The 288,358-nt window shown below is 37.2% G+C and overlaps 13 protein-coding genes and 2 long non-coding RNA genes across 21 annotated transcripts; 7 read left to right on the plus strand and 8 right to left on the minus strand.

Moving 5' to 3' along the window:
- The first annotated feature begins 20,032 nt into the window (after positions 1-20,032).
- Positions 20,033-36,493, plus strand: Rh5 (Rhodopsin 5). Its single transcript, XM_034975530.2, has 8 exons — positions 20,033-20,267; positions 21,874-22,065; positions 24,791-25,006; positions 25,364-25,494; positions 26,643-26,782; positions 32,798-32,991; positions 34,187-34,288; positions 35,390-36,493. The coding sequence occupies exons 1-8, from the start codon at positions 20,215-20,217 to the stop codon at positions 35,502-35,504; spliced, it is 1,143 nt and encodes a 380-aa protein (XP_034831421.1). The 5' UTR covers positions 20,033-20,214; the 3' UTR covers positions 35,505-36,493.
- Positions 36,494-39,961: 3,468 nt separating this feature from the next.
- LOC117988403 (ubiquitin carboxyl-terminal hydrolase UCH54) lies at positions 39,962-44,580 on the minus strand. Of its 3 annotated transcripts, none has more exons than XM_034975536.2 (3): positions 44,366-44,580; positions 43,448-43,655; positions 39,962-42,635 (listed from the first exon to the last, which is right to left on the minus strand). In XM_034975536.2, exons 1-3 carry the CDS (start codon positions 44,383-44,385, stop codon positions 42,483-42,485), a joined length of 381 nt encoding a protein of 126 aa, XP_034831427.1. In that variant the 5' UTR covers positions 44,386-44,580; the 3' UTR covers positions 39,962-42,482. The 3 variants fall into 3 exon arrangements, with proteins under 3 accessions (XP_034831427.1, XP_034831426.1, XP_069359132.1); XM_034975535.2 differs by having other exon boundaries at positions 43,448-43,661; XM_069503031.1 differs by lacking the exon at positions 44,366-44,580 and adding an exon at positions 43,726-43,878 and having other exon boundaries at positions 43,448-43,661.
- A 908-nt stretch (positions 44,581-45,488) lies between these two features.
- On the plus strand, positions 45,489-53,243 carry Hpr1 (THO complex 1-like protein Hpr1). Its single transcript, XM_034975528.2, has 10 exons — positions 45,489-45,681; positions 45,752-46,429; positions 46,927-47,186; positions 47,848-48,020; positions 48,793-48,922; positions 49,377-49,462; positions 50,116-50,270; positions 50,566-50,646; positions 51,910-51,990; positions 52,785-53,243. The coding sequence occupies exons 1-10, from the start codon at positions 45,637-45,639 to the stop codon at positions 53,097-53,099; spliced, it is 2,004 nt and encodes a 667-aa protein (XP_034831419.1). The 5' UTR covers positions 45,489-45,636; the 3' UTR covers positions 53,100-53,243.
- Positions 53,244-70,888: 17,645 nt separating this feature from the next.
- Positions 70,889-72,896, minus strand: stops (SOCS domain-containing protein stops). The gene has a single exon (XM_034975531.2). It carries the CDS (start codon positions 72,688-72,690, stop codon positions 71,665-71,667), a length of 1,026 nt encoding a protein of 341 aa, XP_034831422.1. The 5' UTR covers positions 72,691-72,896; the 3' UTR covers positions 70,889-71,664.
- Positions 72,897-77,308: 4,412 nt separating this feature from the next.
- Ns3 (nucleostemin 3) lies at positions 77,309-88,409 on the minus strand. The gene is made up of 10 exons (XM_069502829.1): positions 88,202-88,409; positions 87,363-87,586; positions 86,307-86,528; positions 85,862-85,982; positions 85,133-85,762; positions 84,461-84,613; positions 83,854-83,992; positions 83,164-83,363; positions 81,740-81,828; positions 77,309-79,365 (listed from the first exon to the last, which is right to left on the minus strand). The coding sequence occupies exons 1-10, from the start codon at positions 88,295-88,297 to the stop codon at positions 79,236-79,238; spliced, it is 2,004 nt and encodes a 667-aa protein (XP_069358930.1). The 5' UTR covers positions 88,298-88,409; the 3' UTR covers positions 77,309-79,235.
- Positions 88,410-89,008: 599 nt separating this feature from the next.
- LOC117988402 (putative nuclease HARBI1) lies at positions 89,009-95,356 on the plus strand. Of its 5 annotated transcripts, XM_069503119.1 has the most exons (8): positions 89,009-89,302; positions 89,401-89,465; positions 89,563-89,809; positions 90,078-90,274; positions 90,433-90,565; positions 91,086-91,221; positions 91,326-91,715; positions 92,054-95,356. In XM_069503119.1, exons 3-7 carry the CDS (start codon positions 89,582-89,584, stop codon positions 91,709-91,711), a joined length of 1,080 nt encoding a protein of 359 aa, XP_069359220.1. In that variant the 5' UTR covers positions 89,009-89,302; positions 89,401-89,465; positions 89,563-89,581; the 3' UTR covers positions 91,712-91,715; positions 92,054-95,356. The 5 variants fall into 5 exon arrangements, with proteins under 5 accessions (XP_069359220.1, XP_069359218.1, XP_069359219.1 ...); XM_069503117.1 differs by having other exon boundaries at positions 89,009-89,465; XM_069503118.1 differs by having other exon boundaries at positions 89,401-89,809.
- LOC117988549 (nuclear apoptosis-inducing factor 1-like) lies at positions 92,528-95,576 on the minus strand. Its single transcript, XM_034975703.2, has 6 exons — positions 95,535-95,576; positions 95,202-95,402; positions 94,764-94,943; positions 94,170-94,266; positions 93,692-93,724; positions 92,528-93,102 (listed from the first exon to the last, which is right to left on the minus strand). Exons 2-4 carry the CDS (start codon positions 95,400-95,402, stop codon positions 94,192-94,194), a joined length of 456 nt encoding a protein of 151 aa, XP_034831594.1. The 5' UTR covers positions 95,535-95,576; the 3' UTR covers positions 92,528-93,102; positions 93,692-93,724; positions 94,170-94,191.
- A 5,698-nt stretch (positions 95,577-101,274) lies between these two features.
- Tgs1 (Trimethylguanosine synthase 1) lies at positions 101,275-112,430 on the plus strand. The gene is made up of 11 exons (XM_034975527.2): positions 101,275-101,792; positions 101,865-101,997; positions 102,594-102,732; positions 103,801-105,233; positions 105,805-106,012; positions 106,958-107,216; positions 107,452-107,590; positions 108,211-108,371; positions 108,815-108,990; positions 109,646-109,768; positions 110,275-112,430. The coding sequence occupies exons 2-11, from the start codon at positions 101,867-101,869 to the stop codon at positions 110,368-110,370; spliced, it is 2,865 nt and encodes a 954-aa protein (XP_034831418.1). The 5' UTR covers positions 101,275-101,792; positions 101,865-101,866; the 3' UTR covers positions 110,371-112,430.
- Positions 112,431-113,390: 960 nt separating this feature from the next.
- On the minus strand, positions 113,391-115,370 carry SmF (small ribonucleoprotein particle protein SmF). Its single transcript, XM_034975200.2, has 3 exons — positions 115,232-115,370; positions 114,959-115,146; positions 113,391-114,442 (listed from the first exon to the last, which is right to left on the minus strand). Exons 2-3 carry the CDS (start codon positions 115,131-115,133, stop codon positions 114,351-114,353), a joined length of 267 nt encoding a protein of 88 aa, XP_034831091.1. The 5' UTR covers positions 115,134-115,146; positions 115,232-115,370; the 3' UTR covers positions 113,391-114,350.
- Positions 115,371-116,216: 846 nt separating this feature from the next.
- On the plus strand, positions 116,217-119,441 carry LOC138403265 (uncharacterized). Its single transcript, XR_011237569.1, has 2 exons — positions 116,217-116,649; positions 118,643-119,441. It is a non-coding gene; the product is annotated as an uncharacterized lncRNA (long non-coding RNA).
- Positions 119,442-121,521: 2,080 nt separating this feature from the next.
- LOC117988100 (phosducin-like protein) lies at positions 121,522-124,986 on the plus strand. The gene has a single exon (XM_069503125.1). It carries the CDS (start codon positions 121,717-121,719, stop codon positions 122,521-122,523), a length of 807 nt encoding a protein of 268 aa, XP_069359226.1. The 5' UTR covers positions 121,522-121,716; the 3' UTR covers positions 122,524-124,986.
- A 57-nt stretch (positions 124,987-125,043) lies between these two features.
- Uba2 (Ubiquitin-like activating enzyme 2) lies at positions 125,044-135,133 on the minus strand. Its single transcript, XM_034975197.2, has 8 exons — positions 134,878-135,133; positions 134,636-134,790; positions 133,352-133,499; positions 132,575-132,815; positions 131,342-131,595; positions 129,533-129,704; positions 128,696-128,863; positions 125,044-128,325 (listed from the first exon to the last, which is right to left on the minus strand). Exons 1-8 carry the CDS (start codon positions 135,019-135,021, stop codon positions 127,778-127,780), a joined length of 1,830 nt encoding a protein of 609 aa, XP_034831088.1. The 5' UTR covers positions 135,022-135,133; the 3' UTR covers positions 125,044-127,777.
- Positions 135,134-138,654: 3,521 nt separating this feature from the next.
- Positions 138,655-139,573, plus strand: LOC117988101 (uncharacterized). The gene is made up of 2 exons (XM_034975199.2): positions 138,655-138,915; positions 138,995-139,573. The coding sequence occupies exons 1-2, from the start codon at positions 138,721-138,723 to the stop codon at positions 139,571-139,573; spliced, it is 774 nt and encodes a 257-aa protein (XP_034831090.1). The 5' UTR covers positions 138,655-138,720.
- Positions 139,574-169,608: 30,035 nt separating this feature from the next.
- LOC138403225 (uncharacterized) lies at positions 169,609-172,776 on the minus strand. Its single transcript, XR_011237512.1, has 3 exons — positions 172,521-172,776; positions 171,761-171,818; positions 169,609-171,304 (listed from the first exon to the last, which is right to left on the minus strand). It is a non-coding gene; the product is annotated as an uncharacterized lncRNA (long non-coding RNA).
- A 37,851-nt stretch (positions 172,777-210,627) lies between these two features.
- LOC117988343 (neuropeptide Y receptor type 2-like) lies at positions 210,628-262,163 on the minus strand. Its single transcript, XM_034975471.2, has 3 exons — positions 261,933-262,163; positions 216,989-218,524; positions 210,628-211,121 (listed from the first exon to the last, which is right to left on the minus strand). Exon 2 carries the CDS (start codon positions 218,289-218,291, stop codon positions 216,996-216,998), a length of 1,296 nt encoding a protein of 431 aa, XP_034831362.1. The 5' UTR covers positions 218,292-218,524; positions 261,933-262,163; the 3' UTR covers positions 210,628-211,121; positions 216,989-216,995.
- Positions 262,164-288,358: the final 26,195 nt, after the last annotated feature.

The following is a 288,358-nucleotide window of genomic DNA, read 5'->3' on the forward strand; positions in this document are numbered from 1 at the left end:
TTTCAATTAAACTTTTACAAGAACTTTTAAATCGTCAAATGCCTCTGGTAAATGTCGTCACTGGTTCGGAATGCCTTTCCTACCGAGAAGAACCAGCAAGAAACAAAGATTTGATATAGGTAGGTATGTAATTGTACAATATTATGCCATAAAAATCTGAAAAAAATATTCTGGGTTCCGTGCCTTAAGGCGAGACTGAGTGAGTAGCTAAGTGAGGCCTTTTGCAGAGGGAAAATTTCAGATCTCATGAGAAACCAGAAATATTACGCGGACGAAGTCGCGGGCAACTACTAGTAATATTATATGAATCACTTTACCTAAAGTTTATAAACACAACTTTGTACCAAACTCAGGTCAGGTCGTGCATGGAGTACTGCAGTCACCTCTTCGATGGCTCCGCTAAGTACCAACTAGCGGCTCTGGATGCTGTTGATCGTCGAGCTAGGAGACTCATAGGCGAAGACTCCCCTTTACTGGCGAAACTACAAAGTCTCGATCATCGCCGCAAGGTCGCCGGCTTATCGGTGTTTTATAGGATATATTTCGGAGAGTGTGCTCAGGAACTTTTCGATCTTGTCCCCCCTTCACCATTTTACCACTGAACCGCAAGACGTCGGGCGAGTTTCCATCCTTATGTCGTCGAGATTCCTTCTACACGCACGAAACGTTTTGCGTCATCATTCCTCATATGTATGGCTAAGGTTTGGAATACTCTTCCGCGATATGTGTTTCCTACCAATTACAACCCGGGTTTCTTTAAAACAAGAGTGAATAGGCATCTTCTAGGTAAATGCGTCCCATCTTAGGCCACATCATCACTTCCCATCAGGTGTGATTGTGGTCAAGCGTATACCTATAATGAATAAAAAAAAAAAACAATCGCGTTCACACCGCACCTAAACAAAATATTGGTTCAAGTATCAAGACCACGAAGTTTATAATCATATTCACGGATAAGTGTCACTCTATCTCTAGTATAAGTATCACGTTAACCGTATTTGATACTTGAACTCCATCAGTGTGGAAACCACAACGTTCTAACATTGTATAACATGTGGTAATTCGAATAAGTTATCAAACTGTAATAAGAGATTAGATACAACACGATGAGAACCCAAGCGAGACGGGGAAACTAGGTTCTGTAATGTGGATATAGGTAATCTAGGTACCGAAACCCTGACCGTATTTAGTCTAAGGTGTTCAGTTTGAGAACTCTAACAGCAGGATATTCTTAAATGACGATGATGATGACGAGAATGATGAGTGCTACTATATAATGACTTTCCGAAAGACATATTTCAGGAAAAATCTTTTCCTTAATTTAAAGAAAAATTAAAAAAATACTGTCAAACACTATAGTTTGAAAACTTAAAGTATGATATGTTTTTAATTAGTATTTACTATTGCATAAATTTACCGTACCTTAAATGATGTTTTCTTGTATATTTATATATTTTAAATTGTTCTTTCTCAAAAAAGAACAAAGTTCACTTACTAACTTCACTTCACTTAGTAAGTGAACTTTTGTTCTTTTTTGAGAAAATAAAGTCTTTAAACCTAAATGCCTAAATGATAGAAGGAATAACTTTAAAATAAAGTTGGGATCAATTTCTCGTAAGTAGGATTAATTGAACTTATTTTCTGAAATAAATCCAAGTTATAACCCACAATCAATTCAAAATAATTAACAAATTAATTATGTAAAAACTGGTTTCAGCTGTCATTATGGTGAAATTACAATAACATGTCGCATCGCATAAATAAATATCCTACCTGTAGTAATAAAATGACGTAGTTTATAGGGCTAGAATTCATTATTAAAGAAAATAATTAAAAAATCATGATTTTTATTCAGTACCCTCATTATAAATGTGATAGTGTGTTTGTGTGTTGGTTTATTGGTTTTTTGGTTTGTCCTTCAATCACGTCGCAACGGTGCAACGGATTGACGTGATTTTTTGCATGGGTATAGATAAAGACCTGGAGAGTGACATAGGCTACTTTTTATCCCGGAAAATCAAAGAGTTCCCACGGGATTTTCAAAAACCTAATTCTACTTAAATATATTAAAGGAAAGGGTGACTAACTGACCGACTGACATAGTGGTCTATCAATGCACAGCTCAAACTACTGGACGGATCAGGCTGAAATTTGGCATGCGGATAGCCATTATGATGTAGACATCCACTAAGAAGCGATTTTTGAAAATACAACCCCTAAGAGGGTAAAATAGGGGTTCGAAATCGTGGACGAAGTTCCGGGAATAAGCTAGTACATAATTCAAGACGATTACTTACTCCACTTGAGATTTAAAATATTCGGGCTTAGGTTACTAAGGATTGTCGAAAAAAAAGGTTACCCACTATACTGTCAGACTTCTGCACCATAAACGCGGTACTTTGCTTTCATGAGAGGTTAATTTGTTTGTACAGGTCTTGTTTTAATTAGATTAGCATTTAATTAGAACAAAACCTGTACAAGCAATTTAAATAATATTTAGTATACGCACGTCCATACAGCCTTCGCAACATTGTCGTCAGTTTCGCAACTCGTCCGATGCCTAAAGTCTAAACCCAATACACTGATCGGCTTTACCATATTTGGCGGTGTTATATGGATAACCAGTCAATTGTTATTAATCCCTAACCCTGTGGTAAACCACGACAGTAAGGAAACTTATAACAAAACAACTTCACACACACTGGCAGACTTCCACCTAAATTTGACGCTGGGCTATGAAATGACTAGGTCTCTTTGATTTCACGTCACCAATATTATAACCTAACTAGCTTATGCTCGCGACTTCGTCCGCGTGGACTGCACAAATTTCAAATCCCACTTTCACCCCCTTAGGGGTCGAATTTTCAAAAATCCTTTCTTAGCGGATGCCTACGTCATAATAGCTATCTGCATGCCAAATTTCAGCCCGATCCTTCCAGTAGTTTGAGCTGTGCGTTGATAGATCAGTCAGTCAGTCAGTCACCTTTTCGTTTTATATATTTAAGATTTTGGCTGTAAAATTTAGGAGAAACAATAAATGATTATTAAATAAAAATGATTAATACTAACACTCGCCGTAATAAATCCCCCTCCCCGCAATCGCAATCGGTGACTGTAGCAACCAGTGAAGCATACTCAATCAGAATCTTCAAAAAAGGTAGCTTACGTCTCTGCGGTGCTCCAGATTTACCAACGAGCTGGTTAGTTCAGGATTGTCCACAAGTCGTACAGCTTCGATCAAATGAAAGCAGTATTCGTAGGTAATCGTAGCATTGCCTAATATCGGCAGGTTTTATCCAATGCTGAACGCAGATCTTATGTGGATACAGCTGACAAGGCCACAGATTACAGGATATCCTGCGAATTTCTGTAGGTAATCACCGGCGTTGCACAACGCACATAAGAAAATTATTATATACCTGCTTACATTTATTTTGAGTGTTTTACATTTATTATCATAAGCATGTCTTACATCATGATGCATAATGCATGCCCCTGGCACAGTATAGCAACATTTTTATGGCTTTTAAATAAATCTGTGACACTTTTTCATACAAGATAAACTATAAAATTATAATCTTTAGGCATTACTTTTTACTTTCGCATTTAGACGAATACTAGCTTATACTCGCGACTTCGTTCGCGTGGACTACACAAATTTCAAACCCCTATTTCACCCCCTTAGGTTAGTTGAATTTTCAATAACCCTTTCTTAGCGGATGCCTACGTCATAAAGCTACATATCTGCATGCCTTTCAGTCCGATCCGTCCAGTAGTTTGAGCTGTGTGTTGATAGATCAGTCAGTCAGTCAACTTTTCCTTTTATATATTTAAGATTATAAATGCGAAAGTGTGTCTGTCTTTCTGTCTATCTGTCTGTGTGTCTGCTAGATTTTCACGGCCCAACAGTTTAACCGATTTTGATTAAATATGGTACAGAGTTCCCTATACACATCCCGGGGAAGGACAGACGGGGTTTTTGGAAAAACTAAATTCACGCAGAGGAAGTCGCGGGCAACATTTAGCATGTTATATGACGTCTGACAAGCGGTAATAACCTACTCGTTAAGACGTCAGTCTCCTATTTGGGAGGTCGTGAGTTCGATCCCGGGTACGCACCTCTAACTTTTCGGAGCTATACGAGTACCTATGTGTGTTTTAAGCAATAAATTATCACTTGGTTTTTAACGTGAGGACGCCTGCAGGTCTATCGCTTGAGAGTTCTCTATAAGTAATGTTCTGAAAGGTGTGTGAACTCTACCAATCCCAACTAGAGTCGCTTCGCGCGCGTTGAACTTTTTTTACTAGTACTAAGACGTACCTACGTGTATTTTTCTACATTAAATTTTCTAATTTCCGACGTTGCTTGGTGAGATTACAATCTCATTGTAAGCACACTCTTGATGAAGTTTTAATGGAGTCGTGTTATTTAATGACTCCATCAAAACTATTAAAATAAAACAGCCAAAGAAGAGAAGAAAGAAAACAGTCCGCGTCGTCGCGTCGTATCTGATGATAACATTTTTGTCATTAAAAAATGAGGATTTATGATTCTATTATCATAATATTATGCACATTTTCCGTGCGAAATCGGTATTATGTTATGTTGTAACATCGATTATGATACCAAAATTAAATAACACTCAGTAATATCGATTCACGGTGCATGCATAAACTGTTACGTTGATTCGTGTAATCAAATCGATTCTTTTACTGAATTCCGATATATCGCAGTTTCAAGTGTTCAGTGCAAAATCTAGAATAAACTAGCAATAATGTTCCCATGTTCAGAATGATGTGCGTTTTAAGTAAGTAAGTCACTCGGCGGGCGATGGAGAGAGCTATGCTTGGAGTTTCTCTACGTGATCAAATCAGAAATGAGGAGATCCGTTGGAAAACTAGAGTAACCACAACGGGCTGCGAAGCTGACGTGGCAATGGGCAGGGCGCATAGTTCGTAAAACCGATAGACGTTGGGGTCCCAAGGTGCTGGAATGGCGACCTCGCACCGGAAAACGCAGGAAGACCCCCCTCCACTAGACATCAGACGAGTAGCAGGGAGCCGCTGGATTCAGGCGGCGCAAGATCGTGGCGTGTGGAAGTCCCTACAAAAGACCTATTGTTAGCAGTGGACGTCTATCGGTTGATGATGATGATGATAAGTAATCAATACTTTTTTCAGATTTTTCGCTATGATTTCGTGTTTTATTTCAGATTTTTTTACACAATAGGGGGCGTCGTCTTGCAAGGCTAAGGTTTTATACTATTTGAGTAGGCAAGTACTTAGATAGGCATTTTTTTTGGGAAATCAATCTTTTCTAAGGTCAATAGCTGCAATCGTTTTCGTTGGTAAATTAAAATAACAAATATTTTGGTAGAGATAATGTATTATTATATAAGTAAAAAATATACCTACCTACTACTAATGAGGTGAATCAAGAAACATAATATTATCTCCATAAATAATTTATGCTTAATATGCTTAACTCTATGATTTAAATTAAGCTTAAATCATGCTTAAATCCGATATTTCACGCTTAGCACCGATAATGTAGCGATTAAGCCCGCATTCGCGGTTATTTAAGTGTGTAATCTGTCACGTTTCGACGGTGAAGTAAAACACCATAAGGGCCAGCACCAACAGGCAGAGTTTAGTTGAGTCTAACATTTTTTTAAAGAATATTACCGCGACTTCGTCTGCGTGGATCATCATAATATTATCATAATCAACCCATCGCCGGCTCACTACAGAGCACGGGTCTCCTCTCAGAGTGAGAAGGGTTTTGGCCATAGTCTACCACGCTGGCCATGTGCGTATTGGTAGACTTCACACACCTTTGAGAACACTATGGTGAACTCTTAGGCATGCAGGCTTCCTCACGATGTTTTCCTTCACCGTTAAAGCAAGTGATATTTAAGTATATATGCGTGGATATGGGTTCTTAATCCCGTTGGAACTCTTTGGTTTTCCGGGATAAAAAGTAGCCTATGTGTTACGTCAGGGTAAGCTATCTCCATTCCAAATTTCAGCTAAATCCGACCAGAAGTTTTTGCGTGAAAGAGTAACAAACACACACACACACACACAAACACACACACACACACACACACACACACACACACGCGTGTATACAAACTTTCGTCTTTATAATACTACTAGCCGATGCCCGCGACTTCGTTTGCGTGGATTTATGTTTTTCAAAATCCCGCGGGAACTGTCTGATTTTCCGGGATAAAAAAGTAGCCTATGTCACTCTCCAGGGTATAATCTATCTCCATTCCAAATTTCAGCCAAATCCGTTCAGCCGTTTTTCGTGATTGAGTAACAAACATCCAAACATCCACACTTTCACATTTATTATATTAGTAGGATTAGTAGGATGTAAGTATGAAGTGTAGATGTCAATCATGACTAATTTTCCCCTTTCCCACTAGGTAAATAAGCGTATAGCTTGTGTTTTGTTGGTGCGACATAACCACCGTGATATCCGTGGCCGGTGGTATCCACGATGGATTTTCCTCACGAAAAAGTAGTGGGTACGACAATAGTGAAACGAGCGGGGCTTGAACCGCCGACCTTTTGGATTTCAGCCCTCTCCTTAACCGTTGAGCTATTGAGGCTATTAAACAAAATTGATAGGTATCTATCTAAACTTAGCTTTATGTACTTTGACATACCGTTTAAATTGTCATTTGTAAATCATCATCATCATCGGCAACCGATAGACATCCACTGCTGGACATGAGTCTCTTGTAGAGTTGTAGGGATTTCCGCCCACCACGTTCTTGCACCGCCTGAATCCACCGCGCAGCGTTTGGACGTGCTTTGGATTGCTGCGAGTCCAGGAGTTCGATCCCGGGCACGCAACTCTAACTTTTCGGAATTACCTGCTTTAACGGTGACGGAAAACATCGTGAGGAAACTTGTATGCCTGAGATTACTCCATCATGTTTTCATAGGTGTGTGGTGGACTACGGCCTAACCCCATTCATTCTAAGAGGAGACCCGTGGGGTGATTACGTATCTCGCGACAGGCTTGCGACAGGTGTAAATCTCGCGATCATTGCTGTCAAACGTCCGGCTAGAGAGAGACAGCAATAGCCACAAAGGAAAATAAGAAGAAGAAGAGAAACAACAAATGAACTATCAGATTGCTACTGCTGTCGCGTTGCTGTCGCTACTGCAACGTTTTATGTAATCACCCCACAGTACTCAGCGAGAGGCTGAGATGATGATTAATAATTCTCTATTTCTATGCACAGAAACTTCGATGAACAAAATTAGTAGGAACCTACCTAACTGTACCTTACCGCCCGCCTTACGACGTTCCGCCCTCGAAATAGGGTGCAACTACCATATCAATACCTGTCATATCAAGGATTCGACATTACGAAACTTCTGGCCATTAACTGAGGTCGGAGCTTTCAACTCAGCTTCCAAGTTCCAATGCTTAGGTACTTTATTTAAGAAATTTGCCTTCCTCCCTGGCGCAGTGTGCTCTTATTGGCGGGAGGTTCCGGGTTCGATTCCAAACAGGGGAAGTTTGGAATTTTATAAATTTTCACTGGTCTGGTCTGGTGGGAGGCTTCGGCCGTGGCTTGTTACCGCGTGGCTAGTTGGCAAAGACCGCCAAGCGATTTAGCGTTCCGGATCGATGCTGTGTAGAAATCAAAAGGGTATAATAAAAACTGCCATGCCCCTTCCAGGTTAGCCCGCTTCAATCTGCATCTAGACTGCATCATCACTTACCACCAGGCGATATTGTAGTCAAGGACTACTGTAACGTGTATCTGAATAAAAAAAACTTACTTTTCGACAGATGGTGGCTCAGTATCAGTGCCCACAAAAACCACACATTGCACTTGCACACAACAAAACACACTTCAACGTTTGTTCATTTTGTTAATTGCACAAAACAAAAAAATCCGTATTAAATTAGGTAAAACTTTTTAAGCGCAACCTTTGCCTTTCAATTTAAAAAAAACAAGTTTTAAAGGCGGGAATGCTGAAATTTAAAGACGTTCAAACTTTTTTTATCATAAGCGAAATACGGATTCCACGATTTTAAAATTACAAAACAAATGCGCTGGGAATGTTTTTATCAATTTTATCTGTTATTCGTTTAAAAAAATAGTTAAGATAAGCCGAGGTAAATAAAAAAAGTGTGTCATTCGGATACGGGCGACCGCGACCGGACTGTGGGGTTGCGCAACGCGTGTATTCGAGGCAGGTTTGCTGCAGAAACTGAAAGTGGTACCGCCACCCCACCCGATGGCATCGCTTAGGTAATGGTGATTACCATTAATCCCATTTTCATAATACATCCGCGGTTATTCTATGATGAGTAAGTACGCTTTGTTGACATGGTGGCGTTACTTTGTACCGCGGGAAGTTCGGAACTAATTGTATTGTTAAGTGATGTAACATTCTCTTATCAGATAGGTAAGCTGAAGCTGTGACACCCTAGTGGTTAGGATGTCCGTCTCCTAATCGGTGGTGGGCTCGATCCCGGGCACGCACCTCTAAGTTTTCGGAGTCATGTACGATTTAAGTAGGTACCTAATTAAATATCACTTGCTTTAACGGTGAAGGAAAACACCGGGAGGAAATCTGCATGCCTGAGTGCTGTTCTTTATAATGTTCTCAAAGGGAGTGTGTTGTAGGCACCTTCACGGCATCACCAAAATAGAAACATTATTTTATTATTTTACTGAGTTCCTAGAAAGGCATTCGTATAATGCTGTCGGCAATAACTTATCTTTTTTTTTTTTCGCTGCCTTCTAGAAATTCTAATGAACAAAAAACATTTTAGTACTCTATACGCAGACAAACAAAAAATAAGAAACGGCCAAAGTGATTCGTTCCCATAGCAATAAATAACGGGCAAGGCGCCATAAAGCGATAGTTCTGAATACAGTTTTTACGCTCGAGGGTACGAAAATGCGAAACAGATGCTGGTCCAGATTTTACCATTGCAACTAGAGAATTTTTCTGCCGAGTGACTTTTGTTGACAGAGAAGGCGATAGTTTGGAGGAAGCGAGAGGGGACAAACTCGGAAGCGGGGGAGACGACAGGCAAGGGGGAGCGCAGGAGTCGCACAGGACAGTTCGAATCAACCTCGCAAAGGGGACAGAAGTGTGACGTGTGACGCGGGAGTGCCACGACGAAGCTCTACGTTTCCGAGCGGCCTTCCTTCCTTAAAATCTCTTTGTTTAACGAGTTTGTCCGGGTACCTTTTATCCTTAATATCTGTATAAAGTCGATAAGTGGAAATTAATTAAAGCCAGTGTTAAGCAAGACGGTCTACACTTTCCAGTCTATGGGTAATGTACAACTTAAACTGTCTTATTATGTAATATCCGAGGATCTCTTAAAATTACAACATATAATTGCTTGCCGGAATTAAATATAGAACGTGATTTTCAAAGTAATAGAAGCGAGTATACTATCGACATGGATAATAAATTACCTCTACAAGTCTGGAATGGCTTAGATCAAATTTGTCTGAGCTTATTTCTAATCTTCTTAATACTGCTGGCTTGTATAATGTTCAAGGAAGCATGGGTCAAGTGCACCCAATGGGTTAGTGGTTACAGACCTAGCCGCGATCCGGAAATACCTAACATAGAAATGTTAAATTTGTGAAAGCCAAGATAGGTTGCTTTTACGATGTCCTCGGATATGATTATTATGTTCGCTGTAATAAAACATGTCTGTATTTCGTGTCTCCATGAGTTGTAAAAAAGGTTCCGTAAGACTGTAGCTTATAGACTGTACTTCTAAGATTATTGTACATAATTGTAATTTAGTTATACAATGTGTATATAACATCAGCCCAAGGGTTTTTTGTTGGCACTCTATTTTCCCTTGAAAATGTAGCATGGCTTTTGAATAGAGTGCCTGACCATTAGAGGAATAACATAAAAGGCTTTTCTTCTAATGGTCAGAGTAGAGTTTTGCTCCATCAGAGATTTGACTAATACATTTAACAAAGTAAAGTACAATAAATAGATTTTGAATTAACCAACCTCTTTCATTTATTATAATATTAGTCTGGTTTTTCAAAAGAGGTCAAGAGATAAGGGGCTACATCGATCTATGGTCTGAGTCAAACAAGAGATTAAATTATAGCTCAATGTAATAATATTATTACTACCTATCTATGTGATATGAGCCCTTACCGCTTGACGCTTTCGTGAAATGAGTTACCCTACCTAGCATTATAGAGACAATAGACAGTGTGAAACAATAGACGAGAGGAACTAACTACCTCTTTGCCACACAAAGTTCATTTCTTTCTTAGAATTATTGATGAACTTAACCTCATACTAACTCGAGGACAAAGAGCTATTTCCAATACCTTCCATAGCTAGTTAATACAGGAATAGGTCTCTGTAGATATCTTAATCTATACAAGATAGAATGCTATCACCTTAGTAAGCTACCGTTTGCAAATACTGTACTAGCACATAATTTAAATTGCTAGCTTTAGTACCTAATAACGAGAGGAGGGTCTAGCTGCTGTTGGAGACTTCAATGAGTTGAAAGTGCTAAGTAAACATACTTTTTATCTGAGTCTAAGTACATAACGGGGCGAATGGCATTTGGTATAGTGACAACATATATATATACATATCGTCTTACCTTTGGGTTCGACTATCATAGCTTGGCTGTTCCTGATGGGCAACCGCTAGCGGCATCGTCTGGGCATACCAAACACGCCCTCCCCAGCACGAATGAGTTGGTTCGACCTGACTTGGCCAAGTCAAAAACCATACCATAACAATTTATATATATATCAAAATCCATGGTACATGGGGCGGGCTCTAAGCCCACATAGTTAGCTCCTGGCACTAGTTGTCAGTCGAGGATATAACCGCTTCTCAGCGTGATAAAAGGACCAACTCTGTGCAGCCCCCATAACTTGATATCAAGGCTGTTTTAACAGCGTAGGGATAATCTCAATGCTACGGGACGATGGTTAGAATGGGCTAGAGACTAGAATTTCTAGTCTAGCACTTGGGCGGCATAATTATCTCCCTCATCCCGTTTCGGAAAACCCTAATTTCATACTTGTTCGATCAGCCTTAGTCTTACGCTTGCGCGAGATCTAATTGGCAAAATTCATTAAATAACATCGCGAGTACCTATAATGGGACGGGACGAAAAAAGCCAACCACTGTTTACCCCAGGAACCCAGCTATTTTGAAAAGGAATTCTAACGAATTCACAAAGGAAAGTACCGCCAAGGTACCTGAATGCATTCGCTCACTGTTATTGTACTGTGACATGACCGGTACACTACCGAGCACCGACCTATTATTTTACGAAAGAGGGGATTTAGTTACTATCTATCATACTGACTAGATTGATTAGCCACTTGATTAACTTTGAACGAAGTACATGTCCTTCCATTTTATTGTTTGAAAAGAAAATTTGACGATCACGCATCCGGGCCACCACACCCTCCAATAAGCGTAAAGCTTGTGCTAGGAGTAGGTACGACAATAGTGCAACGGGTCGGATTTGAACCACCGACCTTTAAGAATTCAGTCAGCTCCTTAACCGTTGAGCTATTGAGGCTATACCAGCTACGATGTTCTAAGCTGATTCCCTTATTTTTTTGACATCGGCTTCTCTAGAATTTCTTTCATTTACTTGCACCCTATTATATTAATTCTTTTTTATGTTCCGTACCTCTAAAGAAAAAAGGAACCTTATAGGATCACTTCGTTGTCTGTCTGTCGAGTCTGTCAAGAAACCTATAGGTAGTTAGATCTTACTCACTTACGTCACTTAAGGAGAAAAATCTGAAAACCGTGAATTTGTGGTTACATCACAAGAAAAAAATGGGTTCATGAACAAATAATTTAGTATTTTCAACTTTCAAAGTAAGATTAATATACCAAGTGGGGTATCATACGAAACCGTTTACATTCCAAGACAGATCTTTATTTATTTTTGTTAGTACTTAATAGTTTTTCATTAATCGTGTAAAATGTCGAAAAAAAAATACGACTTTAGTAGGGAACATTTGGTGCGCGAGTCTGACTCACACTTGGCCGGTTTTTTCTAGTCTGGTCTGCAAATAAATGCTTCGAGGGTGTTATTGTCTGGCAAGTAACGATATTACCCATTTTATATCTCCGATTGAGCGGGCGTCATTAGAGTGGATATTTAATTTGAATGTTTTACCGATAACAGCCCAGGAGCTTCCCGGGAGATGCCGACTTTTTCATTAAGCAAATTGTGCGCGTAAATCTTGACAAACGCGGTCGGTAATGAGCGTTAAGGGCCGCGCTCTGAATCCTGAATTATGTGCCTCGGAGTACACACAGTGGGATTTCTGTTGCGGTCAGTGACACGAATCGAAACTATTATGGCTTTTGCCGATTTCCTCATGTTCGTAGGTTTGTTACATATTTCCTGTATTAGTAGCCGACTGCGCTACCCAAAGGAGTGGTTATATGTTCATCTTCTATATATCTATATATATAAAAGGAAAAGCTGACTGACTAATCTATTAACGCACAGCGCAAACTACTGGACAGATCGGGCTGAAATTTCACATGCAGATAGCTATTATGTTGTTGACATCAGCTGAGAAAGGATTTTTGAAAATTCAACCCCTAAGGGGGTAAAACAGGGATTTGAAATTTGTGTAGTCCACGCGGACGAAGTCGCGGGAATAAGCTATTATATATAAAAAAGAAAAGCTGACTGACTGACTAACTGATCTATTAACGCATAGCTCAAACGGGTATTAGGTATGACGTAGACGTCCGCTAAGAACGGACTTTTGTACCGCTTGGTTTGTGTAGTCCACGCGCATGATATCGCGGGTATAAGCTTGTCATTCTATTAAAATAAGTATTTTTGTTTGTTCGTTTGTGGCGCTCTAGATACTAGAAACCCTCAGACCGGTTTTAATGATTCTTGCACCAATATTAAGAAGAAATTCCGACGGACTTTTAAAAACTTAAATAGTAAGTAGGTACTACAGTGTAAAAACTAGAGTTTACGCTAAGAGAACAAGTTATAAATAGACGCGATTATAATATTCCTGAACCGCTCATTCAAATTTATACAACCGCATGAATTCTAGTGAACTTCCATTTAAGCGTCTGAGCAATTTGTAAATGGATCGTGGTTTCATGGCTCACCACCCCCTTGCATTGTGTTTGTGGAATAGTTATGAATTCTTTCGCTCCCTTCCTTTGTGTGCCGGGTAATGAACACTGAACAGGTCGTTTGGAAAGGAAAGGGTGATCGCAATGAAATGCATATCAATTGCATTCCTTTATAAACCTCTCAAGTGCATGTCAGGCAGTGAAAGGTTCCGTAGTTTCCCGTTTCGTTATGCAGATTGAGAATAGCTGTTTTACACAACTTAGTAGGTACATACCTAATCTAAGTAATTTTTAAAAGACCTATCACCTATCTAACGGTACCCTATGAGATAGGCGAGAAAACAAATTCATCCCCATTTTACGCGTAGGGGCGGTACCCTAAAAATAAAATACCAAGATTGTATTTTACTTCCGACGTGATTAATATACCTTGTAAGGTGGTACGGAACCCTTCGTGTGCAAGTACTACTAAGTAATATTATAAATGCGAAAGTGTGTCTGTCTGACTATCTGCTTTCACGGCCCATTTTCAACCGATTTTGACGAAATTTGGTGCAGAGATAGCTCGCATCCCGGGCAAGGACATAGGCTACTTTTTATCTCGAAAATCCCGATTTTTAAAAACCTATATCCATGAGAACGAAGTCGCGGGCATCATCTAGTAGGAAATGTGTGACCCTATTATAAAATACGCGCAAAAAGGTCAAGATCAAAGGGGGCTAAAAACTTAAACCTCTTAATAAAAAGTCGAAATGAGAGCATGACAAGTTCGCTACGCGCCGCCTACCAGCACCGGCTGTGCAGGGCGTAAGGAATTACAGTTTCATAAGCGCCATTGTAGTTCGTACATTCATTTTAATGAATGGGATATCTTTTTCAAAGGCGCTATTATTTTACGACTTACAGTTCCCAGGGATTTTAAAGGTTCCGTAAAGGATAAAAGGAACCCTTATAGGATCACTTTGTTGTTTATCTGTCTGTCGTGTTTGTCAAGAAAACCTATAGGGTATATCCCGTCACGAAAGGTAACACAAGTAAAGGAAAACAACTGAAAACCGTGAATTTGTGGTTACCACAGAACATCAATGGTGGTTACATCACAAAAAAAATCAAATGTGTTCAGGAAAAAATTATTTAATAAATCCATACTAATATTATAAATGCGAAAGTGTGTCTGTCTGTCTGTCTGCTAGCTTTTCACGGCTCAACCGTTCAACGGATTTTGACGAAATTTGGTACAGATATAGCTTGCATCCCGGGGAAGGACATAGGCTACTTTTTATCCCGGAAAATCAAAGAGTTCCCACGGGATTTTTAAAAACCTAATTCCACGCGGACGAAGTCGCGGGCTAGTCACATATAAATGACGATATCTTTTACGATGGTACAGAACCCTTAGTGAGCGAGTCCGACTCGCACTTGACCGGTTTTTTTCATTAGCTCTCTTTTGCTTTGTTCCGAAAATATTATGACCTATTTATTTTCTTTTGAGTTATTGAAGAAAATGTTTTGCGGGACGCTTTCCAACGGCGATGTCATAGAGTGAGCGACTCAAACATTTTGCTCTTCATTCTTTAGAAATGTAAAACATTGTCTGCTTCCCACGGTGCGTGATATCTCGCACGGCCGACGACACGACGATCATGGACAGCCACGCATGACGCACCGCGCATAGTGCTCGGACGACGACGATGACTTCTCTGCGTTATCATGGACGATACTCTTCCCATGGTGCGTCGTTGGTGCGGGCTGGTCCGCGTCCATTCATACAACACTCCCTGTGTCGGGTACAATACGCAGAGAAACTTTCAGCTTTTATAAAATAACGAGGGTCTGGCACGCGGTGGCTCTCTATCTATTATTTATTAATACTATGCAATGCCTCTAAACTAAGTAGGTAGGCATGTAATATTAGATCACATAATATTATGATAGATTCATAAATTGTCATAGCTCGTATATCGTGTGCCAAGTGGTGAAGATAATTGCTTTTGGACACAACACGCCAATATTGAGTACAACACATGCTACATTGGTTTTATGGGTCATGAAAACCAACGACCCGAAATATAATCAAACTACACAATATTAGAAGTACTTACTAACTGTCCTATATAGGTAGGTACCTACATATCTAATAACTTATAGCCAAACTAATAGTTAGTAATTAGACAGAAAAATAGAAAACTAAGAACTTTACCAACCTTTGAATGTTTTTCACAAATCTTTAATTTAATTTAAAACAACTTTATTGTTACTTGAATTACAGAGAGTAAGAATACAGGATACACTTAAAAAGCAAAGGGTGACCTTATCACTAAAGTGATCTCTCCCACGCAAATCTTTTGAGTACATTATGGAGAACTCTCAGAGCATACAGGTTTTCTCACGATGATTTTCCTTCACCGTTAAAGCAAGTGATACTTAATTGCTTAAAACGCACATAACACCGAAAAGTTAGAGTTACGTGCCCGGGATTCGACCTCCTACTATGAGGCCGAGTTATCACCGCTGACTGACATTTCAACCTATATACGCAATAGGTTTTTTCTAGAACCTAGGACTCTCACTAACAAATTTCAGAAATTCAAACCGAACGAAGCCGGGGTGGGTCAAGTAGTCGATATAAGTATATTAAGGAATAGCTGACTGACTGACTGACTGAACTATCAACGCACAGCTCAAACTACTGGACGGAACGGGCTGAAATTTGCATGCAGATAGCTATTATGACTTAGACTTCCGCTAAGAAAGGGTTTTTGAAAATGCAACCCCTGAAGGGGTAAAATAGGGGTTTGAAATTTGTGTAGTCCACGCGGATGAAGTCGCGGGAATAAGCTAGTTCGAAATAAAGTTATAGGTACTGGAGCTGTCCCTGATTAGTTATTGGGAATATTACTGGAAGGAAAACATAGATATCCAATCATGAAGTCAAATATACAAATAATTAAGATTGTTGTAGGTTCTACCTTATTAATGTTTTTGGTTTAATTCAGCGCGCTATGAGTAAACATAAGTTTGCAAGTAATTTAGAGTTTGTCATGTGTACATAGCGGAGCGCTATGTACCTTTGTATACTGAGGGAGTTTGAGGTTATGGCCCGGTTTTGTACTTGACTAAATTGTAAAAGTTACCCTAAGTTTGCTAGATTTTGTACCTATTGAAATACTTATAGCCAGTCTAATGTACTATACATGTCATGCCCACGTGGAATGGTGCTAAGAATACTAACGCGCTAAATAGCTTGGCTGACTCTTTATGAAAAAAATTAGCCAGTTTTTCTTGTTATTTTAATTTTACCAAATTAAATATCACTAAATTATTGTATATATTATTATATACTAGCTGATTATTGTATATTATTATATACTAGCTGATGCCCACGACTTCGTCCGCGTGGAATTAGGTTTTTAATAATCCCATGGGAACTCTTTGATTTTCCGGGATAAAAAGTAGCCTATGTCACTTTCCACTATACCCATACAAAAAATCTCGTCAATCCGTTGCACCGTTGCGACGTGATTAAAGGACAAACCAACAAACAAACACACTTTCGCATTTATAATAAGGGTACTGATTTAAGGGTGAAATAAAACATGAATGCCTGAAAATTATCTTTAATGTTTTCTTAGATTACAAAGTCTTCCAATCCGCACTTGGCCAGCAGGATGGACTGTGGTTTGTGGGCACAGAATAATATAATAGTACTAACTGTGGGCTTTCTCATTCTGAGAGGAGACCCGTGCTCAGTAAACGAAAAATCAGAGGTTTAAACAGGATTCAACTTTGTATTTTCAGTTTATATACGGAACCACGTGTAACTATGAGGGTTTTATGATTCGGTACATAGTAAGAGAAGGCAGGAATGTGATATTACATAATGAACCACATAAATTCTCTAGAGACTTAGGGATATAAGGCGCCAGTGCGTCGCTCGATGACGGACAAAGTAGATGTTTGCTGTATCTTTTAATTAAATCTTGCCTTTTATTAATTAAAGAAATGTTGAGCCAAGGACTAAAATAATATAAACCTATTTTCTATTTGAAAATGATTTGAAAGCTCTAATTTCAAAAATAGTGAACCAGACCTTCATCCATACTAATATTATAAATGCGAAAGTGTGTCTATCTGTCTGTCTGTCTGCTAGCTTTTCACGGCTCAACGGCTCAATCGATTTTGACGAAATTTGGTACAGAGATAGCTTGCATCCCAGGAAAGGACATAGGTTACTTTTTATCCCGAAAAATTGAAGATTTTTAAAACCTAAATCCACGCGGACGAAGTCGCGGGCATCAACAAGACCCCCCGTCTTCCAACCGCTGCGTTTTTCGGTGCGAGGTCGCCATTCCAGCACCTTGGGATCCCAACGTCTATCAGTTTTACGAACTACGTGCCCTGTGCCCATTGCCACTTCAACTCCACACATAGCTCTCTCTTTCGCCCACTGAGTGACTCCGAGCTTTCTTATGAGGCCCATAGTTAAGCGACGTTTGGAAGTCCCTACAAGAGAGCTATGTCCAGCAGTGGACGTCTATCAGTTGATGATGAAATTAAGTTTACACAATACACAATCGATTATTACTACCTAAGTAATAACCTATTTATTTCTGCTATATACCTACCTGTGGCCTATATATACCTACCTGAACTCCGTATTATTTTTAGTTAAACCGTTCAGGATTATACGATTCGCTTAAGTGGCTTTCCGATGAAGTGAAAGAATTTATTATAATTGAAATCCTATACGCTGTCAGAAAATAAGCATTATGAGTATTATGACACTCGTGGTCGCCTTAACAGGATTATATAAATGAATAATATTATAATTGCCTATAGAAGCTTAGCGCCAACTTTACACTAATCGGATAACTTTGACAATAATATGCCTATCAATATAATCAGATGTTTTTTTTATTTACTAGATGATGACACGCAATTTAGTCTGTGTGGGTTTACGTTTTAATAATCCCGTGGGAATTCTTAATTTATTTTAATTTCTTAACTTAATTTATGTACTTCATAACGCAAGCTATGAGTACCTACTTATATAAAATTTCGTCAAAATCGGATCGGCCGTGAAATAGTAACAGACAGACAGACAAATACATTTTCGCATTTATAATATTAAGTAAGTAGTATGGATTCATAATGGAATAGGAAATAAGATTAATACTTATACTTAAATCATCACTCGTAGAGCCTCGTAGTTTCGTAGAGGCCTACGATTTGATTTTTCAATGGTCTAAGTTTTGTCACAGTTTAAAATTTATATCAACGCAGCAATGACTCTAATCCCTTGGTCAATAAATACTAAGTTAGTATCAATTAAGTAGTTATAGTCAAATCAATCAATCTAGAATAGCGTTAACAAAAAGACACCAGCAAAGTTCAACATAAACTAAGTAGTTGAAAAGTTTATAGACTTATTTTAATTTTAACAAATTAAAATGTTTCAACCAATAAAAACTAGGTTTTACTTTTAACGACAACAACTTAGCTCAACATTTACTTAATGCAGCGAAAATTTAGTATTTTGTAAGCAAATACAAACTACTCAGAATGAGGGCCATATTCTTAGCACGTCTCGGGGCTCGCCGCGCGGATTGCTGTCGTGTCCCAAACTGGGTCCCGGCCGCAATCTCGTCTCGCGTAATGCTCTTGTTGACTATTCGGCTTAGTTTAGAAATATGGTTATAGGGACTGTACATACAGTACCAGATTTGAATTGGAGCGCGAAATCCTATAAAATATCATGTTTTGTCTTACTCTGGCTCATATCTAGCTAAACTTTTATGTAATTTGCCACCTATTTATTTAAGTAAGTTGACATTTGTAACTGCGAAAATTTAGTAATCTTGAAGCAAATATTTAAAAATTGGAGCCATATTCTCTACTAAGAGAGATACTCATGACTCGACGCAAATCATCCTCTGCCGTGGCGCCCTAAATGGAACTACTTACTTAGGTAGGTGCCTCTTTCAGTATAACAACTTCCGAGCTTAATTTTATGAATTCATATTGCAATCGTGAGAAAACCGGCATTACTGCGAAACCTGCACCATATTCTCAAAGGTGTGTAAAGATGTCTGCCAACCCGCATTTGGCCAACCAGTGGTAAACTAGGCCTAAACCATTCTGATCTAGAGAGCAGACTTGAGCCAGTGATGGGTTGAGATGATGATGATAATATTGCAAAAATACGAAATACTAACAACAGTGATTAATGAAAAATGAAAATAAATAGGCACTACGAAACAGACTAAAAATCATTGATAGGAAACTATTATTATGGAAATCGTTAAAACACAAAAAAACTCATTTCTTATTTTGTATTTCTGTATTTCTCGTTGCTGGAGTCGTAACTCCTTTTCATTAATTAATTAATCTTTATTTATAAAATTCAAAAACCTGACTGACTGACTGACTGACTTATATATCAATACACAGCCTAAGCCGCTGGTCCTAGAGATATGAAATTTGGAGGGTGTATTCTTTGAAAAGAGTAGACATCCACTAAGAAAATATTTTTCGAAATTCCACCAGGTTAAATGGGGGCTTGAAATTTATGTAGTCCACGCGGACGAAGTCGTGAGCATAAGCTAGTCATAATATAATGATGGGTGTTTTATTGGGACAATAATGCTAATAATAACTTTGTAATTATTTATGTAAATCCAATTAATAAAATAATTAAATACGCATACAGGTGAACACGTTTAAACATACCTTGTTACATCGCAGCGTGGATCCTATTGAAAGAAACAATCAAATTAAAAGGAATTACTCTCCACTAAGAATACTCAACATGTAATACATTTGACCAAATAAACTAGAAGCTTTACTATTTTATTAAATTAAGGAATTAACCGTCACGCACTTCGGGACGATATAAAACGAGTACGTCGCGGTGTGACAGACACAAGTGAGAAGCGACTGACTCCGTCGGACTACTCACTTCGTCATCACAACTACTCATCATTACTTACCTATTGAATTTCTTTTATATATTCAAATGCAAAAATAGTCTATTTTCCAAAAGTCCGGCTTCCTCCGACCATTTTGTTGTGAAACGTGCACAAAATGGCGAGCAATTACACAGATGACATCGGCCCAGTGGCCTGGCCGTTAAAAATGTAAGTATTTTTTTGGTATTTTTTTATACAATAATTATGCTCTAATGCTCATTTTATTTCAACAGCTTTTAACAATTTTTTCCCCCTTTTACTTAAATTATTACTTTTTCAAGTTTTAAATAAGTAGGGTACATTAGTTTTGAAACGAATATTTTTTTTTAATTTTCTCATGATTTTTTAACAATTTTTTTTTTGTATATTTTGGCGTTTTTTTACATATTTCAAAAGTTTTACCTATACAATGAGATTAGGGAATCAAAGTTGTATGGCCTTATATTCAAAAATATTTAAAAATTGATAGATGAAATAGGCTGTTTACGTTGCAGTGTGATTGAAGGACAAACCAAACAAACATAATCTAATCTAGTAATAAGTTCTAGAAATACTTAGTTAATAATTTATTTAATATTTCAAACCTGAAAGCTTTCATTCATTAAACATTTCTGCTATAACTTATTTTAAAAGCAATTTAGAGTACGGATCTTATTTGACAAATCCACAAAACAAAATAAGAAAAAACGGCCAAGGGCGAGTTGGGGCTCGCTCTTTTAGGGTTCTGTACATAATTATGTTTTGGTCACAGCTTACCAACTACTTTACGAATAGTTGTTTTCAATATATTTTGTTGTTTTAAATACAGTATATGGTATATAAAACACCGAAATTTCATATTCCTAGCTAGTTTAGTTTTGAGATAGACCTTTCATTTCATTATTTTTAAGATAAAAAAATAAAAAAAATATTCGTACTCTACTCAATGAGCAATGACAAATTAGGTATATCCCACATGTTAGAGTAAAAAAAATTTTTTTCGGCTCCTTTTTCATCTATGGGAGGCCCCCCCTGAAAAATAATTTATTTGAATTTCTAACTATTCTATATTCAGTTTTGAGTCACCAAATACGAAACTTTCAGTTTTGTAACTCATTTCGTCTACGAGCTAGAGATCTGTGACACGTGGACAGACAGACAGATAGCAGAGTGACATTAATAGGGCTCCGTTTTATCATTTGGCTGCGGATCCCTAAAAACCTCCGACTGAAGCCCCCGAGCCCCCGCTGAGAGTGCCATCAGCGAAACGAATGTAAATTGGTTAATTTAAACGACTTGGTTGTTAAGTCCCTTTCTATCTGAAAATACGCATTCAAGTTATCTTGGAACTTAATGTTCTTTATTATTTAAAGTAATATAGCAGTAACAATTATTGTATTCAAAGCAACATTGTATAAAATCGGAATGCAGCCAGTATTCTTGGCACCATTCCACGCGGGCATGATTTGATAGTAATTAGATAAGGCTAGCTTTAAGTTTTATTGTAATATTTTCATTTTAAAAAATTCGGACTAATAGTTAAACTATTCATAAAAGTTTAAGTTTCAATATTATGAAAATCGAAACTCTATAATTCTTTTTAGGGTTCCGTATCTCAAAAAGAAAGATTTATCGTGCAAAATGCCGAAAAAATACGACTGTAATACGGAACCCTCGATTCGCGAGTCTGACTCGCACTTCGCTGGTTATTACAATATTTTTGATCGACAGTGCACCTAAACCATAGACTATTGAACCAGTTTAAAAATGTTTTCATTTTATTTTGTTTTCCAAGGGTCTCACAAGAAGTGGTAGAGCACATGCTAGGCTGGAACATCCCACAGGAGCACCAGGGCATGGTCCACGACCATTGGCGAGAGTTCCCAGCAGTTAGCAAGTACTGGCACTTCGGCTTGGCAGTCATTTACTCCTGCCTGTTCCTCGCTTCAATATCAGGGAATGGAATCGTCATATGGATATTTAGCACGTGAGTTTTCTATATACATACTAGCTGATGCCCGCGACTTCTTTCGCGTGGATATAGGTTTGCAGCCAATTGCTAGTCTATAAATTAAAAAAAAAACTGTTGCGTAGTTTAATTTCAAGAATACAAGCTACTTGTGTACCTACTAAATATTAAAATAAGTTCGTAAAAAGGTAACAAGCAAATTGACAAACAAGAAAATTTTCAGATTAGAGGTAATTTATGTAGCTCTGATGATGATAAGGAAGGGAATTTACAAAGGTATTCAAAAAATAAACCCCTAATCCCACTTCTGATTCCGACTTGGCAGCAAAGATGGATACTGGAAGAACCTTCTACTAGATCTTAGTGATACAAATTAGTTAAAAACTAAAAGTTACAGCGTTTGTAAAACAAGATTTCCAGGAGTTTCGAAGTTTTAAAACTTTATAGAGAAGGTTTTCATACAACTCGCCTAAAAGGAGACTTTCTTTCACAATATTTTCCAAACTTGACCGTTTTCGTAAAACAAGTTAAAATAGTACTTACTTAATTTATTCAAAATAAATCAGTAACTGAAACTGGCTCAAGTTTGGCTTGAGTTGGGCTCGAGTTAATAAGGCAGAACAATTCGGCGATCGGGTGGCGCTGACTGCCATCACTTGGCAGTGATTTAATTAAGTTTGTAAACGCACTCAGCAGTCGCCGGGGCTAAGAGTGTTATCATGAAGCTACTATAGTGACTGTCAATAATCATGGACACTCCATTACATCTGTTCTTATACCATCTTCGTCAACCGAGTTGGTCAGCTCCTCAATAACGGTAAAATGACAGCAACAGTGTGACGATTACAATCATATTTGATTGGCCGACACTCTCGTGCTTTAAAATGCATTGTGGCAGCAAAAATTCGATAAATTCAGCCAAATTGAGATTGTAGCGATTATTGATTCAACCCCCAAAAGATGATGGATCCGTGTTCGCCGCTGTTCATGTGAAATACGCCCCAAAGTGTTCGGCGAAGTGAATTGTGCATTTGCGAGGAAACCTAAGCGCTTATGCCCGCCTGTTCCTGCCTGCAGACGGATCGAGGTTACACGAGGGCTCTTATCGTGTGCAAGGGTACTCACTAGCCGTGTAGCATGTAACGTATCTGATACAGTATCAACCTGCAAGTGGGTACGGCTCGTGGGTCACCGCGTATCCAGCTACGTGTCGCCGTCCACGCGTACACTGCGAGCTGCCTGCCTTTGTGTTCGCAGTGATACCGCCATTCGGGGGGTCACTGCGAACTTACTGCGCTCCACGCGCGGGCGGCTCGCAACGGGCTCGTGCCTACGTATTTTTTGATACAGTATCAGATACGTTACATGTTACACGGCTAGGTGAGTACTCTGCTTGAATTCACGCCAACATTGGAATGGATTCAAATGATATGTCATTTGACACTGAAACGTTCAACATATCCCGCGATTATGTTTCTTTTTCTCCTACAAACAGCTCATATTTTTGTGATAAGAATAAGGAGTAAGTACTGATGGAGTTTCGTACATCGATGTAATCCAAGCGAGTGTTACAGGAAAAGTTGTGAGCCGCCGCGCCGCCTGAACTTTGGAAAACGATTCTGATGTTCAGAGTTCTTCGTCGGCACATTTTTACTCCCATTCTATTTATCTGTTACTGTATTGTATAATCTGTGCCATTTTAAGGGTGCGTACTAGAGAAAAGTATGTTTTTTTAATATTCCACGAATCACAGAATCCACGAATTACAAAAATTGTTCTTATTAGGTGCAGATTTTTTAAACTTTGGTAAAGATCATCTATAATCTTGATTTTATCTGTTACAAAAAATAGGTAGGTATTGCTCCATTTTATACAGTGCCACCAACTTATATTTCAGGTGAGCAAAATTGGAATTAGACCCACGTCAGCCACAATTTCAAAATCCACGCCGTAATATTGTTCATCTATAGAATCTAGATTGAAAACAACTCAATTTGCTCTATTCATTTTTACATTATTGAATATTACTTTGCAGCTTACTAAGAACTTCGTTAGAAGTTTATCCAGGAAATAATTTAACTTTTTACGGTATACGTACTACTTACTTACCTACTTATAAAATTTGAAACTCTCCGTAAAGTTATTTCATTAGAAGTTTTTACGGAAATGCCTGTACGTTACGTTGATGTTTTATGTAAGATTTAGAATTTTCCTAATAAACCTATATGTGGACAAAGTGTTCTCATTTTTTTTTAAATAGAGATAGCGAGCAAACGTGCAGGCGGGTCACCTGATGTTAAGTGACTACCGTCGCCTATGAACATTTGCAGCACCAGAGCAACCGCCGGCCGATGCGTTGCCGGCCTTTTGTGAGGAGACCTGTTCCCTGTAGTGAGCGGCGATGGGTTGATGATAGTAAAATAAAGCTATTTCAAATAACTTAGGTTACTCTAGTTCTCCTACGGATCTCCTCATTTCTGATTTGATCACGTAGAGAAACTCCGAGCATAGCTCTCTCCATCGCCCGCTGAGTGACTCTGAGCTTTCTAATGAAGCCAATTACCAACATTTCAGGTTTGTAACTCATTTCGTTCACTAAAGAACCGTGACACGCGGACATAAAGTCAGACAGTAGAGTGACATTAATCGGGTTTCGTTTTACCTTTTGGGTACGGAACCTCAAACACTCAGTCAATTGACCGAGGGTTTAATAAATCCGTTAAAAACTCATTCTCTTTTTCAGATCAAAATCACTACGCAGTGCAAGCAATATGTTCGTGATCAATTTAGCAATGTTCGACCTCACGATGATGATTGAAATGCCGTTTCTAGTGATGAACTCCTTCCATCAAAGGATGATGGGCTACCAGCTGGGGTGCGATATATACGGTGTGCTGGGCTCACTGTCCGGCATTGGAGGCGCTATCTCAAACGTCGTCATTGCCTATGATAGATATAAGTAAGTTTTCTTTTAGAGTTTTTCGGTTACGCACTCATCCGATCGTCCGTGAAAATACGGATATAAAAAACTCGGACCGAACTTCGAACCTGTTGGCAAGTGATGATGCAGCCTAAGATGGAGCGCGGTTGCCTAAAAAATGACCATTGCCTATTTACTCTTGACTTGATTGATCTGCCATATACGAGTACTGTGCAGACGATTCGCTATAAAATTGCTTCGACGCGTCGTTAAATTTATCTCCACCAACTATGAGCCAGTATACAACACCTGTTTACACCCACACAAAATGTTAGTACTAGTTGAGGCTACAGCTATTCAGGTTTAAACTACAGTTGCTTTAACTTTTGACTCCAGGACAATATCAAGCCCACTAGACGGAAGACTGTCGCGAGTGCAGGCATTGCTGCTCATCCTGTTCACTTGGGTGTGGGCTCTGCCGTTCACCTTCCTACCTGCATTCAGGGTCTGGGGCAAATTCGTGCCAGGTAACAGCTCATATTGCTTTTAGAACTTCATACATGGATCGCGCAATACTTAATTCTTTATTTGAAAGTTCAAAATTGTTATTATTATAACGCGTAAAACTTAACTCCTCACGCGCCATTTTAACTTTTTGTGTCAAATGTCAAAAATACGATTTTAGTCCTTATTTTAACCGTGAACCGTACTTTTGACCCATATAGTTACAATGGCACGTAAAGAGTCATTTTTTACGGACTATACGTGAAATGCCATTGAAAAGACAAAGAGTATTAAAGAATTACGTGGCCGAGCGTATGTACTTAAACCAAGATTAACGGCTTATTAGGAACGCCAATTGTGCAAGAAATTATGCTCATCCGTTGGAAGAAGTAAGAACATTATGGCGGCCATCTTAAAAAGAAATGCTCATTTCATGCGCAATTGAATACGTTCAAATTACAAGTTTTTTAAATAGAGATAAGTAGTTTGGTAAAGAAATTATTTTAGTCCATTTAAGTAACTCCTTAGAACTTTAGAATCTAAATTCTAAACTGTCAGTATTCAGAGGTCGGGGTTCGATCCCGGGCAGGCATCTATAACTTTTCAGAGTTTTGAGCTATTCAAAATCAGTTGCTTTAACGGTGAAAGAAAACACTGCATCGTGAGGAAACCTGCATACCTGAGATTTCTCCATAATGTTCTCAAACATGTGTGTAGTCTGTCAATCTGCACTGGGCCAGCGTGGCAGACTCTGGCCTAACCCCTTCTCATTATGAGAGGAGAGGACATACAGTACCTACTAATATATGTTCCTGAAAAAAAGCATAACTTAGTACACAATGGAAGATTATGTAAATGATAAGAGAACGTAGACCTGCACCTCGCTCCAGCAATGCGCGGGACTTCAATTGACCCATGCCATAATATTGCGTGTATGAAATTTTTGAAAGGAGCAACCGCTGAGTTTTTTGCTGGGTCTACTCTGAAGGAAAGGCATTCCGAACCAGTGGTAGATGCATTTGACGATTGTTGTAAATGTTTAATTGAGTAAAAAATATTTTTATTTTATTCATTTATTTTATTTACTAATAGCCTATGTACATATAAAACTCATGAAAATTGTTCTACTCCCCGCTGAACCATGAGATAGTAAATCTAGTCTTCTTTACAGAGGGCTTCCTAACGACATGTTCCTTCGACTTCTTGACGGACGACACTGACACCAAGCTATTCGTCATGTGCATATTCATCTGGAGTTACGTCATCCCGATGGTTTTAATAAGCTTCTTCTACTCTAAACTCTTCAGTGCTGTAAGTATTGCCAATTTCACTTATTTTGTAAAGAACAGTTGCAAACAACGATAGTAAATGTTCAACTAAATGGTTCGCTTCATCTAAATCTATATATATATAAAAGCAAAAGGTGACTGACTGACTGACTGACTGAATGACTGACTGAGTGACTGACTGATCTATCAACGCACAGCTCAAACTACTGGACGGATCGGGCTGAAATTTGGCATGCATAGGCATCCGCTAAGAAAGGATTTTTGAAAATTCAACTCCTAAGGGGGTGAAATAGGGTTTTGAAATTTTGTAGTCCACGCGGACGAAGTCGCGAGCATAAGCTAGTATATTATAAAAGGAAAAGGTGACTGACTGAATGATCTATCAACACACAGCTCAAACTACTAGAGTCTAGACGCATCGGGCTGAAAAATGGCATACAGATAGCTATTATGACGTAGACATCCGCTAAGATAGGATTTTTGAAAATACAACCCTAGGGGATAAAATAGGGATTTGAAGTTTGTGTAGTCCATGCGGACAAAGTCGTGGGCATAAGCTAGTAGTAACTATAATGTTCCAACGAAGACGAACATAGATAAGATAGAATAAACTATAGGTAGGTACCTACTAATGAAAAAAACTAATAACCTATGTATAATTTAGAGTTATAGCGCAAGTTTAATTCGCATTTAGTATGTAAGTATTTAATAAATATATAACTTAATATGGATTTACTAGGAAGATTTTTAAGAATTTCAACACGTCACTTATTTTTACATGGTGATTATTTAATATGAATAACTCGACAATCCCATAAAAGGCACTCATATTCAGATCGGTGTTTTGGTAGAGCACTTTTGCCGAATCAATATTTTTTCTAATCCTGGCGCTCAAGAAGGCACGTTATTCAAATGCGAAATGTTTGTGTAAGTGTATAAATATTCTGATTGATATTCCGGGCTTAAAAGATTTCGCTGTTGAACCCTTAGATCTTTTTTCATCAACTGAATAGAAAAAATATCGTTCTTAGCGAAAAATGCCTCAGTCCTTTCAACAAAGTAAAAAGTTATTTTACTTAAATCTATAAAAAGTGGTCATTTGCAATCGATTACATTATTATTTTATTAGCATTTAAAGTGCTAGTGGTACTAGATAGGATACCAACCCTGGGTATTTGTACGTACAAAGATCGTTTAAATGTCTCAAACATACAATTTTTAAGTAATGTTACAAAGCACATACTCCTGCCTATAATCATTACAATATTGAGACATAAGTAAAGCCCTAATTAAAATATAAAATATCAAATTGATTTATATCATCCCTGTATATAATTTTTAGCAACGGTTTTATTTCACGCAGCCTCCCTAGTGCCTAATAAATTAGGATCCCAGAGAAATGGGACTCCGTTATTTAATATTTTTTCTCACAGTGAATTTCATATTGGCTAAATTTAATCAGACTAATTTCAAAAGTTGTATCTTTTATCCTATATTTTTAGTTATTTACGGGAAGTCATTGAAAGCATGTGAAACGAGAAAAAATAAATTTTCATATATTTATTTTACTTAGCGGTGATAGCCTAGTGGTATGACGTCAGCCTCAGTCATTCGGGACGTCAGTCATTCGGGAGGTCGGGGGTTCGATCCAGGGAACGCGTCGCGAACATTTCGGAGTTAGCACACGGTTTTAGGCAATTATATATCACTTGATTTAACAGTAATGGAAAATATTAGCTTAGCAAGAACATAAAGGATAAATAACCATCATGATAAATCAATTGCCGGCTCACTACTGAGCATGGGTGCCCTCTCAGAATAAGAAGGATTCGCCCATATAGTCCACCGTGCTGGCATCATCTAGTTAAAAATAAATCAATTTTGTTTTATCAGTAAATCTATTTTCGTGATAATCTTACGTACTTAAGTAATTAATACTTAATCTTTATGAAACAAGTCACTCAATCAAAGTTAAACCAAGCTTTAAGGCTTTACAGGCGTAAACGATAACGATCTGTCGACTCAAGACTTGTATATTTCAGTCCCCGTTTTACGGAATTTTCATAATGCGATAATTCTAAGAGCGGTTACGCGTTCATCCGATCCGAATCCATGAAAATACGGATATTAAAAACTCGGACCGAATTCGGATATCGCTTATGTACGCACTCTGAATGTGAGGTAATGCGTAAGCATTCATACAAACAGCGCGACGGCTACTTAGGTCCGAATATTTGTTCCCAATTGGAGAATCACGGATGACGGCAAGAAATCGGATGACAGAAGTCGGTTTAGTGCGTAAACTACCATACAAATACTTCTATGACTACTTTGGAACGTATTTTCACGGATTCGGATCGGATGCGGTGAGTCCTACGAACTGTAATACTTACATGGAGTTCGTATTCTACCTAGAAGAGATATGGGTGTTTCTTCGACTAGGTATCACCCACTCGAAGAACTCCAACCTGATAAACGATTTAACGAGTTGCTTAACTCCTCTTTCACCTCTTTGTAGTTAGTAACAAAATCGAGAGCTGAGCTAATTAAATAAGTATGTATACTATAGATAGCAGTAAGTAGGTAAAAGCAGTTAACGATCTTGGTAAAGTTTATTTTATCCCAACTACAACTTTTTTTTTTTTTTTTTATACACAGGAAATGCCTGACGCATACTCCTCCGTCAGGGGAAACAAAGGGGTTATGTGGGGCTACTGGGTTTTAGCATTATATTTGTTTTTTTGGGTTCCGGTCTGTCTCTCTATCAGCGGGCTGTATCTCGGGAACCATAATAATTAGAAACCTGAAATTTTCACCGAATGTGTATTTCTATTGCCGATATAACAACAAATAATTTAAAAAAGAGTGAGTGAGAGTTCTCCATAATGTTCTCAAAGGTGTGTGAAGTCTGCCAATCCGCACTTGGCCAGCGTGGTAGACTATGGCCAAAACCCTGCTCACTCTGAGAGGAGACCTGTGCTCTGTAGTGAGCCGGTGATGGGTTGATCATGTTGATGATGAATTTAAAAAAGAAAATTTGAAAAAGTTAAAAAGTGTTATTTCACGTACGATGGTACGGAACCCTTCTGTGCGGTACTTAACGTTTACCGTTTCAATAGGACAAACTTTGCTCGAATTTACCAAAGCGAACTACGTGTCCGAAGCGATTAAAAAACTGTACAGAAACAGACTGGACGGATAAAGAATGTTAAAAACCGGTCAAGTGCGAGTCGGACTCACACACGAAGCACCGTAGTTCCGCACCATACGGTTTTTAGTATTTAAAATTTAATAGACATATTAAGTTGATTTGTATACGGGGGCGACATTATCGCAATGCGATAAAGCCCCGTCAAAAATAAAGATTCAAAAAAAATATCTCAAACCAGTAGGTATGATACAATTTTGCAAGTTAATGACGGACAGCGCCATCTTGGATTTTGTAGACTAATTATTTTGGGAACAATAATCTTTAATTTTTTTGTGATGGAACCACAAATTCACGGTTTTCCTCTTGTGCTAACCATTGCTACCTGCCAAATTTCATGATTATAGGTCAACGGGAAGTAGGCACCCTATAGATTTCTTGACAGACAGACAGACAGATACATATAGTAGGGGACACGTTGAAAAAGCAATCGGGGAGGGAACGCCCAGCATACCCGCATAGCCCCTGCGGTAACCAGGTGCGGGCGAGCGCGGGTGACGTGCGGGTGTGCGCGCGTCCCCCGCCTCATACACCGATTGCCATCTCAACCTATCACGGGCTATAGACAATACAGTAATCCAATAAGGGTTCCTTTTTCCTTTTGAGGCACGGAACCCTAAAAAAGAGCAAAACGCGCTGCCTCCCAGCTCGCGGGGGGTTTATCCGTGCTTATTTGTTTGCGTTCTATTCTATTCAAGAGCTTGAATCCTGAAATGGATACAGAATTCAGTGAAAAACTCCAAATCCCGGAGTGCCCGTCGATTTGTTACCGTGTTTAAAAATATTTTACACCTACTCTTGCTAGTTCTAAATGGCACTGTGAGAATTAAAACAATAACATGTACCTATGTATATTGGAGTTTGTTATAGGCTTCTTCTCAAAATCAGGGCGCATTGAATACCCTCAATAAATTATTTTAAGTTGAGAAAATACTAAGTACCTCACTACATTCAAAAGAACAATATTTTTGGTACACTGGTAACTTCGCTTAACGAAAATATAAATCCTCTTTATTCCATATCCCGTGAGAATTTCGAAAAATTCGACCTTATTATAAGGGTTTGAGCTGAGGGTAGATACTCGAAAGTCATTCAGTGAGTTAGGCCTTTTATTTTCACTAGCTTTGTCCCACGACTTCGTCCGCATGATATAATTTATAGCCCCAGGGATATATATAGCTATAGGTATTAGGTATATCAGTGAAAGAATTTCCAAAATCATTTCATTGGTTCCGGAGATTACCCTATTCCGGAGTAGGCACATCAAACTTTAACATTTTATAATAATCAGGGTAGAGTTCGATTTAGAAGTCCGAACATGACATGCTACATTGTACCTACATACAAAGAGTTAACAAAAATTTTAAGCCCTTGTTTTATTTAGTGGTAAAGAGACGTGCAAAAATACGAGAATGTACTTGCCTAAGTATCTAAAGTATATAAAGAATCGTGGGCACTAGGTCAGCTAAGTCAGTCCAATATTGCTTGCGTCGATCGACCGATGCTGGTTTCCGTTCAAATATTTCCCAGGCTGATATGCTTAGAGATGTATTTCATTCCTAGGAAAATAGGAAAATGTTAAGTATGTTTTGAAAATATGCTATTCTTAGGGGATGCGACGGATTTCGATAGCCTACGAGTTGTCGTAGGTATTTGAAATAGTTTGAGTTTTTATTCTAAAATGTTTTTAAGTTTATGTCTTGTTTTATATTTTTTGGAATTTGTATTTTTAATCACTTTTTACTTTTTCTATCCCAGAAAATCAAAAAGTTCCCATGGGATTTTTAAAAACCGAATGCGGACTAAGTCACGGGCATCATTAGAAAATATTTTTTTAAATTAATTATGGTGTCATAGCTAGAATAACACAAAGGCGAAAGAAATTAGACTGCCATAAAAATGATTTCCATCCTTGACAATCGGATTCGGGAAGGCTTCGCATAGAAATTAATTTATTTCCGACATCAAAAGGGATCGGGCCGCGGTTATGACGGAAGCGATTCTAATCGTTTTAAAGACGACTTACGAGTTACAACAACTGGGCATTTAAATATTTCATAAACACATAAATGAAAATCTTCTCTATAATATAAAAATGAATCACTAAATGTGTTGCTCATCGCAAATCTCGAGAACCGCTGAACCGATTTCGCTAATTCTTTTTTTATAATATTCCTTGAAGTACGAGGATGGTTCTTACGGAGAGCAAAATTTAATTCAACCTCCCCTCAATTTTCTAAACTCCACCCGAGCGAAGCCGGGGCGTGTCAGCTAGTTATGATATATTTTCGATACGCTGGATGCGGTCGAATCTTGTTCGTGACGTCACACGCATTTTCAGTGATTTATTAATGTGTCACATGCTCCTTCTGTGGGTTTTACGGTGTCTTTGTTTTGTCGTACAGGGATCACTTAAGATGCAAAGATTTATCAAGACAAGTTAAAGGCTTCCCACAGTGCGTGATATTGCGGACGCGGACGGACGCGGATCAGCCCGCACCGACGCGGACGCACCATGCGAAGGGTATCGTCCGTGGTAGAGCAGACACTTCGTCCGCGTCGTTGTTCGTTCGAGGTAGAACAGACACGTCGTAAACGTCGTCCGAGCCTTGTGCGCGGTGCCTCGCTGTTCGTGGTCGTCGGCCGTGCGTGATAATCCGCAGAATGACGCACAGTGGGAAGTAAAAATGACGTGTCGCAGGAAACCCGACAGAAGCGAAACTGTACTCTACCTTGCTCACTCATATGGATAATAACTGCGTTTCCGCATTTAGGTGCTAATTCCAAAGCCAGTTAAGAAGCTTCGCTTCATAATGTCTTTGTTTGCAGGTCCGTCTCCACGAGAAAATGCTAAAGGAGCAAGCTAAGAAGATGAACGTCAAATCCCTCGCCGCGGGCAAGGAAGACGCTGGCAAAAGCGTGGAGATCAGGATCGCCAAAGTGGCCTTTACCATCTTCTTCCTGTTCGTCTGCTCGTGGACGCCGTACGCCTTCGTCGCCATGATTGGGGCTTTTGGAGACAGGTAAAATTACCATATGTTATACAAATAAGTACCGAAGAACCGATAGACTTTGGAGTGCTAAGGTGTTGAAATGACGACCTCCTCAAATTGGCAGAATAAGACGTAATTAAAGAGTTCATTGAGAAAGTCGATGCCTTAGTTTCTTCATCCTTGTTTTTGTTTTATTGTTGTTTGTCTGCTCGTAAAGATAGAGGATTTTCCGTAACTTTTTTCTGGGTTCTTCTTTCTTGAGTTTCTGGTTGGTAGAGCTCCCTACCGCATTGGATCACTACAGCCAGCCAAGCTCAGTCCGCAATCCAAGCAGACTACCCAGGTCGACGAGGATTTCAGGGAATGTCGCTGGGCATAATAATGTTTATCAACTTGTTTGGATGTACTTCCTGAGAGTTTAAGTACCACACCACACACGCTTGTCCTGCCTCTTCACAAGTTTTTCCGATAATTGTTATAAGTGATAAGTATGTTAATCCTTTCTTTAAAGAAACTAGGTGCCAAGGTTTTAATGAGAAAAAAATGCAAATCGGACCGGCTCACGTGAGTTCCGAAAAAATTCTTGAAAAGAATATGGAAATAAAGGAAGCCGGTATTTCCGTTCATGTTATCAATACGCCTTACCTTAATGTTATTTAGAAATGCACTTATTCGTTTTAAGCAAACCCAGATATTTAAAAATTAATTGTAAAAAAAAATAAGTAAGTATTCTTGTGCGAAATTTTGAAAAAATCATGTTCTGATTTTCACAATAACTTGAATACATATAGTAGAGCAAATTAAAATGTGTACTGTGTAGGTACCTTATTTGTTTTTTTAGCCCAGTGCCCAAGGGTTAAGACCCTTTTAAAGTTTTTTACCCTAATTGAGAGGTCGAGAGTTCGATCCCAGGCACCCACTTCTAACTTTTCGGAACTTAATGTGTGTTTTAAGCAATTACTTACTTAAATATTATTATATATAGAGGGTAGAGAAGGAGAAGTATTACGGTGAAGAAAAACATCGTGAGGAAACCTGCCTGAGAGTTCTCCATAATGTTCTCAAATATGTGTGAAATCTGCCAATCCGTATTGGGCCAGCAGCGTGGCATACAATGGCCTAAACGCTTCTTATTCTGAGAGGAGACCTGTGATCAATAGTGGCACGTTGTGGGCTGGCAATGGGTTGATTATGATGATGATGAATTTGTTTTGTTTTATTTTAGGAGTCTACTAACACCGGTTGCGACGATGATACCAGCGGTGTGCGCGAAAATTGTATCCTGCATAGACCCATGGGTGTACGCCATCAACCACCCTAGATACCGGTAAGTACCACATCACATTGAGAAGGTTCCTTAATGTATACAAATAACAGAACTGACTGACATAACATGGGTACAACATAAGCTGCTAGTTCAGTAACTTGAGGTTTTGAATGGTGCAAATTATAGAAAATGCAAAGGTGTGTTTGTTTGTCCTTCAATCAAGCTACAACGGAGTAACAGATCGACGTGATATTTTGCAGACCTTGAGAGTAATAATAGGCTACTTTTTATTCCGGAAAACCATGGGATTTTTAAAACCTAAATCCACGCGGACAAAGACGCAGGACTCGGCTATTAAACCATAATAATTATTATATTCTTGCTAAAAGCTTGTGACATACCTATAGTCCGCGACAGGTTGAGATGGCAATCGGGGTATGAGGCGGGGGACACCCCGCACGTTACCCGCACTCGCCCCCACCGCCGGCTTAGCACGGGGGCTGTGCGGGTCTGCGGGCTTTTTCTCCTCGATTGCCATCTCGACCTGTCGCATGCTATATTTACCTGGCTCGAGGCCGTCGTCTGTTAGTTTGTTTACATTTAATCTCCCCAAGATTGGCAATTTGGCAACCCTTTACCAGTTTCAGCTAAATTACTTCAGTCTTATCTCTAAACCCGTAAACCCTTTAGACGTAATGCCTAAATTCTTAGTTGTTTCTGAAGGTACTTACTAAGTACTTAAATAACCTAAATTCCCGAGAGCCAAAAAGCTCTTCTCATTTCAAGTATTTATTTTTTGGGTTCCGAATCTCAAAAGGAAAAAAGGAACCCTAAAAGGATCACTTTGTTGTCTGTCTGTCTCTCCGTTGTGTCTGTCAAGAAAACCTATAGGGTACTTCCCGTTGACCTAGAATCATGAAATTTGGTAGGTAGGTAGGTTTTATAGCACAAGTAAATGACCAAAACCCTTCTCACTCTGAGAGGAGACCTGTGTTCTATAGTGAGTTGGCGATGGGTTGCTCATGATGATGATGATGATGACTGAACGTGCAACACAATTATAGAAGCTTCACTTCAAAAAATAGGTTGCCACTGTCATAAATAATAATATATAGGACCTAAATCATCAGGTTATAAGATTCATGTAAATCTTTGTCCTAGGGCGGAACTGCAGAAGCGGTTACCCTGGATGGGCGTCCGGGAGGCAGACCCTGACAGTGTATCCACCACCAGCGGCGCCACCGCACAGACGCAGAACCCGGGAGCCGAGGCGTGAAGCGACCATACAGAGAACTGACTAAAGCGATCACATAGATTAAAGACTCTACCATACCTCTGCACGATTCCTGGATGCCTGGTACTTCTTCTACCTCTCGCTATGAAATGAAATGAAAATTATTTCTTAATTTGTGATTTGTATTAATTAACATTTTGTTTCTGAGGCCTATTCTGTTAAGTACGGAAATATACCTGTGTTAAAAGGCCTAGCTCTCGCAAGTAAACTAATCAACTCAATTAGTTAATATCATTTTTTCATATAAACATGCTAGGCTATGACAGGTGTTTTCTGCAAAATACCTATGGAACTATGGAACCAGCTTCCTCATGCAACGCAATTCAATGGTGCGCTGTTCATGGGCGGCGGTAATCATTTACCATGAAGTGACCCGATTGCCCATTTGCTTGTAATTCATAAGAACAATAATAATTAAGCATCGCAGCTACCTAATCATAGTAACTAAAATTTCAAACATTGAAATCGAAACGTAAATACGGTTTGACTGTAATGTTAACTTAGAAGAAAGTTTTCTCGGAATCATAGATCTGTGTGGTAAAGCCTTAAATCGCTTACGGACCAATGAGTTAATGTTAACAAGAGTAACTATTTATTGTACAATATTCAAACAAAGATTATTATTATTGATTGTTTCTTTGTAAACTTCAAGTAATATAACGAAATATGCATGCAATTGGACTCTGATATATTTTTATACTTAGACTATTGTATACAAAATGTAATTATTTTAGACTAGAACGTTTTTACATTACCTATATTAATCGACAGTCGTGTAAATTTTTTATTCTTTTAAACTTAGTAGTATAAGTTTGATTGATCAATATATCTTGTGGAAAAGCGTTCTATTATGCAATAATTTTTTTGTGACGAAAAAAGAGAATTAAAAAAATGCTTTAAAAAAATTGAACTGATAACGACGACTCTGGCGAAAATGACTTACGTGAAACAAATAAAGAAGTTTTGCAGTACTTTTTCCTTTTATTTCTTACCACTAATACCTACCTAATTATCCTGCCTACTTGCTACGAACCGTGGGGTAGGTAGGTATATTATACTACGAGGTGACGAAGTCTACGATCGTAGATACCTACACTATAGGTATCTACGTACGTAGACTACGTGCTAGTTAGTTATACTAATATTATAAAGAAGTAAAGTTTATAAGTTTGTTTGTAGGAAGTAATCTCTGGAACTACTGAACCGATTTCGAAAATGCCGAAAATTCTTTCACCAGTACAAAGCTACGTTTTTCCTGAGTAAAACGTACATAGGCATAACATATTTTATATTCATAAAATTACAGATCCCAATGAAAATAAGCTACCCGTGCGAAGCCGGGGCGGGTCGCTAGTTCTTAATAAGTTTGTCTTAAATTAGTATGATAATAGAGATAAATACATAAATCCTTACAAAATATTATTTCAAAGCAATATTATTTTCGATCATTTTCTCATTGTGCAAAGAGCATTGACTTGCAAATAGCTGGAAACGTAGCAAAGCGGCTTACGACGAGGCCCCTTTATCGGGAAATCATTGGCCACTCTAATGAACTTTAAGACCTCGATAGACGTTTTTACGATAGCATTCACTTAGAGTGACCCTTGTTTTGAAACTGTAATGGACCCAAAGAAACTGGCTTCTTAATGAGCTTTTTCTGTTTCTCGATTTATGAATTATTTTCATTGACACTTGCAGTTTTGCAATATCTTAAAAACATTGCAATCTAGCTAGGTATACTGTGGTTAATACGTCGCGTCGGCCTCCTATTCGAGGAGTCCGGTGTTCAATCCCAGGCAGGCTTTAACTTTTAACGTTTCGAAGTTATGTATCACTTGCTTTAAAGGTTTGTAAAGGAAAACATCGTGAGGAAGCCTGCATGCCTGATAGTTCTCCATAATGTTCAACGGGTTGCGAAGCTGAAGTGGCAATGGGCAGGGCATGTGGTTCGGAAAACCGATAGACGCTGGGGTCCCAAGGTGCTGGAATGGCAACCTCGCACCGGAAGGCGCAGCGTTCCACTATGTGGACGGAGGACATCAAACGAGTCGCAGGGAGCCGCTGGAGCAGGCGGCGCAAGACCGTGGCGTGTGGAAGTCCCTACAAGAGACCTATGTCCAGCAGTGGACGTCTATCGGTTGATGATGATGACGAAGTTGAGAAATGAGAAGTTCACCCTACTATCTACGGCTAGTTGCCGTAAGCCTCGACATTAAACACAAATACGCCGCTTGAACCGCGAGCTTTGTTTGACATACGACCAGCCGGCACCCGCTTATGAATTCCTTGAATAAGTAAGAATCTACAGATATACCAACTTTAACTCCAACAACCAACTTCTCGTCCAACATAGGTCAGAGCTGGGAAGCAAAGGTTTCGTACTTTTTTAGCATTTAAGATCGTAGATTGAGGCCTTCCGAGAAATACGTACAATGCTACCGAATTAAAATATTTATTTAAATAATTTTATTTTTTATGTGGCGGGCCAGGACGCCCTGCACACCCACACGTCACCCGCGTTATCCCGCAGTTAGTGAGGGTGCCGTACGGGGTGCCTCCATCATTACCATCTCGACCTGTCGCGTTTTAGAGGTAGTCAGGTTAGATTCACACCGTATTTTAATTGCCATGTTGGGATGAATATGTCAGCGGTCGATTTGTCGGCACATCTGAACTACTGAAGATGCTATCTACTACGAATTCCCGGAATAGGCATCTAATGAACTGAAATAAAAATAAACCGTCCATCAGTCTACCCAGTAGCGACTGGATAAAGCTCGAATCGGTTTAAAAGCTTTGACTTTAATCGCTGAATGAACGAATCGCCTTTATTAGTAAAACACCTCCAATAGACTTTTACAAGTTCTTTTGGTAGTTAGAATTTCCAGTAGTAGGTACCTACTTACTAGTAGTTTGAGAACACATTTTACTTCAAGGTTTCTTCGTTATTAAGGTCCGGGTGTTAGTATGACAGGTGTGTGTACATTCAAAAAAGTGGTGCTCTGATTTTTTTTTGCTTTTTAGGGTTCCGTACCTCAAAAGGAAAAAAGAACCCTTATAGGATCACTTTGTTGTTTGTCTGTCTAGAAACCTACAGGGTACTTCCCGTTGACCTAGAATCATGAAATTTGGCAGGTAGGTAGGTCTTCTAGCAGACATTAGGGGAACACACACACAAAACAAATGGTGTTCATGAACATTTATTGCTATTTTCAACTTTCAAAGATTAATATACCAAGCGGGGTATCATATTGAAGGGCTTTACTTGTACATTCTTAAAAAGATTTTTATTTATTTTAAGGCATAATAATTTTTGATTTATCGTGCAAAATGTCGATAAAATACGATTGTAATACGGAACCCTCAGTGCACAAGTCGCACTTAGCCGATTTTTTTTTTCATTTTTCATATCAAATGAAAGAGGAAAAATTCATAAATATAAAATATAGTAGTTAGGTACAATGTTAAAATACATCGAGCAACAGAAAACCAATTTGAAACGCTATATAAAACTAGCGCTATCTATCGGTAGTAGTCGGGTTTTCGTGCTGTTTAACTATAATCTTGTTTAGTTTATTGTTCGATATACATAGCGACAGTCGAACTCCATAACCGCTGTCGAGATTTGTAAAAAAAACTGGCCAAGTGCGAGTCAGACTCGCGCACCGAGGGTTCCGTACTCTGGTATTTTTTTCGACATTTTGCAGGATAAATCAAAAACTATTACGCGTAAAAATTAATAAAAATCTGTTTTAGAATTTACAGGTAAAACCCTTTCATTTATGATACCCCACTTGGTACAGTTATATTACTTTGAAAGTTGAAAATACTATTTGGTCAAGAACACATTCTAATTTTTTTTGTGATGTAACCACACGGTTTTTGGATTTTTTCTTTACTTGTGCTATAAGACCTACCTACCTGCCAAATTTCATGATTCTAGGTCAAAGGGTCAACTCTATAGCTTTTCTTGACGGACACGACAGACGCTGTCCGTCAAGACAAGACAAACAGACAGATAACAAAGTGACCCTATAAGGGTTCCTTTTTTCCTTTGGAGGTACAGAACCCTTATAGGCCTGTATTATGTATAGTATAAGAACACAAAAGAAAATACATATATTTATATTAAAAATGTTTTATTAAAGTCCGTGATCTGTAGTTTTGTAGTTTTTTTTTCAAAATATTTACAATAAGTAATTATTATTATTTGAAATTACTAAGTACAAGACAAAATGAATGGAATGTTAATTGAATCTTATTTTGTAATATAATAAATACAATAACAATAGGTATTACATAGTATGCCGGTAATTATTTATCAAAGTTGGTTAACCATAAACTTATAGAATAACGTCCTTTAATAAAATAAATATATATATTAAAATAGATATATTATATTATGGTAAAGCTTAACCAAAAAAATGAAATACCTCGCCTAAATAAAAAAGATTTATTATTATTATATTGCGGAAAATCTGTGGAACTAATTATATAAGACAGAGCAAGTTTTTTATATTTCTGGGCAGGCTTTATAATATACAATACATAAAATATAATATGTATAATAGTCTCAAAAGGTATAATTTTACACAATTCATTAAAACATAAGACAAAAGAAAAATGAAATTTTACACAATCTGTAAAAAGCAAAGACAAAATGCCATTGTAAAAAACACAAAAAAGCGTCATTTTTATTATACACACGCCAACAGAATTAGTGAAACAAAAAATTTTTTCGTAACACTGGCCGGTTACATAACTTTTTTTGAATTTTAGGTCTAATTTGAAAACGGAACATTAGTCGACAGTCATTTTTTTCATTCGTTTGTTTTAATTATTCATTCATTTCATACATCTCTATGGACTGCTTCGAAGTTGATTTTCTGTTTTCTTAGTTTTTTTTTTCATTAAACTTTAAGTATGGTGTTGCAAATTAATGTCAAAACATGCTAATTTTATTGTTGTTTCATGTTTAATAATTATTTGTTTAAAAATAAAATTAACTGTTTTATATTCTCCCTTTTTTGTGTTCCGCTAATTCTGCAGGTGAGTGTAAACTACTACGGACGTCATTCCACTCATTTGTGATGAAACCTTAAACACTATCTATGTGATGATTTTTAAATTGCAAAGATTTTCATTTAATAAATATAATTAATACGAAAAAAACATTTGAAATAATTTGTTTACAACTCGAGCGTACTAAAACTAAACTAAAGTTGTGTGTATCTTTTTCTTTCTATTGTAATAAAACAATGACAGATTTTTTTTGTTATATTCATACATAAAAACAAATGAAACCAAATACATGTTGACTGACATCGACTAATGTAAACCTAAAAAAAAATCTTGTTATTTCCTTACTATGTATATAAAAAGACCTTTAGAAAGAGAAAGCGGTTTCGTAGAGCGTTGTCCTCTCTGCCGTTGAGACCGACAAAACGTCCCATAGGTATGAGTGACAGAGACAACGCTCTACGAAGCCGAAACCTCTTTCTAATAGTCTATGTACAATATTTCCTGCCGGCTACTGTAAACGAGCTTCACTCACGCCTTGTCTAGTGTTGGTACGTTCGAATCAACCGTACCTAAATTTTACAAAAAAGTTACGTGTCGAAACACTAAAAACAAGTCGTGAATAAAAACAAAAAAAAGTATCTAGCTCATTCTAGTCGGCAATAGCACGCTTTCTTACAAAACACAAGTAAAAATAGGAATTAACTAACTTATTACTTTAACTTACATAGTAATCTCCTACTATTTGAAAATTTATAATCTATTTTATTTTATGGTGTTACCCAAATTTTACACCTCATTCTATTTTATATTTCTTTCTAAGGCTGGCCTTCACATTTGCTACTATCGCCTGATTATTTTCTCGACCTATATTTTACAATGGAGAGATTTTGCGAAATGCGATAGAGTCATGCGATGCGATAGTGGCAAATATGCGGTCAGCCTAACAGCAAAAATTTAATATTTTTTTATTTTTAAATATCTTTTTTTATTTCAGATAGCTAGTGAAAAAATCATACATATTCGGAATAAATTGTGTATAAGTTAAAAATATCTCATTGTAACATTCTACTCTATATCTAATTAATCTAGTTAATATTATTGCCATTACGAATTTATTGCATTACACATTATTAAAAATTGTATGTATTGAAAAAAATATTATTAATTAATAATTATTATCAAGATTTTACTCTCTTTTTTCATTTAAAAATTGCAATTTGCTATTTAGCAATCTAAAATCTATACTAATATTATAAAGAGGTAAAGTTTGTAAGTTTGTTTGTAGGAAGTAATCTCTAGAACTACTGAACCGATTTTGAAAATTCTTTCACCAGTGGAAAGCTACATTATACCTGAGTGGGATAGGCTATATTATATTTAAAAAAAAAATAGAGATCCCTACGAAATTGTAATAAGCTACCCGTGCGATACTGGGTGGCTAGTCAGTAATAAAATACAGGCTGAGTTGAGAACCTCCTTCTTGGGAGTCAGTTAAAAATTAAAATTAAAATCAGAAAGTAATCTCATAGTCAATAACAGAGTGAACTAGAGTGAGGGAACTTTTTTTTTTTAATCTTTATTTTGGACGGAGCTTTATCGCATTGCGATTATGTCGCCCCCGTATACAGATCAACTTATGTCTATTAAAATTTACATAGTCATAACCGAAAATAGTAGTGCGCAGAGTATCCTCGCCTCGCCTCGCCAGAGCATAAGGGGCAAGCTAAGATGCTGTTTCGGTTTGATTCTTAAACGACGATATGTCAAATATTAGGCTATAGTGACGTAAAATCAAAGTAAAATAGGGCTACTTTAGGGCTACCTGCTACTGACGTCGAAGCCTCGACGTTTTGGTAGAAGTTCCCTAACTGTCGTGAACTGTGTAGTGAAACAAGTAGCGTACCAATGAGATATTAGTAACAAGTGTGGGCGCTAGAACTAGGACCGGTGCTTGCGGTTGATGGTCTGCATCATGCGGCAGCCCCACCAGTCCTCGAGGTTGAACGGCCTGAAGTTGGCGAGCTGACGCGGCGCCAGCACTTCCTGATAATATCTGGCGTCTTCGCTGCCTCTTTCTAATTCACGGGTCACCTGGAAATGGAATTAATCGTTTATCAAGAAGTATCATATATTGTAATATGAAATGTCAGCTATACCTACCTTACTTCCATGGAAAGAAGTTAGTATAGCGCTCTCAGTGATAGGTTGGTGACTTAAAATGGTTAGCACCCAGTGAGATTTTTGGCTCGCGACTTCGTCTACTACTACACAAACGTCGTGACTACACAAATTTACACAATACACAAACCCCTATTTCGCCTCCTTAGGAGTTGAATTTTCAAAAATCCATCCAGTAGTTTGAGTTGTGCGTCGATAGATCAGTCAGTCAGTCAGTCAGTCAGTCACCTTTCCTTTTATATATTTAGATTACGTAACAGAGAGAGCGCTATACTAACGCTAAATCGCTTGGCAGCACGGCGTTGACGGTAGGGCGGTAACTAGCCATGGCCAAAGCCTCCCAGAACAATTAAGAAAATTAAATTCCCAAATTGCCCCTGCTGGGAATCGAACCAGTCGAATCGAAAAGCGATCACCACTGCGCCAGGAAGCTTGTCGGGTCACTGCGGCGTGAAAGAGTAACAAACGAGAGGTAACTTATACCCTGAATTAACACATAACATTTTATCCTGGAAAATCAAGCGCCAAGCGCTTACGAGCACGAAGAAACCAATATTGTGTTTTTTGTTTGTGTGGAAAAAAAAAATCAAAGAGTTCCTGCAGGATTTTTAAGAAACCTACATCCAAGCGGACAGTTATGGGCATCATTTAGTTTCACCTATATAATCAAGTAAATTTTTTAAGTTGAGCAATCTAGTGCAAAAAAAATTACAACTTTTTCTTACCTTATTCCAAGAATCAAATATATAATTGACAATATCATCATGCTGATTGTTGTTGTTATTGTTGATATTGTTATGATTGTTGTGATTGTTGCTATTTGTCGTCTGTGCCGGCGGACTGAGCCGCGCCCCATTGTGACCGTTGCCGGCGTGGCGTTTGTTTCCCCCCATGTGTGGGAGGGACCTCGGTCCACTGTTTACGTAGTTTGATCTATAACTTACAAAGTGCATTGACTTAATATCACATTCGGATACAAGACAGATAATAATCCCAAACTTACTTTGTAATAATTTTACTTTAACTTTATAACTTGATTTAGTATGTGACAGTATATTTGTTACACTTTTAAAGTAAAATTATACGCAATATATATATTATTATCACTAGTAATTGAGGTTATCAAGTTATTACAAAGAGTCATGACTTATACTTATAAGTACCCATGTGAGATTATACAGGTAAATAGGTAATAGGAATATTCTTATTGACAGACTGTATCATTACTCCTTGTTTTGTTTTTGTTGTTTTGTTAATCCTTATCACTGATTCACGCATTGTTGATGTTTTCAATACTGAGATAAGGTCGCCTGATGATAAAAATGAAAATAAAACAAATCGTTTTTCGATTATAACCAAACTTATTTTATAAACAGTAATCAGCTGCTTAACTTTAACAAGAACTAAGAGACTAAACCTTTAAAAAGAATGCTTCCAAAGAATGAATCAGGAGTATTAATTTTTATTCATAAATTCCAATAGCAAATAGACTTAGAAAGGAGAAATCTGGGTCATCATTATAAAAAAGCCTTTCTTCAACAATCTTAGATTGCTGGACAATTCACAAATCCGATTGCTAAACAAACACGTAACAAATCTCGTGAAAGTGCTTAGAACTTAGCGACAAGACAAAGAACCCTTACCTCATATTATTTCTATCCATTTTATAATTAGATAATTTACGACACTTGTTACTTTTACTACTTCTTAATATGACGAACACGTACGCCTAACCATTTAAAGTATAGTTTGTGTTATATATAAAATGAGCTAAATAAATGCAATATTGCAGTTATAATATTATTAAAAAGAAATATAATACACACGACGCCACATTTATGGAAAAACATTAAAGCTGTCAGCTGTCAGAGTACTGTCAGAGCTGTTAGTGTCGTATGGCTTCTTTTAAGTGGTTTTACGGCTCTGGGCTTTAGCCCTTTTAAAGTGTCGTATGGTCACTGGCGCTACCACAGCGTAGGTACATTACATATACGGGCGCTACTTTCAAACTTCCCTTTAAAAGGGAAGTTTGAAAGTAGCGTAGTAGTACTTCGTCCGCGTGGATTTAAGTTTTTAAAATCCCGTGGGAACTTTTTGAATTTCCGGAATAAATAATATCCTTCCCTGGGATGCAAGCTACTTCTTTACCAAATTTCGTCCAAATCGGTTGAACAGATAGGCCATGAAAGGCTAGCAGACAGACAGACAAACTTTCGCATTTATAATATTAGTATGGATAGAGGTAGGTATTCATTACTTTATCTTATCAATTCTTGTCGATTCTTGTTACACCAGTCACCACACATGCATTTCAACATTTGCATTTCGGTCGCATGTAACCCATGTAACTCGTTTTTCATCCGGCTCGTATATTCTGAGGCCCCTATAACCACCCAACATTCGGAATGTTCAGAATGAGCCATAATCACGACATACTACCACTAGTACTATTATATATTCTGTGCTACCACTGCCCTTTTTTAGATTTGCGTTTGTGCACTCATCCGTGATTTTACGAATCCGTAAAAAAAATACGAATTGAGCACGTTGTCAAGGTGAGATCTGTCACTTGCACAGAGTACTTTATGGCCCTACCGCGGTTGTTTGACAGCTACAATGTCACGATAGCAATCATGTCTGATTGGTTAATGCTCGCTCACTATTGGCCACAATGCATTGTTGCAACAAGAATCGCACAAATTCAGCCAATCAGAACAATTGAGATTGTAATAATGATTGATGCAGGTTTTAGACAGGTCACTTGTCAGCTGTCAGTCAAGTTTTATTTATGCTTATGGCTTATGGTTTTTAGTTTTTACTATAATAATAATTTTCAGATTTCTAGTGTTGTGTGTGTATCGGATATAAATAACAAAATTCCACCGAATGAACTTAAAGATACAAACCTTCCACTATGTCTGAGAAAATATGTTTCGACGAACTTCGGATCAAATACAAGGTAGTATTTAACCTATTTTTCTCTCCGGCTTGCTTGTATCCTTTCCTGATTTTATTCCAATTTATTACAGGATGTCCTCTCCAAAGCTTTCGCAAACAGCAACATGGATTTACTGGACTCATTTTCGAAGAACGTTAACGAAACGGACAGAAAAGCAGCGATGGACCAAGCGTTCCGTGACAAACTTCTCGAATTACTTGTAGAAGACCCTGAGACTTTGGAAAATTACGTCTGTTTCTGCATAGAGTCGTGTAGACGACAGATGGTAACACCTACCATGCCTGTAGTTCTTCTTGGCGATATTTTTGACGCGCTCACCCTAAATAAATGTGAAAAAATGTTCACTTACGTCGAAAATGGTGTAAATATCTGGCGGGAAGAGCTATTCTTTGTCGCTTGTAAGAACAACCTGCTTAGAATGTGCAATGATTTGCTGAGACGGTTGTCTAGATCACAAAACACTGTATTTTGTGGACGGATATTGTTATTCCTTGCAAAATTCTTTCCTTTTTCGGAACGTTCGGGACTTAATATTGTTTCTGAGTTTAATCTTGAAAATGTGACTGAGTTTGGAGGTGACAATTCGAGTACGTTAAAAGACGCCTTGGATGAGGAGATGGTTATAGATGAGGAGAAAAATAAACACACAATAGATTACAACTTGTACTGCAGGTTTTGGAGCTTGCAAGACTTTTTCAGGAATCCAAATACATGCTACAATAAAATTCAGTGGAAAACATTTGTTGCAGTAAGTTTCAATGAATTCTCTTACCTTTTAGTGACTACAATTCTGTTATTGTAATTCAGTAAATTCTGTAAAAACACACAACAGACGGAAACGTTTAATTGCGGAAACTAGCCCTGAATGAAGAAGAACTGTAATTTTGCTGTACACAATCTCTAAACTAAATTGACACGTCTAAATCTAGTTAGTACTATGTGCTTGTGTTTTGACGACTTTCTGCATTTGATTGCTGTTTTTTAGGGTTCCGTACCTTAAAAGGAAAAAAAACCCTTATAGGATCTCTTCGTTGTCTGTCTGTAGTTTGTCTGTCTGTCTGTCTGTTGTTTCTGTCAAGAAACCTTTATGGTACTTCCCGTTGACCTAGAATGGCCTAAACAGCTATTCCTTTCTGCTAGGAATATTGTGAAAGAGATGTCACTATTTTTAGACCAATCAATTTAGTTTACAGCTTTTATACAACTAAGTACCATTAACAATCTATATTAATTGATATTTTCCAGCATTCTGGCAGTGTACTGTCAGCATTCTCATCTTACAAGCTCGAAGCTGTTGAACTACAGAAGTCTAAGCTGAACAGACTTAAGACGTACAACACTGATGTGGAAATGCAGGAAAGTAAAGAACAACACTACTTTGCCAAATTCCTGACCAATCAAAAGCTTCTGGAGTTGCAGTTGTCCGATTCTAACTTCAGAAGATGTGTCCTAATACAATTTTTGATATTATTTCAATATTTGACATCTACAGTTAAGTTCAAAATGTATGTGCATTTTTATATTTTTTGTTTAAAATAAATACCTTCACAATTTTTTTGTGATTGCGGTGATAGCCCAGTTGTTAAGACATCAGTCTCCAACTCCAAAACCCCAAATAGGGTTTTGGAGTTCAATTCAATTTTAGAAGTTATGCGCGTTTTAAGTAATTAAATATCACTTGCTTTAACAGTGAAGGAAAACATCGTGAGGAAACCTGCATGGCTGAGAGTTCTCAAAGTTTTCAAAGGTGTGTGAAGTCTACCAATCCGCACTTGGTCATGCGCATGATAGACTATGGCCAAAACCCTGAGAGGAGACCCGTGCTCTGTAGTGAACCGGCGATGGGTTGATCATGATGATGATGATCTCTAACTTTTGGGAGCTATGTGCTTTTGGGATGCGGAATATTCGCATTACTTCTGACATTCGCATCTGTGGATATCAATAAATTAGCATCCGCAACAACCCTTGTTGTAAGCAATTAAATATTTAGCACTTTAATGCTGAAGAAAAACATCATCATCCTGAGGAAACCTACATGCTTTAGAGTTCTCTATAATGTTCTCAAAGGTCTGTGAAGTCAGCTAACCTGAATTTGTCGATGAACATTGTCCCTTCTAAACTCTAAAGGCTTCACTAATTATTTGTATAATTCTTGTATTTCAGGGAATCTCAAGAACTAAAATCTGACCAGCAAGAGTGGGTGAAGGAAACCACATCATTGATATACAGACTACTGGGTGAGACTCCACCGGACGGGAAGCAGTTTGCAGAGTGTGTTAAAAGCATACTCAAGAGAGAGGAACATTGGAACAGCTGGAAAAACGATGGGTGCCCAGGTGTGACTTTTAAACCAACTTTTAAATATGGAGGTTCCCTGATCCAATATTTGTACAAACCTGAAGCTGTATAATGGTTTATGAAGTACTAGCTGATGCCTGCGACTTTTTAAATTCATAAATTCAAGCGAACAGCTTGAATTTATGAATTTAAAAATCCTGTGGAAACTATGATTTTCTGGAATAAGTAGCCTATGTCACCCTCCAGGTCTTTAACTGTACCTATGCAAAAACTCACGTTGATCCGTTGCGTGGGATAGGGACGCCCTGCACATCCGCACAGCCCCCGCGCTAACCCGGTGCGGGATAGCGCGGGTTACGTGCGGTACCGGGGGTAACCCTGATACCCCGATTGGAATTTCCACAAACCATTTCATATGCAGTAGATATATTGTCATTGTGTCAGACATATTTTGTCCCTCATTTGTCAATCTTAATATATAAAAGGAAAAGGTAATTGACTGACTGACTGACTGATCTATCAACGTGCAGCTCAAACTACTGGACAGATCAGGCTGAAATTTGGCATGCAGATAGCTATTATGACGAAGGCATCCGCTAAGAAAGGATTACTAAAAATTCAACCTCTAAAGGGGTGAAATAGGGGTTTTAAATTTTTGTAGTCCACGCGGACAAAGTCGCGAGCATAAGCTAGTTTACTAACAAAAGAGGGACAAAATATGTCTGAAACTAAATATGCAAAGAAAAAGTTTTCAATTAAAAACAGACTTGTAACAAAAATTGCTTTTGCATTAAATTTTCTTTGTGACAGAATTTCAAAAACCCAAGCCGCCGGTTCAATCTGAGAGCACTGAAGAAGTGAGAAAAACCAAGAAACGACGGCGGCCAGTCGGTGACATAATCAAAGAATATGAAACGCAAGATAAATTCTTTATGGGGAAGTAAGAATCTTAAAACTATGTACCTACTAGCAATAAAACTGGAAGAACTCAGCTCTCAATAAATAAGCTTGTCAATAAAATTATCCAGCAAACAAAAAAAATATTATTGATGAACTCCAGTTTATAATCCTATGTTTTCTGCATAGCAGAAAAACGAGATTCATACATAAAGTTTTTTTTCTTTTTTAATTACCAACATAAAGAATGTTTAACAAATCCAATTTAGACACAGCAAAAAACCACGAAGGTTTAAAAAGTGTGTCATTCCGTCTACTTCTTAATACATAATAATAGTAGTGTTAGTGTAGTTATGTTAAGCAGTCAGCATAGGTAATCTAAAAATACACATGATACACGACCCAATTTTTTTCCCGCTCTTTCCCAGTATCAGCTTTGACTAAACAACTCTTTAACTAAAACTAAAGACTAAAGATTCTATTTTATTATTTTGCAGCAATGAGCTCACAAAGTTGTGGAACCTGGCTCCAGACAACCTTGCCGCTTGCCGGACAAAGGAAAGGGATTTTATGCCTTCATTAGGTGAGTGATTACTGATTACTCATTTATTTTTCGTAATATTTTTTTGCAGGTACCCATGAAAAAAATTACATGATATTCATGATGAATTCGACAAGAAGTCTTAAATATAAATATTTTGCAATTGTTATTAAACTTTATGTTCAAGTGTTATGGTTTATAATAAACTGAAGTTGTTGATATTATAAAACTTTTTTCTATATTTCGTAATAAGAAACAGATGTGTATGTATATGTGTGCAAACCCACTTGAGCCACATTTTGTTCGTGACCTGTCATTTTTATTACTTTTTTATAAACTAGGATAAAAATAATGACCTAAACTAAAAAAACTAATTAAATCGATCAAATAATAAAAAAGTTATAAGCATTTAAATATTTCTGATTAGACAGAGATAGCAATATAGAATTATGACGTCATTTTGACAAATGCCATAGTAGCTTCGTGCGGTTTCATACAAATTTTCGTTTTGCAAGAAAGGGATAGAAGACCCTCCCAATCCAAAATGAAAATGCCTGTAACTTTGTAAATCTTTGTTGGATTTTAATATTTTTTTCAGCGTACGTCATTATTTTCATCCTATAGTTAATAATAAATTAATAATATTTATCAAATTCAAAAGTAGTAAAATACCCAATTCTATATGAATGGTTCAGAGTCGTACATGCTGAGCGGTGCGGGCGCGCCCGCGACGGACGGCGCGGGCGGCTGGGCGTGGCGCGCGCTGCGCCTGCTGGCGCGGCGCTCGCCACACTTCTTCGTGCACACCAACAACCCCATCGGACGACTGCCTGACTATCTCGAGGACATGGTAACGACTGTCCAAGTGAACAGTGTTAAGAGTTACAGTGCGACAAGGCAATCTTGGCGCGCGAAGAAAATCGGCACTGACGTTGCCGTCAAGTGTCCCCTTTGTTCTTGTTTGAATATTCTAAGCCTTTGTTCTTCAACAGCGCCCCCTGTCAATGTCATTCAAGTGTTAAGAGAGCCTTGTCGCACTGTACACTTTTAGACCTTTTCCTTAGAGAACATTATAACAAGAAAAGCAATACATTTAGTCCTGTCATTTTAGTTTAGAGATTATTGTAGTATGATTTGTATATCAGGTGAAGCGAATATCCCGCGAAGCAGCCGCCAATGCCGCGTCCAATAACTCTAACGGCGACAGCGACAAGGCTATTAAACAGGTAACATTTATTTTATACCTTTTTTTATCTTTTATTAACAGGCTATTTTTTAAAAATCTTTTAATAACATTTATGTTTTTTTTTAATTTTTTTTTATACCTTGAACTAGCTTATTCCTGCGACTTCGTCCGCGTACACAAATTTCAAACCCCTATTTCACCCCCTTAAGGGTTGAATTATCAAAAATCCTTTCTTAGCGGATGTCTACGTCATGATAGCTATCTGCACACTAAACTTCAGCCCGATCCGTCCAGTAGTTTGAGCTGTGCGTTGATAGATCAGTCAGTCAGCTTTTCCTTTTATACATACAGATTTACATTTTTATATACAGATAGCTGATTTCCGCAATAGAGATGATGACTATTAGTCAAATCAGCTATCACTTTTTATTAAACGTCAAAACGCTTAGTATGGGAGCTTGTATGAAATAATTATATGAAAGAAAGATACGACGTCATAAAAATTTAGTCAAATTTTTATGACGTCATATCTGTGTATTTCATACAAGCTCTCATACTAAGCGAGCGTTTTGGCGTTTGATAAAAAGATGCTGATTGCACTAGTTATAGTACGCGACAGGTGGAAATGGCAATCGGGGAAGGAACGCACGCACACCCGCAGCGTCTCCGCGTTAACCCGGTGCGGGCGAGCGAGGGTGATGGGTGGGTGTGCGGGGCGTCCCCCCACCTCATACCCCGATTGCTATCTCAACCTGTCGCGGTCTAGGTCCGTATCGATTTAGGCGTTTGAACTGAAAACTCCTTTAGGCGACTTGGGCGATTTTGGGATGGGTAAAAACTCAGATTAAGGATCAAGGTAGATTTGGCATTAAAATAATAATACCTTGTTAGAGCAAGCTAGGTGTATAGAAAAGCCCTGAAGAGTGATAGAGACATAAACACAGTCTTTTGTTTTTGGCATAGTTTAGCTTTTTTTGGGCACAAACTACAACGTGCCCAACAAACCTCTGTGATAGTAATTTATTGCGAATATTACGAGTTTTTATTTAGTTTTCTGTTTTAAATTTAGTATTGAAGGTGTGTAGAAGCCATTTATGGTGCATTGCTGTGTAAAAGTTGTAGCGAACGCAAATTATGAAACATAACCTTTCATACGTGAGTATTATTTCTTTTGTTGTTTTGTCCCTTTCGGGTATACGCGTCTGTCAAGTCTCTTGATACTTAGTCTGAGGGTAAAAAACTTCAAGGTCGCGTCTTCAAATTATGCGTCCTGACATGCCTTGACCAGTTACTTACTTATTAGGAGCCTACCGATGAAGAAATGTGCGAAGAGCAAATAGAAACGGACATCATCAAAGAAGAAGATGCGACCGATATGGATGCTGTAAGTTAATTTGGATACATTTGTTTTTAGTTTTAGAGTTCCGTACCTCATAACTGAAAAATTAAACCCTCATAGGATCACTTTATTGTCTGTCTGTCCATTCGTTCGTTTGTCAAGGCCATTTTCCTCAGAAAGGACTTGACGCTCGTACTGAACCAATGGTCTTTTATTGCTGCAAATATTTCAAGGGGCACTAAAATACAGTCTTTCAAAACGTATTTTCATATACTAAACGTCACACACACACATGCATACCCTCATGAATGCGCGCGCACACACACACACACATAGCCTAGCTAGTTTATTTTTATAGGTACCTACTCTAAAGTTAGAATTAATTAACTGCTTTTATCTTTTACTAGCTGATGCCCGCGACTTCGTCTGCGTGGAATAAGGTTTTTTAAAATCCCGTGGGAACTATGATTTTCCGGGATAAAAAGTAGCCCATGTCCTTCCCCGGGATGCAAGCTATCGCTGTACCAAGTTTCGTCAAAATCGGTTGAACAGATGGGCTGTGAAAGGCTAGCAGACAGACAGACAGACAGACACACTTTCGCATTTATAATATTAGTATGGATAAGGGTACTGATTTAAACGCTAAAATTCTTTTATCTCTTTTTATAATTTAAGACTGAGATCTAGGTATAGAGCGTACCTTGACTTCGCTCCGACTAGCCAGATTTATGTCAAAGCCAATAATCTGTAAAATCAAAGTCAAAGTATGTTCTATAAATCTCGGCCTAAGTTCATCCCACTAAACTACTCAAAATGTTACTACATGTTATACATTACAGGTGACAGATCCAACACACACAGGCGAAGACGACGAAAAAACAACTTGCTCCAGAGTGACCATGATAACCCCATCACAGCTCGACGTGTTAGCCGCCAAGCTGACCGAATGGAAAAAGCTAGCCGCTAAGCTAGGCTACAGACCCGATGAAATACAATTCTTCGAGACAGAAAACGCCACAGATGCTAGCAGGGCAAAGAACATGCTCACACTATGGTTCGACGACGACGAAGACGCCTCTGTGGAGAACCTACTCTATATCATGGAAGGATTAAAGATGGCCGACGCTTGTGAGGCATTGAGAAGCGTTATGTGACGATCGGTCAAAAAGCATTGTAAATTGAGAAAGCATTTACATTCTCTAAAGAAATTATTTTAAGGGTTTATTTTTGTGAACGAGTGTAATGAATTGTATGAAGTATTGATTAAATAATAAAGGTCATATGAAGTATGAATTTTATTTCTTTGTTTTATTTGTGCGCAAGCTAACTTGCTACGATAATATTCTAAGCTAGCCGCTAAGCTAGGCTACGGAGTACGGACCCGATGAAATACAATTCTTCGAGAGAGAAAACGCCACAGATGCTAGCAGGGCAAAGAACATGCTCACACTTTGGTTTGACGACGACGGAGCCTCTGTGGAAAACCTACTCTATATCATGGAAGTATTAAAGATGGCCGACGCTTGTGAGGCATTGAGAAGCGTTATGTGACGATCGATCAAAAAGCATTGTAAATTGAGAAAGCATTTACATTCTATAAAGAAATTATTTTAAGGGTTTATTTTTGAGAACGAGTGTAATGAATTGTATGAAGTATTGATTAAATAATAAAGGTCACATGAAGTATGAACTCATTTCTTTGTTTCATTTGTGACACAAGCTACCTTACTACGATAGTTGATAATATTCTAAGCTAGCCGTTAAGCTAGGTTTAGGGTGGTTAAGCACTCGTCCGATCCGAGTCCGTGAAAATACGTACCGTGAAGCACTGACTTTGATACTAAATTTTACCAATTTCATTGCGTTGTTGAAGCGTGTGGGGTTCCGTGGTGAAATGAGTATTCTTGTCATTGCTTAACCAAGATGGCTGCTATAAAAGCTGTCAAACGTTCGAGCGTCCCTATTGAAAAACCCTTTATGTCAAAGATGTCTACTAAATAGCTTGGATTTGGATACTTACGTGCGTACTTAAGCAATATCCGAATTCGGTCCGAGTTTTTCATATCCGTATTTTCACGCATTCGGATCGGATGAGTGTGTGATCGCTCTAATTCTTTAGACGGAAAATGCCACAGATGCACTAACATCACCCTTTCGACGATAATAGTGACGCGTATGTTGAAAATCTACTTACCTACGTATACCAGCAAAGAATAAAGGTTATAGCTCATTAGAGCCACCCGGCACCTTACCAGCACCGCCTGGCCTCGTGCGGTTAGTATTCTTTATATGGTCATACGCTCACTATATTAACGCCGTAATGTCACTTGATCGCCTCGCTCTCTGACGCTACAGACTTGATGTAGTATATTTTAATGTATAAAATGGGTACATACCACGATTAATTTTTGTTTTTATTTGTCGATATATCAAACCAATTGCACACGTCGTGACCACGACCCGTGCAATTGAGTAAATAAAATATGGCGTTAAACCACGAAATAAGCTTAAAATCATTGATGTAGTATGTTCATATAAGCCGCGCGTGGCAAGACAGTGCTGGTCGGATGCTGGTTGACTCTAATGAGCTGTTATCTTAGAGATATCCCAAAAGCATTAAGGGGTATAGCAAACGACCGATTAAGTCGACTTCCGACTTTACAGCACTCAACACACACGTCCTGCACCTGCTGAGTGCTGACCCGACATTACAGAGGTATGCGCCGCCGACTACTGCCTGTCGTCTGTGCTAACGCGTCGTCACTCGGTAGGTATGTTCTATCCTCTCCGACATACCGCTAATAAAAATCGGATCGGTCATACTTACTTGCTCTGATTTTGTATACTACATGTTACTTAGGTACATACTACTTAGGTATTTGCGCTATCCTTAAGGGCCTTTCTACATATATGCGGTGCGACGTCGCATAGCAAGAACGACGTCGCACTTCAGTATGATTCCCATGCATGCACACGATGCGTTGTGCGTTGTATATTTTACGATGCGACTTCGCACCGCCTGTATTGTGAAAAGGCCCTAAATCCTTAGTTTGAAAATTTGATTTTCTTACAATGCTATAGTAATCTTAGTTTAGTTTTGACTACCTTCCAGTTTGAGATACTTATTGCAGTAGTTACGATCAGCGTTTTTATCTATTTGTGCTAAATAGTGCAAGTGCCAATAAAACCAGCCACTCCTTCAAACATTGTAGGCAGTTGGCACGCCTACTAAGTAGGTACTAACTCGTAGAGCTTTGAAACTATTGGATCTTATTATGACATACAATCTGTAATTTGTAGCTCAGTGTTTCTGGTTATCCTGCCAAGTGAAACACAACAGATGCGTCTATTAAACGAGCCAAACGGAGGCAAGTCATCGCTAATATTCTCACACTGATTTCCTAAGGAAACGCGTACGGTTTAGATTTATAAAACCATTAAACAATGTCGGCCGTTCCGAAATTATAACTTGCACGCATTTCCTCATCGCGGCTGACTCACGGTGTGCCTAAAACAGAGCTTATTGCGTACAAACTTTACATCCCTAAAGCGTTTTATACAAAAATAATCTTAAACACTCAGTGTTAAAGTTCTCTCCAACTGTATTCTTAAAGTTGTAAGTCAGGAAAACAACCAATCTGAATTGGTCCGCCGAGTCTCTCCCGTTGACTAGGATTCTGGGTGGAAAGAAAATCCGATTGGCGGTTTGCAGATCATGTGAAACTGGTCGCATTTCACCGCTGTGCGATGTTTACAGAATCGCGGAATAGTCGCTGCACCGAAATTAGTTCGAAACGAATACGTCAATGGGTAGACGAAGCTTAGTGCTGCGCGCGGTCGATCCTAAAATATTTATATTTTTATGATTCGATACGGGACTAGATATTTTTATATTAAAAATATACGGCAACGGGCGTGACGTGCGTGCGCAGAAGCTTTGGTAGGAATTTGTGTAATGGACTTTTTATACTGTAAGTAGAAAAATCTGTGTTTTTGTGTGTTTTAGCATCCCCGCTTTTAATTGTACCCATAAAACGTCTTTCCGCGTATTTTACAAGACTAGTCAGATATAACATCTGCTGGTATTTTAATGGGCTCATGATGTGTCATCTTCATAGGTAGGTACCTAACTACAATGTATTTTGAATTTTCATAAATCTTGGAGTAACGGTCGATTCTATCAAATTTATTGCTTAAATTATGATCATGCGCATTTCTAGGTATTAGCTGTATAAGATATTGAGAACTACTTAGATATTGAGAAATATGTTCTATGTTCTCTTACTCGTATTTTATGAATTTGACTGTTACGAAGTAGGAGTATACCTAAATAGGTACCTAACTTACAAACATAATGTTCACTATAAAAGAACATGAAAATTGCCTTTTTTACTCAGTCAGGTACCTACCTACTAAACCAATTGAGTATGAGCTTTACACGAAATATTCTGTGTAAATAGGTATAATTTCTACGATATTTCTTATAATGTGCCTAACTAATTCAAAAAATCTGGTGGAAAATCAAACTTTGGCAGTTGGTCCTAGCATCATTCGCTCGGTCTCTGAATCCACTGCACTTGTCCGTCCATCCGTCCATAACTAACTTGAACATGAAAAGAAGAACTTTATATCTTAGTAAGTAGGTACCTACTTATCTATTTAATTTTTGAAATGTGTATAAAAAAAATAAAAACCAGTACAAATTCACTACCAAAGGACCGACCCTAGTCAACCAAAAAAGTTTGTTACTAGATTTTTAAAACTTCTATCTAACTTCGTTGAAGTCGTGCTCACTACAGATCACGGGTCTCCTCTCAGAGTGAGAAGAGTTTTGGCCTGCATACTCTACTACGCTGAAAATCATATAAAAATATAATATTTTCTTGTTTCTGGAACGCCTAATTTCGATGTATTCTTGCTTTATACAAAGACTAGTCATACGCATAAACTGAAAAAGTTTATGATAAAAATCTAGTCCAAACGATGTTTATCGTGGAAAATCTTAGCAGATTTTAGGCGTTTTATTCTGTTTTTTCATAGAATCCCGAGGTACGATCTTTGTAATATCTTCACGAACAAAGCTTCGTATACCTACTTATTTTAGTTTTCAGCACATTGGGTACGCCAAATCATAAACTTTTTACGACGATAATATGATCTCACTAAATCCTTGCGTTCGAAAATTTAGATTTATGTGAGTAGGCATCTGATACTAAGAAAAATGAAATTATTTAACTCATTTTTATGTGATGTATTTTCTTGTGATATTATGTGTTGCATGTACAAATGGGCGTGTTTACTTTAATTTATTTATTTAGTGTTTAGCTAGGTATTCGCCAAAGTCACTGGCCACTTAATATTTAGATCTGCGGTCCGCTCAGCACTTCACCTCGCATGCAACAAGTTCAATTTCGGGTTGTGCATATTTTACTAACGATTTATATAAATTAGCTAAAGATCATGTAAAAACCTATAGGTACCTACTTAAGATTTCTAAGTAGGTATAGCGAATCTCTTTAACTGTGGCTATGTAGGTAAGTACATAGAACCACCTTGAAGTCAAGCAAAAAATTAAGCTAGTGTAGGTAAATTACTTCTTTGCGTGCCTCTGCGACTAGTCGAGGTTGGCAGTCAACTTCGTGTATTCCACTCTGTTCTTCGTGAGGCGAAATAGTTTTGCAGCACTCGCGATTCCCGTCCACTCCCGGATATTGCGTAGCCAAGACTTTTCTGCGACCAACGCCTCTTCTTCCGGCAACTTTTCCCATCATGATGAGTTGTATGAGTTCATATCTCTCGTGCCTAACCACGTGCTCCAAATAAGCGACTTTCCTCATCGGTTTGCATAAGTTTGGTTATTGACGCGTCGCAGACCTTCCACATTCGTGACTTTGTGAGTCCAGCGTGAGGTCACTAGGCGTCTATGTGCCCACATTTCGAAAGCTTCTATACGTTTCCTGGGGTCTTCTTTAATGGGTAAATTACAATAAACAATTTTTTTTTACTACCTACACCATGCTGTGTGCCCAGCGTATACCTAGATGGACAGACAGCTCAGACACCCTGTCCGCCACAACAACGTAAAAGGAAAAGATGACTGACTGACTGATCTATCAACGCACAGCTCAAACTACTGGATGGATCAGGCTGAAATTCGGCATGCAGATAGCTATTATGATGTAGGCATCCGCTAAGAAAGGATTTTTGAAAATTCAACCCCTAAGTGGGTGAAACAGGGCTTTGAAATTTGTGTAATCCACGCGGAGGAACTCGCGAGCATAAGCTAGTAATATTATTAAGCAGGTAGGTACTTTTTATAAGAAAACTAGCTTATGCTCGCGACTTCGTCCGCGTGGACTACACAAATTTCAAACCACTATTTCACCCCCTTAGGGGTTGAATTTTCAAAAATCCTTTCTTAGCGGATGTCTACGTCATAATAACTATCGGCATGCCAAATTTCAGCCCGATCCGTCCAGTAGTTTGAGCTGTGCGTTGATAGATCAGTCAGTCAGTCACCTTTTCCTTTTATATATTTAGACAATAGAAATCTCTAGTTGAAACGCTTCGGAGGATCCTTGTCCAGAATATGAGAAAAATATATTAGACAACCTACTTAATTTCTACCAACATGTCGACACTATACATATGTTACGCTGCAAAGTAGGTTATAGGTGCAATCTAGGTACTTTTCGCATTTCACACATCATTATCAGTATATCTTTGAAGTCGTGAAACCGCCATAACATAACAAACTAACCATAAATATGTGCGTCTCTTACTCACTGGCTGTTTGACGACTCCACACTTAAATCGTGCAGTTTATATTTCAATTTTATGGTCTAACTCTAACGAACAAACGGTAAAAGGTTGTAAGATAATTGAACTGGAATCCTTCAGGCTACTCCACGACTTTTCGCGATATTTTAATATCCTTTGTTTCTGTCAAGAAAACCTATAGGGTACTTCCCGTTGACCTCGAATCATGAAATTTGGTAGGTAGATAGGTTTTATAGCACAAGTAAATAAATAAATCTAAAAATCAAAAATCGTGATTTTGTGGTTATCACAAAAAAAATTAAAATGTGTTCAATGTTCATGAACAAACAATAATTAGTAGGTATTTTCAATTTTCAAAGTAAGATAACTATACCAAGTGGGGTATCATATGAAAGGGCTTTACCTGTACATTCTAAAACATATTTTTATTTATTTTTATGCATAACAGTTTTTGAGTTATCGTGCAAAATGTTGAAAAAATACGACTGTATATAATTATAATAGTACGGAACCCTCGGTGCGCGTGTCTGACTCGCACTTGGCCGGTTTTTTATCTCGATAGTTTGTGCAACGTTGCTTGAGTACCAAACTGTGCCACACATCACATCTTATAACTAAGAGCTGGTTATTCTGGCGCTTCTTCCACCTGAGCGTAAGCCCAACGCACTTCAAGCAAAAGATGCACCGGAACAAGCTGTCATGTATGGCACAACCCGAAAAAGTGTCCCAGGTCAGCATTATGCTGTATGCCTTGATGCACAAGAAAAGAACATATCGCTCTGATTTTCAGCCAGTATCCTGAACGCCACGCCACGGAATCATAAACTATCAACTACTAACACTTGTAACTGCCTTCTGCAATACAGGGTTTTCCTAGTGCAGAGGGTAGGAAACTTGTTTCTTGTGCCTAAATTCTAAATTCAAAATAAATTATTCTTATTCTCTTAACAATAATACTACAATACTTACTAATTATACTAACAAAGTTAATTTAAAACTATCGTGTTTGATTTCGCCTACAACTTTGGTACAGACTACTTATAAGGTACCTACTTCATACCTTTCATACCTACTTTTCTTCTCCACAGATCTAAGAAAATGTGAAATTAGGTAGATACTTAGGTACCTATAGGTAGGTAGAAACTCGAAAATACATAAACACAACGGATTTTATTTAGATTTAGATTTTATTTTAAGAACTAGGCTGATTCGGTTTATGTTCTACAAAATCTACATTACGCTCCGTTTTCTTGTTTCTAACACAATATCTCGGTTATGGATTGTGAATTTATCGCGTCTGGTCTGCGTTGGCCGGTCATTTTGTATTTCATCGCTTTGTTTGAACCGATCTGACCCCCTTTTCACTTATAGTTTCAGCCACACCTGGGAAATTGAAAGATAAGTTTAGTGTACTTACTTATTACTTATAGACACAGACACCTTGGTTATTTTAAGTCTTCTAGCGGTAGGTTTAGTTGCCTACTTTTTAGACATTGCTTATAGTAAGAACTAGCTTATGCTCGCGACTGCGTCCGCGTGGACTACACAAATTTCAAACCCCAATGTCACCCCCTTAGGGGTTGAATTTTCAAAAATCCCTTCATAGCGGATGCCTACGTCATAATAGCTATCTGCGTTCAGCCCGATCCGTCCAGTAGTTTGAGCTGTGCGTTGATAGATCAGTTAGTCAGTCAGTCAGTCAGTCACCTTTTACTTTTATATATTTAGATAATACTTAATAGGTAGAGGGAAATCTGGGAGACTTGCCCAGGTAGGAGAGTTGAACCACCTTTAAAAACTCAACTTCATGCTAGTAGAAACGTCAAAACGGTCATTGGTAGGTGGTGTTGGTGGTAGGTAGGTAATATTTATGTTCCTCTATTCCTTTTCGCGATATAAATCACGTACTTGGTGGACACATTTAGCTGATTCAGTGTGCGTCTCTCACGCGAGACATAATGAAGTGATCTCTTAATTTATTTGAGTTTCAACATCTAGATGTTCAATAATTATCTCGCGAGAAGCGGTGCCGTGTCTTTTGACATCTGTATTTGGAAAAATATTATTGGATTTTTATAAGCCGTTATCGTTTTTTTAATTTTCACAATATTCACACTCTAATTTATGATAATTAAGTAACCCTTACCTATTAACTAGATAGATTCTAACTACCTACTAAGTAGGGGAATCCTTCCTAATTTCCTGCCACCTGTATAGTTTTAAATTTTTAACTTCCGTCCGGTGGCTGCATTCTGTGGTAAGTAATATTTATTTTCCTCTCGCGATATAAATCACGTACTTGGTGGACACATTTACACTGATTCAGTATGCGTCTCTCACACGAGACATAATGAAGTGATCTCTTAATTTATTTGAGTTTCGACAACTTGATGATGCATAATTATCTCGCGAGAAGCGGTGCTGTGTCTCTCGACAACGCGATTTGGGAGTATTATTGGATTTTTATAAGTCGTTATCGTTTTGAATTTGTCGTGTTTAAACTTTAACTAATAGGTATAATAGATGTGTTATTACTTTTATTATTATTTTATTATTAATAAACTTATAAAAATTACATATTATTCCTGAGCACTGTTTTACTGTTTTACTGAGCACTGTGTTAACTTAATATAGTAAGTATATTATAATGTAACTATAAAACGAATACATAATATAATCACAAATAGGTAGGTAATAGGCACAGTCAGCAACAAAGCCAGGCCCGTACCCGTCCATAGTCATACTGATGGCGGGTGCAAACTGCAAATCTAGCCCTGCCGCTGACTGTACATATTAAAGTTAAGCTAAGGTAGGTAAGGAATATTTTGCCGCTCAACGTAACGTACCATCGTAACATATTATTTAAGTTGCTTCAAAACATTCGGCAATAGCGAGTCCACTGCCCAGCGTTATCTTATTAGTAAAGGTCAGTGCTTCCGACTAACGGGGTTCGCCAAAGCCAATTTTAACTGTTTTTAGGGTTCCATAACTCAAAAGGAAAAAAGATATAAGACTCACATCGTTGTAAGTCTGTCTGTTTAAAACCTTTAGAGTAGGTACTTCCCGTTGACCTAGAATCATGTCTGGCAGGTAGGTCTTCTAGCACAAGTAAAGGAAAAAATCCGAAAAACCATGAATTAGCCTCAATAGCTCAACGGGTAAAGGAGGGGACTGAATACCGAATGGTCGACGGTTCAAACCCCTCCCGTTGCACTATTGTCGTACCTTTTCCTAGCACAAGCTTGACGCTTAGTTGGAGAGGAAAGGGGAATATTAGTCATTTAACATGGCTAATATTCTTAAAAAAAAAAAAAAAAATGTGGTTCCATCACAAAAAAAAATTGTTGTTGTGATGTCTTTTCGATAGGCTGAAGTCTGTCGGCGTACGGCCAGAGCCCCGAGGTCGAGCCTCCTTGCCAGGGCAAAAAAATTGTGTGGATATAGGTAATTAGTACTTACCTTCTTGAGGATTTAATCTGTCATCGTGACTTTTATTTCGTAAATTTGCCCACACACTAGACGATGCCCGCTACTTCGTCCGCGTGGATTTAGGTTTATAAAATCCCGTGGGAACTCTTTGAATTTCCGAGATCAAAAGTAGCCTATGTCGTTCCCTGGGATGCAAACTATCTCTGTACCAAATGTCATCAAAATCGGTTTTAAATGGATGAGCCGTGAAAAGTTAGCAGACAGACACAGTTTCGCATTAATAATATTACTAGATGATGTCCACGACTTCGTCCGCGTAGATTTAGGTTTTTAAAAACCCCGTGGGGATTCTTTAATTTTCCGGGATAAAAAGTAGCCTTCCACGGGATGCAAGCTATCTCTGGTCAAAATCGGTTGAACGGATGGGCGGTGAAAGGCTAGCAGATAGACAGGCAGACACACTTCCGCATTTATAATATTAGTATAGAAGTATTAATTTTTTTAATTAGGTATAAATACTTACTTACCTATCTACCTACCGATAACCTATTGATACCCGCATATAGAGCGTAGCACTGGCGTAGCGAAACCAATAATTATTAATATATGCCCTATACCTACAGTTTCAGTTAGAGAATTTGAAACAGCTGATCAAAGCAAAATTGTGATTGTGATTAGTCCAGCAAACATGGTTAATGTACCTATTCCATCTAATTCAGCGTACCTACTTTTCCAAACCACAAACATCCGCGAATGAAAGGCGGTTGCAGACCGAATTTCAACAGTCCATTTTTCAAACCATTTCCAACGTGTATTTTAGTAAAGTGGAGCGAGCTGTTGTAAACAGTTCTATAGCGATATAAACTTGTATATAAATCAGCAAACACTGAAATAGAGCCGATCTCAAACGAATTAAAGTTTCCATGTTGAAGAGGGCAACAGCGGGAGGCGGGGTGGGAGCGGGACGATGATACTAACCCACGCGGCAGAAAGAAATGTACCTACATCGACATTTAGAAGGAGATAGCAGATTTGCCGAGCGATGACATTAAGACCGACAAAACGTCATATTATAGGTATGAGTGACAGAGACATCGCTCGACAAAGCCGAAATGTCATTCTAAAGGCCGATGTACATTACTTTCTGCCGCGTACTATACCATAATATAATACTTAATAGTAACATGTACAAGGCTTACTCCGCTTAAGACGCAATAAAGTGCAATTCAGCTCGAACAGATTTGTGGTCTAAAGTTTAAGCGATGAAAAAGTCTCTTTCTATATCCGCCACTTATGAGATCGAAGGTGAACGGATGTTTTACCCGTAGTCCGGTTCAGTTGTCCGGTCAACCGGACTATGGATAAAAGAAATTATCCATGGTACAGTTAACCGGACTATGGAACATTTTTTTTTATCCATGGTACAGTTGACCGGACCACGGAAGATCTAGTGCTTAAGCTAGATAGTTTTTTTTAATTTTTTTTTTCGAATTTATGTAGGTATTATGGTTAGAGACGTAAATTAAAACTACCTGACTATTCATAAGCACTTGTAAAAAGTTTACATGAATAAAAAAACATTCTATTCTATTCTATTCTATAGACGATGACTGCTAAGCCAGATGTCACACCTACTGGTTCGAATCCCGCGGGGGGCATTAATGTTTGTGTGAACATTTGTATTTTGTATTCGAGTCATGAATTTTTAGTACCTTATTACTGGTCACGTGATAGGTACAACACGCATTTATTTATATCGTGACGTCCTGGATGACAGTAGGGCGGGTGGTAGGGCGGCACGGATACCTAAATACCGCTCCTGCCCCGCTCGCCGCTTAAATTGTTATCAAAAAGACTCCACTGACCACTCCGTCTGTATGCGTCGGCCCTTACACAGAACAAAACATCAGTGTGCCTCTACGCATTATACAGGATGTAACCAGAACGCTAGCAAAACATAGCGTTTTTGTTATACCATTTACCTCGTCTTGTATGTACTTTTAGTGATTTTAATTTTTTTAAACCCGCAATGTATAGCGTGCAAAACTCAGGTCTATGCCCCGCCTACGACGCGGCATTGACTCCGAGCAGCCTACTTACGAAACGTTCGTTGACCTCTAGCGTCAGTCAGATGTTTTGTTTGCAATATATCGTTATCTTTTACAAAATTATATGATTTTTTAACATTTTTTTTTTCGCGTTTTGTTTGTAGTATCATATCAGTAATCATCAGTACTATCACTCTGTCTTCGTTTTTGCCAGCGATATTAGTAGGTACCTACGTAACATAATATAAATCAGTACTTAAACTAAACACTGTAAAAGATTCCAAATGAATGAAAGTTTCTTCGTTGAAGGCGAGCTGAAATCTGTTACAGCCATTAGCCTCGTTTGACAGCCGCATTTATAACATCTAAATACGATCTTTCATGACGTGTCAAACGGAAATTATTAATTAGTAACGAAAATGAATTAGCTTTTCCCGAGATTTCGAGCACAGTGTCACACAGTTTGTCTGGTGGCAGACTTCGGCTGTGGCTAGTTACCACCCTACCGGCAAAAGACGTGCCGCCAAGCGATTAGCGTTCCGGGCTTCCGGTACGATGCCGCGTAGAAACCAAAGGGGTATGGATTTAATAAAAACTGCCGTACCCCTTCCTTCCAGGTTAGCCCGCTTCCATCTTAGACGGCATCATCACTTACCACCAGGTGAGATTGCAGACAAGGGCTAGCTTGTATCTAAATAAAAAATAGCTTTTATAAGTATGTTTGTTTTAGGACTTTTAGGTATAACATGTTATGTATTTAATAAAATTCTGGTAACGGGCCACCATTTTTTGAACCACGTTCGATGGTTTACTACTTATTTTAAATAAAAACAAAATATTCTAATCGGATAATATGAGATAGTTGGAGTTAACTAAAAAAAAAATACAAAATAGAATATTTATTTCGCTTAGATTTATTTATGTCATGTAGCAAAACCAATAATTTAATCTATGATGTCATGTTTGAATTTTTCAGATTTTAGTAGCCCTTTTGATTGACTGCAATTCAGTCATTTCATCACGCTGAAAGATTTCTTGGCACCATTTCAAAATATCTCGTTGATGAAAACTTACATTATAGAGAGAGATTTGGATTCAATAGTTTGTTAGTTTCTGATAATAGTGATAGATATTTAGCATATGCGACTTAATCCCAATAGACTCATCTAGCCTAAATAAACGAAGTAGATTATCTAATTTCCATACATAATCTAAGAACTTAAAGTATTATTAATCTAATTTTGTATCAATGCAAATCAGTGTTTCCGCTTACCATTTCGGTTTTATTTTACCCTGGTTTCTGTACTATGAATTCGCTCTAAACATAGAAATGACCCATTATGTCACCACTGTCATTTATACCTATGTGACGTTTTGTCGGTCTAAACGACAGAGACAACTTTCTACAAATCCGAAATGTCATTCTAAAGGCCGATCAAGGGTCGATGTATACAGTACGCACCGAAAATAATGTTTCAGCGGAAAAAGTCGATGTAATACATTACTTTTTGCCGCGTACTGTACTGTTTCTGTTTTCCGTAGTTTTGACTTTTAAACAATATCACAGTACTTAATATTAACATATTCTGTATGTCAATGGCCGGCAGGGAAATAAGGAAATCGGTTGGCTATGTTGTGAACCCATAAACCGACGGATGAGGATGCGAGACGTGCTATTCCCGGTAGAGCGGTCCCTACTCCCACAACATAGTTTCAGTTTTATTAGAAAACTAATAAAGGACGACAACCATCGCCTATCGTCGTCTATCGTTTAGAACAAAATCGGTCAAGTCGGACTCGTGCACGAATGCTTAATTTGTAAGCATATTTTAAAAAATAAAATACTTTAATTTTTAAACACTTTTTATTTATTTATTTATTAATTAGGATTCCGTACCTCAAAAGGAAAAACGGAACTCTTATAGGATCACTTTGTTGCCTGTCCCTTTGACTGCCTGTCTGTCGGTCTGTCAAGAAACCTACAGGGTACTTCCCGCTGTCTTAGAATCATAAAATTTGGCAGATAGGTCTTATAGTAGAGATATAAGGGGAAAAATCTGAAACCGTGAATTTAGGGTTACATCACAAAAAAAAAATTGTGGTCATGACCACAATTTTTTATTTTTGTGATGTACTGTAACTAATATTTAAGTAGAACTTATTTTCAATGTTCGAAGTAAGATAACTATATCAAGGTATCATAATATGAAAGGGCTTTACCTGTGCATTCTAAAACTGATTTTTATTTAATTTTATGCATCATAGTTTTTGAATTATCGTGCATAATGTCGAAAAAATACGACTGTAGTACGGAACCCTCTGTGCACGAGCCTAACTCGCACTTGGCCGGTATTTTTAACACTTATTTATTTATATTTTCATGCCGGTTTTTTCTAAATTTTTAGGGTTCTGTGCCTCAAAAGGAAAAAAGGAACCCTCATAGGATCACTTCGTTGTCTGTCTGTACGTCTATCGTATCTGTCAAGAAAACCTATAGGGTACTTTAGGTTGACCTAGAATCATGAAATTTGGCAGGTAGGTAGGTCTTATGGCATTAGTAAAGTAAAACATCCAAAAACTGTGAATTTGTGTTTACATCACAAACAAAAAAAATGCGTTCATGAACAAATAATTAATATTTTTAATTTTCAAAGTAAGATAACTGTACCAAGTCGGGTATCATATGAAAGAGCTTTACCTGCACATTGTAAAACAGATTTTAATTTATTAACCGACTTTAAAAAAAGGAGGAGGTTCTCAATTCACTGTATGTTTTTTTTTAATTTATTTATCGTGCAATGAGTGACTCTGAGCTAATGAGGCCCATGACAGGTAGCTACTATGTTTCAGATATCCATATGTATTGTCATCAGTGGCAATACGCTCTGTGCAAATGCGCACGATGCAGTGAGATACCCCTAATAATAATAGGCTACTTGACTCATATCTAATGTCGTCCAATAAATGATTATTTATTATAGTATTTTGCTTAAGACAACGAAATATATCAATAACAATTATTAAAAACGCAGGATGGATATATAAATCCAATTTAAAAAAATACAATTTTTATTTTTATTTGAAACGCAGAAAACGCTGTCAGCCATGATGTGACGTCATTAAAATATGTAAACAAAGAAATGTCATTCCTATGTCACGCGGGGACTAACGTAGTATCCATATATATAAAATTTAGAGTCCTGACTAACTTATATATCAACGCACAGCCTAAACATCTAAACAGCTGGTCCTAGATACATGAAATTTGGTGAGTGTGTTCTTTGTAGGTAAAGAGAAGGTGTCCACTAGGAAAGGATTTTTTGAAATTCCACCCCTGAGTGGGTTAAATGGAGGTTTGAAATTTATGAAGTCCACGCGGGCGAAGTCACGAGCATAAGCTAGTTTTTATATATTTCTTAAAACTCATAGTAATCGTAAAAAAATATCGTTTTCTCTTTATAAATTGAATAAGTTATTAAGTAAGACTTACAACAAAGTGATCTTTGCAAAAATAAATTTGGGTTGAAGTCGTTAGTCATATAGGATCCCTTTAAGCAAGTCTTTGCGTGTTACGTATATTTATTTCACTGGGCACTCTAATCCACAACTTTCCTGTGGTCTTTATCGATGCGGTTTTTACATTCTCGGATGATACAATAACGATCATTGGTATATTTTTCATGTAAACTAGTATAGAAGTCATGTTTATTAAACTTTGGGAGGTCATGCTGTTGTTTACAAATGCATGACGTCAGAGCACAGATAATCCATCGGCCAAACATGGCCGACAGTGTTTTCACCTGTCTAAGAAAAATATTTTTTTAAATTAAAGTTTTACGGTTTTTAGGGCGCAAAAAAATATAGTGTTAATTTTTTTGATATAATAGGACAAATATTAACCATTTAAGACCAACTTAAAAAAAGTGTCAAGTAGCCTATTGCCGTAGTAAAAACGTAGCAAAGGAAAGCTACGATTGCGTAGACCCTCTACGGTCAGTATAGCCTCTACGACGAGTAGACCCTCTACGCTTCCTCTACGCCGTATTCTCTATATATTTTGTTGTTTTAATAAGTAGTAGCTAATAAGTAATGCCCGCTCGCGCGCCACCTGTTGTACTTTGATGATTCCAATAAGTCTGAAACCTTGAACATAGTTTGTTATACAAAAAATCCTAAGCACATAAGCGCCGATTTTTAATCGCGAAATAATGATTGACTGAGGATTTTACCTGGATAGGTAATTCGAAGTTTCGATAGAAATCTATAAACGCGTCACTAACAAGTTAAAGATTATTAGACGATTGTAAAATCAGCTCTAAAATATTATGTCCATGCCTACGGAACAGTAGAATAATAAGCTGTTCTGAAAAGTCTGTAACCGACAAAGAAGAAGGAAGTTATTAATTAAGTCCTTATTTTTTACAGTCTACGGTACCTACATGGTAAAATTCGTCAAAACTCTTGCTTAGATACTGCTTGATAACCACCGCGTTAGAAAGGGCCTAATTAATTAAAATGAATAAAAATGTTAATTATTAATTATTAATTAACAAACAAATCAACTAATTGCCCTAACTTCCGCCTCTTGGCTATATTTTGGCAGTGTTGCAGCGGAAATGACGCACGTTTCGGTTCGAAAACCCTATAAATAGTTTATTTACAATATTCCATATTTTAGTACTGTTCATGTTTTGTTAATTACTTTGTGCCTTGAATTTCCGTTTATATGTTTTTAGTAATTATATTTTGATGTTATTTTGTATATAATATACTTATTTTTTGGATTTTGTATCCTTTTGTATCCTTCTGAGTTGTGACAAGTTTTTAGGGTTCCGTGTCCGAAGGGTGCCAGTGGGATCCTATTACTAAACCTCCGTCCCTCTGTCCGTCTATCTGTCAGCGGGCTGTACTTATCTTATGAACTTTAATAGGCAGATAGTTGGAATTTTCACAGAGTGTGTATATTTTATTGCCGCTATAACAACAAATAAAAAATAATGGTCACCATGAAAACCGGCCAACTGCAAGTCAGGCTCACGCGCCGAGGGTTCGGTACTACACTCGTATTTTTTCGGCATTTGGCACGATAATTCAAACACTATGATGCATAAAAATAAATAAAAATCTGTTTTAGAATGCACAGGTGAAGACCTTTCATATGATACCCCATGATATAGTTATCTTACTTCGAAAATTGAAAATACAAATTATTCGTTCAATGACCATAATGTGTTTGTGTGGTGTTGGGTGTAACCACAAATATACACGGTTTTCAGATTTTTCCTCTTATGTCTGCTATAAGACCTACCTATCTGCCAAATTTCATAATTCTAGGTCAACGGGAAGTACGCTGTAGGTTTCTTGACAGACAGACAGACAGACAGACAGACAGAAAGTGGTCCCATAAGGGTTCCGTTTTTTAATTTTGAGGTACGGAACCCTAAAAATTAAAAAAGTAAGTGCATAATGTTAAGTAGGTACTTATATCTTGTACGATGGAATGAATCCTTGAATGAATTGAATTGAATGGATGGAATCCTTCATGTACGAGTCCGGACCTGCAGTTCCCCGGTTTCATTTGAAACAGGGAACAAATTTAAAATACTTATAAGAAAACTGTAACTAAGTATCTGAAATAAAAAGAATCTGCTTTCCGGACTGGGTGGTAGAAGAGTAAGTACATGAAATATTTACATTTCATTCCATTACTTAGTAGGTATAAGGTAATCTAGGAATAAGTAGTTTTATTTCGCGATTAAAATTCACATTACACAAAATACGTACGCTTTTCGCGTAGGTAAATAGTTATTTGAAGATCGACCTTGTATTATTTCTACCCCGATTAGTGATTACAGACGCGAACTAAAATATTATTCGGATAAAAAACTGAACATAATAAAAATTGTGTTATAGTCAAAAGCTGAAACTACAGGCATTTCTAAGTGTGCCTAGGAAATCCTCAAAGTCTGGGAAGAGGTAGGCAGCACCCAATGATGATAAATTTTTACTTTTTAATAATTCTTAAGAGTGCCTTGTTAGGAGGAGTTTAGTCGTAGTGCACTCCATACAAACCTAGTTTGGCTCTTAATGGATTTTTTTACTCAGGTACCTACACGTTAGCCCTTGACTACAATCTCACCTGGTGGTGTGATGATGCACTCTAAGATGGAAGCGGGCTAACCTGGAAGAGGTGTAGCAGTTTTTATTTTTAACCCATGTCCGCTTCTTTGGTTTCTACACGGCATCGTTCCAGAACGCTACATCACTTGGCAGCACGGCCGAAGCCTCCCAAACCAATCAAACTCAATGTTTGTAGATACGTTTTAGAAACTAATACTGTGTCTGTGGTTTACTGGATTACCGATCCGCTCCGAGATCCAAGTCTATACGCACGGAATTGCGGCGACTCCGTGCGTATAGACTCGACAACTTCCGTACGAATCACAGATTGTTGAGTTGCCCGTCGACTGAGTTGCCGGGCATCTATCGACCGTGCGTATCATGATCATCATCATCAACCGATAGACGTAGGTCTGGACATAGCTCTCTTGCACGGACTTCCACACGTCATGGTATTTCGCCACCTGAATCCAGCGGCTGCTTGCGACGATTTATAATATTACTTAGCTTGGCTATGGATTGGAAGTATTGACAATAAGGATATGTTCACTAAAAAGATAAACAAAACAGATTGTAACTATGTATATTAATTAAGAAATGAGTGTTCACGTTACAAGCACCCAACGCCCGCGCTTTCGACGTGTGCACGCACGTGAAACAGCGTTGAAATATACCAGTGTACTTTAAACGTAATGTGAAGGGAAAAATAGTCTTGTATCACAGTAACACGGGGGCGTTGACATCACGGTTTCATCTTCGGACGTCATGTTTCTCAAATCCGTCATTATATTTTTAGCATGCAGTTTATTTTTTAACTCCACATATTTTCGGGCGAGGATTTATTAGTCTACTGGCGCTTGCACGCGCCACTGCAGTCATAATAGTGTCTAATATTGATAGGTGACTCAATTTCTCAAATTCTTTGTTCAGACCACCACGACGGTTCAGCGAACTAACTCTAGGGTTCGTGCTCTTTTCGCTCTAGTTGTATGCTTTGTCATCGCCCCAACAAATAGACGTCTGCTACTAAATACAGGTATCTTGAAGGGAAATACACGCTCCAGTTTTTGTGACGCTCGTGTTTGGTGACTCCCTGCGATTCGTTTGATGTCATCTGTCCACTTACTAGGGGGTCTACCACTTAGATTTTAGATACGAGGTCACCATTTCAGTATCATGTGACCCCAACGTCCATCGTAAATACGAGCTTTATGGCCCCCGACTTCATACGGAAATCCGTAACAAATTTAATGTTAAGATATGTATATTTGTCTCTCTCTCACACACACACACTCATTTCAAACATGACTTTAATGTTCTTAGTAGTTTTGAAATATTTAAACTAATCATCACACAAATCCAAATACTTTTTCAAAGCTGCCGGTACAGGCAACTTCTGTATCCCAAAAGGGAGTTCAAAGTTTTCCCACAACATATGTCGTATCGAGCATCTGCAAAGGTGTTTCAGTTCTACAGGTTGTAAACCACACCTTGAAGCAGGGACCAAATGGTCTTGCAGTATATCACCATATTTCTCTAAAGCCAATTTTCTTTGGTAATTATAGTCATCCGGCAATTCCAAATGCTTTAATGCCGCTTTATCTACAGTCAAATCTAATCTCGGCACGGCTCTTAAGGTTAGTTTTAGACACGTGACCAATTCGTAAGGATACTTTCGGTTATATTCATTCAGTCTATCAAGAATAGATTCGATTGGATTTGAGGAAACGTGATCAGCTGTGATTCTAGCTCCAAATCTAAGGAGTATCATTAATATTTCGGACGCTCCCATTTGTATAACGACTCTAACCGGTGATGCTTTTCCACAGCTTTCTAAAGGGACATCTATGAATCGATAGGTTTTAGGTCCGTCCGTATATTCTAAACTAGCATTAGTAGCGTGGTCTAGGAAAAACACCAGTGCGTGAATATTTTCTTCTTTATCCATAAAGTCAGATTTCCAGCCAGCTAAAAAGTATGGTGCTGAAGTACCGAAGATGGCACCAAGAAAAATCCTTTCGAATGTTCCTTCACAAGCGTATAGTTCATCCAATAATGCGGCAACAGTGCCATTGTCTTGAAGACTCCAATCAAACGCTAGTTTCATAGCGACATAGAGCAGATTATGGTACTTTCCCATGAGACACACATCACCATTGTCTGACTTGCATCGATTGTGATATCTGAGAGCACAGGAAACAAATGATTTACATGTTGCGTTGTCTGATCTGTTTTGTCCTCTCGCACATCCAGCTATGGCTGCATTAAAATATTCCACGAGTTCCCTTCTTTTAAATCTCACGTTTAGACCATCCCTTTCCATACCACTGAAGACTTCCTCGAAATAAAATTCCATAAATGAATCCATGTTGTAAATAAACTCAAAATTTTCTTTTACGTTTTACAAAACACTATTTACTACTTTTACTAGGATGAAATCATATTGTCAAAAATATTAATATTCTATGTTTAGCTAATAGTTCCACCTCTTTCAGCAACAAAAATAAATATTTCTTTTTTCACCAGCTAGTGTTTTCCACGACCGTTGGTCTATGAATAGAAAATAAATCTGTAGATGGTATTTCCCTTTCGTCATTTCGGATAACTTAAAAGTGCAATAATCTCTTTAACTTTGGTTACATAGTTGGGAAGCCATAAAATGTGCGCTTACCGGCCAGATAGTAGGCGGAAGTAAGTAGGTAGGTAGGTACTAGCAATACAAAAAATAAAACCTATGCGCAGGTGTCCATGACTAGAATGGACAATGGTGACTCCCCGCGTCGGCGTCGCGCGGAAAAAACTTTTGAGACTTGAGTAGGTGGACAGATGATCTCAACTGAATCACTGGGAGCCGCTGGACATAAGGGGCACAAAGTGTGGTGTGTGGAAACCCTCACCACATCCATTGTCCGGTAATGGATGTCGATGTGGCCCGGTGCGTTTTGGCAGACTTTACACACTTTGAGAACATTATGGAGAACTCTCAGGCATGCAACATTTTCACGAAACTTTCCTAAAGCAAGTGATATTTAATGTATAACAAACCACATAACTCATAAAAGTTAGACTGCGTGCCCGGGCTAGTCTAGTGGTTAAAACGTCTACTATAGGAGTTCGTCCAAGACGGTAGACGTTTAATCACTAGACTAGCTATCACCGCACCTCGTAGGTACTTCGAGCCAAAAAATATGGCATACCAAAAATAAGTGAAGCCTGTAGAGTTAATTTATTTATAAGAAAGTTAACTTCGTTAAAATTATTATTAAATATCTTCCGGAACTATAATCACGTTTTTCATCACATAAAAATAATTTCCCTAAGGAGACAGAAGTAGGCCGTTCAAGATTCTCCCTCAGATGTCTGGAAGAGTTACGGTAAACATTAATTGAATTAAATTGGTCGTGAAAGTCGATGTTTGTCTTTGTAACTATGACAAAATTCCGGCAACATTTTTCAATATTATATTTTCGTCGCCTCGTTAAACTGTCCATTCCTTGGATGCAGGTGATAAAAGTTTTTTCTTTAGTTTAGATTAGATTAGACTCTTTATTTGCAGAAACATTTTTTACAATGACATGTTATTACCTACATATTGTCTAGTACAAATGTTTCCCCTTACATAATTAGGCATGCAAAATTAGTAGACCGTAGGTACCTACTGCAAAGTCTGTAAAGTTGTAATCAGAGGCTCTAGTGTAACTTTTCAAGTTTCAGAAGAGTTGCATCTGTCGTTGTATGTACCTACCTACCTACGGATGGAAATCTTAGTGGTAGTCCATAACTCCATAAATTTGCAGATTAGTAACGTGAATGGTGTCGCCTATAAGCTGATTCCCTATTCCGCGGGTGTGACGTTCTTTTACGTGAAAACTGAGGCTGAGATATAATAGAGTTTGCTGCCTTAGAGTTAAAACACAGTTCACGACAGTTAAGGGAACTTGTGACAAAACGTCGACGCTTCGACGTCACTGGCAGGCGTCAAATGTTAGTTTAGGTATTTTTAGTTTTTAGTTTAATATTCTTTATTGTACACCAAAAAGAAAAGACACAAAAAGAAACATGTAAAAGAAGAACATACAATTAGCGGCCTTATCGCTGTGAAGCGATCTCTACCAGGCAACTAGGTAGGTATTTGAAGCAGGTAGCTCTAGTTTTCTTTGATTTTACGTCACCATAGCCTTAATACTTGACATATCGTCGATTTAGCATCAAACCGAGAGATCCCTCACTCTAGTTCACTCCGGTTAAAACGAGACAGATTTGTCTCTATGTCAATAAATCTGTCTCGATTTAACTCTAAAGAAAGTCTAAGCAAAGTCAAAGTAAGCTCTGTAGATCTCAGCCTAAGACTCTCAGGACTATTTTAGGCCCTTGAATGTCACAACTCACACAACCAGTTGAAATGTTTAAGTTTAGAAGGAATACAAAGAACTCCGAAGTTGCTGACGAAGAAAGAAGAAAGAAGCTAAAGTTCTTCATAGATTTGTCTTTTTCCGCTTTGCTGCTGATTCTTGTGAAATGTCAACAGCAAAGCGAAAAGGTCTCCTTTATGAGAACATGCTCCGAGGCGTACCTACCTAAATAGGCAGCATTAACAAAGAGAGAAGATTTTAGATTTAAATAATTTAATTATACCTAAGGGTTTTTCCACTAAACAACATTGCTCGTTTCAGCGGCGGGCTAAACTGGCGTGGAAATGGAGTTTAAGCACAGAATATAATATAATAGTACTAATGTAGTTAAAGCGTTGGTGATTAGCTAACTTTCCTTCTCTTTCGCACAATCTAACATTTTCAATGATTGTAAAAACAAAATGTGGCGCAGCCAAGTACTAAACAATCGATTTACGTCCATTTTAGATAATATAGTTTTAGTATAATATAATATCAGTAGTATTCATAGAGAAAAATTGGGAAAACATTTAGTATTTTTCATCCCCATTTTTCTCTATCAAAACTAGGTAAGTATATTATTACGAATAAATATCTCTATAATGGACGTAATTTTATTGTATAGGACTTCGCCAACTTTTGTTAAAAGTGTTTACTGATTCTTTCACAGTGATTAAAATATGTGCGAGAGAGAAGGCAACTTAGCTAATCACAGCGTTTACGTCCAGAGCGTTAGATTCGCGTTGAGTGTTAACGGTTAACCCTGAGTCCGCCATTCACAATATAAACATTTCTCAGTGCGTAGTTGTAGAAATATTCGCGGAATCCTGTGGCGTAATGTTGGCCCGAATCTTCTGATTTACAGCGCGCCCGCTAATTTAAGACAAGTGCTCAGCTTTACGTTCTCAACTCGTATCGCGGTTGAGTCTACCGTGTTAATTTTTTCTTCTTTGACAGGTTTAAGTTTTACGACGACGTTATGGGTGATCAAAGTTAGGTATAATAAATTACTAGTGAACCATGTACGGGAACCATTCGCGGATTTGCCCTAAGGCCCAGTAGGCCCGGGCCTAGGGCGGCCAGATTTTAGGGGCGGCCAATCGTGTAAAAAATTCACTGATGTTATGATAAAAAAATTTGTGATAAAAGTTGGCAGTAGGTACATTCATTATGTAGTCTATTATAATATGATGGGTGCTGAGAAAGGGGCGGCTGTTACCTACATACTACATAGCCCCGGGCCTAGGGACGGCCATGCAAATCCGCCACTGATGGGAACCTACGAATAGTCATACGCACACAAAGATTCTGTAAGTAGTATACATAGAAGTCATTGAACGCACAGGGTTTTTTATGGATAGGCACTCGGCAGACTGGTTTTTTGTACTATGGAGTGCACACAACAAACAGGAAAATTGAAAAAGTGTCCACCGCTGAATCATCATCATCACGATCAACCCATTGAAATGAAAATGAAAATGAAAATCTTTTTTATTCGTATAAACTTTTACAAGTGCTTACGAATAGTCGGATGCATCTACCACCGGCCCACTACTGAGCACAGGTCTCCTCTGATGCAGCTTGACCGAGTAAAGTAATATAGGTACCTATAGTACGCGACAGGTTGAGATGGCAATTGGGGTATGAGGCGGGGGGACGCCCCGCACACCCACACTTCACCCGCATCGGGTTAGCGCGGAGTCCCAACCCCGATTGCTATCTCGACCTGTCGCGGTACCTACTTGACCCTCACTGAGCTAAGGAACAGTCTTCTCCGGCTAAACGCCGAGCTTGAGTTAGATGGCACCGCATAATGATGATGACTCTGGCTGGAACCGCTGGGATTTCTTCTTCTTCTTTGCGGCTATGCAGGTCACGCTTGGCCAAGTCATTGAGCGCCCGAGGCAAATTGGCTCAGTCGGTCTGGAACAGGCTATTTGGTTTGAGAAAGACGAGAATATTATTTTGTCTCACGAAGTCACAAACCTGAAGTTTCGAGCTGATGGTAGGTATATTTTTATTTCGGCTAACGTCGAAATGACGTCATTTCGATGTTAATGAGACATGGTTTCCCCGCAATAGCAATTTGCGGGACTTATAGTGAAGTTAATTTATTTCAGTCCAGCAATTTTTCTGTAGCTTAGTCATGGTCTAGTTTGTATGACGTAAGAGCGTTATTTATATTTGGACATAGATTTATAGCTTTTATATAAATTGTTTATTGTACTGCTTATAACCAATATCTACAACTATGTATTCTCTTCGACACGAGATGATTTTTAGGGTTCCGTACCTCAAAAGGAAAAACGGAACCCTTATAGCATCACTTTGTTGTCTGTTTACACTGAATGATAGCCATCGAGCTCATTTGACATTTCTTGGTTCTGCATTGCTGCTTCACTGAGGGATATTAATATAATTTTTCGTATAAAACCTTCAATAGATTTAAAAAAAATGTCAAATCAGCTCAGTGGCTATAATTTTTTGTTAGACACTGAGTTAGCGAATCAGTAGACTGGTCAAAAATTACTATTCGTAGTTTTCTTGAAATCAAAGTACCTACATGTACTACACAAAATAAAACACATAAAAAAATACATAGGTAGGTAGTTTATTACATTATTTTGGATCCCTTCACAGTCTCATAAATGATACAGAATGTGAATAAATAGTCAGCTAGTAAGTATATTTTGGCCGGTATTCAAAGACATTTCGAGTACTTCCATACATTAGTTTCATTAAATAAATCCACGCTCAAATTTGTTTTTCAAGAATAATAACCTCACAAATGTTTTTTAAGGTTATTATTCTTCAATAAATTAGTTAACAGTAAAATAGGTCAAAAACTGTAGACAAAATATTTTACATCGTTAGTCGTTACGCGCAAAATCTTAAGTCGCGTCCCACGACCTCTATGTAGTACTACGCACTAGACGAGTCATTCCGAACAAATATGTTTACAGTCTGCAACTATACCTTATCATCTGAATGAAGTTAATACAGTGTTCTCTCTACCTAATCCCATACAAAAAACAGAGAGAGCGCTATACTAACTTCATACCGCGGATAGTGTATAGTTTTGTAGTCGTACTACTTTGGAAAAACGCTTCCTAGAACAAGATTTTTGTTTGAAATATCCAGTCCAGGTTGTTCCAGGTCTGTCATACTAATTTCAGAGCTGCCATACTGATATTTTTTTAATTTGCCGCGCTTTTCCAGTCTCATCTTTCGTTAGCCAGACTCTTCACTCCCTAGCGCTTTCCATACAAACTTACTTTGGTTCTCATTTGAATATTAATCAATCAAACTCGATGAAACTTTGTAGACACATTCTAGAAACAAATATCTGTCTGTGGCTTTCCAGATTTTTGTAAAACTATAAACATGTGTAGTTTTAAAGTTACACCGGCTCAAATGTTTACATATAGTGTGACAAGGCTATCTTGGCGCGTGGCGAAAATCGTAACTAACGTTGCCGTCAAGTGTCCCCTTTGTTCTTGTTTGAATAAGATCCTAAGTATTTGTTCTCCTACAGCTCCCCCTGTCAATGTCATTCAAGTACCAAGAGAGCTTTGTCGCACTGTACAAATCTTTGGAGAACTACAGATTTTTAAAAAAATCTGACAAACCATAGACACAGATTTTTGTTTGCAGAATGTGTCCACATTTGTTTGATTGGTTAATATTCAAACGTAGATAGAATAATAGGTAGTTGTAAGTACTGTGTAACCGCGTATGAGATAGCGATAGCACGACGTAACAATGAATAACACGACAATTATTACCATTGTTTGGTAGTTAATATTTGTATTAACCGATCAACAATATTTGTATTAAACGTTTTTTATGTGAAAACAAGTAAATAACTCATAAGAAATACAATTACACCATGAATTCTCAAAGTTTGTTTTGCAACTTCTTGTATGTATTCTTGAAAAAAACCAGTTACATGATAAGGGACAAAAAATTGGTTAGCTGCGGCACTGTTTATCACATTAGTAACTTTATCTGTGCTCTTTTTTTAGTGCGAATGAGAAAGCAAACGTTCCTGCATATACCTTTATTACTCTATCTACGGTCTCTTTATACTGTGACTAAACTAAGTTAATAATAACTTCAACCCTAACGCGCTTCTCAGCGCTTTTCTTATAAAAGCGCGTTAGGGTGACCTTTCTTTAATTAGTTAGATATTAATTTAATTTAATGTTGCGTCCACATCAATGTGGTGTCTTGTACGTTGCATGCGTTTTTGCCGCAAATTGGCATCTCCTTCCACGTAAAAAACTCCACATTAATGAAAACGTGTGCTTCAACATAATATTCTCCGAACATGACGCACAACGTAAATTTTTATTGATGTAGACGCGGTTTTTCGCTGATATTTTTAGTTGTTTCACACGTACTTTTATTGCGAAACAGATGTTCTTTATTTTTTTTAACTGGTTTTACGGCTCTGGGTTCTTGCTCTTTAGAGCCTAATTTATCTTAAAAGTCCATATTTTATACAGATAAATACTTAATATTAGTGTTCATCTAAATGAGCGTATACTCTTCGGAGTTTTTCTCTTTTATTTTTGTTCGCGTGTTTCTTCTCTTGTTTCCAGGGTTTCCCGGGAATGCCCGGATTGCCTGCCGCTTGCGCACTTGATATCCTGGTAAAGAAATTGCACAATTTATATTTGATGGTGTTATGTCAGCACATGTCAGAAACCTTCACGGAAGTGTCAATAACAACTGTACAAATTTCTCAACTGTACAAAACTCAGTCGGACGAACGATGCGCGTAGGTACGCATGTGTAACGCAGTAAACAGACGCACATATGAAATGTAGTTAAACAGCCGTTGTGTCGAAAATGAGTTTTTGATGCTATCTAACTCAAGACTCATTTTCAACAAAATGGCTTTTAGGTACATTTCATACTGCAAGGGTTGATATATTAAAATTCATATTTAAGATTATTGCAAATTACCAAAAGAGCGTTGACAAGATCACTCAAAACATATTCCAAAGAATTCAAGATGAAAGAGCACCCGAATATTGTCAATTATATTAAAATGGAAACCCAAATAACCTCCTGTAGACGGAATGGGCAGGCTGGCCTGCAGCCAAGCGTTAATTCATAAAATTTAACTGCTCTGCGAGGAGGCGAGCGGTTAACGAGCGGGCAAATTGTGCTTAGAGTAAATATGGACGCCGTTATAAATGTGTACAGTACAACCATTCTTATGGTTCCGTACCTCAAAAGGGAAGAAGGAACTCTTATAGGATCACTTTGTTGTCTGTCTGTCTGTCCATCTGTCTCTGTAATTGCTTTTGAATCATCAAAACAATTTACCACTAGTTCGATTTGATTTTACGGGACATAAAGTAGACAGACCGTCTATGAGATGTAAGCTATACAAAATTTCATCAAAATCGGTTAATAAACGTGAGGCCGTAAAAAGGCAGCATACAGACAGAGTATTTATTTATTTATTTATGATATCAGTATAGACTAGCCTGTATAAAGTAGGATTAATGATTTTGGAACAACTACAAATATCCAATTTTGACTGGTTTACGAGGAGACGGCAGGGAAATTACTGTTCAAGTAAATACGGCCGCCGCGCCGAAATGTGTGTACCCGCCTAGTGCCGGAATGCGCAAATGCGAGAACATTTAGGTTATTGAGTGTAAATATGTTTTTATATGTTACCCTCGCTCGGGCCGCACCTTCGTCTATGCTTCGCATGGTTTGCGTGCTAAAAATTTATCACACTAAATGCTAATACGCTTTTCACATTAGCGATTTCGTACTAATATACGAATAAACGAATTATCGTGTAATAATCCAAGATGGCCGCTCGCATTATCAGGTTTTTTCTGGATTTATGGCTCTGGGTTCTAGCCTTTTTGAGCCTTGCCATTAACAGATGTGTTGTTTTGACAATGGACGATGATTGATGACACACAGTACTTCTACATGTCCATGTGTGTTGACAATTAATTCATGCACTTGAAAACTAAAAAAAACCAAAACAGAAAAGATGGTGGTTGAGAACAATATGCAGCCTGATTTTATACCTTTTTTTAAATTTATTGAGATGAATCCTATTATAGGCCATCAGAGAATCCCTTATCTTCTTTAATTACTACATTTGTTAAATTTCAAAATTTAAATTATTTTTTATTCGATGCCATGCATTTGCCACCAAATGCCACCAAATTTTTTTGTGATGGATATTTATAGGGTCCCATATAATAGGTACACCTTTAAAATTCTATAACCATTTCCTCGTTATTAAAAACGTCTGCAGTCTGCACAGTCCGGAAACAACAGTCGAAATGAACGCGTTACGTAGACGCAAGTGCGGCCCAAGGGTTAGGAAATAACACAATTTTCTTGCAAATGGATGAAACACAGCAACAGCATTACGTACTTATTGAACTTTTAGATTTTCTAATTAATCTAGTATGATTAATAAAGATAAAATAAAAGAAAACATATTTATATTTGTGTGCATCAAGTTGAGTTGAAATTTCGAAGTTGTTGTAGGCACTTGTTTGATAGTTCTGAAATAGTAGGTGGCGCGCGAGTCATTCAAATAATTTGCAAAAAATATCATCTAAAAAAACTAGAAACTTTTTCGGAAAGACATTAAAACACTTAACACTTTAAAAAATCTTAACCTTCAACTTGAAATCATAAAAAATATTAAAAAACCGATTTCCAAAACAAAGTAAAAAATATTTTTTGTTTCTACAGGTGTTTATGTATGTTGAAGTCTGTTTGAAAAAAACATAAAAATAAAACAAAAAAACAGGCCGAATTGAGAAAGGTGGTTCTCAGTTCGGCCCGGTTTTTTTTTTCTTTTAAAACAAAAAAGTCGGTTATAAATACCCAAAATCAGACCTTTCCAATTATGATTATTTTTCATAATATTATCTTTTTTTCTTTCCAGATCACCAACAAGCAACTAGATATTTTAAATAAAACAATGGACTTATTATACAATTATTGTATTTCATTTGGACCAAAACTTACCCTAAAATCGGTTTCCCTTTGACATGCGCAGTGCTTTTCTTCAATGCGAAAAACGTGTTGTCAATTTCTATAGACTTGTTCAGCCATCCCTAAAAAGATATTATGCATTAATTTGCTGTTTGGGTTGTTAGTTTTTTGGGTTCCGTATCTCCATAGAAAAAAAAACGGCCAAGTGCGAATCAGACTCGCGCACCGAGGCTTTTCACGATGTCATTTTGCACGATAAATCAAAACTATAATGCATAAAACTAAATAAAAACCTGTTTTAGAATGAACAGGTAAAGCCCTTTCATAATAATTATGATACCCCACTTGGTATAGTAATCTCACAATTATTTGTTGAACCATGAACACATTTCAAGGAAAAATCCGAATACCGTGAATTTGTGGTTACATCACAAAAAAGTGTCACTTCTTGTACGATAGTAAGGAACCCTTCGAATGCGAATCCGACTCTCACTTGACCGGTTTTTTATATAATAATATTTTTGAAGGGACGTGTGGCCTAGTTATGACAACACATATCAACCGATTGCGATTGTTACCATCTTTATATACAGTACGCGGCAGAAAAGAACGTACATCGACATTAGAAGCAGATAGCGTTGTCTCTGTCGTTGAGACCGACAAACGTCATATAGGTATGAGTGACAGAGACTGGCACCGATTCCGTTGTCTTTCTCTAAGCTAAATTTAGAGTATCTGTATCCTTTTCTTTTTACAATGCTAAAATGGGACAGAGCATGAAATTTACATTTAAAGACTCTAAATTTTAGTGCACGCTACAAATTTAAACAGTAGGCTCACGACTGTGCGCTAAAATCACAGGTTTTACCATCTAAAAATAAAATTTAAAACTGTCAAACTACGTCTGTCCTTTTCATATTACATTCGTAAGAAGAGGATGCGAATACTCTAAAATTAGGTTGTGCTCAGAATCAGTACCAATGCTTTACAAAGCCGAAATGTCATTCTAAAGGCCGATGTACATTATTTTCTGCCGCGTACTGTAGATATATCCAGCTCACCTCTACGGCTCTAGCTTCCCTGGGCGTGGGTTTCCGTGTGTCGTTCTTCTTCTCCTGTATGAGCTGGTCGATGGGCGCGGGTTCCACTCCTGGTGGAAGCTGCTCCCACTGCAAGCGGCCACTCACCGCGTCCTTTAGTAAGAGGCGAGCGGAGCGGGACTGGTCCGGGTATCACCTTCATATAGATATCAAACTCACCTCTACAGCTCTAGCTTCCCTGGGCGTGGGTTTCCGTGTGTCGTTCTTCTTCTCCTGTATGAGCTGGTCGATGGGCGCGGGTTCCACTCCCGGCGGAAGCTGCTCCCACTGCAAGCGGCCGCTCGCCGCGTCTTTTAGTAAGAGGCGAGCGGAGCGGGACTGGTCCGGGTATCACCTTCATATAGATATCAAACTCACCTCTACAGCTCTAGCTTCCCTGGGCGTGGGTTTCCGTGTGTCGTTCTTCTTCTCCTGTATGAGCTGGTCGATGGGCGCGGGTTCCACTCCCGGCGGAAGCTGCTCCCACTGCAAGCGGCCGCTCGCCGCGTCTTTTAGTAAGAGGCGAGCGGAGCGGGATTGGTCCGGTTGGCCGGCGGCCGTCATGAAACCTCTGTTAACTGGAATCAAAATAATTATATCATCATCAACCCAATAAGGTGCTGGAATGGCAACCTCGCACTTCATCCATCCATCGCTGGCCCACTATCGAGCACGGGTCTCCCAATCAGAACAAGAAGGGTCAAATGTGGATCGGCAAACTTCACAGACCATCAAGGCCAGACCGGCGCAACGCGTCGCTTCGCTTCAAATTATTCTCCAAATCAAATTATTTAAAGAATTCCCACGGGATTCTTTAATATCTTTTTTCTGTATTGCGTGTAAGTACTATCCTACACACCTAGTTTCTGCTTTCACCAAAGTTTGCCTGGTAGAGATTGCTGTGAGCAATAAGGCCGCCTTTGCATACAATTATTTTTTTAGTTTTAGTTTTTTGTAATAGTTATGTAATATTTTTTGTGTGCAATAAAGTATTTCTATCTATCTATCTATCTATCTTAATCCACGCGTTCGAAACCGCGGGCATATAAGTAAATATATATAGCTCACACGCATGCGCAGTAAGTATCTTCTTGTACTCGAGTTCGCTGCCCTCGTACTCAGGTAACAAGAGTCCGTATTTCTTCTCGAATGTATGTCGACCCACTAGCTCGCACAGTCGAGCCATGGCCGCCTCGTGAGCACGCATCTAGAAAGAACACTCTTTTGTCATCATCATCATGATCGCCGGCTCACTAAAGACCACGGGTCTCCTCTCAGAGTAAAAAGGGTTTTGGCCATAGTCTACCACACTGGCCATATGCGGATTGGTTGACTTCACACACCTTTGTATGTCTTCTCCATAATAAATGCTTGAGAAGGCATGCAGGTTTTCTCACGATGTTTTCCTTCACCGTTAAAGCAAGTTATACGCAAACTCCGAAAGTTAGAGGTGTGTGCCCGGGATCGGACCCCCGACCTCCGATTAGAAGCCGGACGTCCTAACCACTAGGCTATCACAGCTAGTAGAAGGCGGACTTTGCAAAATCCTTCCAAAATATATCAATCTTCTTATTCGTTGGGGCTATGCAGGTAAGAGCCGTGATAGCCTAGTGGCTACGGCGTTCGCCTCCTATTTGGGAGGTCGGGGGTTCGGGAGCAACGAGCTTACACTCACCTGGTCAATGGGTAGAACAGCAGTCAACAGTAGATCAGGGGCCACGGCATAGGCGGGTAACACTAAGCCGGGGCAGTCCAACAGTTCCACATCGTCATCCAATATCAGCGACTGGATGTGCCGCGTGTGACCCGGCATCGAGCTTACACTGACCTAAAAATAATTGCGATTTTGATTTTTATTACATTTTTCGAAAAATAATTTTGTACAATAACACACTCTGATTTTATATTCTCAGGGAGGATTTCAAATTAAAATTAACCTAACAATGGCCCCGATTCTCTAGTCTCCCTCTAAACTAAATTTAGAGTATCTGCATCCTTTTCTTTTTACTAATGCTAAAAAAGGAACGGAACATGACTTTCACATTTAAAGACTTTAAATTTTAGTGCACAATACAAATTTAAACAGTAGGTTCGCGAGTGCGTGCTAAAATCACGGTTTTTACCATCTAAAAATTAAATTTAAAACTGTCAAACTGTGTCTTTCCTTTTCATATTACATTAGTAAGAAGTGCATGAGAATACTCTAAAATTAGGTTGTGCTTAGGTTAGGTAAACTTTTTATAGGATTTCTTTTGAAATTGTTATTGTTAAAAAAATATTTGAATAATTTTATTGGCAAATTTAAATAGAATAGGTATTAGAAGACTTTCAAAAAAAACATTGCTACCTTTTTAGTCTGCATCAAAATATTGACAGAACTAGATTTTCCTACATTAGGATATCCAATCATTCCCACTGTTATTCTCGGAGGATTCTTCAATTTGACCACCTTTTGTTCTTTAAGTACTTGTAACAACTTGTCTCTGTCAAAAATCTCATGTGAATTTTGAACTGTTACTTTATTTTCTGCTGTAATACTAACAGATTCTTCAGTAACTACTTCTTCACCATCTGCAACTCGGTTTTCAAATGTGTTATTGTTTGTTACTACATTTTCTGCTTGTTGAGCATTTTCTGAAACTATGTTAGCATTGCTTTGGTATGGTTCTATTGGTTTACCTAACCGTAAACTTTCTAGAACCTTATCTAATGCCTGTTGTATAGCGTCTATTTTATTAGCAGTATTATTCACAGCATTATCCAGGTCTCCAAGTTGTCTTTTAAACAGTTCTATGTCATCTTGTGTGTCGTTTAGTGCGTTTGGATTTTCTACATCGCTTTCATCTTCAGAGTCGCCTAATTCTGCACCTGAGTCATCGTTATCATGTTCTTTTGATTGAATTGATTCTTCTTCAGAAATCTTCCTTTCTTTGCTAACTGTACTTTTTGCAGCTGAGAAGAAGATTATGGGAATGTTCTGAAAATACAAATCTTTAATGTTTAAATATTTAGTGAAATTAGCTGACGCCTTACTACATTATTAATATGTACACCTTTACTAATGTAGCTTACGTACCTCTTTATTGAAGTATTCAGCCCAACATTTGCGCACATACTCAGTAGTCAAATCAGCCTTGTTTAACAAGAGTATACATTTACAGTTTTGCTCAGCTGCATATTTTTCCAAGTCGCTACATCTGGATATAATAAAAGATAAACTATAAAAATTATACATTGATAGGAAATAAAAAAATAACATAGGAACCTAAGATCTTTTGTATCTTGTAAGATAGTAATAAAAACAAAATTTTTGCTGTGCAGACACGTTTAATTACAAAATTACGCGCTACTCTAAAATACTAAGGTAGTCTGAACTAGGCTTAAGTGTGGAAAAGAACATAGCATAGAAAACTAAAGTTTTAAGTAAAACTGACACACAAGCCACTTAACAACATGTACCTACTACATGTCATGTTAAATGCCATGTTTATGTTAAAACCCCTACAGGGATTGAGCAATACCTGAACAGTAGAGGATTCCTTGCATCCAACAATAGCAGCACCACATCGGATTTCTCCAAAGTCCGCCACAACTGTTTCCAAAGCTCCAGGTTCCTCTCATAAGGTGTAACGGCAGCCCCAAGCTTGGCTTGCAGTTCGTTCAAATGTCGCCTCCAGTCTAGGAAAGCATCTCTTTCTCTAGTCAATTGCTCTTCCGCTGTAATACCTGGTTTCCAGGCTGGTCTGAAAGTAGTGACTTAGATAATAACAGGAGTTAACAATCTAACACTATACCAGACAATCAATAAGAGTAATTTATTACCTATTTTGAATAAATCATTTGACTTGACTTGACAATATGATAACATGAGTTACTGATATGGTAAGTAATATGAGTACAGTACCAAAATAATAGTTTGTCAATATAAATTAAAATAAAGGTCCAGAAACTACCCTGGTGTACACCATGCATCATTACACCTTGGGTTTTACTCCAGTAGATAGCTTTTAAAGAACTTATAATGTTTAGTTGGATAAGCTCATTATAAAAAAAATTGAAACAGTGACAGTATCAAAAGTACCAAACATAATTAATTTCAGTGATTTTGGGCCTTTAGGCCCGCTCAAGTCTTTTCGCTTCTTTTCTGACTGTCTTTTGTGAAACTACAGTGACATGATATAAATGCGAAAGTCTGTCTGACTGTTTATCTATTACTTTTTTACAGTCTACCGACTTAACTGACTTTGATGAAATTTGTTATGGGAGAGAATTTTAACCCAGAATGTCAGAGTTCCCACAGGATTTATACCCAAAATTGATACAGACAAAGTCACAGGCATTGTCTAGTATATTATTATATTTTCTCTAACTTAATCGGCTCACTACTGAGTACAGGTATCTTCTCAGAATGAGAAGGGTTTGGCCTACTACTAGTAAAGCTCTGTAAAACTTATTCTGACTTTTTTCTCTCTCTTTATTTTTTTTGTAAAATCCCCCACACCCCCATAAGTTTTATTCTGACTTGAATATTGTTTCTTGCCAACACAACAAGTCAAAAAGAGATTCTTATCCCTTACCTTCTTGGAACAGTGAGAGGTTCATCAAAATCTGGCTGTGATGTGACAATATCAACTTCACATGGTGCAGACTTTACATATTTCACATTTAGTTTCTCTGCTATGAACTCTCTGTTGGCTAGCTCAGCCGTGGAGAGGAACTCTTGGAGAGAGGACTCCGCTGTCACAGATTGTAGGTTTAGACGGCCCCAGTCAAACCCATCATTGACTTCAGTTGTGTGAAGCTAAAATACATAATGATTAATGTATATTAAGAACTTTTTATAAAATGTTTAATATTATGGACTAAGAGCCAGCAGGTGACAGACCTTCGTTTTTTATAAAAGCTGAAAAGGAGGAGGAATTTTTATATGGATCATAGTGGCTTTGGGAGATAACAGGTAATAAAGGTGTAAAAATTCTGTGTCAAAGTATGTCTAATTTTTTTATATTTTCTTCAGAATAGTATTAGAAATGCACGTCATGCATTGCCAGGCAATTAAGTGTCGTGGCAACCCCCTGCCAGATACCGTTAAACATTAACCCTCTGACAAATAAATCTGGAATAGCGGTGGAATAGTTATACTCTGTTTTGTCTTTCTCTGTCATCAGTAATTTGACATTTGAAGGAAAAAGACAAAACAGAGAATAACTATTCCACCGCTATTCCAGGTTTATTTGTTAGAGGGTAAAACTTTATTATTGCTCTCTATATTAGGTAAGGTAAGACTGTACAATTGTACACAATGGGTTAGTTTGTTCAATAATCAAAAGAGTAGCGTATCAATGTATAACAATTGTGAAAATATTATTACTCAAGCATTAGAAGTTTAATTATGAAAGTTATTCAATTTGTTTACCAAGGTATTATCTTCTACATGTCTGCGATGACGATTTTTAGCGAATCTGTCTTTGATGAGCGCTCGACCAAGCGTGTCCTTATTCTTTTTTCCCATTGAGACTCGTACAATGTATTTTTACAAATATTTTACAGTGAACACTAGTAAGAATTAAACGTGGTTAACCGTGGAATAACCAAAATGAACCAAAACAACATGAACAACATTGAACATGTGACAAAAATGTCAAAATCAAATTTTAGACGTCAATCAAATTGACAGATATTCAAGGAAACAACATTCAGAAAATGAAAAAAAACCACAGATGTAATTCTCTATGAGAAATAAAAATCATGGCTGGGCGTAGATTGAGTAAAAAAGCTAGGTTAAAGTACTGTGTAACCGCGTATGAGATAGCGATAACACGACGTAATGATAAATAACAGGACAATAATTATTACCATTGTTTAGTAGTCAATATTTGTATTAACCGATCAACAATATTTGTATTAAACGTGTTTTTTGTGAAAACAACTAACTAAATAACTAATGAGAAATACAATGACACCACGAATTCTCAAAATTTGTTTTGAAATTCGGTAAATAAAAAAATCGGTTACACGATAAGGGACAAAAAGTGTGTGGGGCCTCTAAATAGTGTTCTGTGGATCTTTTTAAAGGACCTTAAAAGGCTGACATCCAGGGCCGTAAAATAATTTTTAAAAAAAAGCAACCGAGCTGAAATCCACAGACCAATAACATATAGGATACTGAAATCCATAGTACAGGGTTATGCTGTATCTCAGTGGCACACTAATTTCGTGAAAATTTCTAATAATTAGGTACATGTCAAACTCAAATTTTCTATTCGCTAACGTCAGTTTTTAACCAAGATGACGTCATAGACAATGACTTTTGATCATAGCCATTAATGGGATGGAATAGAAACCGGAAACAGCTTTTTCACGTATGTTTTCGTATCGATAGTTTTTAAAACTCTATTCACTAAGCAAAAATGACAGTTTGTAATTGGAAACTTTATTAGGTGGCAACGATCGTTTTAACAACTAGTCGGGACCAGTGTTTTGCGACTCGCCACTATAATGCGTCCGTTTTATAGAGGTAATAATTTTTTAGCATTCTCAACGAATGTAGAGATGTTTTAATTTCGAAGGATTTTTATTAATTACAAATTGGCTGAATTCCGCTCGTTTTTTCAGAAAAATATATTATAATAAAAAATTGATACCTAGTACCTAGGTACTTACCTATTAGTTGTTAAAAGGTAAGTAATATAAAGTAAGGTTGGTTCGTCGGAGTTAAATTAGTGTTATTTTGTAAGCAAGTAGGTACTATATTTTGTGGTTATGTTAATGTTGTAGATAATAATTTAAAAAAAATATGGCTCGTGCCGTATTGATGGGGCATGCTGAAGAGCAGCGCCAACAAAAGGCGCTACGGGTCCACAGGCGCAGGCTGCGCGATATGTATAACCCAATGGAGCTGCCAGAAACAGAGTTCATTGCGAACTTTCGTTTGAGCAAGGCTGGCTACCAGCAGGTGTTAGAGGAACTCGGGCCTCACCTCCAAGCCGCTCGACGAAGGACAGCTGTTCGCAAGGAACTAAAGGTAAGTCTCATGTAGGTACTAAAGTACCTATTTTCTATCTTTGTACCTATTCTACTCCCTTTACAACCTCTCGCACTGCCAAGGGTCACTGGTAGAGATCTCTTATAGAGTGCTTCCCTGTCCACTTTTACTTTCTTTGTCTCTTTATTGTTACAACTTTCTGGTACAAAATAAAATAACAAATAAAAATAAAATTCTGATATTTATATTGAGGAAGAAAATATTGAGATTAATTTAACCCTAAAATTGGATTTTATATTTATTGCAGATCCTAGCAGCTCTGCATTTTTATGCCACGGGTACATATCAGCGCCCAATGGGGACATCTATCTTCAATACGATGTCCCAATCATGTTTTAGCCGATGTCTACGTGAGGTAACTGATGCACTCAATGCTCGGGAAGTACTCACTAAGTACATAAAGTTTCCTGCATCCCAAAGGGAAAGGGAAATAATTATGCAAAAGTAAGTTAATAACATGAAACTAATTAGCAAATCTAGTTATTATAATTATTATTATACAAGTCTTTTTATATTTTTAATAATAATACCTTTATTTTCATGCCTTATGTTATTTTATTATACCTATACATAACATATTGTTACTTACTATATTTTTTCAGCTTTATGGAAAAGTTTGGGTTCCCGGGCATTATAGGTTGCATTGATGGAACTCACGTAGCCCTAGTACGGCCCATAGAACATGAGGAGTCATTCCTCAATAGGAAATTTTATCATTCCTTGAATGTAATGATAGTAAGTATCCTACTTGTCCTACTTGATATTATAAATGTGAAAGTGTGGATGTTTGGATTTGGATATTTAGATGTTTGTTACTCCATCACGCAAAAACGGCTGAACGGATTAGGATGAAATTTGGAATGGAGATAGATTATACCCTGGATTAACACATAAGCTACTTTTCATCCCGGAAAATCAAAGAATTCCCACGGGATTTTTAATTTATATTCTACGCGGACGAAGTCGCAGGCATCGGCTAGTAATAAATAAAAGCATAGTAGATAGAAGTGCTAATGTCACTTTATCAATAGTTTATGTATATCTATATCAATATAAAAGAGGGAAAAAAATTATTATAATAAACTCTGAAACTGCTGAACTGATTTTAATAACTCTTTCACCATTAAAAAGCTATTAATCTGCTTATACAGCGAAGCCAGGTGGATCTGCTAATAAGACGTTTTAAATTGGTAAATAATATATGTTGCACTACATACTTGTTATAATTAATAGTGATATATTATTTTTATTTCAGATTTGTGACGCCAATCTAAGCATTCTGCATGTAGATGCGTCATTTGGTGGCGCATCTCATGATTCCTTTGTATGGAATAACAGTATGGTCAAAACCATAATAGAAGGCTTGACGAATGAGCGGTGCTGGTTATTAGGCATGTATCTTATTACTGTTTTTGTGTTATATATCACTCTTTTTGTACTGAACGCTAAATTGTTGGCGTCGTATAACTAAAATATATAAATACATCCTTTCTAGGTGATTCTGGGTATGCACAGCGTCCATGGATGATGACACCCATCTTGGACGCTGCTGCTGGATCCCCAGAAGAACACTACACCAAACTTCATTGTCGAGTCAGAAACAGTGTGGAGCGCTGTATTGGTGTGTTGAAAGCACGTTGGCGGTATTTATTAAGCCACAGAGTGCTTCACTATGATCCAGTTGTTGCTGCGAAAGTAGTGAATGCCTGTGTGTGCTTGCACAACATTGCCAATGTGCGCAACGTGCCAATTCCTGAGGACGACAATGGAGAGGGTGGTGATAACCAGCAGCCCCAGCAAGCCCTTGAAACACCAGATACTGCGAATGCAGATTCTACGAGGGCAATGCTCGTTAGAAGATTATGGGATGCCAGGCCCTAGATAGGTGGGTATATAGAACTAATCCTATGTAATTTTCATGGGCATGAAGGAAGGAGGCAATTATTTTTATTGCCAAAAATATCATAGGTATATATCTCACAAGACCGCTTTACTCACGAGCTTTGTCGACGTCAGCCCGACTAGTTTCGAACCCATCCGGAATCCTTTTTCAAGGAGTCAGTTCGCGCACGCGTCGCGGTTGAGACTTGATATATTATATAATATGGAAATCATTCACGATAATTGAAACTGTCCTGTGCTGAAAATATCCATTATATTATGGCACACTATGTAATTATAAAGTTGTCATTATATATTAACATAGCTAGAAGCTTTTTTCAGGTATAGAGACGTCGATTATTTCAGGGATGAAGAGCAGAGTAACCAACAAAGTTCAACAAGTGGTGAAGCTGAAGTGGTAATGCTTTAATTCTCAGTGTCTCTACGTGATCAAATCAGAAACAAGGAGATCGTTTAGCTGAAGAAGCAGAGTAGACAAATGGAAGATGAAACAAATTCTGCCATAGAAGACAGTAGAAATTAATAATTCTTAACTGTAGATGATGTCTACTATTTAAATTCATTATATGGTACATAATATACCGAAAGGAGATTGGCTAAGTTGAAACCAGCTATTTTAAAAACCATACAGATTCACAAATCATTTAGTTTTTATAAATTTTTACAAAGTATTTTTCTGAGTAAACACCATATTTTTAGAAGTTGGAAATCTATAGAACAACATAAACAAACTTGATAAGATATGTAGGTAGGTACTTCTTTTACATTAAAATATTAATTAAGTAAACTCTAATATAGAAATATATAAACTTTGTTTTTATTATAAATATTTCCTGTAATAATCACAATCATTATAAGATAAGTAGGTACTTCTTTTACATTAAAATATTAATTAAATAAACTGTAACTTAACAATAAAAGGAACTTTGTTTTCATTTCAATTATTCCTGTAATAATATCTAGTAGTAATCACAATTATTATCATGAGATACGTATTTCTTTGACGTCCCGCTTTAGTTTCGCTTCAACTTGAGCGACTACTCGCGTCAATTTGAACACGTCCATACAAGTTAGCTGACACAATCGGCGCGAGCGACTTCCGTCCCGCGTCCCGCACGTTATTCGCCTCAGTTTGAACAGAGCTTCAGTCCCAGGTTCGATTCTCAGAGAAAGAAATGCTGATGGAGTTCCAAAATTAAAAGTCTATACGCATTAGATTTTTAATTTCTGCTACTCCATCAGCTATTTCTTGTACAGCTGCACTAGACAGTCAGCCATCCTGCTAAGCGTCTCCGTGTGCCGCTCCTCATTCTCTAGCCGCCTTGTCTCTAACTGGTATGCCCAGTTGGGGACATTCACATCCTGGCGAACTGAAATGAAAAAGGTGAACATTATATTACAAAAGTTAAAAAAAATGGACCAAGTAGCCTATATCCCTTCCCACAAACTACCTCTGTACAAAATTTAGTCAAAATCAGTTAAACAAGTGAGCTGTCAACAGCTAGCAGACAAACTGACAGACACTCTTTCATATTTATAATATTAGGGGTTTAATAAAATAAAAAATTGTCAATAATCTTAATAATAAAAGTAAAAGTTGTAGCGATTTTTTTTCACATAAATTAAATTATTAAAAAGCAGTGACTGCCTAATGGGTTTTTTCTTGCCTCCTATTGTGACAATCCCAGTGCGTTCGAATCCCAGACACGCACCACAAACTTTCCTGGGTTAGGTGCATTTTAAGTAACTAAATATAACTTGCCTTAAACCATTAAGGCAAAAGGGAAAAATCGTTAGGAAACCTTTATGCCATTTAAACCATATAAGCCTGTCTCCATAATGTTCTCCATGTTGTGTGAAGTCTATCAATCGGCATTTGTCCATGGCTATTTCACCCTGGGAATTGAAGGTGCTATCTATATGAAGTGATGTATGATTAGGTATAAATTAAATACTTACTTGGTCTTAAATTTCTGGCTGTTGTAGCTTGTCCTGAAAATATTGAATCTATTTAATTTTTGCTAGATAACTAGCTTATGCCTGCAACTTCATCCGCATGGACTACACAAATTTCAAACTCCTAATTTAACCCCATTGGGAGTTGAATTTTGTAAAATCACGACGTCTACATCATAATAGCCATCTGTATACGCCTAACAGCCCAATTCATACCGTAATTTGAGCTGTGAGTTGATAGATCAGTCAGTCAGTCAGCTTTTCTTTTTATATATTTAGAAGATTAATTAGATTATGCTCATCTGCATGTGTTGCTATCCAATTCACATTGAAATTGATGGTACTATGCTGGAAACCTTCATGCAAATGTCAAGAAAACAATGGTTTAACTCAATTAAATGAAACACTTATTTATACAAACGCCTCGGTAATTAAAAAATTGGCAGACTAACATTAATATTATTTAAATTTAAATCATTACATTTTTTTTACTTTTCTTGTATTCATGTTTTAAGTGTTATGTCAATAACACCTAATATTGATGGGCTGTCTTCTTCCTCCATGTTCGTTGTTGGAGCCTGCAAAATATTTATAGAAATAAACTAAGCCATTCATAAATTATAGAGATATGTAGAAAGGTATAATATACAATATGCAATAATGTTAATGCATGAAGTCACCTTCAAGTTAGCAAGCCCAAGTGCACCCCACACAAACCATTATGTTTAGTTTATGTTTGATTTTTATTTGGATCAAATTCAATGTTGTACATACTCTAGAAACTAGTATCTGTGTTGTGGTTTTACTGATTGCCATGTTTTTAATACTCTTCTTAGTATTCTTGCATGCCTACTCTATACATGCAAAATAACACTGTAAGTATATGCATGTGTACTTTTAGACAATAACAGCTTTTTAGTATATACCTATTACTATAAATATAAATGATAATATAGATTAATTAACCTTGATGAAAATAATGATGAATAAAAATTAATATCACAATATTTAAGACTGCATTACAATTAGGTACTATGGACAATATTTATCAATAAGTATTAAAAGAAAAACTAACATCCAGTGGAATTTGGACTCCCTTCAATCCTTCGACTGCTACCTTCCCTATAATGGAGAGGATCCTTTCTTCTATAGGTGTTAAAGGTAGCAGCCTATTGGGCCCTCCACCCGTTCCCCTAGCCATCCTCCTAGAGTCAGCCGCTTTATTTTTTATCTTCGCCTTTAGTTCAATCCAGTACTACAGAAGAGAGATATAAGTTTCTAATGTATTGTTCAAACTCTTCTATCAACATAATAATAGATACCTATAAGACTGAGTTTACTTGTGGTTAATTTTAGGGTCAAATGTTCTATGTAAGGTGACATAATATTATGATTAGTTTAATCTCCCATGCAGCATGCTGTGTACCTATGACAAGCAAGTTAATTATTTAATTATATTGTACCTATGAAATGACTAGATATATTTTTTGTATACTAATAGGTAATAACTTACTCTTCGCCATTGTTTGCTGCTTTTTGAAACCCCTTCCCCAACTGCATTTAGCTGGAGGGCAAGGGTTTGCCAGGCCTGTCGTGCAGCCTGGTTCCCTAGAGGCCCTCCAGCGTATCGACCCATCGCAATATAGCGATGGGTCTCTGCAAACTCAACCAAGAGTTCAAATTGGCGCACAGAGACTTTTCTTCTTGGAGGCATCTAAATAGACAAAATATGCTTCATGATTTAGTTCAAATTGTGTGCTGAAGGAATAATTAGGTAGGTACACAATAAAAGCACTCAAGAATACTGTAATTCTATAGTCATAGCGATTAATATGTTTTTACTTACTTTCGAATTCAAAGCATGGTATGCTATCTTAGAACTCTGCTGCTAAACTAGATTAATAGCGCCATCTAGGAGCTGGATTTAGAAATAATGTTCCAGTGTTAACATGTAAATTATTTTTAATGACAGTGTTAACATAATATAAAATACTCAAGTTCCAATATTGTGAAAAATTAAATTAAAAACATACTTTCTTTTTATTTGGAAAAAAGAAATATTCAATTATTATAAATTTTGCTAAAATTAAGCTTTATTTTTAAAATAATAGTTAAATGTTCTTCAAATTCTAGATTTTCATATCTATGGTCAAGAAAACTGGGTGACAAGTGTCAGAAAAGTTTGAAATTTGAATTCATTTCATAACGAAATTCTACAGTGGTTCTACAGTTTTGGGAGTAATTTTATTTGATATTAAAGATTTCACGACTTTTGCTTTGCTTTCGGACTCCGACGATCCCTACGTTTATTATTTTGGCTTGTTTTTTGGACTACTGTTTCTTGTGTAAACGATAACTTGGCATTCCCCCTGAACTCTGTTGCAATCTGATTTTGTTTAGTGGTTTAGAAGTTTAGATTTGTAAAATGTCTCAAAAAGTATGTTGTGTGCCTGGCTGTTCAACTGTTGCAGGCGATGGTAAGTAAATTCGTTCTGTTTTATATCAGAAAGTATTGCTTGCTGCCTCATATACTCAATTGATTCAATCGGAAGATTGCCCTTGAAAGTTATCATTTCAAGGATGCAGTGATGCAAGGATGCCTTTTTGACAAGATGCGTTAGCTCTAGCACCACAGTTTTGTTTAATTGCAAACGTGAGATGTAGGTACTAAACCCTAAAATGTTGATGTTTGAACAGTGACTTAATGTTTTTAGCACTTTTCTCAATAGAAATAAGCTATTAGTCGGATCACTATAATTAGATAAGCTTGATGTTTAATATCTTTACTTCATTATGTATTTCCAGGTATCTCACTGCACCGTTTCCCCAACCCAAATCAGCACATTGATTTGTTTCAAGTGTGGCTGAAGAAGATTGGGGGTCATGTAGCGGAATTAGATAAAGATTACATTTACAGCAACAGAAGGGTCTGTCGTAGACATTTTGAGGACATTTATTTGTACCCAACAAAGTTGTGTTCCCTAGCCATCCCATCACTCTGTTTAGCAGGTTGGTTAGACATTTTTAAAGTACCTTTGTAACTAGCAAATATTTTCACTTGCTAATTGGTATATTTTAGATATTATGTAACTTGTCACAGAATATCAGACAGCTATGGTTTCAAGTTAATTATTTACAAGAACTTTTTATGTAGAAACATGGACAAGTCTTACTCTCTAATGTGAATAATTCATATCTCAATGTATTTACTTTATTATGGTTTTGATATTGATATTTTTATTTTAGAGAATATGGCTGCTGCTGAAGCAATAATTGTTTCTGAACCGCATACTAGCTCCAGTTTCATATCAAATTCTAATGAAATGGAAATGGCACCAGGTAATTATAAATCTTAAATCTAAATATATAAAAGGAAAAGGTGACTGACTGACTGACTGACTGATCTATCAACGCACAGCTCCAACTACTGGACGGATCAGGCTGAAATTTGGCATGCAGATAGCTATTATGATGTAGGCATCCGCTAAGAAAAGATTTTTGAAAATTTAAATCCCTAAGGGGGTGAAATAGGGGTTTGAAATTTGTGTAGTCCATGCGGACGAAGTCGAAAGCATAAGCTAGTTAGTACCCTATAATTTTAAATCGCCTTTAAGTTTATTTTTTAACATGGCAGATATGTATATGCCATACAATAGGAAATGCAAAAAAATAGTGTTTTTGATTTACATGATCATATCATTTCAATTTAATTAGATACTAATAGAATAGTGTAGTATAACTTAAATGAACTACTGATGTGAAAGTTTGATACCTTTCAAATCAAACATCATTTTTTCATTTCCATTGTTGGTAGCTTTAGTATTAACTAGTGACCTTACCTTCGCATGGGTAGCTTATTACAGTTTTCATGTGGATCTCTAATTTTTTGAAAATAAAATATAGCTTATGTTACTCAGGAATAATGTAGATTTCTACTTGTAAAAGATTTTTTTAAAATTGGTTGGTATAGATTATCGTATTATTATCTCATGTGTTATTTTTGGTATTTTGCAGGACTTGTTGCAACATCAAGTAAAGCAGTACCTGCAGTTGCTATTAAGTTAAACTCAAAGGACAATTTAAAAGGTATATCAGAATCCTTCGTTTTAAACTAAAAAGTTTTTATAACTTACTTGGATTAGTTAAATATTATAACTGTGGTGATCATGCCATGCTTCATACTCTGTCTGTAGCAGACACTTTTAAAAACAAATTCATGTGGACAAAGTCTCAGGCATATCAAGTTGGGATCAATATTTTTTCTGCCCCAAAAATGCCAGGTTGTCTAAATAACTCTGTATAATATGACTTCAAGACAACAATATTATACACGGTCAGAAAGACTAGCAGCAGAATAACAGTAAAAAGGCTCTATTTTGATAACCCTAAGAATTTATTGCTCATTGATAATATCTTTAGTCATGATCAACTCATTGCCAGCTTATTACTGAGCATAGGTCTCCTCTAAGAGTGAGATGAGTTTAGGCCATCGTCTGCCATGCAGGTTTCCTTAAGATATTTTTTCGTTCACCATTAAAGCAAGTGATATTTAATTTCTTAAAATGCACATAACTCTGCAAAGTTAGAATTGATTGCACCCCCAACCTGTCGAAAAGTCATAGCTACTAGGCTGTTATACGATTGCACTGAATGACGAACCATGATTAATCATGATGGTACTTAATGAACAGCAATTTTTAATATTTGATGTCATTTTACTTTCAGCTAAGAAGTGGGTTCTCACCAAACAAGAGAAGGAACTCTGCAAAGAAATTTCAAATATGAGACATCAATTAAAAAAATGTCGAATACAGAAAGACTACTTTAAGAAGAAGGCTGCTATTAAACTTAAAAAGACCGAAGCATTTGAGCTTTTGATGAAAAATATGAGTGAAGAGACAAAAACTTTTTTTGCTATGCAAGTCACTCAATTTGGAAAGAAAGCAAAAGGAAGACGCTTCACAATTAAAGAAAAAATTCTTTCCCTTGCATTGTACAAGCGCAGTCCAAAGGCATATAGGTTTCTAAGTTCTTTTAGTGTTTTGCCTAAGAGAAAAACACTTTCTACTTTATTACAAAAAATAAACCTCAAGCCAGGTAAAACCGTGGAATTATTTGAAGAATTAAAGAAACCTGTAACAAAGTTAAATGACAACCATAAGTTTTGTACGATTATCTTTGATGAAATGGCAATTTCACCAAATTTAACCTACTGCAGAAAAAATGATGAAATTATTGGTATGGTGGATGACGGTGAGGAAAAAAAGAAGCAAATTTGTGACCATGTTTTGGTGTTTATGGTGAGAGGTATAAAAAAATTCAAACAACCAGTTTATTTCACATTTTGTAGAGGCTCTACTAAAGCAGACAGCTTAAAGGCACAAATAAAAACTGTCATAAAAGAAGTAGAAGCCACAGGTTTAAAAGTTGTGGCCACTGTTTGTGACCAGGGGGCATCAAACCGAGCTGCTATAAACAGTTTACTAAATGAGACTAGAATAGAATATTTAAGAGACAACAAAGAATGGACTGGTGGGTTTTTTGAATTAAATAAAAAAAAGATTTTTCCTTTATTTGATGCACCCCATCTGATGAAGGGTATAAGAAATAATTTGTTGAACAAAAATTTAATGTTTACCCAAGATGGGAAGCAAAAAGTTGCAAAATGGCAGCATTTAGAAGAAATGTACCACAGGCAGCCAGGCTATAAAGGTGTCCGCTTGGTGCCTAAATTAACGGCGCAACATGTTGTGCCCAAACTAATACCTAAAATGAAAGTGAAACACTGCACTCAGGTATTCAGTCGGACAGTCGGCGTTGCTCTTGGATATATGGCAGGTACCTACTTGATTAGTATACTGATGTACATTGCTCTCTTTACCATTGTCAAAGTTGGTGGATTTTACTCTTTATGCAAGGTTTTCTACTTCATCATGATCATCATGATCACTCCACCGCCGGGTCACTACAGAGTAGGAGACGACGTCATAACCACTAGGCTATCCAGCTTATTTGTGTATTGTGTTCCATTCTTATTAATTAGTAGAATAGAATATTTTAATTTTTACTTATTATAATTTATTTTATGAGTATTTAACATGTCCTTTTTTTCTTTTTAGATTGTGGGCAACTTCCAGCTGAAAATAAAGACACGGCCGATTTGTTAATATTGATGGACGAATTATTTGATTCTGTGAATGGGAGTTACAGCAAAATAAGGAATGGTAAAATTTATAGAACTGCTGTAACTCCCAAATCTCCTCATCACCAGTTATGGAGAAAAAGTTTGCCAGTATTGAAGTCCATGGTCTTTGTTACAAAGGATGGGAGAAAAGCCTCTGTTCCATCAATTTCGAGCTGGATAAAAACAATTGAAGGGTTCCAGTTATTAATCAATCATTTAAAGTCCCTCAATGTAACTTCACTTTTGTTACGACATTTCAATCAGGACCCCTTGGAAAACTTTTTTGGTGCAATAAGAGCACAGGGCCATTCAAACAATATGCCAAATGCATATGGGTTTCAAGCAGCATATAAGACGTTAATGGTAAATAATTTAACATCTCCTCATTCTGTCGGGGCAAATTGTGAAAAAGATGGGGACTTTTGCCTAAACAATTTAAAAAATCTTATAAAAAGTAGCGAAAAGAGTAACGAAGAAAACATAGAAAATATAGAAATAGATTTTAATGATTTGAACATTGAAAATATAAATACAAATAAACTAATTGAAGGCAAATCTCCGACAGATGTAGAGAGGTGTGCGGCAGTAGCATATTGCAGTGGATGGCTTGTGACAAAAGTGCAAAAAAAAGTTTTCAAAAGTTGTCCTGAATGCATTGAAGTGTTTAAAAGTAAGGAACTGGAGGCTTTTCATAAACATATTAAAATTAGCGAATACAATGACAAAGGATGGCTATGTTATCCGACGAGAAACATTTTTGATTGCTTCGCTGAGATCGAAAATCACGTAATTGAAATTTTGAAAAACAGAAGTAATAAAAATAAAATACAAGAGTACGTAAAATTAATACTATTATCAAATATAAATTTTAACTTTATATCATGTAGCTCACATAGAGACAAAATTATTAATTTTTTGACCAAGGAAACTGTCATTTTTTTTATAAATAACTGGTGCAAAGATATTAATTTTATTTTAAATGGAAAAATTCACTTTTTTGATTCAAGAGATCCACTTAAATGTGATGCTGATATTTATTATAAAAAAAATAAATTGAAAAAGTTTAAATAACTTATAATAAGTTGTGTTTAATTTTTGAATTAAATTTGATTGGCGGGAGTTAAATGCCATTGTGATATTGGTAATTATCAGTATTGCCAAGATAAGTACCATTATCCATTCAAAACTCCCGCAAATCAAACACCACATTCCTACCTAATTTAAAAAACTATAAAGTATGTATATAGGTAGGTATATATACTGGGTATTGGCTGTATTTAGTACCAAACCCGTCTCCTAGATGGCGCTTTTCAAGTGGGCGCCTTGACGGCCCGACTTACCAGTCTAGTGATTCAAAGTTAGGTACTACAAAATTAATCAAAACAAACATTAGGTCGTAACTCGTAATGTCAATGTCAAATGTCCATAGATAATAATTAAAAACTAGTGTAAGTCGTACAAATTAAAAAGTCTTACATTTCTACTACGCTACCTGTCAGGCAGAGATATTTAATTTAGCCATATAAAGTCGATAAAATACGCGAGTATGTTAATGTTGGCCAACTGCCAAGTGTTAGGTACTCGTAACTAGTTAGCCACGCATGCGATACGGAATACAAAATCACGTGACCTAAATTTCATGGATTTCCAACTGGACTCAATGTCTAACGAAAACTTTCAAAGATACAGCTGAGCGTCTGTGGTGATTATATACTCTTTGCATATTCAATGTACTCTGTGGCTGAACTGAAAACCTGGTCGGTGCTGAAAACACAGACCCATCCCAGACCTGTGTCCACCTGTGTCACAGCACAGTACGAATCAATGTATTCTGTGGTACGAATTCTGAAATCCATAACATAAAATAAACAAGTTACCTACTAATTTTCGGAGTAGTACCTACCTATCTACTTTGAAAAGGTTCGTATTTTACCAAATCAATAATGCTGACTTAATGCATTTATACTCAAACTAATTCATGAACCCTTTCAGTGATGATGTCCGAATATTACGACCATTACCATCGATGGGAGCCTTTGGCCGAATTTCATTTCTATATCGATGAAAACGAAGATCTTTATGATGAGAATTATTTCTATTGTTTATGCAGTCGAGCGTTCATAAGGTACGTTCTTATAATACGACATAAAACATTTTATAGGTTATAATCAATACTTTGCACAAAGTTGAAAAACAACGGTACGTCTTATGATTTCGATTCGTATAAGGTTCCATATATACAAAAATATTATTCCTTGGTATTAAGGATTTGCTGTTGGACAAATTTTGGACCTTCTGTATTAGAAATAATTCTCTTTACAGGCTGATAATTTGAAATAGGTCAATAGGAAAACTTCTAACCTTATTACTATTTACCAGGTTACATACATACATAAACATATTCATGGAATAATCCATGTGTGTCTGTCGGTCTGTCTGTCTGCTAGCTTTTCACTGCCCAACAGCTTCTCTTCTAAATCTTATTTTATTCTAAAAAATTGGTAACACCAGCACTAACTTATGGTATAGTACAGGTTGTCCTCTAGTGCTAATCTGCGCTATTCTTTTGGTAGGTCCTCTTCCCATCTCCTTTGTGACCGTCCTCTCGTTCTCTTCCCATCTCTGGGGTACCAGGATATGACCTCTTTGGTCCATTTTTCATGATATATAGTCCAGGGTTAACTCCTCATTTAAATTTAAAAAAAAACAATTTTGTTATAGAGATGCGGTAAAGACTTACTATGCAGAAGGGGAGTGTGGTAGTGAGAGTGATGGTGAAATAGTATCGCAATCACAAGAAGTTGATGACCACTCTCATGTTCACTTCTCTGTTAATACTTCCTACAAAGTCAAGTGTGAGGTAAGTTGCATGATCTATTTATTTAATGTGCTTAACTATTTTAAAGAAACTTAATATAAGTCCCGCAAATTGATAATGCGCGTGGCCGCCATTTTACGACGTCATTTTGATGTTAATGAGACATGCTTCCAGCGCAATACCAATTTGCGGGACTTATAACTAAGAATACCTACCTTATAATTACTTAAAAACATGTGATTACCAAACATAAACATTTGCCGTAACAAACATTTTTATGCCTATGGTTAAAGGTATTTATTTTTATTTTTTAATTCAGTTACAAGTTAGCACTCACCTCAATCTCACCTGGTGATCATGCAGTCTAAGATGGAAGGGGGCTTACCTGGAAGGGGTATGGCAGTTTTTATTAAACCCATGCCCCTTTGGTGTCTACACGGCATCATACCGGAACGCTAAATTGGTAACTAGCCACGGCCGAAGCCACCCACCAGACAAATAGGCAAAGCTAACAGGCAAAATTATGCAAATGTGCTGTAGTTGATGCATCAATGCTAGGTCTTGTATTGTTTAGTTTGATTTTCAACAATGACAAACAGAAATGTATTAGGCGTTAGGTCTAATTATATTGCATCTGTGTTCATATCGTATTGTATGATCATGAGAGTAGGCAAGTTTATATGCAGGTTTTCAAGAACATGTTCCTGTAAAATTGTCACAATTCGGTATTTGACTCCAATTTTTTTATTACTTTATTATAAACTAGGATAAAAATAATGACGTAAACTGAAAAAACTAATTAAATAGATCAAATAACAAAAAAGTTATAAGCATTTAAATATTTCTGATTAGACAGAGATAGCGAAATAGCATTTGACGTCACACCTTACTAATGCCATAGTAGCTTCGTGCGGTTTCATACAAATTTTCGTTTTGCGAGAAAGGGATAGAAGACCCTCCAACTCCAAAATTAAAATGCCTGTAACTTTGTAAGTCTTTGTTTGATTTTAATATATTTTTCAGTGTACGTCATTATATTTATCCTAGTTTATAATAAAGTAATAATATTTATAAAATTCAAAAGTAGGAAAATAGCCAATTAATTTACAGAAAGATGAAGGCACCAGCTGCTATTGCAGTGCATCTCACACTGACAACTATTGTTCAACCGATGAACTTGATCCCACACAAATGCACTGTTTCCCTTCCCACGCTCTACAACCTAGCGATAGTGGAGCCGACTTAACATATCAAGATTGTCATTCTGATTACACGACACATGACAAAATAGAGAAAATGGATCAGGATTTTACTGAAATCAATGAGAATTACCTATCTGAGGACTCGTGGGAGAAGTTTTGGGCTTTAAACGGTGAAAGAATAATTTGGGCATCATGGATAGATAAATACAGTGATTATATCAATCCAACGTATCTGGGAGACAATAACGAGCTAGCATTGGATGAATGTAGGATTCCTACTCAACATTCCACAGAACCTATTTGTAATAAGGATTCTAAACTAAAAAATGAAGAGGAAAGTGCAAGAGAAAGGAAATTCTCTTATGACTCCAAAGTCAATCCGTATAAGAAGAAACAGAAAGGACTTAATATAGACGAAAGTAAAAACGATAAAATATTAATTAACGTAGTCAATAAAGATGATCTTTGGGTTCCAGTTAACAGAAGAAGGTCTTGTTCTGAACACGAAAGGATCGTAAGTCCTAGAACGCTCGGTGGGACAGATTCAATGACTAATGTGACTAAGCTAACTTTATCAAGTTATAATGTCACGTCAAGTCATGTGACGTCAGTGTCAACACCTACCGATGATTATAGCGTATCGTCAAGATCATCTGACGATCAGTACAATGATCAGACTCGTATTATTAACATTGAATACAATGATCAGACACCATCAGTAGAAATGGATAGTGAAGAACACTGGCAATTTCTGTGGAAGAAACACTTTGGTGAACAATTCGCTTTACACTACGCAAATTACATTGAGTGTCATGAAGCTCACAACAAATTATTGCTATCGAACATACATGTCGAAAGTAAATTAGAAGAATTAAAAGTTTCGGAAGTCGATTGCGAGAACAGCGAAGGTAATTCTCAAGAATTGCCATCAGTAATTGAAGTTCAGACACAAATCGATCAAATTAAACTAGATGAGAAACCAGCTAAGCCTAAAAAGAGGGGTAAGAAATCGAATAATCGTATTATAAGTTCAGTGGGAATGCTGTTACAGAATTTGCTTAAAGAGCAAAAGGAAAAAGAAGTTGACACACCAGTCGATCAACCAGTTGAGCAACCAGTAGATCAGCCGATTGATCGACCAGTTGACCAGCCAGTTGATCAACCAGTAGAAGGGGAAGATGGGCAAAACTTTAAAGCTGAAGTGGTTACATTAGAAGTTGTTGATAGTAAAAAAGGAATCAATAATGTGCAGCAAAGTAGTAATAGTACTGTTTCAAACAATTACAATGATGACGACGATGATGAACCTCCAGAAGAAAAGCCAGTTTCATTGAAAAGAAGGTAAGACAGGTTAAAATTACACCTTGTCTTGGTTGTTTGTAATAAACCTTTCCTGTACTCGTCCTTAAAATTTTCTGAGTAATAAAAGTAATCATGCATAAAAAACCGGCCAAGTGCGAGTCAGGCTCGCACAACGAGGGTTCCGTACAAAAGTCCTATTTTTTCGACATTTTGCACGATAATTCAAAAACTATGATGCTTAAAAATAAATAAAAATCTGTTTTAGAATCCACAGATAAAGCCCTTTTATATGATACCCCACTTGATATAGTTATCTTACTTCAAATATTGAAAATACTAATTTTAGTTCATGACCACAACTTAATTTTTTTGTGTGATTTAACCACAAATTCACGGTTTTCAGATTTTTCCCTAATGTCTTCTATAAGACCTACCTACCTGCCAAATTTCACGATTCTAGGCCAACGGGAAGTACCCTGTAGGTTTCTTGACAGACAGACAGATAATAAAGTGATCCTATAAGGGTTCCGTTTTTTCTTTTGAGGAACTCTAAAAATAAAAATAATTTTTAAAACAAGTTTTAATTTCATTTTAGCAATTTTTCTTACAGCCACGAAATGGACGAGGAAGAAATAGCAACAGATAAAATAAAAACCACATTCCAAATAATGGGCTTTTCCTTTGACCCTACACAACTGCCTAAAGGTCAAGCTGTATATAGAAAACGTTTCATGAGACTGCGTCCGCCGAGGAATCGAAAACTTGGAGTGTCAAAGAAAACATACTTTGACGATGAAGGAAATGCATGTATAGATGAGGTAAGAAAGATTGATCTCTCCCTGCATCATTGCTTAGGTTCATGATACTTTCTATTAATGTATTGTAAAAGAGTCAGTCAGAAAAGCAGGCGAATTATTGGGTATTTTTGATAAGTTGTTTAAATTGTCCTCTCATATTAAACTTGCGCGCGGATATGGATTACAACGCGTAGAGGCTTATCGAGAGTTTTAGTCTTTAAACTAACCTAACTGAAATATTAACTTGATTGGGGAATAAATGCTATTGCAACCACTTGATTGAAATAACGACATAAACACAAAAAGTATTTAGTAGTCGTCAAGTCTCGAGTCCCCCTTCCCCTCCAATGAAGCGTAAAGCTTGTGCTAGGAGTAGGTACGACGGTAGGTAGGTGGGGTTTGAACCGGCGACCTTTCAGTCCGCTCCTTTAACGGTTGAGCCATCGAGGCTCTAAATATTGGAACAGTTACTTCAAGTCATCTTGGCGCGCGGCTCCGTGTGTGCGTGAAGCTCGTATAGATGCAGTGACTGCGTGTGCGTGACAAGGACGACATCTGCTGCGTCACTGTCGCACTAATCAAAGCTGCATATTTACATTTTATTTCGTGGCGCCACCCGAATCAGGGTTCATACTGAAAACCAGAGCTGTATGTTTTTGTACTTGTGCAAGACATATGGCATTTATGTTGAGTAGGGACCTTTTTTTTTCGGGTTGTGCCACACATGACATACTTTATTCCGGCGCTTCTTCTACTTGAGCTCTTTTGACTTTACTACCCAAGTATTAGAGGCGCCGGGATAACCTAACTGGTAATGTGTGGTACAGCTTCAAAAATAAACGTTTTTTCTTTCTTTCTTTCTTTCTTTCTTACAAAAACACGCACACATAGAGCCGCGCGTCAAGATGAGTTGATGTAACTGTACTGAAGATGAAAAAAAAAGGTCATTGTTACTTTGTTAAACAGAGTCAAGAATCACAAGATGATGGAGCGATGTTGACTGATGATGATGATGATGAAAATGCACAACAAATACTATCTGAGTCAGAGAAAAAAAATCTAGAAAATAGTAAAAATATTACGAATGATGAAGAAAAAGAGGCCAATGAATCGACAGATACAATAGATGAAAGTTTGGAACGTGTTGCAAATTCTGATGAACATGTTAGTGATCCTACGGACAGTAAAAATGAAGAAAATGCGGATGAAGTAACTGAAAATACAAGTAAGTATTAATTATTATGTACTTTTAGATGATGCTCGCGACTTTGTCAGCGTGGATTTAGGTTTTTAAAAATCCCGTGGGAACTCTGATTTTCCGGGATAAAAAGTAGCCGCATCCGCATCTGCGGATGTCGAAATATTGGCATCAAGCAACAACCGTGCTCTCCATTGCAACAAGGATCCTGGTTTACAAAATAGAACTTAATTAAATTTTTAATAAACTTTATTCTTTACAGGTCCAATAAAAAGAAGGCGCAGACAAAAAAGGTACACCAAAATAGAAGAGAACTACGATACATCGGACATGCCCTCTGAACTCGGGGATGATCCCAAAATGTATAAATATTGGAAAAAGAGACATTCCCTCTTCCACAGGTAAACACAAATTTCATTGAACAGTAGTATAGTATCATAGCGTAAATATAGTAGGTACGCGTCAGGTCGAGATGGCAATCGGGGAGGGAACGTCCCGCGCTAACCCGGTGCGGGTGAGTGCGGGTGTGATTACGTATTGCTACTGCTGTCGCGTTGCTGTCGCTACTGCAATGTTTTACGTAATCACCCCACGGGTCTCCTCTGAGAGTGAGAAGGGTTTGGCCATAGCTGGCCATGTGCGGATTGGTAGACTTCACACACCTTTGAGAACATTATGTAGAACTCTCAGGCATGCAGGTTTCCTCACGATGTTTTCCTTCACCGTTCAAGCAAGGGATATTTAATTACTTAAAACGCACATAACTCCGAAAAGTTAGAGGTGCGTGCCCGGGATCGAACCCCCGACCTCCGATTAGATGGCGGACGTCCTAACCACTAGGCTATCACAGCTTAATATTAATTAAGCTTAATTTAATTGCTCTGCAGTGAGCCGGCGATGGATTGATCATGATGAAACGATTAAAAAAAGAGGAGTTTTTCACAGTTTTTGTTTAAAGGGGGTTTATGTTGTAGTGTTCATTGTTCAAGGTTCGACGAAAATATAAACTTTGTTGTTTCAGATTCGACGAAGGAATAAAACTAGACCGGGAGAGTTGGTTCAGCGTGACGCCAGAAAACGTGGCGCGCCACATCGCCACCAAATACGTGTACGACGTAGTTATAGACGCGTTCTGCGGCGCCGGCGGCAACACCATACAGTTCGCACAGACTTCCAAGAAAGGTATAGCGCTGTCTCTGTTTGGCTCTATCATTTGTGTGGGTACATGACAGAGAGTGCTATACTAACTTTTCCCCGGAATGAAAGTATAGCGCTCGCTCTGTTTTTGTAAAGGATTAGGTAGAGAGAGTGTTATCTAAATATATAAAACACAAAAAATATTTCTATGTATGTCTGTTATAGACTTTGAAACCATCTAACCGATGCACCCCAAACTGGTTTCAGTAGAAAGGCAATAATGAGAAGATGGTTTTAGACCCAAAAAAACCAATGCATTAGGCACATTCTTAGTTTTTGAAAGAAAAAACTACTATTTATGAAATAATAACTTCAATTTTTTTTATAGGTTAGTAATAATGATGATGGTGACTACGGAACCCCACCGTGTGTGTTCTAATTCTGACACAGTTGTTCAGTTTTATTTACACACAATTTTTTGTTTCCAGTGATAGCCATAGACATAGACCCTGTTAAGATAGAGCTGGCGAAACACAATGCGGCAGTGTACGGTGTAACGGATAAGATACAGTTCATAGTGGGAGACTTCTTCGAGCTGGCGCCTATGTTGTCTGCTGATATGGTGTTCTTGAGTCCACCATGGGGAGGACCCAAGTATTCAGAGGTACAATTTTGTATTTCCATTGACAGCCATAGACATATACCCTGTTAAAATAGAGCTGGCGAAACCATGCGACAGTGTACGGTGTAGCGGATAAGATACAGTTCATAGTGGGAGACTTCTTCGAGCTGGCGCCTATGTTGTCTGCTGATATGGTGTTCTTGAGTCCACCATGGGGAGGACCCAAGTATTCAGAGGTACAATTTTGTATTTCAATTGACAGCCATAGACATATACCCTGTTAAAATAGAGCTGGCGAAACCATGCGACAGTGTACGGTGTAACGGATAAGATACAGTTCATAGTGGGAGACTTCTTCGAGCTGGCGCCTATGTTGTCTGCTGATATGGTGTTCTTGAGTCCACCATGGGGAGGACCCAAGTATTCAGAGGTACAATTTTGTATTTCCATTGACAGCCATAGACATATACCCTGTTAAAATAGAGCTGGCGAAACCATGCGACAGTGTACGGTGTAGCGGATAAGATACAGTTCATAGTGGGAGAATTCTTCGAGCTGGCGCCTGTGTTGTCTGCTGATATGGTGTTCTTGAGTGCACCCTGGGGAAGACTCAAGTATTCAAAGAAATTCAAAATTACTGTAAAAAATATATTATACACATAATATAAACTATAAAATTTATATTTCTTGTTCACAGTATTCCGAATATGACATAGAAACGATGTTAGAACCAAAACCAGCATCTGAGCTAATGAGGGTAGCTCGAGAAATCAACTCCAACGTCAGCCTGTATTTACCACGGAATACAAGGACAGATCAGGTACTTACCATTCTATTCTTCTATAATTAAGCTAGCGACCCGCCCCGGCTTCGCACGGTTAGCTTATTATAATTTTTGTAGGTTTCTCGATTTTTTTTTTGATTTCTCACTCTGAAGAGGAAACCCATGCTCTGTAGTGAGCCGGCGATAGGGGGATCATGATAATGATGATGTATGGTTGAGGCTGCTCAGTAATAAGTAATATTTAAGACTGTCAAGAAGAATCTCTATATATAAAAATGAATCGCCGAATGTGTTGCTGATCGCAAATCTCGAGAACAGCTGAACCGATTTCTCTAATTCTTTTTTCATAATATTCCTTGAAGTACGAGGATGGTTCTTATTACAGAGAGAAAAATTTTAAAAAAATCCTGAAAAAGAATCGACTGTTAGGCGGTACGAAGTTCGCCGGGGCAGCTAGTGTATAATTTATAATTATGTAACTTATTACTATGGTGCCATAAAAATCTGGTTTTAATAGTTTTAAAAAAATCCCCTTTTTGCAGGTACTATCATTAGCGAAAGAGGGGTGTAGTTCTGTAGAAATCGAGCAAAGCTATCTGGACAGAAGATTTGTAGCCATTACAGCATATTTTTACTGAAAACTATACAAAAAAAATAGTTTTTTTATTTAAATTTTAACCTAAGCTTTGTTTATGGACAAAAAAGTAGGTTATGTTTTTTTTGGGTAAAAATCACTCAAAATTTTTTTTTGTATGTATCATGGTTACAACATAGTTACATAATAATTTTTTATTTTTTATATTCACAAGCAATAATTATTTTGTAAGAATAACCGGTCCTTGAATGCCTTTTTTGTATAGCATGTTCAATAAAGGTACAGCTCCCAGCAGTAAAATAGTCGTGTCTGACCTACGATGCGAGTAGAAGCTCGCGCACGTATTGTTTTACGCGCTCGTGTACTGTGTACGGATGTAGCACTCACACTAATGCAGATGGCGATCGCGGGGTGTGGCGCGGTGCGCGGGCTCGTGTGCTCCGCTCGCGGGCGCCATTGTCGCCTTAAAAATGCTATTGCGACACACGTCTTGCGGTTCACTTCACAGACGACTATTTAACTAGCGCGGACTAAATACCTATATTTTATGAATTTACTAGTGTTTTACTAAATAGAGACAGATATTCACTGTGACTTTACTGCCTTACAAAAATACATTTTAAGCAAAATTGTTTATTATTAAAAGTTATTATACTAGTACATATCAGGATAGTCATGTGTTGTTTTGCGTATAAGAAAAAATCTGGTATAACGCATTTCATTATGTAGTCATTATACATATAACGTATTTTATGAAATTATATCTGTAGTCCGCGACAAGTCGAGATTGCAGTCGGGGTATGAGATCGTCTTCCGCGCTCGCCCGCACCGTGTTAGCGCGGGGGCTGTGCGGGTGTGCGGAGCATTCCCTCCCCGATTGTCATCCCAACCTATGGCGTACCATATTGTGGTGTCTAAAGGCAGGTTTAGAATAAGATAGTTACTGGCACGCCAGTGCTGGTAAGTAGGTAAACAAAGAGGCGCCAGTCACTAACGAAAAAATGTTTACGTGAAGCAAAAATTCCATTGCTGGCTTCAAGTCGCTATTCGCTGTCTCAATCGAAACACTCCTGTTCCATATTTTTGAAATTCTATCATATTATAAAGGCCGATTCACATTCTGCAAAGCAAATTATGTAGTTCTAATTCGATTATACACAATGGTACTGATTCTGAGCACACCTAAAATTTAGAGTATTTGCATACACTTCTTACTAATGTAATATGAAAAGGACAGACACAGTTTGACAGTTTTAAATTTAATTTAGAGCGGCCATGCTCGTGACTTTAGTTGCCAGTTGCGAGCCTATGGTTTAAATTCGTAGCGTGCACTAAAATTTAGAGTCTTTAAATGTAAAATTCATGTTCCGTTCTTTTTAGCAATATTAAAAAGAAAAAGATGCAGATACTCTAAATTTAGTTTAGAGAAAGACAAAAGAATCGGCACCAATATGGAACTAGGAACCAACGTAGCAAATTACTTAGTATTCATCTGTTCTGTGGTACATAATACGGTATTTGCCTATGTCAAAAATAAATTACTTATTTCTCAGTGATTATAAAATAGGGGGCCCTCCAAAATACGTAAAATCCACGTCCTTTGTTAGTTCTAAGTGTAATAATCGTTTTAAATTAATGGATTAAACTAAAAAAGCAGGTCAAATCATTGTGACGTTACATGCTATTATTTCATAGAAGCTCGCATACTAACTACCTTGAGACAGACTGTTAAAATAAATAAGCATCAATTTGCTACTAAACTTGCTAACACTTTAACACTTCGCAGAATGTGTATCAGCCTTAATGCGAAGTAGTTTTTCATGTGCGTTCAAACTTCAATGTGGAAATATATACATAAATAATTATGTACTTACAAGTTTAGAGCACAATAAGTATAATATTATTCAACTTTTCATAGAACATTTTTTTAAATTATATTCCTTATTTATATATTAAGTATATAATTTATTTTACTTAAATAGAAGTTGGTTTAATCTGTGGTTGAATGTGTTTTTTTTAATGAAATAGGCCTTGTGTGTGCTCATTTAATCGTTGTGATCTCTGTAAATACTTGTTGATGATAAATATACAAAACAAGTGTAATCTGTGTTTATATTCAACTTCCTGTTATGTACAAATGAGCGAAAGGTTGACTGATAAACCAATAGTGCGACATGACGGACACTCCCGTCCTCGTGCCCCTTCAGTGTATCACTTAAAGTAGTTCTCTCACTTACTGCGCAAGTTTAATGCCAGTTCCTTTAGGTTGACCCTTAATCTAAGGTCATTGTGTTTAACCATAAAACTGACGGCAAATCATATAACATCAGGCTTCATAATTAAAAAAGACAGGTTGCTTTTAGAGTCTAAGACTCATCAGTCAACACCACTTCTGCGAGACGAGACAGACTAGAGGTGAAACTCCAGCAGCAGGGAAACAAGACTTCCTGCACTGTACCTGGACAACAAAGTGCTCTGTACTGGACAAGGAGGCTACAGCCTATTTAACTATGTATTCAATATTATTGAATAAACATTTCTTGAATAACAATTAACATGACTAGTACAACTACACCAGTCAAGTTGAGCCCATTTTGTGGGTATATTTTGGGTGCTTGAATGACCACTTCAATGTTTAGATGTTGGCCATCAAGTTGAATGGCAGACAGCTCGCAACTGGCATTTCTGACGTGTAGTACCACGTGACGTGTTTCTGACGTAACCAATGGTGTGCAGCTCTAAGGCTGAGATCTATAGAGCGCACTCTGACTTTGTTTAGACTTATATATATATATATATATTATAAAAATGTCACGTTTTAACAGTCTTAAGTCTGAGCAAAGTCAAAGTGCGCTCTATAGATCTCAGCCATAAACGTGTTACCCAAGAAAGTTACTTACCCTAGTTGAAATAGCTCAATGCTCATACATTATCCTTTATAACTTGCCAGTAAGTAAGGACTCCCTAACTACTGCTTACTCTAGACCCTGTGCATGCCACTGGTCGTAACTGGTTATTCCCAGTAGAGGGAGTTTGAATTAGGACAAAGGATAAAATAATAAACCAAAGTTTTACCTTATATTACAGTGAAAGAATCACACACTGAACATAGTCTTAAGAAACTTATATGTTACCTTAAAGTACCTTATCTATTTTTTTAATTAATTTAATTATACAGTATGTCACTTTAAAATGTTGAGAGATTTTCTAAATAGAAATGGTACAATGGGGCTGATTCTCTTGTACACAATCTCTAAACTAAACAAAAATTTTCTTTTCAAAAGTACTGTTTACATATTACAATTAACAGGTCTAAATCTAGTTCTATCCTTTTCCGCAAAAAACATGACAGGGATAGCAATAGATTTAGACGTGTCATTTTAGTTAAGTTTAGAGATGTATATTCCTAATTTTTCCATTTTCTTATTTGTAAGGATCATTACCAGCCAAATGCTGAAACTTTTCTTAGGGTGAGATCTATAGAGCACACTCTGACTTTGCTTTGACTTAAGACAGAGTTAAAACGAGACAGATATGTATTTCTCACATAAATCTGTCTTGTTTTAACTCAATCTTAAGTCTGAGCAAAGTGTGCTCTATAGATCTCAGCCTCAGTGTCAACTCCCAAACGTTACGTGGCATTTGGAACTCTTATGTGACATTATTTTGTTGTGTAATCAAAATTAAGAAAATTAGCCACTTAACATTTAGGATGCTTACTAAGGCTGAAATTTATCGAGCATAGGTAATTTGACTTTGCTCAGACTTTCTGATGCTCTATAGATATCAGCATAAGAGATTACAGTATTTGGCAGTAAGGTTTTTCCTCAATTTGATTAGATTCAAACAAATTACAGCCGTACTCAGTCACTTAATCGTTACTGTTAAAACGAGACAGAGCTCTATCTCTCATGTAAATCGTCATGTCTCGTTTTAACTCAATCTTAAGTAACGATTAGTGACTCTGAGTACGGCTGTTAGTCATAGGGTTTTATTAGTGACATACAGATAGTGATATTAAATCTATTCTTTCATTTCCCCTTCTTCATCTTCTTCTTCAGCCCCTCTAACATAGAGAACATTGTTACATCTAATTAGAACTTCTCCAAGATTACCTAAAACAAGAATTAATAGAAAATCATTAAATTGTTAGGAAAAAACATACTCGAATATCTTCTTAAATCTTATTGACTTTAGAGTGTGTTGATAGATCAGTCATCTGATCTATTATATCATATCATGAGTGACTGATCTGTCATCGCACAGCTCAAACTACTGGATGGATCTAGCTAAAATTTGGCATGCAGATAGCTATTATGACATAGACATCCGCTAAGAGCAGATTTTTGAAAATTTAATCCCTAAAGGATTAAAACAGGGTTTGAAATTTGCGTAGTCCAGTTGGATAGTCGCTGGCATAACCTAATTAATAATAAATAAATGAAATATAAAAGTGTCTGTAACATTTTCACGGCTCAACCGATTTAGCACAGAGGCGCACACTGGAATACAAAGGATAAAAACCTAAATTTACGCGGGCGAAGTCAACTGGTAAGGGATTTCACAAAAGTTTCGAAACATCAAGTTTGCATCTTTAAAGGTTATTTTTTACAAACAAACATGAAACTAACCTGTACAAGATCCATCAACAATTTCTTCTGTATTAGCGAGCTGTAAGTTCATGTAACCGTCAGCAGAAACCAGTAGTCCTTTATATTCGTGCCCCCATTTTAGTTTGACTAAAACTGCCTTTCCTGTTAGGCTGTTCAGGAAGGGCTTGGGGTTGATAGGCATTGCCGCCGCCATCTTAGTAGTTTATCTGTAATTATAGGAATCACTTGAATAATTATGTGGCTTCATTAAATGGCATGACTAACTTAACTACATTATGAGATATTTATTACATAGATTTCCGATGATTTAATGAAAAAGAAAAGCCGCTAACCGCGTCCTTTTTTGACATAAAATGACGATTTCATAAAAATTTTGTCACACTACTTTAGTGACATTGACAGTTGACACTTGATTTGACAGCTGCCTTCGATAAACTAGAGTTCCAACTTCCAAGAGAGTTCGGTGTTGCCGTAGATAGAGTAATAAAGGTAGATATAGGAACGTTTGCTTTCACAGATAAAGTTACAAATGTGATAAACAAAGACGCAGCTAACCTATTTTTGTGCCTTATCGTGTAACCGATTTTTACAAGGAAGGAATGCAACTTTAGTTTCAAAACAAACTTTGAGAATTCGTGGCGTCATTGTATTTCTCATTAGTTATTTAGTTACTTGTTTTCACATAAAAAACGTTTAATACAAATAACTACTGTTGATCGGTTAATAGGTAATACAAATAATGAGGCCGATTCTCTTGTACACAATCTCTAAACTAAACTAAATTAACAGGTCTAAATCTAGTGCCATCCTTTTCCGCAAGTAACATTATGAAAGGGATAGCAATATATTTAGACGTGTCATTTTAGTTTAGTTAAGAGATTGTGTACAACGGAATCAGCCACATTGACTACTAAACAATGGTAAATTGTCGTGTTATTCATCGTTACGTCCGTCGTGCTATCGCTATCTCATACTCGGTTACACAGTACTGTTATCTAGCTTTTTTACTCAATCTACGGATTAAACAGTCTCAAAGAAGTTAGAACCCAGAGCTGCAAAACTAGTTTAAAAAAATGTTGTGTGGTGTGGTTCGGTGTGGTGGTGCGTGTGGTGCGCGTAGTGGCGTAGATAAAGATGTTATTGGTCTGTGGATAAAGTAATGTGATCTATGGTTAGGCCTTAAAGGACTGTTATCCAGGGCCGTAAAATAAATTTAAAAAAAAAGACCTATGGTTCTGAATCCTTTCTACGTTTCTTCGAACGTTTCGAATTCGAAACTAACTGAAACTTGTTCAAAAAATTGAAGTCATTCTCTAATTCTCTATCTACGAAACTGTGCTACGAAAATTGAAGAAGTGCATAGAGATAACGTGATCGGTGCGCTCTCTATAGAATTGGAAAAACGCGAAGAACTTGAGAATTCTGCTTGAGGCACTGAAAAAGAATCTGAAAGCCTTGCTAAGACAACCGATAATCGAAGCCAATAAATTATGAGTAACATTGTTGGTTATATTGATCTCACAAACTGTCCAGACGATGTAAGTGTAGCAGTTGTACCATCTGACGCAAGTGTATTGGAAATCGATGATGACTCGATGTTAGATGTATCAGCTGATCAGAGCATTATAGTAGTAAGATATGTTGCCGTAGACCGGGCTAGATCCGTCAAATGCAAATCTACGCAGACTTCTCCACAAGCTGCACAAAAGGTAAACATCCATACTTATATTACTTATTATAAATGCGAAAGTGTGTCTGTCTGCTAGCTTTTCACGGCTCAACCATTCGACCGATTTTGATGAAATTTAGTACAGAGGTAGCTTGCAACCCGGGGAAGGACATAGGCTACTTTTTATGCCGGAAAATTTAAGAGTTCCCACAGGATTTTTAAAAACCTAAATCCACGCGTACGAAGTCGCGGGCATCAGCTAGTTTTAAATAAGAAAACAGCTAAGACTCAGATTAATTATTCTATATACCTTTATTATATATATATAGAATTAATTAATCTGAGCAGCTAAGAAATTATTTTCATCATGTTTCTTAATTATTGGGCCAAGTTGCATTAAGAATGTTTACTAGACAACTTTGTTAGCAAACATTCTTTATCCAATTTGGCTCAACTACTTATGTATAGATATATACCTATATCATATATAGGTACATATATTTATATATATCATTACAATCATGGCTCACTACAGAGCACGGGTCTCCTCTCACAGTGAGAAGAGTTTTGGCTATTGTCTGCCACCCTGGCCAAGTGCGGATTGGCAGACTCCACACACCTCAAAGGTGGAGGCAAAGCATTATGGAGAACTCTCAGGCATGCAGGTTTCCTCACGATGTTTTCCTTCACCGTTAAAGCAAGTGATATTTTAATTACTTAAAGACTTACATAACACCGAAAAGTTAGAGGTGCATGCCCCAGCCTCCGATTGGAAGGAGGACATCCTGACATCCTAACAACTAGGCTACCACAGCTTTATACATATATACATATATATATATGTTTTGTTTTAGTATTTTAATAATATAGTTACTTATATTTATTTATCTTCAATGTATTTTGTAGTATTATGTGGAAAATAGAAATCAGAACTACATATTTAGTTATTTTACTTATAATCATTAAAATTAAATGCAAACTATTTTTCCTGCAAATAGTACTTAATCTTTAAGTGACAGATCGGGAGACCAGAACATAATATGTGCTCATATGTATTCTGGTGGAAGGCTTCGGCCGTGGCTAGTTACCACCCTACCGGCAAAGCCGTGCCCCCAAGCGATTTAGCGTTCCGGTACGATGTGTAGAAACCAAAGGGGTATGTGTTAAAAGAAAACTGACATATCTCTTCCAGGTTAGCCCGCTACCACCTTAGACTGCATCGTCACTTACCACCAGGTGAGATTGCAGTCAAGGGCTAACTTGTATCTGAATAAATAAATAAATATGTGATATGGCTTTCCTATTCTTAGTTCGGAACTATTTATTTATTTAATGCTAGATGGTCTTTAAACAATTTACCTAGCTTCCTGTATTAAGCACAGCCATTTTCCATAGGAAGGGAAATCTTCATTTTGTATCCCGAATAATGCCAAATTCCTGCCAGATAAAAGTCCTCTTTTCTCCAAACAATACGACACATCTTGTCTTTTCGGCCTACCATGTTAAATGTAGGTACTCAAAAATTTACACAGCGCGAGCGAAGCGAACGCGAAATTTTTTGCCCATGGGTTTTGGGAGGCCCATATTTGTCTCGTTTTCGGCACCAACGCCTCAACCCTGATGATGGGAAAGGTACAGCACTTTTAAACCATAGGGTTTCAGGAACTTTTGATGGCCAAATAATATTGTGATGCTGAGCATTAAGTTCAGCATGAGATGCTGCACATTACTGCACTAATCTATAGGAACTGAGAATATTATGCTGAATTTATTTATGTACTGTACTTACTTATTAGTCATAGCTTCTTCTGAGAACCTTATGTATATTGTACTTATACTAAATAATTTAAATTAAATTAGTAATTTAAATCATTGTTTAGTTGACTGACAATCTGAACTGGGCCAGCATGGCAGACAGGCATGACAGGCCTTAATCCTTATCACTGAGAGGAGACAGTAGTGGGCCAGCGATGAGATGATGATGATGAAAGAATTATTTACTCAAAAATAATAAATATTTATTTCTTTTTCAGCCAATAAGATATGTCTGCCCTGTTTGTTTGGAAGAAAATGGGATAAACCCTTTCGTTTCAACCAAGTGTGGGCACATATTTTGCTTGAAATGCCTTGAAAAGCATTTAAAATACACTAAAACATGTCCCATTTGCAGAGGTTCGGTTGGCCGGAATGGATATTTTCCAATCTATTTCAATGCACAAAATTAAGCTGTTGACTTTTATAGTTCTTGCAATTCACGAAGGCTATAGTCGACGCATTTTAAACTGAGTCGTCGCTCTGTGTGTTTCGCTCGCACTTACAGGTCGTAGGTAAGTGCGAGCAAAACAGACAGATAACTCAACGACTCAGTTTAAAATGTGTCGACTATACAATGTGACGCCTTCGTTTACATGGTCATTGCGTAAGTGGGCGTGCATGTCGGACCAATCAGTCGCGAGCAAGCGCTGTCAAACGCACACATTTAGTGTACTTTACTTATACCGATATGACTTATACACAAGCATGAGTCAGTGGTCTTCGTGAAATGCAAGAACTATAGGCATAAGTAATATAGTTTATTAATATGTAAGACTGATTTAAGATTTTTATTTTGATTGTGAAGATTTATTAGGTTTGAAGTATTCCCTTCAGGGACAGGGTACTGGCAAACTATGTTAATGAGTAACTTTTCAGGGCAAGTTTCTTAAAAGTCGCATAGATGCAGCTGTTCATGCTCTTCCAAGGAAATGTTGTTAACGTAATTCAATAGACTCTGGTAACATTAGTGTATTAGCAAGAAAAAAGAGGAAAGTCGTAGATTTTTCTTAAATCAGAGTTTTGTGCTAGAGAAATCTGAGTGATTAATTATTTAGAGTTTTTAAAAACCTAAAACTACAGAATCAGGAAGTACTTAGTACCTAAAGACAAGCCTAAAACACTAAGGAAAGTGACACCTGTTGTTTTTTATATTCTCATCTGGTTTTAATACTGGACTAATCCTTATTTCCTACTAGCTGACCCGGCGAACTTCGTACCGCCTAAAGACAAGCCTACAACACTAAGAAAAGTGACACCTGTTGTTTTTATATTCTCATCTGGTTTTAATACTGGACTAATCCTTATTTCCTACTAGCTGACCCGGCGAACTTCGTACCGCCTAACAGCCGATTTTTTTAATACTTACTTTTTTCTCTCTCCGTAACAACCATCCCCGTACTTCAAGGAATATTATGAAAAAAGAATTAGCGAAATCGGTTCAGCTGTTCTCGAGATTTGCGATCAGCAACACATTCAGTGATTCATTTTTATATATAGAGATTACCATAAAAGGGCATCTAGTATGAACAGCGCCATCTATGAGGTTTTTAAAGACATTCCTGACTGTTTTAGGTATTTTATAGAATGCCAAGGTATTCTGTACAATACTAGATAGACTATACAAATTGACAGTAACATATATATATTAAATTATTGATTTGTATGTTGTATTAATTTAATAATATAAGTAAGACTGACAATTTAAAATTGTATTGAAGAGATAGGATCTGCGCATATTGGAGGGTAGGACGGCAGAGGATTTTAAATGCTCGGTAGTCGGTGCTCTAGAGAAAACGGCGCTGCGGCGCTCCGAGGTCAATCACCGAGCATTGAAATATATTTCGATGGGATAAAACGTTAAATTCAATTGATAAATTTAAAATCCTCTTCCGTCCCGTCCTCCAATGTGCGCAGGCTCTTATTTGTGTAAGTCATGTGATTCAAGATTTTTTAAATTCAAATAAAGTTGTGATAAATGTGATAAATAAAATAATCTTTATTTAATTCATTCACAATGTTTTATTTTAAAAGTAAGTATCTAAGTATTACTCAATCAACTTTTTGCTCCACAAAGTGGCCGGCAACAAATGATGGCCAATCGCAAGCACCTCACAAGGCAATCGTAATCGTATAGTTCCGACATGTCACGTATCCTTTATTCTGTGGTTCCGTTGAATCTTTATAAATTAAAATTCTAATCGTTTGATTAAAATAATTAGGTACTCGAGATGGCAATCAGGGAGGGAACGCCCCGCTCACCCGCACAGCCCGCGTACTAACCCGGTGCGGGTGTGCGCGGAGCCCCCCCCGCCCCATACCCCAATTCTCATTTCAACCTGTCGCGTAATATCTCGTTAGTCTGAGCAACAGGTCTGAGCGTAATATACATGTCGGCCATTTTCTTTTTTTCAAAATAGCGGCGACGGCAGCTGGCATCTACCTATTAAACTGTCAAAGTTGTACTGATGGGCGGTGGCTAGACTGTTGTACTGATGACTCCACCAGTCTTCGATAGCTTATATCTAGCTTATAATTATCTCGGAAACGATATTTTGGAAGATTTTGTCTCAAACAATACTTGTGTGTATTGATATCAGCTATATTAATACAGGTTATATGCGTAGCCACTAGCCGCTATTTTGGAAAAAAGGAAAAATGGCGGACTACTAGGTAGGTAGGTACCTACACTGAAATGGTACTGAGGAAGTTTCCAAGCAGTGTTCGATTAAACTCATAGGTGGCTCTGAATACTACCACCACTAAAGACGAAAAATAATATCTATATTATTATGATCTATTTCTAGGTCCATCAATGGATCTATGCTTTAATGTTTAGATCCTGTCAATCAATGACATAGATGAAGAGTAAGACAAAATCTGTGAACTACAATAGAAGTAATAAATTAATTTAAATTTTAAGATTTTAAAGATCATAATATAGATATAGTTACTAGGTATTATTTTTCGTATTTAGTGGTGGTAGTATTCAGAGTCATCTATGAAAATTTTATCGAACGTTGCCTTGAAACTTCCTCCTTGGACCAGTGAGTAGGTACCTAGACTCTGACCTATATAGTGATCTGTGATACCACAGATTATATCACAGATTGGAGGTATATTTGTTCCAAGTTTTCCAAGACCTATCTCTTATAATAATAATCACCGACCAGAAATAAAAGATAATAATTTGTGTACAATTATTAAACAAAACATATTTTATTTAACGTATTAAACTGCTAAGCAAGTATCTTACGGGTTATCATTTTGTGCATATTATATACAAAAAACTGTTATGGCTACTTTAGAAGACAAAATCCTGGGAGAGAAGTTACAAAACTATTGTAGCAGCAGCGAAGATGAGGGATCCGCGGACGAAGATAGTCGAAGCGGAGGTGAAGAAGATAAGACTTCGAAACCATGTACAGCCAACGCCGAGCCCGCCCCAGTCAACAACTGGAACGGTACAGCGAGCAATACTGGCCCCAAAGGTGTATTGGAAGACTGGCGAAGGTTTAAAGAGCTGGAAGCCGCAAATCGCGAAGAACTAGCGAAAGAACGATTTGCTTTAGCTAAAAAGCTCACTATGACAGTAAAAACTGCGCGCGAAGAAGAAGAAGCAAAAGAGATCGACGAACTAGAAGAAGAGTTAAACGAACTGTTCGACGAAGGGTTTCTGATGAAATACCAACAACAAAGAATGCAGGAACTAATGACACAGCTTCAAAAGGCTCCTAATTTTGGTAAGGTTGTAACATTGAAAAACCAAGAAGAGTTATTGAACGCGATTGATAAAGAAGATTCAAAAGTCACAGTAATTATTCATATTTATAATAGTGGTGTGCAAGCATGTGAGAGTATGGATGGTTGTTTGAATATACTTTCAGCTGATTATCCAGGTATAAAGTTTTGTCGCATAGCGGCTAATATTGCTGGATTAAGTAGGCATTTTCGTATTGAGGGAGTACCAGCTTTGTTGGTCTATAAAGGAGGTCAAATGATTGGCAATTTTGTTCAGTTGATATCTGAGTTGGGCGACGATTTCTATGCTACAAATGTTGAAAAGTTTCTTATAGAATATGGTATGTTACCAGAGAATTGATACAGTCAAAACCGTTTACAACAATGTTTATGATGGTGTATCAGTTGCAATGTTGTGAATCCTTCCTGCTATTGTAGCACAAAGATATACACCAAGACATACAACAGGTTTACACCTATTTTAGCGTTTAAACTACCGTGAGTGATTTAGGTTTACACCTATTATTTCAAGTATCAATTGACCTATTAAATTATTGTGGTCTCTTTGATGTTAAGACAGATTTTTGCTAAGTATATTTATTTAAAATATAATATCAGATTCAATGTGTATTTATTGCACTATGTTTTACAATATAATTTATTAAAAACTAGTGCCTGCAACTTTGTCTGTGTGGATTTAGGTTTTTTAAAAATTATGTGGGAACTCTTTAATTTTCCGGGATAAAAAGTTGCCTATGTCCTTCCCCGGGATGTAAGCTATCTCTGTACCAAATTTAATCAAAATCGGTTTAACGGATGAGCCGTGAAAAGCTAGCAGACAGACAGACAGACACACTTTCGCATTTATAATATTAGTATGGATGTAATATCAGGTCCAATGTGTAAGTAGTTATTGCAGTATGTTTTGCAAAAGTAATAATATAATTTATTAAAAATTCTTCATTCAGTAGTACACAAACTGGGGAATGCTGGGTGATTTTAGTGATAACAAATTCCCAATTTTGACCCCACCTGGAATTGAGCCTAGTATTTCCCACTTATAAGATGTCCCTGGTACAGTGCTCACCAGTGCACCAGGAATGAGGTCAGATGTGGTTCCTTGTGGAGTTTCCATACTGCAATTTATTTTACTTTCTACATTATTTATGTAATAAGATTTACTCCTACATACTTGATTATATTAATTATGTGTTCTATGTATTCACAGTTAGCATGAATAGTTAGTGAAGTGCTTATGAATAGTTAACTTAATCTTAACTAAAGAATAGAAATCCATACTAATATTATAAATGCGAAAGTGTGTCTGTCTGCTAGCTTTGCACGGCTCAACCGTTCAACTGATTTTGACGAAATTTGGTACAGAGGTAGCTTGCAACCCGGAGAAGGACATAAGCTACTTTTTATCCCGGAAAGTTGAAGAGATCCCACGGGATTTCAAAAACTTAAATCCACGCGCACAAAGTCGCGGGCATCATCTAGTCTTCTATAAAAATGTAATAGAGAAAGAGCCAGCGTGTGCCAGACCTTCGTTATTTTATAAAAGCTGAAAGTGTCTCTGCATATTGTCCCAAACATGGAGAGGAACGTTTGTTTGGATCATCGTGGCTTTGGGAGATAACAGGTAATAAAGGTGTAAAAAATCTTACATCAAAATATAAAGTCAATTTTTTAAATATTTTCTTTGGAATAGTATTAGAAGTTACGTCATGCATTCAGTGGCGTGCACAGGGTTTGGTGCCAGGGTAGGCATTAGTTAGGTGAAAACCTGTTTTACTGGTTGGTCATAATGAAAAATATGCATTGAGCCATTACAACTGGGGTAAGCACTGCATTTATGCCTTTATGACCTGCACGCCACTGCATGCATTGCCAGACACTTGGTGTCGTGGCAACCCCCTGCCAGACACGCTTAAACTTTTAAACTTTAAGGGTGTCTGGCAGGAGGTTGCCTTGCCATGATCCAAACAAACGTTCCTCTCAGTGTTGGGGACAAAATGTATAGAAACTTTCAGTTTTTATAAAATAACGAAGGTCTAGCACACGCTGGCTCTTACTCCATAATGTTAGTTATAGCCCACCAATTAAAATATATTGTAATGCATATGATTTAATATAAAATGTGAGTGACTAGGATAAAAAGTACCTTAAATATTATCTCCAGAAAATGTACACATAGTTACAATTGAGAAAAGGATAATGATAATATGGAAGGGCATATTATTTAAAATGTGTTGTCAACTTGTACTTAAGCTTGTTTTTGACATAATTCATTTACATAGGTATGTCTATATTGATTCACTGTAATAGTTGAAACTATGATAAATTACTGTAACTTTCTCACTTAACTAGTCTGATTTATGGTCATTGATTGATATTTATTGCTATAAAAAATTTAACTGGTATTTTTAGTACCTATCTAAGCTATGCATGTTTAGAATTTAAAATGTTGTCTAGTAATAAATATTAAAACTGCCTTAAGAGATATTAATGGAGCATGAAAAATGTGTGCAGTGAACAATTACATATTTATATAACTTTTTGAGTGGCATGTCCAATGAAGCATTTAAAATAGCATTTTTGCTTTCAATGTGGTGTGAGATACTTAGATTTCTATATAGTTTGTAGTATTAAAAGTTTTTTTTTTTTTTTTTTTTATTCAGATACAAGTTAGCCCTTGACTGCAATCTCACCTGGTGGTAAGTGAAATAACTTAAGTAATTTACTAAGTAGACATGTGTTATTTAAGCAGGTATATTTTGCCCATTGACATATTTTGTGTTAATAAATTATATTTTAATTTAATTTTTATTGTTTTTATGACGTCCTTTTGAGCTAGGTCAAGATATAACAAAAAAAAAACTTGTAAAAATATTATAATCATTTATTATCAAGAAGTAAATATTTAGGAAATTAACTTATAACAAATTGTTTTCATTTTGTACTTAGTATACAAAATTTCTTTAATTAAAAATACATCACTTTTATCTACGATAATGAAAAATGAAAATAAATATTCAAAAAAATAAAATCGTGTTTAAGTCGTAGAGAAAAGAGGAAAACAGTGATTTCGCGAAATTCCTATGCATATCAGAAAATCCACATTTCAATAATGCCCGTGATACACATGCTAGTTAATGGCATGCTAGCTGCTGGCAAGCTGGCATGCCAGCTACTAGCAGAATGTCGGTGCGTGATACACATGCTTGTAACTGGTATGCCAGTTACTAGAAAGGCTGCGTACCGTGCCAGTGACGTGCGAGTTGAAGATCACAAAATTAATATTTATGAAGAAATAAATAGTGTTACAATACAACTCGCGATTATCTTAGTGAAGAAACTTTTGAAAGCAAGGAATAGACGCTAAAAAAGAAAACGATATTGCTGAGAAATTGGATTAGTAGTAGTACGATGTGCGAGTTACTAGCAAACACGTTACGACGTGTTTCGCGTGCTTGTAGCTGGCATGCGAGTCCCTCGTCCCACTTCCCCTATAGGGGAAAAAAACGCCTTGCGATCTACTGGCATATGTACTGGCAGAACCTCGATACACATGCTAGTAGCTCGTTCTTGCTAGTAACTGGCATGCTTTTGTACGAGTAACTAGCATGTGTATCACGCGCTTTAAGGCATCCAGTGAAATGGCAAGATATCCCTAGAAATTCATGAAATCACCTTTATCACCATTTTACCCTTTAGATGGTACCATATAGGTACCATAAATTAAAAACCGGCCAAGTGCGAGTCAGGCTCGCGCAATGAGGGTTCCGTACTACAGTCGTATTTTTTCGACATTTTGCACGATAATTAAAAAACTATGATGCATAAAAATAAATAAAAATCTGTTTTAGAATGTACAGGTGAAGACCTTTCATATGATACCCCACTTGATATAGTCACTCACTTCGAAAGTTGAAAATACTAATTATTAGTTCATGACCACAATTTAATTTTTTTTGTGTGATCTAACCCTAAATTCACGGTTTTCAGATTTTTCCTCAAATGTCAGCTGTAAGACCCACCTTCCTGCCAAATTTCATGATTCTAGGTCAACGGGAAGTACCCTGTAGGTTTCTTGACAGACAGACAGACAACAAAGTGATCCTATAAGGGTTCCGTTTTTCCTTTTGAGGTACGGAACCCTAAAAATGAATACAAATACAAAATGCTGCTACTTACAAGTTGTTAGGTAAAAAAGTCTTTCTTACTATTCCAAAGAATTATATATATAGTTTAAAGTGATCAAATAATAAAACAAAATTAAATTATTACTTTACACACTAAAAGGAGCCGATTCCCTTGTACACAATCTCTAAACTAAACTAAAATGACATGTCTAAATCTATTGCTATCCCTGTCATAATGTTACTTGGAAAAGGATAGCACTAGATTTAGACCTGTTGATTTAGTTTAGTTTAGAGATTGTGTACAAGAGAATCGGCCCCATTGTCTAATTCTAGTTTATCCAAATCAATTCAGATATTAATTCAAATTACATGAGATTTTGTATGTGTAGAATAGTGGGTAGTTAAAGTTAATCATACTATATTCTACTTAGGTAAAATAATAATATTCACTACAAATAGTTTACTGTATGTACTTAAAACCATTATTAGAGTTCACTATGGATATAACTTGCCATTGTTTGTGGCAATGAGAATTTGCAAACAATGCTCAATAAGATACTTCACAGTTCTGATGGCCTATGGTTGGCATACGTGTTTTAATCTGCGGGCGCCATTGACTTATATATTACTTCGTATGGACAGGGCTATTGAACAAACAAAATGGCACCGACTCAGTGGTGCTTTAGCACCAATGCAACCTCAGTGACGTCTGGATTTCAAACGGGTCGTTCATTAGTATCTAAGAGGTGGCGCTGATTTATTTGGTTCCAAAACCGTGAAAAATGCTTGACCGTATCTTGTCGTTTATATCAATGGCGGGCACGGAATCTGCGGCGGCCAGGCAATGGCTGTTGCGGGGCGGCCGGCGGCGCGTGACATTATGCGTACAAAATGACTTCTCACGCGCCATAACTTTGTGTCAATTGTCATGTCAAAAGTACGATTTTAGTCCTTATTTTAAAGGTGAACCATACTTTTGATATGACAGTTGACCCTTAGAGTTAAAAATAGCGCGTGAAAAGTCACTTTGTACGGACTATAACCCTAGGCTGTAGCAAGTAGTTGCACCTTAATTTCCCTCACTAATATTGTAGCCAATTCTATTTTGTACACAATCCATACTAATATTATAAATGCAAAAGTGTGTCTGTCTGTCTGCTAGCCTTTCACGGCCCATCCGTTCAACCGATTTTGACAAAATTTGGTACAGAGATAGCTTGCATTCCGGGGAAAGAAATAGTTCTTAGGGGATTTTTAAAAAGTCGCGGGCATCATCTAGTCTCAAATAAATTGTTATTCCTTTCATAATGCTCTCTGCAGGAAAGGATAGCACTAGAATTAAAGCAGTCAATTTAGTTGGACTGCAATTTTGGAGATAACTTGTGAGAAATTCCGTTTAACTAGGGGCTTTAGTACAAAAGAACTAGAAGGATACAAATGCATCCACACATGCAGGATGCATACAAAATACTAGCACAACTCTACCACTTCAGTACTCAAAACCTTCCTACGTTTAGGAGGCTTAGGCGCTGGCTCACCGTTGTCATCCTCCTCAACAATCTCCATATCACTGTCGCTATCATCCTTAGGACGTGACGGACCAGGTTTTGGCTCATCGTTCTCTTTGCCGTTAGAACCGTTGGCAGTTTTCTCTTCCTTCGGTCCGAGCATCGGTGAATCGTTGTCTGTGACCAAACGCCACGATTTCTCCTCGTCTTCCTGCTGTAATCTCACTCTGACTTCATAGTTCTGTAGGAAATCATCAACTATTAACGCGCAGCCGTCGTTCAAGCCGATTTCCTCTAAAGTTTTTCCGTTATTGTGATCTGTTTCACCGGGTTCTGAGGACAATACGAGCACGCCTTTGCCTTCTACAGTTGCGTCCGGTGCTTGCATGTTGAGGCCGTCTTTGAAGGCTGTGTTGAGATCTTTGAGGGTGAGTTGCTTGAGGTTACAAGCGAGGGCCACTTCTGGTTTTGGAGCGCATACGTAGCATTTGGGATTCGGTGCGGTCAAAGCTGGAAAGAACATGCGTCATATCTTTAGTAATGGTTTTTTAACGAAATATCAAAGTAATATTGGAAAAATTACCACCTGCCACCTGGAAAAATTACAGCTGTTTGTGAATCACACTAATATTAAAAAGGCGAAAGTTTGTATGTGTGTATGTATGTAACTATTTCGCGCAAAACTACTGAACGGATTTGACTGAGAATGGAGATAGATTATATCCTGGACTAGCACATAAAATGTAAGATGTAATAAAAAATTCAAAGTAAAAAGTAAAAAGAAAAGGATGCAGATACTCTAAATTTAGTTTTTAGAGAGTCTAGAGAATCGGGGCCATTAACGCTTAATTTTTGCTAGCGTTCTGGTTACTCTACTAACTTTTCTCAGGTACAAACAGCTGCCCGCGGTGGTTGACCTTGGGGCGCAGGTAGACGCTGGTGCAGTTCTCGATCTCTCCTTTGAGCAGGTTCTGTGCTCGCAACACTGCTAGCCCTGCCACTATCGCGTTGGCTGTGGCTATTGCTGGGATGATGTTGCCTGCCATTGCTGAGGAAAACAAAAAATTGTGTATAGCCTGACCAGAAAGATAAAGAACTTGCTATGGGGGCGCCACTATAGTCGACGCATTTTAAACTGAGTCGTCGAGTTATCTACTGTCTGTTTCGCTCGCACTTACAGGTTGTAGGTAAGTGCGAGCGAAACAGATAGATAACTCGACGACTCAGTTTAAAATGCGTCGACTGTAGTATATTATGATAATATGATCTATGGTCACTAAGTCCAGCTGCATCGGTGCGACATCAATACCTTTACTTTACTTAGATTAGTTTTTAAAATAATTGTTACTTCCATTTTTACATGTACCTACCTATTTTTATTTTCATTCAACTTGAACATTTTATTAGCTTTTAGTTTTGTTTTAAAAACTTAATTTATTGTAAGGTATCTGATTCATACTGTGATTTTTTTGTATCACAATATTATATTGTTACTAGCTGATGCCCGCGACTACGTCCGCGTGGAATTAGGATTTTAAAAATCCCGTGGGAACTCTTTGATTTTCCGGGATAAAAAGTAGCCTATGGCACTCTCCAGGTCTTTATCTATACCCACACAAAATATCACGTCAATCTGTTGCGCAGTTGCGATGTGATTGAAGGACAAACCAACAAACAAACACACTTTGGAATTTATAATAAGGGTACTGATACGTACATTTGATCTCGAAGCGCGAGTTGAGTGGAATGTTGAAGATGTGCGCGCGGATGTTCGCGCACGCGGTGACAAAGTCCATGGCGCTCTTCTCGTCCTTGTCCCACACCAGGTGGTCTCCGTCCGGGCGACTCTTCAGATCTGCCTGCAGGACCTTGCAGCTCTCTGCAAACACCTGCAAACGGATTTTCATCAAATATGCTATTTTCCCATTTATTTCCATAGGTCAATAATATATCATTAAATTTGTAGGTAGGTAGGACCTATAGCACAAGTAAAGGAATAATCCAAAAACCTTGAATTTGTGGTTTCATTACAAAAAAAGATTAAGATGTGTTCACAAAGACATAATTAGTTTGCTAAATCACATACAGATGGCGCAGTCCCATGCAGTGTTGCACATAAAAGTGTTATATAGTAGTCGGTCTGTTTGTCTGCTAGCTTTTCACCGTGCAACCGATTTTGACGAAATTTGGTAAAGAGGACATAGGCTACTTTTTATGCCGGAAAAACAAAGAGTTCCCACGGGATTTTTAAAAACTAAATCCACGCGGACGAAGCTGCGGCAATTCTAGTCTTGTATAATGATTTGGAACCCTTTGTGTGCGAATCTGACTCGCACTTGACCGTTTTTTTTCTGTCTAGATACACTGAACCCTACTTGTGCAATTCTCATATTCGGTTATCTTCTTTACATAGTATAAAATAAAGTCGCTTCCCGCTGCCTGTATATGTTGTTTTTTAAAATTTATTATCAACATACAAGAAAAATTACATAATAAATACCACGCATTGTAAAAAACCACAGCTGTTTGACCCTATATCATAAAAATTTATAAATAAATAATATTACTACATTATAATATACTAACTTAATGTTAAAAAACAAAGCACAGATAATACATATACATACAGTATACACATATAAGTATACATACATAAATGTATATACACACATATATGCATATACACACACATGCACATACACATATTTTTTATAGGTGACATTATTATTTATGTGTTAAACGTGCGACAATTATATCGTCACGACAGGAGCCAAGGAGATATCCCTGAGGCAACCCGGCATGATCATAGGTTGCCAAGGAAGTATCCCCTCAGCTTCTGTTTAATATTCGTTCGCGTTACCTTACCGGCCAGAGAATATGTATGTATGTATGAATGCGTAGATCTTTTAAACTACGCAACAAATTTTAATGCGGTTTTCACCAATAGATAGAGTGATTCAAGAGGAAGGTTTATAGGTATAGTTTAAGTCTCAAAAAATTAGAGATCCCTAGAAAAATTGAAATCTCACTGACACCACATTAGTATCTACACTGCACCCATGCGAAGCCGGGGCGGGTCGCTAGTTCTAAACTAAAACTATTTTTTCATATTTAGCCAAAAGTCATTAGCCAGTAAATTGTAAATTGTAAAATTAAAATTAAAAATACAATACACATACAATCATACACACACTGTTGTAATTTTATTTTATTATTGTATATACCTACATTTATTCTAACTCTATTCTGTTAAAATAGTTTAATTATAATTTTAAGTAATCTCTTTTGGCCTTTTGTTATACCTAGATTTAAATTTAAATAATAATTATGTATTTACGCTGTTGATTACTTTCAAATAAAAAAAAAAAAAAATAAAAAAAAAAAAGAGCAACCGCCGAGTTTCTTGCTGGTTCTTCTCGGTAGTCCGAACCAGTGGTAAATTAAAACTACCCGACAATTCGAAAGCACTTTTAAAAAGTCTACTTGAATAAAAACATATTCTATTCTATTCTATTCTATTCATTACCTGTGCACATTCATGCACTGACCACACTCTCTGATCGGGCAATCCTGTGTGCTGAGCCGTCGGACTGTCCTTTCCTGGCAGATTATCCCAAGTCAAAGGCGTGGGCGGACGACGCTTCTTCCACAGATTCTCCATAGACAACAAATAACGAATGTCGTCACCAAAGAGTTTGCTGAATAACTTTTCTGGATCGTAGTTTGTGTCGGATGCCCAAGCTCTTGTGCTTTTTCTTTCTACATTTCCTGCTTCTGTTCCTGTAAAGTCAAAGTACAATTTATTAATGTCTCTAAATATGTATTATAATATAAAGACAATTCATATTTAAAGTTGAATATGTTGTGTATGATCATTTAGAACATTTCACTGGGAAGGTTTATTACTATAGTAAAATATTTATTATAAATATATAGGTTTATTATTATCATATATTATTTACTCTCACGCCCGTGTACAAAATAGATACATATAAAAGCCAAAAGAAATATAATACACTTGTCATGATCAACGATGGGTTGATCATGACAAGTGTATTATATTTCTCTACCGGCTCACTACAGAGAGAGGTCTCCATAGTCGTCACGGCATAGTCTACCACGCTGGCCATGTGCGGATTGGTAGACTATAATACACTTACATACATAAAATAAATAAACTCAAATAAACATTATAATATTAAGTATAATTATTATAAATATTTATCTGATAGTTCATAATAGAATATTATAAATTTCCGAAAATGATATAACTTAGGGTCAGCGTTCAAAGACACATCTTGACTCCTACTACTCTAGCAGTGTGCATTGTGCATTAATCTAAATATATAAAAGGAAAAGCTGACTGGCTCACTGACTGATCTATCAACACACAGCGAAAACTACTGGATGGATTGGACTGAAATTTGGCATGCAGGTATTATGACGTAGCCATCCACTAAGAAAGGATTTTTGAAAATTCTTCTGCTAAGAAGGTAAAATAGGGGTTTGAAATATGTGTGGTCGTAGTCGCGAGCGTAAGCTAATATCAAGATAAAAGGATCTGAAAAGAAGCTCGAACAAACTCTGTTGTATAATTTTATTTGATTTTCTGGGATAAAAAGTAGCCTATGTCCTTCTACAGAATGCAAGATACCAAATTTCATTAAAATCGGTTGAACGGATGGACTGTGAAAAGCTAGCAGACAGACACACAGACAGACTCGCATTTATAATATTAGTATGGATACAAGAAGGTTACCTTCAGATGTTAAAGCGGAAGCTCCAGCTTCTCCCGCAGCCTCAGGGTCTGCAGTATCCGGGCTGACGTCCTGGTCAGGGTCTTCTTCACCAAAAAGTTGGTTGAAGAGGTGTTTAGCCCAAACAATGCAATGGATTGGTTCTGACGGAGTGTTCCTGATTGTACACCCTGGGTAGGACTTCTGTGGGGCTTTCGGTTGACATTCATAACACTGGGTGAGACCTTTTTTGATAAGCTCTACCTAAAAAGTTAGTTACTCATATTTATTACTGAGTCAGCATAAATTTTATGTCTTCTTAAGGGCGTTTGTGCACTGATCCATATTCGGTTCGTATCCGTGATTCTTCGTAGTGGCCTATACAAATATGTACAATTGTACATTCAATTCGTATTTTTTTTATGGATCTGTTAATTCACAGATGAGTGAACAAACACCCTTAGGGTTTGTTACCTAAAGGGTGCTAACAGGACCACAATATTACTAAGCCTCCACTGTCTGTCCATCTGTCTGTCTGTCAGCGGGCTGTATCTTGTGAACCATAAAATAATAACCATAATATAGTTATAGAATATTAGAAGTTATAAATTTTTATAGAATGTATTTCTATTGTTGCTATAACAACAAATAATGAGAATTTAAAAATGGCCACCATGGAAATTTAAAATAACTAAAGTGTTATTTCTTGTACAATGGTTTCATACCCATAGAACAATACCTTGAACCAATAATCATGTTAAATCATACTGAATTTTCATAAAGACATCAACAATCCTCACCTGTCCAGCGTATCCAGCCGTGCCAGTCTCAATGAGTGGAATATGAGCAGCCAAGCACATTCTGTTGACATGGTTACGTGCCACACGGTTGTCCAGAGCATTCATCACAATATTGAACTGCTTGAAGTAACTGACTCCATAATCATTACTGAAACATAATACCGTCGTTTAAGTTACATCATGTAAGTCAAAATTAGCAACTTTACAGCGAAAGAAACTGGATGTATTCAGAGGTTTGGGTCGTTATAATAAAACTCAGGTTTGAAACCTGCCGGTTCTGCAATTTTTGATATTATGTATTAAAAAAACCTGCCAAGTGCGAGAGTCTGACCCACACACCGAGGGTTCCGTACTAGTCATATTTTTTGATATTTTGCACAATAATTTAAAAAAAAAAAAGAATATTAGCCATATTAAATGACTAATGTTCCCCTTTCCTCTCCAATTAAGCGTCAGGCTTGTGCTAGGAGTAGGTACGACAATAGTGCAACGGGCGGGATTTGAACCGTCGACCTTTCGGTTTTCAGTCCACTCCTATACCGGTTGAGCTATTGAGGCTCTGAACTATTATGCATAAAAATAAATAAAATCTGTTTTAGAATGTACAAATGCCCCACTTGGTATAGTTATTTGACTTAGAAAATTGAACATACTGATATTTGTTCATGAACACATTTTAATTTTTTTTCTATGATGTAACCACAAATTCTCAGTTTTCTGATTTATTCCTTTACTTGTGTTAAAAGACCTACCTACCTACAAAATTTCATGATTCTAGGTCAACAGGAAGTACCCTATAGGTCTTCATGACAGACACGATGGAAGACATAGAGACAGACTATCAGACAACAAAATGATCCTATAAGGGTCCTTTTTTTCCGTTTGAGGTATGGGACCTTAAGAATATTTATAAAACTACTCTTAGTAGGATAAAATTACATAGTAAAATTAAATTGTTATAAAGCTATTGCTGATTTAGGTAAAGCAGAAAGTATGCAGTAGGTACTTATATTATCTCTGAAAAAGAAGGAAGTAGAAGATGAATGTAAACTTTAATTGTACCACAGTCCACAATAGAAAGTAAGGAAATATTTTTTAATTACTAACTACTATGGAATGATGTACGCTGGAACAAATATTCTTAAAACAGTATATTATAAGGCATGACATTGTTTGGTTTCTCTAAAATTACATTGTATGAGTTCGCGAATCAATGAAAATTCCTTAAGTCGTCGACATAGGATACGCCATAGAGTTCATTTACCTCTGACGACACATACTAACCTAATAACACTGTCATGATGTGCGATGATATTCACGTTGGGGTTGAAGCTGAGAGCGCTATCCTTCGCCACCTGCGCCTTCGACTTCCCAACGTGCTCTTTGTGAAATAGAAACTGCCTGTTTAGATTGCTTACGTCGATTGTATCAAGGTCGATCTAGAATAATAGGACATTTTTACAACCTATACAATAGTTAAAACGTAGCAATTAACTATTTCGAAGTCAATAACGAGCCAAACTTACGATTTCAATGTAAGGGAAGCCGGTCAGAACGAGATTTTTAAGAATTTCACAACCTATACCGCCGGCTCCAACAACTAAAATCTTGGAATTTGCTATCGCCTCCGTTAACTTCTCATCGAATACGCCAGCAACCCGTGCCACCATCTTCCGTAGCGGAAATTAGATCACAGTAATCACAAATTGTTAAAGATTTACGGAATATAATTAATTTGCGAATCTACAAAAACGGTAATTTTGCTGTATTGGACAACTGTCAAAAGTTGGCGTCCCGCGTCAGGCAGATGCTGTCTCTGTCTCGTTCAGAAATATACAACATGGATTATGCATGAATTAATATCAAATTCAATAACTGATATTTTATTTTTAATGTATAATATTAAATTTAAAAAGGCTAAATTACGCAACTACAACTACTATTCAGCAACTTAAAAAAAAAAATAGTAGTATAGTATCGTGGTTCAGCTATTTACCACTACGCAGCGGTACTTTACACATAGTAAAGTTCAAAGTTGGAAACACGTTGCGTAGCAAAAAGGGGGCAAACTGCAAACCACAGTCCACAATAAATAATAATTAACTAACCGATGTTTTTGTTGGGCCCAGTGCATAAGGTACATTGGATATAATATTACCAAGAGTCTAGACTGGACCGTCGCGTCGAGGGCAGTTAGATAAATCAGATTATTTAAAACATTTGATTTTGTTTATGAATGACTGACCTCATAATAAAAAACACTTTGGCTATTAAAATTTATATTTCAAACTAGCCTTATAATAGAAAATACTTAGATAAATAGGTAGGTAAATAAAAATATTTTTCTACGAAGAAGACCATAATAAAAGTGCTAACGTCAGGGAGTTACGACGACACGAGGCTTTAAGAAAATCGTTTTCATAAAAATTGCTTTTAAGTTTACGAGGCTCAGTGCTTCGAGTGTTCAAGTTCATATAGTTACGAAATCAAAAGATTGGTCCTACCTTACTTGACTGGATTATGGATATTTACATAACTTTTTTTCGTGAGGAAAATTCATCATGAATACCACCGGCCACGGGGGAGCACAGTGGTTGACACCATTGATGTTGGAATCCCCCTCTTGACACCTACCGACTAAAAACCTCCCGAAGATCTGTCCCACCCTTGCGACGATGCACAAGGGACCGACAACCCCTAGTAACTCCGCCAGCAGAACCACGTGCCTATGTGCCAACACCGTTGAGGCATGCCGGAACCTTAGCACGCTAACCAACTCGAGACCATACTGTGAGTGACGGACCGCCCAGTGTCCGTCACCTACACGTCCTCTTAGAGGGGCTCGCCGGGAACGCAATTCCCTCTCCACGTTCGGCGAGCAATGCTCATCTTCCTCATGGGTTTACTGCGCCCTCTGCTCGGGCACATGAGGAATGCATGGATGGACACCACCCTCCTGTCAGGTCAATTAGCAGTAGCTAATCCCATTAAGAGAATTTATTGTTAACCATGTTACCACGGTACTTACTCCGGTCCTAGCGCTGCTCTTCCCCCCGTACGTGTCCGAAAGAGACTCGCAACACTCAGCATCCCATGGATACCTACCTACCCTAAGATAAATAATTATGTGGTCAAGCGTGTGCACATAGAGTGTTAAAAAATCCCATGAGAATCCAATTTCCCCATTCAATTCGATTTGTTAACATCACCGACCGTATATTGGATATAGTACTATCCCTTAGGTATTAGAGGCCCCTAACCCCTAACCGTTCCGAAATGTCCATGTAACCCTATAATTGCACATTGACCCCTGGCGAAATGAGATGTTATAGCCGCGGCTAAGACAATCAAATTAAGGAACAGCGCGAATATCCAACGTTTCCATTTTGGCTTAGCCAGATAATTAATTATGGAGTTGGTTGGCAAATAAACAGACGATTTCGCTGGATAGCGGATTTAGTTTGCTGTCAGACAGTATCCGTTCGCGCAGATGACTGTTGTTTGTGAACATACTTAATTTAAACAACCGCTAAGAAAGGATTTTAGAAAATTCAACCCCAAAGGGGGTAAAATAGGAGTTTTAGTCCACGCGGATGAAGTCGCGGGAATAAGCTAGTAAGTAGGGATTTATATAATATACAGAAAGGTTAGGTACATTATTATCTTTGATTTAAACCAATCTTGGTTTTAAATCAAAGAGGCAAAGCGGCTCCATTATGTTCGATTACCTTTCCAGGGTTGATAGGTAGGTGGTGGTTAAATATTACAGTGCTAAAACCATTAAAACATTCTTAAATACCTACGAGACATTTCACCAGGCTTAACCTCCTTATCTAGAAACAAAATGGGTGGATCATGTTCAGCACGGATATGCAGCGATAGAATTCGTGAAACATGGTCTGCGCCGTCAGTCTTCTCAGTCTGTCACGTCAGCCTCGGACTACCCTCGGACCAAGGGTCCAAAGTATTCCTTGGTCTGAGAGTAAGACGAATTTTATCTATGGTATCTCTATAAATTATAAAAAACAAAAACGTGTCCGCTATAGAATTTGAACCATCGTTGGGTGGGTGGTACATATCGGTTGCGATATGCCCCAAACCAGTTTCATTAGAAAGGCAATAATGCGAAGATGGTTTAGTGTGTTTTTAATAATTTTTAGCGTAGTATTACACACCGGGTATCCGCTAGTTTTCAGATAAAGAGCTGACGTAATCCACCCGTGTTTTTGATTACCTACATGCTATAGAGTTCATCATAAAATGGTTGTTCGGAGTGGCTAGCACTATTTTCCAGTTGAACTGTTTATGAAGGCTTCGTTGTTTGACGCGCACCAAATGTGATTGTTATTTGAAAGGTCGTTTGAATTTGGGGCATTGGCGGGTTAAGGTTTGGGAAATGTAAGTGGAAAGGGAATTGGGAGTGCAATAAAATTAGTTTTTCAAGTGTTGTTCACATTTGGAAAACAGATTTACTTTGTCATGGCAGCTTTGAGATCCCGTACTGAATTTAACCTGCCCTGGCTTCTCTTGGGTAGAATTATTATCAAAATCCATTCTTATAGTAGGGGTATAGATAACCTAGGTACCTATGTATTCAAAAGCTTCACATACTGACACTAGATGGCGCCAGAGGTATCTTCAACTAAGGAGCCTGAATCGCGCAGACAAAGTTTTCGTAGGACTATTTAAAGAAGTTCCAAGATACAGCCCAACTATAGCAGCTACGCGGTCCAGCCATGACAACTAGCCAAAGGTAGAACTTCCTATAGTTTCGGTAACGCACATCACATAGCTGCTTCCGTACAGGCGGTAAAGATTCAGTTTATCCTATTATGATAAGATAGATAATATTATGGAACAACATTTTGATGCGTATTAGCAAGGGATACGATGATCAATTAAATAGTAACCATTGACGTAGATCACAGATGAGAGAGAGAGCCTTATACTATCTCTATGGAGAGAACTGATATAGATCAGCAAGTTGAGCTGTCGGTACTTGCAGTAAAAAAAATTAATTATTCATAATCCATGAAAACTTATCAGATACTACGTTGTAGTACTTTCAAATTCTTTGATCTGTTAGACCACGAAATATGGATTTGGGAATCTCTATGATTTGGGATTTTTAGTATGAAATCTGAAGTTTGATAGTTTTGTTTGGGAGTATTATTCCTTGGTTTTGTCATTTGACGTCAAAATATGTAAACAATGTAGATGCATAATGCAGATGTAAATTATAAGTTTTTTAATATAAGTAATACGTATGGGCTATTTTATTCACATTCAAACTATACATACTTACATACAGAGCCATGTAAAACTATCACTACTGATTCTAAGATTTAGAAGTATCATACATTTTCATAATGCCACCAAAGGGTAAAGCTAAAGGTAAGGGTAAAGAGCCATCGGCTGCCGCTGCGGCTGCAAAGGCTATGATGGCTGCTGGTCCCGCACCGAAGCCTAAGAAACCCCCTCCGCCGCCAGCGTGTTTCGGTCCAGATGATTTGGCAAAGTTCAAAGAGCTTTTCAAGGCTTTTGATGAAGAAAACATAGATAAGGTGCTGTTCTACTGTCTACTGTACCTACTGTACTCTAGATTATTTGAATTTGTAAATTTAATCAATATTTATAATTTAGGTGAAACTGGAAGCAATTCCAGTGATGTTACGAAAATTAGGTTTCAATCCAAAGGGTGTGGAAATAAAAGAACTTTTCAAACTATTCCTTGAAGATGAATACGTAGATACTGTCGAATACCACGAATGGTTGTTCATGATCGAATCCAAGATGAACTGGGGCGATGATTTTGAGTTGGCAGTGACAAACGCATTCGCTGATGTAGGACATGATGATGAAAAAACGGGAAAAGTGGATTTTGAACTTCTGCGGGAAGAACTCATGAAATGGGGCGAACCTTTATCAGAGATTGAGTTCGTGGATTGGATCAAATTAGCTATTAAAGACAAGACATTCAATCCTGAGGATGGCACATTTAATTACGCTAAGTTTATTGAGAACATGAATGCGAAAGATGAGAGGTATATTCAGGAGCCGATTAATTTCTTCAAATTGGATCAAAAGACGCTGGCTGCAATGGCTATAAAGAAGGCTCAAGAAGAAAAAGAGGAACAGGAGAAAAAAGAGGCTGAGAGGCGAGCTAGGGAGGAAGCGAAACGGCAAAAGATGATCGCTGAAGGTTTGATACCACCAGACTAACAACCCATAACAAGTAACAGCCCAGGACCTTCTTGGATCGCTAGCAGCGCTATCGTTAACACGGAGCTTCGATTTCTGAACATGTTGGTTTCAGACGTCTATAAAATTTTGGTCCTTGCCTTCCAGATCGAAAGGTTAATTGATTAAAAATTCTTCATTAAAAATCTTACGGGCGCAAGTCTTATATTCATTAAATTTTCTGAGTCTGACAAAGATACAAAAAAGTATTTCAATATTTAAATTTTGTTGGTGATAAATTTAACGAAGTATTAGGTACTGATCTTTGTTACTTAAATATTCCAGTTAAAATTTGAGGCAAGAAAATGTAATATTGCTATTTTTTACCCAGAAATTTGTTTTAATTAGCTGTAGTAACTAATTAGATCTTATTTTATAAAGGTAATTATTGAAGAATGCTCAAAGGTTGACTGGTAGAAAAGGCCAGACTATTGTAATCCTTCAATTTTATTAAACTCAATTTTTTTGGCAAAATGGCAATAGCACCTAAGTACTAAGTACCTACCTAAGATATTTTTGAGCAGAACTATATTTTTTTGTTTTTTATTTCTGGATTTGATTTAGGTAAGTAAGTACATAGTATTTCAAAAATAAGGGAGTGTAAATAACGCGCGGGCAAGGCCAAGGGCAAAATTAATGAACTAAAGATACCTAGATATTAATTTCATAAATACTGGCTAGTTGCGTAAGTTTGTCGATGTTTGTCATACAGGGCATATAGGCGGGTCGCAACTCGCAATTAGCGATGAATAAACATCGTGACGGCTAACCTTAGGTATTAATGTCACTATACAGTACGCTTAGTTTAAGATTTTACCTCACACCAAACGTTTCTAGAATTCGATAGTCGAAACACAATATCGCCAAAGTAAAATGAACCTAAAGCGTCTTGAATTGAAGTCAAAAATTCAATGCCACTGATTATAATTTCATAACGTTTCCGCTTGGAGCGCTGGCTGTAGATGTGTAGACAAACCTGAGCTTTAAAACAAGGCAGTTAAGATCCAGTTTATTATAATGCGGAAGGTTTTCCACACTCGAATACTATCAACGTTGGTGAGACATAAAATCTCGTACTAAGCGTACAGACCTAGGCTTCAGTTTCACGAAATGTCGTCAGACTGACTAGTTACCACTTGGCGTATAAGGTGAATGAAAGGTCGATGGTTGATAGATAGAACAAAGGCCAACGACTGGAGTGAAAGAACCCAGGAGTCAGGTCAGAAGAGTTGGAAAGCTGAGGAGACGATTAGCGGGGCACATATTTCAAAGAACCGTTAGATGTTAGGGTCCCAAGACGCTGAAATGGCGACCTTACATTGGGAAGTACAGCGCAGCAGAACCCTCATGGGTGGACAAATGACATCAAAGGAATCGCAGGGAACCGCTGTATCCAGGCAGTGCTATTATTGCGCTATATAGTGAAAAATAATCCAGTGCCGCGCTTTCCGGTACGAAATCGCCATTCTAGTACCTTGGGACCCCAACGCAACATCTATCGGTTTTTCGAACTATAATATTATGTGCTCAGCCAATGTAGCCACTTCAGCTTCGCAACCCGTGGAGCCCGTGGAGCTATGTTGGTTCCTCTGATTCTCTTCTCTTCATTTCTGGTTTGATCACGTATAATCGTAGAGAAACTCGCACTAGCAACACGCACTGTTCGAAGACTTTGATCAAGCACTGAGGAATTTTGGACGAGATGACATCTCGAAGATTCCCAAACGCTGCGCGGCCGAATTCGGTGGTGCTGTTTTTTTTTATTCCCTAATTTTTTAACTGCGTGTTTTCACCGCCTGTGACGTCATCCACGATGTAATAAATTTATTTTGGTCGTTTGTCATGCTCAGCTTATATTACACGGTTCATTTTCCGGGCTGTCTCTATGATTACGACGTCAGGGAGTCTTGATTCAATAATTTCAGCGCTAACTCAGCACGAGGGCGAGTTAATGATGTGTGAATATTGGCGTAATGATGTGAGATTATATTTCGTACGAGGGCAGGTATAGTCCGCCACAGGTCGAGATAGCAATCGGGGTATGAGGCGGGGGGACGCCCTCATCCAAACCAGGTTAGCGCGGGGGCTGTGCGGGGCGTTCCCTCCCCGATTGCCATTTCGAACTGTCGCGTACTATAGGTACCTATACAATAATTAAAGACAATAATGATATTTTCTCCCACTTGCACTTCATTACTAAATAAACAACAGGCCAATCGACTCTTTTGTAAGCACACCAGCTTCAATACGAAAACTTTTATGAAACTTCTCGTATTGTAGAGAGTGTTGGTGTGGTGGTATTGAAGTTGGTGTGGTGGTGGTGGTAGTGGTGGTGTGTGGTGTGGTGTGTGGTGTGGTGTGTGGTACTGGTAACGAGATTCTTTAAATGAACACTAACATAAATTAGGTATGTACACGATTATGAATGCGAATGAAAGTTTAAAAAAAGAACAAGATCTCACGGTGAGAATGGGGCGCCACGGAATGAAAATAATGAACACAAAGTGATATGATATCTCTACTATTATAATAAGTCAATGCATAACTAAGGTCCGCTAAGTATAAATAATACATTAATCTTTAAATATAATATAATAGAATAAAGGAGCAGACAAAATACTTGCTTGCAAATGCTTTGTTTACTAAGTTTTAGGGAAAGAAACAACACAAGACTCCAGCTTACTGTACCTACTTATGTTGACAAGGGTGCAACACTTATGGATCTCGAGGGTGAACGAATAAATTTTAAAAGGTCTAAGTAAATCAAATAGCTTTTAGGATTGAGACAGCATCTTATGGATTGCTTTTAAATAAAACTTTTGTTTTATTTGTGAAAGAAATGCTTACCTACCTACCGGTTGAAATGTTTATCGGAAAAAAAAAGTGTGTTTGTCTTTCTGTCCGTTACAAAGCTAACATACAAGAGTCATGACTCAACCGTTGAACCGATTTTAGTAAAATTTTGCAAAGATATAACTTGAGAGATAGAGACTTATATACTAAACGTGTGTCCCTTTTAATATATTAATATTATATATTATAATATAACACTTATTTACTTGTATATAATAATATATTACTTATTTAGTTAAAGTCTGCCTTTCGAGATTTCACTCGAGACACTTTGTTAAGTAAATATTATTTTAGGAATTATTTTTGGAGCGCTGTTTGTCATCCTACGCGTTGAATACCTAACTAATATTTTGACATCTTGTAACGAACGTTTGGACGTCTAGTCTAGATATTTTAATAGTACTATCTAAGGTAGTAAGTAAGTATTAAGAATTCTGTTCCAAATTTTTCCACATGAAGATTGTAATTATGGAATTGTCGTGATTGGCTGAATTTATGATATTACTATGAATATGAAATAATACTTACCTCAAACTTACCTAGATGATGCCCGCGACTTCATCCACAATGGAATTTTAAATTTCGAGAGAAAGAATGAAAGTGAAGGGTGATAATATGAAGTATGATTAACATTAAAGATGCCTCAGTGAAAATAAAAGTTCTTCAGTAAAAATAAAAATATATTAGGTAGGTATAAAGCATATTTTTCTAATCTATTCGTGTCACGTGCGGTCGTGTCACTAACTGTCATTTGCAGTGTTTACCGTCCACGTGTACGTGCTGACTCCGTTCTACCCTAAATTGTACAGGAACCGCAAATTTCAAAATTTAAATTTTTTTTATGACCTCCGCATTTATAATATATTTAAATATATGCACTTAAAGCACCTTTTTACTAATAAAATTAGCAGTAACTGGTATCTATAAATAATATTTTAATGTGTATGTATTTTTAATGTAATTTTAATGTAGTTTAAATTAATTTATCATTGCATGCCGCAAGGTAGAATTTGGACGTACACTAATAATACCTTTAAGATCTGTAAACTAACCCAAATTCGCAATAAAGAAAATTGAATTGAATTGAACTTTTTTATTTGATTGACCTTGGCTATGTGCAGTCGGTGGTGAAGTTCGATCTTAATGTAAGGAAGCTTCATCCTAGCGATTTGGGTGCTTAGGTACTTTGGTAGCAACACTTTCTAGCTATTGGCTATCATCTTGCATACCTACCTATACCTATAGTACGCGACAGGTCGAGGTGGCAATCGGGGTATGAGGCGGAAGGACGCTCCGCACACCCGCACGTCACCCGCGCTCGCCCGCACTAGGCCAGCGCGGAGGCTGTGCGGGTGTGGGGGGCGTTCCCTCCCCAATTGCCATTTCGACCTGCCCCGCGTATAGGTGCTGAAATGGCGACTGCACCTAAAAATGCAGCGTTGGCAAACGATTAAAAACAATTTGCTGAGAGCTGGGTGACTTTATTAAAATCTACGTCTAAATGAAAAATTCTTATGCGTTACGAAAACGAATGTCAAAGTAATTTCACGCCCTACATAATTTATGGCCGTCTTTCATAATCCGCACATAAATTAGACGTAACGCGAAAAATTCGCATTAACTTCGTCCCATTACTCCGCTAGATGAGAATTATGCAGACTTGCGCTTAATGCAAATGTGAATAATAATATGCGTTATGGACCATAATGTAGCTAGAACTACGGGCATACAATAGTAGATTTGGAACCAAATGGTTCGTCGTTGCCATCGTTCTTTCAACCTTTACAGCGTATCCATCCACAGAAAATGGTCTGTCTACCTTGTAGAGACCACTTTGTGGCACCATCAACATAACGCTTTCGTTAGTCATTCTAACGCCTCAGGAATCCAACGTCTAATCGATCCTTGATTATGTTGACACATTTTTCGGCTAATATACTAACTCTTTACTCACCTCTCGTTGGAAAGCCTGGAGCACCGCAGAGACGTTAGCTCTCTATGCGTGTTCTATCGCCTTTATAATGGGGAGTGCTCTGAAGAGCTTTATGACCTCATTCCACCCTCATTTTTCTACAACCGCACCGCGCGCCACCGTAAGGATAATTTCACCCTCACCACCTGGGTGTCTGGTGCACTTCGACCGTCCGCTGTGCCAGATCTTTCTTTCCACGTACATGCAAACTGTGGAACCAACTCCCATCGGCGGTGTTCCCACTAGATTACAACGTGGGGTTATTCAAGGGGCGGATCAACAAATTCCTAAAAGGCCGGCAACCCATCGGCGGTTCCTCTGGTGCTGCAAATTTTCATGGGCGGCGGTAATCACTTAACATCAGGTGACTCTTCTGCTCATTTGCTCGCTATCTCTATTTAAAAAAACCTTTAGTTTGCACAATACATGTAATCCAAACTGAAGTTGTAACAGGGCGGTTTGCGCAGGTTATCGACGGCTACGATCTGTTTATCTACAAGGCGCAGTCATACGGCTCATGTTCACATTGGACCTACTTCTATTACGAGCAATATACTTTAAACTTCAGAGAAAAATACCTAAGTGGGTAAGTACAAGTAAAGTGTAAATGACTAAAAGCGATTACTAGCGATACTTATAGTCGCACGAGAATAACCTTTTAGCTCAAACAGGTTGCGAAGCGGAAGTGGCAATGGGCAGGACACATAGTTCGGAAAACCGATAGACGTTGGGTTCTTAAGGTGCTAGGCTAGAATGGCGATTTTGCACCGGAAAGCGCAGCGTTGGAAGAACCTAAGACGACTTCAAACGAGTCGTAGGAAGCTGTGGCGTAAGACTGTGGTCTGTGGCATGTAAAGAGACCTATGAATGTCCAGCGGTGGACGCCTATCGGTTGATAATGGTGATGATGATGATGACCATGACCATGATGAACCTTTTGTGTATTTATAAAAATTTTAATAAAAATAAAAATAAAATTTTCGCTGTATTTATATTTAAGCTTATGCGTAAAAGAAAGGGGAAAAAATACATTATCGTGTAAACAGATTTCTTAGACTAAGTAGTAAGTAGGTACATAATATTTATTAGGAAAGTAAATCTCATACGCGTTGCGTAAATATATTATTTTTGCGACTAAAAAACAACGAGCAATATTCATAATTGAATAGTTAACAGGGTTTTTATGAAATATAATATTATGGAAGACGTTGATTTTTGTTTTGTATTTCTTTTATGTTTGATCAATTTCTTTTTAGGCGGATTTTATGTAAAATACTAGTTTATGCCCGCGACTTCGTCTGCGTGGAATTAGGTTTTTTAAAAATCCCGTGGGAACTCTTTGATTTTCCGGGATAAAAAGTAGCCTATGTCCTTCCCCGGGATGCAAGCTATATCTGTACCAAATTTCGTCAAAATCGGTTGAATGGATGGGCCGTGAAAGGCTAGCAGACAGACAGACACACTTTCGCATTTATAATATTAGTAGTAAGTATGGATTCTATTCTTATGAAAGGTTTTATGCCTACTATCGTAAAAAGCTTTTTTAGAAAAACATTTCTATTTCAACTCTATACCTTGATATTATTCGTATTGTTTATTTTAATAGACATATTGTTCTAGTGCCATATACTTATGTTATTGTTTAACGGTTCCGTACCTCAAAAGGAAAAGGAACCCTTATAGGAGCACTTCGTTGTCTGTGTGTCTGTCCGTCTGTCCATCTGTCTTCTATGTCAAGAAAACCTATGGGTACTTCCCGTTGACCTACAATCATGAAATTTGGCAGGTAGGTAGGTCTTATAGCACAAGTAAAAAAATCCGAAAACCGATAATTTGTGGTTACATCACAAAAAATGTATTTTCAATTTTCAAAGTAAGATAACTATACCAAGTGGGGTATCATATGAAAGGGCTTTACCTGTACATTCTAACACAGATTTTTTATTTTATTTTTATGCATAATAGTTTTTGATTTATTGAACACGAGACATACGCGCTCAACACGGCGCTCACCACTAGGTAGGTAACCCATGGAGATCGTCAAGTTAGGTATACCTACCTACTACGTTTTTAAGTCACAGACGCGGTCCTACCTTGTTGCGGCGCGTCGCTTGTAAACACGTGCGTAACAACGCCTGGGAACTTGTCCCACTTAGTTGACGGGGCGCGAGTGAGTGGGGGCAGGTAATTATGTTGCGCCCTGTCCCTTAGTTGGTTCGTTGGTTCGTTGGTTCGTTACAGCAAGTGACCGAACAGGTGTTCGTTTGGCTTGCTGACTCGCTAATATTATGGGCTGGTTGACGTCCCGTCCTGTACGCCCCGGTCGTGCACCTCTACCGCGACAGGTAGACCTAGCGTAGGTACTTGTCGTGACGAAGAATGGATACTGGATAGTTGTATTAAAATAAAAGACTTATTACGTGTACCAGTGCTCTAGACTGACTGACTTTATTTCGCTCAACGAGTGGTATTTATACAGAAAAATATTGAAGTGAGTTAAATATTCCCACGCCAATATGCACACTATTTTTAACCGACTTCAAAAAAGGAGGAGGTTCTCAATGCGTCGGAATCTTTTTTTTTTATTTTTATTTTTATTTTTTATGTATGTTCCCCGATTACGCGAAGACGCCTGGACCGATTTTGAAAATTCTTTTTTTGTTTGAAAGGGTATACTACAAAGTTGGTGCCATTTAAATTTGGTGTAGATCTGATGAACATCTTCGAAGATAGATACTGGAACTCCTCAACGGATAAGAGTAAATTGCTCGCGATCAGTGTAATAGCTTAGTAAACAGTAGATTTTTAACCAGTCATAGCATAATTCCATGGGACCACTAAAAATGTAACTCTTTCACCACTAACAGTGTCAAGCTCTGGAATTCTCTCCCAGCTGAAATACGTCAGGCGAAATCCTTAAACACCTTCAAAAATCGTTTGAAGAACTATTATTTATCTATGTAAACAGAATTATGTAGTATATTATAGAGATATGTATATGGGTATATATAATTATATTTATTTGTGTATTATTTGAATGTACTGTGTATGTAGTCTAATTTATAATAATAACTAGGGCCATTTTCGGCTGCCGCACCAACCCGTGCTTTCGTGATTCCTTTCGTCAAAGGTTGCCTGGAAGAGATCGCTTTAGCGATAAGGCCGCCTTTGCATGCTACATCTATTAGAATAAGATCCTGTATTGTGTTTTTTCAATGTTTACTTTGTGTTGTGTGCAATAAAGTGTAAAAAAAAAAAAAAAAAAAAAAAAAAAAAAAAAAAAAAAAAAAAAAAAAAAAAAAAAAAAAAAAAAAAAAAAAAAAAAAAAAAAAAAGCACCAAAAAATATTATTATGGAACTATATTAACTCTTGTATACATAATATATTCGGTAATAAATTAAATTATTTTTCAATTTTTAGTGTTTGTGTATCGAAGTCGGTTTTTATTTTTTTTGTAAAAAAAATTTAGAACCCTCTTTTAACACTTAGTTTTACCCATAAAATAGGTTGATATACAATACAAAAACTACAAGCTAACATAAGTGCCTTCTAAATAATTCTACACTACTTTAAGTCCAAATTCTAAGAGTAACACAATAATTCATTTAGTCAAGCAGGTAGTGGTCGCTAAGAGTCAATAATTTTAACCGTACCTACTTGAAACGCACCCTTTTTTTACCAAATGACGAACCATGGGATTTTAATCTACGCATAGGTACGTCGTGTTCTGAATAAACTCAATACTTTAAAACTAGTCGCTAACATACCTACATACCTCTTCAACCAGGCAAGGTATTGATTATGTCAAAACTTTTAAAATATGGTTACCTTATCCAGTTTAAAGTTTGTTTTATCCAGTTTAAAGTTTGTTTCAGTTTTCAATTAAATCATTGCTGTTTTAATCAAATCATTGGAGTCAAATTAATGAAGTCGTTGGCTCGTCGGTCGATTATGTTGAACTAATGGCTGCTAACTCAATTTACTCAACAGCAATTAAGCAAGCTGTGTCGTTCAGTTATTGATATAGTTATCAATTCATTTACTTATTGACTTGGATTGAAATTAATTGGAACTGTACAAACCTCGACCTACCAAACTGTCAAAGCCTAGTGGTTAGGACGTCCGCCTCCTAATCGAAGGTCGGAGGTTCGATCCCGGGCAAGCACCTCTGATTTTTCAGAGTTAGGTATGTGCGTTTTAAGTAATTACATATCACTTCCTTTAAGGTGAAGGAAAACAACGTGAGGAAACCTGCATGTCTGAGAATTCTCCATAATGTTCTCAAATGTGTGTTAACTGTGCCAATCCGCACTTGGCTAACCTGGTAGATTATGACCCTTCTCACTCTGAGAGGAGACCCGTGCTCTGTAGTGAGCCGGCGATGGGTTGATCACGACGAGGATGATGGTACAGACTTTCGAGTTCGCGACAGGTCGAAATGGCAATCGGAGATGGAAAGCCCCGCCTCAAAGCCATCGCGCTAGCCCGGAGCGGGTGGGGTGCGGTTGTGCGGGGCATCCCCCCGCCTCGTACCCCGATTGCCATCTCGACCTGTCGTGCATTATAGACGGAGTGGAGTAGTGCCGAGTCTTTTTGTTGATAAGTTACCTAAAACCACAGCTAAAACTCTATCTGTCGTTGTCATCGTCAACCGATAGCTACGTCCACTGCTGGACATAGGTCTCTTGTAGGGACTGAATAACACATATAACCTTCTAACCCCCTTTATAAACTTTCATCCCCTATTTTACCACCCTATGGGCGAATTTTTCAAAAATCCTGAAACACGTATTTCTTCATTTGTAACAGAAAACCCAAATATTAATTTTCATGCAAATAGCTTGAAAAATAACGAACTTTCATACAAACTACCATCCCCCATTTAACCCACTTGGGGTGGAATTTCGAAAAATCCTTTCTTAGTGGATACCTACTCTTTACAAAGAATAGACCCTCCAAATTTCATGTCTTTAGGACCAGCGGTTTAGGCTGTGCGTTGATATATATGTCAGTCAGTCAGTCAGTCAGTCAGGACTTTGAATTTTATATATATAGATTTAGATTCACGCAGCTAATAATAATTGGCACCGACCCCAAAAATTATAATTATAGTGCTATTAACTCTAGTATCACAAAGTAAAAAGATCCTGATGAATTGAGTACCTACTACTTTTTTGAAGTCGGTTCAAAATATACACGTTTGCCTAGAGTGTGAACTTACCATGATATTAAAATACAATACATTGAAGCGGAAGGGTTTTTCTGCTCGAGTCATTCGGATAAGTTTGTCCTTGGCTTTGTGGAGACGTGACGCGTTATGTGTTATCGTCTTACCTTGTTTTTAGGAAGGGAGGCTGTATTTCGTAATAGGTAGGTTCGCACATCTTCATTTGTTCATATTAAACTTTTGTTACTGTGGAGTGCCTAATATATTTTTCACGTGCCATTGGTTCGCAATCCTTGCAGTATAGGGTCTCATCAAGGCACTGAAGATACGCGTCAGAAAAATTATACATTGACCTTTAGAAAGAGATAGCGGTTTCGTAGAGCGCTGTCTCTGTCGTTGAGACTGACAAAACGTGAAATAGGTATGAGTGACAGAAACAACGCTCCACAAACCGAAATCTCATTCTAAAGGTCGATGTACAATATTTCTTGTCGGCTACTGAATAGATACAAGTTACTACTAGGTACTTATTTTGTTTAACAAAATAAAATTATGTTAGCAGACATAATATTAGGAATAATATTCTAGAGAATAGAGATCTCTTTGGATATTTATTACAATTTCTCGCAGAAGGTAGGTACGATACATTCTGATTTCAGTCCAATTAGTCATGTCGATAAAATTTCCTGCATATAACTACACTAGCAACCCGCCCCGGTTTAAACTAAACTATAGCTATAAACCTTCCTCTTCAATCACTCTATCTATTGGTGAAAACCACATTAAAATCCGTTGCGTAGTTTCATTGAGGTGTATTTGCCTCGGAAACTCTCAAATGAGAGGATTTTTTCCGACCTAATTCACATTATTTCAATTTCTCTAGGGATCTCTAATTTTTTGAGAACTAAACTATAGCTATAAACCTTCCTCTTCAATCACTCTATCTATTGGTGAAAACCACATTAAAATCCGTTGCGTAGTTTAAAAGATCTACGCGTTCATACATACAGACAGCGGGAAGCAACTTTATTTTATACTATGTACTTAGAGATTTGAGATAGTTAAACTATCGAGACGTGTATAACATAAATCTTTTACCAATAAGTAATTCTAGATACCTATTCGAGAACTTATGTCTCGAATATGTTATGTTAGTCTATTTCAGTATAAAAATAATATAAATAGGTGCAGAAATTCTTTTCATTTATTTGGTATTATTATAAGTATATATTGCATAAATTTTAAGTTAAAAAGTGTTAGAATTACTAACTTAGCTGTAAGATGTCTCTGGAAAATTTTTCGCCAAACTCATTTTGTCGTATCTTTTGTGTATAAGATTTTCCTTGCGATAGGATCAACAACAGAAAAGGGTAAATGAGATCTTTGAAAGTTAAATTAGTTTGCGACATTACAATAAATTTTTGATTTTGAAATTTACTCGATTCTTTTAAACTTTATAACAAGGAAGGTGGGAAGGTTGGACTGAGCTACGCACAGTTAGCGTTACCTTGAAAAGTTACGCTAAGTAATTAACTGGCGGAGTAACGAGGAGTTGTCGGTCCCTAGTGCCCCGCCAGCAGTGGGATGGAACTCCGTGAGGTTTTTAGTCGGTAGGAGTCCGACATAACCACTGTGCTCACCGTTGGTGTCCTAATGATGGGTTTTCCTCACGAAAAAGGCCTCAGAAGCAGAACAATCACCGCTGGTTGGGTTTCGCGAACGTGTTTGGCCCCGTAACCCATCCACCAGGCGATGCGTGGAACACCATTTTAGTCGGTAAGAGTCCGAAACTACCTCCGTGCGTGTGGTCGGGTGCGATGGTTTCCCCATAAGGTTTTACCCACGAAAAAAGGTTGAGAAAAAAATCTCCCAACGTAACATAGGCCCCTTATTTGAAGTTATATTTTTGTGTACAGGATAACATCAATAGGTACCTAAGTAACAAGTAATATTAATTAATACGCTATATTTTGCAATACCTAAGAATCTTAACTGATCATTTTTCCATCTTTTCTTAGTCAATTAATAAGACACTTTAGTCAGGTACTTATTATTATATTCTGATAAATACTAAATTAGAAACAAAAATGTTTTTCTCGTTGTACGATAAATTGAATTAATAATTCGCAGGTATTTTTAATCCGTCCCTTTGTCTCATTAATTATTTGCAGGATTACAAAAGGGTAATTACCCTATTACATTAATGTTCCGGTAATTCACCTTTCCTTTCCATTATGAAGGCTAAAGACCGCAGATAAAACCTTGATAAAGACTACAATTATAAGATTTTACAAAAATCCTCATCATCAACCCATCGCTGGCTCATTACTGAGAATTACTGGTCTCTTCCCAGCTTGAGAAGGGTTTGGTCATAGTCCACCACGCTGGCCAAGTGCAGATTGGCAGACTTCACACACCTTTGAGGACATTATACAGGACCTTGCAGGCCTACAGGTTTCCTCACGATGTTTTCCTTTAATTTTGATAGATCCGCCAAGCCCCACACATAAAAACCTCAACAACACACACTTCCTGCTTCTTTCGATGAGGAGGTAGGGTGACGATGGTGCGGAGCGTGCCAGCGTGTACGGGGATGCAGAGGAATATGCCAGTGGCACTGACGGCTCCAGTGAGGGTAGTGACCACGAGACTTGATATCAGTCGGCTAGTGCCTCGCCTAGTAGATCGGGTGAAGTTCAGGGTCGATTGGCAGAACTTGGCTCGCGAGCAACTAGGATTAGTCTAAGTTAACATATTATTAGAGTTAAGTTATTACAAGTGGAGTTCCATTTTGTATATTTTAGATTTAGTTTATAGTATTGTTTGTTTTAGGGAAAAGATGTTGTAGTACGTACCTAGCTACCTAGTTACCTAATTATTATTATAAAATCATATATGTAGGTCGTTTAGAAATTCGAATAATAAAGCAGTCACTATCGAGCAGCAGCTGGCCGTTTTACTACAATAAACCTGCCTTTTGGCTCAACCTAAGTCTTCTAATGTAAATTTCTCCTTCAATATAAGTCCCGTACAATGCCCTGCAATTTTCAACTACCATTTCAAAGAGAAAATACACCAGTATGCAGGCTATGCCTAGTCACTTTTGGCAGCGAAAGAGCTTTTTGCTGCCAAATACGATTAGTTTTTGAGGATTGAGAAGTGCTTGGACATGTAAATCGAGTAGTTTTTAGGGCTCCGTACCCGAAGGTTGCCAACGGGAGCCTATTATTTAGCCTCCGCTGTTTGTCCGTCCGTCCATCCGTCTGTCCGTCCATCTGTCTGTTAGCGGGCTGTATCTCGTAAACCGTAATGGGGAGAGACTTGAAATTTTCACCAAATATGCCTAAATATGTATTTCTATTGTCGCTATAACAATAATTACTACAAATTTTAAAATGGCTGCCATAAAAATAAAAATAAAATAAAAATGGTTATTTCTATTTCTTGAACGATGGTACGGAACCTTTTGTGTGCAAGTCCGACTCGCCTTGATCGATTATTTTATGGTTCCGTACCCGAAGGGTACCAACGGGATCCTATTACTCAGCCTCCGCTGTCCATCCATCCTTTCGTCCTTCTGTCTGTCTGTGCTAGTTGGCCGGTGATGATGATCCGCTGCTGATATAGGCTATCTGTAAGACACAAGGCTCATCGAAAGAGCTGAGTCGCAGTGGCGTCTTGCTAAGCTGTGAACTGTGATTATTATACATAATATATAGGGGGCGGCGGATGGCGAGACAAGACGTGTACCGTAGGTACTAATTCTATATGCTTTGCTTCTATGCTTGCTTGCACCCCAAGCCTGAAACGCACTCTCCGTGTTTTGTTTTCAGTATAATACCAATATCAACGCTACGTCAAAGTACATAAAGTTTAGTTTAGTTAGTCATCAAAAAGACTCGACTCCATTCCACACAGTCGCGTAGCCCTTATTATATTCGTAATCGTAGCAGAAATTCTACAACCTGAAAAACCTCGACAAAGTATAGACCCTCTGCAATAATCTAATAATCTAACTAATCTCCTAAAATCCTGCCTCCTGAAACACAGTTTACACTACCTCAGGAGGCAGGGCCTTACACTAAAGCTTGTTAAACTACATGTTTGTTAAGATATTAAAGATTTCATATTCATATTTCATAAAGATTTCATATTTCATCTAATCTAAATCTAAATCTAATCTAATAATGAGTGTTTTTTTATTATTTAATCCAGTCCTATAGTAGTGGAAGTATTGACGGTAGTGACACTAAAAAGTGGCAATAGCCTACCTAGTGGTTAAGGGGTCAGCCTCCGGGGTTCGATCCCGGGCATGCACCGCTAAATTCTTGGAGTTATGTGCTTGCTTTAATGGTGAAGGAAAACATCGCAAATAAACCTGCTTGCTTCTTTAATGTTCTCAAAGGTGTGTGACTGAAGTCTGCCAACAACTTTGCCAGCTGACTATGGTCAAACCCTTTACCTTTCTCATTCTTAGACGAGACCCGTGCTCATTAGCGAGCTGGGGATGGATTCATGATGATGATGATGACGATTGTCAGTATCCCAATGTATTCCAGATTTTCCGCGATCACAAAATCCCGATACGGCATTGTCAGTGAAATCCCTCAATAAGTAAAGCGACCTAATCGCAAAATTCCAAGTCTATTACTGAAATTGGATACTTATGTTTACACATTTCTAGGCCTATATATTATCTTTGTCATGAAATTGCTAGTAAAATTGGTGAAGGAAATCCAATCAAACTCAATCAAAAGCTTCGAGCTCTGAAGTTCTGTTTGTCACGAAATTGCTTTTTGTTGCAAACAACGCGCTCGTATCTCAATAACTTGACTTTCACACCAATCACTTTCCAATACTTTTTGTGACAAATGTCACACTTGGAAGATAATCGTGATCACATTTTAAGATGTAATAGTCAAAGTCAAAGTCAAATGATTTATTCAAAATCTATACTTATATTATAAAGAGGTAATGTCGTTATGTTTGTTTGTTGGGGGTAATCTCTGGAACTACCGGAACCGATTTTGAAAATTCTTTCACCAATAGAAAGCTACATTATTCCTGAGTGACATGGTGGCTACATTATATACACGCGGGCGAAGCCGCGGGGATCAGCTAGTAGGTAATAAATTACTCTTTTCGATTGTCAGTTGTTGGATTTGTAAGATATAGTGGTGATAATTATTACGCAAACTTAAAACTAAAGCTACGAGGGTTCCAAACGCGCCCAGGTCTGAGAAGATATATAAAATCTAAATAATATGTTTTTTAACAATAACAATATAAAAACTAAATATGATTTTTAAAAAACTAGAAAGTAGAGACAAAAGGAAAGGAATACCTATGTTCATTACTTACTATATAATTTTGTGAACATACTTCCATGGAAAGACTAATAAATAAAATACTTATTTTAGAAACATAACCTAATATATAGAAAGGGACTGATTTCTTCCAAGGAATCAAAGGTAGATTACTTATTAAACCTGTTTTTTTTTAGAAAATGAAAAAAAAGTTGTATCAAACATTTTGTTGTTTGTTGTATAAATAACTAAAGTCAAGTTCTTTAAACTAATTTTTAAAAGACTTTTCAACTTCAAAGTAAAAGTTGTTTCCACTTCTCTATTAATTGATGTTCAAGTTAAAGTTTGCGTATTCTTATTTTCATTAAAATGAATATTAAGTTATAACTGTAAGTAAAAAAATACAATCAATAAAATTTAGGATAAAAAACTTGGAACTCAATTTTTGATAAAAGCTTTTTAACTTTTTAACAAGTCTGTATTAAAAGTTTTGTTTCCAAGTTTCCGATTTTGTTGGCAGATATTGTTTTAACAAAAAACTGCCAGAAGTGATTTAAGGGTCTAACCAGTGTGTAACTGTGTAAAGTGGGGCTTAAGTAAATATGTTTAATTATTATATTTGGAATGTTTCTATTTGTACTCCTTTACAGTACCTACCTACAGTTACATAAAAATAAATAAAAATCTGTTTTAGAATATACAAATGATCATATTATGATACCCCACTAGGTATCATAATATATAGGTAGGATCTTACTTTGAAAATTGAAAATACTAATTATTTGTTAATGAACACATTTTACATATTTTTTTGTAATGTAACCACAAACTTACTTGTGCTTTAAGACCTACCTACCTGCCAAATTTAATGACTCTAGGTCAATGGGACCCTATAGATTTTCTTGACAAACACGACAGACGGACGGACAACTAAGGAATCCTATAAGGGTTCCGTTTTTCCTTTTGAGGTACGGAACCCTTAAAAAGGAAGAAGGTCGGATTTTTCTGTATTCCCACGGGATAGGGAATAGAGATGATTTATAAATTAGTTGAGCGAAGCCGCGGACCGCGGACCGGTTCATAATAATTAAACCTAAATGAGCATCCACATAATCGGCCTATGACTCATGACCTCATGAGTCATCAGATGAGATTTTAGTCAAGCCAAATATAGGTTAGTAAAGGGACATATTTTGGCTCAAGAAATTTGCTCTAATTTCTTTGAAAACTCGATCGTTTCAGACTGGAATGTTAATTACAGCTCTTGCATCCTGGTTCACACTAATTTTAAAGTTCTTTGACTACAGTGCACTCATGCAGACCTCCTTGACGCTAGAGTCAAAGGATTCAAAGGAAGACGCTTCACAGTTTGCAGAAAATGAGTGGCCACATTTATATCTCACATACATGTATACTACTCGTAGAGACCGTGTAGATTATATTTAATTAAAATCTACTATTATTAATTACTTTTTATGGTTCCGTACCTCAAAAGGAAAAGGAACCTTTATAGGATCACTTTGTTGTATGTCTGTCTGTCCGTCAGTCCATCGTGTCTGTCAAGAAAACCTATAGGGTACTTCCCGTTGACCTAGAATCATGAAAATTGGTAGGTAGGTCTTTTAGCGCAAGTAAAGGAATAAGTAAATCCGAAAACCTTGAATTTTTGCTTTAGGTATTTGTCTTGACAGACAACAAAGTGATCCTATAAGGGTTCCTTTTTCCTTTTGAGGTACGGAACCCTAAAAACGATTGAAATTTTTAATCTGCGTAAACGTGATAACTCTTTAATTTTCCGGATTAAAAATTAGCCTATGTCACTCTCCAGGTCTTTGACTATACCTATGCAAAAAATCACGCCGATCCGTTGCTCTGTTGCGACGTAATTGAAAGACAATCCAACAAACCAACCAACCAACAAACCAATAAACCAACAAACAAACAAACTTTCGCATTTATAGTGGGGGTAGTGATAGTGATTGCCGTTATGTAAAATGCCGTTAAATTGTCAAAAGAACTGTTCAAAAAACTTCCAATCTGAATGTCATTGGTTCATCAGATTCACTTGTTCACTCACAAGGGACATCGTTGAAGCTTCCACCCTTTCAAATGAACATTATTTCCGACAAATACCTATTCACCAACATTGTCCGCTGTATGACCGAAATATTAATTTTCTAGCTCTCACTTTTGTACTACAGAAAATGAAAAAACTTTTTCAATAAATGTGTCTTACATTTGATCTAGCATTAGGGTCTTACTAAGTTAGTAACTAAGTATTTCTATTTGTTTTCTCTATACTTATAAAATGAAGCAGTTTCGATCTTTTTAGGGTTTCGTTACGTTAGTACTATTATATATTCTGTGGTTAAAGCAAGTGATATTTAATTGTTTTAAAAAACGCACATAGCTCCGAAAAGTTAGCGGTGCGTGCCCCGGATCGAACCCGCGACCTCCCGAAAAGAAGGCGGCACTCGGCTATCACCGCTAAGTATATTATTATATCTATATTACATAATCATCATCATCATCAGCCTGTGGACGTCCACTGTTGGACATAGGCCTTCCCTAAAGAGCGTATATTACATAAGCTATATCTATATTTTAGACTCAAATTACAAGCGGGTTAAGCCATGTTGTCATAATTAGGGCAAAATCTTGTAGGTATTGGAGATGTAAGCTTCTTGATTTCTTCTTGAAATCCCGTCTTCTATCGGAGGTTAGCAATCATTAGGGCTACCTGAACCTTGGACACTGCTGCGCGGAAAAGAGATCGGGTACTCTTCCCGTAAATTCTTTAGCCACGATGTTCTTCTTCGGCTGGGTGGTCTTTTGCCGGCTGAAAAATTTTCCCCTGAATAATGAGCTGAAGGAGGTCGTTATTGCTATTTCTCTCTTCTTCTATTCTATTTGCAAATAAAGACTATTTCTATTTCTATTTCTATTTCTATTTCTATTTCTATTTCTATTTCTATTTCTATTTCTATTTCTATTTCTATTTCTATTTCTATTTCTATTTCTATTTCTATTTCTATTTCTATTTCTATTTCTATTTCTATTTCTATTTCTATTTCTATTTCTATTTCTATTTCTATTTCTATTTCTATTTCTATTTCTATTTCTATTTCTATTTCTATTTCTATTTCTATTTCTATTTCTATTTCTATTTCTATTTCTATTTCTATTTCTATTTCTATTTCTATTTCTATTTCTCATAAAGTACTCCAACTTCCGCACTTTTATGCTCTTCGGGATTTCAAGATCTTCGCTTAGCTTTTGTAGTAAGTACAGTTGCATTTTTGACACGCTGTACCCAAAGATGAAAGCTTGAATCATCTTAATTAGCCAGTCACATTTCTTGGGCACATAATTGCGCTCGTTTTCATTCCATCCATGCAAATTACCAGTTCTTGCGCGTTAGTACATACATACTTACGTTAGTAAACGTATACATCCAAGCTGATAAATGGCCCTAATTTGCTTTAAAGTTATACGAATGAAAGCTTCAACTTGCCTGGATGAATGCCAGACTTCCTTAGTTTCCCTCTTTGCACGTAATTCTGAACTTAAAAATGCATATTGCTTGAATTTATTAGCGCATCGCAACTGGAGTTTTGTTATATTGTATTGCATACTGAAACTGTGCATATAAACAGTGGAATCAATTCCAACAAAATAATCCCAAAAAGGATATCTCCTCAACATAATGCTGTAGTAGATATACCATTATAGCGTCGTTATTCAGGCGATCGGTTATCGGACCCGTAAAAATACTTGACTATGTAATCGTTACTTTTGTAAATGATTTTTGCTCTAATTAATAAAGGGAACAGCTTTCTTTCAAAATTTAACAGATGAATTATTTGTTTAATTTAACAGATTTATTTAATTTAACAGATTTTTATTTATTTTTATGCATCATAGTTTTTGAATTATCGTTCAAAATGTCGAAAAATACGACTGTAGTACGAAACCCTCGTTGCGCGAGCCTGACTCGCACTTGACCGGTTTTTCTCAATGAAATACTACTGATATTACAACAAAAATATGTCTAAATTGAACGCAATTTTATTGTGTAAGATTTGACTGGCACAGCACACACATTTGTTAAAAATGTACCGATTCTTTTACAATAATTGAAAATGTTAGAATGTGCGATAGAAGAAAACTGAGGTAACAACAGGCGCCTTAAAATTGAAGGAGTAGGTAGGTATGAAACAATTTTTCTCACCTAGCATCGTTATTGCACTCATTTGTTGCACGGGATCGCTTTAAACCGTCTCATTTTTCTTAGTTTGCACTAACAACTTTAAACGTGATACTGCAATCTAAAAATGTAGCTACAAAAATAAGGTATTCTTGTTTATTAGGGTCCTCTTTTCTCTGGTGAAAAAAGGAACCCTTATAGGATCACTTCCCTGTCTGTCTGTTTGTTCTGTCCAAGGGCGGATCCAGCTTTGGTGCCAGGGGGGGTCACATAGTCGTGGTCAAGTCACAACATTTCGACCTCTTGCGACAGGTCGAGTTGGTAATCGGGGTATGACGAGCGGGGGTTGGGGGGGGGGGGGGGGGGACGCCCCGCACACCCGTACGCAGGGCCGTCTTTAACCTATTGGAGGCCCTGGGCACATTAGAATAACGGGGCCCCTATGATCTTGACAGAGTAGGTACTATTTTCTTGGAATAGGCAAAGAAAGCAGATAAGTCACGTTCTATAGACGTATTATAAATGCGAATGTTTCTATCTATCTGTTATCTTTTCAAAGTCCATATTGTAAATCAAAATTTGGTACTATTCAGAGATAGTTTACACTCGGAAACGGCTTTTTATCCCGGAAAATTAAAGGGTTCTCACGGAAATTTTAAAAAACTAAATCTATGTGGACAAAGTTGCGGGCATCAACCAATATGAAGTAAAAGCGCGAGCGAAGCGAGCGCGAAATTTTTCATATATCTACGAAATAATCATAAGGTAGCTACTAATATTATAAATGCGAAAGCGTGTCTATCTACTTATCTGTTACCATTTGACGGTCTATCTTTTTGACCAGGTACTACACAGAGAAAGCTTTCATCCCGGAAACCTGCATACACTTTTTATGCGGAAAATCAAAGAGTTCCTACGGTTTTTTGAAAACCTAAATCAATGCGGACAAGGTTGCGGGCGGGCAACAACTAATACAGAGCAAAAGCGCGAGCGAAGCGAGCGCAACATTTTCTGTCTGTCTATCATCTTGTTAGGTACTTTTTCACGGCCAAATGTAGGTAGGTAGGTACTACTCAGTGATAGCTTGCATCTCGGAAGGGATTTTAAACCGAAGTGAACAGAACGTGCGAGCGAAGCGAGCGCAAAATTTATGATAATAATAACTTTACTATAAATAATAAACGTAAAGGACCAATCCGACCAATACATTATAGGTATATAATACATATTATTTTTTACTTTTAGAGGTTTTTACTGTCGGGAATTTTTTAAAAAGTGTGAAAAAGAATGAAATATTCTATCATTTGCGTTATCAGTAAAGACAATAAAGATTGGATATAAAATAAGACTATTTAACAATCTCTACGGTCCTTTGTTTGAGATGGCTTTTTTGACCGTTGATTTTATCGAAATAAATATGTTTTTGGGTATTAAAATATCGGTTGGTCTGTTATAGTTTGGCAGGGACTACTGGGCCCCAATCGATCGTGGGCCCTGGGCAAGTGCCGTGTGATGTTCTTCAATCATTGAAGAATGTCACACGAAATGTGACATCTCGATGAAAGGTAGCGGTGGCGCGGTAAAATTCAAGTTTTGGATGCGTTTGTTCGCAAGAACATAATGTTTTTGCCATCATACAAAATATTATATTAAATTGATTAAGTATTGAAGGAACTTACATAAAATCTAGGTATATAAAAATATAAAAAACATTATGTTTAACAATTTTAATTAGTGGTCCACCTAGGTCCTGGATGCAGCCCAGGGGGGGGGGGGTCATGACCCCCATGACCCCCCCCCCCCTGGATCCGCCCTTGGTTCTGTCGTGGGGATTCAAAATTCTAGGGTACTTTCCGTTGACCTAGAATCATGAAATTTGGCAGGTAGCCATGTCTTATAAGAAAAGTTTAAGGTATCCCACGTAAAAAATCACGTCCATCCATTGCTCCACAGCGACGTGAATGAAGGACAAACCAACAAATCAATAAACAAAGAAACCGACAAATAATCACACTTTCTCATTTATAATAAGGGTAGTGATGAATAAAGTCGGTACACGTGTAACTACAATTTAAGAATTCAAGTTGATTTCGACAAATACCTACTCGCTTTGTAAGTAATCATGTTTGAGGAGTATGTAATTAACTCTTACGTATTAGTTACACTCAAACACTCCGCTGAAACTCCTCGTTTGTTGCTGATAGTAACGCAGAACTCTGCTAAGAATATATTAATATCTACGTACGGCGTACCAGCACAGATGTCCGTGTTGAAAAGAGTAAGTACAAGTAGCTTATTATAGTATTATTTCACAGAGTAACGTTTACCCGAAGCTTAAAACAACTGCAATATTTGTCGTAGCACGTAACGTGTTTACTCTGGGGTACTGCGATTCTATTGCCGAGGTACTATCAATTCTGTATCAATTTAATGAAATCCCCATTGGAATAACGGAATAGCATCTTTGTACCTAACTAGATACCAGTAGGTAGGTATATCTTCAAAAGCGGAGCTAAATCCTTGTCACTGATTGGATTCGAAATCAATCAATCTAAGTACACGTAATTATAAAGAACAAAATATATGTATAGTCCGCGACAGGTTGAGATGGCAATCGCGGTATGAGGCGGGGGGACGCCCCGCATACCCGCACGTCACCGGCGTTCGCCCGCACTGGGTTAGCGCGAGAGCTGTGCGGGTGTGCGGGGCGTTCCCTCCCCGATTGCCATCTCGACTTGTCGCTTACTATACATTGAGGATTCCTTAGTAAAAGAAGGAATCCCTATGGTTTCATTCAGTCCATCTGACCGTCTGTCTGTGTATCAAAGCCATTTAAAAAATAACTACGGGATTAAGAAAATCTAAATCCACACGAGCGAAGTTGCGGGCATCTTAATATTCTAATGAAATTAAATGAAATTAATGGAACATAACTTGGTTACATAATATATTAACTTTCATAAAGTCATGGTCCCTAAACCGAGAGAGCCCGTATATTAAGGACCAGTGCTTTCACAAACACGGAAGAAGTAATTAAAAATATTAAGCTATGAATATAATACGTAAAATACACATACAATAAAAGATTCATCTTTTTTCACCTAAACCTTTCAAGAAATCTGAAACTCGTTTCCGATGTGATTTTATGTCCTATAAATCAAACATTTGCATAGGCCTAAGGGTTTTAGTAGCATTTTATTAAGCATATTGCTCATCCGGTTATTCTGCGAACGAAAGCTGGTAAGGGCGGTTTCAGACTAGCATTTTCCTGCGACTTGCGAGTCATCCCATTCTCTTTGATGCGTGAGCACTGAAGCTCGCGCGATTGAACGCAACCAAGGAGTCTGTAGCACACGAGTGGGGATATCTACTCATGTGTCTCTAGGTGATCTCTAGTATCTTGACTCGCGCGACCAATGCCCGTTATATTCGCACGAGTCAAGAGTCTGGCGTACCCAGCTGCTCGATTGCGGTAGAATGACAGCTACAATGTCACGATAGCTCACTTCTGATTGGTTGACGCTCGCTCACAACACATTGTTGCATCAAGAATCGCACAAATTCAGCCAATCAAAACAATTGAGATTGTAATAATGATTGGAGCAGGTTTTGCGAAATCGACCTACTGTTCTTTGACACAGCGCGTATGAGTTCGTGCGAGACGATTCGCGGCGGATTCGTCGCTTCTGAACAAAGTCTAAAGGCGCGCGTACTTATAAACGCATATAAACAAAAGTTTATACGAGCAAAAAAACGCTAAATCTGAAACAGCTCCAACATCGCTCGTGAAAATTATGAGATCCGTTTCATTGTTAGCTTTATTGAGATACATGACCCTCATAATATACGTACTTACTTGCTCGATCTTTTTAAGTTTGAATTTAACGGCATCCTTTGGTGTTCATGAGCACTGTTCTCTTTTGAATTAGACGGGAATCGAATCCGGGAGCTCTTACAATACCTCATCTCGCTGGCGCTTTCTCACCATCGTGCTAGAGAAGTCGTCAAAATGGTTATCATCTGTTTCAAATTTTTTTCGATTTCATAGCTTGATAAAATAAAAACCCGGCCAAGTGCGATTCAAACTCGCGCACCGCGGGTTCCGTACTCGGATATTTTTTTCGACATGTTGCACGATAAATCGTAAACTATTATTACATAAAAATAAATAAAAATTGGTTTTAGAATGTACGGGTAAAGCCCATTCATGCCCCACTGGGTACCTATAGTAATCTTACTTTGAAAATTGAAACACATTTTAATTTTTCTTTCGTGATGTAACCACAAATTCACTGTTTTCGGATTTATTCCTTTATTTGTGCTATAAGACCTACCTACCTACCAAATTTCATGATTCTAGGTTAACGAAAAGTACCCTATAGGTTTTCTTGATAGACACGACGGACAGATGGACAGACAGACAGACAGTCAGATTCATAGACAGATGGACAGACGGACTGACGGGTCGGATGAAACTTGTTCTTCTACGAAACCCTAAAAAATAAAACGATCTTTATACAATGAACCAAAAGCTTAATTTGCTATTATCCGCTGAAACAGGTCGAATCTGTATGATGCAACATGCAGCATGCGAAATGCATCACCCGCTCTCCCACTGCTAATCATGCAGGAAAAAGCAGCTACCAGGCAAGCAATACGCACCCGCACCACCACCACGCAGCACCACACAAACCCGAAAACACACTCGACGCACGTTTCGCTCCGACACCGGAGCATCCTCATAAGAAAACGATCTTTGACCGACTTTCGAGTAATAGGATGAAGAAGTTTTGCTTAAATTGATCGTTTATAATTAAATCACGTTAAATCCGTAAGTTGAACGTTGTCTACTCAAGTTTAACTCTTGTTTAACTGATGTTCTAAACAAGCGTCTGACAAACCTCATTTACCTGAGCGGGGTGTTTAATTAGAATCGATCCGATAAGTTTGTTCGTATCTAGGCAAAGTTGAGGTTTCTGAAAACTACATTATGTTCTGTTTTGTTGTGTCTCGTGAATGGTCCAAGATCCCACTGCCACCAGACCTTACTTATTTTCTAAGAAAGAAAACATATTTTGATTCTCAGAAAATAATTAGTTACGTCTGGCGGCAGTGGGATCTTGGACCATTCACGAGAAACAACAAAACATAATACATTTTTCAGAAATCTCCTGGACCATGCTCTAGAAGAGTTTGCTTTACAAATTATTTTAACCAAGGTTCTCTATAAAAAAAAATCCAAAAAAAACCGACTTCAATAACCACCAACACTAAAAAGTAAAAAATAATTTAATTTATAGTAGTATATAGCAATATTTTTTGTCTATCAACTCTTCATATTGTTTTGTGACTCCACATTGGCACCGACTCCAAAAAACATTATTTAATTGTTATTGAAGTCAGTTTTTTTCGCTATGATCCGAGAAAACGGACAATTTTTTTTTTACATAAACATGTAATCAATTATGTGAAAGTATGATATAGTAAATTTGAAGGTTGAAATCTTAGATTTTTGGTTTTAGTGTCAGCGGGCCCTTATATAACCGCTTTAACGTCTGCCATTACAGGTTAACATTTCCTTTTATATTGTTAAAGCGACCCATAGATAAAATGTTAATATAAACCAGAAGATGTACCGTTTTATAGCCGCAAGCCCTTTGCAAATTTTATTAATGCTTAAAGGAAAATAAAACTCAGGCGTGCCTTTGTAAACAGCGCCTATATCACTATATTAAAATCTTGAAACCCCTGGGGCGAAATGTCGGCTTCGTTGACTGCATTTACAAATAGAAAGGTCTACTACGCTTACGGTATTTAAAACCACATTTAAAACTATGTAGTGTAAAGTTACTGAACCTTACCAGTATGGTTTACGACGCCAGTGTGCTAGCATCAGTCTTACTGGCTTAAAAAATAGACGGGCGTTCTATTCTCGCCAGCGCGGCGCTCTTAGCTGGCGCTGGCTTGGCTTGAAAAACTGTTTATACAAGGCCAATACCAAGCCAGTGCTGACTGCCAGTTGAGACTGGCAGTTCGTATAAAAATGCTACGACGCGTCATGAGTCATGACTCATGTCTGATCTGACTGATCTATGAACGCACAGAACTATTTATCAGCATCATCCTTGCATCATCACCTTGGAACTATTAGACTATTAGACTTATAAATGAGGTGTAGGAAGCTGGTTTTGTCTTAGCGTTCGCTTTCAAAGATGACGTCATGAAAAATTAAACTTGGCCGCAATGAAGATAAATAAATCAATGAAAACTTCTCAAAACTTAGGCCTGTGCTATCTATTCTTTTTCCATTGCTTAAATGCTAGTAAGTAATATTCACTGGGTTGATGGGACTTGAAAAAATTAACAAAAAAAAAAGTTCGTAACTTTTCTAAGATTTCATCGAATTATGGTTTCATCGAAGTGTAGAAATCACTCTTTCAGCAGAAATTCTAAGAACGCAGGAAACTTGATATTCGATACCTATTCGTTATGAGAAGCCGTTCGAGCGTATACCAACGCGACTACATTGAGATACTCCTGATATTTTATAAAATATTTAAAGGAAACGTTTCGCTCTTGAGGTTGTTTGGTCGGTTTAGAAGATACATAAACCTAGGATTCCTATAAGAGCTATAAATAAAAGGAAACGTGTAACATGCTACACGAACTAGATAGATAAGGATAAGAGATATTTAGACGACAGACAAAGTACGTGCAGAGCCAATAATACATAAGTGTACTTACGCATAATAATTTATTTTTTGATAAACTGTTTAAGTGTTTATCAACTTTTAAGTAACTATCCCTATTCTCTAATAACAAATTGTAACATTCTTGTACAAGTCCTTCTCTTATAGCACTTGTAACTGTGTTTGTACTATGGAAAGTATTAAATACTATTTAATAAGGAAATATAAGTGTGAGCGAAGCGAATTTAATTTTTTTCCTTAATTTTGTAGAAACAATCATATTTATATTTCTTCACTGTTTCATGTTTTTTCGCTTGTTGCTTTAGCATTTTATTTAACACGTTTGGCTAAAAGACTTCTCAAAGTGGAGGCACCTTAGATCCGAGGCCCATAGTGGATCGTCTTTTCCGCCCCAACCTTAGTCCTCTACAGTGTATGTAAGATAACAAAATTCTATTCAACGAAAAACGAGCATAACACCTTTACGTAGAATCGGCCAAAAATAGAACTCCAAGAACACAAATTAGGTATATACATCAAACAACAATAACAATACCTACTAAATGAAACGTTATACCTGTTACGCACGGACTTTATATACGGGGACACAAGCAAATATTTGTATAACTGGATAAAGTTGTAGTTGTATAGGTACGTATTTCAGCCTGTCTCTTATACTTGATCTTTTGGAGCTTCAGACCTTTACAGAAGGATTTCGAAAACAATTTAATTTTATTAACCCTCATTTGGATCGTACAGCTCGATTTGTGGCGTTTGCTCTACGAATAACAATATTAAACTCGTAGCTTTTGCTGCATTTTGTGATCCGTCTGGCGATAAGCGGTCAACATTGACGTCCGTGAGACTTGAGCTACAAATCCTCTTCAAATCTGAGACGATTTTGGAAGCTTAAACAAAATTGTAGCGTCTGGAATTCATGAGTATTGCAAGTGGGCAAGTGGTTATTTATCCGACTGCAGCGTAGCCCAAAAGGAGAGTTATGTGTTTGAGGTATAACTCAGGCGAAGTAATCAATTATGCCCTTCCGTAGAAGTACAAAAGGCCTATAACTCGACTTATTTTAGACGCTATAACTCCAACTGAATATGATTTTCCTGTTATGTTGATACTTCGTACGTGTCACGCTCTGTAAACTCGAACTTCAAATCTAACGTAGGTACTCGTATATTTCTAAGAAGCAATATGTAAGCTTCAATATGTAAGCTACCAGCTACGGACAAAATTTCGATTTACAGAGGCCGCCAGCCACTGTAAATCGAAATTTTGTCATACACATTATCTAATTTATAATATTAACTAGCTTATACTCGCGATTTCGTCCGCGTGGACTACACAAATTTCAAACCTCTATGTCACCTCCTTAAGGGTTGAATTTTCAAAAATCCTTTCATAGCTGGTGCCTACGTCAAAATAGCTATCTGCATGCCAAATTTCAGCCCGATCCGTCCACTAGTTTGAGCTGTGCGTTGATAGATCAGTCAGTCAGTCAATCACCTTTTCCTTTTATATAATATTTAGATATGGGAGTATGGATATAATTATTATCAAGTTTGGTATCACACCAATAGATAATAATTAACTAATTGCGTTTCGAGGAAACATTTCTGAAATTGAGACTCGCCCATTAACAATAAACTAGGTATAAAATAATATAGGCTTGCTAATGACAGGTTATTGCTACTTTTAGGGCACCAGTACTTTCACTAATAGCTTATAATATTATGCCTAGTATATATGCCTGCAACTTGGCCCGCGTGGACTACACAAATTTCTAACACCCTTTTTATATACATCGATGTTTTTACCCCTTCATTGAATTTTGAAAAATCCTTTCGAGTTGTTGCTTCGAGGAAGCGGGCTCAGATCTTACCGCCGTCAACAAAAAAAATAGTAGTAAGTAGATGAAATAGGGTGTTAGATATATTATAAACGTTTGTGTGGATAAGGTCAAAACAATGTTTATTGAGGTTTCCTCTGTAAAAATAGAGATTTGATATCGAGATTAGATCCACTGTCGAAAACCCTGAAAAATGGACAATAGGACAAGCACGGCGCAACGCCTCATCTAAAATGAAAAAAAATTGCTCAAGTTCGTATTTGAACACTCTTAAGATTCCGTAGCCATGCTACCTAGTTTCTACAAACTTTGGCGGTCATTATTTCTTACCATCACCATCATCATCATCATCCGATAGACGTCCACTGTGGACATAGGTCTCTTGTACTGGACTTCCACACGCCGCCGCGGTTTTGCGCCGCCCGAACCCAGCAGCTCTCTGCGACTAGTTTGATGGCGTCTGTCCACCTGGTTCCGCTTTCTGGCTTATTTCTTATACGCTAGTTTTTCCAAAAACGGTCTAAAACCTCATTATAATTTTAAAATAGGTACCTACCTATTTAATAAGGTACCTATCACTCGATGTGGTAAAACATAGATAACCGAACATTTTAGGGTTCTGTAACTCAAAAGGAAAAAAGGAACCCTCACTTTGTTGTCTATCTATCTGTCTGTCCGTCTGTCCGTCGTGTCTATCAAGAAAACCCGTACTTCCCGTTGACCTAGAATCATGAAATTTAGTAGGAAGGTAGTTCTTATAGCACAAGGAATAAATCCAAAAACCATGAATTTGTGACAGAGGAATGAGTGACATGACAATGTACATAGAGCGTTGTCTCAACGCTCTATGTACATTACTTTTGGCTGCGTACTGTAGGTATAAGGGTTTCATATATTTATATGGAACCCTAAAATGTTCAGTGACCCAGACACAAGATAATGGGGTTCATTTTCGTTTACTTTTCCTTATATTGGATGGCACTATCTAGTTACGTCAGTCAATCACTTGTTTTTTGATTCGCTATTTTTCGCTTCCGTATTGCCTAGTAAACTAAGAGCCAGCGAGTGCCAGACCTTCGTTATTTTATAAAAGCTGAAAGTTTCACTGCGTATTGTCCCCAACACCCTGAGGAACGAAACTATTTGATTTTCCGGGATAAAGTACCTAGTAGTGAGTCTCCAGGTCTTTGGCTAAATCCATACAAAAAATCAGTCGATTCATTGCTCCATTGTGGCGTGATTGAAGGACAAACCAACAAATAAACAATCAAACACACTTTTGCCTTTATAATATATAGTTACAGTACGCGACCGAAAGTAATGTACATCTACCTTTAGAAGGAGATTTGTAGAGCACTGTCTCGGTCATTGAGACCGACAAAGCGTCATATGGGTACGAGTGACAGAGACAACGCTCTACAAAGCCGAAATGTCATTCTAAAGGCCAATGTACATTACTTTCGGCCGCGTACTGTACCTGCTATACAATATACTTGCTTGCAATCATCTTTCAACCCAGAAGGTTTTCTAAACTATCAAAGCTTAATGTTCCAGAACGGTGTTGCCATATAATAGATATAAAATGAAAAGATGACTGACTGAATGACTGACTGACTGACTGACTGGCTGACTGGCTGACTGGCTGACTGACTGACTGATCTATCAACGCACAGCTCAAACAACTGGACGGATCGGGCTGAAATTTGGCATGCAGATAGCTATATGACGTAGGCATCCGCTAAGAAAGGATTTTTGAAAATTCAACCCCTAAGGGGGTGAAATAGAGGTTTGAAATTTGTGTAGTCCACGCGGACGAAGTCGCGAGCATAAGCTAGTTATAGATATGTTCGTTAAATCTGTTTGTGACAGTTAATTACCAACAAAAGTTATTAAAGTTTATAGACTTTATAGTGCGTTTCATAAAAGAATTTAACAGAGACTAGTAAATAAAACAGAGGAATGTTGTCGTCATTTTCCAGCGCTTTTATTGCCAATTAACACGGTTCAAAAGAGCTTGGCGGATGTTTCCGATTTTTTTATGTTTGGGGGTTCATTTTATTGCAGTGCTTTATTGCTATGAAAGAACCATATTTTCTTATACAGTTGTTTACCTAACAGTAGTTTGTTCATGATAACGGAAGTTAAGATAAGGTGCAAATGTAGTAGGATAGGTATAGTCCGCGACACGTCAAGATGGCAAATCGGAGATGGAACGCCCCGCACATCCACACAGCGCCAACAATTCACTTGGACGAAAGATTTTACACACCTTTGTTTTATCTGCCAAAGCCACGATGATCTAAACTTCATAGTCGCTGATCGTTCCTACCTGTGTTGAGGACAATGCGCATAGAAACTTTCAGCTTTTGTAAAGTAACGACGGTTTGGCCTTCACGGGCTCTAAGTCCATTATAACTCCTATTGTTATCAGAAAACGTCAAACACGTGTAAATTACAAATTAACGACAGGTGTATACTGTCGTTATTTTTAATTTTATTTAATAAAATAATCTTCATACAATAACTTAAAATCTCATAGCCTTCCCGCAGACGAGCCACACGCGACAACCACAAAGCGCCGCCACCGACCTATATACTGTAGTTTCATACATTTTTTAGAGACTCGCCGCACACGGTTGACGCTGGTGGTTGCCACGCGACACAACCGTCGCTGCTTGCTTCTTGTGGCCGGCGCCGACCGCTACACGCTTATTTTCGGCGGTATTTTCGTCTTCTACGACGACTTTTTTTTAATCAACAGCAGCGCAGCAGCATCGTCAGTCCATTATGATACTGCAAGCATGGGTTAAAAAAAGTAGCGGCCACCAACCGCAAGACTCTACCATCGACCACAAGTGACTGTCGCGCGCGTCAGCCACCTTTGTAGCCGCTTCAAGCTTCAGGTGGCGGCGTTTGTGACTGTCGCGTGTGGTACGGCCAGGCTTACAATAAATTCAGCAAAATAAATGTCCAACTAAACTCATCAAACAAAACCACAATTTTACGAGCCTTTATTTAATAAAACACAATGCTGTGGTGTTTTCGGGCTCATTATAGTGTAACGTAATTATGTCATCACATACCATGAGGGTGACTATACTATCTTAATTAAATCTGTTGTTATTATGTACATGCTCAGTATAATAGCATATTTTTCAAATAAATCGTTAATTTTCTTCTTTTATATTTATATCAGATGCAAGTCCGCGACAGGTTGAGATTGCCATCGGGGTATTTAATTTTTACTTAATTATTTATATAATGTTTTTAACTTTCGTTGCGAGTTCTGACAAAAAACTTCTGGCCTCTACAATAATGTCAGACCGATAATTTCATCATCGTCAACCGATAGACGTCAAGTGCTTAAGCATTATCATCGATACTTTAGTGTGAATTAAATTAAAACAACAAATTAATTTCGTAGAAATACTAAGTAACATAAAACAACTTTGTAGACTTACAAACTAACCTATCACAATCCTTCAATTTTCCAAAGTAACGAACTTTCACTAGCATAACCCTATGTTTCTATTTCCATCCGACACAAAGGCACAGGTTCGCATCCACTGCACCGCCGCGGTTTGTATGCCACACAATTCTCTTCACCTCTGCAGACATGGTCCTTGCACACGTTCAAATCTTTCAAACAGGATCTGTAGGCTGAAAATGAAATGCGGATTAGGGTCAGAGATACAATAAGAAGGATGTCGTGCATACCCGTGCCACAATAGGATTCCCTTCGGCCGAGACAATGTAGGCAATGTGACCCCGATCGGGGGTTTTTCAATCATTGTCCCTTTTAAACCGATGTTCTTACACAAAATAAAACAGTGAATAGATTGTATTTCTTGTAATACACCTGCAATGCTTAAGGCTTATATAATATCGTTAATTTAATTCAAACCACTAGAATATGGTTCGCCCTTGCTGTATCAGTTTTCCCCTCCATTTTTAATATTCCAACCTGCAAATCAAGAGTGAATATAGGCATCTTTCGTAATAATAGCTATCTGCATACCAAAATTCTGCCCGATCTGTCTAGTAGTTTTAACTGTGCATTGATAGATCAGTCAGTCAGTCAGTCACCTTTACCTTTTATATATGTAGATTACTTACTGTCAATACACTGCCCATCGAAACAACATCCACCACAGCATTGTTCATGATTTCCACACTGAAACAAAAATAATCATGCCTTGCAGAAGTTAGTAAATCTTGGTTCTAGAGTAGAAATTTGATATCTCTTTTAGATAAGCACGATTCTTCGAAGCGCACTACCCACAGATCAGAGAACTTATCTGTGGCACTACCCCAGAAGGGTTTTGGCAGCTTAACCTATCTACGCGACATCGTACCGGAGTACTGAATGTATTTATTTAAAATTCTAAATAGGTGGCAATTAAATTTCCTTGAAGTAAGTAAACTAATAAAGTTAAAAATAAGTAGATAAAAATTATTTATTATTAAAAGGACTCTGCTTAAAATCTTATAAGACCGTTATCATTAATAACCGCCCAGTTTCTTACTGGTTCTTATCGGTAGGAAAGGCATTCCGAACCAGTGGTAGATGCATTTGACGATTCAAAAGTAGGTCCTACTTGAAAAAGTTTAATTGAATAAAAAATATTTTTATTTTATTTTAAAACAGCTGAATCAGTGAATTCACGCTTAAAAGTTAACTTTAAGCGTAAATGATAATTTCATGGAACAGCAAGTGCAATTCAGGAGAAAATAGCGCGACAAAAGACCACTGGTACGGAAAGTGTACCCGATCTTTATTCCGCCCAGTACTGTCCAAGGTTCAGATAGCCCTAATGCTTGCCAACCTCCGATAGAATACGACACTACAGGAAGAACAAAAAGAATAACAAATTACCGATTTCCCTCCAACCCTGCAGTCCTGGCACTTCCCGTACAATACCAAAACAAAACAAACAAACACTAAACTCAAATACATAGCTACAACTCACTAAACATTTGAAACTACGATCTAGACTACACACTGAACAATTTCCTCTTGCGAAGCTGTTAATTGAAACTTCACTGCATCTGAGAAGATCTTAGAAACTGGCATCTACTACAACAAATATAAATCTGCGTAGAACACGAGTCTAACTCACATGACCACGGCACTGTCATTTTGACTACTGTTCATTTCGTAACGTGAGTTTTGAATTTGTTAGCACACTTTAGTTTGTCGTCATTGTCGTGGAATAATAGAAAAATCATATAACAGGTTTTTAATTAATTCACTTTCACAAAGGGAATTAGATAGTTATGTAAATTAGTTGCGTATTGTTGCCGTTTAGAATTCGGGATAAGAGCCACGCTAATTTATTTTTTACTAGCTGATGCCCGCGACTTCGTCCGCGTGGATTTTGGTTTTTAAAAATCTCGTGGGAACTCTTTGATTTTCCGCGCTAAAAAGTAGCCTATGTCCTTCCTCGGGATGCAAGCTATCTCTGTACCAAATTTCGTTAAAATCGGTTGAACGGATGAGTCGTGAAAGGCTAGCAGACAGACAGACATACACACTTTCGCATTTATAATATTAAATATGGATTCGATTACAAGTTAGCCCCTGAATTCTTGAGAGCACTTAGGTTGAGATTTATAGAGCGCACTTTGACTTTGCTCAGACTTAAGTTTCAGTTAAAACGGGACAGATTTATGCATTGGTTCTACATTCCTGCTGTCAATAGTTGCGTGGCTATCATTCATTGTTGAACACTGAGTTCGAATCACCCCCCTGGTCTTAGACTATGCCTCAGGGGTCTTCCACACTAGTAGTCTAAGTCCTAGACTACTGGCCGCATTAGATCAAAAATGTTCCATGAAATTTAATTTTGTTGTAGTTATAGCATTGGCCTAAGCGCGCCAAAGTCTAGTTTGCGTCCAATAGTCTTGGACTTGGACTACTAGCGCGCTACATCCATATAAGACAAAATAGGTCTTGTCTAAAGTGTGCGCAAACTAAATCTATTGAAAACTGTTTCGGTTTGGTCACGCGTCGCATCGCATGCGCAGACGACCTCGCCCGAATGGCCGAGTTAGTTCAGGTGCATTCGAATAGATCCGTCCATGTAACGCTTATGTATTAGTTAAGACTTAGGTATCGCTAGTAAACGCCTCACGCTAAATCGAAATGAAAATACTTTTTAATATTTCGAAATCTGTATTGTACACATATAATATAAAGGCTGACCAGAAAAATAAAACACCTTGCCATATTGCGAAAAAGCAGTAGAATGGAACTAATTTATACAAGACCTCAAACATAGTGACCATAGATTATATACTAATGGCGCCCCCATCAAAGCAAATTTTTTATATTTCTGGTCAGGCTATACAGGAAAACAACAAGTCCAAGATGCGGAACAAACTATACGGAACTTGATTTTCCGGGATAAAAAGACTATGTCCACTTTCACAATACAATATAATTATATTACAAATGTGAAAGTGTGTTTATTTGTTGGTTTGTTAGTTTGTCCTTCTATCACGCTGCAACAACGCAACAGTCATGGAAAGTGATTTTCACCCCGAAAAATTAAAGAATGAAGTCATGGGCATCATCATCTATACAAAGCAATTTGAATAGGTAGTTTTTAGGTAATTTTCGAAAGTAGGTACCTACCTGCCATAATGCTGCCATAGAATTAGGCAACAAAATTAAAATATCAATAACATGACAACATAATTAGACTGAGTCTAACAATAGGGTAGCCCTTTGGTTAAATTTGTGTTCCATCCCATAGTGCAAACTCAGTCAGCTGTGCCTGTTTTATGAACGTTAAAATAAAACCGGTAAAGTGCGAGTCGTACATGGAGGGTTCAGTACCATCGTACAAGAAATAACACTTTTTTTTAAATTTGCATTGCGGCCATTTTGAAATTTTCATTATTTGTTCCAGCGGCAATAGAAATACACACTTTTCTTCTTTACCTATTACAGTTCATGAGCTATACCCCACTGACAGACAGGACGTACGGATAGACCGACTAACGAACAGAAGGACGGGCAGATGGACAGACAGACGGACGGACGGAACGGAGGCGTAGTTAATAGGTAGTGATAGGGTCTCTTCGGGTACGGAATTCTGTAAAGGGCAGGATGTACTAATCGATTATATTGTCTAGACTGATTAATGGCCTAATAAATACTGGTATCTTTGTAAGAATAATATAGATTTTTTGTTTCTGTGGTAATAAAGCTTATCTACTAGTACTTCGAACTTAAGTGAAGGGAGTAGAGATTTATCTAAAGACACATCCGTGCAGTTCCGTACAGCTCTTATCTCAGGAATGGCTCTTTTTATTGTGTGTCGAAGCCTTAACCATCGATTATTTGTGAGGAATTACTGAGTCAAGTAGGTCGTCAAAAACAAAAATCGGTCTAAGAAACAACGCCTACCGAATTATACGCTTTCATGCATGCGTCTGGCATATTAATTGAGATCCTAATCGCATTATGCCTACGCCCATTACTAATCTTTAGTACACGTAATATAAAACATGCCTTTAATATGACTACAAGACGAGGACATCCGTAAGAGAACCTAAGTGACTGACAAGCTCAAGAGAATTAGCCAACTGAAGTGACAGTGGGCAGGCCATGTCTGTCGCAGAACCGATGGCCGCTGGTGTTCTGGAGTGGAGACCGCGTACCAACAAGCGCAGTGTGGGTGACATCTAACCCGCTGGAGTGGACGCCAACAGACTGATTGATTGAAGACTTAATTCTTTAAGAAAGTCTGGCTGCAAATAAATGCAAAGCACGACGACTTATCTAGTTGTGGCATTTCAAAGTCATAATATTACCTGTCCAGTCCTATCCTATACACGAAAATCTGCACGTTTACATAAATAAAATTACAACGTATAATTTCAATTCTCGGCAATGTTAAAATAACAGAACATGTTACATGTACCTGACTGCTCTTAAGAAAAAAAATTAAAGAATGTTTTTATAGATAATTGCATGATTTACAATATGGTCTAACATATTTTTATGGTAAAACTTAGGGTTTGGCTGAAATACGCAAAAGAACTCATATTTGTGAACTTTGACCTTGAATATCTTTTTTAAAGCAGTGATAGCCTAGTGGTTAGGACGTCCGCCTTCTAATCGGAGGTCGAGGGTTCGATCCCGGGCACGCACCTCTAACTTTTCGGAATTATGTGCGTTTTAATTAATTAAATATCACTTGCTTTAACGGTGAAGGAAAACATCGTGAGGAAACCTGCATGCCTGAGAGTTCTCAATAAAAGGTGTGTGAAGTCTACCAATCCGCACATGGCCAGCGTGGTAGACTATGGCCAAACCCCTTCTAACTCTGAGAGGAGACCCGCGCTCTGTAGTGAGCCGGTGATGGGTTGATCATGATGATGATGCCAAGTTTCAGCCCGATCCGTCCAGTAGTTTGAGCTGTGCGTTGATAGTTCAGTCAGTCAGTCAGTCAGTCAGTCACCTTTTCCTTTTATATATTTAGATATTTAGATTATTCGATAGTAATTCCAACTTGATCTCTCTAGCGGTTTCTGGAGAAGGGCCATGACGCTTGGAGTGACGGACAGACAGGCTGACAACAAATAATTGATCCTAAAAGGCTTCCGCTTTCTTTTTCCATTATGTTCAAGTTTTTCACGGCTCTTTGGATTAAAGCTACGGCTATTTGAAGTCCGACTCGTACACGAATGGTTCCGTACCAGTTCATGGCGGTCATATTTTTAATTTTTTTATTATTTGTTGTTACAGCGGCGTAATATACACGTCATGTGTATAATATACACATTCTGCGAAAATTTTAACTCTTCACCTTTTATGGTTCACGAGATACAGCTCGCTAACAGACAGACGGACGGACAGCGGAGGCTTAGTAATAGAGTTCCGTTCAGGTACGGAAACCTGTAGGTCGATTTCGTAAAATCTGCATCAATCATTATTACAATCTCAATTGTTGTGATTGGCTGAATTTGCGCGATTCTTGTTGCAAAAATGCATTTTAGGCAATAGTGAGCGAGCTTCAACCAATCGCGATTGCGATGGTGAATTATTTGTAGCTGTCATTCTACCGCAATCGAGCAGCTGAAAATGTATAGCGGGGTTCCGTAAGAGTGTAAGTCGCATAAATCATAAAATTTGTTGAATAGAATATGCGGGGAGCATGCCAGTACCTACGTGTAAATCCGAAAGATACGTTCGAGGTATGCAGAGGTATCTTCGCTGCCTCACGTCTCACGTGCCAAGGCTTACTAAACCAACGGAATACGTAATATGGATCCTGACATGGAACTGACATAATTAGATTAGGTCTAATATCCTCAAAACACCTCCCATTTATTTACCCACCCTTTATCTTCCTTAATACGACGGCCCTAACAACCAGTACAGTACGCGGCAGAAAGTAATGTACATCGACCTTTAGAATGACATTTTGGCTTTGTAGAGCGTTGTCTCTGTCACTCATACCTATATGACCTTTTGTCGGTCTCAACGACTGAGACAACGCTCTACAAATCTGCGATCTCCTTCTAAAGGTCGATGTACATAATGTTTTCAGAGTTTATGTATGTGTGTGAGTTTCTTTGTTCCACAATAACTTCTAAACGCCTGAACACATTTAGATGCGTGGGGTATCGTTACTATCCTTACAAGTTACATTATCCCGAGGAACACTGACTATATTTTTTTAGGAAACCGTGTTTACGATGTAGCTTTTCGGAGTTATATGCGTTTTAAGTAATTATATATCACTTGCTTTAACGGTGAAGGAAAACATCGCGTGGAAACCTATATGCCTGAGATTTCTTCATTATGTTCTGAAAGGTGTGAGGAAAAACTTCTTGAGGAAACCGGCATGCTTAAGATCTCAAAGGTGTGTGAAGTCTGCCAATGCGCATTTAGCCAGCGTGGTAGACTATGGTCGAAACACTTCTCACTCTGAGAGGAGACTGCTTGCCGAGCTTTGCAGTGAGCCGGCGCGCGGTCGGTTGATCATGATGATGATCATGATATACGCTGAAAACTTGCATGTCGTGTTGCGTCATTACTCACGACACAACACGACACGCTAGTAGGTAAATTTTCGGCTGAAGTTATAAATGAGTGGGCGTGTTTTCCATTGTTTAGATTCCGCAGTCGCAGTTAAAAATTTGTTAAAAAGTTTTCTCTATTGTGTAATTTAAATTATTAACTTGGCTCTAACCCAACTGCGAACTAAAACCGAGAGTTGTAAACTTCTACTCCAGTTTTTTTTAATGGGAAAGCAGAGCTGGCATTTTCAAAAATTTTGTGGCATTTAATTTTTGTACCTACACGTGTAACGCGCGCGCAGGTTTGCATATGTTAAAAGTACACTGTGGTTTGCACAGTACTGAACTGAGCGACTGCGGGCGAATGGCGTAAACTGAGTAATCGCTCGTCAGTCGTCACTCTTGCACACTCCCTTTCTAGTTCTACTCGTTCGTTATAGTTTCTTCGTAGTTAGTTCGTATCGTTATAGTTTCTAGTTCTACTCGTTTCTCGTTCATCGTCGGCGGTCGGACCACTGCCTTAAAAGCCATTACGAATTTCGCGATGTAGATGTTTTACAGTGACCACAACGCGTTGCGAGCAATTTTTTTCCGCTCAATAAGCGTTTTCGGTCTTTGAGCGTAACATAAACATAATCTATGCTGCCAAACTACGAACACCAAAATAGAAAAACCCATATAAAAGAATTTCAGTCGATGAACAGGACGAGTAATTTTGTTTACCATGTATATTTATTTAATATGTATTACACGCTATTTTACCTCTTACCCTTTGGAGTTACAGCTCATATTTCTGTAAAAAATTGTATTGGTTATCTTTATCTACCCTATTTCTTGAATTGTGTTGACTAAAATGTAGAGACAAATTTTCCCACATGGTGTGATTTTCTGTTTCCGTTTTTTGGTCCAAAACGGTCGTTGAAAGGAAATTATGGACATTGTTCCTTAGAGTGTAAGTAACTACTTGAACAACTAACAGCCGCACTCAGAGTCGCTTAATCGTTACTTAAGGCATTAATTAGTATGGATGAGGAATGATTAAGCGACTCTGAGTGCGGCTGTAAGACGCTACCATTTGACAAGACATTTGAAAAAAAGAGATACCTAGATAAGTAGGTATAGTATGAGGTACTTGCTCTGAATTTTATTACTAGCAAGCTGAAAATATTATAATGCCTTTTATCAAATCTTCCAATCCAATCCAATACATCAGCATGTTTGCGTCCACTGCTGGACATAGCCCTTTCCAAGAGCGCGCCACCAAACACGGTCCTCCGCCTTCCTCATCCGTCCGCTCCCTACCACCTTCTTCAGGTCATCGCTGCAGCGCGCTGGAGGTCCACCCACACTGCGCTTACCGGTACGCGGTCTCCACTCTAGAACACGTCTGTCCCATCGGTCGTCGGTCAAATCTTACTGTTAGCCTACGTAATAATTATGTATTTAGAAAGCTACACAATTATCAAACAGAATACGCATTTGAATATCGTTTTAATGAAATATAAGTTACGACCGGCACCGGCACAAAACAGGAAGGTGCCGAATTAGCAGATATCCAAGAGTTCTTTTGGCTCGAAATTATATCAGGCGGACGAAGTCGCAGGGAAAAGTTAGTGTTTCAATAATTTTATACAAACCGAGAATTGTTAATTGCAGGTAAATTATATTCGCATTCAATTTATTGATACCATTAATTTATTGTTCCCAGCAATTACCATAGGAACAATAGTACGCAATATGATCAGGATCAATACCTACCTACGCTTGTGAGATAATCGGCAATTATAATTAATAGGCGGAGGCTTACGCAGCAAATATTTGTTCCTTTCAACTTATTAATAACCATCTATCTACAAACTATAATTGAATAGCTTATTGTTACATTATGATTCCGTATTTTGAGATAACAATAGATAAATTTGTCTCATATTATTATTTGTAATCATAGCAATAAGTTCATACTTCCATATCCATTGTCCATACTAATATTATAAATACGGAAGTGTGTCTGTCTGCTAGCTTTTCACGGGCCATCCGTTTAAATGGTTTTTGACGAATGGTACAGATATTGCTTGCATCCTGGGAACAGACATAAGTGGACAACACACAGGCTATTTATGCATCGGAATGTCCACGATTTCAGCCGCGTGAATTAAGGTTTTTAAAAATCCTATGGGAACTCTTTGACTTTCCAGGATAAAAAAGAGCCGTTATCCATCTCCAGGACCAAGATATAAATTGTCTCTCTACTAAACGTCGGCAACAAGGTGACAGACAGACAGACAGATCACTTTTCGCATTTACAATATATTAGGCTAGATTTTATTGTTTTGAATGTAGCAATAGTGCTAAGATATATTATGACCTAGCGTACTAGAGCTAATACCTAAGTACTATGTGATAAATTAACGCAAAATTTAAGAACAGAGGGAAAGAGTGTTCCATTAAAACTCTAAAGGTTCTTTTTGCTTATCTGCATAGATTTATTACTACTTATCTGTTTCTTAAACGGAAACTTACTGAAAAATATTGTGTAGATGACGAAAAAGCTTTGAAATGAGTTGCTCTAAATCTTTAAAAGAATACATGAAGAATACGTAACCGGCTGAGTTTTTGTGGGCTTCTTATCAAAGCGCGATTATTTAGGCACTTTTGGAACCCTCGTAGCTATATAGTCATAAGTTGACGTCTTGTTGCAATAATTATTATCAACGCTTCTAAAGTTAAATTATTAACATTTAAACAATTTGATTTTTAAGAATCAATATTTCAACTTTGATTTTTTAGAATCAATATTTCGTCTTTTTGATAAGTAAATATTTTTATCAGCTATAATTTGCACCGCCTTACCAAGGCATTTAATTAGGACTACACTTTGTAAAATAAAGTGCGTATTAGGTTGGTACATTAAGACATATACGTAAACACAATATTTCATATATCAGCGTATATCTACTACTCGCAATACATATAAATGATGCCATTAGAATTCCATGCCATGACCGTGTGTATATTATTACCTATTCTTTTTTCTGTACCTGAGCTAATGCAGACGACCGATTTATAGGATAGGTCTATCTTGAAGATATTTTTTTAATTATTTACCAGCCAACTTACTGTTGTCTTTTATTTCTCTCTTTCTCTCATAAGAGATAGAGTAAGAGCGATCTCGCACTCATTCGATCTGAATCCGTGAAAATACGGATATAAAAAATATCTACGTCATAATATGTCATAAGCTACCGTACAAATAGTTCTATAACTACTTCGGAACGTATTTTCTCGGACTTGGATCGGATGAATGCGTAACTGCCCTTACTTAAAAGAGCTGTCGAAAGGGCGTCTGCGTTAATTAATGTGTCTGTATTCTGTTTCCTTTAATCAGATCTTAATAATAATTTTATCAGATCAATTATTTTATCAGCCGTCTGCGATACTTCTAAGATTTTCTTCAAGAGAAAACACGTATACACTTAAATAGTTTAAATTCAGTCTGATTTTCTTTGTAGATTTGTACTCGTACGCAATTTATTTTATACATTTAGCAACTTTCTTGCGAAAATATCGGCATATATAAATCTATTTAAACTAGGTGTCTAGTTTAGACAATGTTGCTTAGTTCTTTTTCAAGGCACTCAAATTTTCTTTTTCGCGATCAGCAGGAGTGTTTTTTAAAGAATATTAGCCATGTTTATCATAATTAATATTCCCCTTTACCCTCCAACTAAGCGTAAAGCTTGTGCTAGGAGTAGGCACGACATTAGTGCAACGGGTGGGGTTTGAACCGGCGACGTTTCGGATTTCAGTCCGCTTCTTTAACCGTTGAGCTATTGAGGCTCTATTAGAAAAGTAGTGCCATCCGCACCAAGAAATTTTGTTACAATTACAGTAGGTATTAATAACATTCATTAAAGACTAGCTTATGCTTCGTCAGCGTTGACTACATAAATTTCAAAATCCATTTAACCCACTTAGGGGTGGGATTTCAAAAATCCTTTCTTAGTGGATAGGTACCTACTCTTACAAAGTACACACCCTCAAAATTTCTTGTCTCTAGGACCAGCGGTATAGGCTGTGCGTTGATATATAAGTCAATCAGTGCTTTGTATTTTACGAGTATATACAGATTACACGACTCTGGATTTTGCTGAATCAATGTAGATTAATCAAACCCAATAATGTTTAAAAAAGAACATTATGGGGAATTCTCAGACATGGAGGTTTTCTTACGACGTTTTCCTTCTCCGTTAAATGCTTATGATATTTAATTGCTTAGATACTAAAGGCTCAGTATAGGTACCTACTGTAGGTATAATACACATACTAAAAGCGAAGAAATTCTCTAAAAGAAATCTTTGTCACATTTTTCAGCTACGTAGATACACCTAAAGATTAATTCACTACATCAAATTACAATATACACAAACTTTAAAAGCATATCAGTCTAGCTCTAGAGTAAGTATCTGATACAATTTTTCACTTGTCTGCGGCGAAAGCAAATAGATTGTTAAAATGAGAACACTCTCTCATGTGAAAAAATGCTTGCTTACCCGATGAAGGATGCTTAATGTTTTGAAAAACGCAAACACTACAGACTACGCTACCTACGTTAAAAAATATTTTTACAAGCAAAGGAACCCCTTATTGCTTGCAGTTAAGGATCAAAGTAGCTTGGTTTATTTTAAAACCAACCAGAATTTTGACGTCCGTATAGCATTGTGTTACTTACTTTATGTTCGAAACAGATGCTTTACATTTTTCGCGTTTTTATTGGCATGAATTTTACTACCCCTTGGTGTATTGAAATGACCAAGTATAAAAAAAATCGGTGAAGTGCGAGTTCGACTCGCGAACGAAGGATTCCGTACCATCGTAAAAGAAATAAAACTTTATTTAATTTATTTATTTTATTTAATTTTCATAGCGGTTATTTGAAATTTTTATTATTTCTGTTGTTATAGCAGCTATTCAAATACCATTCTGTGAAAATTGCAATTCTTTACCTATTACGGTTCACGAGACCTCTGACAGACAGACCGACGTACGGACAACGGTTTAGTATAATAGGGTCCTTTTGGTACCTTTCGGGTACGGAACCCTAGTCAAGTTGAGTTGTTCGTAATTCTGTAATTATGGACTTATTGCACGTCAAACAAGTAAAACATCATCCAAACCAGCGCGACCAAAGCGACTACGAAGCGGGAACGTCAGCCACCGACGCGACGGACGGTCGCCTACCGCGATTGGCACCACCACATCCGGCCACGCGCGAATAGATTCGCGTCGTGGACGCTCCCGGCTTCCGCATCGCATCTTATGATCCCACATCCCGCATTCTTGACGCGCAGGTGTGGCCGTAGCTTAAGGTGTAATTTTTTTGACATTTACGTTTACATTATAAAGTTTCGTGTTTCTTGCAGCATGCCAACTGCAGCCGCAACGTATTTTTATAATCGTAAACAAAAAAGTAGCGTAATTTTCCTTTATCTACTCAAGGAAATAGAAAAGATATAAATTAACAAGTTTCTTTGTGAACTTTCTACAACACAGCGTTCCTAGACAACCTTTGAAACAGTGAAATGAATTGCGAGACGGCGAATTTTTTTTGCATGCAACAAGACTACTGCTTACAGTTCTCTAAAGGGTAAAAAATAAATAATTAGGTAAATCTAGTATACTATCTCATCTATAATATATGATGAGATGAGGGGAAAAATATAGGCTAGGTGCCTAATACCTAAGTTATAAGTTTTATTGAAAAATGTTTTATATTATATTCTTTCTAAGAAATACCTACCGGAAGAATATCAGACAGTGATAATGGCCAGTGCCCTCGGGATTTTAGATTTAGATATTCAGAAGCATTAGGTACTCAATTCACTTTGACAGTATAATACATCATTTCCATAGAAATCATAATCATCGCAGATCTTAGGTCTATTGTGAACTTCCACAGAAGTTTCCGTCTCGACGAATTGTGTGACAAAGCGTGATTATTATAATAATACGCGTTCTCTACAAATTTGAAATTATTATTAACAATTAATTATACGTATTTTATAATGGATGAGCAAAGGATTTAGTCTTATGGTCTCTATAATTAAAATAATAGCAGCTGTGTACAGTACGCAGCAGAAAATAATGTACATCGGCCTTATGAATGACATTTCGGCTTTGTAGAGCGTTGTGTCTGTCACTCATAAGTATCTGACGTTTTGTCGGTCTCAACGACAGAGACGAAGACAATGCTCTACAAATCCGCTATCTCCTTCTAAAGGTCAATGCACGCAGTTTAAAAGACTGCAACCTCATATTTGGGTGGTCCAGGGTTTGATCCCACACCGCAAATTAAATAATCACTTGCTTTGACGGTGAAGGAAAACATCGTGATAGAATCTGCATGCTTGAGAGTTCCCCGTAATGTTCTCAAAGATATGAAAGTCTATCCACATTTGGCCAGCGTGGTGGACTATGACCTAAGCGTTTTTCACTCTGAGAGGAAGACCCGTGTTCAGTGGTCTCAGTAGTGGCCGGGTGGCGACGGGTTTTGATGATGTGACAAACCAATTCTATAGGACCGAGCGACCGAGGGTTTCATGAGGGGCGACCTTTGAGGTTATAGGCTATTAAAATAACATCACTTTGATAGCTAGGTTTATTTTTAAAGGTCACCCGCTGTAATCATGGTATACCTAATTGTTGTTTAACTTTTTTTTAGGTAAAGGTCGTTAGATACTCATTGACCTCTGACATTTGGAGATAAAAATAAAAATAACCAATTTTGCGCCTTGCTAACTTTAGGTTACGACCGTCCTAATGGACTGACACCTGTGATTGGATATTAAAATATTACTATGGTTATGGTTATCGAGTGGTATAAGATCCCAGGACCGCCAGAAGGTAAGTACCTTGTAGGCAAACGCGCCCCATCTTAAACCATTTCATCCACGGAGGAGAAATTTCTCTCATCCGTGATTCCATCAGATGTGATTGTGGACAAGCGTGTGTAGTATCACTACCCATATTATAAATGTGAAAGGGTGTTTGTTTGTCGATTTATTGGTTTGTTAGTTTGTCCTCCAATCATGTCGCAACGGAGCAACGAATCGCCGTGATTTTTTGCTGGAAAGTGAGTAAGGCTACTTTTTAACCCGGAAAATCGAAGTATTTCTTCAGCCTAAATACACGCGGATGAAGTCACGGGCATCAGCTTCAGTAGTAAATAAAAAATATACACATAAACTCATGCGAATTCTCAACTCACTCGTATTATCTACTTTATAAAATTATTTATTCCCCCTTTTGTTGTCCCTGTCGGGAATCGAATCCGGGACCTTTTTTTTTTATTCATTATAGGTATACGCTTGACCACAATCACACCTGATGGGAAGTGATGATGTGGCCTAAGATGGGACGCGGTTACCTAGAAGATGCCTAGACCTCCTACCTATAAGAGGACAGCGCTCACCACTGTGCCAGGGAGGTCGTCAAACTCTACTTGTAAGAAAGTAACCTCTATATTTATGATATGATAATTAATGACTGAGCTTCAATAGCATATAGTAGACTATATGCTATTAAAGCTCAGTCATTAATTATCACAGTCATATATTAGAGCCTCAATAGCTCAACGGTTAAAGGAGCGGAATCTGAAAGGTTGCCGGTTCAAACCCTATTGTCGTACCCTACTCCTAGCACAAGCTTAACGCTTAGTTGGAGGGGAAAGGGGAATATCAGTCATCACGATGAACTTGGCTTATATTCTTAAAAAAAAAGAAAAAAAATATTAGAACGTCTACTACAGTAGGTACGGATGATTCGTTGGTCTTTACTCGAAGTATTCCCTTATGATACCTACTCTTCAAAATATTTGAAAGTACTTACTTAAATATTTGCAGAAGCTTCTGAATAAAACAAACTTAGACAACCGCAGCCAAGCCTTGTTTCAAACATAGAAAGGCTTTTACTTAGTTAAACCACGTTTAACTTTTGTGCTCATCAAGTATTATAATTTAAAACCGAAAGTGTATGAATTAGTTAGTGCTCTATGTGAACATTCAACGTAATTTAACATGCTTTATTATGTAAAGCCTATAAAAGTCTAAAATTGTTTTTGTCGTGGACACGGGCTAGGTAAATTCAAGTTTAAATACATACAGGTGTATTTTTAGAGGCGTATTTAACATTCTACTAATCAATGTAAGGAAAATAAGACCTTACTGCTTCCAAAGATATTTAAAAAAATCTGTGTAGAGTATCAGTAAAAATTGTAAAGAAACATAGTCTATAAAATAAATAGTTGAAGAGTTAGATTTACGATTATAGTCTATAAACTTAACATAAAAAAAACACCTAGGTAAAAAAAAACACACCGCACGACTGTTTCGTTTCGACGTTTTTCGACTCATTGCTTTCAATTTATAGGCGACTATAAAAAATATATTGAAAAACTTGGCTTGACTGAGACATGAAGCAAGGATAGGATGCTGGGGTAGGGGGTAAGCCTAACTTTAAGTACCTTAATTTTTTTTACGTCAACTGATCTCCTCGCAACCCGATTTTCAGCTCAGAAGGCGTTTCAATGAAAAGGTATACCTATAATAGCTATTTGATGGCCTTTCTGAATAAACCTATTTGTTTGCTCTCGACCTATAAAAGACCCTCCACATCAAAGACTTCCTTTTGTGTTCTCGCTGAAAATTTAGCAAACAAAGCACTCGACAAACGCCGAACCGTCTTTAGGACTTATTATTAGTGATGGACCATTTCGTAGCATGTCAAAAGTCACGTGAAAAGTCCTTTTCATTATACGTGGCATTTACCACCTTACTTCATAATCCTTCGTATTTCAGACCGCACGAAACACTTATCTAGTTGTGTGAAGGAGATAGGAAATTGACCTGCCCTGTACCTTCCTACTTTGTTACGTACTAAGTGACGTGTAGTAGCTATCCCGCATTGACGTGTCGATTGGGTTATACAATGATAGTCGCTTATGAATAGTAGACAACAAAATGGAGATTACAAGCCGAATAAGTCACAGAAAAAAATGAGGCTTTTGTGACTTTAAAAACGGCGTATAAAATGCTTTAAATGGACACCGGAGGCTGTTATGTATTTTGTATTCGAAATACTTAGTTAAATAAACATAATTTATAACTGTTTAGTGTTTTATTTAAATATGCTTAGTAGTTCCTCTAAAAACCTTGTGTAAAATTCTTCGTCCCAGAGACGAATGTTTCTGAATAACTAACTTCCGAACAGGATTATGTATCTAGGGTTAACGTAGCCTCTGAAAAATCAAAGTAAAATCTTAAAATGTTACAAAATTATTACATTTAATTTCGCTTTATTGTTTAAATTTCGAGCACGCACAACCTGACCCAATGCAAGACGCTAAAGAGCGCGAGAGTGTGTTAGCAGGAGTTCATGTTTTAAAAGTAAGTTATGATTCATGAAACACTGATTGCGATCGCGAACATGGTTTTGGATAACAATAGCCGGATAGATAACATTGAAATTCGTAATCCAAACATAATGAAACTTAATCCGTGCTTGAAACTCGTATAAACGTTTTACTTAGCTTTTGAAATTAGCTTTTGACCGCGATTTCCTTTGACGCCGCCTATTAGATAACGATATATAAATGTTCCAATAGGTACCTAAAGCTACCAGAAAATTTTATTAAAGGGAAGTTACTTGTTTTAATTAGAGTTTTATAAGGAACCACAAGTTTCATTATCATCATCAACGTTCAATCATGTATGATGTTGTGTGATGGAAGTATGCTTGCTTTCCTGGTTCTTGTAGTGGGGGGAGGGATTAATTACTATTACTACTAAAGATTACTAAGATCTAAGATTAGGTACATTTTTAAAATTATTTTATTGTAAGCGTCATCGTTCATTTTATGCGGCTTTCATAATGTTCATGACGTCACATGTTGCCTTTTATTTGACAAAATTGTTTGCAAGTCATAGTACGTAAACGGTTTAGGGTTTCTTTTTAATCACCCTACTTTTTCAACGTAGAGCTCATTTTGTGCTAGGTTAAAAAATTATAATGCTTAGTCACGTAAAAAGAAGGTTCTCCTTTTATACAAGGTGTTAGATAATTTCCGTAACATCCAAAAATCCCAGCAAGCTCCTCAGGACCGATTTTGTGTAGATGTACCTACAAAAAAATAATGAGCGTTGTAGCGTGATACCCGTATACACTGCCTGTATAAGATTTGAGGACTTAAAGAATTTGTTTAAAACTCCAATGTTCCCCTGAAAACTGCTGATCCAGGAAACCACACCGCACCGCATCGCACTGCATCGCACCGCATCACACTGCACTGCGCGCACCGCACTGCACTGCCGCGCATCGCACAGCAGCGTACCGCAGCGCATCGCACCGCAGCTCGTCTTTAGCAGCACTTACTGACTGACTGACTGATATATCAACGCACAGCTCAAACTACTGGATGGATCGGGCTGAAATTTGGCATGTAGAAATGTTTGAAAATTCATCCCCTAAGGTCAAATAGGGGTTTGAAATTTGTGCAGTGCACGCGCTCCTAGTTGCGGGGATAAGTGTTATAGTATACAGCGACCATTGAAAATAAATAGAATAGATAGTATGATACCCGCCTTTATAAACTGAGTGTTAATGTAATGCAGTCTGAGTGATCTAAGGCCGCGTAGGTACTACCCTGAAAGGTTTATGGCAATTTTATAGCCTTATACCCTCCATCTCTAGTGTGATAATACTGGGACGGTAAATCACTTGGCGATGCGCAGTTTCCGGTACCTAAGTATAGGTAACTAGCCACGGCTGAAATCTTCCGTCAGATCAGACCTTAAACTTGAACTGAAAGGTGCTAGGAATCTAGAGAGAGAAAGAAATGTGACAATCATCATCATCATTATCATTAACCAATAGACAGGTCGGCTTGAAGAAGGATATAAGATAAAACATAAAATAAATCATCAATACTTATAATAAAACTGTAACAGGTCAAATTCTGTACATTGAAGATATTTTGACATTTTTTTTCGAGGGCACTCTATAATCGATACTGAACACAAAACAAATATATATATATATATATATATATACTTATACTTATAATAAAACTGTAACAGGTCAAATTCTGTACATTGAAGATATTTTGAATTTTTTTTTTCGAGGGCACTCTATAATCGATACTGAACACAAAACTGTAATTTTTTTCATTTTTGTCTGTCTGTCTGTCTATCTGTCTGTCTGTCTGTCTGTCTGTCTGTCTGTATCACGGCGCGCATCACGCTGAAACTACAGAATGGATTCCAATGAAACTTGGTACGATTTGAGGTCATACTATGAGGAAGAATATAGGATACTTTTTATCCCGAAATTCAGCATGGTTCCCGTAGGAGAGGGGATGAAAGTTAAAATGTATACTGAGTTGTAATTCATTAACGCGTAGTCCGATTTCATTCATTCTTTTTTTGTTAGAAAGGGGATATTTTAAAAATTGTTCCGTAAATATTTCAAGGTAATCGGTATTTAACCGACTGTCAAAAATGAGGTGGTTCTTTTTTCTACATCGATTTTTTCGAGGTTTCTGGACCGATTTGCAAATTTTTTTTTTAAATCAACAAAAAAGTTTTCGTGGTGGTCACATAAAAAATTCTGGATTCAACTCCTTAATCCTGATGCTGCAGGGTTACTGCCCGCCTGAGTTATCAAGATTCAGGAAGTGTTCATAGTGAATTCATATTGTAGGTACCAAGCAACGACTTTATTCTCAGACTTCAAGTCTCAACTCCTCAACCCTGATGATGTAGGGTACAGCACTCCTAAACTATAATGTTTCAGGAACTGCGGATGATGCAAAATTATTTTAGGTACCAAGCATAGGCTACATCATTGAACTTCGGATCCTAACTCCTCAATCCTGATGCTGCAAAGTACTGAAGTCCTAAATCGTGGGGATTTTAGAATTTCTGATAGTGAATTGATATTTAAAAAAAAAAATTAAAAATTTGAATCGACTGTTAGGCGGAACGAAGTTCGCAGGGTCAGCTAGTACCTAATATGTATGTTATTTTAAACTAATCTAAATATATAAAAGGAAAAGGTGACTGATCTACCAACGCACAGCTCAAACTACTGGACGGATCGTGCTGAAATTTTGAATACAGATGGCTATTATGACTAAGACAGGATTTTTGAAAATTAACTAGATATTAGTATTTAGTCAGCATTAATCAACTTAGGATCTTGGCGGTTCCGCCGCATCAAACCGTCCATTTTAAATGAGCTGCCTTGTATTCAGGATATTGAGGTTTTTGCTTTTATATGCAGGGGTCTTCGAATTCTGGCTATTATTAAACGATTTACATAACTTTATTGGATATGAATCCTTAGATTTTGTCGATCGCAGCTAAGAAATAATTATCAAAGTATTATCTTAATCTTTAAGACGAAGTTGTTACGTATGAAATCATTTAAATGAAATGAAATGAAATCATTTAATTTTTGCTACATGTGAGTAGTAAATGATCGTACATATATAGATGGTCCTTTCACATTTTGCCATTTATGTATGGCGTGCAAAATATGTGGTACTTACAATAAAAATAAATTTAAGAAAAGAACAAATAGAAATGACCACGACAGAAAAACTTTAAAAACTTATAGTTACATTATCAAAACGTCATAATTCAAAGTAATAATAATTTATGTCAAATCCCACAGTCATCCAAAAAATCCTTAACACTATAGAAACATTGGTTAATTCAATAGTCAAACAATTTTTTCTTAAATTTAGACATTGGTAGACTTTTAATGTTGTCAGATAGTTTATTATACAAAGTGACAGCCATACAATACAATAATAGTATTAAGTAAATTGTCTTGTTTATGACTCTCAAGGGTACTGCATTTGTATACTCTGTCTTAAAATATTACTAAACTTTCACTGCCCAAATAACGGTGAAATAGTTATACTTCATTTTGTTTTTCTCTGTCATCAGTAATTTGACATTTAAAGGAAAAAGACAAAACAGAGTATTTCTATTCCACCACTATTCCACGTCTATTTGTTAGAGAATTAAAATATAGCACATAGTCCGCCACGCTGACCAAGTGCGGCTTGGCAAACTCACACCTGGAGAACTCTCAAACATGCAAGTTTTTTCGCGATGTTTTCCTTCACCGTTAAAGCAATGGTTATTTAATAATTTCTTAAATACACATAACTCCGAAAAGTTAGAGGTGCGTGCCCGGGATCGAACCCCCGACCTCCCTTATAGGAGGCAGACGCCTTAACCACTAGGCTATCATGGCTTTTGTGAGGCTTTGTTTTTCGCTGAGCTGTATCGTATTCAATAAATATAAAGTTTCTGATAAATATAAATAAGATTCCAGTATCTGACTAACGTCAAGATAGTCACGCTCCGTAAATAAGCCCAGGCGTAAAATAAAGGAATCTTCCCTCTTCTAATACATAGATATACATACAACAGTACATACTATATAATTGTTCCGATATAAATAACTACGGTAAATAACACTTTCAAGGTCAACATATTTGATGTGACTATATACAGGGTGTAACCAGTAGGGCGATTGTCTAAAACCTGCATCAATCATTATTACAATCTCAATTGTTCTGATTGGCTGAATTTGTGCGATTCTTATTGCAACAATGCATTGTGGCCAATAATGAGCGAGCATTAACCAATCAGAGATGATTGCGATCGTGACATTGTAGCTGTCAAACAACCGCGGTAGGGCCCCAGAACGCTGAAAAATACGAAGACAGCTCATGGTACTGATGATTACTGATATTATATGATATCACAAAAAACGCGAAAAAAATATTTAAAAATCCTATACCTAATTTTGTGAATTTTTGATTTATTGCAAATAAAATATCTGACTGACGCTAGAGGTCAACGAACGTTGCGTAAGTAGGCTACTCGTCAATGCCGCGTCGTAGGTGGGATATTGACCCGAGTTTTTCACGCTATACATTGCGGGTTTGAAAAATACGAAATTATTAAAACTACAAAATGAGGCAAATGGTTATTGGTATTGGATTGTGTTTAGGTAATAGATATAACAACAACGCTAAGTTTTTGCTAGCGTTCTGGTGACACCCTGTATAGTAATCATAGACTAGAATATAATTACCATGTTCCGGTTGTTAGGGATACAAAGACTCCGCTGTCCGTCCGTCCGTCCGTGTGTCTGTATCTGGTGAACCGTAATAGGTATAGAGAGTTGAAATTTTCACAAAATGTGTATTATTTCTATGGTCGCTATAATAACAAAATAATATGACAAAAAAATCATAAAATAAAATGACCGCCATGAAAGTTAAAAAAGTAATGAAGTGTTATTTCTTGTACGTTGGTACGGAACCGTTTGTGTGCGAGCCCAACTCACACTTGACCGATTTTTTAAGGAGCCCGTTGGAAATTATGATATTTGATAATCCATCCTTAGGTTTTTCTTTGAACCCTTAGAGTTATAAATGCCTTATTTTATAATTGCCTCCGAGCGTTGTAGCAAGGCAGCTTTTTATTTTCACAAATTCAATTTCCTTAGTCTATAACAGGTTAATCTTGTTAACAAGGAAAAGATTGAAAATCCTGCGATGTTGCCAGGCAATAAACAAAATCTGCGGGCAAGCAATCATGTTATGTAAATCGTTTATTTATAACCAAAATAACGAGACCCGTGAATTCATAGAGGCTTCTTCCTTTATTCTCCAACTTAGTATAGAAAAAAGAGGGTTGGGTACTTATTCTATCCGCGGAAATAGGTTAGTAGGTATAGCGCTCTCTGCTACGTCAGTACAAATTTTGAGACAAAAATCTGAGTGGGCACTTACTATTTTGTGTCACCAACCAATCACAAACCTTGATTTGACGACCTCCTTGGCGCAGTGGCAAGCACTGTGGTGTTATTAGTGAGAGGTCCTGGGTTCGATTCCCGGAATTGGCTTCGGCCGTGGCTAGTTACCACCGTACCGGCAAAGCCGTGCCGCCAAGCGATTTAGCGTACGATGCTGTGTAGAAAACAAAGGTGTATGGGTTTAATAAAAACTGCCATACCCCTTCCAGGTTAGCCCGCTTCCATCTTAAGACTGCATCATCACTTACCACCAGGTGAGATTGCAGTGAAGGACTTACTTGTATTTGAATAAAAAAACAAATGAAACTATGTTTTTTAATTGAATTTCGCATGTTTTTTGAAAACAAGTTTGTGATTGGTTGGTGTCTCAAAATTGGTAACGCTCACTGACATTTTTGTCTCTATAATCTCTATGGAATTATGTAACAGAGAGAGAGCGCTAAACTGACTTCTTTCCACGGATAGAGTACCCAACCCTCTTCTTTCTATAAAAAGTTGGAGAATAAAGGAAGCTTCCCTATGAATTCACGGATCTCGTTACAGTACAGTTCTTGGATTTTGGCTGGTGTGATGCTGACAGGACATGATCTCAATTGATTAAGCCTCGCGGAGTAATTAACCAAATTGTGTTATCCTTTCATGAATAAACTCCTCTTTGATTAACAAGATATTTAGATTGAGGATGTATTTTTAGAAAGTATCGCATTAACTATTAACATATAGTTAAAATATTAGAGCCTCAATAGCTGAACCGGTACCGGAGTGGACTGAAAACCGAAAGGTCGACGGTTCAAACCCCGCCCGTTGCACTATTGTCGTACCTACTCCTAGCACAAGCCTGACGCTTAGTTGGAGAGGAAAGGGGAATATTATTCATTTAACATGGCTTATATTCTTTAAAAAAAAATGGACATCGGAAGGGCCCGGTAAGCATTTAAAATTCATACATAAATCATTATAGTAGGCTGCGAACGTCCACTGCAGGAAATCCTTCTGTTCATTGCCACTCTCTTTGCCCTCAACCTTCCTCATTCAGCCACTTCCTGCCCAAGCTCTTTACATCGACAGTCCATCGTCCTGAAGGGCATTTCCTCACTATATATGTAGTTCAGCGAGGCACAGCAGCGTGAAGGTAATCCTAATTAATTAGGTATCTAAATATATAAAACGAAAAGGTGACTGACTAACTGATCTATCAACGCACAGCTCAAATTACTGGACGGATCGGGCTGAAATTTGGCATGCAGATAGCTATTATGACGTAGACATCCGCTAAGAAAGGATTTTTGAAAATTCGACCCTCAAGGAGGTAAAATAGGGGTGCGAAATTTGTGTAGTCCACGCGTCAAAAAATCACGTCATTTTATTACCACAGTCTAAGACCCTTTGACCTGTCGGTAAAGTAAGCGACTAAACTCAGTAAATCTTTGGGCGTGAGACCAACGAGTAGAAACTATAAAACGTACGATACGATACCTACGATAGATCGCAATGCTCATCGCAAATCTCGAGAACCGCTGAACCGATTTCGCTAATTCTTTTTTTACAGTATTCCTTGAAGTAGGTACGAGGATGGTTCTTACGGAGAGAAAAATTTAAAAAATTTGAATTGACTGTTAGAGTTAGGCGGAACGAAGTTCGCCAGGGCAGCTAGTTTTAAATATAACACAATCGTACTTTTTCTAATAATAATAATAATAATAAAAATATATTTATTTAAGTAAACAATATTTACAGGTTACACAAATTCAGGTATAATCATAAACTCGAAGATTGAGTTTTTCCGTATACCGAAGCCGTTAACATTAGGTATCTACACGTCACACATATCTTATTAAAAGCTAAACTAAGGCTAAGGTTCTAACCACAGAACAGAATAACTTATGTGGTTTATCCTAATCTTATAATATTATTCTGTAATTTGTAATAAGTTCTAAATTATTGCTGCAAAGTTATCAATCAATACCTATTAATAAACGTTAGCCTTATCTGAACAATTTAGACGCAAGAAGTGTTATACGAGCTTGATGAAACCACGAGTAAATTTAGGAGAATTTTACTACAATATCAATTTCACGAGATGATTAATGACTCAAGTCACGTTTGCGCGATACGAAATATGTAGGAGTGACAAAATTTAATAATGTCAGCCTGTACCATTAACCAGAGGTGTTGAGCTACCAAAGTTGATAAACGATGTCGGGAGTATTATATTAGGTTACTAGGTTTCCATTCGTTAGTGTTTCGATGCGAAAATGTTCACTATACTCATTATAAGTTAATGTTAATTAGGTATAGAAGTTGTTAACGCCCGCGCGATCTCCCTATAGTGAATGCTGTGGTTTTTAAGTAGGAGGCCTCAGATTCGGTTTCCGGTAGTGGCAATTGGGAAAATTTATAATTTCTAAATGGTCGCTGGTCTGGTTTTATGGCAGGCTTGGGCATCCTTTAACTACCTACTAATCTTATATTGAGGTAATAAGGTGCTAGAATGGCGACCTCGAACGAAAGTGTAGGTACATTTTAGTAGACCTTCTCCACTAGGACACTAGGTGGACAAGCTCATAACGAGTCGCAGGGAGCCTCTGGATTCAGGCAGCAAAAGACCGTGGCGTGTGGAAGTCTGGACAAGAAACCTATATTTAGCTATGGACATTGGACGTCTATCAGTTGACGATGATGATGATGATAATTATTTACCTACTTTAACTTCCGTAATAGGTATGATAATAATTGGGTTTCTTTATGAGCTTAATGACGTTATTAAATTACTTCACAAGCCTACTTTCGACTCCCGAGTTAATTACGTCTGACACTCCATTTGTCGTCATAATGGGGAAGTTGAGAACAAATAAATAGGCTTTAGTCTTAAAGTACAGGAGGGTCGCTTCCTCCATTAACAAAAAGTCCAAGTTAAAGCCGTCTCGACACCAAACATTATAGAGAGAGAGAGAGCCAGCGCGTACCAGACTTTCGTTATTTTATAAAAGCTAAAAGTTTCTCTACGTATTATCCCCAACACAGGAAGGAATGTTTGTTTAGATCATGGTGGCTTTGGGAGATAACAGCTAATAAAGATGTAAAAAAATCTTACGTCAAAGTACGTACGTTATGTTCGTATTAAGCATTAGTCACGATGAGTTGGTGATGAATAAACATACTTTTCGATGAAACTACTTATGCGCCACTTTTATTTAACTTACCTACTAATTGAATGGTCGATACCCCAATCGAAAAATGTTATAATCTCACCCTGAAATAATTATAATATCAAAAGTATTTCAACTTGTCATTTTTGGAACCCGTGTCAGGGGAGCTAAATCAACCACAGTTTGGCAGTGATGGATGAGACTGCTCTAATCTATTTGTTCTTTGACAATTTTTGAAATTATTTCATAAAATAGATTTAATTTTTCTAGCTGTACAAAACTTTTGTCATCTAACTTTTTGAACTGTAAACAATACTTACTCGTCTCTGGTCTGAAGCTACGGCTATATGGCTAGTTACCACCCTACCGACAAAGCCGTGCCGCCAAGCGATTTGGCGTTCCGGTACGATGCTAGAAACCGATACCCATATCTTTTATCGGTTTCCAACCGATGCGGTGTAAGAAACCGATAAAAGGTATGGGTACAAAACTGCCATACCCCTTCCAAATTAACCCGCTTCCATCGACTGTATCATCACTTACCACCAGGTCAGATTGCAGTCAAGCGCTAACTTGTATATGAATCAAAAAAAAATAAGCAGGACTATGAGACAATACGTTATGCGTGTTTTTTACACTGGAAAAATTTAATCCTTTTTATGTAGGTACTCAATGTATACTTCCAGCATTTTAATCAATTTTCAGTGACTATGGGCTTTTACAAGCTGTGATAGCCTAGTGGTTAGGACGTCCGCCTTCTAATCGGAGGTCGGGGGTTCGATCCCGGGCACGTACCTCTAACTTTTCGGAGTTATGTGAGTTCTAATTAGTTAAATGTCACTTGCTTTAGGAAACCTGCATGCCTGAGAGTCCTCCATAATGTTCTCAAAGGTGTGTGAAGTCTACCAGAAAATACTACCTAATACTGCCTAATAATATGGCCAAAACCCTTCTTACTCTGAGAGGAGACCCGGGCTCTGTAGTGAGCCGGTGATGGGTTGATCATGACATGACATGATTGGCTTTTAAAGACGTAGTTGATTTTTTAACTGCAGCAGTAGACATGTTCCGTAAAAGAAAATTTACGAAATGAGTAGGTAAGTATTGTAGTTCAACAAGATTTAATTGGGTGTTTTTCTACTTTTGAATTTGATAAATATTATTACTTTATTATAAACTAGGATAAAAATAATGACGTACGCTGAAAAAATATATGAAAATCCAACAAAGATTTACAAAGTTACAGGCATTTTAATTCTATCCCTTTCTCGCAAAACGAAAATTGTATGAAACCGCACGAAGCTACTATGGCATTAGTAAGGTGTGACGTCAAAATGCTATATAGCTATCTCTGTCTAACTAGAAATATTTTAATGCTTATAACATTTTTGTTATTTGATCGATTTAATTAGTTTTTTCAGTTTACGTCATTATTTTTGTCCAAGTTTATAATAAAGAAGTAATAAAGTAATAAAAAAATTGGAGTCAAATACCTAATTTATTGGGTCATAGCATGAGCATGCTGAGTGCTCGAATTATCGGAAAACGTTTTGTAAAACAAATGACTCATGAAATGAGGTATGCATTAATATTATGCTGCCCAAAGTGAAGAATTTTACTAATTTCTCTTGTGTGAAGTGTTTTTGTTTCCTTTCTTTTCTTAAAACTTCGGTCTCGGATACGGGAGGTCCAGGGTTCGATCCCGGGTACACATCTCTAACTTTTCGGAGCTATGTGCGTTAGGCACTTGCTTTAACTTTCATGCCTGAAAGTTCTCTATTATGTTATCCAAGGTATGTTAAGTCTGCCAATCTGCCTTAGTGGCCGTTGTGGACCGAAATCCTAAACTCTTCTCATTCTAATAAGAGACCCACTCAGGCTGGGCCGGTGGCGATGAGTTGGTCGATGAGGTATCCTGAAAGGTCTTTATCAACGGTTCAAAAATCAGAACGCTGAATTTACTAAAAAACATATAATTTTATTTTTTGTGATGAAACCACGGTTCACGGTTTTTGTGCTATAAGACCTAACTATCGGCTTATTTAATGATTCTAGGCAACTGGAAGTACCCTGTAGATGTACTTGATAGACACGACAGACAGACGGACAGACAGACAACAAAGTGATCCTATAAGGGTTCCTCTTTCGTTTTGAGGTACGGAACCCTAAAAAGTCGGTATAAAAGCTTTGAGGAAATATTTTACTATAGTAGAATTCAATGAACAATTGAATGATAGTTTATGAAAGTCACTAGAATTGTAGTTTTACTAGTTTTATTCTAATCTTGCGACCAGTTGTATGCAGAGCTCTTTAATGCATATTCTAGTATACCGTTGAGAAAACGACTTATTTTATTTTATTCGAACGGTCACCAGCTCTAGGGAGATAAAAAGCTTTATTGCTTTTTTAAACAGTTCGAATCAGATTCATTATTTTGTCTCGCGATCTAAAGGTTTTTTGTTCGATCGATTTGTTTTATATATCTAAAACAACAATTTAGTACTAATATTCGCGGAGATTCGTCTCTTCTGGACAAAAAAGCCGCCATTCGCTCCCTTCAAATTTGCACGCTCTGAATCAAAAGTTTTATTTATATTATTTTATTTATTGTTCCACCCTAATAATATATTTATTTTGCTCTCTCGGCTGTCACGTCAAGACAAAACCAGTCACCTTCCTGCCGTCAAGCAGTCGCAGGGAAGACAAGGGTCCGTGATACATTAACTTTGTAATTTATTTAACAGATGTGGATATATATCGCTAGGCTTGAACTTCCTAATGGAATAATCAGAGGTGCCACATAAGTTACTGGAATAGCCTTTAATTTAACGACATTTAATTATTATAGTGTTAATAGCGGTTAGGTATAGTACGCGACAGGTCGAGATGCCAATCGGGGTATGAGGCGTGGGGATGCACCCACCGCACACCCACACGTCACCCGCGCTATCCCTCATCGGGTTAGCGCGGGGGTTTAGTATTAATTCAGAGTGTACGGGTAGTTACGCACTCATCTTATCCGAATCCGTGAAAATACGTTCCGAAGCAGTCATAGAACTATTTTTTTATTTTTTTATTCTAAATTTTTTGGAATCTGAACTATTTGTATGGTAGCTTACGCACTACATCCGTCTTCCGTCATCCGATTTCTCTCCGTTTTCCGCGAAAATATCTTGGACGTGCCTTGGATTCAAATCGGACATATGACGTAGATATGTCGAAGATGTCCACTGAATATCTTGAGTTTGGATCAGAGATCGGATTAGTGCGTAAGCGATATTCGAATTCGGTCCGAGTTTTTTATATCTATATTTCACGGACTCGGATCGGATGAGTGTGTAACCGATCTAAGTCGTAACTGCTAGGATTCGGATAAGACTAGTACGCATATTTAGCTTTACTTAGGCTAGAACATAAAGTAACTTGCCCTAAGACTCCTAAGTCGGCAGCTTCATCAAATGACTAGACCATAAAGTAAGATCTCCCAAGTCAGCAACTAATATCTAGTGAACTGACCTCAGGGATAGCAAATTAAGTCATAACTGTTCCTCCGAGCCCGGAGAACACATAAACCCGTCAGCCCCGAATTCCGATCGTTAATCCGGTACAGATGTTTGTTATTAATTAATCTATCCATAATCCGCGACAGGTTGAGATGGCAATCGAGGTATGAGGCAGGGGGACGCCCCGCACATCCGCACAGCCGCCGCACTCCGGGTTAGCGCGGGGGTTGTAGTTGCTGTACTAACATCTGATGTGGACTAGAGCCAGCACGTGCCAGACCTTCGTTATTTTATAAAAGCTAAAACTTTCTCTGCGCATTGACCCCAACACAGGGAGGAATGATCCGCGACTATGAAGTTGTTATTGAAGGATGAGGCCCTTAAAGTTTGAAAGTTTAAGGGTGTCTGGCAGAGAGTCGCCAAAGTGTCTAGCAATGCGCGACGTGATTTCTAATAGGTACTATTCCGAAGATAGTATAAAAAAAATAGACTTTGATGTAAGGTTTTTTTACACCTTTATTATCTTACCCAAACTTCATAGTCGCGGATCGTCGCTCCCTGTGTTGCGTTGTAGACAATACGCAGAAAAACTTTCATTATAAAATAATGAAGGTTTGGCACGCCCTGGCTCTCTCTCTAATGGGAAAGATTCATTTCATAACTCAAATTATGTCAACACGAATAGGTGTTCGACCTAAAAACTCGTATGTGTATTGTGTACTATAAATAATAATATATGTTTCCTTTGTATATTGCTTAATACTAAGGTAAATTTATTTTGGGCCGGATCGCGAGCATTAATATTTATATCCGTCAAATTTTCCCGTTGAGATCAAAGCGTTTTTGATGGTTTTTGATATTTATGAACTTTGAAGAAATATAAATGAAAGAACGATATTTTTCTACGTGATACGATATTTCTTTAATCTACTTGTAACTCAACTGCAGACGATCGATGTGCGTGACATTTAAGTATAGAGACTTTATTACATGGTCAAATGGATCTAAAATCTTTATTCTATAGGTACATATAAAAAGACTTTTTAAGTAATTAAATATCATTTGGTTTAATCAGTGAAGGAAAACATCGCGAGGAGCCGGCATGCCTGAGAGCTTCTAAACAATGTACACCACAGCAACGTTCTATTCTATTCTATTCTATTCTAACTAGACTGTACCTAGTCTAAAATAAATTATTTATTAATTGATTTAATTTATATTCTATTCTGCGTTTAAATATAGGCCTTAATGGAATATCCCTATAAACACATCTAGGAAACACCCACAGCTACTTTCCTCGTATCCTCTAATCCAACGACCCTTTTAAGGATTTATTTTATGTCAAAAATGCCCTTTAATATGAAAAATATAGAATTTTTAAATATTAAATATACCTACTGTTCCCACAGTTTTCCTAATTAGACTATCACCCTTTTCAGAGATGAAAATAGCACGGGTCCTGACCACTGGGATGCGGCAGTATAGGACACACACCACACCACATCACATAAGCGACATTTGGTGACAATTTTTAACGCAATGATAAGTAGACTTACAGTTAGCAAGAAGCACTGGTTTGTGAATTTTAGTTTCAACGAGGATACGGCTACCGGGGACAACGGGACTACACGATATATAAGGTTAATAAATAATATGATCCAAACTCAAAATCGCTAAAAACTGAAACAAACATTTTTCTTTTAATGACATAACCTTAGGAGGTGAGAGGACAACATTTTCTCTACAGTCCACCCCAGTGTCAAATTGAGACATACTTAAACACACCCATATAAGCCTAATTTACACGCATTAAGTAGTTAACTAAATTTTAACTTAGTTTTAAGTGACATAATGCATGTAAACAGTGAATTTAGTAATAAGCTTCAAGTTAAAATTTAGTGTGCAAGTAAACAAGTAGGATAGAATTTTGACAATTTTTCGGTTAAGTAACCGCGCGCTCTTCACTCCCGCTAGTGACTACAGCACCTGTGGACAGGTTAAAATAGATAAATGGAGTTAAAATGGAAAGGTAAAATTTCATTGCTAATTTCTTCTGTGACTTCGCTGAGCACATAAAGAATTACAGAGTTAATTATTTCACGCATTTCGCTGTTCATCTCGGAATGAACTTGAGAGCTTTACTAAATTACTTGTCTGGATGCGTGAAAACGCTTGCTTAAAATTAAGTTAAATTTACATAATGACTTGACAACTTAAAACGTGTAAATTAGGCTTAAAAATGCAAGAGATAAGAATTTCCCAGCCTCGTGTTACCTGTGTAAGTGTGCCTGACGTGTGACTAGGACTTGAAACCATCTCGAAACACTGTGCTACGTCAGAGGACAAAAATATTACCGTGACAAAACTGACAGAGGAGTGGGCTCAAGAATTACGACCCGTCCTGCGGGAAATTATTTTATCTTGTGTCATGCTAAGGCTACAACTATACTAGTGTGCGAGCAGCATTATCAGAACCTACCATTTCAAATCACATCTTTTTATAACATCCCTTATTTCAGTCGTTTATATATTAAACTGCGTGATACATTTCTGTTAGTTTTATTGATGTTTTATCGTTACTAGTTTACGACATCTCGTATTAACGGAAATGGTTACCATTTACTATAAAATCCGAGTTTATATTTGGTGCACATGTTGAGAATTACTTATTTCAATTTGGAAATATTTTTAAACTTGGAGCAGAAAAATTTCACAATATTTTTGTACAAATTGGAACGGAAATAATTTGTATAGGTATTTGTTCCTAACAGAAATTAAATTCTATAGAGCTTTATAAATTCATCACGTAGTATTTTCGAGCTTTCATTATCTAAATAACATTTTTAGCATCTACGAAAATGGCCATGCGGTGTATTTTATTTATTTTATTTTTGTTTTTCATGTACCAAAATTGTCACATAGAAGTAATAAATTAAGTGGAAATTATTGTGGCGTACGTCTCATAACTTACTCATTACGGTAACTTATTGAGACGTACTAGCAACCCGCCCCAACTTTTCACGAGTAGCTTATTAGAATTTTCGTAGGGATTACTAAGTTTTTTGAAATTTTTGTTACACCTAAATAGGTTTCACAAAAAATTACCATTTCTCTAATTTTTGTGAAACCTATTTTCTAAAATCACCATTTCTGTAATATTTGTGATACCTATTTACTTAAATCACCAGACAAGCTTATGAACTTAAATAATTAATTATGGACTAAGAGTCAGCGCATGCCAGACCTTCATTATTTTATAAAAACTGAAATTTTCTCTGCGTATTGTCTTTAAAAATTTATTAAACTTTAAGGTTGTCTGGCTCCTAGGTTGCCACTATGCTAAGTGTCTGGCAATGCATGACGTGATTTCTAATACGATTCCGAAGAAAATATAAAAAAAATAGACTTTATAGTTTGACGTAAGATTTTTTAAACCTTTATTACCTGTTATCTCCCAAATCCACCATGATCCAAACTTCATAGTCGCTGATCTGAGGACAATGTGCAGAGAAACTTTCAGCTTTTATAAAATAACGAAAGTCTGGCACGCGCTTTTCTCTCTCTATTATCAATATTCCGTCAGAATCACACAAATATAAAATAGATACTTACTTTGCCTATTTAAATGAATAAATTTTAATGGGCATCTATTAAAATGTTAGAGAAATAAGATCACAAAATGGCAACAAGCAAATAGGTATCTATTAAAGTGAACCTAACGACCCTTAATTGTGTGGATTTTGGTACGATCAAATTACTTTGTTGGTTTATAAGTGCACCTCAGGGAAGGACGGTCTTGAATCGAGGTAAAGAGGCTACTTAAATTAGGTCATGAGACCTACCTATTCAATTGGTCTCATCAAGTCTCACACCACTGTTTAAACCTTTTGTTTGGGTCGCTGAACACCTTAGGGGATAAAATAGGATGTAACAGTTTTGTTGTATCAAAACACTGGTATTGATAGTGGTATGTTACGGGTAAGGTTGGAAGTTGGAATAAACTTAGGTTTACCCGGGTTTACTTAGTATTACCCATAGATTATCTATGGTATTACCCAAGGTTCTTGGGTAATGTCCAAATAATAACGAAAAATAAGTTTTAATTCGGAGTTTACCCACTCATTTACTAAGTCACCTAGGTGTATCCAATTCTTACTGGGTAATGTTAGTTTAATTAGTTAGAGACCACCCAATATAGTGAGTGGTCTCTTCCGTCGGCCCGGTCGACGAAAGAGACCACTTCCCTTTTTCTGGGTGGTTTACAAAGAAATAACCACGAAGGGGATGGCGGGGTCTAAAGACCCTCCTTCCTTCGCGCTGAGAAAGTTGGACCGTTTGACAGAGACGGCTCGCGAGGTAAGATGCGGATTGCAAGAGGGTGAAAACGACGTGGAATTTCTTGGTTTTTTCGCCGACTATCACCCTCCCGCCACACAAGCCCTATCTCACGAGCTGTTTCAGTAAAACGCTACCTATAGTTTTAGGTAGGTAGCTACAATGGCTTCTATATGCGTATTGCGTTCGTATTTTTAATTTGCTTGTGTGTGTAAATGCGGTAGTGGGGCGCGTCATTTCAGCTTAGACAAGCTCTACCTACGTATTGATATTTTTTACGTGGGTATATCTTTTAATTACACGTGTAATTGGCAAAGAACTTGCTCCATTTAGTATTATTACGTGGCCTCTGTAATCGTTATTCAATAACGAGCAATTAAGCCGACCGCGCCGATTCGAGGGGATCTTAATGACACCATTTATATGACTCCTTTCAGACAAATAAGATGTCTTTTTAATATTCGGATCATTAAACTGACTACAATCGATAAACCTTCTTAAAAAATTAAAATACTGAACCTACGTAAAAAAAGTTTTAGTGTTAAAATTCGAACCAGCGCATGCATTAGTAGTCTATATAATAATATTTGAATCTGACGTAGTTGGTACTACCTTTTACATGGGTAAGTATATCTTTTAATTACACGTGTAATTGGTGAAGAAGCTCGTTCCATTGAGCATTATTACAGCGGCCTCTGTAATCGTTATCCAATAACGGGCAATTGAGCTGACCGCGCCAATCCGAGGGGTTCTTAATGACACCATTAATATGACTCCTTGCAGACAAATAAGATGTCTTTTTTATTATTCGGATCATTAAACTGACTACAATCGTTAAAGCTTCCTCATTAAACTTGAACCGGATTGAACCGGAGACACCTATGCAATGCTGTATATATGCCCATAATTGATAGTTGTAATAGTACTTATACTTAGTTCTACTAGTAATTTATGTATAACTATTAGTTTTAGTAACTTAAGCTGTGATAGCCTAGTGGTTAGGACGTCCACCTTCTAATCGGAGGTCGGGGGTTCGATCCCGGGCACGCACCTCTATCTTTTCGGAGTTATGTGCGTTTTAAGTAATTCAATATCACTTGCTTTAACGGTAAAAGAAACTGCATGCCTGAGAGTTCTCTATAATGTTCTCAAAGGTGTGTTGAAGTCTACCAATCCGCACTTGGCCATCGTGATAGAATATGGCCAAACCCTTCTCACTCTGAGAGGAGAGCCGTGCTCTGCAGTGAGCCGGCGATGGGTTGATCATGATGATGATCTCAATTTGATCACGTAAAGAAACTCCAAGCATCTCTCTCTTTCGCCCGCTGAGTGATTGAGATTTGTTAGGAGGTCTATAGTTAGAGGTCATGTCTCAAATCCATATTATGTCATCATTGCCAACACGCACTGTTCAAAGACTCTACTGAACCGATTTTTAATTGCAGTGGTCTGCAGACATTCCATTACCATGATAATATAGTAAGTATGTATTAGAGAGTAGAAACGTGGACTTAATTTGCAGGCAGCACTGCACTGTAAGTCCTCGAGTCGTTGCCTTGAGTCAGTACAAATAACAATTAGAAGTTTGCAGACACTGAAGTCCGATATACATTAAACTGTCCAAGTCTCCGAACTTAATCATGCAGAACTGAACTGGAAACTGCTTGCAGTGTCACTAATTATAAACTTTCGACGTACTTAATTGAAGTTTCTAAGAGGTTTTACATTCAAAACATGCTTCATTAGACTAATAGAGTAAAGACTATGATATAGGTACTTAATAATAATTTATGCTTGCAGGTCACAAGTAGTCACAAAGTTTGTGATTTATGATTTTGTAACTCCCTCCGAGTCGCAGGGAGCCGCTGGATTCAGGCGACGCAAGAACATGGCCTGTGGAAGCCCCAACAAGAGACCAGCTATGTCCAGCTATGGACATCTATCGGTTGATGATGATAACTTCATAAAGAACTAGGTACCTATTTTTATTTTTATTTTATTAAGATACAAGTTAGCCCTTGACTGCAACCTCACCTGGTGGTAACTGATGATGCAGTCTAAGATGGAAGCGGGCTAACCTGGAAGGGGTATGGCAGTTTTTATTAACCCATACCCCTTTGGTTTCTACAGGGTATCCTCCTGGAAGGCTTTGCCGGTGGGGTGGTAACTAGTCACGGCCAAAGCCTCCCACCAGAACATTAGAAAAGCTTCGGTGAACTCCACCCAACTTGCCTGACTCCGCATTCCAGCCCATACGTGTCCGAGTACCTATACCCCCGCCCACCTTAGCTGGTTAGCCTGATTTGCATACCAGTGCCTAAAGATTCCGATGAGTTCCTAAGGCATGCCTGTGCGTATAAAGACTTTGGTCCCTTTCAGAACAAAAAAAACCGGCCAAGTGCGAGTCAGGCTCGCGCAACGAGGGTTCCGTAATTCAGTCGTATTTTTTCGACATTTTGCATGATAACTCAAAAACTATGATGCATAAAAAGAAATAAAAATCAGTTTTAGAATGCACAGGTGAAGACCTTTCATTATGATACCTCACTTAATATAGTTATCTTACTTCGAAAATTGAAAATACTAATTATTAGTTTATGACCACAAATTATTTTTTTTTGTGTGATGTAAACACAAATTCACGGTTTTCAGATTTTTCCCCTAATGCCATAGAATAAGACCCACCTTCCTGCCAAATTTCATGATTCTAGGTCAACGGGAAGTACCCTGTAGGTTTCTTGACAAACAGACGGACAGACAGACAGACAGAGAGACAGACAACAAAGTGATCCTATAAGGGTTCCGTTTTTCCTTTTGAGGTACGGAACCTTAAAAACACAACATCTGTGGTTAGAGTATTGAACTATTGACGTACCTATCGCAATCTGATTTCAATACATTAGGTAATTTTCATTTCAACAATTCCCGAGTTTAGTTTATTCCCGGTACTTATAATAGGCTTATTTTGTCTAAGAATCAGTGTATTCCGTGAAACGGTGCTTGCTATTTCATTACCAATTTACGACCTTTACGAATTCAAAAGATGCTTGTAAAAGCTTATTGGAAGAAAATGCTAATACGTACCTACCAATGAAAGCAAAATGCGTTGCACGAGTCAGGGTTTGTATACTTAGGACTAAAATTTTATCTTTAACCATGGAGGTATGAGTTATGGTATAAATTTTGACTCCTGCAACCCACTTTGCATTTTATTGACAACTAGCTTATGCTCGCGACTTCGTCCACTACACAAATTTCAAACCCCTATTTCACTCCCTTAGGGATAAATTTTCAAAAATCCTTAGCGGATGCCTTCGTCATAACAGCTATCCGAATGCCTAATTTCGTTATGCTTCGGGACGTCTCCCCGTCTTATACCCCGATCAACCTGTCGCGTACCTAGGTACTATACTATTCTTATCGTTAAAATATTACGAGTAACCCGTAATGCCTACGGGTTTGGCAGGAGGTAAGTAATCAAAGTTGTGCGAGTCAAATTACGTCGTAAAACACGCGAAATTACAATAGCGAAGGTATATTGGAAATCGCAGACGCTTGAAATTGTCAAAGAAAGATATTCAACGGGCTTTAACTCGGAAAATTGTAACGAAGATTTTTAATGATGGAACATGTATTTTTTGAGACTGATTTATTTATAGAGTACTAGATGATGCTTGCGACTTCGTCCGCGTTATTTAGGTTTTTAAAAATCCCGCGGGAACTCTTTAATTTTATAATAGAATAAAAAGTAGGTTGTTATATATAACACTCTCTGGGTCTTTACCTAAATATATCCGTGCCAAAAATCATACCGATTTGTTGCTCTGTTGCAGCATAATTGAAGGATAAACCAACAAACCAAAACAGGGACACTTTCACACTTATTTTACTAGTAGGATTGATATAAATTAAATTGACTTCTTCAAAGTCTTATAAGTGAATCTCTCTTATTACAAACCCTATTTATAACTTATACAGTATTATACAAATCAAGCGCGGATCCACCGTAGAGGGCACGATGGGCATGCCAACAAACCTAATAGACAGAGGCGTAAAAATACTTAGTGCTCGTTTTATCAAATTGCGAATACCTTGAATTATTATTAATTTTGAGGGGGTACAATTCTTAGGGTCAACCCACAGGGTCCCAGCCCAAAAACTTGGGCTGAATAGAAAACCGACTCGCATTTGGCCAATTTTCGGGTGGCTGTGCCCACAACCTTTTTTGAGAGCTGGATCCGCGCCTGATACAAATACATTTATTCCTATTTCTCCCATTATATTTCCCTGGCTGCATACCTACTCGATATCTTTGACTTTTCCATAAAATGGCTTGTTGTTGTCGTTACTTCTCTTTACGATGTCAAAGCTTTACAAGTATAATATGAATAAGGAAAAGTGCAAAGAAAACAAGAATAAACATAGAACATTATTAAATTTATTGCGGTCTCTCCCACGGTGAACATTATTTTGAGAACGGTAAGTTTCGTAATACTTTTTCTTTCTTAAAAGATTGAGAAAGCACTAGGATTGATTAAAAAGCTTCATTTTTACTTTTATTAAAAAAAAACACAGATACCTTTATATCTAAGGAAGAACTAAAGAGGAAGAAAGAGGATATAAATGATTCCCAGTCCAATTTGAATAAATGATTTTTTTTAAACTGAATGTATTACAATAAAACTAAAAGCTAGCCTTATCTAATTACTATTCAAATCATGCCCGCGTGGAATGGTGCCAAGAATACTGGCTGTATTTTTTAGGCTTGAGGGATATTTATATATTAATGGCCTTTTAAAATAACCAGACAGTCACTTTCCTAGAGTTGGTAATTTAATTTGGTTTGTGGATAGCGCAAAAACCACTAAACTAATTGAGACAGACATTAGATTTAGTATTTTAAAAGCATTTCAGGTCAGACTTATGTACCTTCATATTATTGGCTAGGCCGCAGCTATTTCTAATTTCTAAATTAGAATTGCGTCCCAAACCCTAAAGTTTACTTATAAAACAAATACTGAACAGGGATGTCACAAGTTTTATTTTATAGAGTTAGTAGCACCACTATTTTTATTTTAGCTCAAAATATAATACACTTCTATTATAATATTTTGTGATAAAAACAGTGGTTAAATAATTTATTCTCATAGGAAATTATACCTACCATCATTAAAAAAACATTGGTAACTAATATAAACTTTATTTTTGTAGATTCTAAGAAAGGTACTCTATTATATACCCATTTAGGAAGCTTCTACAGTAAAAAGTTATGAAAATGAAAAACTGACTGTGCCTACCTATTTAGGGTGTACCTTCACATATGGCTTGCTACTAACCTGCTAAAGATATTATAAGATACTATAAGACAAATTCGTACACTGGTGAGTTTGACGCAGCGTACCGACATAGACTACAGGGTGTAACCACAACGCTAGCAAAAACTTAGCGTTATTGTTATACTACCTAAACGCAATCCAATTCCAATAACCATTTGCCTCATTTCATTTTGTAGTTTTAGTACTTTTCAAACCCGCAATGTGTAGCGTGCAAACTCGGGTCAGTGCCCCGCCTATGACGCGGCATTGACTCCGAGTGGCCTACTTAGGCAAATTTCGTTGACCTCTAGTGTTAGACAGATGTTTTATTTGCAGTATATCATAAACTTCAACAAAATTATAGGTTTTTTTTCGCGTTTTTTTTGTGGTATCGTATCAGTAATCATCAATACTATCACCTGTCTTCGTTTTTGCCAGCGTTCTGGTTACACCATGTAGATATTGGCGCATATTTTGACGGTCTACGAGCGGCCTGTTATTAGGGATGCTACCGCTGGCAACCGAGCTGATTTTTTTTCCATCCATTTCTCTCTAATCAACTCCTTTGATAGTATTTCAATAATTCTTTCAATTTCCGGCACGTAGTATTTGAACAGCTTTGTCAGTTTCCTTCTTTCAATCGAAAGTATTTGAAAATTCTCTTGACATTCATTTCCCTGACAAACCCATTCATACTATCTTCTATGAGAAGATGTTTTCAACTAGGATTCATAGTTGAAAAGAGGCAAGATTGGAAGGGATTACTTTTTACTAGTCAAAAGAACCTGAGATAGAAGATATTGCGACTGTTTTATGCTACCTTAGATTTTCTTCTAATACTTTTAAATATGTAAAAGGAAAAGGTGACTGACTGATCTATCAACGCACAGCTCAAACTACGGGACGGATCGGGCTGAAATTTGGCATGCAGATCATGATCATGATGTAGGCATCCGCTAGGAAAGGATTTTTGAAAATTTAACCCCTTAGGAGGTGAAATAGGGGTTTGAAATTTGTGTAGTCCACGCGGACGAAGTCGCGGGCATAAGCTAGTAAGTAGATAAATTTTCAAAAGCTTTTGATGCTTATCTAAATATATAAAAGGAAAAGGTGACTGACTGACTGATCTATCAACGCACAGCTCAAACTACTGGACGGATTGGGCTGAAATTTTGCATGCAGATAGCTAGAATGACGTAGGCATTCGCTAAGAAAGAATTTTTAAAATTCAACCCCTAAGGGGGTGAAATACGGGTTTGAAATTTGTGTAGTCCACGCGGACGAAGTTGCGAGCTTAAGCTAGTTACTTATAAGACTTCATCCACTTTTTGAGTAGGTAGGGAACTAAGGTTTTTTTAATTTATATCACCGGACACATCATCAATTTATTTTCATTTATATCATATTTAATTTATATATATGGTGTTTTGCTTTCGATTCAACAGATTAAAATATATAAATTGATATAAAAAAAATAATTTGCAAAAAAAATCTAATAAAACATAAAGAATATATTAATGCTTTAAAAGGAACATACTCATATTTTTGACTACACAAATCAATATTTTCATTAAATTATTTTAATAAAATCAAAGTATCGTAATTTAGTAGCTAGGTATGTACTCTCATGCTTTCTCTTTCTCGCACCACATTTCTCATTTCTGAAGGTGATCCGTAATTTAAATTCAAGTACTTAATTTCATTTTTCAAGCGTGGTTTTAGCGCAAGTCTCAGGATAAAATAAAACTAGCGAATCTTTGGTACAGTTTATTAAATTAATGACAGCGAATTGCACAAGTTTACCATTCATTGACATATTAGCTCCAACTTACAAAGTATTTCACACTTTTACACTATCTCGGTTTAAAAAAATATGTTACACAAACAAAATATTTATTTTAAAGTTTAAGCACTTAAATCTTGAAGAAAAGCAAATCCGACAATGGGCTCAAAGTTCTAAGGAACATTATTGTCGTAAATGCTTTTCTTTAATTTATTTACACAAATATATGAATTTAAATAATTAATATATACAACTTTTACAATTTAAATAATAATAATATTGTAATTACAAAAATTACATGATCCTCTAATGACATTTACAATTTTAAAATTATTTTGAATTTACCATCAACATTAAAGTTTGATTAACATTTTTATATTTTGTACAATAAACAATTAAGTAGCTTAAAGCTGTTTAAGTTTTGTGCTTTAATCCTATTTTGACTGAAGCGGTGCTGCATGGTATCTGTAACAAGGAAAAGTTAAGATAAAGTAAATGATTAAAAAAAAACTTTTTTGTTGGTGTAATGCAGGTATTTGTGGTGTTAAAAGTATGTAGAACTAGATGAAGATGATGCCCACGACTTCACCTGCGTGGATTTTGGTTTTAAAAACCCCGTGGAATCTCATTGAATTTTCGGGATTAAAAGTCCCCTATGTCCCCGGGATGCAAGCTAACTCTGCACCAAATTTCGTCAAAATCCGTTGAACGGATGGACCGTGAAAAGCTAGCTGACAGACAGACACACCTTCGTATTTATAATATTAGTATGGATTTGGATTACAATACTAAAGGCCTTAACCAGTGAGCCCGATCCGTCCAGTAGTTTGAGCTGTGCGTTGATAGATCAGTCAGTCAGTCAGTCAGTCATCTTTTCCTTTTATATATTTAGAAGATTATAAATTATAAATGTGAAAGAGTGTATGGCTGTCTGGATTACAAGAAATTCTGCTTGCTTATCGTGGCCCATCCGTTTAACCGATTTGTACATAGCTTGCATGGCAGAGATTGACATAGGCTATTTTTGTTCCCAAAAAATCAAAGAGTTCCCACAGAATTTTTAAAAATATAAATTCACGTCAATTCAAGTCGCGGGCATAATTTAATAACTTATATTTTTCATATTCAGATACAAGTTAGCCCTTGACTGCAATCTCACCTGGTGGTAAGTTATGATGCTGTCTAAGATGTAAGAGGGCTAACCTGGAAGTGGTATGGCAGTTTGTATTAAACCGATATCCCTTTGGTTTCTACACGGCATCGTACAGGATCGCTAAACCGCTTGCCGGCGCGGTTTTGTCGGTAGGGTGGTAAGCCACGGCCGACCAACAAACAAAACTTCACCTTTTGCTACAAGTTTCGTTACCTGGCGTGGCTTCCCCTATACTAGAGTAAACTAGAGTTTGTTCTGTTCAAACTAGTCAGGATCAAACTATCAGTTTGATCCTGAATCGACGATATGTCAAATATGGTGACGTAAAATCAAAGAAAAATAGGGCTACTTTAGGGTTACCTGCGTCTAATGTACAGTGCGACAAGGCACTCATAGCACTTGAATGACTGGGGGTCTTGGACGATCTAACCTATAGATCGTGCAAGCTGGGGGTGCTGTTGGAGAACAAAGGCTTAGAATATTCAAACAAGAACAAGGGGGACACTTGATGGCAACGTTAGTTCCGATTTTCGCCACGCGCCAGGATAGCCTTGTCGCACTGTACTAAAATTTGACGCTTGCCAGTGACGTCGAAGCCTCGATGTTGTGTTAGAAGTTGTGTTTTATGTTACATCGACCCAAAGTCCGGAGCATAACCGCCATGGTGGCACGTGTTATAAAAATAAAATCTATTTTTATGTCGACTCTTAAATTCCCCGCCCGTATTGCGATTTGTACGATCGATATTTTATTGGGTGTTATAAGTTATGACTCACTTCTGAGTGCGGTGGCGCTAATGGCGTGCAATGAAATCAATGCCGAAGCCTGATATCTATACTAGGAGATGTTCCGAGTTAAAAATGAGTATTTCTGGAAAATTCGGGAATTGAGGGCGAAATTTTATTTTATACTGTCACTACTTACCACCCACCCATATTATAAATGCACTACCCATATTACAAATGCGAAACTGTATTTGTTTGTTGGTTCATTGGTTTGTCCTTTAATCACGTCGCAACTCGCAATAGAGTAATGGTTTGGCGTGATTTTTTGCATGGGCAAGGACCTGGAGAGTGACATAGGCTTTTTTATCCCCGAAAATCAAAGAATTCTCGCGGGATTTGTAAAAACCCAAATCTGTAGTAATAAATGCAAAAGTGCGTTTGCCTTAACGCTATTGTTACAGGTGTAGTCTGTTAGCTAAAAGTTGTGGGAAATTTTCACTGAAGTTTAAGAAAATTTGAATAACTAAAGAAAATAATATTATGTAAATTTGAAAAAAGGGGTTATTAATTTCCACTAAATCTACACCAACGAAGCATAATTCCGTGAAACTCGAGGAATCTGTTATTACACTCAAAAAAATCTGTTATTATCACTATAAACATTTCTTAAATTTAGTATTATTTTATGAGATTTTGATCATAAAATTGTTTTAATTTATACCCTATTCGCGTAAAGAAGTTAGTATGGCGCTCTCTTTGGTACATAATGCCATACAAATGATAGAACCAAAAATCTCAATGGGCGCTAACCATTTTCAGTCACCAACCAATCTCAAGAATATTTCAAAAAAACGTTCGAAATTGAATTCGAAAATATTTTCAAAAAAAAAACATTTGAAATTCAATTACAAAACATAGTTTTGTTTGTGATTGGTCCCGGGCACGCACCTCTAACTTTTCGGAGCTATGTGCATTGATTTACCAAACTATATGTGCGTTTTAAGTAATTAATAACTTGCTGTAACGGTGAGGAAATCTGCATGCCTGAGAGTTCTCCATAATGTTCTCAAAGGAGTGCGAAGTACGCCAATCCGCACTTGACCACCGTGGTAGACTATGACTAAACCCCTAATCACCCTGAGGAGACCCGTGCGTTGATTATGATGTGAAACAGTGAAATGCGGTTTAACATTTAATTTGAATTCTATAATTCAGATTCTAAGAATAATCACTTAAAATTTTAATTTACTTCGACTACACTACATAATAAATCTATCATGAAGAACATCATTTGCCTACGTAAATAAACAACAGCTCTAGTAACATCTACATACTATGTTTATATTAATAGATAACATAATATGGCAGTCGTTAAAATAAAAGAGTTGGTATTCGATATGGCGGAGGATGAGGATTTACGATCTATCTCTATAACGCTCGACACGATAGGTTTAAGCGTTGGAGTAGTATAATATGGAATGTGCTATTCGCAGAAGCCATTGTATTGAAATACATTTACGATTATTTTAAACTAATCTTTACTCAAATGGGACTGGGCAGGTCATGTGTGCCGTATGCCAGATGAGTTATGGGCGAAATCTGCTTCTTTTTTGGACGCCCCAGAATCATCAACGCCAGTGTGGTCGGCCGAGGCGACGTTGGCGTGATGAATTAGATAACTTTACAGTTACGTGGACGAAATAGGAACTGGTGGAAGGATCGGAGGGAGGCCTTGGCCCAGACGTGGGACAGCACTGGCTGATTTAGATTTAAATTCTTAAAAAAAAAAAAAATTGGCCTGGGCTTCGCCAGATATTTCTTAGTACCCAAAATATCAAATTAGGAGTCCTCGTACTTTAAAAAAGGTGGTATCCACTCAGCTTTGAGATTAAGGAGTTCATAAATCATTGTTTATTTCAAGGGAACAAAACTCGCCTTAGAGGTTCCATAAGAATTGGTCCGGTAAAAGTATAATTGAAAGCTGAATGAAAGTCTTTAATAAAAAATTTATCTTATACGTTCAATCCGAATTCGCAATTAAAGTTTTAGACCAGAAATATATTGCACAAATCAAGGATCTTTATCTTCAATTTCAATTTCAATTTTCATTTATTGCATTTCCATAAACTACATCATATTAAGTATGTACAAAGTATTATGGATACCCAGTTTTCTAAAACTTCTTTAACTTTAAAAAATATTGTTGTGCAAACCACTTTGGTTTTTTTGGTGATCAAACTTAATTTTAATAGTAACACCATTTTAACCGCTTGTTATGAAATGCGCCCTTAAATATCTTAGGTCACCTACATAGGTCTTGTACGCAAAACAGTAAACAGTACTAAGTAAAGGTTACCTTCATATGTCGTCCCAACAAGGCCAACTTTTGCCATAAAACGTCTAACATATGAAGGGCACACTACTCGAGTACTCACAAATTATAACAATTAGGTATCCCACCCTCACATTAAGTACAATTAAAATGGAAGTTGCTATGTCACTGGACTAAACGTGACTAAAAGCTTGATGACAAAGTTACTTTCTGTTTGGTGTAACTAGGGCACATTACTTGAAACTATTCTGCTAAGTGGATCAAGTCGTACCTATGTATAGTCATATCATTTTAAACTGAGTCGTTCGAGTTATGTGTCTGTTTCGCTCGCACTTCCCTACGACCCGTACGTGCGAGCGAAACGGACAGATAACTCGACGACTCAGTTTAAAGTGCGTCGACTATAGATGATATCCACTAGGCAGTATTCCGCTTAGTGGATTAAGACATATTATTATGTAGGTGAAATTAACCTTTTAAGGGCTGATTTATCTATTTTAAGCGCTAAATAAACTTCAGTAGATAACAGTAATCATTACTTACATGTTTTACTCTAATACTTTTACTTTATTTTGATTATTTTAGTTCTTTTACTTTACTTGCAGTTTATGTGTTACCTATTCTTTTACTCTCTAAAAAGTAGTAGGTATACTTAGATACGAAAATCTTCAAGATCGATTGAGAGTGTAACGGCCGAAATCAACAATTAATTAATCGATCTACTCGTAATCGTACCTACCCGTTGTTGTTACTGTCAAAAAGACTATTACCTAAGTAACTTATCGACAGTTATAAGATAGGACTGTTATTAGTTTTTTGAAGGTGATTGCCCTATCCCGTTTCAAAATACCACCATACTGTTTGCGTAATTTTCGTTAGTCTAAATATAAAAAAGGAAAAGGTGACTGACTGACTGACTGACTGACTGATCTATCAACGCACAGCTCAAACTACTGGACGGATCGGACTAAAATTTTGCATGCAGATAGCTATTATGACGTAGCCATCCGCTAAGAAAGAATTTTTGATAATTCAACCCCTAAGGGGGTGAAATAGGGGTTTGAAATTTGTGTAGTCCACGTGAACAAAGTCGCGAGCATAAGCTAGTATATTCTAAAAGTTTATAATGAGAACAATTTATAGAATAAGATGTGTCTGTCCACTGCAGATGCTCACAAATTATGAGCATTAAAACTGCCTTCATATTAACCAGCATTAAAATGGATATTGCCCCATCACTGAGCTAAAAGCTTTACGACAAATTTGCTTTCAAATGTTTGATGACGAATTAGGCACATTATTTTAAATTACTCTGCTGAATGAAGTAAACGACATGAGTAAGATGAACCAGTTTTAAACAGACAAATTTGGTCTTTATTACCGGTTGTAAGAGAGTGACATTTTGTATTTTTTTCGAACATGCCCGTTAGCTCAACCCTTTTGCCTTTTATAATCACCATTTCATGTTTTGAAATTGTTTCCCGTGTGGTTTGGTGTAATTATTCAGATTACTTTGGTAATGGACATAATGATCCTTTCAAGCATCTTATTAAAAAACATTACTTGAATTTTGTTAGTTCTCTAGGCAAGCAACAATATAATAAAACTAGCTTATGCCCTCGACTTCGTCCGTGTGGACTACACAAATTTTAAACCCCTATTTTACACCCTTAGGTTTGATCTTTAACTATGAGATTAAACATGAGCTTAATAAAATATGTCATACTGCTAATTGCAAAAATATTAACTACAAAACTTCTTTATAGACACTTCAAAACTGACAGAATTTCATACAAACTTCAAACCCCTATTTTACCCCTTTAGGGGTTGCATATTGAAGAATCCTTTCTTAGCGGACGCCTACGTTATAATAGCTATCTGCATGCCGAATTTCAGCGTGATCTGTCCAGTAGTTTGAGCAGTGCATTGATAGATCAGTCAGTCAGTCAGTCAGTCACCTTTCCTTTTATATATATAGATATTTTCTACGGTTAGTTACTGCAATATTACCTACCTATATCATTAAATAGATATTGAAAAAAAACCGGATATTGTAGAGTATAGTGTATTCTGTTTTATCGCTTATGATATTATAAAAATAAGCTGATACGAGTCAACTTACCACATAATTAAAGTGCCGATACAATTGGCTCCTTATCCGACGAAACCACAGATTTATCTACAAACATATACATTTTAACGCAGTCTTCATTCGGACTAGGATTGTCCTCTGGTTTTTCATCAGGACTTATATTCTCGGCATCTTCATAGACTTTTAATTTCTCATTAAATTCTATTTTATATCTAACAGAAGGTTTAGTTACAGTGGATGTTAATAGTGACTCTTGAATGGTATCGTTTCCGTTGCAAGTCTTTTCTGAACGATACATGCCTGTTCTCTCTGACTGGTTGAAATTCCTCTTCGGCTTCTTTGTAACTAATGCTCCTAAACATGGAAGAATCTGCATGAATTCTTTACGGAAATTCTCGTTGAGCCACGCATACAAGAACGGATTGTAGCAAGTGGAAGACATTGCTATAAAATGTGCAACGAAAAACAACACCATGTAGTACCTCCAATCTTCAGCCAAAGAGTAAAAGTCGCTACTTATGTTTATCAAATTCAGTGGCAACCAAGACAATCCAAATATCGCTACCATTGCTATAAGCATTCTATTTGTTCTTCTTTTCCTTTCTCTTTCTGCGTCTTCCTTTTTACTATTTTTACTACCTGGTCTAGTTTTAAGTCGATCGTTCAATTTTACACTAACACACGTGTAGCAAAATGCCATTACTATGAATGGTAAAACAAATTGCATGATCGTCGTCACAGCCCCGAATGCTTTTCGGAATTGATCCGATGGCCATTTTTCGGCACAAAAAATGTCTTGAAGGGCCATGTAATAGCCGTATGGAAACGTCACAGACAAAGAGAAGACCCAAATGAAAATAATAAGTCCGATGCAAGTTTTAATTTTCATACGAGGTTTGAAGGGGTATATGATGACGAAGAATCTATCGATTGCGATCGAGGTGAGCGTTAAAGTGGAAATGTAGACGCTGCAGCCTTGAGCATAGGGCATGATATGGCAGAGCAAACCACCGAAGACCCATCTACCTAGGAAAGTGTACAGAGGAGTAAATGGGACTGCAAATACGCACAGCAGTATATCTGACAAGGCCAAGTTCGTGATAAACAGATTAGTGACAGTTTGCATGGCTCGGTTTCTGATTACCGCATAGCAAACAAGAGCGTTACCGAAGATGCCTACTACGAAAATGATTGTATACGCCGTGCAGAAAGCCGCTTGAATCGCTTTATCTTCGATCGGATCTGGTACTGTAACATTATCATATTTGGAAATATTCTCGAATGTGTCGTTGTCATCGTATAAAGTTTCGTTTGAAGACCATACGTTCTGCATAATTTTTTGTTCAAATTAATTTACCATCATAAACCATTCAGGTTTGTTATTGATGTTATCATGGTTGTGAGGTTGGTACTTTTTATGGTTCTTCTTTCTTATTTGCAAGGATTCACTAGTTATCATACTGTTTCTGAGGATAGTTGTATGTTTTTCTCAACTACCTACAGTAAATTTAACTGTATGTTATCATAACTGACTCATCATAATTTCTTCTGATGTAACAACGGAATCTGAAACAAAGAAAATTTTCTTGTTAAATGAGAGCATTATGTGGTATATGATATTGAGGGCAATGAGATATTATTGAGACGTTGATCCCATGTTGATCCAAAGGAAATCTAGGTTCTATGTATTTGAATTATTTTTTCTGGCTAGCGCGCAAAACCTTCAGCCTATTGGGGACTGCTTTAACATAATCCTGCATCAAATTTGACACAAATAGTTAAAATGGCGCGTGAGGAGTTAAGTTTTACGCGTTATACCTATTTTTGTCAGAAAACAGATTATGGGCATTTTGATTATTGATTTCGGCTGTAAAGTTATATACCCAATTCAGACCGTGTAAAATATATGGACGTAATTTATAAAAAAATATTACTTATCACAAATCATTGTCACAATATTTAAATCAAACAAAGTGCTGTTCATTATTCAAGTCATTCATGTGACGTAAAATAACGGAGGGACATGATGATAGCACTCAATAATTTATAGAGGTTAAAGCCCAATTAAGGCACAATTAATTATCTTTTAGCCTTAGATAAAAGTAATATCACCCGATGCACTAAGTGACCCATCCATTATCAGTTATTACCTAGCTGTTACTATAACTACGTTCGCGTGCGAAACTGTTTGCTTTAGCGATACATGTAGGATGTTTAAACCAAACAAAGCATGCATGATGAACATCTACACTTTCACACCAATATTACAAAGAGGTAAGTCAGTAGCCTTATTATAAATGCGAAAGTGTGTTTGTTTGTTGGTTTATTAAGCTAGTAAGTTAATAAGAGTAACTAACTTCTATCCAATTCTGAAAATTGTTTCACTGATAGCTATAGTACCCGACAGGTCGAGATGACTATCGGGGAAGGAACGCCCCTTACGCACGCGTGTGTGCGTGCGGGCGGGGGTAGAGAGTGACAATGGCACCGATTCTGAGCACAACCTAATTTTAGAGTATTCACATGCTCTTCTTACAAATGTAATATGAAAAGGACAGACACAGTTTGACAGTTCTAAATTTAATTTTTAGATGGTAAAACCCGTGATTTTAGCGCGCAGTCGCGAACCTACTGTTTAAAAAAAAGATTCCGACGAATTGAGAACCTCCTCCGAAGTCGGTTAAAAATTGTATTGTGCACTAAAATTTACAATCTTTAAATGTGAAAGTCATGTTCCGTTCTTTTTTTGCATAAAAGGAGAAGGATGCAGATACTCTAAATTTAGTTTAGAGAGAGACAAGAGAATCGGGGCTACTTTTTATCTCGGAAAATCAAAGAGTTCCCACGGGATTTTCAAAAGCTAAAAAGCGAAAGCATCAGTTAGTAAAATGTTAATTATCCTGAAAACAACATTTTATTTGATAGAATGTCGCCGTTACCAAACCGGTATATTTCCGGTCCGATTACGAAATGCTCGTATTACTGAAATTGCAGCTGATAAGAGCAGCTAATCTGTATAAGTGGCGTTTTACGACGTTCGGATTAAACGCCTATAAAGATACCAGTGAAGAGCCGTTGGATCTTTTATTATGGGAATCCGTTGTCAGGGAAATTATAACATGATACATTTTAAGGAGCATAAAGCTAATAATACTACCTCTAACTCTACTAATATTAGATATTAAAAACATTAAGTATAAATTAAAAGAATATTTTTTAGCAAAGTTAGATGGCTGAGTCTTTTGTGTCTATGTAGATTATATAATTATTTATATTAGTGCTAATCCTATTCACCTAATAAATTTAATAAACCTACTCACGATTATAATATAATGTTACATACTTACGTGATTCTTCGCGTTATATACCTACTGTAGATTATTTCTTTTAAGTAATGAGTTAATAGGTATCTTCGTTGCAGATAGGCACCGAGGACAAACCTCTGTGGTTTTTTCGGTGATTTTAGTTTAAGCTTTTATTTGTATGTATTTTTATTTGATAATAAATTAAAAAAAAAAAAAAAAACCTATATGTATGTAACCTGTACGTTTAACGCCGGCCCACACGTTGGCTCTAATGCTGGGCCCAAAACTAAACGCCCAACGTGTGTCTTGCGAAATTAGCTTTGCTAACGTTGGGGCGAATGCTAATTTCCCAATCCACACGTTGGGTGAACAGTGTTATGGGGCCAGCGTTAGAGCCAACGTGTGGAACCAGCGTAAGACATTGTAAATCCCAACGTCTGCAGTGGATTGTGTATGTAGCTAGATGATTCATAATTTTTATCATTAAACCCCGGACCCCTCGACTATAAAGCCGACTTGAGAACAGACAGTGTTCAGTGATAAAGAGGCAGAGGCATTCCGAACCAGTGGTAGATGCATCCGCCTATTCGAAAGTACTTGTAAAAGTTGATTTGAATAAAAAAGTTTTATTTTATTTTATAAAACACCGTGTATTGTATGTATTGCTTGAAGACCAAAGTCTTCGAACAGTGCGTATTGCCAGTGATGACATATTGATCTGAGACATGGTCGCTAACTATGGGCCTCATAAGAAAGCTCAGAGTCACTCAGCGGGCGATGGAGAGAGCTATCTATGCTTGGAGTTTCTCTACGTGATCAAATCAGAAATGAGAAGATCCGTAGGAGAATTAGAGTAACCGATATAGCTCAACGGGTTGCGAAGCTGAAGTGGCAATGCGCAGGGCACATAATTCGTACAACCGATTAACGTTGGGGTCCCAAGGTGCTGGAATGGCGATCTCGCACCGGAAGACGCAGTGTTGGAGGACCCCCCACTAGGTGGACGGACGACATCAGACGAGTCGCAGGGAGCCGCTGGATTCAGGCGGCGCAAGACCGTGGCGTGTGGAAGTCCCTTCAAGAGACCTATGTCCAGCAGTGGACGTCTATCGGTTGATGATGATGATGATGATGATTGTATGTAGGTACTTAACTTTTTAGCAGTCATGAAGTAGATAGAGTACAGCACTCAATGGTGAAAGCATTAGTTGTAGGTAGGTTAGGTTATTGGTAGGTAGGTATATTGTACACAAAAATGTTTTGTGCGATAAGATAAGCTCGGACGAGAAACGGTGCCAGCACAAATGGTTAGGAATTTCAAGATGACAACGGTCCAGGGCTTTTAGTTTTAATGTCGTCAGTTGTCTTAAGAGAACTCCTAATGAATGAGCTTTTCTGACGACTTTGTAGTTTACTTCTATTGTTTAGATCTCATAGAGTTAAGAGCGTCGGTAAGTGCTGAATGCCATAAGATAAGGTATTTTTCTCCCACTTGTTCGGAAATTGCTTCATTACTTAAAAAAATCCGGCAAAGTCCTGCAAATGATATTCGATGGAAATAATTTTATTATAGAGATTGAAGGAAAACATCTGGAAGAAACTTGCATGCCTGAGAGTTCTCCAAAATGTTCTCAAAGGTGTGTAAACTGTAAAATCTGCCATCTGCCGACCAGTGAGGTGGACTACACCTTACGCCCTTGTCATTTTAAGAGGATATCTGTGCTCAGTAGATAGCTAGGGATGGGTTGAGATAATAATGATAATTATTTTTTGTAGTGAAAAATAACTCTCTCTCTTTTCATAATTTGTTTAAAAAAAAAGAAAAAAACATCACTAAATTGGTTGGTTCTTCATTGCTGCTTTACTGAGCGATATAAAAACAGTATTTCATGGCAAAACTTCAATGGATTAAAAATAAATGTCAAATGAGATTTCATTCAGTGATAATCACTGAGTTAGCGAAAACCCCCGAAAAGCATTTTCAAAATTTGGCCCCAAAAGGGATAGGAAAGCAATTTAGTAATAAAGTTATGTTATTAAAAAAATCCAACGAATTTTATGTTCCTTCAAAAGAATGAACTTAACTTTACTATATAGACAACCTTATTTCCTTTACGGTCTCATAATGGCTTTCCATCAAGTAAGATGGCCCTCCTGGCACTTATGGTAGTAAAATAGGTATTCTTTTAAGGTGATCGCATAAATGCATTATATCATCTCCTGGCGTACGTACCTATATCACGCGCCGAACGCAAAACAAGTTTTCAAGAACAAAAATTTAAAGGTTAGTAGAATGTACGACGTTAGAATAAGAAAGTGTCAATAGCAGAGGAGCGCTCTAGGCAAGCACCTCATAGGCGCCCCTCTAACAGCCATATTAAATTTTTTACTACTAACTTCGAAAGAACGAGGAATTGAAGGAGGAATCTTCTCATTGCATAGTAGCTGGTAGTTGGTGATTATACTATTCATGTGATCGAGTGGAGAACATCACGTTATGACACATATATTAAAGAGCAGTTTCGGTCACTCCAAGATAATATTATTAAGCATAATTAGGTAGGCCATGTAAAGGGAAATGCGCGCCCCTTCGTAACCTCGCGCCCCAAGGCACGTGCCTAGTTTGCCTTAGGGATAATCTGCCTCTGGTCAATAGTCAGAAGGTATAGTCCAGCTGAAGGTGACTGCGATTGTCACATTGTAGCTATCAAACTACCACGGTGGGCCCAAGGCGAGTTTTGATATTTAAAGCGGTTTGAATGTTTTAATATGGAGTACCTACGCCTATCTAGTAGTTTGCCATTTTCTTTTCATTCAAAATAGCGGCCACGCATAAAATCTGTTTAATTCACTGGCATCAATACAAACAAGTATTGTGTGAAGCAAAGTGTCAAGTTATAGTTGTAAGTTAATTAATGGCTGGATGTTGTGTGATCACGCTCCCAGTATAACTTTGATCGGTAACAACCATTCGAAAATTATGTCTCATACAAAACTTGATTGTATTGATACCAGTTATTGATTAAATAGTGTGGCCACTATTTTGGACAAAAACAAACAAAAATGGTCGACTACTCGGTAGGCCAAAGTCCTTTGAGTATTGAAAACTGCGATGGCGGGACGTACGGCGTGTGTTTGTGGTATGCGATCAACTTTAGAAGATAAACTATCATTTCATTTTCATTAGGAGTGCAGACACGACCTCATCTACACGTTTTCTAGAAAATTGAATAGAATCTACTTTACCGAGGTGTAAGTTTTTATTAGTGAGCTCAAGTCGAATTTTATTACAAACAACTCCCGCGTACCTACCGAATCACTTGGAATCTTCTTGCAACGTTAAATTGCCAGAAAGTTGCGCACAAAAATGTTCAGAGTTCCGTACCCGAAGGTTTTTTGTCCGTCCATCCGTCTGGCTGTCAGCGGGCTGTATCTCATGAACCGTAATAGGTAGAGAGTTGAAATTTTCATAGTGTGTATTTCTATTGCCAAATTAACAAAAATAATAACAATTTCAAAATGACTGCCATGCAAATGAAAGTAAAATAAAAATTACAATGGTACGGGAACTTTCGTGTGCCGGTCCGACTCGCGTTTGACCGATTTTTATTAAAATCCTTCCTATTTTTATCACGCTCTACTAAAATATAGTGTCGTGTAAATACGTCGTTTCCACGTCGATGCCGTAACATCAAACGATGAAAAGCTGTACATAATGGAGCACTGAAATACAGACGCATCGACAAACCCCTGAATCTTATAGAACATACAACCTTATTGGCCATAAAACTGAGTCTATTTTGCAATAAATGCAATATGGCACGGTTTTCCTATAAATCTCGAGCTTCTACTGGAAAATATCAGAAAATGCCTGCGCTTGTCACGAAGGTATCCGTACGATTTATATACTGTTGCCCCAAAGGTTATCACAGGCGGGGCAGATAATATTTTAAGTATTTTATTATACTTACTGTAAAAATACATTTATAATTTTTCACTAATAAGTAAATAATAGGTACCTATAAATCCTACTAAGTATAATATCACTCATCACCAGAAAGATCAACAAGTAAAGAAACAGCTGAATGCGGCAAGCGGCGTAAGTATGCCTCTCTTGTCGAGCGTTACATTTTTGTTACGTTTGCCGTGAAGACCCTGGGGCCATGGAGTCTTAGTGCAAAAAAAAATCACGAGACATTTTACCGCGATTAATAGCCTCATCTGGTGACAGAAGGGTTGGCTCATTTTTTGCGCAACGGATCAGCCTGGCTGACCAGCGCGGAAGTGCAGCCAGTTGTCTTGGCACTATTCCACGCAGGCATGATTTGTATAGTAATTAGACTAATTAGATAAGGCCAGCTTTAAGTATTACTTATGGTGCGAATTTTGATTTATGACAAGTCTTGACTCTACCATTTGCATTGATGCTAATAGCAGATGCTACTGAGAAGAACCAGCATGAAACACATGTAAGAGTTTGCTGGGTCAAATAGGGTTGCCAAACGTAGTCTAAAATAGAGTCTCTATATCATGTAGGCGTACTCTATCATCTATAACACTAATAGAGTATGCTAAAATACTCTTTATTACACAATGTTTACTGTACTAGTGCCAGTCATGTAATATTATGCAAACCCATTATCATAACCAAAAAAGTGACTGTTTACTTATGTATGTTATGTTTACTTAGATATTATGTTGGTATCCCCAATTTGACCGTTTCAGAACGCAGCCACTAATGTCATTGTATCACAATGTCATGTCACAAGTTGTTTTGAGAAGTGTTTTGAGGTTACGTAAACACGAATTTTTCATTGTGTACTTATTAAAAAAACCCCACCCCCTTAAAAACCCCTAGACATAAAAAAATTATTGTCTTCTTTAGAAATCCGTACTCTTTATTTACATCCTTTGGAATCAGATATACTCTATTTCTTCTAATAAAAGTTGGCAACCATAGGTTCAAATGACATCTCTCTGCTCTTGCGTAAAATATTTTTGGCGGAACGAAGGTAGTTAAATAAAGATCTACTACTACGGAAAATCTTTCGGTACTATCTCTTTCTGTTTGATTTATGTGAGCGTTTCGCGCTGATAAATTCATGCTCAATCTTTGTCCATTGGAAGACGCTATGTTGAAGTTGATTTGAATATAACAGTACTTACAATTCTATTTTATGGGCGAGATACACGTGATCACCTACCCACATTATAAATGCGAAGGTGGGTTTGTTTCGTTGTTTGTTGTTCTTCAATCACGCCGCAACGGAGTAACGGATGATGTGATTTTTATATTAATACAGTTAAAATTCTCTCATTCATATTCCTTACTGCTGAGGGTAATAGGTCTATACCTATCATTCCATTTCCATTAATCACAAAATCGTAGGAGTTCTTTCGGGGCTGGGTTCCCAGATCCTTACGTGTAGTGAACATAGTACAGAAACTATAATATGCTACTTTTTGTTCCGGAAAAATCAAAAAGTACTCACGGGACTTTTATAAAGCTTAAATTTACATGGACAAAGCAGCTGGTATCCGTGGATAAATTGGCTTTTTATGGAATCGTTTAAAGAGACCATAAATCGGAAGTTCAAAAGTGAATGGTACAACTTGGAACCAATGCCAAAAAAACTGATTTTAAATTTTAAGGAGCGATTGTCACGCAAGAAAAATTTAAAACAAGAAAAACCGTAAAGAGAAAATAAAAGAACTTAAGTGTAATGCACGTCACCAAAAATACTATCCATAGTTAATCCATATCCATACTATCCATACTAATATTAATTATGCAAAAGGGTGTATGTCTGTCGATCAGTCTGCTAGCTTTTCACGGCCCGTTTAACTGATTGTGACGAAATTGCAATCCGCGAACGGACTAAGTTACTTTTATACCGAATCCCGATTCTTACGGGTTTTAAAGATTCTTTGATTTTCCGGGATTCCGAGCTTATATACTGACTGACTGACTGGCTGACTGAAACCCACAGCTGAAACTACTGGACGGATTGTCCGGACAGACGGCAGATATCCGTAGACGTAGGCATATACAACATAGGTTAATTTTCAATAAATTGGTTGGTTGTCTGGTTGGTAATTTGAATGAATTTCAACTTTGCCAAAAAGCATTCAAGTCAAAGATAAAAACCATGAGTTCCGTGGGCAATAAATCTATAGCAATCATGATGTAGGACACAGCACTCAGAGCTGAATGCATTAGCTCGATATAGATACATAAAAACGTTTCGAGAGATAAGATAGTCACGTATAGCCAAAATGGTACAAATGTCAGGAGGTTTTGAGATTAAAACGTTTTCAAGCTTTTAGATTTAATTTGGAGATATGGAGAATACGTGAACGTCGGGCGTAAACTCTGCGATATACGAGTACTTAGCGGTAATGATGCTATTAGAATAATTGAAATTCTCATACGAGATATCAGAATAATATGATGAAATACAGGTACAGTACGCGGCTGAAACTAATGTACATCGGCCTTTAGAATGACATTTCGGCTTTGTAGAGCGTTGTCTATACTCTATGTCAATCATACATATATGACGTTGTGTCGGTCTCAACGACAGGGACAACGCTCTACAAATCTGCAGCCTCCTTCTTAAGGTCGATGTACATTACCTTTGGCGGCGTACTGTAGATTCATTTGACAATAAAAGTTGTTGCCCTTGTAAAAGTTTATTTGAAAAATATTAGAAATAGAAAGAAAATATATCTTTCTATTTCTATTTCGTTGTCGTCGTCATCAACTGAAAGGAGTTCACTGCAGAGCATAGATCTTTTTCACGGGACGGGTCTTCTATACGGGACGGGCCTGAATCTAGTGCCAGAATTCCTACAATAATACTATAAGTCGGTAATTGTAATAGTGACTCTGTCTGTTCGAATCGAGGTTTTTACAAAAAATTTGCCTACGATACTCACCTAATTGTTCTTCATACTCGTCACTTCTTAAAAAATAATAAAAAGGTGGTAGTCTATGATGGAAATGGTATGGTATGGACAGTGGCGTGCAGCTCATAGAGGCTTAAAAGTACTGCATACCCAAGAAATAGTTAGGTAACCTAGATGAAATAGCTCAATGCTCATTATCCTTTATGACTTGCCCATAAGCAGGAACCTACCTATGTACTGCTTACCCTGGCTTTAAACCCTGTGAACGCCACTGGGTATGGATGTTCTGGTAGGTACTAACTTTATCTCTAAGGGAAAGGCCAAGTGCGGATTGGCAGAGTTCACACACCTTTAGGAAGATTATGGAGAACCCTCAGGCATGCAGGTTTCCTCACGTTTAAGCAAGTGAAGAGCATGTGATATTTCATACCTAACTCCGAATAGTTTAATGTTCGTGAAACTATTACGTGACGTATCATATTTTAAGTTCATGGAATTATTAGTGCGACATTCACGAAATTGTATTGTGGGGCCATTTCGTGATTGTCGCACGTCGTTTGTTATTTATTTTATAAATGCGATACAGTCAAGAGCATTAAAGAGCTATATACTTTGAATTAGGTAGGACAAGTCCCATGGGCAGCACAAATCGAAGCTCAGCTAGGGGCTTGGCTCTACTAGAGATCTCATAACTTTTTAACAAAGAAGACGTTATGAACTTGTGAGTCTTGGCAACTACATGAAATGTTTTTGGTGGGATAGATTGTTCTGCTAACAGTGAAAGTGTGTGTTTCGGAAATCAATATTCAATTAGCGTACATCGTCTCGCATGATTAAATTAGTTCTACAATCGTCTGTTGTCTAAGAACACAGGGATTGTTTACGTACGTATACTTGCTTATTATACTTCAATTAAACTTATCCGCATGAATAAACCTTTTCCGTACTACCTACTCTGAATAATAATGCACATCAATGATCCATACTAATCTAAATATACAAAAGGAAAGGTGACTGACTGACTGACTGACTGATCTATCAACGCACAGCTCAAACTGGACGGATCGTGCTGAAATTTGGCATGCAGATAGTTATTATGACGTAGACATCCGCTAAGAAAGGATTTTTGAAAATTCAACCCCTAAAGGGGTGAAATAGTGGTTTGAAATTTGTGTAGTCCAAGCGAACGAAGTCGCAGGCATAAGCTAATATTATTATAAACTAGCTGATGCCGGAAACTTCGTCCGCGTGCATTTAATTTATTGAAATCCCAGGGGAGCTTTTTGATTTTCCGGGATAAAAAGTACCTAGCTTATGTTACTCTCTAGGTCTTTAACTATCCCAATACAATCACACCGATCCGTTGCTCCGTTGCAGCGTGATTGCAGGACAAAACAACAAACAAACACACTTTCGCATTACATGCTTGCAATCCGGTGGCGGAAGTAGGCTAATTTTTATCCCGAAAAGTCAAAGATATCCCACGGGATTTATAAAAAACATAATATATATCCACACTCCACAGTTAGACAGAAATCATTTTATTTGCTACAGAGATACCTTGCATCTTGGATACTTTTCATCCAGAAAAATCTAAGAGTTCCCACGGGATTATTAAAACCTTAAATCCAAATGGACGAAGTCACGCGGGCATCATCTAGTACGAAATAAATTATTTCAAAAGAAGTAGATCGTTACAAGATGTGTGTAACTCACACATCTAGGCGTCACGCATTTGGGTCACATTCGTACAGTACGCGGCAGAAAATAATGTACATTGACCTTTAGAAAGAGATAGCGGTTTTGTAGAGCATTGTCTCTGTCATTGAGAGAAACATCACATAGGTATGAGTGACAGAGACAACGCTCTAGAAAGCCGAAATCTCATTCTAAAGGTCGATTGCACATTGTTTTCTGCCGCGCACTGTACTTAGCTTTTCTCATACTAATCAGCTAGCACAGAAGCGAATATATACTTACGCCGTGTTACGTGAATGTAACAAATCTATGGTATAGTAATATCATTGTGATGCAGCTATTCCACGTCAAGTAGACTGACTACAAACGATTTCAACAAAGCATATCCACATATCCACAATGGGACACGGATCATAAACTTACATTCAAAGTGATCGCGGTATCCTTCTGGAAATAGAATTTATTTTTCAGTGAAATCAGCATTTTTGTCGTGGCGTAAATAGTTGGAGCTGTACCCGTAGTATAAGATTTTACGTCTCACCAAACGTTGCTAGAATTCGAGAATCAAAACACAATAACATCAAAGTAAAATGGACCTAAAGAGCCTTGAATTTAAGTAAAAAATTCAATGCCACTGATTTTAATTTCGCAAGGTTTCCGCTTAGAGCGCTGGCTGTAGATGTGTAGACAAACTTGAGCTCTAAAACAAGGCAAATAAGGTCCAGTTTACTATAACGCAGAAGTGTTTCGACTCTCGAATTCTAGCAACGTTTGGCGTGACGTAAAATCTTATACTACGGGTACTGTAAGCGAAGCGGGCGTCGAGAATGGAAAAATATTTGCCTATGTTTGTCACATTATGTACATGATTTACATATTATTATTGTGGCTCGTAGACCGCGAAAAACTAAGTTTTTCTGCTTTTGGTGTGCCTTATCGTATTTTTTTTTAGCTTGACCGTGTGACACACACAACGCGTAACATCAGGCGGTCCAATACGGCTTCTACAAGTTTTAAAATTGGCTGCATTTCATCAGAAATTTTTTGACAAGAATGTTTCTGACACACTCACTCTGTGAAAATCAGAAGTGTACGTCCAATATAGAAAAATTCTGATAGCCTGCGGCGCGACGTGTCTGCGTGGTCTGGTACTGGTACCAAGTGCTTGAGCAGAGTGCCTTTCAGCGCACGTTAGGAATTTTTCTGACTGATTATTTCTGATAACTTCAAACACTAACAATATACATATACATATTCTACATATACCACATGACAAACTAACTATAACACACAGTGATAATATGTATATCGAGGACAAGTGAACACAACATTTGCGATTTTTGCGCCAAGTTAACTTACTCGGTAATATGAAGGTGTATAGCAAAAACAATAAAACTATGTAAACATAAGTATTAAATTAATTACTTAATCAAATCATTTTTTTTTTAGTTCTCTTTTAATCCAGTTGTACAGTAAACATATTTTTTTAGGTCTGAGCCAACAAATAACTTATGAGATGAACTCACCGAAAAATGATTGTTAACGGTATACCAATATAGGTACAATCAATTCGAGGTAATATAATATGGATACCCAAAGAAAATATCCAGTTTCAAAATTCAAACGTAGTTCGACCGAGTCAATCACATTCATGTATTCCGGCGTACAAGTATTAAATTTCAATGAATATTTTTGCTCTGATCTCTTCGACGTCATGCTTTACAAGTTGAACTTGTAAAACTAACTTGAACGATAAAACCTTCTCGGGAAATGCGTAAGCGATGCGATTGCGCGGCGCTTTAGACCTTCTGGAGTTAGTATTTTCAATGTTTTCGTGTCAAATGACAATGAAATCATTGTCAGTTCGCGGTAATAAGATCCTACGGTTCGCCTTATTTCCCATTTCAACTTTTATTTATTTATTTACACTTTATTGCACACAACACAAAGTAAACATTGAAAAACCATACAAGGATCTTAATCTAATAGCTGTAGCCTTATCGCTAAAGCGATCTCTTCCAGGCAACCTTTGACGAAAGGAATCACGAAAGCACGGGTTGGTGCGGCAGCCGAAAATGGCCCTAGGTATATTATATTATTATAAATTAGACTACATACACAGTACATACTAATAATACACAAATATATATAAATATATATACCTATATACATATCTCTATAATATACTACATAACATTTTATTTACTTCAAAAGACTCAGTCTGGCACTTACCCAAATAAATAGCTATTAGGTACCCTGGAGTCTGGACCCACAAGTCACGTCAGAGCATATTCTCGACATTTCACGTTCTCTCCCCGCAGATAACAACCGGGCACGCAAACAGAAAATTTAGGTTACGTTGGAATAAATACCTACCAGAGTAAATAAATGGTACTGTTTGTAACAAGAGAATATATTATTATGTTAGAACAGATATAGTATAAGAGAAAAACAGTTTTATATTGCGACTAGCTTATGCTTGCGACTTCGTTCGCGTGGAGTATATAACATTCTAACCCCCATTTAACCCACTTAGAGGTGGAATTTCGAAAAATCCTTTCTTTGTGGATACCTACTTTTTACAAAGAACACACCCTCCAAATTTCATGTCTCTAGGACCAGCGGCTTAGGCTGTGCGTTGATATATAAGTCAGTCAGTCAGTCAGGACTTTGAATTTTATATATACAGAATAGCGATTTAGTATTCTGTTGTCATGTCATGTAGAAGTTATTTTAGGTTGATCATGGGCCAATAAAGTATGGTTAGTATAGGCACTTACTTAATCACTAACTGGCTTTTAGGACTTCGTCCGCGTGGACTACACAAATTTTAAACCCCTATTTTATCTCCTTAAGGGTTGAATTTTGAAAAATCCTTTCTTAGTGGATGTCTACGTCATAATAGCTAGGTATCTGTATGCCTTTCAGCCCGATCCTTTCAGTAGTTTGAGCTGTGCGTTGATAGATCAGTCAGTCAGTCAGTATGATTTTCCTTTTATATTTAGAATTTTTTCTTAAGTCGACGACCTCTAGCACATATTTACTTTCAAGTTGACTGCATTATTAATGGACCGAAGTACTCTTCACTAAAAATATAAACAGTCAAATACCTACTATGTGACTTACTAAACAAAAAATGATGGAATCATTGTAAACTGGAGGTAACACTGCCAGAAAAAAGGAGTGTAAGTTTTTCGGGAAGTAAGTAAGTATGAGAGTTTCTTTATTCCATCATAAGTTCTAAATGCCTAAAGAGATTCTTATGTGTGGGGTATTATTAAAAGTTTACATTATCCTGAGTGACACTAGCTATAAATTTTTAGATAAAAAAATAGCGGCTGTTTGGTACCATTTTCAAATGTGAAAATTTTAAATTTTTACATTTCTTTTTTTGACAGGGCAGTCGTATTTCAGTTAATTTTCTAAAATGGATTCTTTCTCGCAACAAAATCAAAATGCAGAAGGTAAAGTATAAAATAACGTACATACATGCAAGTTGGCGTACGCGAAGTCATTCTGCATTATGTAGTTTTGGCACGTCTTGGCACACTTATTGGCAGAACCGTGCCAAACTTCCAAGTTACTGCTATTTTAAAATGTGCTTCTCGAGTCTCCACACAATCCTGTCCTTTCTATTTACTTTAGGTTTTTCACTTTCGTTTGCGGTAGTTTTTGACAGGACTCTAGCAAACACACTTGGATATATTTATTGTTTCATCAGTTCTGATTGAAGCCAATAGCGCTAGCCTATAATTTAAAAAAAATAAGTTTTAGTAAATAAAAATAGCTGAGAATTGTAAAAAGCTTCTACGATGGTTTTTACTAGGAGTGATTAGGAGGAGTTCAAATAAAGACCTAGTTAAATTAAAATACAACAACAACAAGTACCTAAATTACTATTTAAAGCATAGGTAGGTATAGTGGATAGGTAACATTTTACCACAAACTAAAATTTTACATTAGATTATATTCCGATGCATAGGAATAAAATTCGTACGAAGAGACGCACCTAATATTTGAAAAATACAAAAGTACTTAACGTTAAATATAACATAACTATCTACTAAAAATACTCTTAAATAAATACTTATAATGTACTAGTATAAAATTAGATACAAGATTTATAGTGAAATTGTTTATTTTTTCTATTATATTTGGAAATGTAGGCGAAACGAGAGGCTCGAATCTAAATGACGCGTAAACCCTTCCGACCCTTGCCCAAGGCCTCAGGACTTGAGAAAATATTTGTAAACGGGAATTACTTGTTTATTATAGTACCTTCGACTATTATTCGACCAAGTAAATTCCTGGCACAGATAGGGATTGCATCTTGTTATCCTAACTCATATTTGACAGACACTTAAGTACTTATATTTTTACGAGAAGTTTGGTAAATATTTAGTAATGCTTCTATACCAAATACAGCTCAATCACTATCCATGATATATAAATGCGAAAGTGTGTTTGTTTGTTCGTTTATTGTTCTGTTGTTTTGTTTTTCAATCACGTTACAACAGAGGAACCGATCGACGTGCTTTTTTGCATGGGTATAGTTAAATACCTGGAAAGTGACATAGTTTATTTTTTCCCGTAAAATCAAAGAGTTCCCACGGGATTTTTAAAAACCTAAATCCACGTGGACGAAGTCACAACAACTAGTCTGTTTCATAAATTAATGCCCACATAGTGCTATCTTTTATCTATCTATATTCTATATACCTACATAATATATAAAAGGAAAAGCTGACTGACCGACTGATCTACCAACGCACAGCTCAAACAGGAAGTGTCAGGTATTGATAGTCAATGAAACATTTGTACTCATTATACTCTTTGAAAATGCGTAACTTTTAGTAGAATTGAAATTTACAGCAATTAGAGGCTATCGACTTTAGTATGGATTTCATCTTCATAAATCAAGTATTTTCTAAGCAAAATAGATTACACGGACAGACAAACAGATGGTCAATAAAGTGATCTTGTAAGAGTTCTTCCGTTACAAAATACGGAATTCAAAAAACACCAATTGTATGGCCCTTTATTCTGTATATCTAGCTGTAGGGTAAATCCCATTAGATCCTTTGGGATTAAGGAGAATCCTGAAGGACTTGATTAAAGCTTCTCCATTAAGAGACCCAATCCAATTTAGGGGGAAAAAATCCAAGATTGAGCAAATGCCATTGCATTCCTCAATCTCCATTGCAGAATCTCCTCTGAGAAATCAAACAACATTAAATAATTTTTAAATACATATCGAAAATTGCGGACCGGCAGGATTCGAACCCGCGTCTCCTGGGATCGCGCCCATTTGATTTGATTTTGATTTGGGATTTTTGATATGCATTTAAAAATTAAGGTTCGAACTTTTACAGTAAAACGTATCTGCAAAGAAATCGACATTCGACAATAATATGGCGACAGACTGCTTGCCATATTCGTTACTTTTATAGTCTCTTCCGCGCTATAAAACATTAGGTACAGAGCTAAAAAAACCGGCCAAGTGCGAGTCAGGCTCGCACAACGAGGGTTCCGTACAACAGTCGTATTTTTTCGACATTTTGCACGATAATTCAAAAACTATGATGCATAAAAATAAATAAAAATCTGTTTTAGAATGTACAAGTGAAGACCTTTCATATGATACCCCACTTGATATAGTTATCTTACTTCGAAGATTGAAAATAATAATTATTAGTTTATGACCACAATTTAATTTTCTTTGTGTAATGTAACCACAAATTCACGGTTTTCAGATTTTTCCCCTAATGCCAGCTATAAGACCTACCTACCTGCCAAATTTCATGATTCTAGGTCAACGGGAAGTACCCTGTAGGTTTCTTGACAGACAGACGGACAGACAGACAGACAACAAAGTTATCCTATAAGGGTTCCGTTTTTTCTTTTGAGGTACGGAACCCTAAAACATGAAAGAATCACCTTGTTCGAAGGAAATTTTCCACATAGGTATGCATGATAGACGATAACGATCAGTACCCGTAGTACAAGATTTTACGTCTCACCAAACGAAACCAAATTCGAGAGTCGAAATACTTCCGCGTTACAGTAAACTGGATCTTAAAAGCCTTGTTTTAAAGCTCAAGTTTGTCTACACTTCTACAGCCAGCGCTCCAAGCGGAAACATTGCGAAATTAAAATCAGTGGCATTGAATATTTGACTTCAATTCAAGGCTGTTTAGGTCCATTTTACTGCGGAAGTATTTCGACTCTCGAATTTGGTTTCGTTTGGTGAGACGTAAAATCTTGTACTACGGGTACAGAGATGTTAAACAAGCGTAACTAACGGCAAACGTGCTTCCCCGCCACGGAGGGTAGGAAGCTATAACTTTAACTGAGAGATGTCATTACAACAGGGCACGAAATGTCCTGTAAAATGGCGGCATGTCGACTGGGTGTACCTAAAAGCCAAAAGGGCACTGGATCTGATTTTACTCTGTCTGTCAATATAATATGATCCAAAGTAATACTATAAATATGTAAAAGTTTGTCTGTCTGTCTGTACTGTTTGTAAAGAGATGACTGGCATCCCAGAGAAGGACATACGATACTTTTTGTCCCGGGAAATAAAAAGTTCAAATGGGTTAAAAAATCGAAATCTACGTGGAGGAAGTCGCGGATATCATCTATTTGATCAGAGGTATTTGCATCTTGAAGGATTGATGTATAAGCTAATTTTTATCCCAGAAAACACAGAGTTCCTAGTGGATTTAAAAAAAAACTAAATCCGCGCGCTGAAGTCGCAAGCATCCTAGTACATTTATGATGCTTCAAATTACGATAATGTTACAAGAGTAAAAAAATAATTATTGAAATGTTTAGGTACTTAAAAAATTATGTTAGTATATTATATTTCTTAGCGATTTTGTTATCATTAGATGATAATAAAGCCGTCATGAGCTAACTTGTAAAAAAGAAACCATGCACCTAACACGATTTTAAAAAATTCTTATATTATTTTAATATAAAGTTTGCTCGTCCTGTAAAAGAACATATTTACTCAAACAAACCGCGACATTCCCGTAAATTCACAAACAACAGTCCTAGGCGGTTGCCATTCTAAAATAAAAGGGTCTCAAAGTTATTACTTTGAGTAAAAAGTTGGTCCGCGAAAAGCCATTTTCCTGTACTTTATTATAACAGGGTTTCATAAATGTGCGAACTTCACTCGAATCTTAATTTATGCCATTTCGACTCTTTGCTTATTATTGCTTTGATTTATTACCAGAGTAAATTAATTAATATTGAACAGCAAACTTAACGGAACGAAGTCGTATTACGGAAGAACATAATTTTAACGTAGGCATGTCAATTTATTTTAGTGGTCATAAAAAAACTAGAAAAAAAATTAAAAAAAACAGGTCAAGCGCGAGTCGTGCTTGGGGGGGTCTATAGGGTCTATACCATCGTATAAGATATAACACTATGTGCTTTTGAAGACATAAATAAGAGGAATTAATATAAGTTGCGAATTCACAGTGCAAAGATATGATCAATACGCCTTTAAAGTTATTTTATATCGGTTTATCAGAAACCGGACACTTACTGGATTGGAATCTTATGTTTCATTAAAGATTGTCCTTTTAAATGGACACGCTTTCAAGTTAGCTCCGTTTGCACTATTAAACGTTTTATAACGAACATAAAACAGATAAGGCAGAGTTTAACAGCAATTTTAAAAGTGGGAGAGACTGACTAGACAGACTTTCTTAAATATTGGGTTTAAAAAATTGGGTAGCCATTCCGAGCAAGTGGAAAACAAAAAATTTACTTGCCTAGCTATGCCTGTTAGTAAAAAAGAAACATAAAATGTGTCTGAAACATTGACAGTATTCGATGTTTGAAATGGTTTTACAAGTTTTGTCTAAAACTAGTGTCACAACTTGTTTTTTGATATATAAATAACAGACAGAGCTTCATAAATTATTCATTTTGGAAGCAAGTACGAGTATCTACTGCGTGTGCATAAAATTGGTTGTATCGTACAAAATGGTAATGGAATAATAGAATGAAAGAAAATATTTTCAGAAGCCAAAATATGATTGGTATTGATATCGAACGCCCTCCGGCTAATAATAGGTCCTTTGATTTGATCAGTGTAAGGCTTTGACATTTTCTTTTCCATTTTAATGAGTTTCACCTTTGTTTTTTTCCATTATACATATAAGTAATATTTCATTTTTCTATCAAGCATATTATTTATATAGCTTTGATAGCTTAGTGGTTAGGACGTCCGCCTTCTAATCAGAAGTGGGGGTTCAATCCCGAGGACGCATCTCTAACTTTTCGGAGTTATGTGCGTTTTAAGTAATCAAATAGGTGCTTTAACGATGAAGAAAAACAAGTATGCAGGTGCTCTCACGGTGCACCGTGAGAGCACCTGCATGCCTTAGAGTTCTCCATAATGTTCTCAAAGGTGTGTGAAGTCTACCAATACCTTATTGCACACAACACAAGTAAACACAACAAAAACATACAAGGGAAACATTCAATAGCTGTAGCATGCAAAGGCGGCCTTATCGCTAAAGCGATCTCTTCCAGGCAACCTTTGACGAAAGGAATCACGAAAGCACGGGTTGGTGCGGCAGCCGAAAGCTTTAGTAGAGGTAGTCGAGGATAACTAGTACCTATATCAGTGAAAGAACTTTCATAATAGAATCATTCGTTCCGGAGATTACCTCCTTATAGAATGTCTCTACATAGTCTAAATATATAAAAGGAAAAGGTGACTGACTGACTGACTGACTGACTGACTGACTGACCTATCAACGCACAGCTCAAACTACTGGACGGATCAGGCTGAAATTTGGCATGCAGATAGCTGTTATGACGTAGGCATCCGCTAAGAAAGGATTTTTGAAAATTCAACCCCTAAGAGGGTGAAATAGGGGTTTGAAGATTGTGTAGTCCACGCGGACGAAGTCGCGAGCATAAGCTAGTATAAAATAAAGTCGCTTCCCGCTTCTGTATGTATGTATGTATGTATGAACACGTAGATCTTTTAAACTACGCAAACGGATTTTAATGCGGTTTTCACCAATAGATAGAGTGATTCAAGAGGAAGGTTTATAGGTATAGTTTAAGTCTCAAAAAATTAGAGATCCCTAGGAAAATTTAAATCTCACTGGCACCACATTAGTATCTAAACTGCACCCATGCGAAGCCGGGGCGGGTCGCTAGTACTTAATATAATGTTAGTAATTAGTATTCCTATAGATTAATTCATTTTATAATTTGATGACTCCCCTTGTAATGTATGTTGTGGCTGTATTCTATATAGTGGGTTAAATAGTGGGAAGTTCTAGGTTCGATTCCCGGCTGGAAAAATTAGAAAATAATTTCAAAATTGCTCTGAGGCTTCGGCCGTGGCATGGTCCTTCTGTACGATGTCGGTGCAAAAACCGAAACAGGGTACCTACGGGTATTTATAATGTAACTGCAGCTATTACCTCTTCCAATTTTCAAGTCAGCTTGCTCTGATCTGCGACTGCATCATCACCCACCAACAAGTTATCATCATCATCATGATCAACCCATAACCGGCTCACTACAGAGCACGGGTCTCCTCTCAGAGTGAGAAGGGTTTTGGCCATAGTCTACCACGCTGCCCATGTGCGGATTGGTAGACTATCACACACCTTTGAGAACATTATGGAGAACTCTCAGGCATGCAGGTTTCCTCACGAACCCTCGAACCCCCGACCTCCGATTAGAAGGCGGACGTCCTAACCGCTAGGCTATCACAGCTTTTACCAGGCAACAAGTTAAATAACTAACTTTTATCAATTAAAAAATAATTTACACCTACCAAATTCATTTACCTCTAGTTATTATATTATGTAAAATGTACCTAGGTACGTTTTAGCTGCGGTTTCAAACAATTTTAGGCACAAAATATTCAAATTACGCAATATCGCATCGATAACAAACCACAACACCGGGAATTTTGTGAAATAATTTAGTTAAATAGGCACGCTATCTCTGAAATACCTACCTACTACACTGTTGGCTCTACGCCAATTGGCTTGGCCAATTCTTTTTTATTACAAGATATAGGCTTATGCTTTACGACTATCATGCCTTATGGAAAGCAATGAAGAAGAAGGTAAGATAAGGAAGGTTGGAGCGCGCTTACCTAGAAGATGCATTTTTGCCTTGAAGGTGCGAATCTCTTAGGCGCGACCTACAGACGCGGACGGGATGCCAATGTATAGTCCACGACACGACACACACCCGCACGTCACCCGCGAACGTTCCCTCCCCGATTGCCATCTCGACCTGCTTCATTTTTTATGGTTCCGTACCCAAAGGATTAAATGGGACCCTATTACTAAGACTCCGCTGTCCGTCCGTCTGTCTGTCACCAGGCTGTATCTCATGAACCGTGATAGTTAGACAGATGAAATTTTCACAGATGATGTATTTCTGTTGCCGCCATAACAACAATTAATACTAAAAACAGAATTTAAATAAATATTTAAGGTGTCTCCCATACAACAAACGTGATTTTTTTGCCCGTTTTTAAGATAATGGTACGGGACACTTCGTGCGTGAGTCGGACTCGCATTTGACCGGTTTTTATCAACATAAATTGAGGCTATTTATTTGACGGTTGAAATGTTTGAAAATGAACTCTCTACAACCAGGATTCGTAAACCTGGTTAATTTATTCGCTTGGAATTTTGACATTGGACTCGCACTGCGCCTCTACTAGCCGAAACTCGCCTCTACTCCACTCGCTATCACTCGGCGCACCCAGTCAGTCAGATATTTCCGACGGGTTATACGTAAAGGAAGCAGTGCTAACCTAGTGGAAGCAGTGATATCCTAGTGGGTAGGACGTCCGCCTTCTAATCGGAGGTCGGGGGATCGATCCCGGGCACGCACCTCTAACTTTTCGAAATTATGTGCGTTTTAATTAATTAAATATCACTTGCTTTAACGGTTAAGGAAAACATCGTGAGGAAACCTGCATGCCTGAGAGTTCTCTATAATGTTCTCAAAGGTGTGTGAAGTCTACCAATCCGCACATGGCCAGCGTGGTAGACTATGGCCAAAACCCTTCTCACTCTGAGAGGAGACCCGCGCTCTGTAGTGAGCGGGTGATGGGTTGATCATGATGATGATGATGATAATACGTAAAGGACCAAAGCCTCTTTACGTATAACCCGTCGGAAATATCTGAGCACCTCGCTGGAATGCGCTTTATTATGCGCGCTATATCCAGTACCCAAAGAGTACCTATAATATAAACACTAGGTATACGTTCTACCAGTACCGATGCCAACGCAAGCACATTGCATGACATCATTAAGGTTCGCAGATATTTCCGACGGGTTGTATATTCATTGATGCACCGAGAAGGAATCTTTTTGTATAAAATCTGTATAGTACATTTATTAGTACAAAAGAAAACTCAACTGTTTCGGCAGCATCTAAAAATTTGTTATCGTTCCCCCGAAATCTAAAACACTATAATCCGAGCTCAGATAACGATGGCTCCGTCATCGTGGAATACTACCGACTACTGGGTGCTAAAGAGCTGGTAAATATATTACAACTTTTTTTGTATGTGTTTATTTCGTGAAATAGATAAGACTCTAATATGTTCTATACTCTTGTCAATCACACTATAACGAAATATAGAAAAAGTCGTGATAGCCTAGTGGTTAGGACGTCCGCCACCTATTCGAGAGGTCACGGAGTCCGATCCCGGGCACGTAACTCTAACTTTCCGGAGTTATGGGCGTTTAAAAAAAATATCACTTGCTTTAACGGTGAAGAAAAACATCGTGAGCCTGAGAGTTCCTGCAAGTCTGCCAATCCGCACTTGGTTATGGGTGGTGGACTGTGGCCAATCCATCAGCCTGTTTGCGTCCACTGCTGGACATAGGCCTTTCCAAGAGCTCGCCAAATTGGCGCTGCTCATTAGAAGTAGTGCCCATACGGACCACGCTGGGCAGGCGGGGTGGTCAGCGCAGGGCTGTAGGCTATTTCGCACCAGTGACGCTGCTGCCCGTCTCTGGTCTGTATTATTTAAAGCCAAGCCATATGGAATGGTTATCCCGCCATTCTTCGGTCGTCATATCCTCTTTGGCTGATTCGCAGGGGGCACCACGTGCAAGTGAGGTTGACATTTGGGGTGCTACGACGTTAGCGCACCTCCTTACCCCCCTGTGACTGTGGCCAAACCCTTCTCTTACTGAGAGGAGACCCGTTCTCAGTAGTGAGCCGACGATGGGTTGATCTTGATGTTGATGATGATGAAACGTAGTACCAGTTTGCTTGCTCGCGTAAAAGAGAACTCCATTTTGAATCACCATAGTTTGATTTCGACATGGGATAGGTACTTTTATCCCGGAAAATCAGAGTTTTCACAGGAATTATAAAAACCTAAATCCACGCCGACAGAGTCGCGGGCATCATCTTAATTACCTACTTAAAATGTTGAGTTTCTGAAATACCTACACGCATTGATGTGGAATAGGCCTGGCCTAGGTACATGATTGTCTATCTTAGAGCTAGCGCGCACCACAGTGCGGCGAGTTGCGGTGCGTTTTAAAATCCGTAAATTTGATTATCCGGTGCAGAATTAATTCCGCAGTGCGCGCGCTTCTATATAGCTCTATAGTTCAAAGATTTTGTGGAAATAAAACGCACGGAAATTTGCCGTGGTGTGCGCTAAGTCTTCTCATACCTTGTGAATCAGCTCAAAGTGGACAAGTAATAAACCTTACCCAGGGCCGTGGAATATTTTTCCGATCAATTTCGTCATAAAAACTATTTTTGCTTGTGAAATTCTTATCTAATAAAAAAACGAATAAAACAGAAATGTTTACAAACAAGTTTATGCCATAACTCTGTTTTTAAGAGGGTAAAACTTTAAGTATTGTTTCGTTTATAACAAACACTGAATTGAAAATAAGTTTGGAAGTAGTAGAGGATCGCGAGTGGATAAGTGTGCCTTATTGAAAAATTATTTACATAGCTTAATTACATTGCTTGCGATATCGTCGTCGTCACGCTGTCAACCAATAGACGTCCATTGCTGGACATAGGTCTCTTGTAGGGACTTATGTCAACACTTCCACATGACGTCTTGCGCCGTCTGGATCCAGCGGCTCCCTGCGACTCGTTGATGTTTTCTGTGCACCTTTTTTTACTCTTTATAGGCGCACGCTTGACCACGATCACACCTGATGGGAAGTGATGATGTGGCCTAAGATGTGACCTGGTAGGGATCTGCCAACTGGGACTTCCCGATGCGAGGTTGCCATTCTAGCACCTAGGCACGTCGACATCTACCAACTATCGGCTCATCAGCTTTGCAAATAGTTGGGCTGTGTCGGCTACTCTGGTTCTTCTACAGATCTCTTCATTTATGTACCTACAATCTACATGTATGATCAGCTTAAAATTGGCGCCACGTTGTCGCCGATTGACGTAACGACGCAAAGGGAAATCGATTGACGAGGCAAATTGATTTGCCTAACAGTGCACTAAACATAATGTTACCTACATTAAGTTCTATGGTAAAAACATGTATTATTACAGAGCACGCAAATCAATCGCGCCAACAAGGAACATCATGTGACTAATTCTATTTTACCCATCTCTAAACTAAAATGACAATGCTTGACATATTGATATCCCGTTTGTAATGCTCCCTGTGGTAAAGGATAGCACTAGATTTAGACATGTCAATATAGTTGAAAGATTGTGTACAACATAATTAGTGGCTAATTCTGTTGTAACTTGTAAGTAGGTACACAATCTAAACTAAACTAAATTGACAGGCCTATTAATTAATATTATTCTTTTGCGCAGGGAGCATTACGAAAGGGAAAAGTAGCAATATAAAATTAGTAATTTAGATCTGTCATTCTAGTTTAGTTTAAAGACTGTGCACAACAGAATTAGTCACAGTGTGGTTAATTCTGGTTAATTTAATTTTTTTAAATTCATATACAAGTTAGCTCTTGACTGCAATCTCACCTGATGGTAAGTGAGATGATGCAGTCTAAGATGGAATCGGGCGAACCTGGAAGGGGTGTCGTGTTTATTAAACCCATGCCCCTTTGGTTTCTTATTTAATATCTGCCTTTCAATATTGAAGTTCAAGAAATACTCATTGAAAGTTTTCTCTGCATCTATCCATTTTTTGTAACTTTACACCAACAAAGAAACAAACATAAGGAATAATTTCAACCGATCGACAATACTCGATATTCAACCACGGCACACCGGCTTTCCGAACTTAGCAAAACAACAACAACAACTTTTCTGCAGAACTTTGAGAAAAACAGAAAACGCAAGCTTATTTACTGCTAAAACATTCCTGTGAACAATTGTACGTACCCTGACTCAAATAAATAATTATTAACGGCATTTACCTACTTAGTCGATAAACAATAATTATAGTAAGTAAACTATTGAGCAATAATCGAAAAATGGTTAGGAACTAGGAAACTGCAATTAAATTAATATTTAAAAAAAGAATGTGAAATATTTCGGTGATTATTTTTCCGACCCAAATGTCGACCAATAGAATTGCACCATTCGACGTCACGTGGTACAACCTACATGGTATTATACTGATAATTTTTTGAAAATTTTCTCTGGTAGTTGAAGTCCACACGTCAAACTGACAGGTTGAATTCAATTGTGAAAATTGGAGATTTTGGCCGACATTTGGGACGGAAAAATAATCCCCCGAATACCACACGAGCTTCAAAATTATCGGGTATTTCCCGATAGGTTCGTTGCAAACAAATGAAGGAGTCAAGTTTTTCAGGTTAAAAAATCACGAGCGCGAAGCGCGAGTGATTTTTCCTGAAAAACTTGACGACTCTTGTGGTATTATAAGTGAATATTCCGCTACATACCGTGACTAAATAACGGCATTTTGGTAGTTTATAAGTGGTCGATGAACAACTGTACCTATAAACTAGTGAACAATAAAATAAAGACACCACAAATGGATAGAAAACTTTGATTATCTACATTAATATAGATTTGCTTTGACACATTGGCCCCGTGTCTCGTGGTCTCAGGGAGACAGTATTAAGATCCGGAGCCGCAGCAGAAACAGCTGATGTTTTTCTTCACCGTTATAGCAAGTCATATATTTTGACTACTTTCTCAGATACACAGGTATATATACTTATCTAATACCATTTGCTTGATTTGTAGGTGTCAGTTTGGTCAACGTATCAGTCAACGTCCACTGTTTCAAATTTCGTCAAAATCGGTTAAATGGTCGTGACACTTCCGCACTTATATAATATTAGTATGGATTCAGTGCTACATCGATCGTTTGATTGAACTATAATATTGAAGGACGCTACAGTAACTTCAGTTACCTTTGTCCGCCTCTTCCAGTTAAACTTTGTTCCATTTAATTATTATTTATGGAACTACACCCATAACTCTACATTTCGCTGAATGCTCTATTGTTTGACTGACTTCTTTGAAATGTAATTTAAGTTTGTCAGTTTTCTTTGTTGAACTGTATTGGATGATGATTGATATCCGTCTACGTCGTATCATTTCGAATATTCTAAACATTATTTCAATTACGTAATCTATCTATCTATACAGGGTGTAACCAGAACGCTGGCAAAAACGAAGGCAGGTGAAAGTACTGATGATCACTGATATGTTACCACAAAAAAAAAGTGAAAAAATATATGAAAAAATTCCTATATTTTGCAAAAGTTCAAATAAAACATCTGACTGACGCTAGAAGTCTACGAACGTCCATAAGTAGATCACTCGGAGTCATTGCCACGTCGTAGGTGGGGCGTTGACCCGAGTTCTGCACGCTATACATTGCGGGTTTGAAAAATACTAAATCACTTAAACTACAAAATGCTAACAATAATGCTAAGTTTTTGCTAGCCTTCTGGTTACACTCTGTATATCTATAAGCCGTGGTAGCCTAGTAGTTCAAACGTCCGCCTCCTATTTGGTAGATCGGGGATACGATCCCGAGCTCACATCTCTAATTTTTCGAACAAGGAAAACATCGCGAGGATATCTGCATGTCTGAGAGTTTTCCTTGTTCGAAAAGGCGTGTGGAGCCTGCCAGTCCACACTGGCCCAACGTGGCGGACTGTGGCCTAAACCCTTTCATCTTATTTGGATCACGTCTGTTTTGGTGGAAGGCTTTAAACTTACATGCAAAGACGTGCCGCATGAAGTAAAAAATCAAGATCAAAATTTTATTAGGTGTACATATTCAGTAGTTTGAAAAACTCTTTTTAAATAAAATAATATTACAGACATTGAAATTCAAGGATCGGTGAACAACTTAAATCACTTAGCATTTAGAGTAAAGTATTAAAATATTCAAAATCAATAACAAAATTAGCAAGGGTCAAGTTTGAGTATTCAGGTTCCGTCCAGACGGACCACACTTTACAGAGGTAAAAACTAATGCAACGACCATTATCGTGTGTTATCGGTCTATGTATTTGTGAGTGAATGAGTGTGTGTGTGTGTGCGTGCGTGCGTGCGTGCGTACGTGCGTGCATGCGTGTGTATATGTGTGTGTGTGTGTGTGTGTGCGAGAGATCTATAGTGTGCACTTTGACTTTTCTCTCTCAGACTAAAGCCTGTTTCACAACCTCCAATTTCACGTTATGGCAGTTTTTGTATTGGGAATCTGTCAAAATGTCATTCGTTATATAAAGTTAATCTGGCAGTGAAAAAGAGACAGATTTATGACGTCTTAACTCTGTCTTAAGTAGCAGCAAAATCAAAGTACGATCTATTGTTCAATGGATACGAGCGCTACGTGGGCTGCGATGTGGTCGGTATTAACCATATAACCCACATATTCCCGACAACTATATTTTCACGTATGAATGGAACTACGCGCTTTCATTCAATTTTGTGGCCAGCGACATTTTTACCTCTGTATTGTTGTAAAGTGGCACGTTTGAAAGGACTCTAAATTGTAAAGTGCCGGTTCAGTCGATTGATTGAACTGTAATATCAAGAAGTGTTCTTTGGCAAGTAATTTAATATGAGTTTTGAGTTTCGAGTGCCTTTTCGATATTAAAATTCGTCCGATTTTAATTTGGAACGGAATAATTCATAAGTAATAAATACCATTTGATTGAATTTCACTGATTTGAAATTTAAAATCGTTTTTTACTAATAAAGATTTTCAAGTGACTTGGGGGCGATTTCTCAACTGCCAAATAAAGTATAGACAGTTTTACCTATGTTGAAAATCAGTAAAAACGTCTTTATTTGTTAGTTTATGCACTTTATTTTAACTAGACGATGCCCGCGACTTCTTCCGCGTAGATTTAGGTTTTTAAAAATCCCGCGGGAACTCTTTGATTTTCCGGGACGGGATTAGCCTATGTCCTTCCCCGGGATGCAAGCTATCGCTGTACCAAATTTCGTGGAAATCGGTTGAACAGATGGGCCGTGAAAGGCTAGCAGACAGACAGACAGACAGACACACTTTCGCATTTATAATATTAGTATGGATTTTTAGAGATATAGAATAGAATAGAGATAGCGAGAAAACAAACAGGTGGGTCACCTGATGTTAAGTGATTACCGACGCCCATGAACATTTGCACCAGAGGAAGGAACTGCTGATGTTAGGAATTTGTTGGTCCGCCTCTTGAATAACCCCGTGTTGAAATCTAGTGAGAACACCGCCGACGGGAGTTGATTCCACAGTTTGCATGTGCGTGGAAAGAAGGATCTGGCACAACGGACCGTCGCGTCGAAGTGCATCATGGTGCACTTCGACGTGAGAGTGAAATTGCACGGCGGCGCGGCGCGTGGTGCGGTCGTAGAAAAAGGAGGTTTTATAAATGCATTGTAATAAAAGATGCATTTCGATGTATCTGTAAGTAGTTAAATAAACAAAGCAAGGTCATGCTATAAACAAGATTTGTGTCATTGACGGCCATAAGTTGTACTATCTCGTTCGCGACAGTTTATCTTAAAAACATTATCACACACGTAAGATGTATTTATTGTTTATGTATCCTACTTAAATAATATTTATCAAATATTGTTGAATTTCGTAATATTATTTACTTATTTCATTTAAAATTATCTACATTTCATTCGCATGAATTTAAGTTTTTTGTATCTGATGTTTTTAAGAGGCTTTTATACTTTTAGAGCACTCACGCACTTACGCACTCATCCGATTCGAGTCCGTGAAAATACGAATATAAAAACCCGCGTTACCCACGAGTTCCCACGGGATTTTAAAAAACCTAAATCCACGCGGACGAAGTCGCGGGCATCATCTAGTTGTTAATAAATAATCTCTGGTTTAACCGATATTGACGAAACTTGATAGATATAGACAAAAAGCATAAAGCTTTCATCCCGGTGAAGAACATTCAGGCTACTTTTGGTCCCGGAAAACATAAGAGTCCCCACGAGATTTTAAAAAAATCCTTAATCCATATGAATGAAATTGCGATCATCTACTTGGTACAGAAATAGCTTACATTCTGGATATGGATAGGTAGACTTCTTTTTATCCCGGAATGACAATGAGTTCCCACGGGATTTTTACAAACCTTAATCCACGCGGACTAAGTCGCAGGCATTATCTACTTTTACACACATTGGACCCTTTATATTTTACATTTTTTTATTGAAATGGAATCATAGAAGTCTCATTATTTTAATAAAATGTTTTTATCATTTAGAAATTTTAATTGCATAGTTAATTAATAAATTAAAATAAATGAGCTTAGACAAAACATTATCGGTAGAGTTTTTTAACTGTTTATACTTTTTACTCAAAACATATTGTAGAAAACAACCATTGATAATAATTGAAAGGCAGAGAGATGCTCCTAGATAGAGCATGCAATGTCCCGCGAAATGGCATGAAACCCAACAGTATCTTTGTGTGCAAGAACATCATCATGATCAACCCAGCGCCGACTCACTACTGAGAAGTCTCTTCTCAGAATGAGAAGGGTTTGGCCATAGTCCGCCATGCAAGCCCAGTGCGGACTGGCAGATTTCACACACATTTGAGAACTTTAAGGAGAATTCTCAGGCATGCAGGTTTCCTTACGCACATGTTTTTGGTTGAATAAAGGTTATTCTCATAATATAATAAATCGACACTGCACTTTTCTATGTGTTATATATTATATTATATGACATATTAAGTAGGTAATCTAATGTCCAATCCATCACGTCCGCTATTTACGCCTGATAATTTGCATAGTTCAATAGATATTTTACTATCCAGATAGGTACCTACAAACGGCGCCGCCCACGTTCGTCAGCCGCGTCCGATAAATTGTTTCCACCTTAATTGAGTCTCTGAAGTTTGAGTTTGCTACTCCAATGATATGACATCTCTTTGTTGATAAGAAGTTCATTTAAACAGTTGTTGAACTTATTAATTACGTTTTACGATTCCTGCTGTGTCATTGATGAGTGATAACGTGTCATTGGTCGCTGATATCTTGTGCTCGTAAATATTATGTAGAAATATTTGAGACAATATTATTGAAATTGAAAGAGTTGTCTTTTAAGAGTTTCGAACCTAAAGGGTGCCTATAATATTACGAAGCCTCCGCGTGCTGTATCTCGTGAACCGTAATAGATAGAGTTGAAATTTTCACAGAATGTGTATTTCTACTGCCGCTATAATAATAAAAAATTAAAATTTTCAAAATAGCCGACAGTAAAAAAAATTCTAACTAGATGATGCCCGCGATTTCGTCCGCGTGTATTTAGGATTTATAAAAATCGTGTGGGAACACTATTTTTTCGGTATCAAAAGATGCTTATGTCATTCCCGGGGATGTAAGCTAACTCTGTATCAAATTTCATCAGAATCTGGTAAACTGTTGAGCCGTGAAAAGCTAGCAGACAGATACACTTTCGCATTTATAATATTAGTATGAATGAGTGCGATGGTACGGAACCCTTGACAGATTTTATTTATTTTAGGGCGTCCAAAATTGATGAATCCATGTGACCCTCGTGAGAGTTATCAAAGATCTGATTAGCTGATATAAGTGCCGTCGCTAATTCCCCTGATTGCTCATTCATGGCGATGCTATTGATGTTGGTGGCGGTGCGGTGGCCGGATTAGCGCGATAACGAGTTATTAATAATGATGGCGATACGCGGGTGATTGGCTGAGCCTGATGGTAATCAAATATTTAGCGCGCTACTTGTTTTATGCTACTACAATATATTTTACTAGCAGTTGCCCGCGACTTCGTCTGCGAAAATTTTCTTGTTTCTCATGGGATTAGAAATTTACCCGATGCAACAGTCGCTCAGTCCGCTTGATTTCTTCTGACATCTAGAACAATTCAACATGCTCAAGACAAAATTAAACTTTACACTATACACCTTCTTCTTGAATCAATCTATCTATTGATGAAAACCGCATTAAAATCCATTGATTAGTTTAAAAGATCTAAGCGTATATAGGGACAGACAGCGGGAAGCGACTTTGTTTTATACTATGTAGAGATTATACATCATCATCATCATCAACCGATAGACGTCCACAGCTGGACATAGGTCTCTTGTAGGGACTTCCACACGCCACGGTCTTGCGTCGCCGCCGCCTGAATCCAGCGGCTCCCTGCGACTCGTCTGTAGTCTTCCGTCCACCTAGTAGGGGGGTCTTCCAACACTGCGTCTTCCGGTGCGAGGTTGCCATTCCAGCACCTTGGGACCCCAACGTCTATCGGTTTTACGAACTATGCGCCGAGCCCATTGCCACTTCAGCTTCGCAACTCGTTGAGCTATGTCGGTTACTCTAGTTCTCCAACGGATCTCCTCATTTCATGATTTGATCACGTAGAGAAACTCCAAGAGATTATACGTTTCCATCCAAACTAGGTACACGTGCTCTTTAATTTGTATTTTTATTAAAGCTCTTGAGACTCAAGCTCGTTGCTGCTAATGCATATGAACATATTATTTGCAGATCTATATGTATAACGTATGTACCTAAGTACGTATTGTATAGGATAGTCCATTAGCAATATTAAACACAATATCATATAATATTAGGTACGTAACTGAAGTGATTGTACGGATATCGTCATCGTCAAGATTCAAACCATCCTCGGTTCACTACTGATCCCAGGTCTCCTCTCAGAACGAAAATGGTTTGGCCATAGTCTACCATCATAAGCTGTGATAGCCTAGTGGTTAGGACGTCTGCCTACTTTCGGAGGTCGGGGGTTCGATCCCGGGCACGCACCTCTAACTTTAAGGAGTTATATGCATTTTAATTAATTAAAAATCACTTGCTTTAACGGTAAAGGAAAACATCGTGAGGAAACCTGCATGCCTGACTCTGAGAGCTCTCCATAATGTTCTCAAAGGTGTGTGACGTCTGCCAATTCGCACACGGCCAGCGTGGTAGACTATGGCCAAAACGCTTCTCACTCTGAGAGGAGACCCATGCTCTGTAGTGAGCCGGCGATGGGTTGATCACGATGATGATGATGATGATGATAGTCTACCACGTGCGGTTTGGCAGACTTCACACACCTTTGAGAACTTCATGAAGAATTATTGGTTTCCTCCTCACAATGTTTTCCTTCACTTTTAAAGTATGTAGGTACCTGATATTTAATTGTATAAAATGCACTTAACTCCAAAAAGTTAAAGGTGCCTGGGATCGAAACCCGGACCCTTCGACTGGAAGACTGACATCTTGAACACTACGCTATCATCGCTGTACGTTTCATAAATGGTACGTATAAATTGTATAGGATAAGCCATTAGCAATATTAAACACATCATCCCTTGTATTACGCAACATATGTGATTGTATACGGTTGTACCCAATTGCAAATTTCGCAATCATTGAAATGGATGGTTTTGCCGTTAATCGCATAGATGAACGCGATCGTTCGTTCTATAAAACGGGACCTATAAAAGACCGCAGGTCAATTGTGAAAGTTGTTATAAATCCCATTGCTACAATTATTATTGTTATGATTGATGGATAAAAAAGCTGTGATAGCTTAGTGGTTAGGACGTCTGCCTTCTAATCGGAGGTCGGGGTTTCGATCCCAGGCACGCACTTCTAACTTTTCGAAGTTATGTGCGTTTTAAGTAATTAAATATCACTTGCTTTAACGGTGAAGGAAAACATCGTGAGGAAAACTACATGCCTGAGAGTTCTCCATAAGTTTCTTAAAGATGTGTGAAGTCTACCAATCCGCACATGGTCAGCGTGGTAGACTATGGCCAAAAACCTTCTCATTCTGAGAGGAGACCCGTGCTCTGTATTGAGCCGGCAATGGGTTGATCATGATGATGATTGATGGATTATCGTAGGTGGGAGTATCAGCCAATCAGATTTGATTTCAATCGTCACAATATTATAGCCACGTCAAACGGCAATCAACCCGTGATTATGTCGTTCAATTCCGGAAAACCTGCATCAATCATTATTTGTATGGCAAACGTTATAATTGGCTGATTTTATGCCATTCTTGTTGCAACATGCATTGTAGCCAATAGTGAGCGAGCGTCAATCAACCAATCAGAGGTGATGATTGCGATCGCGACATTGTACCTGTTTTTCTACCGCAATCGAGCCCCTGCTTGGAGAATTGGTTACATATTTTGACGATTTTAGATTGGACGAGAACTCTCGGAGAAATTAGTTTACGAATAGACTTTCATTAAACACATTTGATCGTAACGGATCAGCCTGGCTGTCCAGCGCGGAAATGCAACCACGCGGGCATGATTTGTATAGTAATTAGATAAGGCTAGCTTTAAGTTTTATTGTAATATTTTCATTAAAATGTTTAAAAAAACATTTTTCCCCTTCTGGTGCAGTTGGTTAAAAGGACTCATTAAATTGAGAATTTCTTTCTTTTTGTAAGTCTGTTAAAAATGATATTAATTAATATTCCACCGTGCCGACCTTTTGAATAAACCAGAAGAAAATTAATCATAACAGTAACTTTTTCATGCTTATTTCTTTTCAAAACAGAGTTGTTATTTTATATTTATGTATTCCGTAGTGCCTACCTTCAAACGGATGTAAAAATAAGTTGAAAAATTCGTTACTTTTTCTAATTTATTTTATAATGTAATCTCGGATTTCGTCTAATGAATCTTTTTGTTTATTATATTATTATAGGTATGTTCTTATTAAAAATAATATAATGAACTGAATGCTTGACAATAATGAAATCCTAATAAAATTATATCTTTGTTTAACATAATTATCAATTAATTACAAAAAAAATAAAAACCGACTTCGATACACAAACACTAAAAATTAAAAAATAATTTAATTTATTACCGAATATATTATGTATACAAGAGTTAATATAGTTCCATAATAATACTTTTTGGTGCCGGTGCCAATTAGCTTTAGCTGCGCGAATCGTCTAGACTTCATATTTTTATGAGACTCCACAATGGCACCTCATTGGCACCGACCCCAAAAAATATTATTATGGAACTATATTAACTCTTGTATACATAATATATTCGGTAATAAATTAAATTATTTTTTAATTTTTAGTGTTTGTGTATCAAAGTCGGTTTTTATTTTTTTGTAAAAATATTTTATTTCACAATTTTTAGTGGCCCCATGGAATTATGCTATGACTGGTTAAAAATCTACTGTTTACTAAGCTATTACACTGATCGCGAGCAATTTACTCTTATCCGTTGAGGAGTTCCAGTATCTATCTTCGAAGATGTTCATCAGATCTTCACCAAATTTAAATGGGACCAACTTTGAAGTATACCCTTTCAAACAAAAAAAGAATTTTCAAAATCGGTCTAGGCGTCTTTGAGTAATCGAGGAACATACATAAAAAAAAAAAAAGATTCCGACGAATTGAGAACCTCCTCCTTTTTTTGAAGTCGGTTAAAAATAATAGCTCACTCGCACAGCTTTCAAGCGACGAAGAATTGAAATATTCTGCATAGGTATTTTTATAAAATAATAAAGATATTAATTGAACTGTGTCAAAAGTGTGCTGGTATTAAAATGGGGGCTATTGAGAAACAATAATAGTTTCACTTCGATTCCTTTACCATGAGACCCACCCACAGGTGCAAAAACCACATAAGTTAAATAAAAATCTAAATCCAGCGGTTTCAAATTTCAAATTCAAATTACTTTATTTCTTTTTTCAATATCCTTTATTTCAATCTTAGAGCTGTAGGTACGTTGATTGAGTCAGTCAGATTCTCCATTTATACAGGGTGTAACAAGAACGCTAGCAAAAACGAAGACAGGTGATAGTACTGATGATTACTGATATATGATACCATAAAAAACGCGAAAAATAATTTAAAAATATCCTATATTTTGTAAAAGTTCACGATATATCGCAAATAAAACATCTGACTGACGCTAGAGGACAACGTACGTTGCAGAAGTTGGCCACTCGGAGTCAATGCTGCGTCGTAGGTAGGGCATTGATCTGAGTTTTGCTCGCTATTTATGTACTTTACGGGTTTGAAAAATACTAAATCAGTAAAACTACAAAATGAGACAAATGGTTATTGATTGTGTTTAGATAGTACAACAATAACGCTAAGTTTTTAGGGTTCCGTACCTCAAAAGGAAAAACGGAATCTTTATAGGATCACTTTGTTGTCTGTCTGTCTGTCTGTCAAGAAACCTAGAGGATACTTCCCGTTGACCTAGAATCATGAAATTTGGCCGGTAGGTGGCTCTTATAGCTGGTATTAGGGGAAAAATCTGAAAACCGTGAATTTGTGGTTACATCACACAAAAAAAATTAAATTGTGGTCATAAACTAATAATTAGTATTTTCAATTTTCGAAGTAAGATAACTATAGTTATCAAGTGGGGTATCATATGAAAGGGCTTCACTTGTGCATTCTAAAACAGATTTTTATTTATTTTTATGCATCATAGTTTTTGAGTTATACTGCAAAATGTCGAAAAATACGACTGGAGTACGGGACCCTCGTTGCGCGAGCCTGACTCGCACTTGGCCGGTTTTTTTTTGATAGCGTTCTGGTTATACCCTTGTTTGGAGGTATTAAATGTGAGAGATCATTATAGGTATCATACCTATAGAGAAATACTACAAAAGTGGTGAGAGAGTAGATTAGAATTTCCGTTCATATTATGTAGAGGTATCTAAGTGATCAAAGCGTTAGCAACCTTGGCCGACAAATCAGAATATCAAAGACTTCTATGTAACAGTAGGTACTCGTACTTTGATCACTCTTCCACGGTCTATCCAGATTCTAATAATGAAGGCTTTGAATTTCAAAAGCTTTTATTTTTTTATTTATTTTTTTATTTTGTTTATTTGAAAGTAATCAACAGCGTAAATACATAATTATTATTTAAATTTAAATCTAGGTATAACAGAAGGCCAAAAGAGATTACTTAAAATTAATTATTTACTTTAAATTTTATTAGCTTACTAGCTTATGCTCGCGACTTCGTCCGTGTGGACTACACAAATTTCAAACCCTTATATCACCCCCTTAGGGGTTGAATTTTCAAAAATCCTTTCTTACCGGATGCCCACGTCATAAGAGCTATCGGCATGCCAAATTATAGCCCGATCCGTCCAGTCGTTTGAGCTATGCGTTGATAGATCAGTCAGTCAGTCAGTCAACTTTTCCTTTTATATATTTAGATCGTATCATCATCATTATCAACCCATCGCCAGTTAACTACTGAGCACGGGTATCCTCTCAGAATAAAAAAATGTTTGGCCATAGTCTACCACGCTGGACAATTGCTGATCGGCAGACTTCACACACCTTTGAGAACGTTATGGAGAACTCTCAGGCAGGTTTCCTTCACCGTTAAACTCCTATTTAATTGCTTAGCTCATAAAAGTTAAACCACCTACCCTTCCGAAAATGGGCCGACATTTTAACCACCAGGCCTATCACTACCTATATTATTAATGCGAAAGTGTGTTTGTTTGTTGGTTTGTCCTTCAATTACGTCGCAGCGGATCAACGGATTGACGTGATTTTTGCATAGGTTATAGTTGAGAGAGACCTAGAGAGCGACATAGGCTACTTTTTACTTCGGAAAATCAAAGAGTTCCCACAGTTTTTTCATAAACCCTAAATCCACGCGAACGAAGTCGCGGCCATCAGCTAGTAATGGAATAAAAAAACTTTTCGCTAAATTTATCCCCTAGGAATGAATACTCAATTATTCACAGATCGATTCAAAGTTCCTGCAAATAACCTGATCTCTTTGCCTTGAAAGATTTTTCATGTTGGATGCAACACGAGGCTGATCAAACTTTGCCATAGTCTGTCGCGACGCTGTCTCAAGTTCTAATTGTTTGCGGAGTGAGAAATTCTATAAACTTTTAAATACCTTGTATCGAGCTTTTGCGATGAAGTGTCATTTTTATACTGAAACTCTATCCTGAAGTTTTAGCTGCAGCTATGGTATACTGTAGTTTCAAAGTAATTTGCATTGTAATTAAAACAGCAATTACGGTGTATCAAATATTTCAATTTTTTTAATATTACAATAGAAAATAGCTAACCTAATATAATTCCTGTACAATGCCCACGTGGACATACACGATACTGCAGGCTGAATTTCTATGCTGCTAGGCTGATTTTTTGTGTAAGCCAGCCCTCCTGTCGACAATCTTGTGTATGTGTATATGTTGTTGGTTAGTCAAATAAATAAAAAAAATCCTTCCTTCAGTTACTACTAACCTCAGTCAAATCAAAAAAAATCTTTTAGCACTAAGTCCGCGGCCCAGCGGCAGCGGCACTCTCCACGCCCGCTCGGCACGCGCTCTCGATTAGTCCGCGCGTCTGCCTTCCAATTTCTTGTAAATATTATTAAGAGTTTGTTCTACACGCTGGCCGCCCCTCAGGACGCACCCGCTACCACCTGGGCCGCAGGACTAACTCCAGGTTTTTTTTTTATTTTATTTTTTTATTCAGATACAAGTTAGCCCTTGACTGCAATCTCACCTGGTGGTAAGTGATGATGCAGTCTAAGATGATAGCGGGCTAACCTGGAAGGGGTATGGCAGTTTTTATTAAACCCATACCCCTTTGGTTTCTACACGGCATCGTACCGGAACGCTAAATCGCTTGGCGGCACGGCTTTGCCGGTAGGGTGGTAACTAGCCACGGCCGAAGCCTCCCACCAGACCAGACCAGAAATTTAGAAATTATTAAATTCCAAACCCCTGCCAGGAATCGAACCCGGGACCTCCCACTATTAAGACCACAGCGCTCACCACTGCGCCAGGGAGGTCGTCAAAACTATTCTAGGTTCTAGGCTCTTCACGGCAAACGAAACACAATTATGTTACAGTACGCGGCAGAAAGTAATGTACATCGACCTTTAGAAGGAGATAGCAGATTTGTAGAGTGTTGTCTCTGTCGTTAAGACCGATAAAACGTCATACAGGTATGAGTGACAGAGATAACGCTCTACAAAGTCAAAATATGTCATTCTAAAGGCCGATGTACATCGCTTTCTGCCGCGTACTGCACTCTATAGTCACTCTCGATGGATAAGGCATACTTCCGCCGCTTACCAGATACATTTTTTAAAATATAGGATATCAGTTAAAATTAATACATACTTAAGTAACAATTATGTACATAGTTCGTTTTTCAGTACAAATAAATTTCTTTACCGTAATCGAAGAGCAAGTTTTAACTTAAATAGATAATGTACTTTAACTGTGTGTGAGTTTCACTTCAGCAGAGTTCAGATAAGAGAATGTGGATAACTTAATATACCGTCTTAACTAAGTGTAACATTGTTAATACCAACCACACCGGTTTATTCGAAACTCGTCGGGCTTGAAGAGATTAATTTTCAGATTCTTAAGATACAATTAAATTGTCTAAGAATAACTTAATTTTGTAGTAAAAAATTCATTCAAAAGATAAAAGTTGGATTTTCACCCCTCTTACTAAGCCTCTGCTGTCCGTCCGTTTGTCTGTGTCAGTGGGCTGTAACTCATGAACCGTAATAGGTAGAGAGTTGTTTAGGCATAATCAAAAAAAATTAAAAGTACATGGTGTTATATCTTGTACAATGGTACGGGGCCCGTCGTGTGCGAGTCTGACTTGCCCTTGACCAATTTTTTAGGGTTCCGTACCTCAAAAGAAAAAATAGAACCATTATAGGATCACTTCGTTGTCTGTCTGTCATGTCTGTCAAGAAGCCTACAGGGTACTTCCTGTTGACCTAGAATCATGAAATTTGGCAGGTAGCTAGGTCTTATAGCACACTTAAGGGGAAAAATCTGAAAACCGTGAATTTGTGGTTACATTACAAAAAAAAATTTAAATGTGTGTACTGTTAAATTTTTTTTGTACTGTAAAAAAATTTCAAAGTAAGATAATAGGTATACCAAGTGGGGTATCATATGAAAAGGGTTTACCTATAAATTCTAAAACAGTTTTATTTTTATTTTTATGCTTAATAGTTTTTGATTTATCGTGCACAATGTCGAAAAAATACGCAGTACGGAACCCTTCGTGTGCGAGTTCGACTTGCAATTGGCCAGTTTTTTACTATAACAACGTGTACCAACTTCTGAACAACTTGCTATATTATAGCTGAAGCGAGAAATTGGAAAGGTATGAAGATAAGATAGGTACGTCACTGTTCGAATTTAATATTATATTCAACTACATTAGACACGGAATCCCAAAGTTGGTTATATGTTCTGACTGGGCAAATAACAAATTTTTCGTTCCATTACGATCGAAGTTTCGAATCTTATCTCAATATGATACTTGCTTTACCACATGATTTTACCGTAGAATTGCTTTTAGACCAAAAGTTTGAAACATAGGTAATAAACACAGTTAGTAGGTATTTACAAACGCAATGCACAGAAACTGTCACTTCTGTACCAACATTACGGAATTTGCGTTATGGTTTATCACGCTTGCGGAATTTCGCGCATCGGATTTGCTACATTTGCCCATAACCTACATAGAATTTGATGATGATGAAGATGTTTAGCAGTTATTTATATTTTTTACTACAAGATAGGCCTGCACTTGTCGATAATCTTGCCTCATGAAAAGCATGAGGTCTAAGATTGTAGCGCGCTTGTCTAGAATATGCTTATTCACTTTTTCCTTGAAAACACCTACTTAAGTTATACGTGACAGAGGAAACACGGAGCTGGTAAGGCGTTCCAAACTGTCAAAAGTTTTCTTTCTTTCTTTCTTTCTTTCTTTAGTTCAAATCAGAAGCGTTGAACAAGCGAGTCTACTCGCTATTGGATGTTGACAATTCTGTGGTAGAGTGGTGGTAGATTGTGAAGTTGATGAGCACACTCCAAAGTATATCCGGTAGAAGACCGACACAATTGACTAAATACACCCAGCGCAATGTGATACGAAGCCAAGTTTGTTTGCAAAGGCTGATTAAGTTAGCCTGGAATTTCAATACAAACATTAATTAATTGCCAGTTTGACAGGTAATCAATCTAATTTTATGTGCTTAGTGAATCGCCCTCTAATACCTGGAGGTCAGTAAGCAATCGCTTGAGTAACAATGGCCATTTATCACTTAAATTACTGTTATAAAAATCAAGAAAAATAATAGCAATAAGTAAGAACAAAAACTACTTAAGTACTTTGTCAAAACATTTGTACGTCAGGGTTTCCTGACTGGATATGTTGGCAACTCTCTATTGTAAACACCTTGTCTTCCCATATTCACACAAATAAATTATTTCATTTCATATTTCATTTCATTTCAGAACCAGCTATGAATAGTCACAGACTAACAGCCTATGGTTATAGTGTGGGTGACGTGCGGTTGTGCGGGGCGTCAGCTCACCTTATACCCCATATACTACAGGTACTTTATGACAAAGGCAGACGACGAATTCACTGAACGAATACGAAAATTTACAACTGAATCAACTGCTCAAACCACGAGCATGTTAGGTTTGAAACACTCTCACACTAGGGTGTGGTTTCAGAAAGTTTATAATTTGCGACTGACTGTTTGCTTGAGTAAAGTCAGTGTCCTTCCTTAATTTATTTTTTAATATATTTATTTGTACCTATTGTACCATTTTGTCTGTATAAAATAAAAGCAAAAGTAACAATCATAAGTAACATTACTAACTTATCGTATACATACAATGATCATAATATTATATTATAATAATGGGTACATAGAAGAAAATAAAATCGAGAAAAGGTACGTAGTCCTTTAGTTTGACTCGTCTTGGCGGGGGCACCCCCGTGCCCCCTGATAATACATAAAAAATATAGTATATATAAAATATATTACATATTTATATACCTAAGAGATCAAAGGGACATATACGACAGATGATAAGGTAATTAATATGCCTAGTTGAAGATATCTAAAACACAAAATTAATATTAATAAATACCTAATAATAATGACAGAAATTTAAATCTTCTATATATATAAAAGAAAAAGGTGACTGACTGACTGACTGACTGACTGAATGACTGACTGACTGACTGACTGATCTATCAACGCACAGCTCAAACTACTGGACGGATCGGGCTGAAATTTGGCATGCAGATAGCTATTATGACGTAGGCATCCGCTAAGAAAGGATTTTTGAAAATTCAACTCCTAAGGGGGTGAAATAGGGTTTTGAAATTTTGTAGTCCACGCGGACGAAGTCGCGAGCATAAGCTAGTTATACAGAAAATGCTTTTTGGCTAATAAATTGGCTGCTTCGTTTTTTTGTCATAATAATTAAATAATTTATTACAGATATTCTACCTTTACAAAGGCGGTATGTACGTAGGTACGCACTAGGCACTGAAGCTAATACTATTCCATATCCGCAGAAAGAAGTTAAGCGCTCTCTCTGAAACATAATCCAATAATAGAGACAAAAATCTCGATGGGCGGTAACCACTTTGAGGTACCAACCAATCACAAACATGTTTTTTTAAATAATCGAAATTCAATTCGAATACATGGTTTCGTGTGTGATTGGTTGGTGACTCAAAATGGTAAGCGCCCAATGAGACTTTTGCCTCTATCATTTGTATGGGATTACGTAACAGAGAAAGTGCTATACTAACTTCTTTCCGCGGATAGGGCATAGGTCCAGAGAAACATGATACATAACATCTAATTAATTGATATGGCATCGTGTTTGCATAATATGTTTAGTGAGTATTAATTATTAATCAGTAATGAACAACCTATTAATTACTCGATATAATTTATTAGTGACGATGCGTTATTACTCTGTGACGGAAATGAATACAATTACCATGCAATCAACTTATATAATATTGCATACAGTTCAAGTTACACTGGTTATCATAGTTCATAAAGTTAGTGGGAACCATTGAGATAAAATGTATGGAGCAACAGACCTCATACACGAAGCGTTAGCCATCATTAGCATTACAAAAGCGTAAGCTTGGAACGAATACTCCCGCTCTGGCTCTTAACACGTGTAAATTGCAGTGCATAAAAACCCGTGAATGGCTCGAACAACAGTGTGATTGGGTGTTTCCCGCCGTTTACGATTAGTTCAAGGCATTCACACAAAGATTTTTTGCGTGACTTTAAAGCGAACAATATATTTTTTTAAATAACAAAATAAAGCTCTTTTACTCTTGATAAGTACTACCGTAAAAGACGCATCACAAAGATAGCGATTAATGACTGACAGATAAAGTTACTTGCCGATTTTCAGCAGATTCTGCTATCCCAAGCGGTACTAGAGCGGTTTATTGTCAATTTACTCAACAACAAAAGTTTAAGTTCCACCCGAACCAGTGGCCCTACCGCGGTTGTTTGACAGCTACAATGTCACGATCGCAATCATCTCTGATTGGTTAATGCTCGCTCACTATTGGCCACAATGCATTGTTGCAACAAGAATCGCACAAATTCAGCCAATCAGAACAATTGAGATTGTAATAATGATTGATGCTGGTTTTAGACAATCGCCCTACAGTTTGAAATGAAAAAAAATTTAGTCCATGTAGGACATTCTGTGCCACTTATGATATTACGTCAAGACCATGGACCGGTTCGAAAACAGAAAGAGGCAGTTTTGTCGGGACATTGCATACTCTTGTAGAACAATATACCTCTCTGCTGGGAACTAACCGCGTGCAAACCTTGTCACAAATATGATGATTATGAAAATTCATTTCAGCGGCAATAAGGCTTGCATTTATCTCCGAATTTTGTATCGATCAAACATAGGTATAGATAAACTTAGAGAACCCAATCTCACTGTAATCTCTGGCCGCATGTTTCAAAGGTGATAAGTGATAATACACAAGTAGCAGTGGCGTGCACAGGAGTTCAAGCCAGGGTATGCATTTAGGTATGAACTTATTTTACGGCAGGTTAAAATGAAAAATAAGCATTGACTTATTACAATGAGGGTAAGCAGTGCGTTTATGCCTCTATGAGCTGCACGCCACTGACAAGTAGGTATAATACAGTGGATTTTAAACAATTGATATCTATTTTAGCGTTTAAACTATCGCGAGAGAATCCTTTATAAAATATATTAAAATGTAACTAATATCTAACATTATTGAAAATCCATGAAATTATTAATTTAAAACTGTGTGTGCCGGCAATGCGTTGATCACGATGGTGATAAAGTAGAAATTTGCCAAGCCATCGCTCTAGCTATAACGGACCGGCACCAATGAGCTACGATTGTCAATAACTTTGTAAACTTCTGTCTTGAGCTTTTCAGGAAAGTCCTTTTAACTCTACTCTTTCTTATTTTTATCTCTTTTTTTCGGAAATCCGAAACACCAATTAACTGAGAATTTCTTTACTATTTTTTTTAAGTACTTATAACTTAAAAATTATTTTCGTTTACGAAAATTTGATTGCAAACACTTTAGCCACGTAAAACTTCATCTTGCGCTTTCACGGAAATCCTTATCTTTCTTTTATATCATTTATGGAACGCCAATTAACTATGAGGATTTCTTTAAAAATTTGATGATAACATTTCCATAAGAATAACTTTAAATATTAAGTATTTTCGTAGTCATAAAATTACAGAAAGAAATAAACTTACCAAATGTTCTCAATTCAGCGATTAAAACTTTTGGTTTTCCTACAAAACAAAACACAAAACTTTTACTTTCAGTCCAAAATGTGAGTTCGAAACTTAAATTAATTTGAAATAGTCATAATATGCACAGAAACTTGATAGTGTTCGTTTTTCAAAACTTTCGTAACGTCAACTTTTTTCTTAAATTTTCGCGCGTAGAGGCAAAGACCAAAGTGTACCGTGCGTCTGCAGCGATGGATTGAAATAGACTGGCGTGACGTGCCGCGTGCCGTCCATACTGATACCATGGATTAATTTAATACATAAATATTTTTTAATAATAGTAGCATGTCATAAAATTGAATTTTATAGCGCAATTTACATTTTTATCTAAACAATGTCGACGTAGAATTTAAACGGAAAGAAAATTGTTTGCGTTAACTTTGAAAAATCACAACTTTGCTAAATAATATACAAGAATTATTATGATGCTTTTATTTAAGTACTTATAATATTATATAGAGCAGTATATATCTACTCGTGTGGCAGTATAAGAGAGATAAGACTTGGGCCTCCTATTCGAGAGACCCGTGCCCGTGCGGTTCGATCCCGGGTACGCACGCACCTCGAAATGTGAGTTATACTTTTAACAATTAAATATTTCTATCTTTAACGAAGAAGGAAAACATCGTAAGGAAACCTGCATACCTGAGAGTTCTCCATAATGTTCCCGAAAAGTCTGCAAATCCGCACTTGGCCAGCGTGTATGGACTTTTATGTAACAATGTTTTCAATATGAATATTTTTTTCTTCACCAATTTTACATACTCACTTCATATTATGCTGCAAATCTTATGATAAGGAAGTATCTTCAATATTTATCTCAAGTGCATTGCTTATCAAAATATTGGTAGGCAAGTAACAGAACTGAATACTAGTTTTAAATGACCAGACAGGCCAGTTATTGGTAATTTTTTAAAGTTTTTTTTAAATAATGTACATCGACCTTTAAAAAGAGATTTCGGCTTTGCAGAGCGTTGACTCTGTCACTCATACCAATGTGACGACATTGGTGAGAGTGTGATTCTCTACAAAATCACTATCTCTTTCTAAAGGTCGATGTACATTATATACTGCCGCTTCTTTGTCTATGCTGAATTAATTTTAAAACCATTGATATTTTGGTATCTTTTTACGGTAGATTACTGAAACCTGAGACGTATTTTAGTAAGAAAAAAAATTAGGTGCAATCGATTTTAAATTTTCCGATGAGCTAAAGACTTGAAATTTTAAATATATGGTGCGCGACAGGTCGAGATGGCAATCGGGATATGAGGCGGGGGGACCTCCATGCTCGCATCAGGTGCGGGGGCTGTGCAGATATGCAGGCTGTCCCCACCCCGATTGCCATCTCGACCTGTCGCCTACTACAGATTTAATATGAGGGCCAAAATAATTGAACCACAGATTGAACCCTCGAAACTTGTTGATTGTCTCGACTCGATGGGGTTGCTATTAATTGTAAACCTTTTGATTGAAATCAGGATTGCGAGCGCAGCGAGTGGGGAATTTATTAAGTATCGCGTTCTCTCTCTGCTTCGTATTCCTCATTGCAAAATTAAGGTTACAAAACTGTAAACTCTAGTCTAAAATAATCTCTAGCGGTAGTATGGACGCTTTGTTCGTGAAATAATAAAGATCTTTCAAAAATCTATTTGTAAAAACATCATTAAAATAAAAATGGTGGATTTGACCGTTATTTAAATAAATTACTACGTGTCTAATAATAATAAACTTTATAATTTACAGTTACTTAAACAGCAATAAAACTTTCTCTCAATGAAAAACAAATTCAGATAGATGGTAGCAATTTGATCGGAAAGAAAAAATAAACACTTTTTAGGGTTCTGTACCACAAAAGGAACGGAACCCTTATAGGATCACTCCGTTGTCTGTCTATCTGTCTGTCAGGAAACCTAGACGGCACTTCCCGTTGACACAGAATCATGAAAGTTGGCAGGTAGGTAGGTCTTATAGCAGACATAAGGGGAAAAATCTGAAAACCATGAGTTTGTGGTTACATCATCACACAAAAAGAAAATGTGGTCTTGAACTAATAATTGGTATTTTCAATTTTCAAAATAAGATAACTATATCAAATGGGGTATCATATGAAAGGGCATCACCTGGCAATTCTAAAACAGATTTTTATGTAAGTATCATAGTTTTTAATTTATCATACAAAATGTCGAAAAATTACGACTGTAGTACGGAACCCTCAGTGCGCTAGCCTGACCCGCACTTGGCCGATTTTTTTCTGTGATATTTATATTTATCGCGTCTGGCTATTGGCTGGGATGCTTTACACAAGGTTTTCTTTGTATGCTATACCTAACCATTACATTAGTACGTTGGTGTGAGTAGGTACTTCATCATCATCATCATCAACCGATGACGTCCACTGCTGGACGTAGGTCTCTTGTAGGGACTTCCACACGCCACGGTCTTGCGCCGCCTGAATCCAGCGGCTCCCTGCGACTCGTCTGATGTCATCCGTCCACCTAGTGGGGGTCTTCCAACGCTCCTTTCTTCCGGTGCGAGGTCGCCATTCCAGCAACTTGGGACCTGACGTCTTTAATAAGTAATGATTAATAATTGACTGAACTAAAAAGGCCCTCAAAAGCTTTTTAGCCCGTTAATTAAAAAGGGCTACTTAATTTCAGGCGATAAAATGATTTTCAGAACTTCATTTAGGATCATGATAGAGATTTTCCAGACCGAATATTCTTAAATTATAATATTTTCTTTGATTAACAAAATTGAAAGTGATCGCTTCACATTTTAACAAGCTCAGGTTCCCTCTGGCATGAAGTACCTACTGTTGCCACCTCTAGGATGAATCTGTCAAGTACAGTGGCATGCAGGTCATAAAGGCATAAATGCACTGCTTACCCCAGTTGTAATAGCTCAATGCATATTTTTCATTGTGACCTGCATGTAAACAGCCTACCTTACTAATGCCTACCCTGGCTTCGAACACTGTGCACGCCACTGGTCAAGTACCAACTCGATGCATTAGACCGACAGATCGCCGAGTCTGAAAAAAACATCATCATCATGATCAACCCAGCGCCGGCTCACTACAGAGTCTCCTCTCAGATTGAGAAGGGCATTGGCCATAGTCTATCACGCTGGCCAAGTGCGGATTGGCAGACTTCACACACCTTTGAGAAGATTATGAAGAACTCTCAGGTATGCAGGTTTCCTCACGACGTTTTCCTTCAGCGTTAAAGCAAGTGATATTTAATTACTTAAAACGCACATCTAACTCCGAACTGCATGCCCGGGATCGAACTCCCGACCTCCGAATCGAACGTCTTAACCACTATGCTATCACAGCTTTTTTTTGTCGTCTGCCTATTGGTCTTATATTGGAAACACTTTGGAGAGTGTGCTTAGGGAGTTCTCAATCTTGTTCCTCCATTACCGTTCTACTACCAGAACACGGGCCATTATGCCACTTTAGCTTCGCTAAAGCCAAGTCAGACACTTGGTTCTTCTATGAATGACCTGGTTTTTTATTTGATCACGTACCTAGATAAACTTCAAACATAAGCTCTCTTCATCGCCCGTTGAATGAATCTGAGCTTTCTTTCGTAAGAGGTCCGTAGTTACTGACCAACTTCAATATCGATAGTTAATTAAACGCTAACATTCAATACTGGTATTCATTTAGCTTTGCATAAACAACTGCAACCGCAAATTTTGTTAGCAACTGCGACCGACTTTCGGGCCGTATAGACTAAGAGCCATCGGTGTAAGTGGTGCTGCAGCGTGACACGAACACCGAAAAAAATATTATGATGAAACTATTGTTATAAATCGGGAGCTCCAACAGTATTCTGAGAACATTGGCTGCAAAGTGGGAAAACCCTTTTATGAAGCATCATCTTCATATGATCTCAATTTATCGTCGGCTGGGTTTCCTCACAGAATGACAGTGGTGTAAGGTCATAGTCCACCACGCTGGCCAATTGTGGATTGGCAAACTTCAAACACCTTTAAAAATATCATGGAAAAATTTTCATTTATCTTCTCATAGGCATTGTATTCCTCACTATGTTTTCCTTCACGCCCGAGATCGGACCCTGGATATCTCGAAGAGGAGGTTGAAATTTGGTATAGAGCTTACATCTTGGGAGATGTAAAATCAAAGAGTTTCTTACTGGATTAAAAAAAAATGAAATCCACGCGAAATTTTTTAGAAGAAATTCTTTTCATCAATCCGTACCCTTATTTAAATGCGAAAGTGTGTTTGTTTGTTGGTTTGTTGGTTTGTCCTTGAATCACGTCGCAGCAGTGCAACGGATTGACGTGATTTTTTGCATAGGTATAGATAAAGACCTGGAGAGTGACATAGGCTATTTTTATCCCGGAAAATCAAAGAGTTCCCACGGGATTTTTAAAAAACCTAATTCCACGCGGACGAAGTGGCGGGCATCAGCTAGTTAGGAATAAGGTGGGCGTTTAGTCTAGCACCAACTATCTCGTTGTAAACTCGATGTAATTATGTTTAGCAAATTGGTAGAGCGTGAAACGGGTAAAGTTTGTGACCAAACAAATGCAAGTGTGGTTTTGGGAAGCGCGAGTGTAATGTAGATACTGTTTATGTGTCAATCACTGTGTACATCTGTGTGTGTATCAATGAGTTCATATACAATTATCATTGCATTGGACCAGGGTTGGCCTTATTTAAACAAATGTTTTGAACAGGTCGCTGGCTTGCGAGAATAGTGACGTATCTCAAAATTGTATCAAATCACTATCAAATTGAGTTAAGTATACCAAACGATCAGAAATCTTTGATATTTTATCATGAACAAAAAAATCATGAGTTAAAAAAAAATTAAAACCGTTTGATAAATAAAAAGGCTATAAAAATTGATAAAAAAATATACTTCGATTTTAATTTCGACAACTTATTTGTTTCAGTAACAGCTAAAACGCGTATAATTTACGCAAAATTATTTGAGTATCATTCATAAAATCATTATACTGTGAACTGGAATAAAAACCGGACACGCGCAGTATTGGGTTCCGCAGTCACAATTCAATCACAAATACAATAGATACAATAAAACTATAATATACATTAATATGCAACTCATAATATCTACGTACAATAATTAACCTCGAAAAACAGATATAACTCCTTGACCTATAACCTGTGAACCCTACTTAGCCATGATAGTTTTCTTTTAAAATTGATTATATATACCTACTACTGTTGTGAATTTTTTCACGTTCCTATATACTACCATTTGGCTGATAGAGGGGGGACGGACGGACAAAAAAATAAAATAAAAATTAGACATTAATAATTGACACTTTAAAACTCGAAAAATGCTGTTCCCACACAGTACCTATTCAACGATACACCACACTACGGGGTAGACAAAAAAAAAATTCATCACCACTTTACATGTAGGGGAGCTACCCTAAAAAAATATTTATCACAGTTTTATTTCATCACTTTGTCGGCGTGATTATTATTTACACCCATGCCAAATTACAGATTTCTAGCACTAATAGTCTCTGAGATTAACCGAGGACGGACGGACGGACATGGCGAAACTATGAGGGTTCCTTGTTTACTACGGAACCCTAAAAAACTTGAGAATGTCGGTTACAAGTAGGCAGATAGATAGGTACGTACCGTACGTCGCATAGGTATAATATTATGATTGTATTAGGCTTAGATTAAGGACTATGGACATTTTAGCGTTTAAACTACCGTGAGTGATTTCCATTCTAAATAATATCTGTCCCGGCTGCCCGTACGGGGTCCTTTTTCAAGGGAGTCTTGAAAAAGGACCCCGTATGGGTTCGAAACTAGTCGGGCTAACGTCGACTAAACACGTGAGTACAGCCGGGACAGATATTATTTAGACTATGGACATATTATTATTTTTTGTTTCTATCCTGGTGCACTGAGTGCCAGTGTTTGAAAATAGAACAATTTAAATTCCCTGCCAACGTCGGAGGCACGCAAACGACTCCAAAATGACGATATATATATTACTAGCGATCCGCTCCGGCTTCGCATGGGTCCAATGTAGACTAATGTGGTGTCAGTGAGGAGTGATTCTTCCGACATTTTGTTCAAATATCGTCATATTTCAATAAATTTACACAAACCAATATTAAACTATACCTATAAACCTTCCTCTTGAATCACTCTATCTATTGATGAAAACCGCATTTAACTTCGTTGCGTAGTTTAAAAGATCTACGCGTTCATACATACAGACAGCGGGAAGCGACTTTATTTTATACTATGAAGAGATAAACATTCTTTTAGAAATTATGAGAATGTCTATTTAAAAAATATATTAGTAGTTCTAAGTCCCCTAAGATATAGGGGCCACGATTTCATGTAAGTCATATTATGTAAGCAATTTTTGTGATCAATAATAATATTCTTTTTGGTCACGCTTTTAATTTTAACTTTGAGCACGCTTTTAGAGGGCTAACAATAATTATATTTTATGCTGCTTCATATTTAGCTGACTCCAAATTGCTGTGTAATAGCGCCGCGATATAAAACGCCGAGTGGAGTGCGTAATCACGTTTTAATAATTTCGTCCGTTTTATTGTAATTTCCTACGTAAATCAAAAAAATCTCGCAACTTCATTCGTGTGAAAATAAAATGAAACCTTTGTAGAATAATAAAAATGATAGATAGAAACAGGTGTTACTTTGCGGAAGTTTATGTTATAAAAGGAACCACAGCCTTGAAGTATTTCGTTAAACTGTGAAGGAACAGTAGGTAAGTAAGCTATAATATAAGTTATGGGCAAAACTACTGTAGGTACAGTAATTTGGCCCATAACTTCGTCCGTTTTATTTACTCGTATATTATTTACTAGCTGATGCCCGCGACTTCGTCCGCGTGGAATTAGATTTTTTAAAAATCCCGTGGGAACTCTTTGATTTTCCGGGATAAAAAGTAGCCTATGTCACTCTCCACTCTCATTATCCATACCCATGCAAAATATCACGCCGATCCGTTGCACCGTTGCAACGTGATTGAAGGACAAACCAACAAACAAACACACTTTCGCATTTATAATAAGGGTTCTGACTAGATGATGCCCGCCACTTTTCTCCGCGCATGGACTTATGTTTTCAAAAATCTCGCGGGAACTCTTTGATTTTCCGGGATAAAAAGTAGCCTAATTCCAACCGAACGAAGTCGCGAGCATCAGCTAGTTGTACAATAAATGTATAGTAAATAACTTCAAGTTAAATTGAATTAAGTAGGATGATTCTCCAAAAAAAAAGTTTAATTGTCGGCATTTTATTTGATACAATTATGTAAAGCCGGAGTGTAAGATACGACCGGCCCGTCTGCGGAATTAAGGCTCTCTTGTATATTCTAATTTAATTTTCAGTTCTTTCTTTTTAAATCTTTTTATTGTTCTAATAAAACTTATAGGGAAAGAGCCAGCGCGTGCCAGACCTTCGTTACTTTGTAAAAGCTGAAAGTTTCTCTTTCTATTGTCCCCAACACAGGGAGGAACGATCAGCGACTATGAAGTTTGGATTCCGGTGGCTTTGGGAGATAACAGATAATAAAGGTGTAAAAAATTCTTACGTCAAAGTATAAAGTCAATTTTTTATATGTTCTTCGGAATAGTATTAGAAATCACGTTATGCATTGCCAGACACGTCGTGGCAACCCCCTGCCAGAAGCATTGTTAAAGTGTGATTCACTGAATGATAGCCACCGAACTTATTTGACATTGTTTGCTTCTACTGCTGCTTATAATTGCTATTAAAATAATTTTTTGTTTCAGAAATTCAGTCTAGTGCTGACGTCACTAAAATGGCGACCACGCGCATTAGCAATTTGCGGGACTTATACCTATATGGATCAATACTTCGTGTGCGAGTGCGACTCTGGCTCACTTGGCACTGTTTTTTTTCAATCTTGATGAATATTTGGGTATCCTTGAGAAAAGTGGAAACATTCATTGGAAATCGCTGTTAACATAAACTCTTTCGATTCGCTTCAGGGATGATAACTGACAACGTAAATAAATCGTGTGTGCGATCGTACATCATCGTGAAAGCTTATAGGCAAAGAGCCGGTGAACTCATGAATTGCGAATTTATAGTGTTGACGAATATCTAAGTTTTTTTAATGAAAATATTATAAAGCTAGCCTTATCTAATTACTATACAAATCATGCCCGTATAAGATAAATGGTTAGAGTTGCTATTTATTTCTTGAAATTGCTACTAAACTCTTTAGATTTTGCTTAAGAATTAATTCTAAACCATTGACATTTTATTTGTAAACAGAGGCACGTCAAAATGATAGACAAAATACTACAGACGTAACAGATAATATATAGCAGCTAATCCAAAGGTCTTACATGGTGAAATTGATTTTATTATATTTTAGAAGTAAAGTAATTGTAGATTTAAATAGAGTATAATGTGGAATTTTGAAGTGTATAAATTTAAAACTAAAGTTTAATCTCTATTGTCGACTCTATTGAATTTGAGTTTTATATGGTATCATTATACTTATGGAAAGGGTAGCCAAAGGGCTATAAATGGCTCTGCTTTGACGGTAGACATCATTAATTTTCCTATTTTTAATAAGAAGCTGTGACATACCTACAGGTACGAATATTGTTGATTTTATATTTCTATTGTTATACTATGTATGTTGTTTTATGTGTTGGTTAATGTGTAATTTGTTATACATCTGGTATTCCTTTGTAATAGTTTATGCTTATACCCTATGTGGGTTGGATATGTTATGGTAATACCTACCATAGTTGTATCTATTTTTCAATAATTGTAAATAGACACCGCCGAGTTTTTCTTGCCAGTTCTTTCTCTCGGTAGATATGCTTTTTCGAACTGGCGGTAGATTTTTCTTAAAGGAAATAATAAATTATATAATGATAAAGCAATAATTAATGGTAAAGATAAACTTTGATTTGGAGGGACTTTTCCCTGAATAAAACAGTTTATTTCCTTATACAATCTTTTATTTTGTTTTCTACCTTCAACCACGCCCTAGCTTTTTGATAACGAACTAAGGTTTAGGCTCTCAGTAGGTGATTCCTGACTCTATTGTCTCTATATTTACTGAGGCTAATCTAGCATCAGAAGTGGGATACGATATGGCTGAATTGTGCCTTTTCTAATGCAGTTTGTACAAGTTTCAGAAATACCGGCGAATTCGGATGGCTTTGTGAAAAGCCATCAAAGATGTTCCAACAGGCGTTGTGATGACTGACGTCCACGAGAGGTACCACAATGGACATTGGATACCCTAAATCTGGAAATCTTAATATGAAAATATGGTATGAAAAAAAAAAGTGAAAGTGAATTAAAACTTTTTTGCAAGACAATTTTTCAGGCAGGTAGGCCTTAGAAAGTTTTATTGCGTAATCATGGACCTATTAATACTCTGTGTAATGTAGTAACACAGTTTCATAGTACGTGTCGTCATTTTATTTGTTTTAAAACTAATTGTATTATAGAAATAAAGATGTGGGTACTAAATAAATAAAATTTTTGCGGGTAATTTTGTGTTCAGTATAGATGTTCTGTTTCAATGACTCAGATTAATGTTTGAAGGTGTTTAATCGCATGATGTCCCAGCTAGTAACACAAATCGATATTACGTAAATTAATGTTAAAAATTTGCAGGTAGTTAGTTGGTATGAAATTTTTATTAAATGATCATACGATAAAATGTGGTTAAATGTCAGACTGACCGAGCGGTGAAAAACTAAAGCAAGTTTGTCAGTAAATATTTACTGATGATTAATTTGTGTTCTATTTTAATTTACGTCTGACGTCTAGCCGTATATTCGTAATTTATATGATAGTGATGTTGACATTGAATCATTGAATATTGTTTTACGAGTGATGAGTCATCTTACTTTTTTTTTTAGTTATGTTCTTGAGGCATTTCCTATGTAAGTACTTCGAGAACGAAGTACTTTTCAGGTTGGCCGAATAGATGTATATAATTTATTTATGTGTTACATAATGACAGAGAAAAGAAGGAAAAAAAGAACCAAAAAAAAAAAAAGAAAAAAAAAATTTTTTTTTGTTGTAATTTTGTTTCAAATTAAGAACAATACAGAAATACATATTGCATCATTCGTTAAATATTGATGATTCATTGATCAGAAACGCGATTAGCGTGGCCATTTTTGTAAATTTGCTATTGACTTTGCATCGGAGTTCTCACTCGCGAAACGTAGAGATGAAAGATTTGTGATACCTACCTACAATAATTAAGAAATTTTGTTGGAGTTTATTTTTGTAGTTTTTATATAAGGATAGGTTAGGCTGCTGATGTCTTATCCTGTTGCTATGCCGCTAAGTCTAGTAGCTACTGATTGTTTGATGTCATTGTTTTTTTATATATACCCACCGTTATGTAATGTGATGTAATGGAGCTGCCAATCCACACTTGGCCAGCGTGGTGGACTATGGTTAAACCTGAAACTTAAATTTAGAATATTGGAATTTAGAGATTATTGACTACCCACTTGTGTTTAATATTTTTTAATGCCGTATTTTGTTGTTTTGTTTGAATAATACTTTTGATTTTTTGACGTTTTTGATGTTTGAAGTGTTTAACTATTTTTGATATTGATTACTTCTTTGACGATCTTTTTAATGTAAATTATTTTTGTGGTATTTTTTGACATTTTAGTTTTTGATACCTACCTTTATGTTTTTATTTACGATCTTTTTGGATTTTTATATTTATTGTGGAAAAATGTTTTGGTATTTATTTAAAAAGGAAGGTTGTTGGCACATCATTGGATGTGGGAAGCAACAAATGTTTTTGTATAGTCCAAGGACTGATTGCAGATAGACAAAAAGAGATTGAATAGAAAATATTTTTGAAAGTAAATAACGATAATTAGATAAGTTTACTCTTTGATTATTTTTACTTCTTCTAACATAGTAGTTAGTTTTGTTTTGATATATCTTACATATAATTACTTTTTATATACCTACCCTTTGTTTTTGACTTTGGTACTTTAGGAGTAAGAGTCGATGGTATTTTATTATTTTTTTTGCAAAATTATTAACTTGAAATTGAAAAAAAGTTCTTATGATTTAACTTATTTTGAAATATTAATATTTTTGTAACTTTTTCATTTTGATGGTTCTTTTTTATGAAACATATTATTTTAAATTCTGATAATTTACAATTTGTTCAGTTGCAATTTTTCTTTGTTTAATATTCATCTCTATATTTTATTGGAATTTATTTAAAACTTTGACCAAATGTTCGATCAATGGAAAAATTGTATAGTGATATATGGATCAAAACCAATGGTGTTAAGGGACAATTTTATGATGGTTTACGATGTTGCCTTAAAACCAATGGTGTTGAAGGATATTTTGTAGATGATACTTTAAAACGTTGGAACCAACGGTGTTGAAAAGTATTTTTATAATATCGCTTTAATACCAGTGGTGTTGAAAATATTTTTTGATATTGGTTTAAAACCAATGGGGTTAAAGGATATCTTGTTTGGAAACATTTATGTGCTGTGGCGAGAAAAATATTTCTTGTATTTTTGAGAGTAAACTGTGTGGTAATTTTGTATGTCACACACATGTTTAAAATGTTTTTTTAAATTTTGTTGGAAGCCACAGACATGTTGTTTTAAAAAAAAAAAAAAAAAAAAAAAATGTTTTGATGTTGTTAAAAATTTACTTTACGAATTGTTTGTTTTTATTTTGTTGCTTCGAGAACGAAGCAATTGTCAGTTTGGCCGTATAAGATAAATGGTTAGAGTTGCTATTTATTTCTTGAAATTGCTACTAAACTCTTTAGATTTTGCTTAAGAATTAATTCTAAACCATTGACATTTTATTTGTAAACAGAGGCACGTCAAAATGATAGACAAAATACTACAGACGTAACAGATAATATATAGCAGCTAATCCAAAGGTCTTACATGGTGAAATTGATTTTATTATATTTTAGAAGTAAAGTAATTGTAGATTTAAATAGAGTATAATGTGGAATTTTGAAGTGTATAAATTTAAAACTAAAGTTTAATCTCTATTGTCGACTCTATTGAATTTGAGTTTTATATGGTATCATTATACTTATGGAAAGGGTAGCCAAAGGGCTATAAATGGCTCTGCTTTGACGGTAGACATCATTAATTTTCCTATTTTTAATAAGAAGCTGTGACATACCTACAGGTACGAATATTGTTGATTTTATATTTCTATTGTTATACTATGTATGTTGTTTTATGTGTTGGTTAATGTGTAATTTGTTATACATCTGGTATTCCTTTGTAATAGTTTATGCTTATACCCTATGTGGGTTGGATATGTTATGGTAATACCTACCATAGTTGTATCTATTTTTCAATAATTGTAAATAGACACCGCCGAGTTTTTTCTTGCCAGTTCTTTCTCTCGGTAGATATGCTTTTTCGAACTGGCGGTAGATTTTTCTTAAAGGAAATAATAAATTATATAATGATAAAGCAATAATTAATGGTAAAGATAAACTTTGATTTGGAGGGACTTTTCCCTGAATAAAACAGTTTATTTCCTTATACAATCTTTTATTTTGTTTTCTACCTTCAACCACGCCCTAGCTTTTTGATAACGAACTAAGGTTTAGGCTCTCAGTAGGTGATTCCTGACTCTATTGTCTCTATATTTACTGAGGCTAATCTAGCACCCGCGTGGAATGGTGCCAAGAACACTAGGTGCATTTTCGCGCTGCGCAAAAAATTAGCCAGCCCTTCTGTCACCAGATGAGGCTATTTATCGCGGTGAAATGTCTCGTATTTTTTTAATATGTATGTAAGATGACATTTTTCTTTTCTTTTTTATGTACCTACTTTGTAATATTTTTAAGACTATTCAAAATTGTAAATCTCTTTGGTAACTTCATATTATTTCAACTATCCCAAAATCTATTTTTAATTTTGTATTTAGTATTAACTATTAAGTTTAAGACAAATATATTTGCATGCCAGCTTGGCGTGGTACAGCTGGACCAATGCACTGTTATATATTAACACCTAAAGGCAGCGAGCTCTACGGGCGGCGGCACTCGCGGCCCGCAGTCACACCTGCGGCGCGTGTGCGAACTGACTCCCTTGAAAAAGGACCCCAGATGGGTTCGAAACTAGTCGGGCTAACGTCGACTAGACACGTGAGTACAGCCGGTACAGATATTATTTATATTAGCACCTGTGTGTATATATCTGTATAAGCAAATAAATAAAATTGAATTGAATACGAATTTATACCTCACTAAATTATGCGTGCGATTTCATCCGAGTGGATTTAGGTTTTTAAAAATCCCGATGTGATGACGGTTTGCAATAGCTCTAACATACCTAGTACATTTTAAAGTGGTCAATAAAACTTTATAATTGTAAAAATCGGTTCTTTGACTGAGTTATAGAGTAAAATTGATAAATCCGCCCGTATCCCGAATATTATGTTTTTTGGAATAAAAAGTATGGTATCTACAGTTAACCTATTATAATAGATTAAGTCGAAGTAGCTATAATTATACCAAATTTAAATCAATAGTTCTAGCGTGAAATGTGCACAGACAGACAGACAGGCAGACAGAAAGACAGACGGGCAGACAGACAGACAGACAAAAAATGTTTTAGAGTCTATATTGATAATAAGTCCCTTCAGTTAAAATTTTCGGAATATATTTAATATACAGAAATCGTCCAGTTACAGTTTTATTATAAGTTATCATTGTCAGCGAATAAAGTCGTAGACAAAGGCAGAAAGTGTTCGCATGGATGTCCGATTCATAGGTAAGCAATAACTGAATAAACTATATCGATTTAGTGCGCATCGGCTCCTGGTCTATCGATCATCAGTTCCATCAGTTCTTATGATGTCGTGTAAATAAATAAAATCGACTACTTACATACCTGTTTTTATTTATTCGCGGGTGCTTATGTCAAATGGTTGACTTTGACCCATTTATTCAGCTCAAGTCCTTGAGTTCGCCTTGAGTAAATAGGTAGTTATTATAGCCTGGAAATCGTCGGTTGATCGATTACAATAATATACCTATATTTGGTTGAAGTGATACTGAGTATAGTTACAATATAGCTGCAGGTTACAGAGGGTGAAAGGAGAGTATATACAGGCTACTTTTAATTCCGGAAAAATCAAAGAATTCCCACGGGTTGATCCCGGAAAATTAAAGAGTTTTTTTTAAACCTAAATCCACGTGGACAAAGTCGCGGGCGTCATCTAGAAATCTATAAACTATAGTTTCTTTTCACCAAAAACTATCAAAAAAATCCTTACATATTTGATAGTTTTTAATTACTTAGCGTTTATTTTGTGACAGTTCTTTGAATAAAGTTTATTTACTTATTAAATAAGCCCGATTTTTCTATCGCCAAATAATAATTACTAATCAGTATACTTATATATAAAATAAGTTAATTAATTTAACTATGTAGTTAAGTTAACACACAGCGACCTCATTCACGATAATGAAGTACTTATTATTAAAAGAAAAACAAAACACTCTCTTATCACTCGAGTTTGATTTGGGAACGTTTTTGTGAAAAACCATTTTCCTACGCAAATCACGTTGTTCACAGAATTGTCAAGAGATGGCGTTGTACTGGAAAATACGCTGTCTATCAAAACTGCCGGCCCACTACTGAACACGGGTATCCTCTCAGAATGAGAAGGGCTTATGCCATAGTCTATCACTCTGGGCAAGTCCGAATTGGCAGACTTCACACACCTTTGAGATTTCAAGCATGCAGGTTCCCTCAAGAACTTTTCCTTGATATTTATTTTCTTAAAACGCGCATACTCCGAAAACTTAGACGTAGGGGAAAGCAGGTAGGATTCGTACACTTTTTACTCTAGGTCATGTAAAAACAAAACTAATAAATATTTCAAAATAATTTCAACGCTGCTGGATAACCTAGTTATCTGGCTTTAATTATAGTGTAGTTCAGTGTTGATGCAAAGTAAGATGACAAAGCTATGATGAATTTCCCAAAAAATGGAAATCGTACGAAAGCACCCCACACGTGAGGTAGCTTCGTACATCGACTAGGGTACATTCGTACATAGTGGGGAGCCTTCGTACACAGGAATTAAAAAGGCTATTTTATATGAAATTAAACATTTATTGATATCAAAATTAACACAGAATCAACCTTACACATAGTAATAATAAACAATATGGTGTTTACAAACAATTTGTTACAATTTTAGTCATTCATTAATCAACATTCAAATTTACCGTTATAGTAACTCGCATTTCATCTCTTTAGCCTTCTGTTTTCTCTCTTGTTCTTCTTTTTCCATCTTTTTTGCTCTTTCCTTTTCTATCAGTCTATTTTTTTCGGGAATGTATTATATGTTATATCCTTAATTTTTCTAATACTTTTCCTTTCTTTGTGTCTTTTTAGGTGCATTCTCATTAACTTTAGGCTAAGGTTCCATAATTTCTTGCGTCATCATCCCACAGTTGATGTAGATGGTGATGGAGGTGGCAATCTTGATGATAGATCTTGTTGAGTAAGAGTTATTTCTTTGGGAGTTGAATTGGGATAGCGCCTATGTCAAAAATAAACGATTTCTTAGTAATTATTATTAAACAGAGGGTCTTCCAAATTTCGTGAAATCCACGTCCATTGTAAGTTTTAACCATTCTAAACTGATTCTAAATTGTCAATTTAAATATAAAGAGTACGTCAAATGTTTATGACGTCATATCTATGTATATCTTTAATACAAGCTGCCATACTAAGCCAGCGTTTTGACGTTTGATAAGAAGTTGCTAATTTGACTTTTAGCGCAGCTCACGACAGGTATGAAACTTGTAAAAAAACATCGAGGTTTCACCCACACTGGCAGGCGTCATATGTCGCCTATATTTGACGCTTGGTAGGCTATGAAACTACTAGGTATTTTTGATTTAAGGACACCCCTAGCCTAATATTTAGCAGATATCGATTTCAGGATCAAACCGAGAGTTTCTTCACTCTTAGTTCTACTCTGCTAGTGAAGGCACTACCACTATTTGTTGCATGCTATCATCTGGGAGTGGTTTAGAATTGGAATCCGCAAACCCAGTTAGTGCAAAAACGATCTGAACTCACGCGGGGTGCATTCGTAAAGTACGAATCCACCCCACTCCTAACTGCACGAAGGTACCCCAACCAAAAAAATCAAACAATAAATTCAAAATAAAAATAACGGTGAAGGTTATCCCAAAATTAATGTTTACACATGAATCTAAGGCACTTATCCAAAGACTATTATATGTTACTTTAACAATTTGAGCCAAGCTTTTTACGAATTAATGTCGTCAAAGATGAATCGAAAAATTATTTTCGCGGTGTGAAAACACGTTTTGACTTATTCTAAAAAAACTGACTGTTGTACAGCCACTGCACTTAGCTGTGAGCCTATGAATATGAGCGGGCCTCACATATACAAAAACACAAACGCGTCACCATGTAGCATAGTGTAAATATGACTGTTGTACGAATGCTCCCTCTGTACGAATCCTACCTGCTTTCCCCTACGTGCCTGGGATCGAACCCGACTAGGATGCCACTACCACCAAGCTATCACCGCTTTTTACGCCTTGTACCTACCTGTCATAACTCCTTTCTCCCATAGGCAATATTATATTAGCATAAAAAAGCTGTGATAGCCTAGTGGCTAGGACGTCCGCCTTCTAATCGGAGGTCAGGCGTTCGATCCCTGGCACGCACCTCTAACTTTTCGGAACTATGTGCGTTTTAAGTACTTAATTGCTTTAACGGTGAACGAAAACATCGTGAGGAAACCTGCATCCCTGAGAGTTCTCCATAATGTTCTCAAAGGTGTGTGAAGTCTACCACTCCGCATATGGCCAGCGTGGTAGACTATGGTAGACCTTCTCTCTGAGAGGAGACCCGTGCTCTTTAGTGAGCCGGCGATGGGTTGATGATGATGATGATGATGACGATAACCATTTCGATTCTATAACACTAACTAAGTAAATACAATATATACATTTTGATAGTTAGATAAAAATAAGTAAAAGAGAAAAGAAAACCAATATGAGATAGGTACTTAGGTACTTCTAATTTTGATCAAATTAATTACTAAGCCTTAAACGCTTGTGTACTAATAAACATAAATCGTGAATAGAAGCTTGCTTGTATCGTGTTACAGATAATAAGCGAGTGATTGATTGCATTAAGGGTACGTGTCAGACAATGTTATTATGCGGGAAAATTTAGGGTAGCACGGTAATGAATCAGGTTACATGGTAGAACAATACGTATAGATTATAACATGGGGTTATTCAAGGGGCGGAACAACAAATTCCTAAAAGGCCGGCAACGCATCGGCGGCTCCTCCGGTGCTGCAAATTTTCATGGGCGGCGGTAATCACTTAACATCAGGTGACCCGCCTGCTCGTTTGCTCGCTATAACTATTTTTAAAAAATATCAACATTAATTAATGCGTTGCTATTGTTTTTGACCAGATCTAGCTGACCTTTGTTTTATTCAGATCCAAGTTAGAGCTGGAACGCAATATCACTTAGAGATTTCTTTTACGGTGGTGCAGAACCACAGAACTCTTCGTGTGCGAGTCTGACTCGCACTTGACCGGTTTTTAGGGTTCCGTACCTCAAAAGCAAAAACGGAACCCTTATAGGATCACTTTGTTGTCTGTTTGTCTGTCCGTCTGTCTGTCAAGAAACCTACAGGGTACTTCCCGTTGACCTAGAATCATGAAATTTGGCAGGTAGGTAGATATTATAGCTGACATTTGGGGAAAAATCTGAAAACCGTGAATTTAGGCTAACATCACACAAAAAAAATTAAATTGTGGTCATGAAGTGATAATTAGTATTTCCAATTTTCTAAGTAAGATAACTATATTAAGTGGGGTATCATATGAAAGATCTTCAGCTGTGCATTCTAAAACAGATTTTTATTTATTTTTATGTATAATAGTTTTTGAATTATCCTGCAAAATGTCGAAAAAATACGACTGTAGAACGGAACCCTCATTGCGCGAGCCTGACTCGCACTTGGCCGGGTTTTTACAAATAGACGACAATTTTACAATATTTGTTAATTTTCGATGGAGGCTTGATTTCTTCCGACATTTTGTTCAAATATCGTCATATTTCAACAAATTAACACAAACCAATATTAAATTATACCTATAAACCTTCCTCTTGAATTACTCTATGTATTGGTGAAAACCACATTAAAATTCGTTGCGTAGTTTAAAAGATCTAGACAGCGGGAAGAGACTTTATTTTATACTATGTAGAGATATGTAGAGATTGTGTCAATGATATACAATAATAACTTAATCGAATTCGTTCTAGAGCTGCATCTAGTGGAACAATTACGTTTATTGCTGGCTACAAACTTCCCGCGAGCCGACTGTTCGCACCAAAGGAAATCATACTCCATTAAACATCTAACTTTAGAACAGACTAAGTAACTCTGTGCCTCGTCGTACCCTGTATGACCGTCGTCACCTATTTTCATTAATTACATAATAAGTAGCAGCGGTTTTCTTGGGATATCGCTAGTTTTTAGGGTTTCGTACCTCAAAAGGAAAAACGGACCCCTTATAGGATCACTTTGTCGTCTGTCTGTCTGTCTGTCAAGAAACCTACGGAGTACTTCCCGTTGACCTAGAATCATAAAATTTGGCAGGAAGATAGGTCTTATATCAGACATGAGAGGAAAAATCTAAAAATCGTGAATTTGTGGTTACATAACAAGAAAAAAAAATGTGTTCATGAACAAATAGTGCTATTTTCAACTTTCAAAGTAAAATTACTATACCAAATGGGGTATCATAATTATGAAAGGGCTACTTGCACATTTATTTTCAGGCATAAAAGTTTTTGATTTATCGTGTTAAATGTTAATAAAATACGATTGTAGTACGGAACCCTCAGTGCGCGAGTCTGACTCGCACTTGGCCGGTTTTTGAGAATATTTTACATGGATGTACGAGTATTTGGAAGTTGTTTCTATAACCGAGATCATCCTTACGGATAAATCATTAGTCTACCTATACTACTCTATACTAAGCCGGGGCGAGGTATGATTTAAAATAACGAAAGAACAGATAAAAGTATATACTGCTAGCCATTCTTTCATAATGGAGCAAAAATAACCTACAAATTCTGTAAGTGACGTCCCATCTGCATCTAACCTCACCTAAGCCAACCGATATCAATGATATCACGTTTCAAAGCGCGTGATTCGCTGCAAAATAAACAAAAGGTCCCTGATAGTATCGGAGGAATAAAGGCTTGGGTAGACACAACGCGTGACGTTGGATCAAAGCAGGCGTCACTTTGCGGGAGTTCATGATATGAATATTGAGCATTGTGGAGTCTCAAATCTCCTGAAGATGTTCCGGTGTTGGAGTGAAACGTACGTCGAGCGTGTCCTGGAAGATTTGTGTGGTGTTGTGTGTTGGTGGTGTGTATTGCTTGCTTTTTCCTGCTTTTTAGGGATACGCACCTCAAAAGGAAAAACGGAACCCTTATAGGATCACTTTGTTGTCTGTCTGTCTGACAAGAAACCTATAGGGTACTTCCCGTTGACCTAGAATCATGTTTAGCAGGAAGGTAGGTCTTATAGCAGACATGAGGGGAAAATCTGAAAACCGTTAATTTGTGGTTACATCACAAGAAAAAAATTAAAATGTGTTAATGAACAAATTATCACTATTTTCAACTTTCAAATGATGACTATACCAAGTGGGGTATTATATGAAAGGGCTTTACTTGTACATTCTAAAACAGATTTTTATTTGTTTTTAGGCATAATAAGCTTTTGATTTAACGAACACGATAAGACGAAAATGAATCAAGACAATATGTCTATGCTCATGTCCAATTTAAAAATTATTTAGGTATCAGCTCAGCTTGTTACTGTTTGTTTTGTATTTAGACCTGTCAATTTGGTTTAGTTTGGACTGTGTACAATCGAATTAGCATCAGCAAGCAACAGACTGTTCAAAAAAGAAATAAACACGTTTTAACGTTTGTTTTTTTTTTTTTATAAAAAGAGACAATGACGCAAATGCATCGCTAGCGAAATCGTCCGCGCTGTGTAATGGTGGGTGTCACGAATGCGGCGCCAGCAAAAAAACCGGTCAAGTGCGAGTCAGACTCGCGTACCGAGGGTTCCGTAAATCAAAATGTATAATGTATAAAAATAAATGAAAATCTGTTTTAGAATGTACAGGTAAAGCCATTTCATATCATGTTACCTACCATACCCCACTTAGTACCTACCTATAGTTATCTTACTTTGAAAATTGAAATTACTAGTTATTTGTTCATGAACACATTTTAATAGGTTTTCTTGACAGACACGACGGACAGACGGACAGACGACCAGACAAACAGACAGACAGATAACAAAGTGATCCTATAAGGGTTCCTTTTTCCTTTTGAGGTACGGAACCCTAAAAACGGTCGAGTGCGAGTCGGACTCATGCACGAAGGGTTCCGTACCATCGTACAAGAAATAACACTTTTTAGTTTTTTAAGTTTTGATGGCGGACATTTTGAATTTTTATTATTGGTTGTTATAATTTGTTTTATTTTTATTTAATAACATATCACCCGATGGTATAAACAAAAAATTTCTTTTCGCCTCGCGCTTTTCTTGTTCTAAAGGTGATTTATGTATTTATTCAAAATTCTAATGCCTCTGTACACAACTAATAGTTTATTTTTAAAAAGATGTGACAATGAAAGTGAATTTGAATAAAAATGTGGATGTGAATTAAAAAATCTATTAAAATTATACTCCTGAATAAAGCATATTAAGTGTATGTATTCAGGAGTATAATTACTAATTAAAATCGAATATAATGTAAATGATAAAAGAGCGTGGATTTGATCTGCAGTTCGCTCCAGCAATGGCACTTATACATGGCATAATATTGTATATCAAATCTTTGAAAAGAACAACCACCGAGTATCTTGCTGGTTCTTCTCGGTAGGAACGGCATTCCGAACCAATAGGAGATGCATTTGACGATTCAAATGTACTTGTAAAAGTTTAATTGAATAAAAATATTTTATGATTTTATTTGATTTGAATTGTGAATTACTACATACCACTAATGAGTTAGAAAAGAAAACATTTATGGCAGATTATTTCGTAATATTACAATCATTATACTATCGTAATCATAAAAGTCTAATCTATATAAATCTTATATCTTAACGATGCGATGGCCTATTTAGCGCGTATCGTAAATCATTCTTATTTATTAACGCGTCCGACCATTACTATCCCAACTGTTACGTATTTGTAGAGGCAATGAGGCATATTCGTATCTTCCAGGACACTGATCTGAAAAACAAATAACATTTCTATTGTAACGAAGGAATTTTAGGGTTTCGTACGTACCTGTACAAGGTGGAACCAGAACGCTGACGAAAACGAAGACAGGTGATCGTACCGTCGATTACTGATAATATGATAGGTAGGTACCACAAAAAAAACGCGAAATAAAAAATCCTATAATTTTGTAAAAGTTTGCGATATATTGCAAATAAAACATCTGACTGGCGCTAGAGGTCAACGATCGTTGCGTAAGTAGGCAACTCGGAGTCAAGGCCGCGTCGTAGGTGGGGCATTGACCCGAGTACGCTATACATTGCGGGTTTGAAAAATACTAAATCACTAAAACTACAATTTTTTTTGCTAGCGTTCTGGTTACAGTCCTGATAAAAATGAAATGTGTGTCTGCCTGTCACAACCAGTTTTCACCCAATCTACTGTACCTATCAGATTGGGTACACATATTAATTTCTGTAACACAAACGTGTAAACGTAACGTAAATAAATTAACGGAGATTTTTAATCAGAAAATTAAAAAAAAGTTTTCCGAATTGTAAGTACCGGTGATATCAAATGAAAAGACAGTCATCATATTTATCAAATATATTATTATCATCATCTATCATAGGTGATGATAATGATATAGGTTTTTTGTACGGACTCCCTGCGACTCATCCCATGTCGTCCGTCCACATAGTCCACCTAGTATATATCAATTATATATTTTTATAATTTTAAAAGAAACAGTTTTAAAGTTATTCAAGAAATTAATTAGATAAAAATTCACCATTGCAGAAATAAGCCTACCTAGCCTACCTATGACCTAGTTAAAAAGCTTTAATTAACTTAAAAAAAAAGGAAATAGTTTCTTACTTATAGCAGGAAAACCTATAAAAAGTTTATGATCCTAAAATAACGTGGTAAATCCTTCAATATTTTACATACAAACCAAACTATTCATTGTACGGAACCCTCTTCACGCGAGTTCAGCTCCCACTTATCCGGATTTTTATATTATGATACAATAAACAAAAGACATTTGGTCACTTTTTGCTACCTATAACCTATATTCATGAAACAAGTGAATCGAAACTTATTTTTTCCATATCACTGATCTAGAAACAAATATATTTCATAGTTTCATACGTCATAATGAAAAAACTGGTCAAGTGCGAGTCGATCTCGCGCAGCATCCGGTTCCGTTCCTTAGAAGGATACTTAGTACGAATGAGTTGTTGTGAGCTCGCTTCTCAAACCTGGGCGCGTTTAGAACCCTCGTAGCTTTAGTTTTATGTTTACGCAATTAATTATCACCACTATTTCATCGTACAAATCCAACAACTGACCATCAAAAAGTGTACAAATAGTAAGGCTAATTCCGTTGTACACAATCTCTAAACTAAACTAAAATAGCTCGTCTAAATCTATTGCTATCCCTTTCATAATGTTGCTTGCGGAAAAGGATAGAACTAAATTTAGACCTGTTAATCTACCTAATTTAAATTTAGAAAAAAAAATGTTACTTAATTTATCTCCAACTGAAAACTGTAACCGCAAACACAAACCTTTGAGAACATCACGGAGAACTCTCACGCATTCTAGAACATCGCGAGGAAATCTGGATGTTTTCCTTCATCTTTAATGAAAGAGATTTAATTTTATGTAATTCTCAAATACTTTATTTTTAAAATGGCTTTGGGGCATCTGTGATACATAGACAGTTGGACAGATGGACTGGACGTAACTATAAGGGTTCCATGTTTTACTAGAGAATCCTAAAAATTAAAAGTAACAAAACTGCAGTAAGCGTTCTCTGTCAAAGCGAGTGAGGGAGAAAATTAACGGCACGTGATGCGTTTGTACTCCAGCTAAGTGGTAGATACACTTACCTACCTTGCTTTGATGTTATAAAAGACCAACTCGTATAATAATAATGTCATCATCATCATCAGCATGATCAACCCATCGCCGGCTCACTACAGACCACGGGTCTCCTCTCAGAGTGAGAAGGATTTTGGGCATAGTCTATAGGCCACGCTGGCTATGTGCGAATTGGTAGATTTCACAAACCTTTGAGAACATTATGGAGAACTCTCTGGTATCCAGGTTTCCTCACGATGTTTTCCTTCACCGTTAAAGCAAGTGACATTTAATAACTTAAAACGCACATAGCTCCGAAAAGTTAGAGGTGCGTGCTTGCCCGGGATCGAACCCCCGACCTCCGATTAGAAGGTGGACGTCCTAACCACTAGGCTATCACAGTCTTTTTAATAATGTACTTATCCGATTATTAACTTTATAAAAAAAACTAAACAAGTAGACTTAATTAAAAAAAATAAAACATCACTCCTGCCATTTTGAATTTTTGTCAAAAATTTATAGCCGGGATGATGTAAGGAATCTAACGATAGCCACCCAAATCTGATCAGACATTTAGAAATTACGGTGAAATAAAAGAAACTCTTCATACGCAATAATATTAACTCAACCCTGAAAACATTACACTAGGTACTTTATTTTTTCATTTTAACTTTTTTTTTATTGTACCACCAACAAAATCATAAGTACAATCTTTTTTAGGCCATCGTGTTACTCTTGATTTTAAAATAGGTACTTACTTAGTAGGTACTGATTTATTTTTGGTAATTAGATCTTTATTTCGATTTTCAATAAGTATTATTGGAAAATTCTTAATTCTGCTTTTATCAACTAGGAAAACATACTTTGATTTATGAATATTGTGATACTTAACCATAATAATATAAAACATGATATCTAAGGCCTACTATATTGATAACTACTGGGTTATGTTAGTTTTAAACCTATCCTTAATAACGTTTTTCTAAATTCTAAAATCAAAGCCATCATTAGAGAGTAGAAATTATTCGCTAGCAAAGTGGAAATCAGGTACAAAGGTAAATGTGGAAGGCATCATCAACAGCATGAAATGTAATTTTACGAGAGATAGTGGCAAATTTTTGCGGAGGCGCTAGTAAAAACTCTAAATTAGTATTTTCAATTTTCGAAGTAAGATAACTATACCAAATGGGATATCATATGAAAGGTCTTAACTTGTACATTCTAAAACAGACTTTTATTTATTTTTATGCATTCCCTCAAAAACTATATACATTATAGTTTTTGAATTATCGTGCAAAATGTCGAAACAATACGACTTTAGTGCGGAACCCTCGTTGCGCGAGCCTGACTCGCACTTGGCTGGTTTTTTTTAATAAAAACGGCGAGCAAACGAGCAGGCGGGTCACCTGATGTTAAGTGATTACCGCCGCCCATGTACATTTGCAGTACCAGAGGAACCACCAATGCGTTGCCGGCCTTTTGGGAATTTGATGGTCCGCCCCTTGAATTGAATGAACTCCATTTTGTCAAGCGTCTCCATAAAATTCCCCACCAGGTCTGAAAGAAATATACTTAATGAAAGAGAGGCGACGCGGCTCGACGTGCAATTGACAACGTCAGGTAGCGAGGGCTTTGATGATTGCAAATGGGAAGGTAAAGGGATTTGTAACCATATTTGCGATTCAAAAGCAGGCACTCGTATGTCTGAGTATGGGAAGATGGAAGAATTTAAATCATGTTTCCGCATGTTTCTTCAGTATGTTATGTTAGCACTCGTGTCGTGGATAACATTGAGTGGTGTTTTAATGTTAAATCTAAACATGCCAACTCTTATATTTACTAGGGTTCCGTACCTCAAAAGATAAAAAGGAACCCTTATGGATCACTTTGTTGTCTGGCTATCTGTGTTGTCATGAAAACCTATAAGGTATATTATACTTCCCGTTGACCTAGAATCTGTATAGTGTCTTAATTTTGTAGGTAGTTAGGTTTTATAGCACAAGTAAAGAAAAAATCCGAAAACCGTGTATTTGTAGTTACATAAAAAAAATTAAAATGTGTTCATGAACAAATTAGTTTACTAAATCTTCTACCATGCTTCTACCGTGTTTCTTGTTTGGTGGCTTTTTGTAGTGCCAGACCACCACAATTCACTTCGCCATGTCAAGTAGCTTGAGGGAGGCACATAGGAGATTCTTCTTCTTCTAGTGCCTCTCCATTACTCAAGGTCCTTCTCCTTGTCCATGGCTAGGCAGAATAGTTCTCCAACTGTTTTATGCCAGTCCACTCCCTGATGTTACGTAGCCATGACTTCTTCCTTCTTCGCATCCCTCTTTTTCCAGCTATTTTACTCATCATAATTTTCTGCAGCAAGCGGTACCTATCGTGTCGCAAAATATGGCCCAGGTACGAGATCTTACGCTGCTTGATGATTTTTACTAACTCGGTCTTTTTCTGCATCCGGGCAAGAACCTCAGCGTTGGACACCTTAGCCGTCCAGCTTATGCGAAGCATCCTGCGATACGTCCACATTTCAAAGTCTTCGATCTTTCTCCGCAAGTCCTTCACTAGGGTCCATGCCTCACAACCATATAGAACTACGGGCCAAATGTAGCATTGTAGGAGTTTGACACGGAATTTTAGAGAAAGTTGGCGACCACAAAGAACTTTCTTCATCTTCATAAATGATGTACGAGCAATTTCAATGCGAACCCGGATGTCAGTATCACTTTTCCACGAGTCTGTTACACAGGAAAATGCCGGTAAAAATGTGCCAATTTTCAGAGTATTTTCTGTGCCTAATATCACAGCCTTACTTGCCACAGTGCTCATGACAGTGAAAGGGAGATTTTTTCTCTTTAACAATATCAGCGTAAGTACAAGGGTCTTTCCAGCTTCTGTGGTCTATCATCATCACCATCGTCGTCAACCTTCGTCAACCGATAGACGTCCACTGCTGTACATAAGTCTGGAGGGCCGTCCACACGCCACGGACTTGCGCCGCCTGAATCCAGCGGTTCCCTGCGACTCGTTAAATAAACGTCATCCATTTGCGCTCCATAAGCACTTATCATAAAATCTCTTTTAATTATAAGAAATCCCCAGTATTACAATATGATTTATCTGTGTTAGGTAATCCTACGAT

The sequence above is a fragment of the Maniola hyperantus genome, chromosome 14 (assembly GCF_902806685.2).
Source record: "Maniola hyperantus chromosome 14, iAphHyp1.2, whole genome shotgun sequence".
NCBI classification, from domain to species: Eukaryota; Metazoa; Arthropoda; class Insecta; order Lepidoptera; family Nymphalidae; genus Maniola; species Maniola hyperantus.

Excerpts from the sequence above, each read along its gene's own strand:
- Ns3 (XM_069502829.1), bottom strand. The coding sequence starts at position 88,297 with ATGGGAAAAAAGAATAAGGACACGCTTGGTCGAGCGCTCATCAAAGAC. Across the intron at positions 85,983-86,306 it reads AGGAATCCTCTACTGTTCAG|ATGTAGCGACTTGGAAAAAT; the intron begins GTATTGCTCAAT and ends TATTATATCCAG. Across the intron at positions 85,763-85,861 it reads CTGAATACTTCAATAAAGAG|AACATTCCCATAATCTTCTT; the intron begins GTACGTAAGCTA and ends TTGTATTTTCAG.
- stops (XM_034975531.2), bottom strand. The coding sequence starts at position 72,690 with ATGGATTCATTTATGGAATTTTATTTCGAGGAAGTCTTCAGTGGTATG.
- LOC117988343 (XM_034975471.2), bottom strand. The coding sequence starts at position 218,291 with ATGCAGAACGTATGGTCTTCAAACGAAACTTTATACGATGACAACGAC.
- Uba2 (XM_034975197.2), bottom strand. The coding sequence starts at position 135,021 with ATGGTGGCACGGGTTGCTGGCGTATTCGATGAGAAGTTAACGGAGGCG. Across the intron at positions 134,791-134,877 it reads GCTTCCCTTACATTGAAATC|ATCGACCTTGATACAATCGA; the intron begins GTAAGTTTGGCT and ends CTATTATTCTAG. Across the intron at positions 133,500-134,635 it reads CATCATGACAGTGTTATTAG|TAATGATTATGGAGTCAGTT; the intron begins GTTAGTATGTGT and ends ATTATGTTTCAG.
- LOC117988549 (XM_034975703.2), bottom strand. The coding sequence starts at position 95,402 with ATGCCTCCAAGAAGAAAAGTCTCTGTGCGCCAATTTGAACTCTTGGTT. Across the intron at positions 94,944-95,201 it reads GCAGCAAACAATGGCGAAGA|TACTGGATTGAACTAAAGGC; the intron begins GTAAGTTATTAC and ends TCTCTTCTGTAG. Across the intron at positions 94,267-94,763 it reads GAGTCCAAATTCCACTGGAT|GCTCCAACAACGAACATGGA; the intron begins GTTAGTTTTTCT and ends AATATTTTGCAG.
- LOC117988100 (XM_069503125.1), top strand. The coding sequence starts at position 121,717 with ATGGCTACTTTAGAAGACAAAATCCTGGGAGAGAAGTTACAAAACTAT.
- Tgs1 (XM_034975527.2), top strand. The coding sequence starts at position 101,867 with ATGATGTCCGAATATTACGACCATTACCATCGATGGGAGCCTTTGGCC. Across the intron at positions 106,013-106,957 it reads GAAATGCATGTATAGATGAG|AGTCAAGAATCACAAGATGA; the intron begins GTAAGAAAGATT and ends TTTGTTAAACAG. Across the intron at positions 108,991-109,645 it reads GAGGACCCAAGTATTCAGAG|TATTCCGAATATGACATAGA; the intron begins GTACAATTTTGT and ends TCTTGTTCACAG.
- LOC117988403 (XM_034975535.2), bottom strand. The coding sequence starts at position 44,385 with ATGGATAGAAATAATATGAG. Across the intron at positions 43,662-44,365 it reads ATGGATAGAAATAATATGAG|TTATAGATCAAACTACGTAA; the intron begins GTAAGGGTTCTT and ends GCACTTTGTAAG. Across the intron at positions 42,636-43,447 it reads TATTTGATTCTTGGAATAAG|GTGACCCGTGAATTAGAAAG; the intron begins GTAAGAAAAAGT and ends TTCCATTTCCAG.
- SmF (XM_034975200.2), bottom strand. The coding sequence starts at position 115,133 with ATGGCGGCGGCAATGCCTATCAACCCCAAGCCCTTCCTGAACAGCCTA. Across the intron at positions 114,443-114,958 it reads TGTTGATGGATCTTGTACAG|GTAATCTTGGAGAAGTTCTA; the intron begins GTTAGTTTCATG and ends TTCTTGTTTTAG.
- Hpr1 (XM_034975528.2), top strand. The coding sequence starts at position 45,637 with ATGTCTGAGAAAATATGTTTCGACGAACTTCGGATCAAATACAAG. Across the intron at positions 45,682-45,751 it reads AACTTCGGATCAAATACAAG|GATGTCCTCTCCAAAGCTTT; the intron begins GTAGTATTTAAC and ends AATTTATTACAG. Across the intron at positions 49,463-50,115 it reads GGATTTTATGCCTTCATTAG|AGTCGTACATGCTGAGCGGT; the intron begins GTGAGTGATTAC and ends TGAATGGTTCAG.
- Rh5 (XM_034975530.2), top strand. The coding sequence starts at position 20,215 with ATGGCGAGCAATTACACAGATGACATCGGCCCAGTGGCCTGGCCGTTA. Across the intron at positions 22,066-24,790 it reads GTCATATGGATATTTAGCAC|ATCAAAATCACTACGCAGTG; the intron begins GTGAGTTTTCTA and ends TCTCTTTTTCAG. Across the intron at positions 34,289-35,389 it reads ATCAACCACCCTAGATACCG|GGCGGAACTGCAGAAGCGGT; the intron begins GTAAGTACCACA and ends TCTTTGTCCTAG.
- LOC117988402 (XM_069503116.1), top strand. The coding sequence starts at position 89,582 with ATGGCTCGTGCCGTATTGATGGGGCATGCTGAAGAGCAGCGCCAACAA. Across the intron at positions 89,810-90,077 it reads CTGTTCGCAAGGAACTAAAG|ATCCTAGCAGCTCTGCATTT; the intron begins GTAAGTCTCATG and ends TATTTATTGCAG. Across the intron at positions 90,275-90,432 it reads AGGGAAATAATTATGCAAAA|CTTTATGGAAAAGTTTGGGT; the intron begins GTAAGTTAATAA and ends ATATTTTTTCAG.
- LOC117988101 (XM_034975199.2), top strand. The coding sequence starts at position 138,721 with ATGCCACCAAAGGGTAAAGCTAAAGGTAAGGGTAAAGAGCCATCGGCT. Across the intron at positions 138,916-138,994 it reads ATGAAGAAAACATAGATAAG|GTGAAACTGGAAGCAATTCC; the intron begins GTGCTGTTCTAC and ends TTTATAATTTAG.